The sequence below is a fragment of the Onychostoma macrolepis genome, chromosome 01, assembly GCF_012432095.1.
Source record: "Onychostoma macrolepis isolate SWU-2019 chromosome 01, ASM1243209v1, whole genome shotgun sequence".
Lineage (NCBI taxonomy): Eukaryota > Metazoa > Chordata > Actinopteri > Cypriniformes > Cyprinidae > Onychostoma > Onychostoma macrolepis.
In genome coordinates, this window is record NC_081155.1 from 33,279,333 (window position 1) to 33,567,690 (window position 288,358).

Genomic DNA, 288,358 nt, shown 5'->3' on the forward strand with positions numbered 1-288,358 from the left:
TGTTAACATTAGCTAATGTATTAACTAATATGAGCAATACATTTATTACATTATTTATTAATCTTTGTTAATGTTAGTTAATAAAAATAGAGTTGTTCATGTTAGTGCACAGTGCATTAACTAATGTTAACAAGCGTTAAATAGTAAAAAAGTAAATGCTGAAATTAACATTAAGATTAATAAATGCTCTAGAAGTATTGTTCATTCTTGGTTCATGTTGACTAATGTAGTTAACTAACAAACCTTATTGTAAAGTGTTACCAAAAAAACATTAAAAAAAACACCTTGTCCTTTTAAATGGTGCTTTCTGTTGTATTCCCAGCCATGTTTAAAGATTTACTGTACGTGTCTTATGCAGAGGCAATGTTTGAGAAGAAAAACATCTGTACAAAGACTTCATGTTATTTAGGTCATTATGGAGAAACTTTTGAACCCAATAACTGAAACTTGAAAAGTGAGTAGCTTTGTACACCACTAGATGGCTTTGTGAAATTGAATGGAGGAAGAAGAGAAGGCTTGTGTTATCTCAGAATGTTCAGTGTTGTGTCAGCTGGGCCTGAGCACTCATTTACACAAAAAACAGGACAATTTACTGGAATGAAACCCTCTCACACCATGCCTCTTTGTGTGTTTCTAACTTTAGGAACATTCTGACTATCCTCCGGGGACACAGTTGCTAAAAGATATCTGCAGACGTTTGCAAAATCTCACAAAAAATAACTTTTATCATATGCGTCGAAATAAATGTAAAATGGTTTTCTGTTCGAATGTTGGTTTGGATTTGTCTGTATGAATTCTAATTTAAACTAGGTTTAGCAGGAGTGTGTTTTTGAAGACGTTAGATCGGACGTTGTGCTGTAAGCTGATGTGGAATTTGTGCAATAAACTTAATCTGAAAAGCGGGTCGAGATGGAGAGGAGAACGATTGTTCTAACAGTGCAGAGGTTTAAGCACGCGCGCCCTGCTTTCATCCCACAATCCCCCTACACACACACAACCCAAATATCCCCTTTACACCCATACACCATCCTTACCTACGTATTCTAATGAACAGCACTGCATCAGTTGCCTTATTTTCTTCATGATAGAATTAATGATTAAGTAACTTTACTTTTTAAACCTGTTTTACCACAAGTTTACTCATAAGATTACTTTTAGACAGTATTGCCGATTACATTAAAATAGAGTATATTCAGCAAAACTCTAAAACAATAAAAGTATTGCCAATTATAGCTATTTAACTACGTTTTAGGTACAGTATTGCCTATTATGTTACATCTATTATACTACAAATTCACCTGTAAATTTACTTTTTAGAGTACTTTTTAGCAGTATTGCCGATTACGTTACGAGTTTACGTGTAAGTTTACTTTCAGATGCAGTACTGCAGATGATGTTCCATCTATTTTACTACAAGTTTACTTGTAAGTTTACTTTTTAGTAAGCCCATCTCGGGATTTGAGAGTATAGAGTTATATGTATGAGATTTGTGCAAGGCTGAGACAAAGAGGGATCAGCTTTGATAACAGTTCAGAAGTGCAGCCAAAGGACAAGGTCATCCGCATACAGTCAAAATATACTCTTTGCTATTTTGTTCATCTTTCGTTAAAGTGGGAAAGTTTGTGGTAAATGAAGAGCTGATATTCACATCACCAATCTCTGGAATCATTAAACTGTTTTAATAGTGTGCATTTGGGAACTGCACAATGATGAGGACTGAAGGATAATTAACGTGTTCATTTAACAGACACTTTATCCAATATTTCTAAAATCTAAATATCTATATATCTCAGTTGTTGTTGTTTTTTTCTAAACAGCAATGATATATTAAGTAGGAACACTGTAAAACAAAAACAAAAAAAGTTGAGCCAACTTAAAATTTTAAGGGAACCAGCTTCAGCAGATTCAAAAAGTTGAGACAATTCAAAAGTCTCCTACAAAAATAAGTTGAGAAAACGCGAAAATCTGCTGAAGCTGGTTGCCTTAAAATTTTAAGTTGGCTCAACTTGATTGAGACTATTTTTTATTATTTTTTGATATGGAGAAAAATACCCTAGTAATCTCACATAACACATCATAAATTTGCTTAATTGCGCCAAGATAACAATTTCTGCAATCAAAAGATAGAGATTTCAGTATAATCTTTCAGTATAATAAATAAATAAATACAAAATTAGTATTTCACAACTGTCTCTTTTAATTTTCATTCAAAGGAACTTTAGGAGTTTTTCCTATACCTTTCAAATTTATTTTATTTGAAAGAAATTAATACTTTTATATATCAAGCATGCAGTAAGTTAATCAAAAGGACATTTGTAATGTTACATTTTAAAATCATTTAAAATAAATGCTGTTTTTAAAATGTTTTGTTCATCAAAGAATCCTGAAAAAAAATATAATAGTGTCCATATTTTGTAAACAATAATGTTGTTTAACAAAAATGTTTCACGAACACCAAATCAGCATATTGAAGTAATGGCTGCTCAGAATTCAGCTTTGCCATCACGGGAATTAAATTGCAATTTTAAAAAATACAGTGTATGAAATTACATTTTACTATTTAACTGTTTGCACTGTATTTTTGTTGACAGAAATGCAGTCTTGATGAGCAAGAGACTTCTTTCAAAACCATTAAAAACGCTTACGGTCCCAAAACTTTTGAACAGTAGAGTGAATTAAACTTAAATGAAAATTCCACTGACTCAAAGCAATACGTGTTTCTTCTGGGTGTGTGTTTTGGGTTGAGGGGGTGGTGTATGTATGTTTTGGGTCTACAAATGACCTATTGTGTGTATGTTTTGGGCTGAATGTTAATGAATGTGTGTGTGGGAGAAAGTGTGTGATTGTACTCCCCCTCTTCAGGCAGGAGTGTGATTGGCTTTGAACAGATTAACATTCTAATGGTCAGAGTCTTAAATCCACCCAGTAACAGAACAAAAACTGCTCATTAAAACATACTGACCCTACCACATGTTCTCTCTCTCCTTTTCCTTTTAATATTTCATTCTTTTTCTCTCCACCTGTCTTTCTCTTCAGAAGTTGTTCTATGAATTTCTAGGATCGGTAAAGTATATCTAGCTTATCAGTTTGGCTCAGTTGCATCACGCCTGGACATCCGCCTTCAGATAACCGTTTGATTGCATTTATTCATTTTTGTAATGCAACTTCAACTTTACATTCATGCAAATGAAAGTCCAATACTAGATTAAAATATGCAATTCCTTTACTAGGATGTATGGAAGCTCGTTTCTGCCTTAAAGTGATGATAAAATAAAATATATAAATGAAATAAAATAAAGTTCCTGGTCTGTTTCGTGTTAATTTTGCTGTGTCACTGCAGTGCCCAGTGACTCTGCAACCAGAGATGAGGAATGTAATTGTGTCCACTCCTACTGCTTTTGCCTGTGTGAAATTCACCTGCAAGCCTTTGTCATATCCAACATTGAGGAAGTGTTTCCGATCTCTCTCTCTGTCTCTTGTTTTCTTTCTGCATTGTCTGTCTATTGAGGGAGAAGAAGGTGTGTTGAATGCATTGATTGTATGAAAGGCGTTTCTGTGTGTGAGAATAAATAGAACTCTTCTCAGAGACTTGTATTTCACACATGGGGGTTGGCTCATTTATTTTTTGTTTCCAGCCAAGTCAAGAAATCAATGGTTTAATGAACCATTCTAATCAGTGACTAGTTATTAGATGAACTATTTGTTTGCCTGGGAAAACAATGGCACATATTAGTGAATGATATTAAAGTGGTAGTTCACCCAAAAAAAAAAAAAAAAAGAAAGAAAATGATCATGTTATTATTAATTAATCCTATACACTGAAAAAAGAAATTGCTAGTAAATTTTACAAATAATTAAGGCATAAAAATGGCAAGTAACACATTGAACTGAACAGCGAACATGATATTTTGTAGAGCGACTGAAATAGTATTTTCTTGTTAAAATGTACTCCAATATTTAAATATATATTTCAACTTCAAAAAATTATATATGTAGTATTACAGTACTTACAGTGTATGACTAACTTTCCTCTGTGGAAAATATTTTGAAGAATGTTTCCATGTTTCACAAGTTTAAAACCGATGATTTCATTGTATGGAAAAAAAAAATCAAATATCTTTTTTTTTTTTGGTCATCTGAGTTAGTTACACTTTATTGATATGTTGTTACAGTGTAATTACACAAATAAGTACTGAGTAATATTAATTAACTGCATGTACTCATTATATTAAGAGGGTTAAATTTTATTGTTTGGTTTTACATTAGTCGGTTTTAATTATGCATAATTTACTGTTATTACTGTAGTAAGTACATGTAACAAATAACTGTCACATTAAAATAAAGTGTTACCTGTAAGTTTATGATGAGATGGGAGAATTTAATTAAAATTTATTTATACATTTTTTTTGGATAAGTGTTATTTATTGATAAATTTATTGTTTATTTTGCAGACATGACATTATACACCACATTTCATTAACTCATTTAGTTCGAAATACACACACACACACACACACGCACACAAGCTAGAGGCCAGTGAACTGGGTGAAATGGTTATTTTGGAGATGGAACTTTTTTTTTTCTTCCAGTTTCATTCAAACATTCCCAGAGGTCTATGAGAAACGCATTGTGTGTTCATTTCTTTGTCACTTTGATGTCTTTTTTGCGTAAATCAGAGAAACCAAATGGGATGGTGAGCTCTGATATGTGTAAGGTGTGTGTGTGTGTGTGTGTGTGTGTGTGGAATGCTGCTCTGGCCTGTCTCCAGGTTGAGGGAGGATAGCGTTTCCAATCTGAGAGGCTGGAAGCATTCTGGTTTGGTGAGTTTCTGAGGCGCACGCACACACACACACACACACACACACACACACAGAGAGAGAGAGAAAGGAACAGGTTGCTCGGACCAGCCCAGCGAGAAAGATGTGAGACGAAACATTTCCCGGTACTAACTGCTGTAAACAGACTGACACACGCACGCACACACACACACTTTCTTTTTATCAGTTTCTGAAGATTTCATATTGCTTATATAGTTTTGTGAAAAGTTTGTCTTTGACCTTTGGCATTACAGACTGGTTCAGTATTCCTACAGATTTTTTTCTTCCTCACAGCAGAGGAATGTGAAGATTATGTCAGTGAGAGGCAGGTACAGAGACTAGCGCTAATTACTCTCTCTCTTTCTCTCTCTCTCTTTCTTTCTCCGCCCGGACTCCCTCGTTTTCCCTCCCTCCCTCCTCCTCCTCCTCCTCCTTCTTGCCAGTGAAGGAGACAAGCAGGGGAACGAACAGCAGGGACGGGGAAGTGAAACAGTTTGGAGACAGAAACCAAAAGAAAAAAAAAAGAGAAACTTAAAGTTTTTCATCACTCTGGACTGTCAAGACCTGTGAGAACAGACACAATATCGGGTGAAATACAGAGAAACAGGGATGAATGTGGCTGATCTGCTGTGCCTTTGATTAATGCAACACATAGACTCTCTTTGACAGCTACTAAACGCGCCGGTAAGTTCCTACATTCTCAGGCATGTCTTTTTGTGATCCTCTCCTTCACTGTCTCATGTTTTGTCAGTTTTCCTTCCTTGTTCTCCGTGTGTCATCTTCTCACAGATGGTCCAGCGATCACGTTCTCCCCTCTGACCTTATTTATTTTCATAGAGTTAAATTGACATCTCTCCCATTCCCTCCCTCCCTCCCTCCCTTTTCTTTCTTTTTTCCATCTTACAGTTGTAAGGTTAGAATGTCCTTGTGTTGCGAAAACTGTGTTGAAAGTTGCTCTGCGGGTCTTTTGTGTGTGTATGTGTGTTGTGTAACTGCACTCAGGGGGTGTGCTACAATTTAGTGTGTGTGAGAGAATCAGGTTTCTGACAATGAGATGGCTCAATCTAAGAGAAAAAACAAAGAATAAAAAAGATTTGAAGGCCCATTCTAGCCAACGTAAGAGTTTGCATGCTTAGTGTAATGAGTGTAGACGTGTACTTTTTTCAGAGGGGAATGGCACAACATGAACGGACAAGACACACACTTCACTTTACAGATTAATCACCGTTTCATAAGCAAATAATTGTTTCTAGAGCCGTAGAATCTTGTTTTTCTACCAACAATGTATGGAAATTAAGTCTTAAAACATGTAATAGGGAAGTGCTTCAGCTACAACTTTAATGTGATAAGTTGTCTCAGAAAAAAAAGCAGCTACATCTGATGAAAGCCTCAGTTTAGGAATATCCAAAAGATAAAAATGACTCATATACTGTATGTCATAAACAAATTTATCTTTTAGGGTTAGGGCTAGTTTGTTGCTATTATAATTAACTTTATGTAAGAAGAATAGCTAGATAACTAGTTAAACGTGTGTGTGGGTGGGTGTGTTTACTTAGCTGTACTTGAGGTATAATTTTGTCTACAGAAGTGAGCTAAATTGTACAAAACCTCCCTTTGGGGGAGAACTATGGGCTTTTTCAATTGGAAAAAATGATTCATAAACCATTTTTTCCCCCTTCTAAAATTACTAAACATTTTCTAGTAGTATAGTTGTAGTAGTCAGTAGCAGTAGTAATTATAATATGTTTATACAAAAATCATAAAAGTCTAAGTACCCCATAGGTAAATGTGTGAGTGCCTATGAATGGGTTATTTCACGTAGGGGGTAAAGAGGTCAGGGGTCTTGAGTGCCGACACACTGTGACTTTGCATTGTGGGGGATGTAGTTTAAAAGAAATTAAATGAAGAAGAACTATGGAAGAATTAACACTCAGGTGAAGTACAGTGAAAAGACAACCTGTCTTTGTCTGTGCGTGTCTCAGTGGTCATGTGACTCTCTGTTGTTACTCTAAATACCGCATCTGTTAAATGTGTAGGCATGTTTATTTGGTGACAGACCTTTAGGGGCCCAGTAGTGCGTACACTTGTGTGTGTTATATGTGTGTGTTGGAAATCTGATTGGCTGTGGTTCTGACTTAAACCAGTTCTCTCTGCCTCCATTCAGCTGCTTATCTGATTCTCAGAAAGCAGCATATACAGGTGCATGTGTGTTTTTGGAATTTATATGCATTTCACTTTCCTTAAATATTGAAATGATTTTAATTTTAATTTTATTTGGCCATTACATTTCCTAAAGACATAATCATTTTTGTCTTGTGAATTGTGAGCGTAAACGTTGAGACAGAGATGCCTTGCTTGTGTTTCTGGTTTAAACGTCACAAGCAGAAATGCTGTTAGAATTGCTGAGTTCAGTTAGTTTCTGTGAATCAGTTCAAACTTTGTTTTAATGAATTGATTCACAGTTTTGAACATATGGTGGATATGAGCATTAAGACAGGAGCAAAAATCAATTTAAAGTTGCTGTTTGCTTTCTGCTAATCATTTCAAACAGTCTGTTTCAAAACATTGATTCAATGTTATGATGTGTCATCCTTAAAAAAAAAAAAAGTCTATGTAGCATTTTCATGAAATATTTTAATGTAACATTCAACATTCATGCAAATAATGTTTGCCATAATCATGCAAATATTTTAATGCACTATTCAAAAGTTCACAAATATAGCTTTTTGTTACTGTTTATTGTTATATTGGTGCATAAAAATAACAATTCTTGAAATTCTTCCTTCCATTTAATGACAGAAAAGTAACGATTTTATTATAAAAATGCAGGGTAAAAGCATAAAAATGTGTATTTTGCTTTCTTTTTTTCTTTGCTATATCATCAAGTTCTATTCTCTAAATGTCTTTATTTCTTAAAAAATCTTGATCCCCACAAACTCTAAATTGAATAGAATTTTAAGGATTAGCGACATTTCTCAATTCTACGTCTGTTATTGACTCAGTAGTTTTGTTTCCTCTTTGTGGGAAACACACATTTCTTATTCATCCACCTTCAGCACTTCAGTCAGCCTTCCTTGACTTCTTGTAGACATACTATTAGATATAAAGAAGGAAACGGAGAGATAGCAAGACAGGTCACCTCTCTTTCTGTGTTCTTAAAGTCATATGACTGATCATGTGACCTCCTCAGCATGACTTTAACCCTGACAGACATCTGGACAAGTGTGTGTGCGTGTATGTGTATGTGTATGTGTATGTGTGTGTGTGTGTGTGTGAGTGAGTGAAACAGGATCTCCTCTCTCTCCCTTCTGCTTTTCTTCCCATCTCTCTCCCTAACACACACCAAATACCTGCACTTCACAATGAATGCATTCTTACACTGTCTCTATAGACAGACTAGAAGAGCCGTATGTGTGTGTGTGTGTGTTCAGCATGGTTCTTCTCCAGGTACTTTGATTAATAGTGACTTCTGAGGGGTGGAGCTCTTTTAGACCAAAGGCTTAATTTGGGATATCCCACCGTGTGCCACACACACACACACACACACACACACACACACACACTAGTCTCCTTAGTGACACAAGTTCTGCATGTCTGAATCAAGTCGCTCAATTTCTCTCTGTCTTGCTAATGCTTTTATGCCGCTTCATTACACTCTTCTCTCTCTCCCCTTTCATCTTTTCTTTGTTGTAGTGAGTAATAATAGGCCTCATTCATTGAACCCAACAAACAGGGCAAAATCTGCACTGGTGTGTGAATATTGTTATATAGTATGTACATCTGCTATGTGTATGTGTGGAATGAAGGGGTAAGAGAACGCAATGATCCCTTGCAGTTTGTATTCTTTTAAATGTAACTATTTAAAACATCTCATCCTTCTTGCACTGATACTGAAGACTCACACACTTGTTTCCAAGTACACACTGTCCTTCCAGTAAGACCTTCAACATTGATTTTTCAACCAGAAAGACAAGTAGTACAAAAATCAACCACTTTTAGTTTTGTGTGACCCTTTAATCAATGTGCAATGTTGCTTGGCCAGAAGTCGATCTGAGACAACATTTGTAACAGAGACTGTAGATAAAGAAATAGAAAATTATGTCATTATTTACACACTTTCATATATTTCCAACTAAGCCCATAATACTTTAATTCAACTTTGAAACTCAAATAAGGATATTTCAATGAAACCTGGGAGATTTCAGCCACTTCGTTGAAAGTCCTTTACGCCTAAACTTTGATGCTAATGTTCATAAATATATTGTAAATGTAATCCATATGAATCATGTTTTAATCCAAGTCTTCTGATGACACATGATTGCACTATATGATTAACAGGTTTTTATTCACATGTTAACATTGATCAACACATAGAGTACATCACCGGAAGCTCAAATGTGCTTGCTTGATGTTAAGGTTTGTTGTGTGTCAACTGAGTATAGTTAAACTTCTGTTTCTCATGTTTGATGTGTTCTTTATGTGTTGATCAATATTCATACATATGTAAATAAATGCCTATATTATATCTGTTCATCATATAAAGCGATCATGTCTCTTTTGAAGACTAGGATTAAGCCACTTGATTCATATGGATTACTTACAGGATATCTTTTTCAAATTTTGGTAGAATGGACTTTAAATGGAGGGACAGAAATCTCACAGGTTTTGTTATCTTGTTTTGTGTTTCAAACATGAAAGTCTTATATGTTGGGAGTGCAGAGTGATCCTCAAGTCAAACAATCTGAGTACTTTCTACCTGAACAGAATGTGAAATGTCTCAGACATTGCAACAAATGGGTTCAGCATGATATTCCTAGAGCTTCTGTTTTTTTTTTTTTTTTTTTTAAACAAAATACAAACCGCAACTATATAGTTATTTCAGATGGTGGAAATATATCATCTTCTCCAATTAATGCCATAATCAGTGTTGGGAAAAGTTACTTTTAAACTAATGTGTTACAATAGTGTGTTACTCCATGAAAAAGTAACTAATTGTGCTACTTAAAATAATAATACTAAATAATAACTTAATAACTAAAGAAGTTAATTAAAAAAGTAATGCATTATATTACTTTTGTGTTACTTTTTGTCACCTGGGCTGGGTTTGCTTATTTGATTTTATCTTTGGCAACTGTAAGGGCACTTTCAAACCAAAAGTAAAATGAATAAGCCTCAGGCTGAAGGAAGTGCCTCATCCTCTGCGCCTCAATCCCAATTTCTCCCAACACAGGAACAGGAGAGGTGTCAGTGAATAAATGAGAAAACTTACTTGCGTTGATTATTTGAAAAAGTACCTCAGATGTTTTGTTGTAAATTTGAAAGTAATGCGTTACTTTACTAGTTACTTGAAAAAAGTGATCTTATTATATAACTTGTGTTATCCCTCCACACTGGCTGTAATACTTCAGAACTGGAGCTTTGAAATATTTTGTGTTCTTTAAATCTATAATGTTTAGATCCTCTATTGGTCCAATATCTTTGTACTATGCCAAGATATTGGACCAATAAGACTTCACTGCACTTAAAATCTCATTGTTTTAAAGTCACCATATGTATTGCACTTCGATATGGCTCTTCCGTGTCTGGAGTTATTTAAAGCTCTTAAGCAGTTGAGCCACCAACACAGTCACCATCATATGACCTTGACTAAGAGATCTACTGTAGGTCAGATGTATTACTAGCATAGAAAGTCAGAGCGCATGTCTGTTTGTGTGTTCGTGTGTGTCTTTGTTCTATTCATGTATTCATAAAGTGCTGAAGATTGAGTTAAACCTGATTTTCCAGTTACCTTTACCAGCAATGTGTGACGCAATATGTGCAAAACTAAAACACACTTTCACAGTATATCTTTACCCCCCCACCCCATACACACACACACACACGTCTTCTACCAACTGTCCCTTAAGTATATATTTAATAAGTTTCATTCATGTTTGTCCCTGTTTTTCTGTAACAAGCACACTCCATCTTGAGTAAGAACAGAAGAAGAACTTGAACTCAATAAAGAACTAGGTTTTAGATGTGTATAGTGGGCATTGATAAGGTTATAAATGCAGACTTTGCACCCTCTCAAAGTATGTTGACTCTCTACACAGCCTCACCCTGCTTTATGGCCTACACACAATGCATCATGTGCCCAGGTTTTATAATGTTGCTAATGATTTAAAAGATAATATCTGATGGTGCTATTTTACATCCCAAGGTTACATTTTAAGTGAGTGGGGATAAACTTCAGAAATGTTTCCTTGTGAATTAATTTGTGTACAATAGCATTGTGAGCACAGGACTGTTGTAGACAGTTGAGGGATCCATCCAACTGGTTTGCCACCCCTTTGTGTGTGTGTGTGTGTGTTTGTTTGTTTTGTGTGGCTACTAAGGATTCTTCTGATCAGCCAACCGCCTCAAACAAAAATTGTTTTGCTTCTTAAGCACACCATCATTTCCTGTTTATGCACGTCCCCCATCGTTCTTCTCTCATTGCCCTCCCTCATTCCACCCCCATGTTTAGTAGTTACAGCTAAATGTGTAACAAGTGACCATCATCATATGACATCTTACTGACTCTGCAGAAAAATATAATCGGGTAGTTGATAAATAACATGTCCATGAACTTTGTTTTCAAACAATCATTTAAAAAGGTTAGTGAGGGGTTTTTCTGTCCCAAAAATACAGTAATACTGTCAGGGTCACATTGTTCTTCAAAGATCTGATTTAGTGCTCAAGAAACACACTTCATTATTATTAAAGTTGAAATCAGCTGAAAAGTTGAAAAGTTGTGCTGCTTGACATTTTAGTGGAAACCATGATTCCTTTTTTTCAGGGTTCTTTGATGAATACAGAGTGCAGCATTAATTTGAAACAGAAATGACATTATAAATGTCTTTTTAGATCAGTTTAATGTATCTGTGTTGAATAAAAGTTTTAATTTCTTTCAAAAATAAATAAATAAACAAAATTTACAGTCCCCAAACTTTTGAATGGCAGTGTACAATCACACATTTTTATTTTATTATTATTTAATTTTTTTTTACACCAACCATTATGGCAGTCAAAAAAGTGGTCAGCACAACAAAAAAGTGTATTCTGACTAAAAATAAAAAGTGTTTTTATGTATATAAATAAATAATACACAAAAGAATGGAAATAAAATGCATGTTTTGTTGGAGAGGTCTTAAAAGGGTTAAATATATTTTTCCTGTTACATATATTTTCCTCTGTCTGCTACCTTTCACATCACAGCTCAGGATAGTTGCTAAAGAATGACTTTGCAGTCGTAGTGCCACCAGCCAATCAGTGTTTCCAGACTGTAACTGTCATGTGATCTCAAAATGACTAATTTTATTAAGCTACTACTATTACTAGATTTATCTAATGTAATTTTAAACATTTTTAAATTAATATTTATTTCTTTATTTGTAAATTTCTTTATTTCTTTTTTTCTTTTTTTAAATGACCAGTTTGGGTTGTCTCAGTTTCTCTATACTGTTTCACTCCAGCACACACTCCCTTCTGCGAATCAATGATTTCCACCTTATCAAAGTAACTAAAGCAACATAAAACACTCTGTAACGTGTAAGTACCTGTTTCTTAGGAACAGGAATGAGAAGATTTCACAGTCCTTTCCAGATTTGAATGTGCATGAGGGCCACTGAGCTAAAACTGTTTGTCTTGAAATGCTTTTGAATGCAGGAATTCAGGAAATTGATTTCATCTTAGACTGAATAGTTTTCAGTCAGTTGCCACCTATAATGAACTTTTGCTCAGTCAATGGACAACCTCATTCACAGCTCATCGCACACAGTCACGCTCCCGCACAGACATCTCGTTTGCTCCCAGAAAAACAGGAGAGAAGGGTTCTTGGGTGTAACAAGGAAAAGGAAGAAAGAAAGAAAGAAAGAAATATAGGAGAGAGGTGTAGGAGGGGGCACCTTTGCTCTGCCCCACCCCTCACATGCACTGAGTAAACACTCTTTTACCAACTGCACCTCCAATCACACACTCCGCTTCTCTACCCCACAGTCCGTGTGTGTGAGACCGAGAGATTGACCGAGAGAGAGAAGAGGGTAGCCGCTGACGCCAGACAGAAAGAAGGCCTGAGAGTGTGTGTGTGTGTGTGTGACTGTGTGAGTGAAACACACACCAGCTACACTGCCACTCGGACACACATTCATTCACCTGAAAAGGCAGGTAACGTGTGTTTCTTCATTGTGTGACTGTGACTGCTGGGATTCTGAAGTATGTGTGTTTTTTCTGCTTGTTTAGTTCTGGCAGAGGCCTTATTTCAATGATTGGTGTTTACTTGTGTGTTCTTTTTGAGTGGAAATGTTGTAATGACCTTTTATGACCTTCAGGGGAACTTAAAAACAAAACAAAAAAAAACATACATTTGTTTGCTGTATGGTAAGGATGTTGAAATATAAATGTACTGTTGGAATATAAATAGCATCTTAGGTATCTTGTGTGTTGTGTGCATTGTGTGTTTATGCAAGTGAGCGTAAAATAGAGTAAAATGTAATTGTGCGTCACAGTTCGCTGCGTTGGTTGTTGGTCTTTGGACTCGACTTCTTCAGCCTTATGTTTGTTGTTAGGGTGGGCCCAGACCTGCGCGTGTTACTGTTATCAGAAAGGTTCCTGTATCTCTCCAGTCAGTGGCAGATATCTTGATTCTCCATGTGCAGATTTCTCACCGAACAATCATCAGGAGAAAGTGATGAGACATCAGTGATGTACTTACTTGAGGCATTTTTGAGCAGATCATCAGCTGTGTGTGTCTGTATCAGCGGATTGTGTTTGATCAGGCCTCGTCACATTGTGTTGCAGTAAGTAGATTAACCTCTGGAGTGAAGAGTTCAGACTGCAAGATAAGAAACCTCAAGATGTCATCAGCATTTGTAGTTCATCCCAATGCTCTAATATGTGCAGTGTAGTTACTATGGTAAAAAGAATTGAAGTGCTTTAGGTTATGGGCAGATGTGTGTGCATTTGTGATTTGTCCACTCGATATGTGTGTGTGTGTGTATGCAAAAATGCTTAATATGTGATGTTGTGTTTGATTGCGTGTAAACCTTAATCGTTTTAAAAAAAATTACTTCCTTTTTCCTGTTTTGTTATTGATTGTTAGCAGTGTTAACTAAAACTACTGAAATTGAAATAACTGAAATAAAATAAAATGTAATATTAGGTAAAAAAAAAACATTAGTAAAAAATATACCATTAGTAACTAATTGAAATAAATACGTTTAGCAGTGTCAGCTAAATAAAACTGATAAACATTTTTTTCATTGATTGAAATAAAGCAGAAATAAAGTAAAACAAATATTAGGTAAAAAAAAAAAAAAACTTAAAAACTTTTAAAAGTGAAAATTAGAAATGTTGCCTTTGTAACTAATGAAAATATAAAAAGTTTAAGTAGAAGTACTAATATTTCTAAAACTAAAACTGAAATAAAATAAATTAAAGCTGAATAGAGATATAAAAAACTTTTAAATAAAATACAAAATTACAAAACAAAAATTATGAATTAAAAACTAATTCAAAGAGTATATAATAATATTAAAATAACACTGATTGTTTGGGTTATTTAACGCCTGTTTTTGTCTAGTTTCTAAGTCATGAGAACAAAATCATTGTGTGTGTTTTATATGAATGACTAGATAAATGTTTTACTGTAGCATGTTTTCATAGAGAATTGAAACTGAGGATTACAGGAATTGAGAATGGTGTTGTGGGTATGATGGTCACCATGTCCACACGTCTCTCACTCTGTCTGACATTGTTTGACGCCAGTTTTCTGTTTTAAGAAACCGTAATGTGTTCTTTATGTAATATCGTAAAGTCATCTCCTGTGATCCAGATGTTCATCTGCAATTCACATAGCATATTTACAGAACCATATACAGACCTTTCAATATTGAGTTTTCTTCTAACTCTGATAGTTCTCAGTGCTGAATAATACAAGGACTTTTTAACATCACAGTCATGAAAACTTAAGATCAAATTTTTGTTCTCGACAGCTTTCAAGAGATTCACTCATATATTTTCAAATTCACTTTCAGTATTCATATCAATTGTTGTTGACAAATAGATGCACAAGCTGTTTGAATCACATCATTAAGTACACAAAGTTCCAGTGAACAGTCAGTGAGAATAAGATTCATCTCCTAAAGTAAGTCTATGCTCACATATTTGTTTTGGCCAACTATAACTGCTAGGCTGATTAACAGAAGTTGTAGTTCCCTCTTGTGTCACTTTCAAAATCAACCAGCAGCTTTTTCACTGGATAATCTGTTTAAAATGAAAGCTGAATTTTGTGAACATTAAGTAAATATTGTGTAAATTATCCATTTAATTTCTGCAGTTGTTTTCTTTCGCTATCATTAAATCAGATCTATATATCACCATTCTGTAGTGCTAAACTCTACTGACCATTGGCAACTGAAAATTCTATATAGTGTATAGAGAGTGTGTTAAATTAAAAAGAATTGTGGAGCTTTGTTTAGAGAGACTTAATGTTAATGATCTGCGCAGTGATTATGAAGTGTCACAAAGGTCAATGTTTGTCAGAGATGAGGTTTAATAATTATAGGACACCATTATAGAGTTTTTGCTTAGTCACTGAGAAGAACACAAGGTTCTGCACTTTTCGGTAAATCATGTGAGTGTTTTTTTTTTTAAATGACAGATTTTAAGTCTCTTCAGCAATAAACATTAACTCACCAGATTATCTGTTGGCCATGGCAACAAACTTTGACTCTTAACGCACTGGTCACCTTGTATGGATGCTGAGTGTAAATGGAGTTAATCTAAACCTTGCTGACACACCAAGATTCAGACTAGGCACTAAAAAACACACAAACACTCTCTCACCCATGTCTTTTAGCCACCTTTTACCCCTGAGTCTTTAATGACACTCAGGCCAGCAGAGCTTTTGTGCATATGTGAGGGCTTTTCTTCGCTCTCTTGGTTGCTCTATAGGGTGTATATTGTTTGAAGAGTCCTTGACATGACTAAAGAGATACCCAGTATCTACACATATACAGAAAGACAGACACAAATGGGTCAATGACATGATGTGCTCATCTGACTCATCTATTAATTTATTCAAAAATACATAAACATGCAAGGCATGCATGCATTAACTTAAAATCTTTTATGATAACCATGTTTTTAATCCCTAAACTAAAAATGATTTCGATATTTTTTGTGGGCATAAAGTCAAAAATGTCAGGTGAAACAACTGCTGATAGCATTAAAAAATCGTTTGTTAAAATCACTTACAAAAACTGCTACACTGGTTATTAATATTTAAACATGCAAAAAAATGGTGAAAACATAAAACAGGAAATTATGTATATTGGTTAACTCTTTAACTAAAAAATAATTTGATATTTTTGGGGGCATAAAGTCAAAAATGACTTTTGCATAATGTTTTTATTATTTCATAAGGGAAAATCATGTAAACTGCTACACTGCTTATTAATATTTGAAAAACTTTTGTCTAAATCAAAGTTGTCTGCTGCGACCAACATGCAGGGAACAGGAAATGACATATATAATTTTTTAAAATAAAACAGCAAATCATATATAATTTCTTAATTATAGATAAGAACACTGCACAGAAAGGCAAGGTTAGTTCAGGTTGTAAAATGTGATATGGTGCGATTTCCCAAAAATGCATACTATTTACAAATTTATAAAGATACTTTTTAACTTGAAAAACACATTTTAAATCTGTTAAGGAAGTCATTATTTAGATGTGTACACTCACATCTCTTGTGTGAGAGTGTGTATTCTTGCAACCAGGCCAAAATCACAACCTCGTTGATAATTCACACCATAGCCGCATAACAGCAATACTGCAATCTTTTCAAACTGGAGTACAAACACATGTATGGTTATTACATGTAAGCCAAAAAACAAAACAAATGTCAGCGCTGATCCATTTTCCAAGCCACAGTGACCCAGCTCTGTACAGCAGGTGTGTGTGTTTGCTGTCAGTACAGTACTCTGGGAGGCCAGCGTGTGTATTGTTCTACCTTTTTCTTTCTCTGAGATCGAAGGAGTTTCACCCAAGAGATACTAATTGATCTGTCTGCATACAAAAGCCTTGTGTGTGTACCTGTGTGTGTGAGTTTATATGTGCTGATTGTCACATATTGTCCTGTGTGTTAAAGAAGTCAAAGATCAGATACTTCTGTCAATCAGTATCTTAGATTATATAAAACCATTGTGATCGCACACACAAAATCTCACACTTTCCAAGAATGATCCTCCTTCATTAACACACTTCATTCCATAATCTCACTTATTTCTATCACTTGTTAATTAGTAACAAGTGATTTATTTAATAACTTTGGTCCAAATTAACACACACTCTTGGAAGACAGTATGGAATATATGAAATCAACTATATTTTATAACATTGGCTCATTCTCAAATTAGTTAACGCATTAACTAACATGAACAACAAGAACATTCTTTACAGTATTTATTGATCTTTGTTAATGGTAGTTAATACAAACATAACTGTTCATTGTTAATTCATGTTAGCTCAGGTCCATTCAAAAATATTAACAGATACATCTTTTGATTTTAATAATGTATTAGTACACTGAAAATTCTAACATGTGCAGTTTCGATTTTCTTATTTAATTATGATGTTTATTAATCTTACTTAAGGTTAAATAGTAAGAATATGAATTCAATTAAAAAACTGTTATATTGTTCTTTAATACTAAATACTATCTTATTCTATCTTCTACTATCTTCTATTTTTAGTCATGGAGACTTAAAAACTGCAATCGGTTTCCACATTTTCTTCAAGTAAAGTTAATGTATTTTGTATTAACTCGTATAAGACACTTAACACAAATTTGAATTTCTCAAATGTTGAAATTAACATGAACTAAGATTGTAATATGTTTTATAAATGTAGTTAACTATTGTAAACATGCAATATTTATTGTTAAGTGTTAATGTTGTGTTCTGCATTGTTATTTTGTTTGAAAAAGGTTAGAATATTTTAAGAATTAAGATTTTCAGAAGAGTTTATGTGAGAATTTGTCTATTTTGTTGAAATGAGTTGCACTCTTTGTGTGTGTGTGTGTGTGTGTGTGTGTGTGGCTAGTGATTTGTGTTGGTTAATCATCCACCTGCTGCTGCCTCAGGTTTCCTTGCACCAAGTACACACGCACACATAGACTTATAAAGGTCAACCATTGCCAGGCAGGTACAATGAGATATGGAACCTGATGTTGGCTGGAAAATGAATAATCTTTTTCCGCCCTCTAGATCGTGCATTTTCTCTGTCTTGCCACTGATTTTCACTTCCTGCTGTTTTCTGTATATCTGTACGGAACAAGGAAACTTCCAAAACATCTCACTTCCAGAAACACATGAGGGCCTAAAAAATGCATCTCGAGTCTTTTGTTATCCCCTGTGATTTACCTTAATATTAACTGTCAATCAATATTAATTACATTTATTACAAGATTTTTTATTCATTACAAGAATTAACTACTTCCTATTGTGACTAATTAATAATTTATTAATCACAATTAATTAACACACAGTGGGGTTGTTATAATGGCTAATAATTTTAAGGTAGGCTATACAGAAAATGACCTAAAGCAAACCTACCCTAAGAAGTATTTTTCTAAAAAGCGTGACAACATAACCCCATATCAAATGAAAAGCCTATCACTGCAGTCCACAACACTCCTTTTGCAGTCGAGCTGTTGCATGAGCTCCGCGTTTTTAAGCGTGTCAAGGTAAGTGCATTCGAGGGAAAAAAATCTGAACCCCTGCGTTCTGTAAAATTCCAGATGTTGAGTGTAGAAACGCGTCGCGTGTGAAATCATTCATTCTGTGCTGGATGCTCTCGGTTGGAGTGTTTGGAGAGGCAGGCAGTTTTGTACTCTGCTTCGCTGCTTTTCCATTTTTGAATACGAGTATTAATATGCGCTAGACTAACTAGACGTCTTTAGACAGTTGAGTTTGCGTCTTTTGTTGGGTCTCGCGCAAGAACGGCGTACTTTTTGAACGCGATGTCAAGTTAAAATAAGTTAAACATTTAAAAACACGTCTTGAGATGTTTTTTTTGTTTTTGTTTTTTTTTTACAGCTCGCCTCACGTTTTCTATTGCCCCCAACGTAGCTCTATAGGAGGCATTATTTGAATTCTTTTTAATCGCGCTTTTTTTGTCGTAATTAATCGCATAAAAATGACACCTCTACTTATTTTTGCTCCTCTTGCTGAGTCACATTTATTTCTTTTCTAATGCTTTCTTTGTCTCTTTAGTTGTTCAGTTTCTGGCAGAGATCCATAATTTCTTCTCTCTCGACCTCTCCTTCCTCCAGAATTCTGCTGAATCGTCTCTCATTGTCATTCGTACTCTTCCATTGACCCCACTTCCACCAAGAGACTATCCCCAATTTAATATGACAACCAGTAGTTCATTTTAGAGGAAGTATTTTTTTATGTCTGTTTGTTTTTTGGAGTAGCCTAGTAGTAAATGCCCATTATTCAAATTCTTGACTTTTTTTTTTCTATTATTTAAATCTTATAAAATTAACCTTTTAAATTCAGGGTCTATTAGCTGTTTTTGCCAGACTTTTGCATAAGTGAATATAGAAACGCTACATCCACAGATGATTTAAATATCTCTTATTGGTTGGTCTGCCTGGTCCTCATTGCTTTTGATTAGTCAGTCTGCTTTTCTTCCTGTTTCAGCCTGGCCTTGAGCCACACATGTACTGATTTTCAGTATATGTGTGTGTAAGCGTGTGAATGAGGAAGTGTTTGTGGATGTGTGTGAGAGAGCTTTGGTTTAGTACTGCTGAGTTGCCTGTTATTCCAACCTCACTGTCACATGCTCCTTCAGCAAGCCTCTTTTAGAACTCATCATGAAAACACCAGGTACCAGCTTAAGCACGGTGGGTGTTGTAGTTGTTCATTTCTTTGAACTTTATTCCTTAATTAATAACTTTTACACCTTGTTACTTTTGTCCTTTTAGTTTTGTTTGCTTGCATTTTTGTGTCTGTGTAAGTTATGTGAACGTTGTGTGCTCCAGGATAAGCTGTGTGTGGGTCAGCATGCTCTGCATGTGCAACCATGGTTTCATTGCTAAGCAACCTAACTACCTTACCCTCTAAGCAGGCATCAAGGTCCGGCTAACTGCTAAATTACTGACTTGAGCCAACTAACAGCAAAACAGTGAATATATGTATACTGTATAATGTTTTATTAGTAAAGCATTACTAACAAACACACTAATTCCCTACAAAACCATGGTTTCTTTATGTCAAACAAGATTTCTTTGTCAAAGATTTTGCTTCCATGCATCTGTGTTCTGATTATGGAAATTCCTAGACTGTAGGATTTAAGCATTTTGGAGATTTTTTCCATGCTAGAGAATGTAGACACGGCTTAGTGGGGTTTATTAGGCAGCTTTAGGTGTAGAAGAGGATTTACGTTTTGTCAGTGTGTGTGTCTTAGAGAAAATAGGATTTATAATTTTATCTATCTATCTATCTATCTATCTATCTATCTATCTATCTATCTATCAACATTTTAGATTTTTATCAGTAATTTTACTGGATGAAACTGAATATTAAATTATACTATTAAATTGTATTAAATTGTTGCTTATTTCCTTCATTTTTACATTTAGATTACCTTTACCATCATCTAAAGCTCACTTAATCTTTAAAACACTTAAAACAACTTAATAACACTGTTAATTGTAATCTTTAGCAAATCTCAAAATCAATGTCAGCTTTTCATACTGTACATTATAATGTAAAATTCACTAGTTGCATTCAAAATAATTGATTTTATTTTTTAGTAATTTATTTTTTAATTCATTTAGACTTTTAATACTGGCCACTTAACAATAGATGAAAATAATAATTATTGGCCTTAAATTTAATATTGGTACATTCCTAGTTGATATCAGGAACTGGGATGGAAATGATTGAAATTGTATTCTTTATACATTTATTAGCTAATTATATGGTGAGGCTTATAGTTTGTTTTCAATATAAATACTGACCGGAAGAAATTTTTTGTCTCTTTTTAGACTCCAATCCTGATTGGATGCTTATCTCAGAATGACAGCAGAAGACTCCGCCGCTGCCGTTGCTATGAGTAACCCTAGCCCTTCTTCCTCTTCTAAGGCCTCCTCTGGGCATCCGCAGCATCACAGTGCCATCCCAGAGGGAGTGGCTGGGGCCCCCAATGAAGCTGCCCTTGTGGCCCTGATGGAGCAATCAGGCTATGGTATGGTGCAAGAAAATGGACAACGCAAATATGGGCCACCACCTGGCTGGCAAGGTCCCTCCCCTCCACGTGGCTGCGAAATCTTTGTGGGTAAAATCCCACGTGACGTTTACGAGGACGAGCTGGTGCCAGTATTTGAGACTGTTGGACGGATCTACGAGATGCGCCTAATGATGGATTTTGATGGGAAGAACCGCGGTTACGCATTCGTCATGTACACGCAGAAGCATGAGGCTAAGCGAGCAGTTCGTGAACTCAATAACTTCGAAATTCGTCCAGGAAGGTTGCTAGGTGTGTGCTCTAGTGTAGATAACTGCCGCCTCTTCATTGGTGGAATCCCAAAAACCAAGAAACGTGAAGAGATCCTGGAAGAAGTTTCCAAGGTGACAGAGGGGGTGCTGGATGTGATTGTGTACGCGAGTGCTGCGGATAAGATGAAGAATCGTGGTTTTGCCTTTGTAGAGTATGAGTCTCACCGTGCTGCTGCTATGGCCAGAAGAAAGCTCATGCCAGGACGAATTCAGGTTAACACCATTTTCCACTGAAACATTTCACTTCATTATGTACTTACAAAAGGAGAATTTTTCGAAGACTCTTCACACAGCTATTTTCCATACAACAGAAGTGATAGACCACATCTACTTAGCTCAAAAATACTATAAAAAGGACAAAATACACTATACAATCATTATAAAAGTATTCTATAAGACTCATGTACTGTATTCCACATCTTCTGAAGTCAGACAATAAGTTTGTATGAGGAATAGACCAAAATTTAATTATTTTTTTAGTAATTCTCTTATCCATTGAGCTGTTAACTTAAGACCGAATCAATGAGTCAGTGAGATGAGACTTGGGAAGTGGATCAGTTAGATTCAAGAACAAAGAATTCTTTCAAGAATATTATTTTCAAAGAACATTTGTTTGCAAGCAAGGCAGATTAAATAGCAAATGGGAATGATCCGATTCCTAGTTCAATGACTTCACTGCTTCACTGACTGACTCACTAATTTAATGAGTGAGTGAGTTGAGACTAGAGAACTGGATCAGTCAGATCCATGAACAAATCATTCTTTCAAGAAGATTCTTTTCAAAAATGGTTTGTTTGAAAATTAAGCTTACTAATTTAATAACATATAGGACTGATCCGGTTCTGAGTTCACTGACTCAATCCTTCATTGATTGGCTGTTTCAATGATCCCATCACAGCAGTTAACAACTTGCTTAATGGGAAGATTTTATTAGTGGCTTCGGTTTCACCCAGTTCATCACACAAAACTGTTGATTTGACTGCTCTTATGGTGCTTTTATCATTTTTAAGTACTGTTGCATTGAAAAACAGTTGTGTGAAGATTTTTATAGAAAAAAATAACAGCATAAGGGTTTGAAATGACACGAGGGTAAATAAATAATGAGAATTTTCATTTTTTGCTGAACTATTCCTTAATCTATGATATTTAGTGAATACACCTGCCTTACTTGAAACCGGTTGTGTGTTTATCTCTTTCTCTATGTATACAGCTCTGGGGTCACCAGATTGCAGTTGACTGGGCAGAGCCTGAGATCGACGTTGATGAGGACGTGATGGAAACAGTGAAGATTCTATATGTGCGCAACCTGATGATAGAGACCAGTGAAGATACTCTACGCCAAACCTTCAACCAGTTCAACCCTGGCTGTGTGGAACGTGTCAAAAAAATCCGAGACTACGCCTTTGTTCACTTCGCCAGTCGAGAAGATGCGGTGGTTGCAATGGACAACCTGAACGGCACAGAGATCGAAGGTTCCCGCATCGAAGTGACCCTGGCCAAGCCTGTGGATAAGGAGCAGTACACCCGCTATCAGAAAGCATCGAAGGGAACGCCGGCTGCGACAACTACTGACAACAGCCAACAAAGTTACGTGTATCAGTGTGACCCGTATACACTCGCTTATTACGGCTATCCCTACAGCACACTCATTGGACCCAACCGAGACTACTTCATCAAAGGTTGGACACCTCATTTTTTTCTTTTTACCCTCTAAGATCAAAATGAACAGTGGGGAGATTGTGATTCTTAATAAAAAAAAGATCCTATATGTACTTTATGTACTCAAGAAATGCAATACCATTTGATAAAATCAGAATTACCTGAAAACATTGGTAACTATTGATTTTTCTTGATGTCCTTGAGTATTGTGCAGTTAAACATATTCACACAAGTAATCAGACTTGATCTGTACAAACAAATGTAGGGGATGAATTACAATAAATGATAAAATTATGTCTTCTTTAACCCAGAACATTCATAAGGCTACCACCTTTAAAACAGTGGTTCTCAACTGGTGAAAAAAAAAAAATCAATCAATGTTAAAAATCCTGAAAGTCAAAACCCATGAGCTGCACAAGGTAAAATATGACCCATTCAGGGGGTGTAAGGGGTGCTGTAATTGCACTTCATTACCAGTTACACTAAAGCCAAGCCAATTTCAAGAGACATTTAGAAACCAAAATCACCTTTTCTATTCAGCCTTGTCACGTTAATAATTTTGCATATTAGTTCATGGTAATTTTAAGGAAATAAGCAGTTTTAGTACTGTGGATGCCACTTGGTATCTAATATAAAATCCAGAAACAAAACCATTTGAGAACAGCTGTTTTAAAAGATACATCCCAAAACAAGAAGCTCTGCCCTGTTTGTTGCTAATCACATTTCTAGTATGGCCACTAGATGGCATGCACTTTGAGATTGTTTTGGGCTGAAGAGCTGAGATCCCCAAAATGTATGATGCTGAAACTAATGATGGGAATCTGGTATTATTACATTTCCTAACCCATAGTCATCAATTACAAATGCTTGTGGTTTTGGGTTGGGTTTGTAACAACTGAGATCATTTTTCTCTTGCAAATTGAACAAAGAATTGTGATTTGCATATCTGAGACATATTTGGTCATCTACTGTCTGATTAAAACAGAACTTTATCTTTACTTTTAATTTCAACTTTGCTCAAACACCACCACTCCCATCTAAAGAATGGAGGGAAATTGCAAATATCTCAGAGGCGTTCACACTGACAGCAATTTGAATTAGAATGCTGAAGAGTGATAGTACCACACCCTATCTCGATCACAAAGTCATCAGTGCTAGCAAGCCTTTTTAGCAAATACATTTAACTAGAATAATAAGCTGACAGAGAAAGCTAATGCCTTTATTTCAATCGTCTGCTTAACGCCATGCAACGGGATTACCAGTACTATTACATAAATGTATGTGCCTCCTTGTGGTTCTGTACATGAACAGCACCTCCTTTCATTTGTATCTCAAGCAGGTACTGTAAGAGGCCGTGGCCGTGCTGGGGCCGTTAATAGGGCCCCAGGGCCCCGCGGCTCATACCTTGGTGGCTATTCAGCTGGCCGAGGCATTTACAGCCGCTACCATGAAGGAAAGGCCAAATTGCCGGACAAACCTTACGAGATCATGTCCAATCTAGAGCTGGCAGCTGTGAACCAAGTGGGCATCAAGCCTGGCACAAGTCAGTGTGAAATTAAACCACATATATAAAGAATTTAACTCAGTTGTGCTCTACTCCATTCAGTGGAGGCAGAATAATACTAATATTATTTATTACTGAAATTGAACCACCAGTTAGTTTTACATTCAATTCTTACATCTAAAAATGGCAATCAAATAAACTGGAGTTATTAAAAGAAATTTAAAGATAATTTATTAAACTGTACTGCCCCTACTGGCCTGGAGTGGAACACTAACTTCCTTTCTTTCTGACAGCTGTCATAGCCGTCACTGCTTACCCTAGTAAGCAGGCTTTTGATTTTGATTTTATTGCTTAAACGCTTTCTTTCAATTATACATACAATGTTCAAACAATTCTCAAAAAGCTCTCAAAATTGTATATACCTCTAAAATTAAATATTACAATGTACGGTCATCTTAATAGACTGTTATTAAATATATTAACATAAGACAGGAACTAAAACCACTTATAAAATGCTTTGAGAGTGTTTGGGCATTGAGTTCAAAGTTCTTAATGACTTTATTTTCTTACTAATCAGCTGCTCTGTGTCGAAACTGACTGATCTTGCAGAATTCTGATCTGAGATCTGCGAAATCCTGACTGGAGTATTTTGACGTCACTTAAACCTACTGATCCTAAATCTGAATTAACATGGGGAATGAAAAGAGTTTTTGTACATGGAAACAATGTGTGTGTGTGTGTGTGTGTGTGTGTGTGAAAGACAGTGTGTACGTGGCTGTGTGTGGGTGTTTTTTTGTCGCTAATCTTAAGCTGAGTCATACACTTGTTGTAAATGAGGACAGGTTGTGTAAGTCTCAGTCTTTCCTTTCTTCCTCCATTTAACCTTTATCATTTTGCACTTTCTGACTTATCTTTACTTTCCTGAATTTCTATACTTCCTCGTTCCAGATTTTAAATGTTATGTTACCTAACATATGGTACACACTTTACATAGTGATATACAAAATATGCTATTGTGTAATTACACTATATAGTCTGCATATTTTTGCCATTGTTCTAATTGTACGTATATGTTTAGTGACTCTTCCAGGCCTCGGTGGCCAGTACCCTGCTGTGTTTTCTGCTGCCCCTGCAACTAAGTTAATGGAGGAAGGGAAGATGCACCCAGTGGAGCACCTGATAAATCCTTTGGCCCTCCAGCATGACCCCACAGCTGCCTCGGCCACTGCAGCAGTCATGCCTGCGGTCTCCACACCACCACCTTTCCAGGTACTCACCTGCACCTGAGCAGATGGGACAATTTACAGTTATTATAACACTCAGATAATTCTAACACCATAAGCTCAATTGTTTGTCCACACTGAAAGCAAAAATGCTGTGCTGTATTGCACTTTAACAGCCAATTAAAATATTATTGTACAACTATGTGGAACTTGATCAAGCCTGGAGCGTTAGTGTTTTCTTACACTTGATACCAACTGATACTGCTACCATGAGATTTGAATTGCAGTAGCAAATATTTGAGTTAAAAAGTAGAACTGGAACAGACATTTAAAGAAATTCTTGTAACTTCAGTAAGTGTAATTTGTAACTTGAAAAGGAAGTTGAAAAGCCTTATCTAAAAGTTGAAATAGTCTTTAATTTGGAAGGTTTTATAGCCCAAAATATATCTGTGTGACAGTATATTACATTTCTTTGAACTGTAATTATAAATTCCACCTCCTCTAATTCCAGTTCAAATTCCAGTTCAGCTTTCTGTACAATCAAAATTCCAACTCATGAATTGGAAGGAGGCCAATTCTAAAAATATGAATCCCGATGAGCATAATATCTTGCAGCCTGTAATTAAAGAATTCATCACATAAAAACACTGTTAGCAGCCAAAAATAAAGAGATGTTGAATTTTTTTAATATTATCAGAAAAATAATGCCAATACTGACCCAAAATACACATCTAGTCAAAATGCTTTTGTCATAATACCGAATATCGCCTTCACAACTGTATGGAAATTTATTGGACTGTTAAAGGGATAATTCGCCACCGGTAATATGGGGTTTCAATAAAAGTTGGCTATCTATGCAGTAAAGACATGATTTTATTTATTTATTCATTTATTTTTAAATCGGTGCTACATAACTAGAGAAAACTGAAAAACAGCAATGTGCTGAAAAAGGTAGGAAAATTTCAACACTCGTCGTAATGCATTGGGCTTGATCAAAGTATCAATGAGTGGGGCCACAAAAATTCCTCAGTATGATCTGTAGTTTTCACAAAAGCCAAGTTTGTGTCATACGGTGAACTTTTGCTGACAAATAACCTAGATCTTGGTGCAGATAACAGAAAAATACAGTAATACACATTGTTCATTTACTGTATACTATCGACATTGTAAAAATACAAAGCTGGTTGAAAATCTGCAAGCTTACCCTTTATTATGCAAATGTGTTTCCTGTGGAGGGAAATTGGAGCAGGTTTTATTTAATCTGTAAACAGAGAATGACAACCCCTCCGTTCACATACAGTATTCTGTTTGGGACCATTGAGCTTGCACTCTAGGCAGCGCTAGAGTGAAAATCAAGAGACCCTCTATCATGATCGTTGTCAAAAACACTTTATTTATCGTTGCTTTATGGTGTCTAGTTAGGATACGGTGTAACAATCTATTTCTTTATCTCACAGGGTCGTCCTATAACTCCCATCTACGCTATGGCTCATAATGTGCAGAGGATTCCGGCTGCAGCTGCCAGTCTGTATGGAGCCGGTTACATGCCTATCGCCACCCACGCCAACACCGCCACGCTGGCAGCGCTGCAGAAGAACGCTGCTATGGCAGCCGCCGCAACCTATGGAGGGTACGCTGGGTACATGCCTCAGGCCTTCCCTGCCGCTGCCACCTTCCAGATGCCCATTCATGATGTCTACCAGACCTACTGAGACACCCACAGCATCAATCACAGTGACTTACAATTACACACACTGCGTCGCCACAGGCCGTCAGACATTTACGCCACATCTCTGAGGTCTGCTGGTTAATTGTACCACGCAGAGTGAAACTGACATACAACAAAACTAACACATTCTGACTCGTGTGAAGCTCCCTGGAAGCCTTTAGATTAGATGCTGGCAGCAAGGATGTAGATTTCTGCTAAATTTATTCACAACTTCATCAGCCCCTCTGGCCCACATTTATTAATCCAGACGTATGACCTAGACAAAAACCACTTTTATATGCTACTGATTAACTTACAAGACAGGTAGACTTTTGTGTTCTAAGTTATGGACTCAAACCCTGCAATGTGACCAGCACCTCACCTATTTTCCCTTTAGATCAATAGGAAGCAGTCTGTCAGTTCAACAACACTTGCTGATTTCCAAAGCCATCACACGACTGAATGAATGACAACTCACACATGTTCTCGCATACTCAATTGCATATTTTATCATTCTACAGAGGTCTTGTATATTAGCTGATCACCAGTACAGCTGTAAACTGACTCCGAGTGATGTGTTCATATGAAGTAATTCAAAATAAGACTCGCAGAAGAAGCACACCTACTGACTTATCACCGTCTTCCCCACACACTCCAGCTGAGAATCGTGAGCCAGAGCGTTCCTGTCGCCGCACACTCCTAATACCACTCCTCTGCATTCACGGCCACAAGAATACTGAAGGAACGTTGTTGTACCTGTGGACTTTAAAAAGAACGTATTTAATTCCTCTGTATGCTTTAGAGCATTTATTTTTGCTTTATGAAGAAAAACTGTCAAATGAACAAACCACTGCTGAGCAGGAACTTCAACAACCACAGAAGTAGAAGATTGAAAGTGTTTCATGAAAATGCTGTATTTTGAGTTTATAACGTATACTTGCAAAATGTGTCGAAGACGTTGGAATCTTCCGTCCACTGGGTTTCCTGCTCGCGAGTCTATATGCAAATACCTGCATTCATTTATTTGCTTATGCATTTTTATATTTCGATTATTTTAAGATTGTACTGTTTAGTTGGTTTGAAGATGTTGTTTTTATTGTCTAGAGGATATTTTTCTTCTCTAAACTGGAAGATAGACAAACACTGTTTTCATTCACATTCTCAGAGGCAATGTATTCAAGAAAAAGAAAACTGGAAAAAGAGAAGTTTTTCATTCAGTCGGATATATGCTGGATAACATTTGTTCCCCATTAAAGGGATAGTCCACCCAAAAATGAAATTGCATATCTTTCCAAACTTGTATAACTTACTTTCTTTGGTGGAACATGAAAGGTGTTATTTTGAGATATCTCTCTCTCTTTTTTCTCTCCATGTAATGGAAGTCAATGGTAACTAAGACTTTTAGGTTACCAAAATCTACTTTTGTGTTCTACAAAAGAAAGAAAGTCATTGAGGTTTGGAATGACACAAATAAATCATTTTCAATGATTTTCAGAATTTTCATTTTTGTGTAAACTATCCTTTTAATATGTTTTAAATGCACAAACTGGACTGGCAAAAAAAAGTAGCTGGGTTGAAGATACAGCATTATTTATGATGACTTAGTTATGCTTACTTGTACTCGTACTGGTTGTGTTTGTTGATGACCAACCCTTATTTTTCAGACCACTACTGTGATTCCCAGCATCCAGTCTTGTGAAGTCTTATGTGCATCATTAGGAGAGCACAGGCTCCCTCATATCTGCTTTTGTGCCATTAATACAAATTACACCTGAAGTACTGTCCCATTTACCACTGAACCAGTTATGTTCATGTTGTTTATTAACGGTCTTGAGTTGCAGACCTTGAGTTGCAGAATAAAATCAGGTTAATGGCGCGATACTCTCATCCCCCCTCCTAATTCCTCCTATAGATGCGCAGCAGATGGTCCATCGAGTTCTGTAGCTTTTGTTTTCTTTTGTAGTTCTAACCCTGCATTTTTGTAGATGGTATGTGTTAGCAATGATGACTGTTCTGAGGTGCACTTAAACATTTTAGGGTGTTAGAAGTTCTTGTGTATGTATATGCTTTACAATATGTGTGTGAGCAGGCAATTTTGTCTTTTTAGGGGTACTTTGATACCCCTAGAACTGGAATGAACTGGACCAAACTGAAACCAGGGAGCTCAGAGAACCTGTTAATATCCTCATTGTCTTTTCAATGACTGCTGTATATCATATTAATGTCTGCTGTATGCCACTACTATGCCTTCTGTAGGACTGCGTATGTCACATGTGCCTTTATTCAGACTGCTGTCTGTCAAGTGACCTCTTAAACACTGTTTGTGATACCACAGTGCCTCTTCTGTCCTATTTTCTTTCAGAAAGTCGTTTTTTTCTTCTTTTTTTGTGTTATACTGTTGTTTCTGTGGGGGCTCTGAGTGTTAGAGTGCTGCTTTATGTTGTATTATGCTTTCATGTGTTTCATGTTCTAACAGAGTTGATGTTTTATTAAGTATAGCCTGTTTTTTTTGTTTTGTTTTAGAAGAGACTGAGTGAAAGTTTGGGGAAAACTTCACGATGTACCAAACAAAGAATGACAATCCATGCAGTTCACATCACCTAAGCTAGAGACACATTTTTACACACTGCTGCCATCATTGAGGACACTCTCTCTCGGAAATGGCATATCTGTGGGTTTTTGAGAAAAGTGAACCATCCCCAGTAGTTTTTCTCTTGTCTGTTATCTAATCTTTTATTATGAGAGAAGCAGTCAGGATATATTTAATATATACAGTACAATGTTTTTGTGTATGAAGTAAGAGGAAATGCTATAATATATTTTAAGAAGATATTTCCATCTCATTATATGTGCTTTAGAGAAGTTTAACAACAAAAACGTTTTTGTTTTTTGCCAAAGTGTTCAACTAATGCGAATGTGTGTTTGTGTGGATGTATAAATGTGGCTCTAAGTTGCCAGTGTGGAGTAAATACTGGCCCAAATTAATCATGCATTCATTGGCAAAACATTCTTTCTTTTGCAATCATTTCATAAACACTACATGTGTAGCGTTTTTTTTTCCTCCATTTTTAGACTTGTTTCTTGTTACTAAAAGACAAATGAACAAGACAAGTTGACCTCGGCAGAGGACATTTAGATAATGTAGAATGTTATTGCCAAAATAGTCTTGTCTTTTTTTTTTTTTTAGATCTACTTAGAACTGTTTTCTGTTTCGCATTGTTTGTTTAAAGCTTTTTTGGCATTGTTGTATTTATAGAGGTAGATTAATAAAGCATTTTCAAAAAGAAAAGTTAGATCTGTGCTTGTCCTTTCTTCTTTGCTTTCTTCTTTGCTCACCTTTTACACAAAATAGTTTATTAAAAATGATCAGCAATTTTACTATTTTGTTTAAATTCTAACACTTTAAATGTGCAATATTTTTATTTTAATCTTTTAAATCGTATTCTTTTACTTTTGTTTTTAGAATTGTCTGTGCTGATAATTATAAGATAATCATTAGTTTAAATTTCACAAGTGATGAGGGTTGAAGAAATCTTCTGATGGATAAAATGTACCAAATTGTTTCAACTCTGCTCCAGCACACTTTTCTGTAATCACTACATTTTAAGTAGATGATTCAGGTGTGTATGATAAGGTTCGGAACTGAACTTTGTGAGATTCAGCACCCCTCAACTAAATAAAAATTTAAGATTTAAATATGCAGTTCGTTTTGGACCACTAGGGGGCATCAGTACAGAGGGACCTGATGAAGGTTTAAAGTGATGGGATGGGATCTGAAAACTCAATGTACCCATTAAGTACAGTGAAGTTCTTCCTTTTTTGTCTCAGGATTTACCTAAGTAACAGTGGCATGCATGACATGATACGGCTTGCTGACTTGGTCATTATTGCTACTGTTCGAGTGATGAAAAAGGTCAGAAAAAGACTTTATTTTATGTGTTATTTCTTTGTAAATAGGGTAACATAGGGTGAAGTGGGACAAATATGTTTCATGATTGATTGCCCTTTAAATATCAGCAGAAAATCAAATGTTAATAGATGCCACAAGGGTAGTTGTCATTCCAAATGTTTTCATTTGCATCACAATCATGCATCACAGTGGATATGATCACGGTTTAACGTCCAATTCATCTCTGGCAAATGAAAATGCTCTTACAGACTCTATACAGAATGCAAACACACACACACACACACACAAAACCTAGTTTTAATTATTATTAACCCAATTTTAATTATTGAATGATAATTACAGAAAAGTATTTTTTGTAAAAAAAAAAAAAAGAAAAAAAAAGGCTAAATTATTTGAGAGGGTCTGGTTGTTGTCCCACTTTATTTTACATAGGACACTTTTTATTCTGGAAACTTGTTCTGATGGATTATGATTATTAATCATAACACTATTATGGCATTACATGAACCATGTCACATGTCTGTGTATGGACAATATCAGGAACATTATTTTCAATTTATGGTAACCAGGATGAGTTTTTTTTGTTGTTGTTGTTTTTTCCTGGAAAACAATTTAGAATATTATATATACAGTATATATATAATTTATATATTTATTTTGTAATATTCATGCATGTTGAAACTCTTTGTTATGTCTCTTTTGCAGTTGCACTGTTAAATAAAATTGAAAGTACACGAAAAAATCAAACCTTACTGAATTTTGAAAGTTTTTTTTTTTTTTTTATCAGAGTAATATAAAATATGTCACACTGTACAATAAACTTAAGTCATGTGTTCATATGGCATTCATAAGTAGTGCATCAACTTAAAATGACACATTAAATGTGTTTTATGGGCACATATGACTGTATTCTCAGTGTCTCGCTGGACATGAGAAATCTGATAATAAATAGTCATAAATTAAGCCCATGTGTCAACAAAACTTTTACAATGCTTTTGAATGCTAATAATTCATAATTCAGACTCCTTCAGTAAGCCTACAGTGTGGATGCACAGTGCAATAAAATAAAAACGTTTAAGATGTGTATTTTTTTTGTTGTTGTTGAGTTTCTCAATCACACCACAGACTGAGAAGCATGCCGCTCATCCTCTGAGTAACGCCTGAACTGTTCCCCTAGCAGTGGCTCCAGGCCCTCGGCTGAGCGGTAAGAACGTGCCCGAACAGCACACCCGATGACTCCTCCCACCACAACCGCAACAAGCACCACGGCAACAATGGCTATGGTGATGATCTCTGAAATTGTGTATGACCGAGCTGGCAAGGGAGAAAGAGAGAGATTTCGTGTTTATATGAATCAAACCACAAATCTATAAAGGTCAACAGTATTTTTTATTTGTACACTATGATTGTTGTGGCCCCGTTGCTCTCCTGTGTGCACTTCACACTCCAGTCCAGTAGGTGGCAGAAATGCATCTTCAACGGTTTGCTAACTTTGTTTAAACTGGTGTCATGACAAATCGGGTACTCCCTAAAAATGAGATCCCATTGGCTCAAAAAACTTTTAATGGGTACTTCTTTTAGCATGATTCCTACAAAATCCAACCCAATCTCATGAGAAAGCATAAGTAGGCCTATTTTACAAGTTTGTGATTTATTTTGAAACCACATGAAGTAATTCATAAGAAAATGTATGAATTTTTAATATTAAAAAACAACAACATTAAGGTCCACCCCTAAACAGAATCGCTAGTGGGGAGTAAGCAGACTGTACTAAAACTTATGAATGAGAATTTGCCACCAATTTGGCAAAACAAATAATAGTTATGAATCAACAGACTATGCTATAATGCCCATCAATGTCTTTGTTAGCTTATGTACTAGCATAGCATACAGATACCCAATTTGCCTAATAGCTTGGCTTATGCACCACTCATTTGCACTTGCCCTACATGTATTCACAACAGCCTATAATGTAATTATGTGTTAAATATCCAGAGAATTAATTTATAAAAAGACCAATGTAATGAAGAGTGGGAAGATCAGACACTGGCAGAAGAAGCAGGTTAACATTTCTTCCACTCACTGAACTGCACACAGCAGACCAATGGCTTCTGCAGCAGTTTTACTGTTAAAAATGATTTAAATTGAACAGAGCACTTGAAAAATGATCAGCGAGTCACATGGCCTTTTTTTGCTTGCACTTTTGGGTACTTCATTAAGTGCTGAAGTGAGTCATAATGTACTTCCATTAGACTCAATTCACACAGCTTGCTATTAATTAAATGATCTACTTTTGTGTTGTGCAGCAGAAAAAAGATGACAGTAAATGATGACAATCTTCATTTTTGGGTGAACTATTCCTTCAATTAAGCAACTTTAAGTTAGTTCAGATGAGTTAAACTAATAAAGCATTCCAGAAAGAACACTTCAGAATAGGCTAATAGTCGATCATTAATAGGTAACAATGCAGGACTAAAGAGTAGTGCTACATTAACACTTTAGCTACTACTATAAACTAATATGGAACAAGAATAATTAATCAGTAAATAACAGTAAATTTCGGTCTGAGAGTTCTTTATTAATCTGTACTTACAGAGTGAGACTGGCCCCATTACGAACTAGTAATTAACTATGCAAAATTATAAAGAATTATGAATTAATTACTAATCACAACATCAAGGTGTCTGAGACATAATAAACTGTCTTTTTTTTTACTCTGAATATGGTCATAAAATGCATTAGTATTTACTCACCTAGCCACTCCGCAAGAACTACTAATGATCTGAACCATTATTTCAAAGTGAAGAACCTTTTAATCTCTTTAAATATAGATCATTAGAAGTTCTTGAAGAGTTGCTAGGTAACATTTGAGTAATTACTAATGCACTTGACGAACGAGATGAGAGTAAAAAGACAATTTCTCATAATCTCAGACAGATAGTACTGTTGTGATTAGTAATTAATTGGTAATTCTTTATAATTTGTCAGTTATTAGTATGTAATGAGGACAATATCATTCAGTCATTATTGATTACCTCAGTCATAAATTAGTTAATCTTGTTTCCATATTAGTTTGTAGTAGTAGCTGATGTGTTACTGTAGAACTACTCATTAGGCCTGTATTACTTCCTATAGTTACCTATTAATGACAGACTATTTTTCTAAAGTGTATTTTTTTATTGATTGATTGATTGATTTATGTATGTATGTATGTATGTATGCATTTTTTGGTGTGTTACTCACTTGGCCACTGAACCTCATAGGTGTAGCCCAGGTTTTCTGGGGCGGTGACAAACATTTCAGCATTTCTGACTGGTGGCCAAAAAGGAACCATATTGAACTCTCTATTGTGCCCAATTGGAGCGTTTTCCTCAGGATAGACCACTGTGCCTGCTGCATAAGTACAGAGAACACTAGTTAGAATACAGCTGAAAGATAAAACTCTTTTTGGTTGTGTATGTATGTACATTAAGTGTATGTGTGTGTGTGTGTTTACCAGCAGTGTGTCTCTGAAGCCATTCATCAAAGATGGCATCTGTGAACGTGTGAAGCAGGACAAAGATGGGGTCGTTTGGTGACAGGTGAGTCTGTCCACCTGTGCCATTGAGAAACAAATGAGCCAGGTTGTGCAGACTCCTCACTACTGGGTCATAGTTTCCCTGGGGAGCACTGTAACCTAGTGACACACAAGAGCACCAATTAAAAGTCTCCTCGCTTTTAGGAGTTTATGCAGGTGGTTGTTTGGTGTGCTAGTCTCTTTGTCAGTGGCTCCAAACATTTTTCAAAAAACTTTTTTTTAAAAGTAGTGTTATCTGCAGTTGTGAGTGTATCATACCCTCAATAGTGTTCCTGAAGCTCTGAGAAGAAGTCGAGTAATATGGCGGCGTGTCAAAAGTGTTCAGCTCTAGACAGTCAATGATGTCCTGTGGTTCTGGTAACCTTTGAACCATGGGTCGGGCCACATTACCAGCAGGGTTTCTACTGATTGGACTTGTCTCTGTACCTGAATACACAGCAGTCAGAGAAGGTAAATCTCTTTTGATAAACTTTGATTATTAAAGATCTTCATTACAGACCATCAGGACTGTGTGTCAAAGGCAAAGTGTCTGGGTAAATATCACATACACTGTTTTATGTTAAGATTTGTTTAGGTTGTTAAATTGTGTCATGTGGTGCGACTCCCCCAAAACTCGATGATGTTTACAGTTTATTAATTTATAATATTTGTTAAAATTATTTTAATTTTGAAAAATATATATTTTAAAAGGGTGAATATAGTCAACTAAAACTGCAAAATAAATAAATAAATAAGAATTGTTACCTAAAATAAAATAATGAAATAAATTAGAAAATCTATTTATCTAAGCTAGTTGCCGAGGCAACATTTCTCATTTCAATTTAGTTTAACTTGATGTATTAAAACAATTAAACATAAAACTGAAATTAAAAATATATACAATTATATAGTACTGAATAAAAACTTTATAGACAAATAATTAAAAAGCTACTAAAAATGACAAAATTTTAACACTTAAACTGAAATAAAAATTAAACACGAAACTAAAATTTAAACACGGAAAAAAGTAAAACTGGTTCAAAATATTAATAAAAAACTATAATAATATCTCACTAATAAAAATACAGTAATACTAGTCTACACTCACATGTATTCATGGTGTAAGGAAAATATTTGTTATAACGTTTTACTTGATGGTTGCACTACATTACATTTTTAGAGTTATAACGTTTTCTTGAAAATGTTGTAAAAGTGTTTCATAACCATATGAAATCAAAATGAATACTTAGATGTTTTGTCTTTCACACTTTGTCATTTGTTTTTGACCCATGAACCAAATCTCTTTATGAGGTCCCGCAGACTTTGAGAAAGAAGCATCATAAGATTGAACATTATACTATTCACTTTGTCTGCAATCGTGAGTCACTTGCAAATACAATCACATGATCCTAATCGTTTTGCCCATATAAGGTTTGATCTTTCTTCTGAGCTCTCGAAATGCCTCAAAGGATTAGTTCAAACAGCATGTGAGCAGTCTTAGGTCTTGGAATGCATGTGTGTGTGTGTCTTACTGTTGCAGATGGTCTCCAATGTCTCACACTCCCCCACACTCTCACAGATCTCCCACCAGGGAGAGGACACAAAATTAGATGTGTGTTTTTGCAGTATTGTGTGTGTATGTGTTTGTGTGATGTATAGAGAAGCAGTGTGTGTTATTGGTATGTTGTGTGAGTGTGTCGTACTGTTGCAGATGGTCCCCAGTGTCTCATACTCCTCCACACTCTCACAGATGACTCTCCACTGAGAGAACACAGAGTTGGAACTGATGCCATTGGTGTCAAAGCTGCTTCTGGCTCCCAGCAGGTCATCAGTGCAGATATCACACTCGCTGCCTCCTATTGCAAAGTTCCAGTATGGCAGGGCAAACGACGGGTCCCCCAGCATGTCCTGTGCACACACACACATGTGTATCCCAACATGTCCCATTAGCTGATCCTTCTATCAATGGGGAATAGTTGGTATTTCTGCTCACTGCACAAGATAATAAGACTTGCCAAATTGATTTTTCCAGAATAAAGCATACATCTAACAAAACTTTAGAGGATTATGCTTAAAACAATGAAAAAGGAAAAATAAGGTAAAAAGATTTAATTTAAGTCGAGATACATTCTCTGAAAAAAAAAAAATCTTAGTTTCCAAGTAAATTGGTTCTTAGAATATTTAGTTTTTTGTTTTTTTTTAATTAAAAATAAAGCGAATAAATTAAATGATTAAAACAAATTGGTCAATTGGTCAATCATAATTATGACAAAAGTCGAAATTATATATAATATATAAATTATAGATAAAAAGTCAATATGATCAGAATAATTACATAATTATGACAAAATATCTAACAATTTTGACTTTTTGTGATAAATAGTTAGAATTATGCCATATAATTATGCCATACTTTCAACTTTTTATATGTCATAATTGTAACTTTTATGACGTATGATGTACCAAAGCATGACTTTTTTTCCTTATGTATATAATATATATATTTCTCTACTAGAGCTTTCAAGCTTTAAAAAGAATGTCAAAGCATCATAATAGTGGCTCTATTGACCCTTCGCTGGGAGTTTGATTGACAGGCCATCTGACCAATCATAGCGCCAAATCTGCCATTTTGTCTGACAAACAAACTACTGTATGATTTCAGAAAACTTGTCTTACAAGGTATGAGTCATATGTCAACTTTTATAATACTTTTTGCATTACATTTGCCTGGAAAAGAGCAACCAATGCATTCTTTAAACTATCTCCCTCTGTGTTTGTCATACAGTCATACAGTTTTGGAATCACATTGACATTCTTTAACAGGTTTTGTATTTCTGTTTCCTTCTGTATAATTATCATTATCTGTTTTGGCTCACCTGCATGTCCCTCTCCAGTTGCAACAGGTGGAACCGGTGCCAAGTGACAAATCCTGGTCCTTCGTGAGAGAAATCCACACCTCCGAAGCTCTGCTGGCCTGGACCCATGTAAGTCTTACTGACTGAATAGTAGTGGGTCCAGACAAAGTAATTATAAATGGTAATGTTCTCACACTGTACATTTGCTCCATCAGGACCAAAAATCTCCTGATAGCGACGGGTACAGATGACCAGGTCAGGATGGACGGTTCTTTTAGCCTGGTCCAGAGTGTTCACAAAGGCTCTTTTCTCATCTGTAGACATCTGCATGACGTTACGTCGCACTGAGAACACACACAAACCCAGATGAGAAAGAAATCAAAGCACACAAACATCACATATTGTATGTATTTGCAGTACATATCTGTATTGTGTGTATTTCTGTCCTCACCCACGGTGGCTCTTTGATCACAGTTTGGCCCTGTGAGGCCATGTCGGCATCGCCCACAGTTAAATCCACTGAAGTTTCCGTTACACTGGCAGGTCCTGTTAAAGAACCTCAGTGGCCATCGTTCTCTATCATCCCGCCCATCGTGAGGATACTGAGGCCCGTGTGGATGGCGGTCAGCAGCAATTGGACACACATTGACCTCTCCCAGTACTGGATCCACACTCATCATTGGGCAGTCCAGTAGGTGATGGGCAGCAGGTGCCACTCCGCAGACCTTCTGGTGTCACACACTGACGTGGGAACTGAGCGTGCGTCAGCACAACGCACATTAGCGCTAAACACACACTCTTCCACATCCTGGAAACACATATATGGGCCCACATGCATGCATTAAAATATGCTTAAAGTGATAGATCACCCCGCCTCCCTCCCAAAAAAATAAAAAACAATTCTGTCATCATTTACTCAACCGCATGTCATTATAAACACGTACAACTTTATTTCATTTGTGGAACACAACAGGAGGTGCCAGGCAGAATGAAAATCAAACGGGTTTGGAGCAGCATAAGGTTGAGAAAAATATGTTGGTAGGTTAAAATATCTCAAAAATGCATAGATTGTGAAACTTAAGTTAACACACGTGCTACGTGTATTGCGTTAGGCTAATGACTTGTCATAGCACTTGTATATCATTGCTCTTTTGTTGATTTTGATTGCTTCCATTGTCCTCATTTGTAAGTCGCTTTGGATAAAACCGTCTGCTAAATGACTAAATGTAAATGTAACATGGTCAATATCATAAAAATCAGCTTTTTAGCTATTCATTGCAGTTTATACTTGTAATATTAGCAAACTATTCAATTAGAACACGTAAAAACCCTTTTTGTTTACAAAAATATATTTTTGTCTCATTTCCATCTAAACATCAGATAACAAAATAAATGCAGAATCTCTATATTAAAACATATTAAGAATCCTTTTCAGAAAATATATCTTGAATTAATGATTTACTCATTTGAATTCATTATTTTTCTCATCTTGTAACACTTTTTTATGTTTTATGCATTAACTTATTTTTATATTTTATTATTTATATTATTATTATTATTATTATTAATTTATTAATTTATTTACACACACACACACACATATATATATATATATATATATATATATTTTTTTTTTTTTTTTTTTTTTTGCAGTTTAACATGAAAAATTAAGCATGAATTGAGAAAATTATTTCACCATTAAGTGCTATGGCTTGCTTCAGGAAAATGAGAACCACTCTGGTTCTAACTGTTAGTGTGTGTTTGGGGAATGAAAAATGTGCCCAGTAAGATCCATTCCTACTGCAGAAGATCTGAAATATGTAAGAAATGTATTACCCTGTCAAAGAGAAACAATGGAAAGCTACAGATTTTTTTTCTCTCTCTCTTTAATATTGTATTTTTTATTTTTAGTTGTTTGAAGTAGTATAGGCTTGCTGTTTTATGGCAGCCTTCTAGAAGCATCTAAGGATATAGACTGTTCCAACTTCACAACCTCAAACTGTCTAACTTGCTAACTAGTTATGTCCTCAGAGCAAGCCCACACACATGGATTGTGTTAATGGTTCTTACAAAATCAAATAAATTATTTCCTTTATCGATTTGTCATCTTGACTCTTTTGATGGCAAAAAGATCCTGTATCTATGCTCATCATAAATTTTGAACTGATTTATCAAACAACAATTCATCCATGTCATGCCCTAGTGGGCCACAATGTCAGTCTTCAACCAATGCATTCATATAAAGAGTAAAAAAGATACAAGTAAAGAATAAAGAATAAAATTAAAGTATGTACCTTATATCATCCGTTCTTTCTTTTCTGCCCCACTCTTTCTCTCACACACTGTCTTTCTCCTGTACTGTAGTGCCCCCCTGTGCTGCCCCCTGGTCAACTCTTTTATACTTACACCCCTCCTGACTGCACTCATCTCTCTGATCCCTCCATCCCGTGATCAGCAGCCAGTAGAGAGAGGGTGAGGAGAGAGAGAGAGAAAGGGTAACAACACAGCCTACAACTTTCTTTTCTCTTCAATGAATGTGGCTCTTCATTTGCGTAAGTTGTTTGACCTTTTCAAATGTCTGATAGATCAGTGGTCTTTGTTTTCATAACAGGCAAAATAGTGGACAGAAACAAACCATTTATTAAAGAAAAGACACGTGTCTCAAGTCTGTTATGAAAGGATTGTGCAGGAAACATAGAAAGACATTTGAATTGTTTTCAGTTCTGAACACTTTAAATTTCAATTAGTATATCCCCAAAATAACAAGTTTTTTAAAACATATTTCTATAAAATTGGATATACATTTACAAGTAAATGGAAATGCAATAAATGTACAGTACGTGAATTGTAATTATTGTTCTGCGTTCTATTGTTCTTCAATACAAAACCGTAGAAAATCTAAATCCAAAAATTACTAAGGCCTAAATTCAAGATGTATGTATTTGAATTTCATACAAAATTTCCATCCATTAGGATTAAACAGTTTTATAAACAAAATAATAAATTAATGTGATCCCTATTTGCCAGTTATACATTAATGAATCAAGAAGCAAAAGGTTATTGTACAACCCGAATTCCGGAAATGTTCTGGACGTTTTTAAATTTGAATAAAATGAAAACTAAAAGACTTTCAAATCACATGAGCCAATATTTTATTCACAATAGAACATAACATAACAAATGTTTAAACGGAGAAATTTTACACTTTTATCCACTAAATGAGCTCATTTCAAATTTGATGCCTGCTACAGGTCTCAAAGAAGTTGGCACAGGGCAACAAAGGGCTGAAAAAGCAAGAAATTTTGAAAAGATTCAGCTGAGAGAACATCTAGAAACTAATTAAGTTAATTGCCATCAGTAACATGATTAGCTATAAAAGGGATGTCTTAGAGAGGCAGAGTCTCTCAGAAGTAAATATGGACAGAGGCTCTCCAATCTGTGAAAGAGTGAGTAAAAAGATTGTGGAATACTTTCAAATCACATGAGCCAATATTTTATTCACAATAGAACATAACATAACATAACAAATGTTTAAACGGAGAAATTTTACACTTTTATCCACTAAATGAGCTCATTTCAAATTTGATGCCTGCTACAGGTCTCAAAGTTGGCACGGGGCAACAAAGGGCTGAAAAAGCAAGAAATTTTGAAAAGATTCAGCTGAGAGAACATCTAGAAACTAATTAAGTTAATTGCCATCAGTAACATGATTAGCTATAAAAGGGATGTCTTAGAGAGGCAGAGTCTCTCAGAAGTAATGATGGGCAGAGGCTCTCCAGTCTGTGAAAGAGTGAGTAAAAAGATTGTGGAATACTTTAAAAACAACGTTCCTCAACGTCAAATAGCAAAGGCTTTGCAAATCTCATCATCTACAGTGCATAACATCATCAAAAGATTCAGAGAAACTGGAGAAATCTTGTGCGTAAAGGACAAGGCCGAAGACCTTTGTTGGATGCCCGTGGTCTTCAGGCCCTCAGACGACACTGCATCACTCATCGGCATAATTCTGTCATTGACATTACTAAATGGGCCCAGGAATACTTCCAGAAACCACTGTCGGTAAACACAATCCGCCGTGCCATCTGCAGATGCCAACTAAAGATCTATCATGCAAAAAGGAAGCCATATGTGAACATGGTCCAGAAGCGCCGTCATGTCCTGTGGGACAAGGCTCATTTAAAATGGACTGTTTCAAAGTGGAAAAGTGTTCTATGGTCAGATGAGTCCAAATTTGACATTCTTGTTAGAAATCACGGACAACGTGTCCTCCGGGCTAAAGAGGAGAGAGACCTTCCAGCGTGTTATCAGCGTTCAGTTCAAAAGCCAGCATCTCTGACGTCTTCAAATAAACTGAATGTGTTTTAAATACACTATAACCAGTTTTACATATTTATCATCAATAAATCAAATTTGTTTCTGTCTCAACCATTTTAACTATATCGATTGTTCCACAGCTAGCATATTTTTACCATGTTCATACTTTTAACTGAATAAAATGTTTTCACAATTAACCGATTTACGCGGATCCTATGATTTAAATAAAATGTATTTGCAAATTAAAATAAAATTTCTAAATAATTTTCAAATAAATCTTACTTGTTTCTTACATGTTTAATTTATGTATAACTGACAAATATGCATCACATTAAATTTTATTGTTGTTGTTAAAACTTTATAATCCAAATGGGTAGAATTTTATATTCAACTCAAATGCATAAATCTTAAATAGATTGTGGGACAGTACATTTGTTCAAAAGTATTTAGTCGTGTTTTTCAGAGAAATAACCAAACAAGATAAATTGAGAAGCAAAACTGTGTAATATAATAAAACTTGTTTTTCTCCAAATATATATTGAGTCAAGTTGATTTCTCTTACCACATGGGGAAATAGTTTGTTTGTTTATTCAGTTTAAGCATAAACCATGTTAAATGTTAGATGTTTTAAACAAGAAAAAACTCAATTAAAAAAACTAAATTCTAAATATATTCTCTGAAAACAAGCCTTAATATTTTATGCAGTTTTGCTTTTCAAGTACATTTATCTTTTTCCCATGAATCTTTAGATATTTTTAATGAGAATCCAGCCTAAATATGACATGTACTCTGCTTTTTCCACAAATAACAGGTCGTTTTACTGCATGAAGAGCAACACAATTTGACATTTGCTGTCAAGGATAACCAGACCATTCAATACACATATAGACACACAGACCCATGTTCACACAGTCAGACACTCACACTTGCACATCTACAGTCATACTCCTTAAGGTCAGCAATGCTAAACAGCAGAGGTTATGGGGTCATAGGACGAATTCTTCTCTGTGGAATCCAGTGGGATAGCTGTCATAGCAACGTCCTCTTGCTGGACCTCTGAGTACTCTGGAAGGTCGTCTACAGCAGTTCTGTAAGCACAAACAATCAGTCAGGATGCATATGTGTGTATGTGTGTGTGTGTTTATGTTCCTTATAATCAGGGTGAATATGTGTGTGGTCATATACTCACTGTTCATCGATTGGAATGGTGGTATCTATGTTGTTTGCGTCACATTCTATGCCTCCGTTTCCTCCAGCACACAGGTTCTTTGAGGCCACACTGCTGCACAAACATGTAGAAATATTAACATTAGATCTTTCAGTATCAGAATCTATCATGAGCCAGAGGCAGGTGGTATTAGGGAGAGGACCATTCTCATTCAATCATTATAATTTTTAGAAATCTCTAAATTCAACCCATTCTCCCACACACTCACCCACAGTGCAAACGTTATATCATCATAAAATATTCATGAGTCACAATAAGGCTTATAATGTGTCCCCCACTTTTCAGATATCATTGTTTCGATGCTGTAGGGAGCATTTTGTGGGAAAAACTTTGACTATGACTATGAGTGCAATGTAATGTAAGTCATCAATATTTTTTCCCAGCTGTATTTAACCAGACAACTGGTTATTTTTAACTGCATTTATCTGCTAAAACTATGTTATAAAATTAATAGAAATGTACATAACATTTTAAGAGCACAAATATACACTACTGTTAAAAAGTTTGGGGTTGTTGTTGTTGTTGTTATAATAATTATTATTGTTGTTATTAGTGGTGTTGTTATTGTTGTTGTTGTTGTTATATTATTTATTTTATTTGTTTTTTATTTTTTATATTTAAAGAAATTTTATTCAGCAAGGACACATTAAATTAATAAAATTACAGTAAGGACGTTTATAATGTTAGAAAATATCTCTGCTTCAATAAATGCTGTTCTTCTGAACTTTCTATTAATCAGTGATAAAATATTATATTGAAATAGAATAAGGTTATTTTAAATTATAATAAGATTTCATAATATTACTGTTTTCACTGTATTTTGATTTGAAAAAATGTAGGTGAGCATAAGAGAGTCTTTGAAAAACAATAAATTTCACCCACCCCAAATGTTTTAATGGTATAGGTGGCTTCAAAGCAGACATGGACTAAAATTAATTAAACCAATGTTCATAGTTCACTTGTGGGTTTGAGTCTTAGGGATCTTGTTCTGTAGGTCACTTTTAATAAAATCATCCGTGTGTGTGTGTGTGTAAAGTGTATGTCTATATTGTACATATATATCTCATCAGTCATTGTAGTGATGTTCCAATAACCACTTCTCCTTTCAAAACTCCTTATAGTCTTACAAAGCACACACAAACCTATTTGGCTTTCTCCTGCACTTCAGAATGTAGACAATGGTGACAGCAGTTTGCAGAATGAGAAAGAAAGCTGCTGCTATGGCTCCTATCTTCCATGCTTCCTGCCCTATGGCTTTGGTCTCTGAAGCGTGAAAGAGAAAGTACTGTCAAATATAGAAAGTTAAATAAATCAAAAAAAGAGAAATGCGCAGGTGTGCCTCTCTATAGAGACTACCATCTGGCACTTTCCACGAATAGAGTACAAAATAGTAAAACTCTTCAAAAATATATTTTTTAAATAAATAGTCAGTGACAGGTGCTTGACCTTAAGAAAATACTGATTGGCAACAACTAAATAATATGCTGCTTTATTTTCTAGCTGTTTTTTTTAACATTTGTGATTTTGCAACTGTGTTATCAGAATGTCTAAATACAGTTATTTTGTATTAAACCTTAATTTAGGTGAAATTTGCTGTTGTTTTAAACAATAAACAATAATTTCAAGTTTTAATAGACCAAAAAGACAAATCTGAAATTGCTTAATTAAAGTTGGGGTGGAGTTATAATGTCAAAAAAACACATTAATATAATATAATATAATGGATTCTATTTACACTAAGTCCAAATAGCAATAGATTCTATTTACACTATGTTAAAATAGCAGGATTTTCTGCTATTTATGCTACTTATTGCAAACGGTGGCAATTATCTGCACCTCAGTATTGTAGTACATTATAAAACAGTACACAATAATAACGTATTGAGCGTATTGATCCGATACATTATTTTATTATTATATCTTTTTGATTATTTCCTTAATTTTTACTGAAAATAAATGGTGTTTCATTGTGTGTGTTTCGTTGTGAAAGCGAAAGTTCTTTGTTTGGCCTTCCAAATGACACAACTATAAATCCAGTGGTTAAGTTATATTTACAACACTGTTCCAGAACAGTTAGGCCTACAACGCAAATATTCGAGTGTGTGCAGTGCATTTTACATGGTAAGGGGCATAACATTTCCGTCACACGCTTGAGGTATTTGGCCAATCACAACGCACCGGATAGCTGGCCAATCAGAGCACACCTCGCTTCTCAGAACAACGAGCTTTGTAAAATCGGCGCGTTTCAGAAAGGCGGAGCATAGAGGAGCAACAATAATGTACAGTATGTGGAAAATAATGTGTTTTTTGAACCTCGAACCGCGTCAACACATTGCATCACACCAAATAATGTTATTTTTTAGCAACATCATATGACCTCTTTAACAAATATCAAGTCAAATAGTGTAGAGGCAAAACACATACCAAGGTTTTTTTTGACTCGATCAAAGTGAGTTGGAATCTTTTGCCAAATTATTTTTTCTCCCTTTTTAAATCACATATCACATCAGAAAGGTGTCTCCACGACATGGTGGCGGCAACAACATTCTTGCCGTAAAAATGGGCGCGGTCATTTGTAAATTCTATGGGTCTAGCTTCCGGTCTCATCTGCGTCCAGCTATTTTTAGCTGTACAAAACAGTTCGTTTTGGTGCTTGACACTGAAAATTTTATTTTAATGTATTATCTTAATTGTGAACACACTGGTTTGTAGTGCAAACAGTTTTACCATTTACTGCACGTTGTTATTCTTCTTGGTATTTACCTATAGCGGCTAATGAACCGGAAGTCTCACCCATAGGCTTACTTCCGCGTTAAAGAAAAAGGTGGACGTTTGCACGGTGTTATGCAAATCTTCCCACACAGTGACTTAGACATGTAGGGGCGTGTTTGAATAAGGTGTTTTAGGAAGGCGTGGCAGAGTCTTAACTTTTATGAAGAATATCTCTTTGGGTTTGAGATTTTAATCTTTGCAACTTTACAGATCTTGTATATGCACGAACAGCTTGTAACACTCCAAAGACAAAGAAAAACATGAAATCGCATTATATGCATCTTTTGTAGTGTTAACTAGCCCAATCACACGTTGTTTCTGTAAATATACACTCTGTAATGGGCATATAATATAATATAATATAATATAATATAATATAATATAATATACAAATACAGCATGTTTCAGCATATATCCAAATGTTTTTGAAAAATGTAATCAGACTTTCAAACGACATTGATGAGAGGTTTTATGTGTTTTCAAAAATAGTTTTTGCAAGTTTGTTTAATTAACATTTTACTTTGGAGTGTTTAAATTATATTTATGTAGTTGACATACGTGTAGAGTCAACATGTTCCTCTACTGGTGCATTAGTATCTCCGAGCCTCATTTTGAGAACTGGCGTTGGTGGGAGCTCCTCAACAGTGTTCATCAACACTGATACACCCTGATTGTTCTTGTTCGGGTCTCTGGAGGTGATAATCTCATTTACATCACTGGCCTCAAATGTTTTACCTGTAAAATCTGAAGAAGTTTCCACACATTCATTGTGTTACATATAGACAGCAGGCGACTGAAGGTTTGACAGGGAATTTGTGTCATTAAAATCCTCACCGCCTGTTGCTTTAGACTTCGTAATAACAGGCTCCTGCAACTTAATTGGTCCCTGAGTATCCACGGTGACCTCTGTTGTGAAATAGGGGAGACATTTAACAGAGTGGTGAAAATTGCAGAAGAAAGATGAGATGAGAGCTGGAGGATACATATGGAATTTAAAATGACGCTCTCACAGTATATACTTACATGTGTGAGACTCAACAATTACATATAAAAGAGTTCAATATAGGTACCAAGAAGCTTTTGCAAAGAGATGTTTGTTTGTCACTGGACAAAATGACTTTTATTCGCTATACTGTATATTGTATGTGAGGCCATTTTCTACAATGTTGGTAATTTTCCCCCAGACCTAAATGGCCAAAGATATTGGTAAGCAAATAATGACTGGTTTTAATGAAGACTTAAGTGAAATACTTACTCTCATAAAACATCTTCAAATCACTAAATCAATTATAACAGATTCACATTTGATACCCAATTTTATCCCATGCACAGAAATGAAGAAAGTCTGCTTTATCTGAACACAACCAACTGTGACAGAGGCCATTTGACTCAGTGGAGCATGTAGTGCTTTTAGGAGGATTGGAGGGTAAAGTCCATGTTGTGTGGGAATTAAGGTTTAGGGGTATCTTAGTTTCAGCAGGATGAATGTGTTTCTGTATGTAGGTCACAGGAGCAGCAGGAGCAGAAACATATAGGACAGTGGTTCATTAGAAATTAGGCTCTGGAGCTTTGGACAGACACCAAAACAGACCACACTCTCACTCGTTTAGGCAGATCTTAAAATGCAACATGATCTCATTAGTACTCAATATAGTACTGGATATTTGTTCATTGAGTGTAGTTCTAACACACAAACATTTCTGTATATTTGTATAGATTCTAAAATGTTATTAACATATTGTCAGAATAATATGTAGATGAGGCATACAAAAGTTTATGAATGCTTTTGGGTTCATAGAATATTGAATTTACAGTATTAATTGATGTGTAGTGTGTGTGTGTGTGTGTGTGTGTGTGGGTTAGGGTTACACACACACACACTTTGTGCTTATATTTATACTTTAGCATTTTATTTATTTTTAATAAAAAATATATATATATATATATATATATATATATATATATATATAATAGATAAATATATATAGATAAGACAATGTAATTGAATTGTCGCTTTACATTTATCTGTCCGTTACTGTACATTTTAAATTGTTGAGGTTTGGGCAGGGGTGGAGTTATAACCAATATATTTGTACGGTAATTGTGCATATGTAAATAGTCAATACGCATATGCATATTTCTGCATATATTCAAACATACAAAAAATGTATAATGTATATGTACATGTTATACAAATAGATATTAATACTATTACATTTACAATATAAAGATTAAAAAAGCTGATTCATAAATACTTTTATGCTTTAAATTCTGTTAATATGGCCATATTGTATGTTCAGCACATATCCAAACATAGTAAAATGTATGTGTAAATGTTATGTACAAATACATATGAATACTGACATCAGGCTATAAAATGACACTGACGGGAGATTTAGTTTTTCACTTCTTTCATTTTATTTTGGTTACCTTTTCCTCATGTAAAGGGAGATATTATAACTGTTTGCAGGTGTTTGTGTGGGCTTAATTATTCTCCATACTCCCAAAAGATACTTGTCCTTTGATTAAAGAAAACAACTGCTATTTTGCCACACCATTCTATTCTATTCTATTTAGGAAGATTCTACAACACTATTCAATCCAGAATTGAAATAAAGTGATACCATCTAAATCTCCATCGTGCACAGCCTGAGTGAGCAGTGCATTTCAGCGTGACTGTGTAATTAATGGTGGATAGATGACTCAGAGGGCACCCAGGAGCCAAACATCTCCAGAGATACATGTTATGAGTGTTTTCGCTGTTATAAACTAAAGGGATGCCCTTAGGCAGCTTTGTTCCTTCGCTGTATTATTGTAAGTGCAAAGATCAGACAGTGAAAGTCTAATTGCATTAGGTTTGGAGGGAGAAACACCATCACAATTGAGAAACCATAGTTAACTAAATAATTTGCTGCTGTGGTGTACAACTGGTCTAGAAAATTTTACACTTCTAATAGAAAGCAAAAATTGTAATTTAGTATTTAGAGTTTGAAATGTATCACTTTTATTGGTTTAAAGTTGTCTTGGGTGGTAAATGCACATTAATTATAAGTTCATTACCTGGTTCCTGTTGAGTTTTCTCCAGTACTGTTTTGTTGGTTGGATGAACCTCCTCCTCTCTTGAAACCTTCTGGAGCTGTGCCTCAGATCCAGCCTCTACCTCCTCTCTCCTTGCTTCAACTTCAATCACACCTTCTTCAGTCTTTGCTACTTCCTGTTCCTGTTCTACTTCATCCATATCAACCACGCCACTATCTGGACCCATCTGTGCTGTTACTGCCTGCCATTCCTCTTGACTATGCTCTGATTCTTTATCCCATTCTGTATCTTGCCTTTCCACAGATTCTTCTTTTTGTTGTCCTTGTAGTTTAACTTGTTCCCTACTTATCGTCAACTCTACTTTCTCTATTTCCCCCTTTGCAGTTTTCTCTTCTATCTCAGACAACTGAGCCTCCTTCTCAACGAATCCCTGTTCTGGCTCTTCTACATCTTCATCTTCAACCACTTGCATTTCTGCAGCTCCTCTTTGTGATTGTTTTTCTTTTTGTGTATCAGGATACATCTGGACAGGTGATTCATCTGCATGGCTTTCCTCAGTCATTGGTTCACCCACTTCAATAATCTCAGGGTCTTGCAAAACTGATTCTAGTGGTTCCTGAACTGAATCTACTGCCTCAAGGACCAACTCTCCTGGTTTTATAACTGATTTCTCATCTGGCTCTGAAATTGATGACTCCTGAGGTATTAGTCCTTGAATCTCCTCTGCAAGCTCAATATCTTGAGTCAGACCTTCTTGAGCTGGTTCCTCAAATGTCTTTTCATTTGATTCTAACATATGAGCATCTGGTTCTCCTGCGGTGCGCACCACTGCCTCCTCTTTAGCTGCTTCTTCTGTTGTATAATCAACCGCGGTCTCTACCACTGGTGACTGCTCTTCTGGAGTCTTCTGTGGCGAGAGTTCACCTACGACCTGCTCCAAGACCTCGCGTACAGTGCCGGTTGTCGAGATCTGTACTGCCTGCTCAAAGGCTGCCTTCACTGCATCAATCACATCACCCAGGCTTGGTGGGGCTAACTCGGGGTCAGGGGAGGGGAGAGCATCATCTGTGCAAAGCAGCGAAAAGAACTTCAGACTTTAGAGCAAATCTGACCAGGTCAACATTGTCAAGCTGCTAAAGTGCAGCAGGGTCACATCATTCTATCTGTGAGTTTGAATAGCACCAGGTTTAGGCAAAATTGGCTACATTTCAGTTTTTGAGTTGGAATTTTAATTGAATGGAATTGAATTGGAATTTCTATCTATCTATCTATCTATCTATCTATCTATCTATCTATCTATCTATCTATCTATCTATCTATCTATCTATCTATCTATCTATCTATCTATCTATCTATCCATCTATCTGACTATTCTTCCATTTTGTGACATGCATCCGAATGTAACAGATTATCGAAAAGAAAGCAAGTGTACTAAAGAAACTTGGAACTTACATCGATTTTTGATTGGATTTTGTTTCTGACATGAACAAGCTTACTAAAGCATTTAAAATGTCCACTATCTCTGCATTTAAAAATTTATTTAGTTACCACTTGTAGAACACTTGAGTGTACTAGTGTATGAAAGTGTGCTACAAGTGGTAACTAAATACATTTTTTAAATACAAAGATAGTATGTTAAAAGCACATTTTAGTTCATATTCATGGTGTCTCAAAATAGCACTGTTGAGTACACTTAGATGATCTTAAGTTTATCTTAAGAAGTACTAAAGAATCATTTTTAGTAGATTAAGTACAAAATTAGTGCGCGAAAATAGAGCACTTTAAGTACATTATGGAAGTACACTTGTTTTTCACCTGGGTGACGAACAGTGCCAGTAGGGTAACTGGAGTCCACAGTTAAAATCTGAAGCCTTCAACAAGCTTTTAAAACAAATATCATACTGTTAAGATCCAATTATATGTGTGATGACAGTCAGACTTACAGTAGCTTAACACTTAGGTAGGTAACAGTTGTTTTCACTTTTAATATTGCAGTTTCTTAAAATAGTGATTGTACATCGTGACTCTACATGCATTTTGAGCTCTGTGCCTGAAAATACTTCAGAAGCTGAGACTTATTGAACTTGTGCAATGTATGTTTGTAAACAGAAATGGTAGACTTTTAAAAATGAAAAAAAAAAAAAAAAAGATTATTAGTTCAATAAATAAACAAGAAACTACTGTAAACTATATGTTTACTTTCTGTATAACATATTTTGTAAAAGACATCTTCAGGCCTTTGTTTTCACAGCAATTTTCAAAGGAAAGTGCAATAGATTTGTGTGAATTCCCGTGAAATGTGAGATCTCACAGTTGATTTCCATGAAGGTGTTGCGGTGCTGGGAAACAGCGATTGAATCACTTTTATAGGCCTGAAATGAAGAAGCTAATGGGATCTCAGTCTGGAGTCTATAGAGATATTAGTTTGTTTGTACTACAGCCAAACTCAAGCTGAGGCTGCCAGTACTGTGGTTAGCATTCTGCCTTGACAAACCAATTTGAAGTTTCAGATCTAGTTGACATGGTGAAAACTGGGTTTTGAGCCAATCATCAGCAAACTGCCTTTGGAATGACCAGGAAAATTGATTATGCAGATAGCACTTTAGAAATTGATTTCAACCTTAGATGCAGTCCATAAAGTGGAACTTACTGAAATCTAATGCTGACTCAACATAGACTAAGCTGTTTTGTCCTGAGGGTAAAAGTATCCTTTTAGTCTTTATATAGACTTTGTAATCTGATTCCTTAACATCTGCTGTCAAGCACAATTTTATAGTTTCATTGAAGAAAATGTTACTATACCTTGTGCCTGGCAAAGATGAAACAGCAACATCACTAACAATCCATTATGAGAACACTGTCCCATGGTGGAAAACCACAGATGTCCAAAACTGCCTTCTTTTTGTAGGGTCTATTTTTTTGGTGTCTTTTTTTTAGAGTGTTTGAGATGAATGAGGGAATTAGCTGGCTCCAGGTGTGTTGAACTCAAAAGCGGAGGTCTCTGGACTGGGATCCTCGATCTCCCTTTGAGTTGGCGTCGAGAACAACGAGGATTTGCCTTCTTCTGGAAAAATCGCAAGGCTTTGCAGAATGCTGTGTGGAATCGCACCAAGCCACGATGACATATCTCACTCGTGTAGTAATTAAGGCCTACCTGTGAGTTCATCAGGGCAGTACATTAGGACAATTCTTGTGCAGCTGTTTTGCTTTGGAACTTCAACATTTTTACTTTGATTGAGGTATACATTGTGTTGAGTGACCAATAACTTATTAAAATAACTTAAAAACTCAAAACTGCCTATTGTAGAGTGAAAGTACTCAGTTTATTGTACTTTGGTAAACCTATATTACATTGCATGTTAATGCGCTACTCATTATTTTTAACCCTACATTGCATAAAGATGGTCCACACATTGTTGTTTTGGAATATTTGGAATATTCCATGTATCCATGTAAGATCATAAGTTCAAGAAAATCACATTTGTGTCCATAAATGTGGTCAAACTATATTTATTTTCTACCTTTTTTTTGTCTTGCCATTATATTTTTGGTATCATACAAAATAAGGCAAAACAACTTACAATTTTTAATTCCTTGACTTTTTCACATATTACTCAAGAGCGTGACTATGCCAGTTTTATATTTTGCGTTAAATAAATAAGACTATATTATGATATATTTTTGTCATTTATCAGAAAAGTGATTTTTGGTGAAAACATTTTGCATTAGATGCATTGACCCTATCCATAGCTTTGAATCATAGCTAAAAAAATCAAATGTATCATTTTATATATATTGAAAATTAGATTTATTTGTTTGTTTGTTTATTCATTCATTCTTAAAAAATTTAATCATGTTGAAAATCAAAATAAAAAAAACATGCCTTTTCTTTAAAGAAAACTGAATGCACTACAGGCCTTTTTTCACAGCTGATTACAGGCATTTACAATAAATAAAGTTTCTAATTTTAGCTCTGTTATGTTATTAAAATGACAGACATTTAATTAAAATAGTTTTGTTGGTTAGGTCCAGCCAGCAGCACCTAAAACTTCTGTTCACTAATGAACAGCAGCTTGAACGCCTCATGCATTTGGTCTGCTGGGCTTTACTCCTTCAATTCAAAGAATTTCTGGAATGCTCTTGCCTGAAGTTCACTGTTCTGAATGGGACCCAAAGGCAGGCATGATTTCAGTCATTAGTTTATAATTCACATCATAACTAGTTCACATGACCATCATAGTTTCTGGCACATTGCCCCAGCCCTGATAACCTTAACTTTTTTCTAAGAAGTTTTGTTCCTGCACTTTTTACACACAGTGTTTCGGATAAAAGTCGCTTTGTGTTCGATAACGTTCGCTCAGTCGCTCATATGACAAAACTGCTCTTATAAAAGAGCTTTATGAAGCCTTAATGTATTCCTAAAGGAAAATAGAATAAGGTGAGAGAGGATAGACCCCAATCAATGGGTCTTGGTGAGATCGATGATGCTATCAAGAGCACAGGGGAATTTTTAATGGGCGTTAAAATAGTGTTTTGTTGCTTCCAAAATAACAAAAACTATTTGTAACCCACCGCAGCGGACAGATACTTCTTTTTCAAGAGTTTCCTCCTGCTTTATTATTCTCTTAGGCTTTGTTGGTGCTGTGGTTCGTGACTGTACAGAGATTAGACCAGTGTAGTCTGACAGTGAGCTATGCTAATGCAGTCACATGCCGCTCACATTGTGTGCGCTAAGTCCCGGCAGGAGAGAGGCACTGTTAGCTTGTGACTGCACTGGGATTACTGAGCCATGCAACGCAAGACCCAAACACACATACAACAGGAGGGAGCTGAACGTACTCACACACACACACTTGCTTGAGGCCCAGAAATTCACAAGGATAAACAATTCCTTTATTTCAGATTCAAAGGGAACTTTTTGAAGATGTTGTCATATACGCATAGACAGTGTGGTTTGAGATAAGAGATCACCATTAAAAAACACCATAGGGAATGCCTTTGGGACAGTGCATGACTCTAATTTTTTTGTCTTATTGAAAAGGTTTGTAAAAATGCAATTCATACAGTCAGTGACTTATACAGTTTAACGATTGATTATTTATTTATTTATTGTTTTTAGGTAGCGCATTAGACATAATGAAGAAAAGCCTGATTAAAGGAATTAAAGACTGAAAAGCAAAATTTATTTATCTAACCTAATCTAATCTAGTTGTCTAATAAACCTGGCATTGTGCATTACAAATATTGTTGGTGCTTTGATGAATTGCTTTTGTTCCTCTTAAGTAAGTTGATTTGGATAAAAATCATCTGCTAAATGCTAATGTAAATGCATAATCCTTTATTTTTATTTCTAAGAAAAACTACACAGTTTAACTGCTTCACAGCTTATTAATATTGGGAAAAGATTTAGTGCAACCAACGAGCAGAAACATGGAGGAAAAAAACATTTTTAAATTTTATAAATATTTATAAATGAATAATTAATTAAAAAAATAATTTTAAGTTTTTTTTCTTATACAGTATGTAATTGAACCCTTTTATTTCCACAACATTACTCTTAATAATGACAACATAAGGGATTTTTGGAGGACATCTGCGACTAACTTTTGAAGTTTATTTTGGATCAAAGTGCAGGCTCTCCTTTAGCCTTCACAGCTTAATGTCAGTATGCAAGACACTCTGTGCACAAAAGTGAGAGTTATATACAGCGAGAGTAGGCTTGCACACATTTCTAATACCGTAATTGCAGACAGGGATCAAAATAGTTTATTCATCACATTCATCTTCTTACAGTGGAATCTCTGTGAAAGCTGCAAACAATAAGGTTTGCGTATGTTCGAGTACGATTATGTAGTTGGGGGAATTTTCAAAGAGACCAGCAAAAATGGTATCAAAAACACATCATTAAAGACATTATGACTGGTTTAAACACCCCAATCGTTAGTGAATACAGGGTGTGATCAAAGTCTCTCATTTGAATCATTATGACAGCTTCAGCTAAAAAATGATTCACTATAGCGTATGCCAACCATGAAGAAAGCAACTAATTATTTTGAAAATCTGACAGAGATGATGTCATGGTACCTAAAAATGGTGGCAGTGCTTGTGTCCCTGCGAGTGAGCGTGTACGTGTGGAACAGAGAGAGAGGGAGAGAGGGAGAGGAGCATGTTTGATGTGGATTTCGAGGTATCTAGGACATCTTTTTAGGTCAAAAACTTCAGAAATTCTGTTTTCAGAAAGCTTCCATTTTTCATATGTAAATCAGCTCCATGGAAGCAACAGAAACAACAGCACCAATGATATATGCGTTATTAATATTCAGAGAGAAACTTCTAATTTATGCAGCCTTCATTAGGAAACTTATCAAAGGAGAGTAGCATTACCAGTTGACAGACACGCTGATTTAGCTGTGTGTTTGTGAGCATGATGGTACACGTCTAAGAGAGAGATTGTTCCCAGCAACAGGTATATTTTGTTGAAAGCTTTCTCTCATTTCCTGTTCACTTCGATGGTCTAATCCAATTAGGAGAATAGAGGCCTGCTATTGAAACAGTAGGCCTACCTATTTAAGGCTTTGTTTGATGTTACTTTCTCATATCTTAGATCAGGTTTTTGGTGGTTAGCGTGGCCCTGTGAGGGGAAGACGGGGAAACCTGTTTGAAACAGAAATTAGACTGTTCAACTGATGTGGCTCTTCAAAAATCAAATACATACATATGTCCTAGCTACTGTAACTATTATACTAATGCTAAATAATGCATGAGGGCACTTGTCCAGAGGGCGACTCTTAAAATAGAATCTCTATAGTTTAAGGATGATGTTCTGCCATGGTGATTTATGGACGTAAATATGAATTGTAAGGTCTTAAATGTATTGATAATTATGTCATCCAAATGGAATGTCATTAACTTAACACAATGTAATTATACCTTCAGACTGAAAGCAAACAGATAGAAAATCCATTCTCACTTGATTCTGGTCCAAATAAAGGATCATGGTTTGACTGACTATCATGGCCCAGTTAACCCCTGCTGGTAGATGCTGTAACATAATTCTGCTGCCATAAAGAATATTTTCTATTGACAACCATTCTTAAGAAAAATGTTCAAAATATATATTGCAAGCAACACACAGCTTGAATAGCAAGTTTTTCATTATATCTTAGTAAACATTTTGCCATTAACAGAAGCAGTTTTATTTATTTTTTATTCATTTTTGTACTTATTTTGTACTTTGTCAAGGCACTATTTCTCATTTTTGTTTATGTTTTTAATCTATTTTCTTTTAAATTGTATATATAGGCTACTTTTAGTTTTAAAGGGGTCATTGGATGCTAAATTTACTTTTACATGTTGTTTGAACATAAATATGTGTTGGCAGTGTGTGTACACATCTACCCTATAATGATAAAAATCCACCCAGTGGTTTTTATTTAATTTCTAAAAATAATATCCCCTTTTTCAAATCAGGCCATTCTCAGCTTCTTGTCTGTGTGACGTCACACAGACCAAGGCCGCTCCCACGATAGTTGATTGACACCAGTGTCTTACCTTAGACCCGCCCTGAGTGAGCTGTCATCAATTCAACCGCCATTGTTTCGACGCCGGAGAAGGGACGTAGACACGAATGTCTCCATAGCGATCGAGATGTTTTGTTGTTGGATGTAATAATGAACATAGCAGTCATCATTTACTCCCGACATCTGAGCCGCTGAAGACGCAGTGGATTACTTTTGTTTGTGAAGGGAATGCGCCTCCCGATATACCTAAATGTGATTATGTTCGCGCTAATCATTCATGTTCCAGCTTCATTTACAGCAGAAGTGAGTATAAGGGTTTTTTTTATGAATCTTTGCAATAGCTATTCCTAATAACTAAGTTTCGCGGCTAAATGCAGCTAAAGTAAACAATCTCTCAGAGCAGGCTTGTCACCCCACAGAAGAGAGGGGCGGGGTGAGCAGAGGTCATTAGCATTTAAAGCAACATGCAAAAAATGGGTTGATTTCTGCAGAGCTGATTTTGACAGGGTAAAAATGGTGCTGTTTTAGACTACCATTGAGAAATTTTAACCAAAGTCTGTTAGACTTTTCATTAAGACCCTAAAGAATCATAAAGAATCATTTTCAACTTGTGGAAAATGGGCATCCAATGACCCCTTTAACTAGGGCTATAATTTAGCCTTCGCTATAGCAACCTAACAGTTTAGCCTAGCTTGGCATAGAGCTAATTGATTAAGAAAAGCTCTAGTCTATATAAAGCGTTTTTTTTTTCAAGACTGACTTGCAGCAAATTCTAAATAATTTTACTCATTTAGTTTCTCAGATTCAGTTTACTCAGTAGTCGATGTGAGACAGCTCAGATTGGCTCCCTGTCCAGGTTGCTTCATTACCAAGGATCAAATTCAGGGTTGCCAGGTTTTCTTAACAAAACTCGCCCAATTGCTGCTCAAAACTATCCCAAAACTAACCCAATTGCGTTTCGAGGGGGATCCCCCGGTAAAAATCCGGGAGGTAAAATACACGTTTTTGGCGGGGTTTCCCTGGTACATTTCGCATTCCAGGGGCTAAATATCATGTTATTAGGGTTGCTCCAACCCGCGGACAGGAAAAACAACCTGCAGCAAAAGAGTTAAAGGGATAGTTCACCCAAAAATTAAAATTTGATGTTTATCTGCTTACCCCCAGGGCATCCAAGATGTAGGTGACTTTGTTTCTTCAACAAACTGATCGTTTCGTGTCTTAGGACATCAGTGTATCGTCACGAGCCGCAGGGTTTAACTTGGATTTGTCTGTTCATGTTTTATTTACTCTCAAAGATTTGGTGCCCATTGACTTGCATTATATGACTGACAGACAGCAACGGTTTGAGTTAAAAATCTTCGTTTGTGTTCTACTGAAGAAACCTACATCTTGGATGCCATGGGGGTAAGTAGATAAACATCAAATTTTCATTTTTGGGTGAACTATCCCTTTAAAGTAGCCCAATTCCGCGGGAAAACAGCGGACTTGGCAACACTGATCATATTAGTTATCTGAGCTGTAGCCTATGTAATCAATGGAACCGACACATAGGGCTCCTCCCTTCTTCGAGAGATCATTAGACAATATCCTCTACTTAAATAGAGCGCTTACATAAGCATTGTATATTATGTAAGAGGGATGCCTTTATTAATATTTCATAAATGTGTGGCGGTGGTCTGTGTTTGATGTTCCTCCTGAATTATCTGTGTCCCTTCCTTGAACAATCTCGGTGGTCTACGAGCACGCCAAGAGATTGTTCTACCGTGGGAGGGCGAGGGAGTCTACGCGATCATTATTTAACACAGACAAAGTGTAGAGACAGGCATGCTAAGTCACAGAGGTAGATATCTTTCATCATTCCTATACGCACTCCCTCTTTAAACAAAGAAAGACTCCGGGGGGATTAAAAAAGAGACACGAACGGTGAGATAAAACTGGGTGGGTGCTGAAACCAGAGTGCAATACCGCTGTCTTGTCAGCAGAGGGCGCATGCGGCTTAATAGAAACCCCTCATTTCATCGATGTGAAACCTTAAACCTTACATCAGCATGTCCCCACTCACACCTCCCCCTTCGCTCTCCATAATTTACACACTTTCTCACACCAACACCTCTGTTTCTTTATTTGTAATATTATTGTTTTAAACTGTCACTATCGCATGCATAATTTGCAGCTAAAGCGAGAAACTGAAGGAGAGAGAAAGAGGAGGAAAGAGAGGGGAAAAGATTCCTTACAGCATCTTCTCTGAGGCAGAATTGGGTCAGGCTGCCTCCAGGGTGTAAGAGCATCTACCTACCAGTCAAAAACCTGTGTGTGTGTGTGTGTGTGTGTGTGTTTCTTCACCAGAGCTGCACTTGAGTGTATAACGGTATTGCATTTTCCAGTGATGTCTTAAGGTCTGATCTGTCTCAGATTTACTTTAATGACTCATAACTTTAACACCAGCTATCCCAGCTTCCTGAGTCTTAATGGATTTGAGTGTGTACGTGAGTATGAGAGATGGATGAATGTTAAAGTAAACGACTGACTGAAGGTTATAGTGTTAGAAAGAATGATTGTCCTGAGCATAACAGCAGGTCCTCCGCTCTTTGTGTGTGCAGGTCACATATTGCCTACTTTGTTGGGGGTCCAAATGTCCCCACAAGGATAGTTAAACCTAAAATCAGCTGCAATACATTGTGAGGGCCAGCTAACTGTACCCATGAGAAAAACGGCTTAATCAATATACCAAATTGTTTTTTAATGAAAACAGTCTGACACTTAATTTGACAATATGTTGAAAGTGCATGGCCGGTTAAAAGTTTGGAATAATTCAGATTTTTTTAAAGTGTTTGAAAAAGACTCTTATGCACACCATGTCTGCATTTATTTGCAATAATATACAGAATAAAACAGTACAAATAGTAATATTGTGCAATATTATTACAATTAAATATATCTGGTTTCTATTTGAATATATTTTAAAAAGTAATTTATTCCTTATTAGTTCATATTTGATTAATTTTCAGCAGCCATTACTCTAGTCTTCAATATCACATGAGCCTTTAGAATCATGATTTGGTGCTTAAGAAACATTTCTTATTATTATCAATGTTGAAAACATTTTTGCTGCTTATGTGGTGTGGAAACCTTGATCCACTAATCAGTGTTTTCAACATTATTAATAAGAAGAACCTAATTTGAGCACCAATAATAATTGACAATAACTGAGCACCAAATCATCATATTAGAATGATTTCTGAAGGATCGTGATATTGAAGACTAGAGCAATGTCTGCTGAAAAATCAGCTTTGCCATCACAAGAATAAATTACATTAAAAAAATGTTTTAATTAAAAACAGTTCTTTTAAATTGTAATAATGCTGTATTTTATAATATTACTCTTTTTTATTGTATTTTTGATCACATTAATGCAGCATTGATATGAGACTTTTTTCAAAAACATATAACAAGTAATATTAACAAACACAAAAAATGTGTATCTGTGTAGGCCTGTACTGTGGTTTTGGTCAAGTCATATATTGTACAAAACACAAGAGCAGGTGTTTACATGCTGCCATTTGGATGTGGCCACATAATTTCATCAATATGACACCTGAATCTGGTTCCTTGGCCAAACATCCTGGGAAGTTGTGCCTAGAATGACAGGCCTCTGGTGTGATGTCATTACGGTCCATGTGGATTGCTTCAAGAAAATATGATATGGGTTTCAATCATTCATTTTCCATTGCCAGAATGAAAAAAAAAAGCCTCAGTCGGTTCTGGAAATGGGGATATGGTGGACGTAATGTCATCTGAGAGAACAGAAGGGTGAACCATTGCACTACTGTAAGTGGTGGACACTGGCTTTGTCCTATATAATAACACAGGTCATGTGCTCTGGGCTCCTGTGCCATTTCTCTTGGGGTGGGAATAGATACAAGACATTGTGAAATTCCAAAAGCAGAGTCATGTTGTATGGTCCAGCTGTGAGATGAATGATCCCTTGCAGAGCAAAAGGGTCAACACATACAGTATCTTTCGGTTTTATATAAATGTTTCACATAACCATATTAACATTCAGGGTCATTAAGATATTCATAATGTTACAAAAGATTTCTGTTTTTATTAAATAAATGCATCTTTTGAACTCTCTATATTCATCAAAAAATATGCTGATAGAGAAATTAACGAAAACAAATGAATAATTTTATTCACTTAATTGATCAAAAGTGACAGCAAAAAGTGACAAAAAATGAAATGTATCAATTTCCACAAAAATGTTAATGTTGATAATAAGCACCAAATTAGAATTAGAAAATTTCGAAATGATCACGTGACACTGAAGATTCAGCTTTGCCATCACAGGAATAAATGACATTTTATACTATATTAAAATAGAAAACACTTAATTTAAATTGTAATAATATTTCACAATATTACTGTTTTTGATTTAAATTGAATCAAATAAATGCTGTCTTAATGAGATTTGTGTCAAAAGCATAAAAATCTTACAAACTCCTAACAACTTTTGAGGGATAGTGTAGATTTCAAGGCCCAATTTAAAAAAAAAAAACAACAACATACATATATATATATTAAATTTAAAAAAAAATTAAATATATATATATTTTTATCTGGTCACCAAGTGTATGATGAAAAAATGTTGTAAATGGTATAATATTTATTTTTTACTGAATATTGAAAATAGTACGAGTAAATGTAAGTGGTAAAATGTATTTTTATATGGAGTTTTGTGGGTGCAAAACAGTCTGACATTACAAATTTGGTGCATCCTCTTGAAAATGCTCCAACGCCCATCCCCGTATCTGTCTCCTTTTCCATGATATTCCCATGTGATCTAATGAACAGATGATCAAAGCTGTTTCTGGGACTCTGCTATACGTCTAATGGTCCCTCTACTGTTTTACCCCATGAAGGAGGAGAATATGAGACAAAGAAGACGGATGAACATGAAACTGAGACTGTGTGCAAAAGAAAAAATGAAGTGAGAGAGCGATAAAGAAGTAATGTTGAGCTAGAAACGTTCGGATATAAGACAGGAACAAAATACAGTGAAAGTACCCATGCACTGAGCGGGGTGTGTGCGTGTGTGTGTGTGCATGTGTGTGTGTGTGTGTGTGTTCAGACCCTAATTAATCTCCGCACTGCCTCTCTGGAGGGCAAACACATTAAACACCCAAGATGGGTTGTACTTTTTTAATGATCAATATTGGATCCCATAATTCATATTTCATTGTTTTTAATGATATACTTATGTAACCAGTGCTTCTTTATAGCATTAATTGATACATATTTTATAGTTATTTAGAGAATTATGAGCAATAGATGCATTCTAAGACATCTGTTTCGAAGATCCACGATGTAATCGTGTTTAATGTGTCCAAGATGTTTTGCGATCAAGCTTGATCATTTCTTCATTTGCAGTGGTGTGTGTATGTGTGTGTGCGATAAACAGTGGCTCCTGTGTGTGTTATCTGGCAGTGATTCTTATGAGAAGTGAGACAGTCTTTCACTGAAAGATCCACCACCTGCAGTCTCAGCTGTATGGTGATGAGACACACACACAACCACACATACTCACACATAAGCGCTCTCTCACACATGCTCACAATCAACACACATTCTCTTTCTTCACGCACATTGTCTCCGTATCTCACACTCAGACAAAGCGAGACAAGAAGTGAGAAGAAAGGTGTTTCTTCTTAATTAGGCTTGCATGCACAATCTTATATTTTCTCTCTCTTGACTACTCTTTACTCTTGAGTGTTTTTAATACATTCCTTGACATAGTGGCCAACACACACGTAAACACTCCCAGGGGGTTGATTCATAGAGTTATGGCTGTGCTTCTTTGACCTCTCACCTATTAGAGCAAGGTGCTGAGTTGCAAGTGTGTGTTTGTGTGTTTCCTGACCACTCGACCTCTGAGGGTCATATCAAAGGAATTAAAGGGATAGTACACCCAAAAATGAAAATTAATACAAATTCATTTACTTACCCTCATGTCATGTCATCACTTTCCATCTTCTGTGGAACACAGAATGAGATATTTTGAATAAATGTCTGTTTTATCCATACAAAATATAAAAATAGTCATACAGGTTTAGAATAACATGTAGGCGAGAAAATTATGACTGATTTTTAGGTGAACTATGCCTTTAAATACAAATAAAAATTTTCAGCAATAAATATTATTACTATTGTCGTCATTCACAAATATCAGCATATTCTCTTACCCTGTAATTTATTGAATATTTTAGCTAATTGTATAATGCTTTTTATTTAGTTCTTTTAAATTATAATAATATTTCACAATATTGCAATTTTTACTATATTTTTTCATCAAATAAATGCAGCCTTGGTGTCCATAAGAGACTTCTTTCAAACAAATTAAAAATAGTAATTATTCCAAACATTTGACAAGTAGTGTAATTTCAATATATGGTAAAATTAAAAGCATAAAAATCTTTCCAACCCCAAATTTTTGGACAGTAATGTTTTTCTTTTGTTCTTTCTGGTCCCAAAATGTATGATGATGAAAAACATTTAAAAAGTTTCTTAATGTATTCTCAAAAAAAAAAAAAAGAATTATATATTCTAATATATAATATGTACACACACACACACACACACACAATTTGTTGTCATTTAGAAATTTGGTGACATTTTTTTTTTTTTAAGGTGAAATATCCCCTTAAACACAAATACATTTCCAGCTATAAATATTTTTAGTCATGACATAATTCACAAATTTTGCATATTCTCCTGCCCATTCATTTATTAAATATTTCAGAAAATTTGATAACGTTTTCAGCTTCCAATAAAAGTGTCCAGTACTTCCAGCTCCCTTTATGTAATTTATCATATTTGAAATATTATCATATTTCCATTCTACAGATTTCTCCCCCAAAAAACTACAGAAAGTGTGAAAAAAACTGAACAGATTCTGTCTGGGCCTGCTCATTATTCACCTTCTCTTATCATCTGTTTCTTATATATTCATTTAGGCTGCCAGAATGTGAGATCAAGAGATGGAGATAGGATGAAGGCTGGTATCAGGTCATTTAGTGTGGTTTGCATGTTGTGTAATTGAGTGTTTGATGTGTTTGTGTGTGTTTTCTGTACACAGCCCCCATAACCACAGGAAGCTCTGGGTGGGCTATACGACCTAGTTTTTATTTTCACACAAACACACATTCGGAATATCATACATCGGCACAATAATGCTCATGGAATATACATGAATATGTATGCTGTTAAAGCATTGTGTTGTGTTGTTAATGAGATCACACTGCATCTAATGAAGCCATGGGATGTCCTAGAATAGATGCACAGTGTGTGTGTTCGTGTTTGTGCGCGTGAGTGAGTGTGTGTGTGTTGTCTTTTGATGAGTTAATGAATGATGATGAGATTTCTATTGCTCTGGGCTGAGCTCCCCTTTGGGCTTGTATTATCATGAAGTTATGTTAAATCGGTCCTCTTTGTTTTTGTTACATTTCACACACAAAACAAGAGGATTTCCCGTTAAAATGCAGTTTCTATGCTATTGAAATTTTCAAAGCAAAAAAAAAAAAATCTATCCTAAATCGTCACCCCCCTTTACACGCGCGCGCGCGCGCGCATGTGTCTGTACGAGCAGCATCTTGCATATCTTTGTTCGTGTCTTCATCAGATTTGTGTTGAGATCAACTTGCGCTCTGACTCCTCTGGCTTTGCGCGACCCCTTAGCCCACCTGCGTCTGGAGAGTATTTTTAAAAGCAGGGTGAGAGCGCGTCGCGTGAAGCGCACCACTTCAAAAGCTTCTAAAGCTCTTCACTTATATCGGGTTATGCGCGTGGACACGTCGGGATTTTGAGAACCGTACAGACTGCACTCGTCTTTTGTCGGAGTTACCAGATCTTGGACTCTCACTCGGGCGGATAGAGAGACGGATCTCCACCGGGATCTCCTCGCACCGCGACTGTACCTGGAGAATCCGGTAAGAGCTCCCGCAGCTTCACGATAAAGCGAGGTCGTCCGGTGCTTTGGTCAAGTGTGTGTGTGTGTGTGTGTGTGTGTGAGGGCTGTGATATCCAGTCAAAGACAAACTATTGTTAGGCAGTCAGTTCAGAAATGTCCAAGATTTCATATAGTGCTTTCACAGAACACGTCGTTATTCAGCCGTAAATGTGCAGACCGCTGTTAAATTGAATTATTTATTAGAGTTGTAAGCTCTGTCGAACATTTTAGGACAGGGTGAACTCATTAAAAGTCTTCAAGTTTTGTCGGTTTTCTTACAAACTTGCAGTGACTGCGGGCTATTACAAACCACACTGTAAAAATGTCCAAATATTATCAGTAATAATGTCCTACAGTAAAACTGTAGGAGACCTTATACAGTAAAATCTTATATTAGGCTATATTTTAAAAGACAATACATGTCATTTTACATTGTACAATGTTTTAGAAGTAACCTAAAACGATTGAATTAATATAATATACAGTATGAATATAATATATATTGCTTTTAACAAGACAATGACCTATATGTTATGGACTCCTATTGTTAAAATAGGAGGATTCACAGGATTCACATAATATAAAATTTAAGTTAGATTCTTATTATTTTATTTGGTTACAGTATGCACATTGGTGCATTGTAAGTTACATTTGATGTTGTTTAGTTAATGTTCATAGTGTTATTTTAGTGTCATGTTTATTACCCTGCATGGTGTTTCTGTGTGACAGCAGTCACTGGAGAGAGCATATAAACTTATCTTTGGGTCGTCATGTGACATTTATGTCATTGCACAGCTAATTACAAGCACGTTTTACAGTAACACATATTTTAATAGCTGCAATTTATTACTACACCAATATTATACCGTTTAATGACGTATGCAGTCACCGAAAGGCATCTTGTGAAACGTCGCCACTGTATTTTTACAGTGAAGTTCTGGCATTTGTAAAAATGTAGCACAAATGGAATTGAATGACATTAAATAACGCTTAGGCTTTATGTTAGTTTGGAACTCTTCATGCCTGTGAATGTATATGATTGCTCTTGAGAACCGGAGGTCACTTTACTCTAGTGATTCTCTGAGAGACAAGAGGCTTGCATAAGCAGTTTTTTATTTCTGTTCAGCCCTGTCATATTTTGACATTTTCTCACAAGACTTGTGTAAAGTGCTGACTTCTTCCCGCTGCTCTAATGTGTACAGAAAAGACAGCCCAGTTTGAATATCCAAGTTCTCCCTTCCATAACTCAGACACAGATGGCCACATTATTTAAAAGTTAAAGTATAATAAAACGCAAAACATCAACGTTGCGTTCGAACAGAAGCTCTATAGGAGCTTTTTCTCCCATTTTAGCGCCTGTAGATTTAGGCGAAGTGAAAATGAGAGAGAGAGAGCTAGAGATGAGCAGTTTCTCCCTCGTGCTGTGAGGATGACTTAGTGTCTCTCACCTTCATCCTGACACCTCATCTATTATCATTAGGCACACAGTCAAACAACTCTCTCAAGATGTGGGTGTGAAAGTGTGTGTACGAATGTGAGAGAGAAGATGAGTGTGAAAAGAAGAGAGAAAACTCTTAAAATTGTCTCTTTCTGAGTTCAAGATTGACAGGCCTGGGTCACAGTCGTGACCTGCTCCATTTCCACTCAAACATATGCACGTCTCTTTTACAATGTTTGGCGGTTAGAGCATGGACTTGACGTGACCTTTGACCTGTCAGGCAGTTGATTCCTAAATGATTTTACCATAGCAGTTTTGCAGTGTGATATTAGATTAGATACATTAGATTAGTGTTTCCCAACCTTTTTTGCCTTAAATGCCCTTTCATTGACCCCAAACTGGAAATGTTTCCTATTTAGTTCTTATTATTATCATTAATAATATTGGTTGATTGTTATTATTGTTTAAATTGATATTTCATTCCTGCAATTGCAAAGCTGATTTTCAGCAGCTGTTACTCAAGTGATCAGTGTCACATGATCTTGATCAAGAACAGCATTAATTTGACAATCATTTATAACAACATAAATGTCTTAACTGGTGTTTTGATCAATTTAATGCATTCTAGCTCAATAAAAATATTCATTTCTTAAAAATTTTTTTTTTTTAAAGTAACAAATTGACCAAAATGACAGACGTTTGAAATGACTGAAAATATTGTCTGCAAATATTGTTTAGCATTATTTTAATAATTTGATAGCCCCTAATATATTTTATTTTAAAGCCATAGTTTCTGTTTTAGAGGTTTAACAAGGCAAAATCAAAATCTTTCCAAGTATTCTCTTGGGTATGCGTGGCCCTGGTTGGGAATCACTGCGTTACATCAACTATGACAGAGCATCTGATATTGCCACAGTTCATGGAGACTGCATTTTTGATCTTTTGTATGGAAAACAGTTGCATGATAATGAAGTGTTGGTGTAATGCTGTCATTTTGGATGACTGTATTCATCTCACTCTCTTTTTTCTCTCTCTTTCTCTCTCTGTTTTCCAGATTGACTCAAATAGAACACAGAGGTAAGTGAGATGTTCGTATTGGTAGTTTTACAGCTTGGAAAAACTAACAAGCAAAGTGACAAGAGTGAGAATGAACTGTGATATCTGAAATGTGGCACATGGCAGAGATCAGTCTTTAAACTTATTAACCCAGAAACCTTTAAAATATATGAACAGTAGCAAACGGAATCTCTGCAGATCTCCACATAATTGGAATGCACTTACGCTGCCTCTTGTGTTTTATTTTATGAAATATTTTGTGTAATAATTTGATAATGGCTATCAGTAGTAAGCGTAGTACTATCAGCTCGATTTAACATTTTACTATGTTTAAATTCCGTAATATCAGCACAGGAGATGCAAAAAAGTCAGCAGATTCCCTTCTGGGCCTAGTGTTCAGTTCATCTGTTTCATCTACTGTACAGTAGGCCTATACTTGTCTTCTCTAAATATGAAGAATGCACATCCAGTGAAGTTAAAAACATCAAAAGGCCACTTTTGCATCTTTTTTCTTTTCTTTCATAGCCAGTAGTCAAGGCTTGTCTTATCTCATATTCAACGCTCTAACACTGTTTAGATATTTTAATGTGCCTTTCTGTACAATGCCATGCTGGAAGGCGCTGATGTCCACTGAGATCAATAAAACCTCCTTTCAGTGAGGGGGTGAAATGTCTTCTCTCTTTCTCACTAAACCCTTTCGGTCTCTCTCTCAAACACACCACACACACACACACACACACACACACACACACACACACACACAAAGGGCTGACTGTTTTAGGCTTTTCAGTCTATTTATTGTCTCACTCAGGAACACATATGAGCATGCACACTTTGCATATTAGACCCTATGGAACATGCGTAAACATATTGCATAATAAATAGGCAATGGTGAATTTTTTTTTCGTACACATTTCTCAGGTAATTTTACAATCAATATTTTGGTCTGTGAATGAAAGTGAACAGCACAACCTAGTGACCGCATGTTCTTACTGCATTCACACCATTCTGCCAAAATACACCCCATCTGTCACTGCAATCTCACACATGAGCATGATCTCTCACATTTATATTCCTCATTTAAAAATAGATCCAATCCAGATGTTTGCAAATGGTACAGTATACAGTAGGGCCGAAAACTGAGTCTACGGTGATTTTTTTTTATTTTAATTTTTGCGTGAAATGACATATTTTTGCATTATTTCTAGGTCACTGATCAAATGTAAACAAATTTGTACCAAAGGCCAGATGTTGTTTCTTCCGTCAAAGGATATAAGATGCTCAATGGAACATTCTCAAATGCTGGATATCATGGATGAAAAACATCAGGTTTTGCAGAAACCTTTGGAGACAATGTCAGCTTGAGTGCAAATATCAAATACTAAGCAATTCCATTTTCAAACTTAAGTTTTCACTCAAATTTTTATGCTGATAATATAATTTATAATTACATTATAAAGACATTTTGTATTAATTTAGAAAATTCTAACGTTTGGGCCTCACCATACACTGAGATATACACCATTAAAAATTTACTGGGGTAAATTTACTTACTGGGGTCAGTAAGATTTTTAAAGTTTTTGAAAAAAAAAAAAAAAATAGTTCATCAAGGCTGCATTTATTTAATAAAAAATACAATAAAAACAGTAAAGAATACTGAAATATTATTGCAGTCCAAAAAAGTGTTTTCTGGTTTAATATATTTTAAAATGTAATTTATTTCTGTTTATTTTCTAAAGCAGACACTCTTCTGTGTCACATGATCCTTCAGAAATCATATAATATGATGATTTGTTCATTAAGGAACATTTATTATTACTATCAATGTTGAAAACAGTTGTGCTGCTTAATAATTTGTTCAGAAGAACAGCATTTATTTTAAATAGAATATTTTAGGTAACATTATAACATTTCTTTACTGTTAATTTTTATTTTTTTTTATCAATTCAGTGTATCCTTGTTGAATAAAAGTTTTCATTTCTTCAAAACAAATAAATAAACAAAAAGCTTACTGACCCAAACTTTCGAATGGTAGCGTATATACTGTATAAATTGAAGAATATATGACCATTTTTTGTCATGCAGCGTCTATAATAGACAAAATTTCCATTTTTCTCAAGTGACAAGCTCACAGTAAGACCCTCATATTCAGACAGATGTCTGTTGATCGCAGAGTTTTAGTGGGAGAATACCTGAGTCAGCTGTTTCCAAAGTAGACCGAAAAAATCATAAAACAGTCAAATCCCAACTGATGCTTTCAGTTAGTGTGTGGATGTTTGAGAGAGAAGGATTTAAAAGGGCTGTGTGTGTGTGTTTAATGAGTTTTTCATCTTTCAGGAGAGTCCTGTGGAGTCTGTCCTTCTTTCACCCAGCGAGAGACTGCTGAGTTTAGACTCAATTTAAACTCATATTAGCACATGTAAGTTGTTTGCATTCACACACATTCACACGCACAACGGTTCTGTCCAAAACCCAATGAACCTAGCTAACTACCTTTAAGGCAGCATGCCAAGTCATAAGTGTCTGATTTGGAACACTTTACATTACACACAGTAGGCAGCAACAGCAGCTTGTGAAGCACACAAGCTATAATTGTTTTAGATATTTATAAAGTTAGCATGTTGCTAAGCTAACAACAAATAAAAAAAGCTATAATTTTAAAGCCAAAGTGTCTAATTTATTAAAAAATAATGATTGTTTCCAAAAACCTGCCAGTGGTCAGTCAAACAGATACTGTTGCCTCAAATCAATCTACAAATGCATTTTCATCTGAAATTTACACAAAATTGGGTGGGAGCGTGGGAAAGTCATTCACCTTATTAGAAGTCAGTATACTATCAGTATATCAGATATAGTCAGTATATTTCTAGTAGATATAAATTTTTTGAAGAAACCCATACGGACATGTAATATGACATATTGCTCTGTATCGAGATTTAGGTATTGGTATATAGATATAGATATTGTCATATATTTTATAAGGCTATATATAATTCACTTACGCACATATTCTCGGTTGATACAGCTGTAAGTTTATAACATTTATAAAATGTTCACAGTAGAATTTGTACATGTACGGTACATATGTTAATCATTCCTGAGTGATGATTTTATATGGTATTATATGTAGCAACCATATACCGTATGTCAACAATATATATTTTGTTTATATATACAATTTTATTAAAACAACCTATATATAAAAATCTGGATGTTTATATGTTTTTGTAATAATTGTTTTAAATGCATGTCTATGTTTTATATTTACTTATGTAAGATCAACATGTATTGATGGGTTTTAGGATTTTATCACTCCATAAATAAAAAAAATAATAATAATGGACAGCCAGAAAAAAAATCACTATTTTTTTAGGAATAAAATGCTGTATAAAACCAAGCAAATTATATATGAACAAACCCCTCTTTAAAAACCTTCAGCATATAGACAGAAATGGTGTATGTAAGTGTTACTGAAGTGGAGATTTTTGGCTCAGTGCAGGAGAAAAATCTCATTTTGAGATAGCGGCCTTCAAAGATGTGTATTGTAATTGAAATTCAGAGACACAAATAGATAAAGTGGTATAAAAAAAAACACTTAAAATTTGATTTTCCACTAGTCTGAAAAAAAAAAATACTTTATGAAAAACCATAAAGCCCAAAATCTCAAAATTGACAGGTGCATGAAAAAACTGTATTTTTCCCTGCAGTGTTTTACCTTAAGTAGCACAACTGTTTTCAACATTCTAAGAAATAAAACACATTTCTTGATTGTCAAATCAACATATTATTACAAAGGATCATGTTACACCGAAGACTGAAGTAATGGCTGGTGAAAATTCAGCTTTGCCATCACAGGAATAAATTGCATTTTAAAATATATAAAAATAGAAAACAGTTTTTAAATTGTAATCATTTTACAATATTACTGTATTTTCAAGAAATAAACGTAACTTATAGTCAACATTTCTCTCACTTCAACTAGCAACTTGGATGTAGTTTTCACATAGCTCTTTGCAATGCATTTTGGAGTCTTACACTACATGTCCTACAATTCGGATATCAAAAGTAACAGTCATGCTGCTTACTTTGTGGAACAGCCATCACAAGTATGAAGATGTCTTAAAATGCGGCCTCATTAGGCAGCTCACTAGGATTTGGACCAGAGCCACTCTTAGACGCTTTAGACCGCTTCCCTTTTTACATGTGCAATACAAATGCCTCTCTGTATTCCCCAAACCCCTGTTTCTCTCTTCCTGTGTTCTCACACAGTTGGTCCTGAAGTAGCTTCTCTCTGACCAGCTGCTGTCAAGCCTCGCAGCAAATAACATGCACATGAATACTGTATATGACCATAAAACCTCAGCGGATTTAGCGCGTTAGAGTGCGTGTGTGTTTTATAGTGCATACACTTCTGCATTATTGAGAGCTCCTCACAGATGCATCCAACTCTTTCTGACACTGAAGATGTAATTCACTAAAAATACATACTTACCTCATCTCTCACTCTCTGTCTCTCCCTCTTCCTCTGTTGGTTTTCTCTCTCACTCTTTCTGTCTCTCTCTCTTCCTCTCTATTGGTTTTTTCTTCCTTTCAATCTCTTCCTTTTACTCCCTGTCTCTCCATATATTTTCTTTCACTCCTTGATTCACTCCTCATGTCTGTCTTTCTTGTGTGTGTGTGTGTGTGTGTGTGTGTGTGTGTGTGTTCGCGTCTGTCTGCTTTAATGTGCTAAACTGGAGCTGCATTAGATGCATTAGATCGTTTTTCCCTCTCCTCTCAGTCGCTCAATAACTATCCCTTTCTTTTTCTCACTCTCCTTTCTCTCTATCTCTTTATTAGAGGTGGTACTTATGAATCTGGTAGTGCATTAAAATGATAGATGAAGATAGTATATTCCACATAGCTCATCTATAAATAGAAGGTGCAAATAAACCAACGTAGAAAGCAGACACAGCAGGGGCCATCCTCCTCTGTTTGGCACAACTTTTTCTATTGAGTTTAAGGCATTATCTCATGCTGTGAGACTGCTGCTGCCCTCCTCTGGAGGCTGATATTTTAACATTTTAAAACCTAAAGATGAAAATACTGTATGTTCTTCTTTTTGTGTCATATCAGCTTCCGTAACTCTGACCAGCAGCATGTGGGACATCAAAAGGTAAGAACACCTTCATGCTTTTATTAAGTGCACTTTATAACTTCAAGCCCAATCCTGCACCAGTTAATCCATTCCTGCATGGTTCACAGTTTGTTGTTCCGTATTATAAAAAAATCATTTATATTATGTATCCAACCATGCCTGCCTCAGCCAGTTTTGTGCTTGATTTAATGGAAGGAAGTGGCACAGTTTTGCCATGTTGTTTCTAAAGATGAAATTTGACTGGCTAGATAATTTCTGTCCCCAGCAGTAGTCCAAAATACCAATTGCCAGATAATTCAGTTAAATGCACACCAATATTCTGGAGGAGCCAGAAAAAGTTAGTTTTTAGATTAGTTGCAGAGATTGAACTTTTATTATATTATATTATATTATATTATATTATATTATATTATATTATATTATATTATATTATATTATATTATATTATATTATATTATATTATATTATATTATAAACCATGATACATTTTAAGTACTCTTTGATAAATGCAATGTTCAAACAAACAGTATTTATTTGAAATAGGAACATTTTATCTGATAGTTATTATATTATATTATTCCATGGGTGTTGTACTTAATATCTTTCTCTTTAAACAGCATGATAGTGAGTGTGATATTGCTTTTACACAACAGTTCAATAAACAGGAAATTAATATGGAGTGACTCACTTTCAGACAAAATTTGGCCAGTTAGCTGGTACGGTTTTTTTTCTCTGCTCATGAAAATAGTTCCAATAGAATCCAAAATGTGGGAGTGGAGTGACAGCAATTTCCCCTCTCTGCTCAGAGTTCTGTAATCACTCTGCTTCAGCTTCACCTCAGATTTTTCTGCTCTACGCTCACTTGTGTGAGAGGGATTTAGAGTGATCTTTGAGCCAAAGAAAACACAAATAACTTTCTCAGAAATTCAAAAGTTGTCAAAACTGGTTATATTGTCTCTCTTGTTTACTAAACACGCACGCGCACACACATACACTCATGTTTCTTTCTGTGAATTGTGGGGACTTTCCATAGACGTCTATTACTTTTATACTGACCAAACGATATTTTCTATCCCCTAACCCTAAACCTACCCCATACAGAAAACCTGTTGTTACACTTTCAGATAAACATCATTTACTATTTATAAGAATTGTTGTCCCTCGTGGGGACGGTCCCCACTGTGTCAAAAATGTCAGGTTTTACTATCCTTGTGGGGACATTTGGTCCCCACAATGTAGCATAAACAAGAACACACACACACACACACATACAGTGGTGTGAAAAAGTGTTGGCCCCCTTCCTGATTTTTAAATTTTTTGCATATTTGTCACACTTAAAAGATTCAGATCATCAAACAAATTTGAAAGTAAATACAAAATGCAGTTTTTAAATGATGATTTCATTTATTAAGGGAAAAAAGCTTTCCAAACCTACCTGGGCCTACGTGAAAAATTAATTGCCCCCTCCTATTAAATCATGAAAGAACTGTGATTAACCACATTATTTTAGAAATCTGAGTTAAATTTCACTAGCCAAACACAGGCCTGATTACTGCCAAACCTGTTGAATCAAGAAATCATTTAAATAGAACCTGTCTGACAAAGTGACGCATGTTTAAAGAGCAACACATCATCCCGTGATCTTAAGAAATTCATAAACCGATGAGAAACAAAATAGTTTACATGTATCAGTCTGGAAAGGGTTATAAAGCCATTTCTAAGGCTTTGGGACTCCAGCAAACCATGGTCAGAGACATTATCCACAAATGGAGAAAACATATAACAGTGGTGAACCTTCCCAGGAGTGGCCGGCCAACCAAAATTACTCCAAGAGCACAAAGACGACTCATCCAGGAGGTCATAAAAGAACCCAGAACAACATCTAAAGAACTGCAGGCCTCACTTCCCTCAATTAAGGTCAGTGTTCATGATTCAACAATAAGAAAGAGACTGGGCAAAAACAGCATCCATGGGAGAGTTCCAAGGCAAAAGCCATTCCTGACCAAAAAGAACACAAAGGCTCGTCTCACATTTGCCAAAAAATATCTTGATTATCCCCAAGACTTTTGGGCAAATATTCTGTGGACTGATGCGACAAAAGTTGAACTTTTTGGAAGGTGTGTGTCCCGTTACATCTGGCGTAAAACCAACACAGCGATTCATAAAAAGAACATCATACCAACAGTCAAACATGGTGGTGGTAGTGTGATGGTCTGAGGCTGCTTTGCAGCTTCAGAACCTGGATGACTTGCCATAATTGATGGAACCATGAATTCTGCACTCTATCAGAAAATCCTGAAGGAGAATGTCCGGCCATCAGTTTGTGACCTCAAGCTCAAGTGCACTTGGGTTATGCAGCAGGACAATGATTCCAAACACAGCAGCAAGTCCACCACTGAATGTCTCAAGAAAAACTAAATTAAGGTTTTGGAGTGGCCAAATCAAAGTCTGGACTTAAATCCAATTGAAATGCTGTGGCATGACCTTAAACAGTCCTTTCATGCTCGAAAACCCTCCAATGTGGCTGAATTAAAACAATTCTGCAAAGAAGAGTGGGCCAAAATTCCACCACAGCGATGTGAAAGACTCATTGCCAGTTATCGCAATCACTTGATTGCAGTTGTTGCTGCTAAGGGTGGTACAACCAGTTAATAGGTTTAGGGGGCAAGCACTTTTTCACATAGGGCCATGTGGGTTTGTATTTTGTTTTCCCTTCATAATAAAAAACTTCATTTAAAAACTGCATGTTGTGTTTACTTGTGTTATCTTTGATTAATATTAAAATTTGTTTGATGATCTGAATCTTTTAAGTGTGACAAATATGCAAGCAATTAAAAATCAGGAAGGGGCCAACACTTTTTCACACCACTGTATGTATGTATATATATATATATACACACATATATATATATATATATACACATGTATATGTGTATATAAGAAATATATATATATACTGTGTGAACTTTGTTCAAATGTAGAGTCATATATATATATATATATATATATATATATAAATGTGTGTGTGTGTGTGTGTGTGTGTGTGTGTGTATGTATGTATATATATATATATATATATATATATATGTTTATATATATTATTTATCCAAAATAAAAATGTGTACTATGTGTATATTTATATGTGTAAATATCTACACACATGTATATGTGTATATAAGAAATATATATATATACTGTGTGAACTTTGTTCAAATGTAGAGTCATTCAGTTTATTGGTCCATTAAGAATATGCTTTTAATGATCCGTGGAGAACATTCTGTCATAAACAGTAATACTTTAAGCTCAGCATAATGCCCGGAGCACTGGGTTCCCGAACATCACTGAATGATCTAAAAGGCAGTAGTGGGGAAACCTCAACAAAAATCCGTGTCAATTAAGACAATAAAGCAAATGGCTAAATTATCCCAAACAACTATATATATATGTATATCTTATGTATACATATAAATATACAGAGTACACAGACATATATTATGTAAAGACAAACCTTTATTTTGGATGTGATTAATTAGCTTGAAATTGAGCAATCACAGGAATGAATTACATGCAGCAATAGCATTTGTATTTGGATGCTTACAGCACAATTAAAAATGTATAATATCTTTGCATTATATAGCAAAATATTAACCCAAGTAGCATTTAAAAAAAATAATATACTGTAGTACAAACACACAATTAATCAGCAATAGATACTTTGTTCAAAATGAGAATTAACAAGTTGTGGACCTGTTCTGTGGCCAGTTGCATAAAATGTTTAGACTATAGTCTTACAAGTAAGTCGTGTAATTTCATGAATCATGTAACTTCTTCAAGTCAGTTACATAAAAACGTAGATTGGTCTAATTCGAATATATATATATGCTCTTTGATGGACAGAAAATATGAGAAACCACATCACATACAGGCAATCACTCAATCATAGAGAAAGAAAGAGAGCATGTCTATGGGTTTTTCAGATGTGCAATAGAGTGTATATAATTAAAATATCCGATTATGGTCACTTCAGTTGAACATAAGAATAGATTAGGCTCACACGTAGATGAATTGTGACTAACAGCCCTTTGTATGCATGTTTCCTTTGCAGTCTGTTCAATAATTTGCATTTTATTTGAAATAAATGTAGATGGGTTTATGTACAGTAAAGTAGGAAGTCAGCTGGAGTTCATCAGTATGTGAGAAAGTCTCTTACACTTAATTTGGCTGACAAAAAAAAATAGGCACTGGCTATGTGATCACAGTAATGCCCTCTGTGTGTGTGTGTGTGTGTGTGTGCACACAAGTTTGTGTGCGTTAGAGAGAGATAGAAAGGATGAATATATGGGGGATGGGACGGGTTGGGTTGGGGTTTTTTTCTATTTCTTTTTCACGTGCTCACACAAACACAAGAAATCAGATTAGTGTGAGGATTACAGAGCACCAACCATTTTAGAGAAAACACACGCACCAAAATCGTATGAGCTTCTAAACAGTGATGGAGAGCACTGAATAATCTTTAATCAACAGTTCACCAAAGGATACACACCACAGATGATAGTAGTTTCTGTTACTCCTTCTTCTCTTTCATTTTCAAAGGCCAGATCGAGATTAATTAAATGTCAGCACTGATGTTGTGTGTGTGTATGTGTGTGTGAGTGCATGTGTTTGGTGTCTTGCTGTGTGTTAATTTGGTGCAAAATGTCGAGTGTCTCCTGCTCTTATGCTGACATTCTGATTAAGAGCATCAAATATCTCTATATTTCCTGAAAATTGGAATTATACATGCATTATACATGCAACCTCACATACATGGTATATGATGTTTCCAGAAATAACTCTTCTTTATGTGCATGCGATTGTTTGTATGCAAGGGCTGCCGGGTCTGTGGTTACCTGAGCACTTTCTGCAAGTAAAGCAAATTAATGACCTCATTTACATATCACTGTGGGAACTGGGGTACTGATGATGCATACATCTTTGTGACTGTGAATGTGTGTGTATGTTTGTGTGTATGCATGTGTGTTTTTGTGTATGTGTATGTGTGTGTGTGTGTGTGAAAGAGACAGTGAGCATGAGAGAGAAACAAATTTCGTTCTGCATTTATTTTGTGTATTGTTCAAATTCAGCCCACTAGAAAAATGGCACCTCAATTTGCATATAATTGAATTCTGCTGCAGTAAACAGTTAATTAAAACAGTTCATCAAGTGTCCCTATATTTCTTGCTTCCTCTTTAGGCTGCATAATATAAATAAATAAATACATACATAAAGGAATGAATGAATGAAACATTTTAGGATGAAGATTTTTTTATTGTGCGTGGTACAACATGGACAATAAAACTATATGTAATTTAAAAAAAAAAAATTAAACATATTTGCTATACATCTTGCATAAGCAAGCCATTCGTAGGTTATAATAAAAAAAATGTACTGTTTGTTTAAGCATTCTGAGTATTTACGACATTTCCATACATACTCACCAATTCCATTTAATGATGCAGAAATTCCACTCTTCAGTATTTTATTCATATTTATCATTATGTTTTTACATATATATTTATTTAAAAAATATATACACACAGAGATAGATAGATAGATAGATAGATAGATAGATAGATAGATAGATAGATAGATAGATAGATAGATAGATAGATAGATAGATAGATGACATGAAGAAACAGAGCAAACTGAAAAAATCCAGAAGAACTGTGAAACATTTTACTTTTTACACACTACAGTAAGAGATAGAAATAATGGACTTAAAACCATTTTTTAGCTGGTGAAAATACTAGTGTTCTAATAATTTTGGCCACCACTATATATAGATAATATCATAATATCATTATATTATATATGCTATATTATATAAAATAATATATAAAATATACACACACACAAACACACGTTTGTTTTTGTGAAAAGTGGGGACATCCCATAGGCGTAATGGTTTTTATATTGTATAAACTGTATGTGCTATTGCCCTACACCAGGGTTCCTCAAATCTTTCCCTGGAGGGCCAATCTGCTGCAGAGTTTAGCTCCAATCCTGATCAAACAATACAATCAATACACTCCATTCTGTGTGATTTATAAGCGTTTTGAAAAGTGGGGACATGGGGTAATGTCCTGAAAAGTCACCTTCTCCTTGTAATACCTATGTCATACCCTTATCATTATACAGATTTATGTCCTCATTTGTCACAAAAACGCGCACACACACACACACACACACATTACATTAATGTTATTACATGGACATTATAAGGGAGCCAAGAACTAATTGTCACGGGAAGTTGTCATATGTGACCCTGGACCACAAAACCAGTCTTAAGTCGCTGGGGTATATTTGTAGCAATAGCCAAAAATACATTGTATGGGTCAAAATTCTAAATTTTTATTTTATGCCAAAAATCATTAGGATATTAAGTAAAGATCATGTTCCATGAAGATATTTTGTAAATATCTTACCGTAAATGTATAAAAACTTCATTTTTGATTAGTAATATGCATTGCTAAGAATTCATTTGGACAACTTTAAAGGTGATTTTCTCAATATTTAGATTTTTTTGCACCCTCAGATTCCAGATTGTCAAATAGTTGTATCTCAGCCAAATATTGTCCGATCATAACAAACCATACATCAATGGAAAGCTTTATTCAGCTTTCAGATGATGTATAAATCTCAATTTCGAAAAAAGTGACACTTAAGACTGGTTTTGTGGTCCAGGGTTACATATACTGAATATCAGTATGTGTAAGGTTTTATTTTTTCTCCATTAGTGGTGTTTACATTGGTTTTAAACAGTACAAATTTGTCTTAAATGAAAATATCTTGAATTATGTCAACCAAATTAAAATTCCAGTATCATCCAGAAGCATCCATTGTGACATGTTGAACTGGAACACGCCCTGGTTTGTTTGTTTGTTTTTTTGTTTATTGCCATAAAATTGACTTTTAAAAATAAACTTAGCCAAAGAAATATTCACTGGAGTAAAAAGTGTGTAGGCTTACCCCAGTCTCCCTATAAAAATCATTTGCCGACATTTAATCATGATTATATAGCCCATCACATATTAGCGAATATTAAAATATAATTGCGTGCAGTGCTATTTTAAACAGTCAAATGCATGGTCTCTCAGAACTACAAGAAAAATGTACAAAAACTATTCAGGATGTTTAAGACATAGGGACCTTGAAGTGTCACTATACAAACTGTCAAATTTGCCTGGCCCAGTTTCTAGACGTTTACCTTAAGTCTCTCCGATGTGCAAATGCAGTTTCTCCAAATTATTTATTTTCCCTGAACCGGAGATTCATTCCGGGGCACCTGACGTCACTCCGCCGCTGCTCTGTCCTACCTCGAGCCCGTCCCTTTATATTCCGCTGCGCGTGAGTGTGTGTGCGAGCGAGCGCTTCTGTATGCTCGCGCGCTCGGCTGCACACACAGCATCAGCATCATCAAAAAGAGAAATCTGCGAGCCCTTTACTAAAGCTGGAAACACGCAGCGCTTCTGCTGCCGTTGTGCTTTTTATAGTTCAGCCCTGCACCGGTGAACCTCACAAGGGAGAGGACGGGCTTCTGGATTATATCACTGGTGCTTATAGATGAATGCACAGGCGGTACCGAGCCGGTGAGACCCGAATGAAAACCTGAACCCGACAGCGATGTTGATCAGGTAGGCGAGGAGTGAAAGCCTCATCCGCTCCCCGGTTGTTATGGAGGAAATGACAAAATAATTTCATTGTAATGTTCAGTCATCCACTGGAGCTACAATTGCATGTGAATCGATAGGAAATCCTTTATTGTAAATCAGGCAGGCTAATAGCCTACAGAAGACTACATTGCATGCATGCACATTCTACTTTTTGGCTGCTGTTTTGCTAGCATATTAACATAATGTGTTTTTGATAAGCAGTGTTAAAATGTTACATCTTCCAATTATTTCCTTTTGTCATATTCTTATATAGGCTATATATATATATATATATATATATATATATATATAGTTGTTTGGGATAATTTAGCCATTTGCTTTATTGTCTTAATTGACACGGATTTTTGTTGAGGTTTCCCCACTACTACCTTTTAGATCATTCAGTGATGTTCGGGGAACCCAGTGCTCCGGGGCATTATGCTGAGCTTAAAGTATTACTGTTTATGACAGAATGTTCTCCACGGATCATTAAAAGCATATTCTTAATGGACCAATAAACTGAATGACTCTACATTTGAACAAAGTTCACATGGAAGGGGATTATGTGTGATGACTTTTGCTATACCTCCTAATGCTCTTAGTGTGTGTGAGAGACAGAAAGGAGTGGGAGGAAAAGAGCGAGTGATACTATGATGTTAGGCTATTAAGGTTTGCATATGCAAGAGAGCAAATTTGGAGGAAAGGAGCGGAGCGGAGTTTGGCGGTTGGTCTGAGCGTTTGACCCGGAATGCCCAGAGCTGTGAGAAAATGACAGATGGACGAAGTGAGAGAGTGATTTTCTGAGTTGTGAATAATTTATTTCTTTTCCATACCTGCAGACTGAGGATTGCTCGGAGCAGACTTGAAAACTTGCACTATTTGAAAAGCAGGTTGCCTCAGCTTCAGTGGCATATGGTTTATATTAATAATGTAAACGTCACAGAGGCACAGTCCTTGTGCTTATTGCACAGACGTGCGTCTCTGATACCATTTATAGGTGTGGGTCTTAAGTGCTTCTGCTAGTGAATGTTGTGCTTTTGACACTGAGCTGAAAGCTAGCAGTAAAGTCTCTTCCTGAAACTGGAGAAGAGTTTAATAGCACTGATGTGCTCAGTGCTTAAGGCTTGATCAGCTCAAGTGTTCTGCGTGTGCATTACTGTCAAAACCATATGGTTTAAGGGGTCTTTTTGGAAATGATTTCTAATCTTCTTGAGAAGAACTTGAACTCAATAGCCATTATATAGTGGTATAGATGGTCTGAAGGACTGTGGCAGGTATGATTGTGTTTCAACTCTGTTCGTGGAATACTGTATTTATGCATTAGTTATGTTTGCGTGAGCTTAAAACTACTGTTGAGCGAATAGGAATGCAAAAGAGTGAGGTGTTGTCAAATGCAATGTATTTCTTCATTTGAATACAGCTAGACAAAGCAAAATAAAATGGAACAGAACTTCAGCGTACTTTTTGTACTTGATACACAGTTATAAAATCTCAACGCACATGGCGGTAAAAAAAACCCCAGCAAGACGATGCATGACCAAAGTAGACCAAAAATGAAAAAGTACAGCATGGGAGAAGAATCTATTTATCTATATATAATACATATGTAAATCTTATATACAGAAATCTTAATGTTATATATAAAACATTTTGTTAAAAAAAGTATCATTATTTTTTCTTTCTCTCAGGGGCAGAAATATGTTGCTTATTGAGAGAAAACTGGGTATTATTATGTACTGCTTTGGCTATCACTGTATTATTGTAGTATTTGCACATGCACAATCAGCTCACAGCAAGATGAGCATGTGACAAGATTGGTGTTGCTTACAGATAAGTGGAAGAATAAAGCATTGCTCACTGGAATCTCTATTCTGTATTTTTTTTTAATGGCTGCTAAGCTGTACAACAGACAACCAATTTCCAACATAGCTGTGCTAGTTTCACAGCTCTTTCATCTTTTTTCTTTTTACATAATAAAATAATTTCAGCCCAAATCAATATTTCATGTCCATTTATTTATTTTCCAAGCAGCTGTGTAATAAGTGGGATAATGTACAGTCGGATAATGTATATGGATGGTCATTATTGCAAAGTGAACCTCAACAGGGCGATCAGAATATAGGGTTTATTTTGACTGGCTTACTGTACATTATTCCTTAATTGTATTTTTTTTTCCCCCTTTTTTGGGGGGTGGGATTGGTTATTAGTTAATCTGTTTGGAAGGCTAGTTTCACACAAGTCATTCCTGTAACACTATTGTCACCAACTAGCATTGCAAAAATAACTACTGTATTTATACAGGTTTCCCGAACAGTTCTTTCCGTCTTCCATCGTTTAAACCTGCCCCAGATTTATGCCATTGGCTGAGCCATTGTTGCTATGTTGGGCTTGTGGGGAAGTAAACAGAGCAATGTTCTGAAAGCACCACATTGTAAATTAATCTACAAATAGCTCCTAGTTGTCTCTGTACATTAAGCTGAGATAAAAGAAAGTACACTAACAGTGAAAAATGTACACCCTTTACCTTTAAAAAGTCAATAAAGTATGTGTTGGTTCTGTGAACTTGTAGAGAACTTGTATGCATGCATATTCAGACTTAATTTAATAGGATGGGTCCTATAAGCTAAACATCAAAGAGTTGTGATCAAGGAGATTTTATATTGATGTACAATTCATGAACTAGAGGCTCAGATCTCTTTTTAAAAGCATTTTTGCCTCTTTATTGGATAGCAGAGTCAAATGTGAGGAGAAGAGGGGCCAACAGGAAACAACTAGTGTTACTCACAGTGTGGCTTATAATGTGGTAGTCAATACAAGTTATTCTGAAATTGTTTTAATAAAACAGTGCACCTGATTTAATCACAAATCACAATGGCTCAGTCTAAATCACTCATGTATTAAAGTCAATTCAGCAGCTTTCAGTTCTTTCAAACCGGTTGTTTCATGAATCGGTTTGATTTAGCGATTTTTTTTTACGTCCTCAAAAATGTTCCCTGAAGCCCCTGGGGGCATTTTAACAAGACATAAGTAAAAGCGTATGAGGTAATGAAATATCACTGCTGTATTTTGGATTAAGTTAGATCATTACATATCATAATGACAGTAATTTCATGTGCTGCAATTCAGTCTGTTCAGTTGCACCCTAATTGTTACTGTCTTCATGCCACATAAAGGAACACACTGTTACTTACGGCACTGTTCCTGTTGAGTTGAGATGTTTGATTCAGTACAGGCCCTTACTGTTTGGAACTTTTCATGAGAGGTTTACAAACAATTTTATTGCTAGTTTTACTGAAAAGCAAAAAACAATTCCCGCACACTATGCAAAAGGTATCAAAATATTTATTAATGACGTTTCGGTCGCATGACCTTCATCAGGAATCCAGGTCATGCGACCGAAACGTCGTTAATAAATATTTTGATACCTTTTCCATAGATAGTGTGCGGGATTTGTTTTTTGCTTTTCAGTTTTTGACCTGGTTGGTCTTTGTCTCCAACGCACCTATCGATTGCCGTCAGGTGTGCGGAGATTAATTGTTAATTGCTAGTTTTACTGCCAGGTTTATGAAGATAGAAAGTACTGTTGTGATATGCCGTGCACACCATGTTCCAATTTTTAAATGCAGGGAAAAATACTGATGTATGATGAAAAAAAAAGAATAGGCCTGCAGTTGCTAGTGATCAGACACCTTAAAAAGGCTTGTTATAATGATTATGGTTTGTTTTAGCTTGGTGCTGCAAATCCCATTTGTAGGATATAAAATATGAAATTATGGTAATCCATTTATACAAGCTGTTTGCCTTCTGAAGTGTGTTTTTATTTAAGAAGCACCTATTCTCAGAATATGTATTTAGGGGTTATTCAGATCCATTTTTTTAAAACTCTTGTTTCCTTTTTTAAATAATTTATAGCAAGAATACATGGTTATACAATACAAATAAAATAAGTGCAAACAAATATTTGAAGCCCAGCCACTAAGGAGTGGAACTGATGGGTTTTTGTGACCTGAAGACTGAATCAAATTATTCATAAACACCTGAAAAAAAGAGCTACAGTATTACCACTATATAATATTGCAAAAAATATTTATGTTTATTCCATAAAAACGGAAACTGAATTTTTGAATAAGCAGGGGTACATTTGTGTTTATATATTTCTTACGAAATCGATATTGCAATATTATTGATTTAGTATAACAGCTGCAATTTTATCCTTTACTGGTTTCAAGAGTGGCATTTACATCTTATTTTTATTTCACAATATCTGAATGTCAGTATTATTGTCAATAATCACAATGTATGACAATTCTTATTATTTTATAGTCATATTATTCATATTGAATTGGAAATGAACAATAAAAAAGTTGAATCATAAAATTGGAAAGAGATTTTTTTTTTTTAATTTTGAACTGGTTACTGAAAGAGGTAAAAATCTTAAAAGGAAAAATAAATCTGTGTTTTATTATTATTATTATTATTTATGTATATGCAGATGCACTCCCTTACAAAATCACCCAACTAACTCTCGAATAATTCATTTTTTTCCCCTAAAGATACAGTAGCTATTTAAGTAATCTGGTGAAAATTCCTGTATTTTTCATATCTTAATATAAAGTATATTGCAAGATAATGAAATAACGCAATGTCAGTTTTTTCCTGCAGCCCTATTACAGGTGCCCTATTATAGTTTTTTTTAATTTTTTAATTTTAGACCTACACTGGGTCTGTAAGTGAATTGTAAGTTCTGCCCTATTTAGGTTGCCCAAAACATCCAGGCAGGCAGTTCTTTTTGTTTGTTTATTTTGTTGAACAAATCAATATTTATTTTCTTTCTTTGGTGGAGTGCAACATCTAGAACGCCTTTACATGTTGCATAGAAGTACCACATTGAAACAGCCTGAAGATCGGAATACGCCAAGGAGCCATGTGATCGTGTCACGCAGGGCGTTCCATATGTAGACGCTTCAGGTCACTTTTGGCCAGGGCGAGACAGATGTGTGTACCTGTTAACTGTCACAGCTGCTCCATGTCAAAGGAGCTCTAATTGGAGTTCTGCGTTGTCAAGGCAATGAGTGCCTGCCAGCGAGACTGTCCCACATCTACATGTCATTTTGTCCTCATCTGTCTCGTGCCCTGACAGCTGCATCTGTTGTACAGAGACTTAATGAAGGGTTTTGTAGAGTTTGTGTTTGTAACACACTAACATGTTCTTGTGTTGAGTTACAGCAGCCATATGGCCAAAGAATTGTCTTTAATTGCTGTTATATGTTTGAGTGCTCATGTGATGGCATGCATATTAGAGATGAGAAGCTGTTTGAAACTTGAGCTCAGTTCCTAGTACCTGGTGGTGATCTCTCTTTTCAGTTAGTGATTAGATCCGATTCAGTGTGCGTTTTTGTGTGTTTGTGAACAAACACACACAGCATTTTTCCTCCCCAATACTGCAAATCACCTTATGTAACCACTGTTATTCCCACACAGATTTACTTATAAGATCCGCAGGGGTCTTTAACCTTTTTCAGGCCAAGGGCCCCCTGGTGGATAAGAGCCCTCCTGTTACATTTGAAGCCTGTATTACAATAACATGCGTATAGTAGGCTATCAAATTAATGCATTTATATACTTTTCTATGATGCTTACATTGCAAAGCCATTAAAATGATCATTAACGAAGTACAGAGTCATATATAGGTTGCATTTCAATTTTACTTAATGCATTTTAATGTAGGAGGAATAATGAAACATTTATCTGCACTTCAGTTTCTTAACTTTAGCTTTGATTGATGTTTGCTTACAATTTTTTTTGCACAAAATGACTGCAGTACTGTCACGAACCTCCTGTTGAAGACCCCTGCTGTACAGCATTAATAGAACAACAGTTGTATTTATGGCATTGCAGGTCCATCTATAGTTAATAAGCTGCATTATAAATTGCTGCTCGTGTCCATGGACTCTTGGAGCACAAATTGATTAAATAGTTAAAAACTGACGTGGTTCAGCAAAATAAGAGTACATCACTCAGTCAGGGTTTGAGAGGGAGTTTAGTGGCTCGGCTGTTAAGCTTTTATTATAGTCATTTCAAAGCCTACGCAATTTTGGATCCTCTTTTCACTTGAAATACAGGGGATGTTGTTTAAAATAACTGTTGTGTAGACGTTAAAGGGATAGTTTATCCAAATTCTCACGTCATTCCGAACCTACTGTATATAACTTTCTTTCTTTTATGGAGAGCAGAGGGTGATTTCTTTTCAAGCATATGCTTGTCGGTCATTTCCATATAATGAAAGTTCTCCAAAATGACAAAAAGCACCGTAAAAGCATAATTGAATATGGCAGATTTGTCAAGTTTGTGACCAAACGACAGTGAGTGTGTTTACATATGTGTTCTTAAAGTGCTCCAAAAAACTCCATAAAAGCATCATCAAATATGGCAGATGGAGACATTGTGTTGTGTTTAACACATTTATGTGACATCAAACCTGTGTGGTCATGTAAATGCGTTAAACTGTATTCTTTTATTGGCGTAAGGTCACAAACGACTTTTTTTCAACACAATTTTTGCCCATTAACCCAATTTTGCATGAAAACACCTTAACCTTCATTCTTTCATTGTCTTATTGAAGTTTGCATGTGTGATATGTATCAGGAAAGCATTCTTCCTGCAGATTTAAGTGCATCCAACCACACTCTCAGAAATAAAGGTACAAAAGCTGTCACTGGGGCGGTACCTTTTCAAAAGGTACATGTTTGTACCTAAAGGATCCATTTTGGTACCTTAAAGGTACATATTAGTACTTAAAGTGTACATATTTGAACCTAATAGGTACAAAACTGTACCTTTTGAAAAGGTACTGCCCCAGTGACAGCTTTTGTACCTTTATTTCTGAGAGTGCAGAGTGAGTGTTTCTGGTTTTATATATTGTAAATATATTAACCCATGAAATTATGTTCTCTTCTTGTGCAGCTGAAGGATAAGTGGTCATAGAATCTGTAATTTTTTACATTTTGGGATACTCTGTGGAAACTTTTATTTTTATTTTGCACTGGCAGGTTATTGGTTTGAATGTAAACTGATAAAATAGATTATTTTAATAAACAGATTTATGGTAGTTATTAGCATATTGGTGTGAAGCCTGGTGTGAGACATCAGAGGTGACATACAGTATTTGAGAATGGAGGGCAATATTTTCAGTGACTAATTATTGCATGGCTTCTGAAGACATGGAATATCATGTGTGGACCACTTTTATGGTGCGTTTGTTATTCTGGAGCTTCGCACCGGTACCCATTCACTTTTAGTGAATGTAAAAGAACAGCCATGATGATATTCTACAAATGATCTCCTTTTGTGTTCCGTGGAAGAAAGTAGGCTACAAGTTTGGAGCGAAATGAGGGTGAATAAATTCTAAAAGTGTAATTTTTGTGTGAACTATCCTTTTAACAATGGACTCCAAAAGGTCTAAAAGCTCACCACAGACACTCTGTGTTGTTTTCACTGTTGTATGATATGCTGTCAGCCCCCTCATCACGACTAAATATCACCTAACTGCAGGCTAATTGTGCCTGTGCATGTTAACGTGATTGGTGCCTTAGTAATAAATATCAATTATTTGACTCGTTGCATCTTTGAATAAGTAATTAAGATGCAGATTTGTTTAGTCAGCAGCTATGTCTCACTGTTCCACAAATACACACATATACACACTTGCTGTCTGCTTTCTTTCATAGTCTCTTATGTTCATCTCTCTCTCACTCTGTCTCTCTCATATGCACACAGACGTAGCCACAAAGCTTAGCTATCGACTTTTGGCACAAATGGAGTTGAAGCAGGAAATATCAGGTTATCATTATGATCTCTGTTCTTTCCAGATTAGGCAGGGTATAGCGTATGGCTCTAACACAGGGGAGAGGAAAATAATCCACACACACACACACACACACAATCCACATTGTCCACAGTCCAAATCGAGAATCAAGGATTCAGATTCCAATTTAAACCTGTAAACAAACAAATAATTGTAGCTTTAAACAAAAAAATGTTATAATGTAAAACGAAGAAGATTTTTTTAAGATTCTGCATTGTTGTGACAATGTTAATGCCCTTGTGCTAAAGGTCAAATTTTCTTGCTTCCACTCAAGCAGAAGATGCTCTTTCAAATCATGCTGGACAGCATGGATTGTAAGACTTGTTAAGTTTATTCCAGCTTGAGTGCATGCCTTCAGAAAAGTCCAAATTAATAAAACATATAAATAACATAAAATATTCTGATTTTAAATGTATAGTAGCACAAGTCAAATGGGCTTTTTTTTAGTGCTTTATGTATTTATTTATTATTCTTTTTATTTTATATTTTATTTTATGTGAAATTCGTGTAACTTTTTAAACTATATTTTTTACTGAGTTTTAAATGACAAAATAGGAGCATTTTCCCTATATGTCTTCTGAGACTTTTTAGATGTGATGTATCTTTGGTGGATATACTCAGTGTATTTGTGTTGTTTGCGTATGCCTTGCGCGCATCTACGTATTTTCCTGATAATAATGTGTATTAGGGATTGTGTTAAGCTGCTGTGGAGTGTTTTCCAAATGAGGCAGATGGTGAGTGTGTGTGTGTGTGTGTGTGTGTGTGTGTGTGTGTAGGTTTAGGGGTTTGAAGGGCTTCAGTTTTACATGAGTCAGAGATCAGATTGACCCATTTCCTCCACAGCAGAATCCTGACATGTGGAAACACACATACATTTGGGGTTTGTATGTGTCACCGTTTCCCTCCTTCGCTCCCCGTTTCCTACATCATCATGATTCCCTGCAGGAAGTGACACGTGTGGTCTTTTCTATCTCAGCTCTGTAAAAGTGAAGGAAGCCTCAGAGTGCAGCGGAGGAATTAAAAATGGATAGGAGACGGGGGAGGCAGCACGGATGAGGGGGTCTGCAACCACTCTCTCTCTTAATGATGTGATGTGATGTGACAAGCATGGTGCTCGTGGGGGCAGAGTAACCATAGCGATTCCCAACACGCCCCCCATCTGTGGCAATCTCCCATGCACAGCATCCATATTTAATGCAACTTTTACTTAGTGCAGTTCAACTGCCCATCCAGCTCTTTCTCCCTCTCTCATTCTTCTCGTTGTATTTTCAGAAGTAAGATACATTATACATTTATGGGCTGAATGTTATAATTATTGAGTTTACGGTAAAGTTTTCTGGCCTGCTGGAGAGAGAGGCCTTTAGGAGCTGTCATGTATTATCATATGTTCAATGCTGTTTTTTAATTAAAGTTATAATAAAGTTATAATCCGAACTCTGTATAACTTTCGAGTTATTTTTCTTCCTGCATTTGTTATAACCAAGACAGCTGTTATAATTTTTTGTTTGTGCTACTATCAGCTTTTCCTTTTTTTTTAACTACGCCCAAAAAAACTTTTTTTGCAAACTCAGCTGACAGCTTTAAAGTTTGTACAATGGCAGATTGTTGTAATGTTTATCGCATGGAAATGATAAGTACTAATCTGAAGGACAATAACCGACAAAATTCGACAATATATTTATTCACCCTCACGCAATTCCAAACACCATTGATTGTTTGGGGTCGTTAATATTTTTTAATATTTGTGAAAGAAGTCTCATGTTTACCAAGGCTGTATAAATGTATTTACTGTAACTTTTGATCATTTAATGCAACTTTGGTGAATGAAAGTATTAACTTCTTTTAAAAAAACGAAAAAAAAAACAAATGATTCAGGTTTCCCTTTTTTTTTTTTTTTTTCATTGGAAAACATGAGGAGATATTTTGCATTTCCTGGTGACTGTTTTCTGTTACATGGAAATGAATGGGTAGTAACAATCACTATAAAATTAATCCTACATAGTTTTTCATTATATTTAAAATATTCTGAAGCCATATGATAGCCTTCTGTGAAAGAGAGCCATTATTAAAAAATCTTTCCCTCTGCTGTAGCTATTAGTGTCATTCACATTTATACATTAAAAAATGATGCGCCAAGATGCATGGTGCCAGTTTTGATGTCAGTCACAATTGGCCATGAGGCACCGAATGTACCTTTAAAACCAATGACACAAATTACAGCAAGATTTTCGGCAAGTCATATGGCTTCAGAAGGTTTTGAATATATATATATATTACAAATTTGGTCTTTTTTAATGCTGATTTATTGAGGTGTTTATTTGTGTTTATTTAAAAAAAAAAAACATGATGACAGGATTTTCATTTTTGGTTAACTGTTCCTTTAATGCGAGCTAGACTACTCTGTGTGTGAGGGCTCTATGTTAAATGATATGTTCACGGATTGATTGACCACTCAGTAATTTGTTATCTGATCCTCAGAGAAAGTCTTACACACAGAGTACTAATTGATTAATGCAATCGACTCGTGTTGTGCTGTGGCCTGCACATGTGACTGACAGATATGTTTGCTTGTTCACATGTTTACTTTAGGTTATGAGTGCACTTACAGCTTGGTGATCCACATAGACAAGCCAATGAGAGGATGGCCAGAGGTCACATGATCTACAGAAGCGCCTACCAGCCGGTACTACTGATTCTACTGAGCGTGCTCCAGCTGGCGCGTACACAAAGTGAGTACACAGACATCAAATACATAGAAAACAGAGGCTGAATCCTCTGAAACTCAGAATGATTGCTGGCTCTTTTTGTGAAATATTCTTCTTCCCCACCATTGCAAAGAATAAAGGCACACTTTAATGCAGCTTACAAAGTAGTATGTAATTAAAAAATAAGGTTTTTGAACATGCAAAGCAATTTCATCATGCTAAACCAGTTGGATGGATTATAATAATATCCTCCATTTGTTTCTTTCACTGCACCAAATGTCCGGATCAGTGTTTACAAGATAAATGTGGCCTTCGCTGACTACGTAAAGAAATGACGTCAATGTTTAATACATGGATTTTTAGCTTTTCATTTGATGACCACGATACAACATTAAAGAAGATAATCAGGCTGGCATTATATTATTCTCTATTTGAAGAGGAAAGAAAAACCATTGTGTTTTTAGTTGTTAAGAATTTACATGCTGAAAAAAAAAAAAAAATAATTATTAAAATATAATTCATTATATTTGCATTTTAATTTATTACGATTTTTTTTTTTAATTAAATTATTTTATATTAATTATTATAAACATTGTTCTCTCTTTGGGCTTTGTAATTGTGTTTTATAAAAATGTAAGAGTAGTTGCACTCAAGGGCTTTCTTTTGTAAACGTTACCTGAGCCTTTGCAGATTAGAGCATATAAAGTGAAGATGAAGAGATTTCATCACACATCGTCTGGGGTGATGACACAAACTTTCACCCACGCACTCACTTCATTGTTCTGTTTGAACCTGAGCTGAGCCTTGGGTTAGTTACACATGCCATTAGTTTAGAGCTGCTGGTCAGTGGGTTACAGAGCAGATTAATGTGACATCATCCTTAGATCGAGTGGATTAGCAAGCACTGCAGACTGCATCAATCACACCGCTTATCTGCACTTTCCTCATCTACAAGAGTTAATTCACTCTGTCTTTCGTATTAACTGTAATGCACTTTTAATGCACACATGAAGTCACAGCCTGATTTTCAAATTGGTTTTATGATTTTAAAGTCAAATTTATTGTCATTTTCAACAAGGGATAACAATGTGGTAATTATTTTAAGCCTTGGCTTTACTTTTAAATGTTACCCACATGATTTGTTCTTGCGTGCAAAAACAGAGTGGAATGTAATGAAGTGGCATAGAATACAAGGGTTTTTAACTTAACATTGCGGTCATGGCACGAGATGCTGATGCTAATGGTTTTTTTGGGGGGGAGGGGCATTTTTGCCTTCATTGTGATAGTACAGTGTATACACACACACACACACATACATGCAGACATACATACATACATATATACATATATATATATATATATATATATATATATCAGGGGAGCGTAGAATTTGGCGCAAGGGACGTGTCCCTACCAATATCAAGCGACTACCAAACTGTCCCTAGCAATAATTTCAAAAATTTTGCCAGCTGACTAGGGGTGTTGATATTAATCATTGCATTGTGATGCGGACGTGCACGATTCTGCATCGATGCAGTAATAGACCATAATCAATTATAGCCTACTGACGTCATTCGCATACGCGCTTGTCATGCGAGTATTAAAAATGCACTCAGTGTTTTTAAGCTTGGCTTTTTCCTGCATATGGCATGTGTGTGCGCTAGAGACAATCGCAGGCGGGCTTCATTGCACAGAATAAGCGCTGTGAAACATGTGTGCATTGCTTGACAGTGCTTCCACTCGCTGTTATTTTAGTCGTTTACTTTAGATATGCTTTCATTTCTGCCGTTTGGAATGCAGTACGTATTAGATGCATGAAACTCACGTACTGACAGACTTTCAAGTGCGCTTTATGTTTGTTTGTCCTAAGGCTCGTGACTGCGGTTAAATGCACTTGCATTTCCAAATACGTTTATGATACAAAATTGTTTCAGTTATGTTTTCAGAACAGGACAATGATATGTCGAAATAGATCTGTGCATTAGTGCACAGATCAGTTAGTTACCCCTAACTGGGACATAATGCTTTTATTGACCAATCTCTGTCTTTCTCTTCAGGTCCTCCTCAGTTCACTCGGACACCTGTTGATCAGATAGGGGTTCAGGGGGGTGTAGCCTCCTTCGTATGTCAAGCCACAGGAGATCCACAACCTAAAATCACATGGAGCAGAAAAGGCAAAAAAGTCACCAACCAGAGATTTGAGGTAAACACACCTCAACTGAACAAACACAAACCATACAGACAGCTTGCTTACACATTTGCTGCAAGCAGCGATACAAGGTTGTAACACTACTAAAGTGAGATTCCCACAGTACACTTTCCATAACTTCACACATTTGCCCTGGCTCAAAGGATGCGATACACATGGTCTATAAAGACACACAAGCTATTCAGGGAGTTACTAACACATTTGCCTCTGTGTCTGTGTGTAGGTGATAGAGTTTGAGGATGGTTCAGGGTCTGTGTTGCGAGTGCAGCCGCTGCGGACCCCCCGTGATGAGGCTGTGTATGAATGTGTGGCATCTAACGAAGCAGGAGAGATCAGCGCCTCCACTCGTCTTAGTGTTCTCCGTGGTAGGCACAGATCTGACTAGAAGCTTCTTCAAGAGTTAGCTCTTACTTGGACATCTGAACTGCATTTCTGTCAAGCTTACTTAAAACATGGCATCTCTGAGTAGTACTGTTATTTTTAGAGATGCACTGACATAGAATGTCTGGGAAATACCAGTTAGAAGATAATTGTTTTCATTCAGTAAATAATAACCAATATACAGGTTTAGGCCCACGCTGGATCTCTGAATCAGCTATATGCACTGTGGGGTAAATTTTGTTGAGATCATGTATTAAACCATGTTTTTACCATTTTTTTAATGCCAAGGACCTCAAAAAGTAATGATTCCCTTACAACTTCCTAAAATATAATGGTAGCTGTATAATTTAAGCATGTTGTAAATGCACATTATTTTCTAAATTCGACAACTCTGAAGCTTTTATGTGATCACTGTAAGCCAAAGCTAATTTTTTAAATATTATATGAAGAATAAGTTGATAACATAAAAAAAAAAAAAAAAATATATATATATATATATATATATATATATATTTCTTAATGTTTAAAACAAAATCTTTCTATAGAACAAAATACTTTAATTGCAATATATTTCATAATTTCTAAAATCATTTTAAAATGAAACAGTAATAATATTTGGTTAACAACATAAAAAATGTTAATAATTAATTTTATATATTTTCATTTATATATTTTCATTAATATCTTAAATTGAAATAATACATTTAACAAAAATAAAATATATATTTTATAATTTTTGGTCAAATTAAAATTGATCTCAGATGTAACATCCCTTGTGGTCTATACCTGTAGACACTGTTTGTCATCTTAATACATTTTTATTAATATCTTAAATTGAAATAATAACTTGGACAAAGCTAAAAATACATATATTTTTAATAAGGGTTTTTTTTTGCGTCCCTTTTTATTTTGTAGCTTGTGGTCTATATACCTATCTGAGCTGTTTGTCGTCTACAAGAATAAGTCTTTAATGAAAGAAAACTTTTAAAAACAAAATGTGTGCTATAACATCTGCATAAGATCACCTTCACCTTGTGAAGATCGAAGCCCTTCACTGAAGGCAGAGGTGTGAGTGTAATGCTTGTTTGTATTTGTTTATTTCAGAGGACCAGCTTCCCACTGGTTTCCCCTCTATAGACATGGGCCCTCAGTTGAAGGTGGTGGAGCGTTCTCGCACCGCTACCATGCTGTGTGCAGCCAGCGGAACACCTGACCCTGAGATCACCTGGTTTAAAGATTTCCTCCCCATAGATACACACATTCATGGGCGGATCAAACAGCTACGCTCAGGTTTGTGTGCTCTGAAGGATTCACACAGTCTCTGTGCTCCTATTCTCGTCATATGTTTAAAGGTTCACTTAGCAAATGTGTCTCATTATCTCAAATGTTTTACACATAAAAAAGAAATAGTATATTTTACATATATGTTTTAAATGATGTACACTCAAATGAGATGAAGAGTCATATCAGTAGTTTAAAAAATGTTTTATTCTACATGGAGCAGGTCGTCATGTTGAAATTACATGACCAGCATTTTTGCTTGTAAAAACAAGTTACAAATATTAATGATATTATTATTAATAATAAGATAATATGATTACTTCATATACATAGTTCATTAGTGATGCACCAATATTTATTTATATTTATTCATTAGTGATGCACCAAAATTTATGGTAATAATTAATACATAATTAATAAAGTTTGGGGTCAATTATCAAATAATACTTTTTTCAGCATTAAATTGATCAAAAGTGACAGTAAAGACTTGCTTTAATGTTTCAAAAGATTTCCATTTCAAATAAATGAATTTGTAAAAAGTTACTGTTTCTACAAAAATATTAAGCAGAACAACTGTTTTCAACATTGATTGTAATATGACATATTTCTTGAGCATTAGAATGATTTCTGAAGGATCATGTGGCACTGAAGACTAGAGTAATGACTGCTGAAAATTCAGCTTTGCATCACAGAAATAAATTATATTGTAAAATATATTAAAATAGAAAAAATTTTTTAAATTGTAATTATATTTCACAATATTACTGTTTTTACAATTTTGGTCAAAGAGACTTTTAAATGTGTATATAGTGTATATTATGCATTGCTATATACTTTAGAAACTATAATAATAAAAGTACTTCTAAACAGAACAAGTAAACCAGAGAATACAATACACATACACAAGACTCATCATAACAGTAGGAAAAATCAATTGTCATGCAGTCACTGCCAGACCGATGTAACAAACCATAACAGCCAACAATTCCCATGCTACAAACTTACACACAAAACCTCTTTGAGTGCACCTTTAAAGAAATCCTGTAGCCTAATATGCTTTCTCTCTCTCACACACACACACACACACACACACACTCACAGACAGTCTCAAACACACTGTTTTTGCTGTGCGAGAACCTCAAGTGATAAATGTGCTGTCTCTCTTTCTGTGTTTTAATCTACAGAGTCCTTTGGTAAGTGTGCTATTCTGAGGCACAACACACACTCACATGTTCAAGCACAAAACAAACAAACATACAGTTATTGGTAAAGCGCATGATATATCTATATATTGTATTCCCCCTAACAGTATAGTCACCCTCTCTCCACGCACATAGTCACACAGCAGTCACGTACAGTAGATACAGTCCCCCTTACCCGAGCGTTGCCCCTCTAACGTGTGATACCGAGCCTCTCGCTTCCACTCTCACTTACTTTTTCTGGCTCCCTCCTTCACTGGCTCACTCGTTCACTTCTCCAAACGCTCACTGCCCTCGGCATTGGATTTCCTGCATCACTACCCCCTCACTCTTTCAGATCTCTCTTTCTCTCTCTCTTTCTTTCACTTTGTTGCCTAGATAGGTTTGAATGTCCTAATGCTGAATGTTACAGTGGCTTTTCACCCAAAACCGTGGCCTTTTTTGGCTTTCTCCTCTCTCTGGGCTCGAGTCTGCCTGTCTTAAGTCTCTGTGTTCTTTTCAATGATTATTCCTAAGGATATTTTATCTATTGCACTGGTTTTATGATCTGCTTTCTTAGAAAACAGAGGTGTCATCCAGAGGTTGTGCTACAAATAATCGTTGTACTGACGGACTTGGTTGTAAATTTTCCGTCATGTTCTGTCAGTTTTTTTTTTTTCTGTTAGTAAAATACATGTAACACTTGGTATTTATAGTGTGACATTGATATCACAACAGTAGTTTCACAACAAAGTAGCAGATTCTTGGCTTTTCATTCCACTCTTTGGTCTTGTAATCTGGACATCTAATTTAATGCAAACAGTATTTCATGAATTATTCAACTGGACTGCATTTGCAATCGGTTGTTTTCCTCTCAAAACATTAATTACATTTCACAGGGGTGCTTTAAAATTTTTCCTCCTTTTTACTTTGTTTCTAATCCTTCTTTGCCTCTTTTAGTATAAGAATGCTTAAAAGGGTTTCTGAAACAGGGATACATTAATGAAATTAATTTAAAGCATTTTTCCTTTTTTTCATTTTTTTTAAGATTAATATACAAATCTGAATATTTATAATCGTAAATATTTTAAAAACGTGCTAAATGACGGAAAATTTTCTTTTCTGTTCAGTTAAGACAACCTCTTTTGTCATCTCATAAAAACCCAACACACACTTTGCACTTAAGACATGAAGAGTCTCCCTCCTCCCCTTTTTCTCTTTTTCTTGCACTCTTTTTTTTTTTGCTGTTTCTACTATATCCCTCTATCTTTCTGTTTTCTTTCTCTGTATCTTTTTGCTCTCTCTCTATCTGTCACTCTGTCTTTTTCTCATTCTCCCTCGCTGCACTAACTCGTCTTCTCTTTAATCTCCCATCTGCTTTCATTCTCACACATCCAGGGGGTACACCTATCCGAGGTAAGAGACTAAAGCAACCCACCACATCTATCCTCGCCTTACCGCTCTCTTTCTTTCTTTCTTTCTTTCTTTCTTCCTCTTCCCCTTCCCTTCCTCTCTTTTCATCTCTCTCTCTCTCTCTCTCTCTTTCTCTCTGTTTGACTAACCGTGTCATTTTCAGAGACTGTGTTTATCATAATTAATGTTCTGTCGCCATGATAAAACTTCCTCCCCTTTACACAGATCTTATCTCAATGTGTTATTTTCATGGTAAATTAAAATCAAATAGACATTAATTTTGTGAGCTGATAAAAAAAAAAATAATAATAATAATTTAAAGAGGATTTACTTGAGTGGTTTTCTTTCTTGTGGTGGTATTACTTTTTGAAACAGGAAGCTTGGGCAGGACATATTGAAAGGCTCATCCCTAAAACCTACGTAGGTTATATTAGGAGGAGGGACATTCGCATTCTAGAGCATATTATTGGATAAAAAATTGATAGATGAGTCATCTATAGTTTTTGGTCTGTTGTCCCCATTAAGGCTATAAATTTTAAATGTGTATATTACATAAAAGTGCACTATAGTGTTTAGATGGCTTCAAAGCTAACAGTTAGGACTAAAAGCCACGAAAATCAACTTTTATTCCCCCTCCAGTCTAGAATGGTTGCACCATTGCATAAAAGGAAAAAATATGATATATATGCTATAATTTGTTGTTGAGGAACAGACGTGAGAGATGGCTTGTGTTTTCCATTCTAAATAGAGATGAGACTGGCTAAATCATCTTATATTATCTTGTATTGTGAAATGTAGATCATTAAGTTAGCAATTTCAGTGACATGTTTTGCTGGCATTAACATTACAGAGAATACTGACGTTTAGTGAAATACTGTTGCTTTGCACAAATTAAAGCATTTTTTCCTGCTTTCGCTGTTTTTCTCACGCTCTTCTGATCCCTCTGTGGATCTTTTCACTTCTTTCTCCCTCTAATTAAACACCATTTCATTTTTTCAGCTAGACATTTCTACTTGGATGATAAATCAGGCTATTTTTTTATTTATATCTTGTCTTTTTAATGAAGCCTTTTTAGAGTCTGCTCTACATGCAGTGCAACAGTCTGTGTCTCTTGGAGTCATTTCTGTCTGTTTGCGTCTCTATCTAACTATTAATATTTAAATAACATTGTTGAAAGAGGCTGAATGCTTTTCTTTTTCTCTTCGGCAAGGTCACTTGTTTGATTGTTTTGAGATTTTAAGGCAATATTTGGTTCATTTTATTCTTGAAAAGTCGCTCTTGGACAGTTTTTAATACTGCAGGGATAGTTATACTCTTTAACTCTGTCATGCAAACCAGTTTGTGTGGTGTTGGCATGTCTGAGTTACAGTTAACAAAATGTTACAGGTTCAGTACAAATTAAGCTCTATGTAAAGCATCTGTGACATGCTGTTCCACAGAAAAGAGGGAATGTCTTGTGCCGGGATGAACTGTAAAATGCATACACACAGTAGAAATTGTATACACTAGCATGATAGAATTGCTTTGCATATGAAAAAGTATATGCCTGTCAGTAGAGCTTAACTTGTACCCAACCCAGAACATTTCTTCCAAAGTACTGGGCTGGTGACGAAGTGTATCGTCATGTTGTAAATGTAAATGCCTTTATATGTGCATATGTATCCAGGTGCACTCCAGATTGATCAGAGTGAAGAAACCGATCAGGGTAAATACGAGTGTGTCGCGACCAACAGCGAAGGAACGCGCTACTCAACACCAGCTAACCTTTATGTCAGAGGTACAGCTTTGTGTTACTTATTTGAGTGCTGTAGAATTAGAAAATAAAACCTGTAAATAATAACACATTTTTATGAATAGTGTAGTCTGATCTGTCTGATTCTTCTTAGATCATCTCCTCTTACCTTAGATATGTTGTCATTATTTGTTTTTTTTCTATGCTCATTTCTCACTGCCGGACTCTTCTATAGAGTTAAGAGATGGTAAGTGTTTCTTACTCTAACCTAAGTCTCAGACCCTCACATCCACAAAATCCTTCCCCTCCACTGGGGTTCCCTCCCTCTGGACAGTCTAACTCACTTTCCAGATCCTAATACTGCATATGTCATTTGACACTAATCCACCATATTTCACCTGATCCTACTTAACCGCATTCTATAACATCATGCTAATAGCAAATGATATCATAGTAATGCCGTGTACTCATTTGAACTTGTGTCCATCTGAACAACAAAAAAATACAATTTAATTCATACATTCATCTTAGGTTTATGGGTGTTATGTTACAGCACCATCATTTTCTGTATTTTCACAATTTATAAGCAGGGGAAAGAACGGTTTGTTTGTTTGCAAGAAAAAAATTAGATACAGTAGAAGGAAAATTAATAATATATAATATATTCCGTGGTGTCCTAATGAAATTACAAGAAAGCATGCATAACATAAAAAAAAAATATTACCCAAAAGGGTAACACTTTACAATAAGGTTGTGTTTGTTAATATCAGTTAAATACATTAGTTAACATGAACTAACAGTGAAATATTTAATAGTTAATATTATTTAGTGGTCCATGAACTAACCATACTTTTTTTTAAAAATATGAATATGATTTAGAATACAATTTCTGTTTTATGGAATATATTCTGTTTAATATGAATATGATTTAGAATACAATTTCTGTTTTATGGAATATATTCTGTTTGATATTAATATGATTTAGAATACAATTTACTAATGCATAACAGTTTTATTTTGCTGCATATTATTAGCATTTTCATAAACCAGCCTTTTTTCTTTTTTTAATATTTAATTATATTTAAATGATAAATTCAGCATCACTATCTGGTACACTTAACTCCACAACTATCATTTTGGGAAAAATGCTTCTTTTAATTCTTCATGGCTAATTTTTAACAAATTTTTACCTTGTTTTGCACTCTATCAATTCACCAACTTTTTTAAATAAAAATTTATTCACTAAATTTTTAAGCCCGGATAAATTTACTTTACAATGTACAATGTGTACTTTGACATGCCAAAATCAGTATTTAGCTTAACAAAATGTGTAGGACTTTTCTCATTTGTTCACAGGCAGCTGCGTTTGATGGGTCCTTCCTAATTATATGGCCAGTCACAAAAATTATGCATAGTCTGGGACATTAAAGAGGAGGCACAGCCACATCTTATCCCACTCTTCACTACAACACAGATTGATAACCTGCAGCGTACAACATCTTGAGGGCGTATCGTATTAGGCGCAGTGCTCTCTGTAGCATTAATAATGTCTTTAGCATGAGTTAATAAATGGCCCACTGTCTTTCACACCCTCAGTGCGTCGCATCCCTCCTCGCTTCTCAGTGCCACCGATGGATTATGAGATCATGCCGGGAGGAAGTGTGAATATCTCCTGTCAGGCAGTGGGCGTTCCCATGCCATATGTCAAATGGATGCTGGGAGCAGAGGATTTGACTCCAGAAGATGACATGCCTATTGGGCGGAATGTTTTAGAGCTCACAGATGTACGCCAGTCTGCTAACTACACGTGTGTGGCCATGTCGACTCTCGGAGTTATTGAAACTGTTGCCCAGATCACAGTTAAAGGTACGCAGGAGTGATATTTAAAAGGCTCTTTGAAGATGTTTAATGTTATTAAAGAAAGAAAAAGCTTTTAGTTAAACAATATGTTCCATGGGCAGAGCCAGTATTTAGGAAGCAGGGTGGCTGATGGTTGTTCCAAAGCCTAGTGAGCTGGCTTGCTGTCTAATGCCTGGCTAACTGAAATATGACCTTATAAGTCAACGACTTGGAACATTCTTCACAAAATCAACATTTGTCTCACTTCCTTCACCATCTTAATATCTGTTTGACTGAGCTGGTTTCAGTGCATTGAGATTGCCTTCCCTGTAAGGAAAAATGCATTTCTGCTTTTGAATTTGCCCAAAAATAGCTTTTTTTAGGAGGTGTAATTGCTATCTTCTGGAACAACCATCTCATTAGGTCTGTGAAGTATTAAATGCTATACCAAATGTAATGATACTCAGTGAAAATGATTTTTTAATTTATTTTAAAAAGAAGTCTCATATGTTCACCATGGCTGCTTTTATTTGATTGAAAATACAGTAAAACAGTTATATTGTGATGACAAAGCTGAATTTTTATCAGTCATTGCCCCATTCTTCTGTGTCATGTGATCCTTTAGAAATCATTATATGTTTAGATGCTCAACTAACATTCTTATTATATGTTATTATATTTTAAGTTAAATACAGTTGTTGTGCTTAATATTTTTGTGGAAGCAGTGATGCATTTTTTCATAAATTTCTTTGATGAATAGATTTACTGTGTTTGAAACGAAATATTTTTGTATGCAATGTACAAATGTAAGTCTTTACTCTTACGTTTGATCAGTTTAATGCATCCTTGCTTAATAAAAGTATAAATGTACTGAAAAGTATGAATTTAAACTTTTGAACGATTTTCACTTAAATATTACACAGCACACAGTATTAAATAAATACTTATTTAATATTTGAAATAAATGTCCTTAATTTATCCATTTCCTCCTCCGTAGCCCTTCCCAATCCTCCAGGAGCTCCGGTTATCATGGAGCGATCTGCCACCAGCATTACTCTAATGTGGGACAGTGGAAATCCACTTCCTGTATCTTACTACATCATTCAGTATCGTCCCGCCTCCTCCACCGACCCCTTTAAAGAAATTGATGCCATAGCAACAACTCGTTACAGTGTGGGTGGACTCAGCCCCTACTCGCATTACCATTTCCGGGTCGTGGCGGTAAATTCAATTGGCCGTGGCCCACCGAGTCAGACTGTGGAAGCTCGCACGGCCGAACAGGCACCTAGTTCCCCCCCTCGTCGTGTCAGAGGTCGTATGCTGAGTGGTTCCACAGCGATGGTGCAGTGGGAGGAGCCAGAGGAAGCCAACGGTCAGGTGGTTGGTTACAGGGTGTATTACACCTCGGATTCGTCACTGTCTGTGAGCCAATGGGAGAAGGAAATGGTTCGAGGGGCAAATTTTTTGAACATACGAGACCTGACACCGAACAAAACCTATTATATTAGAGTTCTCGCCTTCACTGCAGTGGGAGATGGACCTCTTTCCAGCGATCTCCACATCATTGCCAAGACAGGAGGTGTGCAGAATGTGAAGTTGGGATTATTTCATAGATTCTAATATTGCAGCCTATTTTGTTTCAGTTGCATCATTCTCTATGCATCGTCTTTCTGCCTCCTCTCATTTCTAGTCCCGTCCCAGCCCACAGAACTGAAGGCAGAGGTGAAATCGGAGACCAGCATTCTTCTGTCGTGGATCCCTCCTGCTCACAGTGGTACAGATGCCATCACTGGTTATGAGCTCATTTACAGGCTTGGAGACCAGCCAGAGCAGGTATACACACAGACATACACATACGAAACGTTTTCATTTTGTAGGGTCTGGTTAAATGCTAATTACTTTAAACCTCTGTCTTTCAGAAAATATCATTTGATCCAAGCTCCAGTTATCTGCTGAAGAATCTGAAGCCATTTTCCACCTACATATTTCAACTAGCAGCACGCAGCAAACACGGCCTGGGGGCATTCACCAGTGAAATCACCGTTCAGACTCCACAAACACGTATGTACTGTGCAGAGCTTTTATATAGAACAGACACAAACACACTTCTGCTTGCTTTTTTGCTGTTTTGGATGCTGGAAGGCTTCTTAACTAATTTAATCAGCAAGATGTCCTTGCTCAGCTTGGTCTTTTCATTTAATTTCATAGTAGTTAAACTACAGTCGAGTGTCCACTTTTTAATGTCATTAGTTACAAGTCACTAAGTAAAAGTTGCTAAAAAATATTAAAGCTATTTAAGTTGCAAAAATCATTTTTACTTACAGTATATGACCATAATTCGATATCATTTATTTTTACAATGAGATCGTTATTTACTCTACCATTCAAAAGTTTGGGGTCTTTTTTAGAAGAAATTTTTAATTAATTTAAGATTTCTATTACAAAAGATTTCTATTTCAAATAAAATCTGTTCTTTTGAACTTTGTATTGATCAGGAATCCTGAAAAAAATGCATCATGGTTTCCACAAAAATATTAAAGGGGTCATCTGATGCGATTTCATGTTTTCCTTTGTCTTTGGAGTGTTACAAGCTGTTTGTGCATATATAAGATCTGTAAAGTTGCAAAGATTAAAGTCTCAAACCCAAAGAGATATTCTTTATAAAAGTTAAGACTCTTCCACGCCTTCCTAAAACGGCTCATTCAAACACGCCCCCACATGTCTACGTCACGGTGTGGGAAGATTTGCATAACACCGCCCAAACATATACGCAATGAAAGAAGGCGTAACTTTTATTCTCGCTGTAGTGTTGTTGCTGCTGCCTGCGCCATGTCGTGGAGACGCTGTGTGTTTCGTTGTGAAAGCGAAAGTACTTTGTTTGGGCTTCCAAAAGAGGACACAACTATAAATCAGTAGTTAAGTTATATTTACAACACTGTTCCAGAACAGTACAACGCAAATATTCGAGTGTGTGCAGCGCATTTTACGGAGGACTGTTTCCTGAACCTGTGATGTGAACACTATAAAGTGGGGCAATTCCAACATCGCAAGGACAGTCTGGCGCTTCTGACTCACAGCCTGTAAGTACGTTTCGATATTTAAAGAATTTGCCACTGACTATTCAAACGCAAATTTTAAGCTGTGTAGAGTAGTGCTTGTTTGTCGTTTCTCCGATCACAAATGCAGACATGGTAATGTTTACATGGCGCGATGCAATGCGACGCATAAAAAGACCATATGATTCAATATAATCAGTAATTATGTCCTCACTGAATGCAACAAATGCCTCGTTTAGAGTGGGTTTTATTGTTTTAGGCTTGTCGTGCTGGAACACGGCATCACAACATAAGGGGCGTAACATTTCCATCACACGCTTGTGGTATTCGGCCAATCACAACGCACTGGATAGCTGGCCAATCAGAGCACACCTCGCTTCTCAGAACAATGAGCTTTGTAAAAAAAACAGCGCGTTTCAGAAAGGCGGGGCATAGAGGAGCAACAATGTACAGTATGTGGAAAATAATGTGTTTTTTGAACCTCGAACCACGTATACACATTGCATTACACCAGATACACAAAATAATGTTCTTTTTAGCAAAATCATATGACCCCTTTAAGCAGCTGTTCACAATATTGATAATAAGAAAAAATGTTTCCTGAGCATCAAATCAGTATAGTAGAATGATTTCTGAAGGATCATGTGGAACTAAAAATTTGAGTAATGGCTGCTGAAAATTCAATTTTGCCATCACAGGAATGACATTAACATCAATTAATTTAAATATATTAAAATAGAAAACAGTTATTTTAAATTGTAATAATATTTAAAAGTATTACTTTTTTGATCAAATAAATGCAGCCTTTGTGAGCATAAGAAACTTCTTTCAAATACATTAAAAAGTCTCACTGACCTCAAACTTTTGAACAAGGCCATAAAAACTAGGACTTAATGGGGTGACAGCATTAAACTTGAACAGATAATTGAAACATAAAGCTAATACAACTTTAAAACACCCCAATTTATATTTATAAAAAAATATAATTGTATACACATTGTGATAAACAGCAGCATTTAACTAAATTACATGAATCATGAGTCTTTTTGTGTAGCTTTTCATTGAAATGAACCATCAGTAGGAACAGATTCACTTAAATTAATCAGATTTCCCCATGCTAGACATTGGTTAATGACAATTTAAGGGAGCATGTTTTTTTTTTTTAGGCTATAACGCTTTTTACTTGGCTTTTGACACATCACTACTTGTTGGAAATTGTTGCTTGTTACTGGGAGAGCTGTACACTAAACTGAAAGCAGCTGTCAGGTTCTGAAAATTCGAGTGAATTTAGTTGGTCTCTAACTCTCTAACACACACTCACCTATAACACAAAGCAGTCAGATTTTGGGAGTGTCATCATTCCTATTTAACAAAGTTATAAATGTATTTGGATGGGTTAAGTGTAAAGAGCAGGTAAGAGCTTGAGACACTCAATGAAAGGAACTGGAAAGAGGGAGTCAAACAAGTAAGTTTTATGTTAAACGTATATGTTTTTCATTTCAGTTCACCATGTTGACAATTATTTGCAGTTTGATGTCTTACTTTATTTTACCTGTCTGACAACACAACAGCATTTTACATGTCTATTTTGTCCTTTTATGTGTCTTTCTTTTTCTTTTCTTCTGATTTCATTTCATTTCCACACATTTACATTCACAACACTAAAACTAACCATTGCTGCATCAACAAACAATTAAACCCGCCCACTTCTCTAACCACCAAATCAGAGTCCATACCCCCTCCCCAGGAAGTCACATGCATTAGCCCCTCCTCCACAAGTCTATTGCTCAGCTGGGCGCCACCCCTGACAGATGAAAACGCAGGCATAACCGGATACTCCATCCGATATGTGGCAGTGGAACGGGAGAAAGACCCTGTACAGAGGATCTCTGACATCCCATCTAACTGTTTCCGGTATCGGATAGAGGGGCTGAAGAAAGGGACCCTGTACTCTGTGTCAGTTGCTGCCCACACTGACACAGGTCAAGGGCCTGAGAGCCTACCGATATTGATCCGCACAGAAGAAGACGGTATGTCTATATGACGGTGCTTTAATTTGACCCATGACCTGAAGCTAAGTCTCCCTTTCCTTCATCTACCAAAGCCACACTTGTCCACTCAACATTTGCCTTATCCTGAAACAAGTGCTTTCATTATTCCTGACTTTCCCCAAGCTCCTCTTTCTTGAAGGATTTTTCCATCTGTGTCGACACTTGCATTTTTGTCACCCTGGTGAAAACATCCCTATCCATGGCAAAAAGCTTTTACCCAACGAATTGCCACACCTCTTTTCCTCACCTTTTCCATCCTCTTGTGAGCAGGAAGGAATATTCAGCTGTGACTACATGTCCTTTACTAAAATGCCCCTTTAGTGCCCAGCGCACCGCCACGGGGTGTGGATGTGGTGGTCTTAAACGCCACCTCTGCCAGAGTGTCATGGAAACCTCCAGTTGCTGAGCGACAGCATGGAAAGATTCGTGGTTACCAGGTGACATACGCCAGACGAACAGCAGGGGAGAGAACAGTCTCTCCCAGAATTAGGGAACTCCTACTGAGAGACCCACAGGTAGGAGACTTCACCTCACTGACACACACACACACACACATAAATACACTTCTCAGTCAGTATGTGCTGCAACCCTTCTTTAGAAACGGGGTGTTTATTTTTGTTGAATTGTTCTCACTTTGATAAACAGAATAATTTAAGGCAAGGCAAGGCAATTATTCACTCTTTTGACACCAATATGTGACCCATGCTGGCAAAATGAGTCGGAATGCGCACGGTCTAAGTTTGAGCTACAGGCAAAAGAAGTGAAAAATGTCGAATTTGAGGTTTTCACAAAATTTTGTTCATTAAGCTGTCTTCAAGTAATCCCATTGCTCCAAATAGTAATTACACATCTAAAATTATCTTTATTTGTATGTTTTCTGTGAGGAGTACCTTTTTTTTTCTGCTCACTTCTGGATGACTGCTGCTAGAAGTTAAAAAGTTGTTGGTCAATTTTTTGCGAAGCGAAGCATTCCTTCTTTGTGGATATTCATATCGAATTCTCAATGACATGAGTCCAAACCAGTGAAATATGATTTTTCAAATCCATGCTGATGAAAATAAAATGATCGCGCTGACTGACATTTGCAAAGCACATCTATAATGTACACTATTGTGAAATATTTCTTGGCGAGATTCACACAAACATAATCTGTAATGTCTTACATGAATGTTTAGTTAATGGTTGGGGAAAAATCTGATGTGTAACATTATATTAGATCCATGCATTACAGTTGGTCTTAATATAGATCTGTCTCAATGTCAATCAAACATTAAAAGAAAAGACGGAGTGACATTGCGCATCTTCTATGTTAGTATTTTCTTTCTCAGCTTGTGGAAAAGCTGTTTGTGATGAGCGTTGGTCCATCATGTGACTTTTTCATCACCACCTATTTTTGGTGGTAATCAGTGTATTACAGTTGTCTTGTTTTAAATCTTATTGTCTGAAAGATTGTCCTACCTAACACAATTTTTTGTCAGTTTAATTTTTTTTCATTCACATACAAACAGCCTCATTCAACCAATAAATTAATCAAGGCAACTATAGGTTTCTTGTTCAACAAATTTTCAATTAATAAATATTAATCAATCCAAATAATCTAAATAATTTTGTTATTATGAAAATTAATAGTGATATGAGAGTAAAGTGACATTTGGAAGATCAGAAATGATCATTGAGGTCTTATCTGAGAGTATTTTTACAGGATGTCATTACCGAACCAGCCAGTATTTGAACGTTTTAATTTATAAACATTTGAACATTTTAATTCATATTTATTAATTCGTAATTAAGGCGAGACACTGCAGGTGAATAGGGTAAAAAAATTAACTAATAGTTATCGCCCTACTTACCTAGTTGATTGATTACATTGATAATTGCAAACATTTTTTGTATTACAAGTTTTCTAAAATGTTAGGTTTAAATATGCAAATGAGGCATTATTTAATGAAATATGCACTAATTTGCATACATTTCTAGTACAAAAATCTAAACACTGGATGAAGTCAGTTTCAAAATTCTTGTCTAATTTTTTTGACATATTATAATCAAAAGTTTTTACAGAGGGAATTTTGGGTATCTCATTTTGTCACTCCATAATTCAGAAAATACTTAGAACAGACAGAAAACACTATATTTTGACAATTTTGGGGGGATTAAAATGTTGTATATAATAAAGCAAATTATATATGAACAAATCCCTCTGTAAAAACCTTCAGGATATAGACAGGAATAAAAATGTAAAGTTTGGTGTGTGTAAGTGCTACTGAAGTGGAGATTTATGGCTCAGTGTAGGAGAAAAAACTCATTTTGAGAAAAGGCCTTTAAAAATATGTATTGTAATTGAAATCTATTGACACAAATAGATAAAGTGCTATAAAAGAAACACTTAACAGTGTCTTTTGGATGTTTTCGTTCTACTAGTCTGAAAAAACACTTTATGAAAAACCAAAAAGCCCAAAATCTCAAAATTGACAGGTGCATAAAAAAACAGTGTTTTTGCCTGTAGTGTCTCCCCTTAAATGTATAATTTACTGCTAGCTAATTGTTGTGTTAATAAGTATAAGGTTTAACCAACCTATTATGTACAAACTTGAAAAATGTCACTACCATCACACACAACATAAAAAATCCACACCGTCACACATATCAAAATTAGCTTGATATATGATAATGTGATAGTTGAAACAGTTTGAAGATGTTTTTCTTTTTCAAGGTTTCAGGTAGTGCTGCTAATTGAAGAATCACTCACATATATTAGAAATATGATGCAGATCCCAGCTATCACTTGATCTGATCGAGTTGTTTGTTTGTCAGTAATTAGGCTTCTTAGCTCAGCTAATGCTTTCTAAATGGACTTAATTTAGCCTAAATCATCAGATAACATCAGTATCTGCTTATTATCCGCATGCTGAGACAGAACCTCTGATAACTATCTCAAAAACTAAGAGCCTTAAAACCACCATGTAATTGTCCCAGTGAACCTTTCACACTATTTATTCTCAATAGACCTTTATTCATCGTGTTGTTGTGAATAATCATATTACATCTTGGCATTCACATCAATTTTAACTATTTATGTCTTGTTTTTGTAAACAGCCACAGAACGACTCAAAACAATATGTGAGTATTCTACTTTGAATATGACCCAGAATTTGAATGCATATATTTACATGAATCAAAGTCCCTTTGAGGCAAATCAGTTCACTTTGCGGCTATCTTGGTTATGGCTTCAGGCAGCTTTATTTTATCTAGGCAGTAGGCATGAATATAAATATACCTGAGTGGATAAAAAATGCAGTCTGTTTGTCAAGAGTCAAATCAAATCATTAAGATATCAATGATATAAAAAAGTTGTAATCAAATCATAGTAAAAAACTCATGCCAGTCCAGCTAATGTGTTTGCACATACTGTACTAAAGTAAAACAGACAGTGTCTCAATCAAAATGCTATTAACTCCTTTAACCAAGAAGCTTGACATCCATTCGCCGCCATATTGAGCATTGCGATTTCTACTATTAATTTTGCAACAATTCCATGCCTTCCTCCTTACTCAGTCTCTGATATGAATACAGATTATGTGGTGCAGTATTACAGAACGTTTGGTTTCTTTGATTTTTTTTTTTTTCTTTTTATTGAATTAGTGTTATGGTAAAATGTATATTTGTTTGTTAGGACCTAATTTTGACTGATTTATGGCCGAACACTGAATACTCTGTGACTGTGGCTGCATTCAACTCAAAAGGCGATGGAGCTCGCAGCAAACCTACAGTCATCAGAACTAAACCATCATGTGTGTACACGCTCCAACATACATACATGCTAATGCATTAGTATATACAGTTGTTTTATGTTTATCTCAATTTTAAAGAGAAAGGTCACCCAAAAATGAAAATAATATCATTCCAAACCTGCATGAGGTTTTTTTCCATAGAACACTAAGCACTTCTGCACAATCGCTGCAACTGGATATTGAGTTAATTTTTTGGAATTGTAAGCTGTGAGTTCGATTCATAAATAAATAATTCATTGAACTGGATCAAATGATTCACTGAAAGACTCAAAATAATTATTTTCCAACAAATCATACTACTTCTATTAACATAAAAAATGTGCCAAGGAAAGAAATTAGAGTTCAGCTTTTTGAATTATAAGGTCTTTGATGTATAAACGAATCATTCAGGCCAATTTTGTGAGACAGATCAAATGATTATTTTCCAACAAATCAGAGTATTTCAACTTTTTGAATAAGGTGCGAGTTCAACTTTTGGATAACTAAACGAAAAATTCAGACTGATATTGAACCAGATCAAATAATTCACTGATAATATTTGAATTAAAAAAAAAAAATGTGTTAACAAATCACACTACTTCTATTCATTTAAACAAGCTATGGTGGATGTCAAGATTTGTAGTGAATATCACTAGATATTGAGTCTGTGACATTTCGATTCAACCAATTAGGATCAAACAATTCACTCAAAAGAGTACTTCTCTTATTAACGCCATGACGAATGTCAAGATTTCCAGTGAATTCATTCATCTGGGGATTTCAGGGAGTCATTTTTAAAGGTTGAAATCTTTAGTCCCTGTTCATTGTAATTCCATGGAAAAGAACATTGAAACTTTGTTGTTTTGTGTATTGCACAAGAAAGTCTTTTCAATATCATTTTTGGGTGAACTAATCATTGAAGTAACCACAAAATCAAGCATATCACTTAACCCTACACATATCTTAGCTGCAGTGCTACATACTGTATGTAGTGTTGATCTACAGTATTATTTTGTACTCCACAGTGCCAGGTATGCCCCTGCTTACAGTTGCGCCATCGGAAGATGGCACTGCCCTGCTGAAATGGCAGCCTCCTCCTGCTGGTCTGTCCCCTGTGCTGGGCTACAGGCTCTCATATGGTCAGGCTGACCCAACCTCAGACTCCTTCATGGTGCAAGAGCTAAACGCTGAGGAGCGCACCTACACCATCCCATCTTTGAATGCAGGGGTGCTGTACGTGTTCCGTCTCGCGGCCCGTACCATCTGGGGTTACGGTTCAAGTGCTCAGGTCACACTTTTAACACCAAACGTGGTGCAAACAACCACAGACGACATGGTAACAGCCCCAGGGACAACAGATGCTTTAAATGTGAGCGTACAGGAAACCGTTCCGCTTTTGGCTAACTTAACAGCTGAAGACATTAACTCCTCTTCTGTGATACTGAGATGGGAGCGACCAAAAAACTATGACCGGATCCAAGGTTACCGTGTGTGGTTCGCTGTCACCTATAGTAATGGGACGGACATTGCCATGGAATCAGACGTTTCGGAGGCCACAGTGGTTCTTAACGGCCTACGGCCAAATACTGAGTATGTGGCGAGAGTGTGCGTGGTTAGCAAACATGGCCCTGGGCCCTATAGTCTCCCTATATCCATCAAAACACAACCAGCACAGGAAGGTAGGACTCATGTGTATCCTCCTCACACACAAACATTTACTGTCAGGCAAGCCTTCCTAAACAAAACCACTACATTTTCATTACTCTAGAAGGATATTGTCTGTTTATGTCTGGTCATTTTTTGTCTGTCTTTGTTGGTCTGAGTTTCTTGTTCGGTGACATCCATTAAGTGCAGATAAAAGGTGAGAATCTCTCTGTAAATGGATCTAGGTGAATGTGGAGTGCTCCATTATCTCATAAGACAACTATGGTAAAGGTGAGCCTTTAGAAAAGAGTGATGAATTCTTGTCAGCACTATGAGAAAAAGTAACTTACTAGCTCTTTTTTTCTCCTGGCGGCTCTGTGCACCCTTTACAGATAACAGCCTGATGTGGTAAATGTTTTTAGTAGAAACAGTTCAAAAGATTCTTTGATGTTCTTCATAAATGCTTTAGCAGTGCTGGAGGCCAGAGGTTCTGCTCAGGTGAGCTGAAGTATTGATGTGTGATGTGTTGATCTCTTGTTTTTTTTTTTTTTTTTTGTTCTCTCTCTTTAATAGTGTTTGCTGTGAACTTCAGAGTGAAAGCTGCTATGAAGAGTTCAGTGCTGCTGACCTGGGAGTCACGAACCACCAGTAATAAAGCACAATCTCTCATTGTAAGTATTGCGAAATACAGTACTTTGCTGCATGTGTGTGAGAGCATGAGTCTGGTTTTGTTGAAAAACTAAATGTGTGAGAAGGTTAGGGATGTGATTCTCAACCTTTTTGACTCCAAAAGCCACCATGACATCAAAACCTGGACGACAAATGGGTTTCTAAGTATGGGTTTATATAATAGGAGTTTTTCAATTGTCTATGGTAAATATAAATTGACAATACTTTGCTCTACGTCATAAATTATACACACATACTGAAAACGTTTTAGAGTTATCTTTATTTTTAAAAATGTACTGTAAGCACTGTAAAGACAAGCTGCTTGTTTTCATGTTTTTATTTACACAAACTAGGAGTGGCAATATATTAGCATAAAATAATTAATTAAAATAACTTCAGTAATTCTAGATGTTTCAAGAACTGAATGTTTTTCAGGGTGCACACTTTTAGAAACTATAGAAAATTGCATTACTTTTCAAGATTTAACAAAATATATATATATTTTTACTCAGCAATTGCAGTTTCTCAGTTGTTTCTACATGATAAAATATTTTAAAACTTAATGTAACTAGAAGAATTTCTATAGATTTAGTTTACAAGTGGACAGCTTCATGGCATCTATTTGTGCATAGTTCATTGGAACCGTGAAATATGTTTCTGATGTGAAACTAAATCTGAATAAAAATTTTGATTATCACACACACACACAAATAGATTTAGAGTACATTCATGACTTTTCCAGGTCTAGAAATCACACTTCTAAATTTTCCTAATATTTTTCACGACTGTGGGATCCTTTATCTAAAAATGTCAGTTGTTGAGAGAATTAATTAAAATAAGAAATCTGATGTCAGTTTTTTGTTGTTGTTTTTTATTTTAAAGCTGGTTTTGTCTTTTTTAAATAATTTTAAACCATCTTGTGGCTCCCTTTTAAATGTGGGTTAAACACTTGGGTTAAACAAGTGTGGGTTAAACACACCTGGACCCCTGGTTGAGAATCACTGGCTTAGATGACAGAAGATATCATTAACTCAGTATAAAAACAAACATGTGTGTGTGGGTGTGGGTGTGTGTGTGTGTGTTGTTCCTCCACTGCCACCCTTCATGCAACATATTGAGATGGAATTGTGTACGACAGTGTTTGTATAAACGTGTGAGTATGAGCATGTTAGCAAGTGTCTGAGGTGTCAGTCTTAATCTCTCTCTGCCCTCCTCGAATGTGTGTGCCATAAGATGTGCATAGTCTTGGCTGGTTAAGTGTGCAATTTACGTTTATTTGCTTTTCTATTTTCTGCTTCTCTCTCAGATCTCATATGGTGATGGTGCGAGTATGGAGGTGGATGGGCGGCTTGGGCAGAAGTTGGTGACTAAGCTGAAGCCCCAGTCTCTTTACACCTTCATGTTAACTAGTAAAGCTGATGGCACCGGAGGCCTGCAGCACCGTGCAGATGCCATGACGGCTCCAAACCTGCTGACTAGGAAACCTCAGCTGCTGGACAAGACCAGTTCTCAGAGCATCGCTACCCTGCAGCTGCCCACTGTCCAGGGACAGGCTAATGTCAGGTCAGGAATACACCAATGAAAATAGAGGGTGGGATTTATTAAAAGCTTCAAATTTGACTTACCTTGAACTGTTTATGTTCAGGTCTAAATTAGATTTCCACATTTCCATTGTGGTTTCAAAATTATGAAGTCAAAAATTCACAGAGGCTGCATTTATTTGATCAAAATTTCAGTCAAAATAGGAGTACTACTTGTACACAATGCACATTTTTTTTTAATATTAAGCATAAAATGTGTTTTAATGTCCCTATTGATGAGAATTGTATGATATTTGAATAATAAGTCTTTAAATGCAAGATATTTACAGAGTACCTAAAGTGTACTTGCAATAGTTCCGCTTTAGCACAATCACATATTCTTCAGTATATCTTTAGTTGGACTTCAGCACTACTTCCGCACAATTGAAGTGCATTAAGTACAAAATCAGTTGTACCAATTTAGCAGACTTCAAGTATAACAGTTAAGTATACTAAGTACAATTGCAGGGTATTTTTATTAAGTACATACATATGTAAATGTATTTGTAGTATATTTAGCATGAAATAAATGTATTTCAACTACATTTTAGTATATTTATTTTTCAATAGGGTAATAAAATTTAAAATAACTGTTTCCTGTTTTAATATTATTTTAATAATAGATATTTTATGTAATTTATTCCTGTGATGGTAAAAAATCTGAATTTTCAGCATTCAGTTTTACAGTGCAAACATTTTTCTTTATGATTTTTTTTTTTATGATTTTTTTATTTGGAGCAAAAAGCAACCCCAGTCTTTTCTTTATGAGTGACCCAAAATAATTTATATCATATTTTTATCGGAAGGGGTTTCTACATTGTGGTTGTTCCCATGAAGAGGCAGAGAGGAGGAAACTTCCAGAATTCATGGAGTGATCCAGATGAGATGAACATTGATGAGGTAATAAATTTTTGTAATTGAGTTGCAGATGTTGTAATTTTGTACAATTTTCATCAAGTTGTTCGCTGTCGTTGTTGAAAAAGCTGTTCAAAGTTTAAAGCGCATGTTGGTTCAACACAGGGGAGTTGCAGTGTCTGTTGTGATTAACTTAGCTTATGTCATGCGCTTGTCTGTTTTCTGGTTTCTCCAGCTGCTGAGGGAGATTAATGGTACTGGTCGCTCTGTGCGTCTACGGAGGCAGGCGGAGGCAAAAACGTACATCAGCGCTCATTTCCAGAATCTTCCAGCTGAATTCAAATTAGGAGACGGACGTGTGTATGGAGCATTCCTAAACCGGCCTCTTGTAAACGGACAGGAGTATGTGTGCTTCGTGCTGGCTATTCTTGAACTGGGCCAGAATGTAAGTCCTTCTTTTCTCTCTCATGTTAGAGTATCTTGAATCCACTATGTCAATGTAGTGATTAGATATACGGTGTTAAATACTTATTGTGTGAGCGAATCATTTCTGAGAAGAACATAGCTCAGTTTGAAACCTTTAGTAAAGGAAATTATGATGCACTGCTTATTTTTAATGCATTCAACAGAAAATGCATAAAGCATTTTGAAAAACTACAGTAAGAACAATGTTTTTGATTTTTGATTGACAGACCGTGTACTCCACGAGTCCATTCTCTGATGCAGTGCTGTTCTCCGATGTTGAGCCACAGCCAATCGTTGACGAGGAGGAGGGGCTTCTGTGGGTGGTGGGGCCAGTGCTGGCGGTCATTTTCATTATCAGCATTGTCATCCTCATCCTACTCTTTAAAAGGTGAGAGAGAAAGAGATTTGAGCAGAGAAATTATTGAGAATTTGATGATTTGAATGTAGATTAAAGGACATCAAAGGGATGAAGAATTTAAGTGACACATTCATGAAAAACCAGAAAATTGATACATTTAAATCATAGATCTATGGTGAAAATACATTTTTCTAACTTTTTCTGAAATCTAAACTTCTTGCATCTTCTAGATATTGCTTGTGTAGAGTTAAACTTAAAACCATGGTGTTTGTGAGTGAATCATTCATTAGAGTCAGTCCTTTTGAATGAATCTCTTGAACGATTCACAAATTAGCCTAAATTATTCATTCCTTTGAATGAAAATTGAAAAGAATGAGAGGGTAATAAGCAAAGGAATAAAAATGATAGATCCTTTATATTTTACTTTTGCAGAAGCTGATTAATTTAATTTATCCCTAATTCTTTTTTCTTCCCTCGCTTTATCTGTGCACAAACCAGCAAACCAGACAGGTCTGTGTATTATGTTTCTCTCTAAATCCAATTATGACCGAAATGCAATATAAACTATTTCCTACTAAGTGAGTGTTGCTTTAATGCTCCTGCGCGTGTGATGTTACAGGAAGCGGGCAGAGCTAGAGGGCAGGAAGTGCAGCTTTCCCAGCAGCAGTAAAGCCATGAGTTCCCAGCATCCATCTGACCCAGTGGAGCTGCGTAGAATCAACTTCCCAACGGCTGGTAATATACTGATGAAAAGACATGTCACAAACACACTCACGCACAGGTACAGAGTGCTCAAGAATCAACTTTCAGTGCCACTTTGATGCACACACACTGTCGGTATCAACACAATGCTGTCTCTTTTCTAGGTTTGCGTGCATCTATCATCGGTTATCGACGGTTATCAAGTTAGTTGTGGTTTTTGAAGTCTGTATTGACTGCTTAACTCCATTCATATTTATGCAGTAACCGGTTTGGCTTTTTCATCCTCTTAACTCATTTGGCTCATAACAGGGGTGTATGTGAACACCTGCTGCAGCGTGTGAAGCTTTTCTCTCTCTGCCGTCTTGACGTCAAAACCAGCTCACACACACCAGCAAACACTCATACATACGCACTTTCAATCATGTTGAACTTTCCATTGTCTTCCCTGTTCTATATTTAGCAAATAATATTTTCTAACCTCTAAACCCTTGCACAAACTTTCTGCATTTTTAGATTTTCAATAAGATATTGTTTAGTGTTTATTAAGATGTTTCCTTACCCTCCTTGTGGGGAGATTTAGTCCTCACGATAATGGTGGAAACTGATCTACACACAATTACAGCTAGCTCTCTAAATGGGGACATACCAGAGATGTTTTTAAATAAAACATAATATATTAGATATAACAGTAATTCAGTGGTGAATCAATGTTGATCTTGAATTTGTTGAACAGGCGACTATTGCAGACACGAAATGAACTCTTCTCAGTGATATTCTAAATGCAGCAATATTGATTTCTGCTTTAAGTTTAATTTGATCTGATTCAGCTGTTTCATTGTTTATTTCATCTTGCTTAATACTTCTGACTGTCTTGTAATCTATACCCTCTCCTGTGCACATTCAGTATAGTTCAGATTTTATTTATAGAGATTTTAGAGAGGGATATGAATTTCTGTCTGGGTGGAGATCAGTCCCCTCCCACAATAAAAAGTAAGTTATATATCATGAAATAATTGTAATAAAGTTTTCTGTGAGGCTGTTTTCTTCACTATATATAACATTTGTGTATGTAGGTAAAAATGTATTTTCAATAACCTACAGACTACAATAAAAATTTTAAACAATTCTATTTCAATAATATGATACTTTTTATTTTAGTTTATAGATGCCTAGTGTATCATATAGTGTAAACATGACAATCTTACATTTTGTGAGCTTTTAATTATTGATCAGTTATTTTTATATGGATATTAAATGCATAAAACATTAACTATATATAAATGTCCAACAAAAAGTACAACCATTCACAAGTGGCCATTCTGTTTAAATTGGTCTAAACCATCAGTATTATAACATTTAGAAAATGATTGAAGGAGAGTCAAATTTTGTATTTGCCTGTTGTGAATCAATGATTTTGCTATATGGGTACAAACAACTACAAGACAAACTACCCCCTCCATAAAATATTTGAAGAAGAAAATAAAATTATGCCTTTTTCTGAGCATTTTTCACTTTTTGAAAACACCCTAAAATGAAGTTTCATTAGATTTAACCCTATGAAGTCTACTGTATAATAAGGCCTCTAAAATATCAACGTGATTAAAACAATCAAAACTGAAAAACTTCCCCCTTCAGGTCATGGTATCTGTTTCTTTTAGCTGTGATATCTTTGCTGGTTTTTATTAAGTGTGAGAATAACTTTAATATGGTAATATTTCAAGATGAACACCTACCGGACTAAAGCAACTTTATTAATGCAACATTTATTTTAGAAATATGATGTTAAGATGTGACTGACAAATATATGTTCTGTTATATGTCCACAACTATAACCCCAAAAACTATAGAGCTGTCAGTTGTCATTTAAATTAGTGCTGTCAAGTCAATTAATTGCGATTAATCACATCCAAAATAAAAGTTTGTGTTTACATAATATATGTGTGTACTGTGTATATTTATATGCGTATATAAATACATACATATACATGTATATATTTCAGATATTACGATATATTTGTATATGATTTATATTATACACAAATTGATATATTACATATATTTCTTAAATATATACATGTATGTGTGTGTATTTATATATCCACTCCATATAAATATACACAGTACACACATTATGTAAACACACACTTTTATTTTGGGTGCGATTTTTTTTTTTTTTTTTTTTGGATCAATTTGACAGCACTAAATTAAATTTCATCTTAATAAGACATTATTGTGAAATATAGAGTGACGACTGGTATGTATATGCATTTTATATATGTAGTCTGCAATATTGTTATAAAGATCTCATTGATTTACATTACAAGTAGAATTTTATCCTAGTTTTTGGCCATATAAATATCAGCAATTGGACCAAATTGCATATTTTGGGCTTCTGAATAAAATTTATGTGTTTTCCCCTCCTCTGTATGAGCTCCAAATTCTTTTATTTCATACTCTATAAGCCATAAAAGCTTTATTTGCAAAGACGCATTAATTATCTAAAGGTTCAATAAACTGTTCCATTCCAAAAAAAATTTTTTCATATATCAGACTTTACAAGGTTAACTTCTGCTGATATTCTTTTAGCAGTTTTCTCCTCAAAACACATGAACTCATGACCCCTAGTGCTAAAACTAACATTCTCTCACACTGCTCAGAGCACTCAGTCCAGCAGTGTGCCATGTTCTCAGGGTCTGAACTGATGTGTTTGTGTGATGTGATTGACAGGCATGACCAGCCACCCTCCTGTGTCCGTCTCAGAACTGCCAGCTCACATAGAGAGGATGAAAGCCAATGACAACCTGAGGTTCTCTCAAGAGTATGAGGTCAGATCTCACACTCAAACACATTTACATTCACACCCCACGGGTGTACATTAAAAACATATTGGCCAATGAATGATGTATATTAGCACCACATTTTCAGCATACTATAACATGCTTTGAGTTCTTTTTCATGTACTTTTGTTGTGTGAGCACAGATTTTAATGCATAGGCCATATGATGTTTGTAATATGTGAGGGCTTGTCCAGTGTGATGTGTAATTCATGGTGTGCTTCTCTCTTGTAGTCTATTGATCCAGGGCAGCAGTTCTCATGGGAACAGTCTAACCTTGAGATTAACAAGCCAAAGAACAGATATGCCAACGTCATCGCCTACGACCACACCAGAGTAGCACTTTCCAACAATGATGGTGAGATTGCATGTGCTCAGTATGTTAGTATTGCTTTTTCTGTGTCTGTATTCATGAGAAATTACACATTTTTAATTTTATCATTTTAGGGGTATTATCATGGGAAATCAACAAAGAGAATGTTATTACCCATTCACATTTATTGCATCTTGCACCATTGCTGTTTGTTATCTCTAAATGTACACACAACTGTACCAGTGTTATTATTGTAAACTAAAACTATCAAATTTAGTTTTGGTACAAGAAATAAAGGTGAAATAAAATTGTATATTAGATTAACATAAAAAACTTAATTGGATCCTGCCAACTTAATTACCTTGGCAACTAACTGAAATAAATTTGTAGTAAAATTACTAAAACAAAAACATAAATATTACAAAGAAATATAAAAAAAAAAATGGCAAAAGCACATAACATAATATAACTAAAAGCATAAATAAACACTTCAAAAAGCTAAAATTCTAAATATTAATAAGTGCTATAATAGTATAGAAATAATACTAAAATAACACTGACATATACTAATTTGAAGGTCATTCAGATCACCTCTGATACATTTTCAGAAGTTAAGATTTTTTCCCCCAGCTAATATCTCTTATATTGTGTATTTTAGAGCTGCTTGGTTTATGAAATGTCTTCACTTTTTTATAAAGTCTTTTGGCATTTTTGCCTTTATTGTGATATGGCAGTATAGATAGACAGGACTTGAACATTTAAACTCTGATGCTGCTTTGTCATTTTGAAATATTAGATCTGACACACTACTAATGGAACTGAATTCAATCTTTTATTTACACCCATTAAAATTTATGAAGAGCATTTAGTTTTTTTCTCTTGTCAGTTTGAAAGTGATGAAGTTTTTGTCATTCCCTCTTGTTATGCAGGTGTCCCTGGCGGTGACTACATCAATGCCAACTTCATAGACGGGTACCGCCGACAAGGTGCATACATCGCCACCCAGGGCCCCATGCCAGACACGTTTTGTGACTTCTGGAGAATGGTGTGGGAACAACACACAGCAAATATCATCATGATCACCAAACTTGAGGAGAAATCCAGGGTGAGAGCACTAAATCATACAAATACAGACTACACTCAAGTCATGTGCAGCCATACATTTCCAGACAGAACCATTCACAGTCTCTGTTCCAAAATCTAGTAAGCATACTTGCTTTCTACCATAGGCAGTGGCAAGATTGGTCACTTATGTACAATGCATGCACACTCTTGGTCATACTAATTGTCAGTTATTACCTTCACCAAGAATGAAAACAATAGGAAAGAAAAGTCAAAACCCAAATATTTTTGGCAATTTTGAAATACTGGCAAGGACATGTCCTGGAAAAAGAGCATGTATGTTTACCCTAGTCGATTACCAGTAGTGTTGCTTTCGTCAACGAAAATTCTGACTAAATATCGTCGTCAACGTACCTTTATCATGTGACGAAAACGAGACGAGACGCAACGTAAATGCTGGTCATGTGACGATGATTATAATTAAATGTATAATGCAATATTGTTGACGAATAAAAACGAGACTAAATGTGGTTTACAAAATAAAAACTATGCTAAAATGTCTCTTCATTGTCGTTGACCAAAACGAGACAAAACGAAATGTTATTTCGTCTCGTTTAGTCGCGTTATTATATATTATTTTGCAGTATTTCTGTTTCCTGTGTCTCACTTCAGGAGCTGCATCTGGTCGCACTGCGCAGACTCACAGGCGGCATTATTTAGAAGACGACAAAAAACTATTTATGTGTGTGTACTTCTAACCAGGGGCAGAGCCAGGTTAGAACCCCACTCAAAACTGTAGTTTTTGTCCCTTTTTTTCTTCACAAGAAATGCATTTATTAATACGCGGAACCGCCGTATCTCTTCATGACCACATCAAACGGGAGACTTTTCAGACGCGCACTTCAACTTCGCCTCAGCGCCAGGCGCAACTCAAACGAGCGCGGAAAGGAAAATGTGCCAAATGAGCTTCAGTAGAACAACAGTCAACTGTGGCCCGATGAGATGTTGTTAGGCTATATGTCAGTAAAATAAACTTTCCTGTCCTGACAGCTGTTTTACTCTTAAACTTCAGCTCTTAAACTTTACGCGAATATAGGGTGCACAGCACACTCTATATCGATTAATCATAAATAATGCGCGCAAGAAACTGAGCATACAATGTAGTTCTGTCGTCAGTTAAGTCATGGAATTACCAAAAAGGCGATTAGTGCATTCATGTATGTATAGCATCAAATTAAAGAACGTCTCTCAAATGCATGTATTAAAATATTGTGCAATTATAAACGAAAATTAAACAATTTAAATGCATAAAATAACTAATTTTACATTCTGGCGTTTATGTGCTTTTTTATTAACCAATTCTTATCACTATCTGCATGTCTCATCAGTGAGTATGCAATGATGGAGAACAAGCTTTTGGGGGTTTTGAGAACCAGAATCAAGCTGACTGAGCAATAAAGCTATAGTGATCCCCTTTATTAAAATACCTGGAGGTGGGGAATAGACTCAAGTTGTCATATTCATTCAGCATTACTTGATCTAATTCACAAATATCTAAATTAAATCTAATTTAGTAGAAATTAATTGTATTCAGTTGTGTTTTAGGCACTAAAACAGTCCAATACTTTATAGTCAATCACATTTTTCTATTGAAATAAGGAAGATTTCTGTGCCACCCCAGACTGGTTGCTGGCCCCTCCCTGGCCACCCCTATGAAAACATCCTGGCTCCGCCACTGCTTCTAACATGTTTGGTTGGTAAAATAAATGTTGTAAATTCAAATCAGAGCGTCTTCCGTGTCTGGAATGGATGTATTCTTGAGTCCGTAAGGTAACAATAATATAATAAGATAACCTTGTTTGAAATGGGTTTGGCTAAAAGAAAATTTTGGTTTTGTCTATACTACTAGGTACTTCTACTATATTGACTGGGTTAAATAGAATTGCATTACTAAAAAGAGACTAAAATGCAATTTTCATTGACAAACTAGACTAAATGTCATCAGTTTTCGGCGACTAAAACTAGACAAAAATAGTCATGGATAATTCTGACTAAAATAAGACTAAAATGCTCAGACTTTTAGTTGACTGAAACTTGACTAGACTAAAAAGAGTATGAACATGACTAAAACTAATAAAAACTAAAAGCTTCACACAAAGACTAGACTAAAACTAAAATTAAAACAGGCCGCCAAAAACAACACTAACTACCAGTGTGAGTGAAGTCAGTGGAGCTCACATGATCTGTCTTCTGTAAAGTACAATAGTTGAGTGTAGATTTTTCAGCCCGGACCTGACGGGGCCCGACTTTTTTACGCCCCTAGGGCCAGGCTTCGAGTCAATTTTCACATCATAGTTCAGACGCGGGCCGGGCCTTGGGTCTGTTTTAGGCTTCTCCTTATTTTTATATTTTAGACATCTATCAATTAGTGATGGAAAAAAAATTTGCCGCGCTCGTGGAAACAACACAAAACCGTGCTACCACGACTGTCAAGACGGGTTTAGTGTCCAGCAGCAGCAGCATGCATTCATGCAGTTCTGCGTTCAAATTCACGCAATAGTCTAAAGCTTGCTGCAAAGCCCTAGCAAAAGTAATTACTATGAATGTTTCAGGGGGAAATAGTAATGAGATATTTGAATTATTTACTAATAAACTAGTGTTTTCTGAGTCCATGTTGCAAGGATGAAGTTGCCGACCCTGACTCGCCATCTCCTCATTAGACACGCCTGATAAGCTGTCAGATACGGGCTGGGCTAGGGCCTCAGCGTCTCGGGCCAGGGCCGCGCTAGGGCCTAAATTTGAGGCCCGTGCAGGGCTCTATTACTGAGTGATTTCACTGTTCCTGATCACACACAGGATATAATAAAACAAATTCAAAACCATGTCAGAAATTGTTGGCATTCTGAGAATTTTTGATTTGTGCTCTTCTAATTGTTCGTCTATATATATATATATATATATATATATATATATATATATATATATATATATATATATATATATATATATATATTGTCTATACAATAATTATATGCACTATTGAAGTGTAACTACAAACGTTTTGCAAGAACAGCATGAACAATTGATTCCTTGTCAAAATCTTATTTTTGTCTGCAATATATCTTTTTAAATCAGATTTTCAAAAGCTATGGGCATTTATGCAGCCCACCAAAAATGTTAGATGAAATAAAATTTGTTACATTAAAATTTCAAACAGTGTTTGCATCAGGATGCTTAAAATACTGTTTAGGTAGGCAACTCACTGGATTTTGAAACAGAACTACTGAGATCTTACAACACTTAATCAAACTCATAAAAACACACACATACTAACCATACTAACTTTTTGATGAAACACAGCATTGATATTTTCCGTATTTCTCAGTGAGTCTATTGTGTGGTGTTACGGAGCAGAGTAAGTCTTATGCTGTTTGTCTATTACTCTCCAGATGCCTTCGTATTTCTTCTCAAAGGCAAGACGTCTCACTTGGCTAATTAGACCACTGTCACTTTTCACTTGAATGGTTGATATTCCGTGTCTCACCTCTTTCCTCCTTGTTAACTCTGCCTCATCCCTTTTTTACACCCACTCTCTCTTCTTCTGATCTGTTTCTTCTCGCTTCCTCTTTCCCTCACTGACTTCTGAGACACATTTCGCCAAAGTGTATCTTGAATTTTTGGCTGGTTATCACACTCTCACTGCATGCTGAAATGTACTCTCCAAGGGTGTGTCTCAGTCTATTCCCTAGTTCTCTTTGGTGGGAAATAGCAAAAATAGGTTAAAAGGCATTCTGCTGATTTCTAGGGAGTGAACTGTTCAGTGCACTGGAATGCACAGACAATGAGGCAACCCACTCCCTTGGTAGTGTAAATACTAGCGAACTAGGGAGCAGACTGATACATAGCCATGTGAGTACTGTTGCTGATGGAAAGCAGCCAGGCTGAAGAGCAGCTGACTGTCAGTGATGATCTCAGCTGGTTCTTCAGCTCTCCTCTAATGTCTCCTTTGACATTGAGACGTATGCAACAGTGAGAGGTTTACTAAGTGTCTGCTGAACTGTGTGCAGAATAAATGCGATCAGTACTGGCCCAGCAGAGGCACAGAGACGTACGGATTGATGCAAGTCAATTTACTGGACACGGTGGAGCTCGCAACCTACTGCGTCAGGACTTTTGCTCTTTTTAAGGTAATGAAGCAGCAGTGATCAGCACATAAACACCCTGTACAAACACTTTTTTACTTTCCCAAAGGTAACCTATCGCAGGGTCGACCCGTAGGTTTTTAGAACCTTGACAATTTCATGAAATAGGCCTCACTGGTGTGAACATTGTCATAACATAAAACACAACATTTTTAACATTTGTGACCCTGGACCACAAAACCAGTCTTAAGTCGCTGGGGTATATTTGTAACAATAGCCAACAATACATTGTATGGGTCAAAATTATCCATTTTTCTTTTATGCCAAAAATCATTAGTATATCAAGTAAAGATCATGTTCCATGAAGATATTTTGTAAATTTCTTATCGTAAATGTATCAAAATTTTATTTTTGATTAGTAATATGCATAGCTAAGAACTTAATTTGGACAACTTTAAAGGCGTTTTTCTCAATATTTTGAGTTTTCTTTTTTTTATTTCAGTAAAATTGTTCTGCTGTGTGACAGATTATTAAAAGTACATTCTATTAACTATAAGTAACATTGGAATTACATGTTCACTAACTCTTATTAAAATATTAGTATACTTAAGACTAGAAGGTTAAGCATAAGTGTCACGATCACTGGGAGCGAGGAGACGCAGGAGATTTACAAATCAAACAGTCTTTAATGGAAACGAACAAACTCAATCCAACACTGGACCTAAGGAAGACATAGGGAAAAACAGGGCTTAAGAACTGGGAGAAAACTAGATAATTAATAACACACAGCTGAAACTAAATGAACTATAACGAACTATAATGAGGACAGGAAAAACCAAATATGGGCATGGAGGGAGAAAACTAGGGCAAGGAGCACATGGCACAAAGACAAACACATAACCATGACAATAGGTTTATGGTTAGTAGAATAAGTTGACATGTACTTGCAAAGTTACTTATATATATAAATGTATAAATTATTGAAATACAACATATACAGTATATAACTACAACATATATTGAAAATAAACATAAATATAATAACTTAAACTTAAAGAGCAGATATTTGCAGAAAGTTTTGCAGATGAAATGTTCACTCTGACATCTTCATCTCCTTGGCAATGTCTGGTTTTCTTGAGAAAATCATGCAAATCATGCTGTATTTTGATATTTGCTGCTTTTATTTATGGTGTTGTTGCTGTAGTTGTCAACAGTTTAAATTATTTGTCATGTGTTTCTTATTAAGAATTCATTCTGTGCATTTGTTTTTTTTTTTGTTGTTGTGTTTTTTTTTTTTTTTGTCCCTGTTATTGTGCTTTGTGTGTTAAATATTGAGTACGCACTGAATACACATTTGATGGGAAATATGTTGAATAAAATAATATTGCTGGCCGGATGAGAAGCATTCTCTGACGTCTTCTATGTGCAGAGTGGAAGTGGCGAGAAAAGGGAGGTTCGTCAGTTCCAGTTTACAGCATGGCCAGATCAGGGGGTACCTGAACACCCCACTCCCTTCCTGGCCTTCCTCAGACGGGTCAAAGCCTGCAACCCCCCAGACGCTGGACCCATTGTGGTCCACTGCAGGTAACCAGTACAGAATTGAGCGAACATATTTATATCCAGTCAGACATGACAAGGAAAGATTCTCAGAAACTTGTTAAGGTTCTTTCTATACCAATGAATTGTGCTCTTACTCTATAGAGAGTATTGAATCATTGGCCTAAATTGCGTTGATTATATAAAATTGGTGTTATATCACACAGAATTGAGTTGCAGCTCAATTGTTTGTCTCTGTCGATGCGCTCAATGCTTTTTGTGGAGTCTGAGTGTTTTTGTGTTGGTTTTATTTTGCTTAGACACAACAAAGCAACATTGCTACAGTATATACATGCAAGGTTTTTACAAATTAACTGACACAGGGAAAATAAATTACATAAAACGATATATGAGAAATAAAAGACATTAAATGCTCCCCAAAAATCTTTCCTGTGGTTCTCATCTATTGCTTAACTTCCACGCAAACACTTGCTTGCAACATAACTAAAAATTTGAAGAATGTTCTCTTTTTCAAATTTTAGCTGATTTTAGTATAAATTTCAGTACAGGTAATTTGAGTTCTTTCTATTAAATAAAGTTTTTACTATTTCATCTTTTTCATTAACAAAACAAACAAAATCCCAGCATTTATAACAGTAGAGGTACAATGCATGGAGAAAAGAAGAAAGAGAGAGGAAAAAAAAAATAATAATAATCAAATAATGATTGTAAAATATAATTAATAATTCAATTAAATAAAAATGTATATAATTTAAATATATATATATTTGTCTATATCTGTCTAATGAATTTATTCTATGAAACTATTCAGTGAGAGAAAATTGCAAAATCATTTTCACACATCAGTAATTTTTATACAACCATTATGCTGGAATATATGCTAATTGGAGTGCTTGTGACAAGCATGTTCTCTCTCTCTCTCAGTGCTGGTGTGGGCCGAACGGGCTGCTTCGTTGTGATTGATGCCATGTTGGAGCGTGTGAAGCAGGAGAAGACAATAGATATTTATGGTCACGTGACTCTGATGCGATCTCAGCGAAACTACATGGTGCAGACAGAGGAGCAGTACGTCTTTATTTATGATGCACTGCTGGAGGCTGTTTCCTGCGGCAACACAGAGGTTCCAGCACGGAATCTTTACGCCTACATCCAGAGACTGTCACAGACGGAACCGCCGGAGCACATCAGCGGAATGGAGCAGGAATTTAAAGTCAGTGCTTCCCACAAATATAACATATATTTGTTACTTTTTAGTAACAAATTAACTGAAACTTTAACAGTTAAAACAAAACAAAAAAATTTAAAACAACTTAAAATTTTTTATTTTTTTTAAAGGAACAGACCACAACACTGCTACAGCTTTTTCATTAGTTCCGTTTGTCTTATGAATAATATATAAAATACTGTATTGTTTCCTGTTGGTGGCAGTTGTATGTTGCTTTGTAATGTGCCTGTTCATAAAATGTAAATGTTGTTTACTCATTTCTTTTTTCTGTATCCCTTTTTCAGCGGTTAGCTAATGCCAAAGCGCATAACTCCCGATTCATCAGTGCCAGCCTTCCGTGCAATAAGTTCAAAAACCGATTGGTCAATATCATGCCATATGAGACCACACGTGTGTGTCTGCAGCCAATCAGAGGAGTGGAGGGCTCAGACTATGTCAATGGCAGTTTTATAGATGGCTACAGGTACATTGCAATCTCTCTTTTTTATATTTATTAGTAAAAATTATCTACAAAACAAGCACACATCAACATTTGCAAGAAAGCTGGTGAAATTCTCAGTTATTGAAGTTTTCATCTCCTTCTCTTCACTCTAGGCAACAGAGGGCGTATATTGGGACTCAGGGGCCGCTGGCTGAAACAGTTGAAGATTACTGGCGAATGCTTTGGGAACATAATTCTACTATAGTAGTGATGCTTACTAAACTCAGAGAAATGGGAAGGGTTAGTTCACATACACACATACACGTCAGTGGGGTTTATTGTGATTGGTTGCTAATCAGTGTTATTTTAGTGTTTATGTACTTTTTAATAAATATTCTTAATTAGCTTTTATGTTTATATTTTCAGATTTTAGTTTAATTTGTAGTCATTTTGTTATCTGATTTTGTCTTTTTTTTTGTTCTTTTTAATTAAGACTATTTGAGTTTAATTTATTTTTATTTCTATTTATGATTTAGTTTTACTTTTAACTGAGATCAATGTTTAGTGCTTCAACTTTAACTTCAAGTTAAGTTTGCAAGGCAACATTTTCACTTTTTCTTCTGATATTTAGACTGAATTTCAGCTGCATTTAACTTTTGAATAATGATAGTAACACTGATGAATGTGTGAACTTTTTTCTAATGCAGGAGAAATGTCATCAGTACTGGCCATCTGACAGGTCAGCACGCTATCAGTACTTTGTGGTGGATCCCATGGCGGAGTACAACATGCCTCAGTATATACTCCGAGAGTTTAAAGTCACAGATGCAAGGGTATGTCAAGCACTCGTTAAAACCTTTAAGCTTTCCATGCTCATAGAAAACTTGGAATATACAGTCTTTTTTTTTTTCATTCTGGAAACTTATATTGTGAGTATACATTTTCCTACTGTAATGTAATATCCAAATATTCCACAAATTTATTCAAATATTTTTAATTTTTAATTTTATTTTTAAAGTAATTTTTATGTATAACTTGCATTAGTTCTGTTAAATACTTTGAGTCGATTCTTTTGATTGATTCAGTCAAAACGATTGGTTTTTATTATGTATTAGCACAGGGATTTTTACAGACCAGAGACCCTCAGCATAAAAAAGCTAGGTTTTCTCGATTACACTTTATGAAGCTTTCATTCAGAACATTAAGTAATGCTACTACATTATATAATGCTTGAAACTCATTAGCTGGCAAATTAGAAATTATTTATTAGTTAGAACTATCATGAAAATTTAATACAATTCCATGGTTTATATAACCTCTGGTTGAAATGCTGCCACTCTCTGTCTCTCACGACATCTCTCTTGTTCCTAGGACGGTCAATCCAGAACAGTCCGGCAGTTTCAGTTCACGGACTGGCCAGAGCAGGGCGTGCCAAAATCTGGTGAAGGCTTCATTGATTTTATTGGTCAAGTGCACAAAACAAAAGAGCAGTTTGGTCAGGATGGGCCGATCACAGTACATTGCAGGTGAGGAGAATAATTGCTAAGGAATTTAGGATGGATTTTATCCTTTTTTTTTCCTGTTATGTGTGTAGTGACACAAAATAAAGTCAGGGTTTATTTTGCAATAATGACTGGTTGACTCTTTTATTGCATGGTTACCTACCAAATAAATGAAAAGGAAATTAAATATAATAGAGTAATTTTGACTCAAACCTATACATGCTTACAGTTCAGCGTCATCATTGGACAAAATGTCATGATTCAAACTGCCAATCAGAGTCAAGTCTTACAAAGAGCTGTAAAATAAAATGAATGAATTCACATTATTGTATTTAATGTATTACCCGATGTCAAATTTTCTGTGCAGTGCTGGCGTTGGGAGGACAGGTGTATTTATCACTCTAAGTATAGTATTGGAGAGGATGCGTTATGAAGGAGTGGTCGACATCTTCCAGACCGTCAAAATGTTGCGCACTCAAAGACCAGCCATGGTGCAGACGGAGGTAAACTTGCACACTGCAACTCACATAATGCAGTATTCATGTCTTTCCATCTAGGACTGTGCAATCAATCACATCGCGATTCATCTGCGATTTTGAACGCGATATTGCATAGCTTGTCAGTGGATCTGTGTAGTAAATGCCGCTCCATCTGAGAGCATGTGATGGCGATTTAATGCCAAGTACGGAACCGGCTTTACTGACGAGATGCGCGTGACAATCGTATGCGATTAATTGCACTACTCATAATTCCATAATTCCTTTAGACTAGTACAAGTTAACAATTTTCAAACGACTTCACATAATTTTGTTGAATGTTAAAATACTTTTTCATTTCGTAACTAAACATGCAAAGCCATTTGTAGGTTGATTCGCCATGAAAGCATAAAAAGTGTCTCTAAAAAGTAACTCTGGCTCGTGTTTCTCGTTATTGTGACATTTATATCTCAATTTATTTCATACAACTGTGGCTTCATTACAAATTGTTGTGACTTTCTCAGTTTTTTTTATTACATTATATCTCATTATTATTTTATTTCTTACAGTTGACTTTCTCATTATTTCTCCCACTTTGCTGCTCATAATTGCGTCTGATCCCTACAATTCTGACTTTATATCTCATGTTTTTCATGTGAATTTATAACACACAATTTCAACTGTTACTCATAATTCTGACTGTATTTCTTATAATTGTGTGTTATTACTTGTTATTGCTACTTTATATCTCACAACTGCAACTTTCTCACAATTGTGGCTTTATATTCATAACTGACATTATTTCTTCCAGTTATGGTAATTCTGTTTATTGTTATTACTTTATAGCTCATAATTGCATCTATTTCAAACAACTGTGACTTTATATTTCATAATTACAACATTATTTCTTATAATTATGACTTTATTTCTTTCAAATGTTTCAAAAACATCTCACAGTTGTCACTTAAAATTGTGACTATTTCTCATAATTGTCTTCTAATACATTCAGTTTTCAATAGTGTACTAATCAGCAGTCTGAGATTCGGCTCAAATGATGATTTTGTGTGTGTGTGTGTGTTTGCGCCCTCCACAGGAGCAGTACCAGTTCTGCTATCGCGCAGCGCTGGAATACCTGGGCAGTTTTGATCACTATGCAACATAAAACCTTCCCCTGGACCAAGGGCCACGTCATTACACACCGAGACCTGCGTCTGATCAATCTGACAGCCTCTTTCTGTTGCCCACAGCTCAAGAGTCTGTTTGATCTCCCCCGACAGCACACAATTTAATAGCCAGACAGGGAGGGAAGCTGGGATACAGAATTGTCACAACAAGTTGTAGCTCCAATCATATAGCTGGAAGTTGTCAAGTCATATTTGAGGTGGAGTAAAACTCTGGCAACCGGCCAGCAGATCCAATGAAATCGCAGGAATCCAACAATGTGCTGTCTGGACCGATTCAACAGACCAAAAACGAGGGAGGAAACAACAATCAAGCAGTTTGATGGTATTTTTTTTACTTATCATAATTTGTTTCAACACCAGACCCCCCCCATAAATAAATAAATGCAGTTTATTGAAGGATGCAGTCCGGGTTTAGAGTTTGTTCCACTGTTTTTGTCACCAGTTGTATAGTGGATCCACCAACTCACTAAAGTGAAAATACAAAATGAAATTCAACGACACCCTAAGTATTGGTGCTTATGCCAGTATCCTGTTTGTTTATCTGTAGCACACACACATAGATATATACGTACATATCTATCACAGATTTAAGACAAGGAAAAATAACAAGCTAAAAATGGAGATTTGTCTCAAAAACTGTGCAATATTGAACGTGAACCGCACCTTCAAGTTTGAAACCACTCAAGTATTAGAGATATTCTCACTGTAATTATATTGTCTCATTAATCCTATATGATATAAAGTATAAAACGAAATGTTATTATGCATATTAGCACATTATATATAAAAATTGTCAATGTATTGAGTGATATTTATACTATGTGAGTGAGGTACTTGTCAGTGCACATAAGTTAGGAAAAGTACTGATTGCAGTAATATTTAAAAAGGATTTTTTTTTTCACTAAACTTACCAAAACAACTATTTACATGCTTTCAATCAGGATTGGAAGATCAAATGTTGAACTCTAAACATGAGGTGACACGTTTAAGACAGTAACACAATGGATCATCTGACACTGGTAGTGCCTTATCATAGTCACATGTTTAAAGTGGTTCGCTATTAAAGTTAAATGGATATGAACCTGCTTTTATGTAAAAAACAAACAAATGATAATGCTTAATAAAACCTGAAGTAAATACAGTTACATCCTCCAGAGTGAATTTTAATGTATAATATATTTCACACCAAGACCAGTTTTAAGTACCAGGGTGGTTTATTCATTCAAGTGAACTACTGCCAAGATGAGTAGACAATTATATTACTGAAAGCCAATTTGTGTCCATTTTTGAGAGGACACACATTTATTGTATCTATACTGGGCCAAGAGAACTGCATATTCCATTACATATATAATAGCGATTATATTATAAATGATTTGTATTTGAAATTATAACGGAGTATAGAACAGGAAATAGTTTTCTCACTTTCAGTCCATACCGCTGCAGGAAACGTGCATTTCTAAATGTTAATGTCTGCATTCTTGTTTATCAGCGTTATGGTAGTATCAATGACGTTAGTGTGTAAGAACATTTTTCATGCTGGTGAGGACGCATTCGAAAGGGGGAGCTAGCTGAACTAAATTACATTTTAAAAGACTTTTCACTATAAGTTTGATGTCCAGATTTTGATTCATAAAACATTGCATGAAAAATGAGATCTACAACTTTGGGAACAAACTCGCACATAGAAATGGCCCAATTGTGTCTATATCAATATCATGGACCGTAACAGTCGTATGGTTACGGTTATGGTTTTGGATATGACTGCACTCTTGTTCTATGCACTAACCCTTACTATTTCTTCAACACAGAATGTTATTTGTATTGAATGAGATGAATTTCAGTGTTGCTCACAGCGTGTGCATGTTAAGAGAAACACAAGTTTTGGTTCCAAAGCTTAAGACAATATGTGCATATTGTTATTGTTGAAAACTTTAGATGACAGGGTGGTTTAATATGAGTGGTTTTCCTTCTAGTCCAGTGGTAACAGTCATCATTCAGTAATTCCAAGAGAGTCCGGTCACTGCGAACTTCAGCTCATTTTACGTTCGGTGTAAGGAAATGTTTTCCTTTCTTTGCAGCATCTTTGTCTGTGTGTACTTTTTTTTTTTTTAAACCAGAGTTGAGTCAGTTTTGTATTTGAAATCTAACATGCAAATCTTCCATGATCTACCTTCTCCATATTGTTACACTTTACAACCAAGTTTCAGGGTTTTTCAAATTTCAACTTTCGTTGAAACTAGCTATGCTTATATTTTCAAGAGAATATCAATTAGCGTTTGTTTGATGGGAAATTCTATGCTAATCTGTCAGTGTTTTGAGGAAAAAATAAAAAATAAAAAAATCATCTATTTTCCAGTGCATGACAGTCCCCATTTGTACAGATGCGAAGGCACCATCAGATTTTGATGAATCATGACATTGTTTCATGTGAAAAATAAACTAGCACAATCTATATCATGTAATCTGACCAAATATGCATTGTATCACCATTTTCATATTGTCGAACGTTGTAAGTGGATTTACAATTTCACCCATCAATTAATGTGAAACACAAAAGGGAAATCTTTTACCTCTGATTTTGTAGTAAATGTAAATATTTCAGAGGATGTTTTCTTTTTTTAATTTTCCTACTTTATGTTGTAAGGACAGATGTGTGAGAATACAATTGTATTGGAAAAGTTTTATTTGTTACAAATAAAATGGTAAGAATAGTCCAACGAGTCATTATTTATCCATTCTTCATGATCAGTGATTGGTTTTTCAAGAAAACTCAAATATTTGGATCATCTTTGTTACACAAATGAAGGCTTTAAATGAGCAATATTATCAAAACTTGCTGAAAGAAAAAAGAAAAAAAAACTTCTACAGGCCTTCTGATTGATAGCTTATACTTTTAGTATTATTTTTATCATTGTTGTAATTGCTTTTGTTGTCAAATCTTTACTGATTTTTATAAAGTAAATGCAAGAGTAAATTTGACAGTATTAGTAATATTTCAAGATGAACACTTACTGGACTGAAGCAACTTAGATGTAGTTGAAAAAACAAAATCATGTTAAAATGTATCAAATATGACGCACAAGATTTGAAGTAATAACTATTTGTACATCTCTCATTCATTATTGTATTGCATTGCATTACAGGTTTTTCCCCACAATAAAAAAAAAGAGCTTTTGAGTTTAAAAAAAAGCATTTAAATATCATCTTACTAAGGCATATTATTGGGAAATATTGCATAACAACTGATATTTCTATGCATTTTATGTAAGTAGTCTGCTATACTGTTATATAATCCCGTTGATCTACTATCAGAATTTCATCTTATTTTTGGCCATCAGCCGAAAAACCAGTTGTTAGCGCCCCCTAGCGCCCAGTTTAACAATGAGTATACTTGACAATATAAACCAACGCTGATATTAAAGTGTATTAGATGCATTTCAGCATTATAGCCATTGGTTCCCCCATTATTTATTTATTTAGTTTTATATATAAATACACTGTAAAAAGTAAAAGTTGACTTAACTTAAAAAAATTGAGGAAACCAGTTGCCTTAAAATTATTAAGTACATAAAAAAAAAAAAAAAAGTTAAGTTGAACTTGACAATTCAATTAACTTATTTTTTAAATTATCATGTACTTAAAAAATTTAAGGCAACGGGTTTCCTCAATTTTTTTAAGTTACGTCAACTTATCATTTTTTCCAGTGTAGTTTAGATAAACGGGTGTATTTTACTTTAACAATGTCTGGAGTGCTGGTAAGATTTTATATTAATTCCAGGCACTTTTATAAGGGCCTTACAGAAGCTGAGAAACACATTCACCTAATGAAGCCTAATGCACAAAAACAAAACCACTTTAGAATTCTCGTGCAAATTTCTGCTGGAATTGCACCCAAACAAAACTCTTTGGTTCCAAGCCTCAATTTGATTGTTTTGCCAATCAAAACCCATTTACTACTTTTGTGCGTGGAGCTATCAAATCAGCAATCAGGTCCAAAGCAATGTGCTGTTTGGCTCAAACAAACACCAAATCGCAGCCAATTCTGAAATAAATCACTCCTTTGACAAGGGTTATATATTTCAATAAAGTCATTGTTTCACGTTTCAATTCTCGTCAACTCATTTTAACACACAAACACATGCTCAGTTTCAGAATAATATTCATGTTTACTACGACACTACTGCAGATGTCGGGTAAAAAGGCCATTACTCAAATCACAAGAAATTCGGGCACCAAAACAAGGAAAAATAAAAACACTCATCGCATTCCCGACTGCTTTAATAAATCAGAGCCAAGTGTGTCTCTTCCACTTAATCTCATTCAAGCAGGAATCAGCTGTATAAAACAGTCAAGCACATTCTGCACACCTGCATTGGACAACTCAGTCAACAAGTAAACATTAGATGAGTGGGACGTTCACACATTCACTACCATCTGTCATCATACAAGCATTGATATTCAAGGAGAAAGCATTCCAAAGTTCTCCCAAAGATGACGTGATTTTTATCTAATCATAACATTCAAGTTCATATTCTGTTTTTTTTTTTTTTCTTTTTGGTTTTCTTACATGTAAAACCTTTGTCTTTTGATTGGCAAATAGTTAAAAACTGTTAGTGGCAGGCATGCTGATCGGTAACATGTTTGTTTCAGTCTTGGCCCTTTAACAGTTCACAGAGTATGAAAAAAGTTCTGCTACAGGCATCTGGAAAAATAACAGATTTTATCTCCCAAAACACAATAATGAGTAACATAATTCCACACTGAACTGAATGGAAGAAAAAAAAAAAAAAAAAAAACTAAACTGATCAGTCTTTTGTTACGCGGTTTGATTTCTTTAGCTTATCCGTTTAAAATAGTATGTCTGTTCATTTTTTCGTACCAACATTCAAATTTCAATACTGCTGGAGTTCTACAAAGGCATAAATAAAAACAGAATATAATACAGGATGCTGTATAAAATTTGAAATATAATTTGTATACTTTGTTTTTTGTCTTTCGCTGTTTTTTTTTTTTTAGGTTTTTTTGTTTGTTTTTTGTTTTCTGTTTTTTTGGAAATGATAATTACCAGAGAGGCAAATGACGTTTTGAGAGCAGGAAAACACCAAGTATACCCCTGAGATTAAAATAAATTCCCTATATGCATGTGAGACCAGTTGTTCTACTCGTTGCCTGAAACTACACATTGCGCTACGGAAAACTTGAAGGCACAAAAACCGGGGCTTTTTGACCCCAAGACACACACACACACACAAACACACACCATACAGCTGAAGACCCCAGTTCACTAGTAACAAATGACTCCAACACTTCACATCGGTACGGAACACTTAAGATAATCACGGTAACAGAATCAGTGCCCGTGTGGGTCAGGATACTTCAACTTGGGGCCCGCAGTGGAAGGAGATTTTTTTAAAAACAAAACAAGTAGAAATAAAAAAAGACCAGCTGAGTCAAAAGTCAAAAGTTCATACTTTAGAGGGAGCAAGGCAGTGATTGAAGGTTAAGGGCCAGAATTCAGAGAGAATCTTCACAGTTGAGATGCTCTGCGAATGATAGACGGCCTGCATTAAGGCTGGATAATCATGGATTACGGTTAGATGAAAATCAAAAAATCTGCAGGACCAGAACAGTCACCAAGATATACCTTATATATAGCATAGTTGTGTTCCTCCTTCTCTTTCATATTGTTTTAACCCAACATATACTTATACATATATTCTTTATATATACTTATACATATATTCTTTTTATATATATATATATATATATATATATATATATATATATATATATATATATATATATATATATATATATATATATATATATATATATATATATATATATATATATATAATTCTGAAGAAAGTTAAGAGTATTATATTAAAACAAGGCTTTTTCAAAGGTTGTTATGCACATTATATAAATGTATGTTACAAGATATACAAGGGTTTAAGTCACACCGATCATTACGGATACATCCAAGCATTCGACAACATACCTTTGGCTTGAAGATTAGTTTAACGATGAAGTACACAACTGAAAGAAACCTGTTCAGACACATAGAAGTTGCTATTTGAATGTGACGGAGAAAAAAAAAAAAAGAAAAAAAAAAAGAATATTCAAGTTTTATGTTTTTACACTTTTGATAAAAAGTGTGAATTTAACCCCCAAGTTGAGCGATATTGAGTTTCGACAACACTTTGAGCATAAAAAGAGCAGGTAATACGATAAACTGGATTTTTCAAGTTTGTCATTCCACATGTGCAAGTCAGTATTTATAAAAAAAAATGTTTTTTAAAAACCCCAAAAAATGCTACAACTCGTACATCAAGCCACAATCTCTGATCTCGTCTGGATCAGAGTGAGAAGAAGGGCTTGAAAAGTGGCAGGACAAAAGCATCCTCCGCTCCTTCCTCGGCGGTGGAGTCTACGTGTAGCCAAGAGAGGGGAAAAGACGCTTCTTTTCCTTCCGTGCCTTTTGCGCCCTCTCCTGCGAGTTCTGGTTATCCTGATTCACTCGCTGTCGGTCTCCAGCTCGGTGTCGGACCACTCCACGGGCTGCAGCAGGCCGCTCTGTTGGGCGTACTCGATCACTGCTTTGTAGCAAAAGTAGTACTGGTCCCACGTTTGGATGCTGAAGGCACGCTGCGTCCGCATGCGACGCACCGTCTGCTTAATGTCCACTGTCCCGATGTCCTCCAGACGAGAGAGGCAAATGTCTAAAGTACAAAACGTGCCTGAGGGTGAAGGAAAAAAGAAAACTGGTAAGAATACTGTAGTGCGGTTAAGAAATGAGATCAAACACAAAGGCAAAAAGTCACCTGTTCGGCCGATGCCTGCGCTGCAGTGCACCACCACCGGGGGGCCTCCTAGGGGTCCCGTCCAATCAGGATACAGTGTTTGTAATGAGGACTCTTGTCTCTGTTTCACGTGTGCCCGGAAATCCAACATGGCCGACGCTGACTTCGGAACACCAAAATCTGGCCAGCTCATGTAGAGATAATGAGACACTTCCCTACATTCCCCTGTCTGAAAGAGAAGCTTCAGGATCAACGTATGCCTTTGACCACACAATCGGTTTGTGACGCAACTCTGCTAGAATAAGCCAAAAAGTTGACCAGACTGTAATAATAACTGGCTAAGTGAGAAGAACCTCTATTGCACATGGAAATGAAATCAAATAAAAATAAAGACAAAACCAGTGACTGAGATGCTGACCTGAGTGTTGAAGAGCTCCAGGTGTGATAGCTTAAAGTCCTGAAACATCTCAATATGGACATTTCTCACCAAAAAGTACCCATATTCCTCAGTGCGGCCAGCCTCTAATGGCCAGTACTGTCCGCATTTCACTCGGCCTCGCTCTACAACTCTGAGACGGAGACAGAAAAAAGATCAAGAATCGTTATACTGGTCTTCTTCGTCAGATATTAATCTTTATTTTTAATATAATGATGAAAAATATCGGTAACACTTTACAATAAGGTTCATTAGTTAACTACATTAGTTAACATTAACTAATAATAAACTGCACTTATACAGCGTTTATTAATCTTTGTTAATATTAATTTCAACATTTACTAATACATTATTAAAATCTTGTTAACATTAGTTAATAAAAATACAGATGTTCATGTTAGTTCACAGTGCATTAACTAATGTTAGCGAAGATTAGTAAATACAGTAACAAATGTATTGCTCATGGTTAGTTCATGTTAGTTAATACATTAACTAATGTTTAACTAATGAACCTTATTGTAAAGTGTTACCAAAATATCTATAAAGTCAATGAAATGATCCCTGAATAAAGGACAGACATTCTATTAACAAAATTATTATGCATTTGCGTTAAATGAAAAGAGCAGGGCTGCAATAACAAACATGGAGTCACCACAACTGCAATTACATGTCCATTATGATGCAATTCGTAATTGGACATTATATACCGGTAATATAAAATGATACACCTTTAGCTAATTTAGACTGTGTTCAATTAAATACAAAAACAAGGCTTTTTTTTAAGTTACCATTCAAATATTTAGGGTCGCTAAGAAATACAGTAAACAGTTAAACTGTAAAATATACTTCAAAAGAACTTTAAAGAATATAGAAATACAAGAAAAGAATTTATTCTTGAGATGCAAAGCTGAATTTTCAGCAGCCATTAGTCCAGGTCTTCAGTGTGTCACGGTCCTTCAGAAATCATTTTAATATGCGGATTTGGTGTTATCAATGTTGTATTATCAATGTTGAACAAAGTTAAGCTGATTAACATTTTTGTGGAAACTACATGGTTTTCATGAATTTCTGGATTCTTCGAGAACTGCATTTAATTATATTAGAAGTCTTTTGTAACGATGCAAAGGCAACAAAAAAAAACTTAGTTTTGATCAATTTCATGCAGCATCCTTGCTGAATAAAAGCATTAATAAAAAAATCTTTCTGACCCCAAACTTTAGAATGGTATTGTAGTTAGTTGCAGCCCTATATTATCCTGTCCAAAATCCTGTTAAAGCATCATTAAAACATTCCTTAAAGGAAAAGCAACTCAACTTTTACAGAAGGAAACTAACCTTGTAGTCATAACAATTATTAAAACCATTTGCTCCCACACCATTCGCCAAAAGTCTCCAAATGTTTTTGGCAAAGGCCCTGAAACAACCCAGACATTTACATTTACACACATCAACTAACATCTGTAACATGCATGTATGTGTACTTCAAAACACAATGTTTAGTTCTAAAAAACAAAGTGTCTCACCCTGAGTAGCAATGTAAGCATTGCTCCTCTTGTAACCATCCATGAAACTTGCATTTATGTAGTCAGATGTCTGAAAGTAAACAATCAAATTGATGAAGAAAACAGTCAATAAACCAGTGTTAAACCAAAACACACACAAAAAATTTAAGTAACTGAAATAAAATTATTAGATTAAAAAAAATAATAATAAAATGTATTTAAACTACTAAACCAACCCTCCACGTACACCTTGCCCATAGAATTGCCGCTGGATAGTAAAAATTTGTGTGTACTCAGCAGACTTTTTTTTTTTTTATGATTCCACCAAATCACCTTATCTTCATTAAAATACATTCATGTACATTCATGTATAATATGATCCGAAAGTACACTTTCAACATCAGTCAATCGACAAATACACACTAGAGTTCACGGTGTGATTTAAAGACAGTGCAGTGTTCAAAATGAGTGAAGGTAAGTGAAATATCTGTGTTAAACTTGTACTTGGCCTTTAACTCAAACCCTGGCGAGTGAAATCTAATAATTTATTAGCCAATGGCTAACAATAGAAATTATTTGGTTGCCTAGTAGGGCTGCGACGATAAATCGATGCAGAATCGATTCTGAGATCTTCCGAATGCATCACGATTAGAGATGTTCATTTCGGTTATTTCTCCTAACAGACAGCCGACACTCGTTAACCAATTATTAACCGTTAACCGACAAGATTTTAAATTAGAATTGAACTAAATTAGAAAGGATAAGTGTCTGTGACCCGTTAAAAATAGGCTACTATAACATTTGTTTTCCGGGGATTAATTTTACATGTGCAAAAAGCAGCAAAAAAAAGCAGTCATATCATACCACATTATGCACCTGCAGCGGTTCGGCGCAAATATATAGGCAATATGTAAAACAAATAAATAGGCCTATACGAGAAATATCTCTTTACTTAAATAATAAATTAAGAAAATGAAAGAAAAAAACTGTGCAACAAGTAGCCTAGTATGCAGAGTTTCTGTTCATTTTTGTGCTGCGCAAAAGGAAACGGCAGACAGGAGCATCCTATTTTTCTTTAGGCCTATTTTACAAAAGCACAAAGATTTGTTTGTGTTGTGAACATACACAAATAAAAGCAAACCTTTTACAATTCCGATTATCTTTATGACTAAAAGGAGCAGTTGCTTCCACTTTTAGAAGGAAAAAATTTAAGTGATTGCGCTGGTGCTACATGTGTGCACACAGTTAAGCTTTGCTACCTTGACAATAACCCAGCCTGTTCATTATCATAATAAAATACACACTACTCAGTTTAAATATGTAGAACAATCTGCGCCGTTAAGCGTTATCACTGAACCACCGTGATGTTATGCAAAACATTTTGTTTTACGTGGATATTGGAACGCCAGTGAAGTAGCTACATAATAAATAATATTTTGGCATTCAAATACATCGCGAATATGGAAATATTTGATTTTGTCGAATGAGAGACCCAACTTTGGTTTCAGTTTCGTTTTAGCCTAAATGAATTCGTTTTGGCTTGTTATTTATATGCTATAGCTTCTTATATTTTTCATTCTTGTTCTTTTCTAAATACCGTTAAATTGAAAGGATTTGTTGTGGAGTGAGGGGAACTAAAATAGCCTAGCTATGTTTACAGTGTTTATTATAATGTTTGTAAACATTTTGCGTAGGCTTTAGGCCTATTTCTGAATGAAATAATAAAATGCGACTTATAGGCCTACGCGACATGTTTTTTTTTATACGCGTAGTGAATTTTAACCATGCAGCAAACCTTTTAAAATATTTTGATAAATTAGGCCTACTGAAAAAAAATAATAAATTACTTTTTAAACCGTTTAACTGATTGTAATAATTGGTCAAAATTCTATACAATCGGTTAACGGTTAACCAGTCAAAATGAACATCCCTAATTGCGATTCTCTCTGGAATCGATTCTGAGCTTAGATTTTAACAGCAGATGGCGCTCTAATCTAGTTTGTATCCGCACACTCAAATGCACATGAAGAAGAGCTGAAGAGCGCTTGTGCGTTCGGTTGAGTCATGTAATTTCATCTCGGCTCAGAATGCTTTTATGACGTGAGATTGATGTAAACACAGGCCATTGTGAAGACCCTTGTAATTCGCTTCAATCTTTTTGAATTTTATGAATGATTATTTTAGGTTCAAGTGTGTGCAAGGGTTTGGAAATGAGCAGAGTACGGCTGTTTCTAAAGCATGCAGTGCCATCTGCTGTTCAAAACTAAGCTCAGAATCGACTCAAGAAATAATCGCAATGCATTCAAAAAAATCTCAGAATCGATGCTGAATCACTTCTCGATTCGCAATGCGTCGATTTATTTTCTCAACCCTATTGCCATGCCTAGCATGGAAATTTAGTCACATATGCGATTGATTTACTTGCATTCTAGAGGATTATAAACCTAAACTGAAATACTAATAACTTAAAGTTACATAGAAATATTTTACACAGAAAAACTAATAAAAAAGACAAAAGCACATTAAAAAAAAAATTTGAAGACTGAAAAACTAAAATAACACTGCATTGAACAATGAAAATCATAAAGGAAGATGCATTACTCTGACCTCATCATCCTCATTGTTGAGCAGACAGAGTCGAACACGTGATTGGTCAAGGCAAAGGACATCACTGTAGCGATTCTTTATCTGGTTAGAGGTTTTCCTGTCAGAATAAGCATAGTATTTATATAAGCCAACACTTCTTTGTCTGTAAATATATTATCTTTACAGCCATTCCTTGAAAGCAAATGTCACTTACTTAGAGTAGTCAAAGGTTCCAGCAGGAGGTTCTTTGCGGATCTCCTCGTACTCCTGATAAATGCCCTTCTTCTTTTTAAGTTTCACGTGCTGCACCAGATCCTGCACACTCATTCCGCCCAGCTCAGCCACGTGCACTGACAATGCAGCCATTTCCGTTCCCGGTAACCAGCTCATATCTGGGGCAGAGCTGTGATGGAGAGGCGGCGGCCTTGATTTCAGCGGGAGGGGTGGAACGCCATCTCCCCCGTCCACTTCCTCTTCCTGAAACTCCACATCCTGTTGGCTGTCCTCAGCGCCATTGCCATCCTGCCTACTGTCATCCAAACATGCACCTTCCATACCCACAGTACCGCCACCTCCTGGTACTATGGCACCAGCTGTGTGTTTTTGATGCAGGGGCGTGTCTGGGGGCGTGTCTGACTGTGGTGGCGGCTGCCGGCCTCGGCCATTGACGACATTTGCGTTGGATCCCGAGATTCCCCCTGAACCTGGCATTACAGAGCCGTTCCAATGCGCATGTCCCGCTGTCCTGTGGTTCTGCAGGTTGGCATTTCCATCATCCAGTATGGGGCAGTTTGAGTTCAGTCCGTCCCCCAGGAGAGTGGCCCCTGAAGTATTAGCAGTTAAGGGGTCTGCTGAAGTGTTCTGACCATGCTCCATGGAGTAGGAGCGGAGTAGACTGCCCAAGCAGTCCGCAGTGACGTAGGGTGAGTTATTAGGGTGGTTGGGGCTGGAGTTGACACAGGACTGGATCCAAGCAATGTGACTATACTGTGACGAGCCACCCAAATGTTCTGGAAGAGAGCTGACCGGTATGTGATTAACCAGTTCGTGGGCTTTTACAGTGCACACCTGCAGAGGTATCACATGAATACAAACAAGCAATCACATTCAAAGTATTCCACCCTTAAAAATAATAAATGTAGGACTGTCCACTTTTCAAAAGTTTAATGAGCACTAGACATACCCTCTCTCTCAGTTTCTCTCTCACAAACAGACGGAGTACCGCAAATGGTGCTCTGAACCACAGCGGAGATGACACAATAAAGACACATTTCAGACGAGCAGGGAAAGCCCCCTAAATCACAAAAAAGACAGTAAGCACAACATAGAAAGGACTGCGTCAATCCCACACCAAGTCAGTGTCCACACCAATGCATGATAACATTCTATTTATTAGTCAGGTGGATTTTGATTGGTCAACGTTTTTATCGTTCATCAGCTGGAAATAATAACATGTTCATCCTCCTTTTGCTGCTCTAAAAGCTTCCACTCCTCTAGAAAGACACTAAATGCTGAGGATTTGCTCACATTCAGACCCGACAGCATCTGTGAGGTCAGGCAGTGAAGATGAGTGATGGGTCCTGGCTCACAGTCTGCGGTACAATTCATCCCAAAGGTGTTCAGTAGGGTTCAGGTCTGGGCTTTGTGCAGTTCTTTCACACAAAACTCAGGAAATAATCTCTCTGGATCTAGCTTTGTGCACAGGGGCATTGTAATGCTGGAACAAAAATTGTTTGTCTCTTTTTGCTAAAAACGTTTGTCTAAGGAGGATTATGGATATGTGCTTGATTTTATGCACTTGTAATGGGTGGGGCTAAAATAGCAAAATCTGTTAATTAAAAGGGGATGTCTGCATACTTTGTCAATTCTGGACAAAACAAAGAATCTTGGTCTCATGCACTTTCATAATTATCCGGTCAATGGTCTCCCTTAGATAGCAGGATTTATCGACTTGAAAAACAACATTTTTCAAGATATTTCAAGAACTGGTCATTATTTCCTTTGCTCCACTATTACCGTTTTTTAATCAGATGATTTTTTTTAACCACACAGACAGTTTCTAAGTACAAGATTTAAAATGCATAAACTAAAACACTGAAAATCTAGCTGTAATAACCCAATACCATTCAAATGTTTGGGGTCAGTAAAAAAGTGAACAAATATTTGAAGTTAATTTGAAAAAATTTAAACATTTATTCAGCAAGGACGCATTAAATTAATCAAAAGAGACAGTAAAGACCTTTACGTCTGTGTCAAGAGCTATTCTTTTGAACTTTCTATTCATCAAAGAATCCTGAAAACAATGTATCAAAGTTTCCACAAAAATATAAAGTAGCATAACTGTTGTCAACATCAATAGTAATAACCTTGAGCATCAAATCAGCATTCTAGAATTATTTCTAGGGACACTGAAAACTGGAATAATGCCTGCTGAAAAGTTCATAAAAGAGTCCTTTTAAAAATGTTACAATATTTTAGCAAACCCAAACTTGAATGGCAGAGAATATGAACAAATGTAACATGGTAATTTTGTCTTCTAATATATAAACTTTTGCTACTGAACTTAAAGACACTACTAAAACACCTTAACACTTTTGACAGCTGCAAGACAAGCAAGGCTTGTGAAATGAGTCTAAGGACAAAATCTTTAAGAAATCTATATTTTAGACAAATAAAAAGTAAATAAATAAAGATCATAGCGATGTGTACAATTCTGGCATAATATGCTGACAAATTATCCTAAATATATATTGTGAATATTCAATATATCAGCAAACCCTATTTGTATGTAACTAAATATTAATAAACCTCCAGTTTTACGCATATTACAAAGATAACAGCAAATACAGATGACAGATGAAAAGCTTCTTATATATCAAAAGAGTAAATCCAAGCTCCACTGAGCTCTGTTATTGCCATATGAACTCACTGTGAAACAGACAGATGGTTCTGATAGCATAAAAACACTTACTTTAAGCAGATTCAAAATCTTGACGCATAGCTCATAGTCAAAATTGGCATATGTGGAGTTAGTCATATCATAGATGAAAATGAGTCCGTCTCTCTGTGTCTGAACGCTGGGGGAGAGAAAGATGATTTAGATGAAAATGCAGAGCTGTTAACCATATTAAATTTGATCAGATTTATGGATGTGGTCTATTTTACCTCTCAATGGCCTTGTCCAGCTGATATATAATGGCCTGAAGAACAGCCTTATGGGTAGTGAGGTCTGGCCGATGGAGACGTGCTGTAAAAAGCGCCAAAGCAGCACCTTTCGCGTCACGACCGGGCTATACACACAGAAGCCAAATTAATGCATACACAACTTGTAAAAACATGCACAACTAATATGCAGACACACAAGTACAAGCAAAAAAAGTCAGTTGAGCCAACCAGTTTAAACCAGTCTACTGTAATACAAAGGTTGAATTAATCTTTATATCACTGGAAGAATTCTCTCACATATTTAGTGCTCGGAAATCTAAGATGTGATGAATACATCAGAACTGCCTACACAAACACTTGAGCAAACTCTGTATACAGCATGGCCCTGAACGAAAAATGGCTGAAACAAACAGTTAAGCCCAGACTAAACAAAGATCATGGAAGTGCTCTCCGTGTGATGGTGTGAGATCAGAGATTAAATTTCCTTAGCCGTCACTAGCAATGATGGTGGCCTTTATTTTCTGCTTTATTTACTGGAACTGTAAATATGAATGATTTCGCTGATGCACTGTTTTTGGTTTGCATAATCTGAAAGTGATTAAGAATTCTTGTAGCTGTGGTTTGCCAAAATCTGGCTTACTTAGTTTTTCGTTTTACCATCTTTGCAAAATACATTACAGTTCAACCGTTTGGGGTTGGTAAGATTTTGTAATGTTCTTGAAAGTAGTCTCTTATGCTTGCCAAGGCTGCATTTATTTGATCAAAACAATACAGTAAAAACAGTAATATTGTGAAATATTATAATTTAAAATAGGTATTTTTCTATTTAAATATATTACCAAATGTAATTTATTCCTGTGACGGCAAAGCTGAATTTTCAGCAATCTTCAATGTTATGATGCTCCAGAAATCATTCTAATATGCTGATCTGCAGCTCAAGAAACATTTCATATTGTTATCAGTGTTGAAAACAGCTGTGTTGCTTAACCTAATACATTTTCAGGATCCTTTGATGAGTAAAATCCTTTGATGACATTGTTACTGTCACTTTTGATCACTTGAATATGTCCCTATGAAATAAAAGTATTAATTTCTTTAAACAAATTCCCAAAATGACCCCAAATGTTTGAACGGTAGTGTTCCAACGGCATTTTTACACAGTGAGCCAATTCAAAAGTGATATTCTATGTTAAAAAAGCAATAAACATTGATTAAAAAGCTCATCACACCCATGCAAATATAAATAATGCGCTATCTGATAAAATTTCAAATGGTTTTTAATATCTGACTGAGAAAGCCAGTCTGACCATTCAAACAGTCTACAAATCATGCCATCTCCAATCTGTGCAACTAAATTGTTCCTGCAGCAGAGAAGCAACCGCAAACCGGTATCAGCATCCAAAAGGCTGACCTGGACATCAGTAATGTTCACACACATTATGTTCATCTGAAACTGTACTCACCAGAACTGTGAATTTCCCACTGAGTAACTCGCTTCTTAAAGGCTCCTCATTTGGGTTAATATTGTAGATGCCTTCCTTTATTCTGGTGTTCTGCAGAGACACAAGAACTAAAATGTACACAGACTCTCTCATACAGTGAATTTTATCATCTGAGCTGTACTGTATACTGTACCTTGTAAGCCTGAAAGAGGTCTATGGCTCTGGAGACATCAAACTTTCTTGCCATGAGGAACTTAACTGCTGTCATCTGACTGACAAGATCTGCATTCTGAGACTGTTCCCGACACCTCAGCTCAGCCAGGAACTCCTCCACCGCCTGGCGCACACACAAACATAAATTTCATCAGGAGGTTTACTCTATCCAATACTGAAAAAGCATGTTCAATGTCAGCTAAACATCCCACTCTCAGCATCTATTTTTTTTTATTTTTGTATATCTATTGTAATGCATGTTGTACTTTATAGTATTGGTTGGCTCTGGCTGCCATCACTAGTGACAAACCAATGTATCAACCTCACAGATAAATCAGTTGATATTTGGCACTTTGAGATCATCAGCATTGCCAATAAACATGCTGGCTTGACCAAAGAATGGCTGATTAGCATGACACCATCTTGCTGCACATAACATCCTTTTCTATTGACAGGCATTCCAAAGTCAATGTTTATTCTGGAAAAGCAAGTGGAGATGAATGGAAACGCAGAACGGATTGCTTTCTTTGCGTATTATAATAGAAATGTAAGGTCTCCCCTTTTGTAAAATCCAAAATGCATCAATGGCTGTGTCAATGAATAATCAGTTTTTTTAATATTAGTGAATTTTGAGTTTATTATGTAGGGCCAGGTATTTATTATGTAGGTAAACCAACTGGCTTTATTACACTTATTTAAGCAGAATATCTCAAGAAATTGCTCCAACTTACATGTTTGCCAATGTTTTCAGCTCATCAGTGCTTTTTCTGTAATGCAGAGAAAGCCTGTTCGCATGGTTGCCTGGTTGGGTAGATTAAGTAAACCACTGGGCAGAAAATGTATCAATTTAAGAGAAAGGCTTGTTTCAGTATAAATAATGAGTAGGAAAATAACGCAGGGGATTACGCTTAACAAAAAGAGCAAAGCAAAAATCATAATCACGATTTAAAAATTTAATCATTTGAGTGTACACTATTGTTCAAAAATTTGGGGTCAGTATGTTTTTTTTTTTTAAGAAATTAACACTTATTCAACATGGACAATAAATTGATCAACAGCTAAAACATTTATGTTATGATATACTTTTATTTAAAATAAATCATGTTCTTTTGAAAAAAAAAAGCAATCAGTTTCACACAAAAATCAGCAAAAACGTTGTCAACATTGATGATAATTTTCTTGTGAAGCAAATCAGTATATTAGAATGATTTCTAAAGGGCCATGTGACAATAAAGACTGGTGTAATGACTGCAGAAAATTCAGCTTTGCTATCACAGCAACAAATTGCATTTTAAAATATATTAAATAGAAAACGTTCGTTTAAAATAACAATATTTAACTGCATTTGTCATCAAATAAATGCAGCCTTGGTCAGCATAAAAGTCTTCTTTAGAAAAAAAATAATTAAAACATTTTAAAGATAATACATAAATTTACATCTCAGTTTTAATCATCAAAATATTTTTTGATTGTGTCACATATAGGCTATAACATTAGCTAGAAATCCCACTCTCTAACCCATATTTCCAGCCAACGAATCCCTATATCGGTTGACCTGCATGAACTAATAATCTACCAGTCGATCTAAAGTAACGTTAAGTTGCTCTGATACCCGATTTTCCAAAGGGTGTCCAAAAGCAAAACTGAAACACTTTTGCAGTACCTTAAGATGACACCACTCAATCAAATGCATGTGCACAAGCAGGATGATCTGACAGCTGTAAAGAGACACGGATCGTGCTGACAGACGTTATGCTACACTCATATTGCACCCTTTCCTCAACGAGTCAGAACAAATGGCACCTCCAGCACTAGATATGAGTGTCCTCACGGTAAGACGGACAGAACTGAGAGCGTCTCACATTTTCCAACACAGGAGCACATTAGACACCCGGCTCGCTGAGTTAACAGCGACATGGAGAGTCATAAAACCCTACGCATGGCAGGCCAGCGATGCAGATTTGTTATATTAGCATTTATTTAATGAAGTCATTCTGTAATAATATCAATGTCAACAGACTAGATAGACCGCGAATCACATTCACGTTGTATGTCAACCTAATGTTACTTACTGCTAGACACCTTGTGTTCAATCCAACACACGTAAGAGTCATTTTACAATGCTATAAACCAGTAACCATACCAGCCAATACATATTTATTAAACCGTTATGCGTGTGTATTACCCTGTAGAGCGTCGCTAGTTCGCTAACACGGCTAACCTAAAGGTTAGCATTTACCTCAGCTACCTCAAAAACAGCCACTGGGCCGCGATTCACATTAACATCTCTGTTAATAAAAAAATATATTAACTGTATTATATGGCATATCATCTTAATACTTGCTACAAATGAGCTGGTGGCGGCTCAGCGTGAAACGCCAAGGAATTTACGAAGGGCTTAGTGGAAATATTTAGGTATCTTACCACCTCCTCTTGAGTTGTCAGGGCTTCCGCCATCTTGAAGCCTGAGCAGCAACGTCTACGGGCGCGCCCTCTCTACTGTCGGGAACGCGCCGCTGATGCCTGTCAAGCGGCGCGCGTCGGGATGGCGCGCATGCGCAGTAATGTGGCAAAAACCCACGCTTGGAAGTTAGCACATAAGATATTTAAGAATTTGTGTAAGTAGGCACGAAGGGAATAGGCTGGGATAGTATAATTTCAAGACAAATGTTCCAAATCTGTGGCATTCTATTTATATAACAATTATTAACTGGACGAATTTATGTTTGTGAGTTCATTTGCCTTTCTCACCGTGGGTCGATCTCTACAGTTGGCCGGTTAGCTCAGTTGGTTAGAGCGTGGTGCTAATAACGCCAAGGTCGCGGGTTCGATCCCCGTACTGGCCACATGTAAACTTATGAATTTGTAAACAATATAGTTATGATTTCACACGTGTAAGAACTTACAAATCTTATGTCTAGACGTGCAATTCTGTTAAACAACATAACTAATGCTTTAATTACCTGTTTCACAACTATTTAAGCTTTTTCACATCCACTACAACTTTTCTTTAGTAATTAAAAAACAACGAATTCCATATTTTCATGTTTTATTTTATTTTATTTTATAATACAAAAAGGAACAAATAGTGTCCAGTGGTATGGGAGTCTGATATATGATCATCTCTTTCCTCTGCAGAGCCGAAGTTCATTTTTGTTTAGAAGGCTTTGTGGATTTCCTTTAAAAAGATTATATTTGGTTATATCTCACTGTATAAGTTGCAATGTGTTGGTATGTTGTACTTTAACTGTGAGATAAGAGGACAGATTTAATGACTTTACTCACTGGGCTTCTTCATTAAGAATGACAACTTCCTCCTCTTCACTGTCTGAGATTATCATCACTTCATCTATGTACACACACACACACACACACACACACACAGATTGGATTTTTGTGTTTCATCAGGACTCTCCATAGACATGTTTTTTAAACTGTACAAACTTTATATTTATATTCTATCCCCCAACCCTAAACCTTCCAAAAAGCAAAACAAAACACACACAATTTAGTATTGTTTACAAGCTGTTTTCCTCATAGGGACAAAATTTGTTCGCCACAACATCAAAAATTTCAGCTTTACTATTCTTGTGGTGACATTTAGTCCTTACAACATACAAAATATCTGAAGCATACACACAAACAGACTCGCTTTTTTTTCAGAACAGATGTATAAAGTGTGTTTACAATCACTCTGTAGCACTAAAACGCACAAGTCTCATACACTACCTGTTTTTGTGTCCTCTGTCTGAGGTTCATCCTCTTCGTCCTCATCGAGTCCCCATGAGTTCACAATGCCCTCACCTACCTGTGCAGTTCCCATTGCAACAAGAACAGGAGAGGAAACACTGGCTCTGGGGTCAAGGAGTAATATTTGGGTAAAATAATTTACCTGGCACAGCAATACAATATATAAGACAATACTGCCTTTAAATTTCATGCATCTCCTCTGAGACATTACTCGTCTTTTTCTGCATTTCTAAACAAGCTATTAAAACACTCTCAATTAACGTGAGTTCTTCTAAAACTCTCTTTAAATATGCTGTATGGGCCAATAGATACGCTTCTGTGGGAGTTTCTGTTCTGTTCACAATCTCATTGGCAGTCTCTTTGACATCTGTCATCTCCACCGGGGCTTCATCTCTCTTAAGGGTTGTGATTCGCTCTTTGGGCATGGACTCAGCAAAGCCAAACTTTCCACCCTCCTTTCTAAAAAGTAAATTAATTTCATATAAATGTATAATATAAATGTAAATTATATTTGCTGATATAAAACAGAAAGAATGTTAAAAGGCCTTTTATTTTTGTAATTTAAATTTAAAATAATTTTGAACTACAAACATACCTGATTTTTCTGTCATTCTCTAAGGCTTTGTAGATGAGCTCTGTAATTTCAGAAACTTTCACACTTGCTATTTTGCTGCATCTTAAAACCTGCATGAAAACAAAATGTTTGTGACTGTACTACACTGCATAAAAATGCAAGATTAAAAGCCCATCCTAGTGTTATGTGGTAAATCAATAAAATTATTAGATTAAAAATATATTATTAACACACACTCTTACCTGGTCTTTCAGAAGCATGATTCCTCCACTAGACTGAATGGAGCAGATCTCTCTATGTTTGTTCATGGCTATCACCAATAATCCATCCTTCACTCGCTCTTCTCGTTCACAAGGGTCCACAAGTAAATAAGAGCTTAGGAAGGAATAACAAGTAAACAAAGAATGTAGAAAAACATTTTTCTTATGTCAACTGAAAACTAAGCAACTACTGTTTCACTGCTCCGGATGTGTGTTCACGGTGTGTGTGTGTGTGTGTGTTCACTGCTGTGTGTGTGCACGTTGGATGGGTTAAATGCAGAGCACAAATTCCGAGTATGGGTCACCATACTTGGCCGTATGTCACTTTCACTTTCACTTTTTTTAAACAACAGCATGAATAGAACAAAAAGGCAAGACAAGTTCAAAATGCAACTCAACACATGGTAGTATTTACAAGTCACCTTTTTTTATATATCACTTCATACAACATACGGTAAGTAGTTTCAAAGCATCTTCACAGTATTAAATAGGGAAGAAACAAAATCAAAGATGCAAAGGCAAATGCAAATTCTGCTGTAAAGCAGCTCTAAAAAGACAATAGTCTCTTTATTCAGCTCCAGTCAGTTCAGTGTTGATTCAGTTCAGTTCTACAATACAAGTTAACTTCAGCAGTAAGCAGCTCAAATGAAGACAGTGTGTCGTTATTCAGCTCAAGTCAGTTTAATGTTGATTCCATCTATTTCAATTAGTGTCAATGTTGCAATGTCAGTTATAAACAAGCAAAACTAACTAAACAAATTCCAGTGCAATTGTTTTTTCTAATTGCCTGCAGAATAAAATCAGGAGATTTTGTGCATGTGATGTTTCTTACCCCTGCAGGAAAAACGCAAAGCTGACACATATAGGCATGTGATATATGCTCAGTGGAATAGGATCTCTCTCCTCTGGACTGAACTGTTAAAAAAATGTATAGTATAAATAACTAATACAGAATAAAAACCACCTGCCAGACACAGACTGCGATTTTAAGACTCACCACAGTGATGTCTCTTCCCTGAATAGCAACATCCGGCCGCCTAAAATGTGAGAGTGCAGATATGGCAGCAATGCTTGCTGCATCCATCAAGTTTCCGTCATGATTTAACACATGGACATCAACCCGTATTTGCCAAACCTATCAATAATAGAGGTACAGCGAGTGAAGGGCCATTGCATGTGGGACATGGGATAAATGATCTGCGATGTTTTTTTTAGTACGAGAAGAAATTATTCTACTGTTCAAAATGCTCACTGATCAAAAATAAAAGTAAAAACAGTAATATGTATAAAGTGAAATATTATTACGATTTAAAATAACTTTTGTATATTAATATATTTTCAAATGTAATTTATTCCTGTTAAAAGCTGAATTTTACACTACTCTAGACTTCGGTGTCACATGATCCTTCAGAAATCATTCTAATATGCTGATTTGGTGCTTAAGAATCACTTATTATTATGAATGTTGAAAACAGTTGTGCTGCTTAAATATATTTGTTGAAACCCATCATAATTTAAAAAAAATAATATTTAAAACAATTCTTTTCAGGATTCTTTATTGAAAAAAAAGTTCTGTTTTTATATGAAATGGATTTTTGCTCTTTACTGTCAGTGTACTTTTGATCAGTTTAATGCATCCTCGCTTAATAAAAGTATTATGCCATTAAAAAAAATGTGCTGGTCCAAACTTCCCAATGGTAGTGTTTTATGTATGTTCCATGACAGGTGTGCATATATTACCTTTTCTCCTGAAACTACACAGAGAGACTCTGTGTCTATGCATTTAGAATTCCTCAGACACCTCTCAAGCTGTCTGTTTAACACCACCAACAACTCTGACTGCCTACAAAACACACACAGAAACACACTGAGAAACTCACAGGCATTAGGATATAAAAACAGAGACAGAGAGAGAGATTGAAATAAGTGTGAACCTGTTAGGCTCAAAGGCTGGTGATGCCATGGGAGACAATTCCAAATTAAAAAACATGATGCCTTCTGTGGGACGTGAATCTTTTGGAGGGACCAACTCACAAGACACCTGACACAACACCCTGAAAGGAAAAACACGTGTTCAAAGTGGCTTTTCTGAGGAAGTACCCCTGCCAAAATGCATTATCTTCACTTATCATGCAGGTGATTATTTGTTGTGACTTTAAACCAGCGTCGTTTGTAAACACTGTAAATGTTAAAGCAACTATGACTGATACCTTGTTCTCCCAAGTTCCACGATGCAGCAGCCATAATCAGTTCCAAAAGTGATTTTAATATTCCGGTAATCATATGTTTGTCTCCCATCTAAGCGCTACAGAATACAGAAATATGGTTTAGCTGGTCAAATATAGATGTGGATTGTAGAATAGCAATAATCATTATTATTATTACTAACGATATCACATCCATTATATTCACATGGTGTAACTTACTTTTTTCTCTTCTATAGCTTTAAGGAGAAAACGCTTCTCGCAGTTTGACAGCGGAGTATCCCTCATTTTGACAGCCTGAAAATATCAAATAAACAACTGGATCTATCACCGCATCCTCTCACGCGCTTCATACAGTGTACAACCTGCGCACTGTTATGACGTCGGTGTAACAGTGGCGCACAGTATTTGCGTATGTACTGAAAGAGTGATAAAACACAGGTCCCGTCCCGTTTGTTGTTTGATACTTCTCAACCAAATCCTTTGGTCTCCCACTACTGCACTAGTCTTAAATTGATAGATGTCTGGAGATATCTCAATCCTAATCTCAGGCAGTTCTCTTGGTTAAGACCTAGTGCCACCAGCAAGTCAAGAATTGATTACTGGCTTATTTCAGATAACTTAATGTTATTTATTAAAGATTGTGCACCTTTGACAGACCACTGTGCTATTTCACTATTATTCAAACCCAATCGCAACACTTCAAGGATTAAGGGATATTGGAAGTTGAATTCTGATTTAGGCTACTTAAAAATGAGAGATTCTGTAATAAAGTTAAAGATATAATTCTGGAAATTAAGAACAGTAGTAACTTTAATTCTAATAAAGCCAGATGGGAGTTCCTCACATTTAAAAGTCGTGAATTTTCAATGAATTACGGTAAAATACTTGCCAAAGTAAGGAGACAACAGGAACATAATAGTATTTATGAAATTAACAAATGTTGTAGTGAAAGTGAATCGAATGATACTGAAAAAAGCAAAATTGTCTCTCTGCAATTAGAACTGGACAATCTTTATATTAAGAAAGCCAAAGGTGCATACGTTTCTAAGGCTAAATGCATAGAAGAGGGTGAAAAAAGTACTTCTTACTTTTGCAGATTAGAAAAAAAGACGACAATCAAGTAGCTCAGTACTTTCACTAATGATAAATGGTGTTGAATGTACGGATCCTAATCTAATAAGTAAGAATATCTATCAATTTTACAGTGACCTGTATTCTTCCAACTTCTCCCCAACAGAGTGTAATAATTTATTTGATAATATAATACGTTTTATTCCCCACATTGACAATGATTGGAGAGATTGCTGGGATTCTGATTTGCATATTGAAGAACTTGACTCAGCGGTTCAAAACCTTAAGTTAAACAAATCTCTGGGCCCTGATGGCCTCACAGCTAATTTTTACAAATTCTTTTGGAATGGTATTAGATTAATATTATTTAATGCTTTTGTTAAATCCATTGAAGATGGATCTTTAGGCCCCACTATGAATCAGAGTCTGTTTACATTAATCCCTAAACCAGATAAAGATATGAGATATATGGATCATTTTCGTCCAATCACATTGCTCAATAATGATTATAAAATTTTCACACATATATATATATATATATATATATATATATATATATATATATATATGTTAATAGATTAAAAGTGGGAATTAATAATTTAATTAACGAATCACAATCAGGCTTTCTTAAAGGAAGATCTATTCATAATAATATAAGATTGGTGATGGATTTGGTGGAGTACGGTCACTTAATAGAGGAGGATGGATTCATTTTATTTTTAGATTTCAAAAAGGCCTTTGATATGACAGAGCATGCTTTTCTTTTTAAATCCTTAGAACTTTTCGGTTTTGGTGAACAGTTTATCAGTGTTATAAAAATGATTTACAGAGACATGAATAGTTCAGTTTCTCTCCCTTTTGGTACCACACAGAGATTTCAGATTGGCCGTGGAATAAGGCAAGGATGCCCACTGTCCCCTCTTTTATTTATTTTAGCTGTAGATATGTTGTCCTCTCTGGTTAGTCATGACTTATCTGTGAAGAAATTAAATGTATTTGGGAAAACCTTAGCAATCAGTCAGCTAGCAGATGACTCTACATTATTTTTACAAAACAAAGACCAAATTCCTCTGGCTATCTCTAGTCAATTCCTTCTGCAAAGTTTCAGGCCTTCAACTAAATTTAAACAAATGTGAACTTTTGGCCCTATACCCCATTCAAGAGTTGTCCTTGTTTAACATTCCAGTTAAAGAGACAGGCATTTCTATTTCCAGAGATTTGAAGATTAGTATGAAAGATAATTTTGAAAATAAAATACATAAAGCCGGTGGTATCTTGAATTGCTGGTTGCAGAGAGACATATTAATTTTCGGGAGGATTCTTCTATCTAAAGTTGAATACTTATCTAGACTGATTTATCCAGCTTTTGCTTTAGCTCCTTCTTCAGTTAAAAACAAGCAATCAAAAAATGTATGACTTTATTTGGAGGCACAAAACTCATTATATTAGAAAATCCTATATTATTAAAGTGTACAAAGAAGGTGGTCTGAATGTAATTGCATTTGAGAGTATGAATATTTTGTTAAAACTTAAGTGGCTTCAAATGTTTTTAGGTAATACTGAGAGCTTCTGATATGCTGTGCCTTCAGCTTTGTTTTGTAAATTGGGTGGTATCCGCTTTCTTCTCAAATGTGACTTTGACTTACCCAAACGTCCAGTGAAACTATCAGCATTCCACCAACAAGTCTTATTATACTGGAAATTGGCACATACACACAATTTTACACCTCACAATACTCCTATCTGGAATAACAAATATATTCTACATAGAAACAAATCCTTATTTTATGAGGACTGGGTAAATATAAATATTTGGTCAGTATTGGATCTAATGAATGAGAGTGGTACAATTCATTCACTTTAAAACACGGATTTGCCTGTCATCCGAAGCAATTCTTTACTGTTATTAATGCAATACCTTCAGGTATAAAAATGTTAATGAAATGTTGCCTTTCCTACTCCAAAATTACTGCTGTCTTTCCTTTGTTGTATATTGGTGATATTGAAATAGAGAATAAACTCTGCACTAATAAATATATAAGACAATATATCATCCAGTCACCCTTGTGCTACCCTTGCCAAATATTAAGAAATAAATTAGATCACACATTTGACAAAAACACTGTTAAATATTTTAGAACAGCCTATCTAAAATTTCCTATTCTCCCCAAGGTAAAAGAAATACAGTTTAAAATATGAAATGATATATATCCCTCCAATAAATTTCTGCACTCAAAAATTTAATTTTGAGTATCTATGCAAACATTTATTTGAAAATACAGAACATGTAGTTTGTGGAAAGCATTGCAGGACTGGATGGTAGAGAAGCGTGTGGTTGCTGATAGTTTCACTCTAACCTTACAAGATGTAATGTACGGAATAACCAAAGAGTGCTCTGTTTTGTATGATTTGATTAATAATATTATATTATTAGCAAAATATTTTATACATAAATGTCGATATTTTAAATCTCCTCCATTGTATATTGTGTTTAAAAATGATCTAAAATACTTTTCAGATGCCCTTAGTAAAATGAAAAATCCAAAGGCAGTAAAATTGTTTAATTTATTTGTATTATATAATTTGTTGTAATTATATTTTTATTATATCATTTTGTTGTATTCAGATTTTGTACTCAATAAAAAAAAGGTCCTGTTGTTTGAAATTGCATGTTCCACCAAAGCACAAGAAAATATGAATGAAAATTAAATACATCATATATGAATCTATAATTCGAACAGAAAATTATGTGGATATAGATATAAAAAATATATATATATATATATATATATATATATATATATATATAATTTTTTCTACATCTATATAATTTTTTCTACATCTATATCCACATCATATATATATATATATATATATATATATATATATATATCTGAAGAGTTCAGATGCAAAAGCTGAAATTTTCATCTAAAATTAGTATTTTATCTATGTTTGTGTTCAGTCATTTTACTCTTAATGGCAATGTATAGGTCATTTTCTATGCAATTAAAGTGAAATAACTGAACATAAATATAGGAGAGTGATTAAAATGCTCATTTTAGAAGAAAATTCCAGACAGCACTTAGAGGCTTTTGCATCTGAACTCTTCATATATGTATTTCAGAATATAGAAATCTATCTATTTCTATAGATAGATAGATAGATAGATAGATAGATAGATAGATAGATAGATAGATAGATAGATAGATAGATAGATAGATAGATAGATAGATAGATAGATAGATAGATAGATAGATAGATAGATAGATAGATAGAACATTCGAGGTCAAGATCTTCTATGACTTTCTTCAGCAGAAAATAAAAAAGATATTTACCTGGCCTGGCAGTGGTCTTGACCTTGACTTACCCAACAATTAAAAACATATAGGCCTAAGTCATAATTTTGACATAACAGAAAGAAGAAAAGTAAACATCGTTACACTTCTATTTTTAATCCAGCAGTATAGGCTAGTTTTCAAACATAGCCTAGATTAGTTTTAAAAAACCGCATGTTGAGTCATTTAACTCGTTTATCGAAACGTTTAAATCAAGTCATTTTGGCAACCCAGTGTGTGAAAAGTGATTTATTAAGCAAATTAATAGTTTATTAAACAATCAGACTGGTTTATGAACCAGTCCTCTTTTCAGTGTAACAATTCATATTTTTGATGGATCATAATCTCATGCAATCTGTTACAAAATAATGTGATTTATTATTTGATATTATTGGAACGCTATTGTTAAGCTGTAGGCTAATACGCCTGTGGCAAATTCACATGTACGCAGATGTCCCTTTTAAAAGCGCTGGTAGGCTAATGGTACCAGCCAAACCCGACTAATCATAGCAGCGCTGTATATTTTATTGTTCAGCTGGTGCTCTTGTGTAGGCCTGTTGCTCTCATAACGTTATGATGGATGGGTTGCGCACTCGCCAATCCTTTGAGCAGCTCAACGTGATACTCGCTTGTTGAGCACAAAGACGCGTGGATATTTGCATCAAAACCCACTCTATCATCTCCTGTCTCTCTTTTCCACCTACATATACACTTATTAGACACAATAACGTTTTGACCTAGTTCATGTCAAATGTCATGCAAGGTTCAAATTAAGTAAGAACAAATAAATGTGAATATAGCCTAATCAAAACGGCTACAAAGCAATGGCGGCACAAAAACCAAATCTGAAGCGGCATAAATCCACGAAAATGTGCATTAAGAAGCAAGAAGAAAGGATACAAGAAACTTGAACTTTTAAAAGCAAGCAGATAATTCCTGGTTTATCAGATTTTATAAAATGCCATTCTATTCTGTTCTATTCTATTCTATTCTATTCTATTCTATTTGTAACTGATTAATAATAAACGTGGCTAATTCTCTAGTTAGCCAGTTTTTACATTGTCATCGTGAGTAGGCTGTATTAATAGGCTACTAATGCATAATGTAGGCTATTTTTCTCTGAAAATCTTTTCATCTTGTGTAATGTGTGTAACATAAAGGCAATGCTACATCAAACGTTAGCCTATTTATCGCCTATACACTGAAAAAAAAAAAAATTAAGGTAAGTGGTCGCAAACAATTTATTTTAGCTACATTTAATTAAAAAAATATATGTTGAAAGTTAGTCAACTAAATTTGTTTATTTAAATTTAGCTAAAATAAATTGATTGCAACCACTTACCTTAAAAAAATTGAGTAAATTCAATTAATCATTTTTTTCAAAAAAACGTTAGAAATTGTTGTAAAAAAAAAAAACTGTCCTTTTTAATATTTAAAATTTAATAACACCAACATCTTTAATGACATAAATTACAAACATATTTCAGATAACGGTAATAGTAAAAAAAACTCACCTGGTTTCAGAGGTGTGGAACATTCGGAAATGTGTGTTTTTTTTTTTTTTTGTTTTGTTTTGTTATTGTTTTTTTCAACTCAAAACACATTTTTATATGCAATAGTGCAAAATAATAATAATAAAAAATAGATTTCGCTGCAACATGCCGTGGTAATGCATTTATAGGCTGCTGGCTGATATGATGCAGGTGGAGGCAGAGATGATGGAGAGACATGTCAAAAGCATAATACAATGAGACCCACCGCCACGTGTCAGTGACCGACTTAATCAACTAAACTCCAGGGCTAATAAAAGCCACACAGCCCTCACGGGAGAACAGTTCCGAGGACATCAGAGAGACTTTGCGAGAGTTGCAATAGTGATGGAGTACAGCTACCTGACGTCTACTGCGTACGAGTCTGGGATGGACACTGGCCGAGCTTCTAGCCGCTCCACGGAGTTCAGCTCCTGCAGTCAGCCCTTCAGTTTTCAATATAACAGGTGCAATTTGGGAAACACTACCAGTTGCCATTTCCTTGCTCCTGGCTCTCACCAACCCTCACACTACATAACAGGTTGGTTTATGCTTTCATCACATTTATTAGTATATCATATTTATTAAGGATGTAATTATTTGCATTGGCTAAGATTTAAAACTTAAAACTTGACAGCTAACCATTTTACAGGGAAAAATATTTTGAAATTACTTTTTAATTAATGTATTTTTAAAGATAATAATCTGTTTTTGTTCAGCAAGGATTAATTTTGATCACTTTTGATCAATTGAATGCATCCTTGTTAGCCTTTATGAAGATTTCACAAAAAAAAGAAAAAGAAAAAAGAAAAAAAGAGTTTCTTGAGCACCAAAACAGCATATTAAAATTATTTCTGAAGGATCGTGAAGCTGGAGAGAAAAGTGTTATGTAATCAGTCAACACAGTGTAAATTACTGCTTTTCGTTTTAGAATTGAATTGTTTTTTGCTTCAGTTATTAATAATAACAAATATTTAGATTTAAAACCAACATTATACTGCACACAGAGAAACGTTCTTTCTTGAAATTACATTCCTATCAAAGATTAGCCTAATGCTATATTAGAAAAAAAGTGTTATTACAGTCACAAACAGAAGGATGTGAGCCAAATGCAGTTTAAGTGCATTTAAAATAATGTATTATATTGTTTAAAAACATACATTTATTGCTAAAAAAAAAAAAAGCCATTGCATTTTAGCTTCTTGCTGGTTGTCTTATCGCTCATTTTGAAAAGTGTAGCCTATAATAAATGCACAATATTTAAAATTGGCTGTTGAACATTCTTTTTGTCATTTTTGCCATCACATGAATTACGTTTTCAAATCTATTCAAATAGAAAAGTTATTTTAAATTGTAACAATATTTCACAATATTGCTGTTTTTACTGTATGTTTAAAATAGCCTAATAAATGCAGGCTTGGCAAGCATAAGAGCCTTTTTAAAGAAATCTTACTGACCCCAGACTTTTGAAGGGCGTAAACAGTTGCTGCAATATAAAACATATATATATATTTGTGTTTCATTAAAATTTCATTAAATTTCCAGTTCATCATAATCTTTTGGCTTACGAACGAGGCGTCCAGGAGAGACGCAAACAAAGGCGCGTCCGCACCATCTTCACCAGCGCTCAGCTGAAAGCGCTCGAGCGCGTGTTCTCACACACTCATTATCCAGACATCTACACGCGAGAGGAGCTCGCGCAGGAGATCCATCTTACTGAAGCTCGAGTTCAGGTATCTGAGCTGCTTTGATCTTTCTTCAACTGTGTATGTTCTTTTTGGGTTCTATATATCAAAATCCCCTTCACAGTCATACAGGCAGTTATAAGCAAGACGTACCTTACCAACATTGACAATAAGCAGACTACAGTTTTGACTACCACTTTGTTTAACATGTTCAGAGGTATTAATGTGATAGCCTACTCTTATTTAAAATGTTTTCATAATATTGGCTAATGTGTATCTGACAATAATGTGTTCTAGCTGATTGCCCTCAAAACCCAAACTATACTATAGGCTACTTAAATGTAACAAATCCCGAACCTTTCCGAAAAGGTTAAGTTATGTAAAAGTTATTGTTCATACACTATATTGCCAAAAGTATTGGGACGCCCCCTTCTAATGAACAGGTTTGACTACTTTAGTAATTTCCATGAGTACAATGTTAAATGTTTAAGCATATAATGATATTCTAGGGAATTATGTGCTTCTTATTTTATAGCAACAGTTTGGACAGGACTCTTTTCTATTCTAACATGTCAGTGTCTCTGTGTATAAGGCAAGGTTCAAAAAGAAATGATTGATTGAGTCAGTGTGGAAGAACTTGACTGGTCTGCAGAAAGCCAAGTCTTAATCCAAGCTGAACACCTCTGGTGTGAGTTTAAATGCAGATCTTGAGCCAAAAACTCATCACCAAACAGCAATGACTTGTACATATGGGTACAGTCATTTTAGACACTTCCAAAACTGTTGCAACAGAGATGGAAATACAATTTTTAAAGACAGTTTTGGAAGTGCTTTTTTCTGTTCTAAAGAAGGGGGTGTCCCAATACTTTTGTCCATGTAGTGTATACAAGTCATTGGTGTTTGGTGATGAGTTTTTGGCTCAAGATCTGCATTTAAACTCACACCAGAGGTGTTCAGCTTGGATTAGGACTTGGCTTTCTGCAGACCAGTCAAGTTCTTCCACACTGACTAAATCAATCATTTCTTTTTGAACCTTGCCTTATACACAGAGACACTGACATGTTAGAATAGAAAAGGGTCCTGTCCAAACTGTTGCTTTAAAATTAGAAGCACTCAATTCCTACACTGTAAAAAAATCTGTTAAATTTACGGAAAAATACCGCAGCTGTGGTTGCCAGAATTTTACCGTGAAAAGACGGTAGCAACATTTTAGGATTTACAGAACTGTTTAAATTTACAGTGAAAACCGTATCTCATTAACTGATACAATGTTAATACACAAACCTTTCAGTTAAGACATTTTATTTGCAGAAACCGACTACGCTTAAATTATCCAACTGCCATTTGTTTATAAACTAATATTTATAATGTTTATGTAATGTGAGCATAAGAGTATTGAGAACTACTTTGTTTAAATCCATGAAGAAAATCTTACTGATTTATGCAAAGTCACCAATTCAGCTCAAAACTCTTGCAAATAACAGCAACACACATACATGCGTGATTAAAACTAACAAAGAGATTCTCTTTATATCAGTAGCTACACAGTTATTGCCTTTAAATAAAGCAACATGCAGCATAACATCAGTGTCTCTCTGTCCGTCCTTGACTTAAACACAGGCTCTACTCTCCAGCACAATGGTGACCCACAAAACACAACAGGAAGTTGACTGTTAGGTTTTACAGTATTTTGCTGTTTATTTTCTTGATTTTACGGTGAAATACCGGCAGCTGTGGTTGCCAGTAATCTACTGTTTTTTACAGTTTGTTCCGTAAATTAAATTTACGGTATATTTCTGTTAAAATGACGTTCCACAGAATGTTTTGTCATCTCACAAATTTAACCCCTTTAATCCCACAGCAAAATCCTCAGTTATAAAGAGCACTTCTATGTGTCCACACTACAGAGTGTTGAAGTAACACTGAAGCAGTGATGAATTAATGAGAGAATTAAGTGACTAATTAAATTAGGATTGAGTTTATTGATGAACACCTGCTGTTAACAAGTAGAATCATTGAAGGAACGAGAAACAAGAGCAGAGAAACAAAACTTACAGCTAAAGCCAAGATGAAATCAACTGAAATAAAACACATGAAATCTCTCAATATTTCAGAAGAGGGTGATTAAACAACTCCACAAACAGCATCTTATTACTAACCACTTTTACTTTATTTCTGTCATGTGTACAAAAGCTCTTATTGAGATTTTAGTTGTTGTACTTTCATTTGAAGTCACCATATTGGCGATCAGTGGGTGCTTTAGTTGGGCTCTTGACTCGTGACTCTTTAACATTGGTTTTGTTTGGTTGCTTTTAATTCGCTGTGTTTATTAAGCACAGTTTTTAAAGCAAAAGCGCCAAATTAATCTATCATCATCGGAGACTGATGTTTGTGATGTCAAAACCAACATGATCTAGTTTAATTCACTGGTTATCCCATGTTAAGTCTCTTATTAAACATGTGATATGTTAATTGCACCATTAATTGCTACAGTAATCAAATGTTGTGAAACAGCTCTAACCAGAATATGCACAAATAAATGTATTGAACTACGGCAGAAATTAAACACACACAGACATCAGCAATCAGCGTATGAATCTCAAAATTGGTGACAATCAAAAGCGATATTAAAAATTTAAAAACGGTTCAACTCTGAACATCACAAAACAGTCTACTGAAAAGTAACAACAAAAACAACACCAAAATAAAAGCAAATAAAGAAAATATTAAGAACATTCAGCTGCATAATTTATTCATGCTGCAGTGCATTCTGGGAGTTTTGTACTGGCACCCAGCATGCTTTGCAGCATGAATTGTTTTTTTATTATTAATAGTCACCATTGTTGAGGTTCATGTGCTGATTCCTGATGTCTGTGTGTTTCTAAATGATGCTGTAACTCTGAAGGTTTTGTGCATAAAAGGTTTTAAATTCTTTCATAATGGTTTGTCAGCTTAACTTGTGGAGTAATATTATTACCATAGCCAATATGAAATTAATTACAAATCACCCACATTGTTTGACACTAACTGAGATCAGCGATCCAGGTCATTAGAAGATGATCACCACTTTTAAGTTTTAACCAAAACTACAAACACTCTTGGCTTTTCTTGTCATAACTAATGTGTTTACAAACGCAGTCATAACAGCCAAAGAAAAACTAACCTCAAAGAGTCAAGGGTCAAGAGCATAACAAAAGCAACCACTGATCGCCAAAATGGTGAGATAAAACAAAACATTTGAAATAAAATATAAACCTCTGTTAATTCGTAGATATATGACAGAAATGAAGTCAAACTGGTTAGTAATAAGTGGAGCTGCTGTTTGTGGAGTTGTTTAATCATCCTCTGCTGTTTTATTTCAGTTGATTTCATTTAAGGCTGTGGCTGTATGTCAGTTGTAGTTTTGTTTCTTGTTCTTTCCTTCAGTGATTGTGTTTGTTAACAGCAGGTGTTCATCAGTGTCTGAATTCACTCAAATGTTCTCAATCACTCTGTCTAGTGGACTATATAGTGAAGTAATGTAGGACTAGTGAATGAGGGTGTAGGGAGTGGTTTCAGACACAGTCTATGAGTGTCGACTCTGAGGCTACTTTCTCGAAAACAAAGGTTAGATCTATTACAGTTATTCACTGTATATAGTAAGGAAACTTACTCTTAATCATTTAACAGGTTATTACTGTGGTATTTTACAGTTTTTTACTGTTAAAATCACAATCATTTTTTACAGTGTAGAATATCATTATATGCTTAAACATTAAAACATTGTACTCATGGAAATTACTAAAGTAGTCAAACCTGTTCATTAGAAGGGGATGTCCCAATACCTTTGGCAATATAGTGTATCTGTCAATTGGATTTAATTAGGTCAGGTACATTTTGAAGTATTTATTCATTAAATGGGTTTATTTTATTTTATTTAGGTCTGGTTCCAGAACAGACGTGCTAAATTTCGCAAACAGGAGCGTGCAGCTACATGGACGGAGTCGTCTTCCAAAGTGAACAGTTCACCTTCCCATGACAGCTCCAAAACGATGACAGTCCCTGACCCAGACAGCACACAACCCACTCTTACTCTAAACCCAGGCCACAAACGGGACAACAGCAGTCTCAGAGAGGATCAGGCTCCGGACGAACTGCCGTTGTTAGGGGTCTCTTCTCTTGAAACACAGAGGTCAAGAGGTCACCAAACTCACTGTGCAACTACTGCCTGCATGTGTTGAGCAGTGTAAGACATGAAGTGCCAGTTCAAACATCAGAACCCACTGTCTAGATCTCTATAGTGCCATTTGTTTACCTCATTTATGTTATTTATCTGTTAGGATCTCATGCAAATAGGAAATTAATAATGCATTGGTTTATTCAATGACAACTAAAACCTATAATGCTTAGGGAAAAATGTTTAAGTATGGGAGAGATACTTGTTTTATATCTTTTTTTTTTTTTAATGATTTTATTAAAATGCAAATAAAGAAAGTGGATAGAAAAGTGTCCTATAATCAGTGAACATATGTAATCTTTTACTGCTTTTTGTTCTGGACGAGATGTTTGCTCCAGTTATTTATAATAACAAATATTTAGATTTACAACTAACATTATTTAACATAAAATGCACACAGAGCAACATCCTTTCTTGGAAAAAATTCTTTACCACTTCATTCAGGCTCCTACTTACAGTCACAAACAGAAGCATGTGGGTCAAATGCTAGTGCATTTAAAATAGTTTATTACAGTTTATTTAAAAACATACACTTGCTATAAAAGCCATTGCATTTCAGCGTCTTGTAGGTTGTCTTATATCGCTCGTTTTTAAAAGGGTATAATAAATACAGAATATGAAGTTATTTGTCACACACATCTCACTCATCCTTGGCTACTCTTTCCAGTAATTATTGCCTTACTTCGGTTTCAGTTCATATTCTTACAATGTCACAAAATAAAACAAACGATATACAAGCAACAATCAAAAACCCCCGCATCTAAATGACAATGTCTTTTAATCTCAAATATTAACAGAAAGCATAAGCAGAAGTTAAAAAGCAGGAATTATACGCTAGTGTTGCTTAATACATTCTGTCCTCGTTGTTGAATTTGATATTTTGGTGACATTTAGGATTGCAATCTTTTCCAGTCGATTTAGATAAATATAGATATATTTAACAATTTTACATCGCTAAATGCACATGAAATGAGTGAAAAGCTTACAGAGGGTGTTAGTTTCATTTTTTAAATCTCTTGTCCGCACATTCATAGTGTTTGAATAAAGTACAAGGGTAAAAGCAGAGTGCTCAGTGCATATGCATAATACTCTCACCAATACACATTGGTAACTTGAAGCTTTGGATGCAAGGGTGGCTGACACTAGACGTTATCTAGGAGCGCATTTCTAAGGCACAACATTGCAGAAGAGAGAAAGGCAACAGAACACACAAAACCGATTTTAACGGAATATTAAAAAAAAAAAAACTGAAAGAAAAGGCTTACACTTTACATTACAGTGTTTATAAGTTATTACATAATATACTTCTGATTATGTGGAGCTGCTTTGCACAGTTAATGTTATTACTTTAGTCATTTATTTTAGTAGCGTGTAATGTATGTGTTACATGGACATTGTAATGTAAAGCGTAATTAAGGAAAGTTTCAGGGACCATGCAATCTTCTTACTATTCAACTGCAGAGCAAAACGTAAATATTAATAACAAATTTTGAAAAATAATCGAATGGAAATGTAAGATCTAGCCATTAGCAACATGCTGTTAAACAATACTGCACAAATAAACCCCTCACTGATCAAACCAGATAAAACAGGCAATGAGAAATGGAGACAGGAACGGAACATTTCAATCAAAACCACTCCAGTTCATGAAGACGTTTTGAAAACATAAATGAAAAAAGTGATGGACAATCTTATCTGTATTTATTTCATGTTGTCAGTTAAGGCATCAGGACGAATCAGCTAGGCCTAAGAGACGCATATTATGCGTTTGTCTGTTAGTGGAACATTTAAGAATAATGTGACATACTTGCAAGACCTTTACAAAACTGAGATTATTATTAATGCAAAATTTTCTTAAATGAAAACTGGACATTTTGTGCTACCTCATGTTTCTCACAATGGAAATGGATTCAGTCTCACTGTACATTACAGTGCCCATGTTACTATGTATTTACGCAAGTACTACTCATGAACAACATGTGGTCAATATGTAGTTAATTTGTGGAAGTTTATCCATGTCATTGGTGTTAGGACCAAAACATACTCTAAACAAGTATGTGAATGTAGATCATTCTAGCTATGCACCCTAAGTAGTGAGTATATTAAACTATGACGTCAATTTAACTTATGAGGCATCAAAAATGCCTGGCAAAATATGAAAATCTAATATCTGCCATTTATAAATTGCTTAAGTGCCGTAACCCCCAGAGTCAATACTGTTCACAGATTACGAACAGTGAAAGAGTGCAAGGTAAGTAGCTAAACAGTTAATATTTGAAACGTTTTTATAACATAAAAATGTTAAACAACCAACAGTAACATCCAGTGTTGTTTTTATTATTATTATTATTATTTTTGCCATTTCAAATTATGCTGCCATTTTGCATTTTTACATAGGCATATCTGAATAATGGGAATTTGAAAATAAAAATATTATTTGCAAACAGTTCAAATTGACAACTTTACAAAAAAATTTTCTTTTCTTATTTTGCTATTCGTATATCTTCTTTTTTACAAAAAAATATTCTTCCATATTTTTTAAAAGAATCCTTTAATTATTTAATTCCTTTGAATAAAAAGACCATTACAAACTCACTCCAAAAAATGGTCTCCCCAATGTTTCAGAATACAATGCTACTTCTGAATGGCCGTCAATGACAAAAGATGCTTTTTGCTCCTAGAATAGCCTTGACCCATTGGCTTTTACAAATCAGTTTTCTCTCTCAGGCAAACTACTGTCATGAGGCAACGGTTTTAAGAGAATCTTGATTTTTATATTATTTATACACTCAAAAAATTATTAGTACATTTAAGGTACATATTAGTACCTAAATAGTATGTATTAGTACATTTTAAAAGGCACTGCCCCACTGACAAGTGTTGTGAGTGTGTATACAGCTACCTAGATATTATTTGGGTTAATGGCACAGGCATTTGACTTTATCTCTATCTCAGCCTTTAGAAGTGAGGTTTGATATTGACACATTAATCTGCATTTGTGTAAAGTATGTTTCTGGCCTTATTGCTATTGTGATGTGTGTAACATGGCCACTGTGAGGTAAAGTGCTACCGTTACTTCTCATTCTAAAGTGTAAAACTAACAGTATGAACAGACTCGCTGTAATCTCTGTAATCGCAGTAATATCTTATGGACTTTTAATCATTCAGCGAGCACAAAGACAGTCAAAGAAAGTCCAGAGGAAAACCCATCATGCGTCCATGATTCCAGTTTTGACTTTAATGTCTATGCTTGATTGTGCTGTAAGGAAAACTGTTGGAAACGTTGTATAAACGTAAAATCCGTTCTTCTTGGGTATGGTCCTGGGTCGGTTTAACCTGATTTCAGTTCCATTTCTTTGTCAGAATTGCAGAGGCATCACAATGTTGTTGGCTGGCCAGCAGCTGTAAGGAAGGAGCATATTAAAAATGTCCTGAAAATATGTTTAGGATTGTTTTACCCTTGTACTAGACCCAGATTTTCAATCTTAAAAAAAAAATCATAAAAGTAGTATAAAACTATGATAAATTTTTACTTTAATATATTTTATGGCAAATTATTACTTTTTTACTGATTGATATAAACTGTCATGTGATGTGTGAAGATAAAGAAAAATTAATGCAAATATTACTTTAATGGACTATTTCTATTTTTTTGTCAAATTATGTAACGATTTTGAAAATCTTATTAAATTGTGATTATATTACAAAAAATGTATATGATAACACATTTAATTGTTTGTATTAAGGATAAATAAAATGCTAGCAATAAAATTAGACTAAGCAAAGTGTATTTTGTAAAACAATGTTATTAATCACAGTTTAAAATTTGAAATGTTTTAAGGGAGTCTCTTCTGCTCATCAAAGCTGTATTTATCCGATCAAAAATACAGAAAAAAAACTGAAATATTGTGAAATCTTATTGCAATTCCCAATATTGGTTTCCTATTTTAATATACTTTAAAATAGAATTTATTTCTGTGATGCAGCGCTGAATTTTCAGCATCATTACTCTTCAGTCTTCAGTGTCACATGATCCTTCAGAAATCATTCTAATATGCTGATTTATTATGAGTGTTGAAACTGTTGTGCTGCTTCATATTGTTTTTTGGACCTGTGATTTTCTTTGATTCTTTGATGAATACAAAGTTAAAAAGAACAGCATTTGTTCAAAATAGAAATCTTTTCTAACAATATAAGTCTTTACTATGACATTTATTCATTTAACACATCCCTCCTGAATAAAAGTATTAATTTCTTTAAAAAAAAAAAAAAAAGAAAAAAAAAAATTACTGACCCCAAACTTTTGAATAGCATTGTATATTGTAACACAAAATCTCTTTTTTAAATAAACGCTGTTCTTTTTAACTTTTTATTAATCAAAGAATCCTAAAAACAATATCACAGGTCCCCAAAAAATATGAAGCAGCACAACGATTTCCAACATTGATTATAAATCAGCATATTACAATGATTTCTGGAGGATCACGTGACACTGAAGACTGGAGTAATGATGCTGAAAATTCAGCTTCGCTTCACAGGAATAAATTATATTTTAAAGTATATTAAAATAGGAAACTGTTATTTTAAATTGCAATAATATTTCACAAAATAACTTTTAATGATAAAATATTTTTTAACAAATAGATACAGCCTTGATGAGCAGAAGAAACTTCCTTAAAAAAAACATTAAAACTCTTACTGATCCCAAACTTTTGAGCGGCAGCGTATATCAACAAATGAACTAGTGAGGTTGTGAAGTGTTTTAAGAGTTAATTTTCTAAAAGTCAACAGGCCCCATAGTTGAAGAAATTATTAAAATAATTAAAAGCTAATGTCATTAAGATGTTGATCACAGATTTTCCTGTTTATGATACAAAATACAGAAAAAAGGGAATTACAATAACCTGCACATTTAGGGATCATGTTTAAGATACAATTAAAACACATTAAGCCTCTCACCTCTTGATTTTATGTAGCATTCTTGACAATTAAGAAGTCCATTTCGAATTCTGACGTCAGTTCCAGCACTTGTGTCTCCAAGTAACCCTTTACATATTCCACACTAGAACAAACCAGATAATGATTTAAGAGGATGCACAAGTTTCTTACGCACACACAGAGCCAAAAGTATATGAGTATTACCTTAAAACACTGAATATGGAAGTACAACCCCAAGCTTTCAATGATCATAGCTGCTCCTTTACCCAACGGATGTGCACAACTGGAGCAAAGCTTCTTTCCACTTACTGACCTGCAGAGGGCGCCATACAAAGACATATATTAATGTAAAACTTTTCTTGTCAGGTCTTGGATGAAAAGCAATAATTATAAAAGACTATAAAGAGGTAACAAATGCAATACAGGCATGCAATTTAAATAAATGGGATTGTGCGCACAGCATTTAGCATGATTATGTAACTCCTGAAATGAAAGCAATGATTATGCCAAATAATCATGGTGGCACAACTTCAATCATCATATGCTGAACCTAAATCAACAGTTTTGCATTTCAAATGGATGCATTAAACTAAGGAATCGTTCCCCCATACATAAAAATATGCTGAAAATTCACTCACCCTCCAGATGTGGGTGAATTTGTTTCTTCATCGGAATAGATTTTGGAAAAATTTAGCATCACTTGCTCACCAATGGATCCTCTGTAGTGAATGGGTGCCGTGAGAATGAGAGTCTAAACAGCTGATAAAAGTATTACATTAATCCACAGGTTATCCACACAACTCCAGTCCATCAATTAATGTCTTTGTGAAGTGAAAAGCTGTGTTTGTGTAATAAAAAAATTGTATCATTAAGATGTTTTTAACTCAAGATCCATAACATTGCTTTCTCCATTGAAAAAGTTGTCTTGTCTGATTCAGGAGAGTAATATGCACGGATCAAGCACCGTTTACAAGCAAAAACAGTTGTTGGACTTTTGGGGTTGGTTATGTGTTATTATGGCTTATGGACGTATTTTGGTCAGAAGCAATGGTTTAAAGTTAAAATGCCTTAATGATGAATTTTTTTAATACAAACACACAGCTTTTCACTTCACAAGGTGCTAATCGAAGGACTGAAATTGTGTGGATTACTTGTACATTATTGTGATGTTTTTATCAGCTGTTTGACTCTCATTCTGACGGCACCCATTCACTGCAGAGGATCCATTGATGAGCAAGTGATGTACTGCTAAATTTCTGTTAAAATCTGTTCAGATGAAGAAACAAACTCATCTACATCTTGGATGGCCTGAGGATGAGTAAATTTTTAGCAAATGTTCATTTTTTGGGCGAACTGTTCCTTTAAACCAATACTTTTGCATTTAAATTAAATGCAATAAATCTTACAGGCCAGTTCAACAGCATGACACAGTCGCTGTGTCTGGGTGAAGCGCACAAATGCTTTCGAAGCCTATTACTAAAATGCTCCACATACACACACACACACACACATACATGTATCTCCATGTGATTGAGTATGTGTTGGAGGATAGGCTCATACCTGCTGGGTGATGGAGGTGGCGTGTCTTGTGATGGTGTGGGTGATTTTGATGGGTGCGTCCCTAAAACATTTTCACACGACCCAGTCCTGCCAGCAGCCGCACACACATACACACAAGCACAGAGACACACAACTGTGAAAGCAAGTCATATGCAGAAATGTTCCATGTGCCAGAAAAAAAACCCTCATATGATCTGATCTTTAAAACATCCTCCACTCATAGCAAAGCCAAGCAGCATTTTGGCACACATGTGTGTATGCAAGCCAGCATGCATTCCCACAAACACACACACGCACCTCCTCATCTTTGTGGTCTGGCTCTGAGGTGGACTCTGTTTACGATCCAGTGAGGCAGTTTTCTTCAAATCTTCTTGTCTGTCGTTAGACTTGCAGCTCCAAGAGCCATCTGTAATAACACAAAGAGAAAAAGCATGTGTGTCTCCTAATTTGCTGTTTTAATTGAGCATCCAGTGTGTTTTCTAGGTAACACTTTATTTTAAGTTGTTCTTGTTATTACACGTTACATGTGCTTACTATTATAACAATAAATTATGCATAATAACATGCAAGTAACCCTAAGCCAAACCCTAATCTTAAACCTAACCCTATAGTAAGTACATGTAGTTAATTAACTACTACTCAGTACTTAAAAGTAATGTAACAAGGACACCTTAAAATAAAGTGTAACCGTTTTCTATATGTGACCCTGGACCACAAAACCAGTCTTAAGTAGCTGTGATATATTTGTAGCAATAGCCAAAAATACACTGTATGGGTCATAATGATCGATTTTTCTTTTATGCCAAAAATCATTAGGATATTAAGTAAAGATAATGTTCCATGAAGATATTTTGTAAATTTATTACCGTAAATGTATCAAAACTTAATTTTTGATTAGTAATATGCATTGCTAAGAACTTCATTTGGACAACTTTAAAGGCGATTTTCTCAATATTTAGATTTTTTTGCACCCTCAGATTCTAGATTTTCAAATAGTTGTATCTCGGCCAAATATTGTCCGATCTAACAAACCACACATCAACGGAAAGCTTATTTATTCAGCTTTCAGATGATGTATAAATCTCAATTTCTAAAAATTGACACTTAAGACTGGTTTTGTCGTCCAGGGTCACATACAGGTGCATCTCAATAAATTAGAATGTCATGAAAAAGTTCATTTTTTCTTGTAAGTTATTTCAAAAAGTGAAACTTTCATATATTTTAGATTCATTGCATGTAAAGTAAAACATTTTAAAAAAAAATTTTGTTTTCATTTTGATGATTAGAGCTTACAGCTCATGAAAGTCAAAAATCAGTATCTCAAAATATTAGAATATTTACATTTGAGTTTCAATAAATGACCATCCCTACAGTATAAATTCTGGGTATCTCTTGTTCTTTGAAACCACAATAATGGGGAAGACTGCTGACTTGGCAATAATCCAGAAGACGATCATTGACACCCTCCACAAAGAGGGTAAGTCACAGAAGGTCATTACTGAAAGGTGTGGCTGTTTACAGAGTGCTGTATCAAAGCATATTAAATGCAAAGTTGAAGGAAGGAAGAATTTGGGTAGGAAAAGGTGCACAAGCAACAGGGATGACTGCAAGCTTGAGAATACTGTCAAGCAAAGCTGATTCAAACACTTGGGAGAGCTTCACAAGGAGAGAACTGAAGCTGGAGTCAGTGCATCAAGAGTCACCACGCTCAGACGTCTTCAGAAAAAGGGCTACCAAGCCACTTCTGAAGCAGAGACAACGTCAGAAGCGTCTTCACTGGGCTGTGGAGAAAAAGAACTGGACTGTTGCTCAGTGGTCCAAAGTCCTCTTTTCAGATGAAAGTAAATTTTGCATTTCATTTGGAAATCAAGGTCCCAGAGTCTGAAGGAAGAGTGGAGAGGCACAGAATCCATGTTGCTTGAAGTCCAGTGTGAAGTTTCCACAGTCAGTGATGATTTGGGCTGCCATGTCATCTGCTGGTGTTGGTCCACTGTGTTTTCTGATGTCCACAGTCAACGCAGCCATCTACCAGGAGATTTTAGAGCACTTCATGCTTCCTTCTGCTGACAAGCTTTATGGAGATGCTGATTTCATTTTCCAGCAGGACTTGGCACCTGACCACACTGCCAAAGGTACCAAAAGCTGGTTCAATGACCATAGTGTTACTGTGCTTGATTGGCCAGCAAACTCGCCTGACCTAAACCCCATAGAGAATCTATGGGGTATTGTCAAGAGGAAGATGAGAGACACCAGACCCAACAATGCAGATGAGCTGAAGGCCACTATCAAAGAAACCTGGGCTTCCATACCACCTCAGCAGTGCCACAAACTGATCACCTCCATGCCACGCTGAATTGAGGCAGTAATTAAAGCAAAAGGAGCCCCTACCAAGTATTGAGTACATATACAGTAAATGAACATACTTTACAGAAGGCCAACAATTCACTAAAAATTTTTTTTTTATTGTTCTTATGAAGTATTTTGATTTGTTGAGATAGTGAATTGGTGGGTTTTTGTTAAATGTGAGCCAAAATCATCACAGTAAAAAGAACCAAAGACTTAAACTACTTCAGTCTGTGTGCACTGAATTTATTTAATACACAAGTTTCACAATTTGAGTTAAAATACTGAAATAAATTAACTTTTCCACGACATTCTAATTTATTGAGATGCACCTGTATGTGTAAACATTATTGTGGCAGATGAGTAAAACATTAAAATATGTTCTTGTATTTTCTTTTTTAAGTTTTAATAAGGCTATTTTGAAGTTGTATTATATATAAAAAAAAAAAAAAAATTATTATTTAAAGATTTCAGAAATGTTGGTAGAAGTTTGGCTATTTGTAGAAAACTTTTTTCCTCCAAATCAAAGTCGGCATGAAGAGAGAAATTCAAAAAAGCACCATTTTAGAGCTTAATGTGTGTACTAAGGAAACAATATCAGATATTTTCTTTCTTTTTTTTTTATGAAAGCTTTGTTCAGGTCAATTGATGTAATCCTAATAGAATTATTTGATATTAATGAAAAAAATAAAATTAATATTAAAAATTTAAATAAACCTCTTGTCCTCCAAATCAAGGTGATGATATGAATATAATAATAATAATAATAATAATAATAATAATAATAATAATAATTCAGGTTGAAAATTGTGTTTGAAAACATTTTTGAATGTATTCAAGGCACAAGGAAAGTTACTTTTTACATGATGGTTGCTTCACTTGACAAATGAATTATTATTATTATTATTATATATTTTTTTTGTAGATAACATTATCAAAAATGTATGAAACCAAGAAAAATAAATATTTTTAGTAAACATGTTAAAAAAAAAAAAAAAAAAAAAATTGTGTTATTTTATAAATTACATTTTGTCATTTAGGACATCCATTTTGACCCAAGGTTAGTGTCTTACCCTGTATAAACTGCAGTTGTGGTGTAGCTGTTTGGCTCTCCTGAGGTTCAGTTCTCTGACCATTCTGCCGAGCTGGTGTGATTACTTGATCAGGGCTAGAGAGGTTATATTAACATTGAAACATCCTTTCAGACATATCCTGTATGCAGAGTTATGATATCAACACTTGCATCTGTACTTGACCATTACACCTTTTCCAATGACAGGTTGCCAGAGTACATCAAAATTAGCCTTTAATACCATTAAATTGCATTTGACATTAAAATTGTAATTTAAAATTTTTGTAGAGTTTGTTACTATAGCAAGTTACCATTCTCATGGAAAAGGGATTTTTTTCCTAATGGAGTTTGTATGTACTCCACCTGTGTGTAAGTCCGTTACTCTGGTTTGTCTGTGCCTGTTTTTCCAACATTTCCTGTTTCCTTTCCCAGTCAGCCAAGGAGAGGACAATGGTGTCATGTGGGGCCGAGGGCTGGGTGAGGGACGGAGCCTCTGTCACCATACTGGATGGTAAACCTGAGGTGCGAGGTGTCAGTGGGGTCACGGTTTCCTCCAGTATCCGCCTTTCCTATTGATTAAGAGCTAATTAGTGGTCATTAAAAACCAATTAGATCTCACGTGAAACAGTTAAAATACGTGCCTCTTCATGGTGTCTCCTCTCCTCCTCTTCCACTTCTCTCTGCGCTCTCTCCCACTCCTCCTTTAGTTTCTCTTGCTCTCGCTGATATTTCTCCTGCACAAAAAGAAAAAGAGAGATTAAAGGTATAGTTCACTCCAGTCATAATTTATTCAACCTTATGTTGTTTCAAGCTGCATAACTTTACATTCATCTGTGGAACACAAAAGGAAAAATTCTGAAAAATGTACCGGTTGCCCTTTTTTATGCAATAACAACGAATGGGAATCATATTATTTTTATGATACACTTTATTCAGGTCAAATGGAGGAACTCTAAGAAAATTGTTTGATATTTATGAAATGTAAAAATGTTTGACAATAATTTTTACTTTTTGTAATTTATCTAAAATAAATGTTGAAAACTTAAAGTTGCTTATTATTTATGTGGAAACCATGATACAACATTTTCAGGATTTGGAATAACGTAAAAGTCTTTGCTTTCACTTTTTGAACAATTTAATCCATCCTTGCTGAACAAGTAATAATTTCTTTACAAAAAATCTTGACCCCCAAAAGCATCCAGCTATCGCTGTATAAGCTAAAAGCAATAAAAAGCAGAAAAGTTTGACTGATGAAACGTAAAGACATTAAACACACGGCTGCCACAATATATGGTTTATGTGTGTTTTTCAAGTCCTCTCCAGGTAATAAATAAAGTTATGAATAATGCAGTGCTAATTGAAGTAGCGTTTAATATTAGTATCGAAACTAATCTGCCACCTTCTGTGATAAAAATGGAAAAAATTTTATATAAACAAATCATAAAATTGTCATTAGGAAAATATACGAAAATATTATGGAATACAAATTATTGGTAATTGCCCAGCAGTGCATTTGATTTCTTAGCCAATCAAAAATAAGAAATAAGAGAAAAAATAAGACTTGTCAATTAAAAAAAAAAAAAAAAAAGGTATTAGTACATTAGACATTTCTGTCCCTCTCACTTTTGAAATGATGGCTACACCCCTATGGTATGAAACCAACATAAATACACAACTGCTTTTGTGAACTTTATGAAAATTAAAAGCTTCAGTCCTCTTTTATTGTTACTGCATGGACAAGACCGATCAACACATTCTTGAAAATTCCTCCTTTTGTATCTCACAGGTATAAAAAAAAGTCAACAAAAAGCGTGATAGATTTGAGAATGTGAAGGGAAGACAGGAACAGATGGTAAAATGCTAACCAGAACACAACAACAGAGAAAGTCGTTACAGTCTCTACGGAACAGCAGGTGCTCACTTCTCTCAGACAAACCCCAAGCTGGCTACTGTACCTGCAGCAGGCGTTCTTGCTCCTGCTGCCACCTCTCCTGACGTCTACGCTCTTCATTAGGATCCCATGTCCAGTGATCAACCCTTTTTGCAAGGTTCAACATTGGGGTTTCAATCTGATTCACGCACGCACGCACGCACACACACACACACACACACACACAAACACACAAACAAACACACACAGAAGCAGAAAGGAAAAAAGGAAAGTAGGTAAGAAGACAGGGTGCATCTATGCTGTTCCAACTAGGTATGAGCATGAGTACTCAAAATAAATGACCAATTATTAAAACTCATTTGTGTAACTTGATGTTTTTGTTCAACTTGCAAAAATTGGGCCTCATTTTTTATTTTGTGATTTGTTACAGTAACAATTTGAATGGTACTTTGCAGTTGTGGACAGTAACTTGTTTTAACTGGTTATTTTAAACCTTTGTTCAGACTGGCAAAAACAACAATAAAAATTTTTATTTTTGGATCATATTTCTTTAGATTTTTACTGTAAACTTACACCGTATATATATAAATATAAAAAAATAAACTTAAAACTTTATTTCAGTTGGTTGCCAAGACAACATTTCTAATATTTAAGCTGAAGTACTAAAAACTGAAATAAAAATAAAAATAAATCAAAGCTATATGTGACCCTGGACCACAAAACCAGTCTTAAGTAGCTGGGGTATATTTGTAGCAATAGCCAAAAATACATTGTATGGGTCAAAATTATTGATTTTTCTTTTATGCCAAAAATCATTAAGGTGTTCCATGAAGATATTTTGTAAATTTCCTACCGTAAATATATCAAAACTTAATTTTTGATTAGCAATATGCATTGCTAAGAACTTCATTTGGATAACTTTAAAGGCAATTTTCTTAATATTTAGATTTTTTTGCACCCTCAGATTCCAGATTTTCAAATAGTTGTATCTCGGCTAAATATTGTCCGATCCTAACAAACCATACATCAATGGAAAGCTTATTTATTTAACTTTTCGAAAAATTTACCCTTATGACTGGTTTTGTGGTTCAGGGTCACATATATAAATAAAAAAGACAAAATTATATAAAATTACTAAAACTGAAAATATAAAAGCTCTTATAAAATATTAATAAATAGTATTACAGTAGATACAACTAAATGCAGCAGAATGCTGTTTTTTTAGATGCATCAACACTTTTTAACTATTTGTGTTATAACTTGACACGCTGCCTTGAAAGCGTAAAGCTATTGGTGCGAAACACTGAAACTTCAGTGAATAGCAATGCAATGGCAAACATGCCAAATACAATCTGTTCCCCTCAAGCCAGTACTCTAGCAGCCAAAATGGCCAAAATGCACATCCCTAGTTACAATGAATGACTAACAAAGGAAAAAAAAGAGTGAAAAGAAATGCAGAAAAAGGAAATAAGGAGAGATTCAGGAAGCGTGAGTGTGATTTTGGCACAACTTAAGTACTTACACAATCAATGGAGTAGTCAATCCCCTCTGTGGAGGAAAGAAGAGAAGAACTGTGGCTTTAGAAACCCATCATATACACAGTAATCTCTTCATGTGCTAATGAAAGAAATAGCACCATAGGAGCTCAAGCTGGTACACAGATACACAGAACATAAAACATTAAAATGACACAGAAAAAAAAGAAGTGTTGAGACATGATGTCTCTATTTACACCCGGCACTAACATCCATCTTGTGATCCCTATTTATATATTATTATTATTACTCACTAGCATCTCCCATTGATCTCCTGTATCCACTTATGATCAGATTTTGACAGGTCTCACTGTGTTACTATAGACTTCAGCACCTCCAAATATGGTTTGAGGGATTCAATCAATGATTTTACACCTTTATGTAGCTGCGCACTTGTGATTCTATCACCAGAGATGGATATGAATACCTGGTATAAGCAGAGGCAAAGACAAGAAGGATCTATTCTCTGAGAGTTGTAAATCTAGACATGAAAACAACAGAAAAAAGCATCTTAATTTCTACATGTTTAATTTCTGTGCACGACTGTACAATGACCAGACTAAATAAATCTAATCTATAGTCATGGAGTGCTGACATATGTCCATGCTACAGATGCCTGATGAGGACAAAATGACACACAACTCTATGTTTAGAAGGAAAGATGAGGAAAGAGTGGGGTAAGATGCTAGTAAATATATATATATAGACCAGTAAATCAAAGTCAAAGTACATTTTCTACATGGCAATTAAAATGAATTTTATGTCAAAGCAAATTTATCCGGGTCTATAACTATATACAGGTATCATATATTGTATTGTATACTGGTAAATTGCAATTGTATAACCATGTATATTACTTGAGATTGGCCAATAAATATAATATAACATAATATATAATAATGTTTTACATCTGTCTCCTTTGTCCTTAACTTTATGACAACTAAAGGTAAAGTGGCACAGCTTATTCCACTCTCCTCTACACTCAAAAAACAGTTAAAAAGTCTGCAGTGCCTCATAATGCCCTCAGCAGACAAGCATTTACTATACAATGCACCTCCACAAGAGAAGTCAAAGGAGGCTGACAAACGAGAGATGATCAGCGATGGGCAGATGGATCATCTGCCGTTCATGGGGAAGGAAGCCTTGTGTGATTCATCTATCGGTTTTACCTGTTGGAGTGAAGAACTCCCAGCGTAACCTAGAGCTATTAGAGGTATGTGAGGACTCTAACAGACCCACACGCACACCAAATGACAGAGGGGTAGTCAATGAAAGAGACAAAAAGCAAGAGAAAAGAGTAGAAAAACATAAACCAGAAAGAAAGGTAACTCAAAAGAGGATTTAGAGGAGGTAAACGAATAACTAAAAGTGGGAAAGTTGGAGTAGGGATTAATTTGGTCATCACATTATGAGAGTTTAAAGTGGGGTTGTATTACCTGTCATTGAGAGCGAGTGTGAAGTCTGCTCAGCCTTGCTTGACTCGGCAGTTGAACTCACATCACATGAACTATGGACTGAATCGAGCTGAGGGGGAATGAAAAGAAAATCATTCCTGTTTTCACAGTCAAAATGGAAATAAAAGCAGGTTTCCAATAGAATACACAGTAGCACATTCACCTCCATTTTTAAAGGTATGCTATTAATGTATAAAACACTGTATATTATCCCTTATTTATTTGTAACACAGCTCATTTTTGTCAGTCAGCTATACATACAGTCAGAAAATGATTATTTTTTATTCATGATTTATTCTGAATTATTTTATTTATAAGACTGGAAATTACACATTTGGGTCAGTTAAACAGTTTAGTAGTCATGAATGCAAAGGCACTGACCAATCAGAATAAAGTATCAAGCTCAAAGATGCAAACAAGATGTCGTACAAAATAATGAAGACTACTCTTAACTTAATCGCAACTCAAGGGTCTACCTTTAAGAATCAGCTGATGTATTTGAAAATCATTGAATAAATGTTTTATTAAAGATCGAATGGAGAGAAATCAAGGCCCACCTCCTCGGTGCTGGACGCATCAGTTGGTGGGACGGGGTGTGTCTGAGTGAGTTCTGTCACTATGGTTGTCGTGACAACACAGCTGCGCTTCATCATCGTGTCAGGCACTGGCTGCTTTCCTGATGAAATAGGAAACTATAAGTTAATATAAAATTGATTCCGTCTACCGCTGCTTTAAATGAGTCACATTTGATCATTTTATCTTTGTTTAAAATTTTTATTTTTGCTCAATTAGAATTTGTATGTATTTGCACTTAAGGGTTAAGTTTTTTAACACCTACTCTAATGGATGTCGCTGATGTGAAATGTGGGCAGCTAAGGGTCAATATAAAGTGAATAGCTGCAAAAAATTGAACTACTTTTACTAATTAAAGTGATAGTCCACCTAAAAATGAAAATTATGTCATTATTTACTCACTCTATTGTTATTCCAAACCTGTATGCATGTCTTTGTTCTGTGGAAGATTTTGAAAAATGTTGTGAACCAAACAACATTGTAGCCCATTGACTTCCTTTGGCTGTGTCCGAAAGCTTAGGCTGCTGACTTGTCTCTAAATATCTTCTTTTACGTTCCACAGAAGAAAGAAATGCATAGAGGGTGAGCAAGTGATCACAGATTTTTCATTTTGGAGTGAATTATCCCTTAAATTACCAAAAATTTTCTTTTTATACTGGGGAAGAAGTTTTGATTTTTGAAAGTCACAGTAAATCTATCTATCTATCTACATATACATACATGCATACATACACACAGTACATACAGAATCTGCAAAATGTTACTTATTTATTATTTTACCAAAATAAGAGGGATCTTATTGTTTACTTAGTATTGACCTGAATAAAAGATGTTCAGCGTTTACATATAGTCCACAAGAGAAAATAATTGTTAAATTTATAAAAATGACCCCATTCAAAAGTTAACATTCACTTGATTCTTAATATTGTTTTGTTACCTGAATGATCCACAGCTGTGGGAAAAAACGATCCCCCAAGAGCCGGGGGGGGGTTGAAAACTAAGAATAAGAATAAGAAAAATAAGAAAAATGTACACATCTTCATTCTGTTCAAAAGTTTTCACCCCCCGGCTCTTAATGCATTGTTTTTCCTTCTGGAGCATCAGTGAGCATTTGAACCTTCTGTAATAGTTGCATATGAGTACCTTAGTTGTCCTCAGTGTGAAAAGATGGATCTCAAAATCATACAGTCATTGTTGAAAAATACACAAAAATGCTGGAAAACCAAAAGAATTATAGGACCTTAAGGATTTTTCTTAAGAACAGAAGGCAGTTTAACTGTTCAGGACAAACAAGGGACTCATAAACAACTATCACTAAACAAAAAAACACAGCTGTGGATCATTCAGGTAAAAACACAGTATTTGTATGTGAACTTTTTACTTCAACTGTATATATTCCACAAATATTCTGAATATTAAAACCTATGGCTAATATTATAATTCTCAACCTTCTGGTTCTGACACCGACAGCGTAGTTGAGGTGTCTTCTTTGCTATTCTCTTCCTGAGGACTAAGAGAACACTTTTTTTCCTCCTTTATGACTTCATTCTCCTTGTCAGAAATGGAAGTCTGTAAGTTTTGCTGGTGTTCTGAGGCTTCTAGAACAATGAGCTCCTCATTTTGTTGACTTTGAGTATCTGGCTTTGGAGGTGAGGAAGAGAAGTTGATTTGAGGACACGACATAGAATCTCTATCATCCCTCTCTCTGCTCTCCCGCTGAGTGCTGTCACCATTCACACGTATCAGCCCATCACTCTGTAATAAAAACGAACACCACACATTTATTTAAGCTGATTATTATTACCCAAAAATCATTGTCTCAGGGGGCTTTAAACATGGGTCTGGAGACCGTGGAAAATTTGAGAAAAAATAAATAAAAATCTAATTTCAAATCAAAAAGATTTTAAGAAATGGATGTACATTCACTTAACTCCAAGTAAATTCTTAAAAAAAATGTATTAATTGATTTAACTATTTTGCTTAGTTTTATTTTAATAACTCTGCTTTGGCTTCAGGCATAGTCATTAAATATTAAAAGCCAACTATTTAATTTTGTAAAAAGCATTTTGTATTATAATAGCATGTGGTCTCTCATTCAGTAATAACAGGTCTATAGTTGCCTTTATATTTTTGTAAAATCATCACATAGTAAGATAATCAATTTGGTAAGATCATCACATTAGGAGGTCCAAAAAGTTTTAAAATCTCAGCATCTCTAGCCGTCCTACCCAGTTTTTATATGCAGAGACTTTTTTTGCCATTGTTAGATTAAGCTGTTCTAGAGATTATAGTCCTGGGAAAGATATTCTTGCCTTCACTGATTTGCGGAGGCCTTGGCTGAATTTGGGCTGGCTGTAGGGTTTTGGGGTGATCAGGGGTACAGGCTTTGATGGAGCCGGAGGAACTCGTGTGGGTGCTGGCAGGACTTCTGGAGCTTTGGTGGTCTCAGAAGGTGATGGTTCAGGGGCTTTGGGCTGTGCCGGTGCCTGTTTTTGCGCAGTCTTCTGGTCTATATGGACACTGTGGTGTGTTTGGGTAGTTTGTTCAGGCTCTGGGATCTCTGCTTCTACTAAGGTGGTGCACGTCAGCTTCTTCTCAGGTTGATGAAGAGGTGACGTGTGCATTGGTGGAGCAGCAGAAGGGAGTTTGGGGAGCTGGAGTTTCTCCAGTATGGCATCGCTGATGGTGAAACGGAGAGCATAGCGTTGAAGCACAGCTGCTTTCTCTTCTGCGGTGGAGGCCTTACAGTATTGTTCATGTAGCTCCTGTTCCCTACGTTCTCTGAAAGAGAAATAGTGAGATCAATAGAATGTCAATTACATATTAGAATGATAATTAATTAATTAATATATATTCATGATAAATATTCAAATATAATAAAAGTTTTTGGGGGACTAACACTGCATTATCAAAAATTATCTCATAATTACTGACCTTGACATACAGTCATAAGGGTTTGCAGGTGGTTGGTCACACTTCATAAGTTTTATTAAGTGGACAAAAGTTTTCAAATATTGTTTTTCTTTTTCTCTAAGAAATAACAAAAGATTATTACTACTTACATTACTGAAGATTTTTAATGCTTTTAAAAGAAGTCTCTGTTGCTCATTAAGTATTATTAATCAAAAATTTTGCAATTCAAAATAACTGTTTTCTATTAAAATATAATGTATTCCTAATATGCAAAGCTGAAATTTCAGCAGCCATTATTCTGGTCTTCAGTATTACATGATCCTTCAGAAATCATTTTAATATGCTGATTTGGAGAAAGATTATTTTTTTCATTATATCATCACGACTATTGACCTGACATTTTTAAAATTCTTCATCTAAATTAATTTTAATCCAAAAATTAAAAGCATACTCATCACAGACGGTGTATTTTAGTCAAGCCTAGTGACCCTAAGCCTAGATCAATTCTAAAAGGCAGTTCCACTAAAAAGCAGTCCATTTTGCACTCTGTATTTCAATGCCAATACTTCATATTCACCAAACCCCACAATCTGCTACATCAGGAGGGTATAGAGATTTCAGTTTGTGTCTCACTTCTCCTCTACGATTTCTTTGTATGTCTTGATGCTCTTCCTGCGATGGCCAGATCCTCCATCCGCTGTCATTAGCTTCTCCATCATCTTCCTCTCTTCTTCCTTTTTGATCAAATCTTGAGATGCACTTCGCCTCCGATTTTTCCAGCGAGCCAAGTCCTACACACAGAAGCCAGAGAATGTACACACTTATGCGTGTGAGCTCATTAAACGTGCTTGTGTGGGTTTGTATGACTCACGTCCTGCCACTGATCCTCCTCCTCTTTGAGTTTGTTGTACTGGTTGTGTAGGTGCTCATGTCGTGATTGGCTGTGTGGACGAAGGCAGGCCATCTCATCCTCTTCATCACGCATGTCAATCAAACTCATACTCCTTTGAATAACAAACAAAAATAGACATGTTTACAAGTGCTGTAACGCTTTTAGCTGAAGAAGGAAAGGTGCAATCAATGCCAGATCGAAAATAACAACACATCTCTTCCTCTGAGACCTGAAGGCACGAAAATAGAAAATTCTTGATAAATTTTTATATATATATATATATAAAATAAAATGACAGTATGATGTTAAAGAGGAATGACATGGTTAAATGGACGAAATGTTAGTGCAAGAGCAACACATGGTTATTAGGACCATGAACAATACAAACAGAACAACTACAAGAAAAAGTAAAGTAAAATGTACATTTGTACATTGACAACATAATTTCTAATTGCTCAAGAAACTCTCATGTTGTTCAAAACCCATATTATCATAATGTCACCATATAAAATTTTAGTTATTTAACAACAAATCAGCTGACTTCATTAAATATAAAATATGTGCACACGAGTCATATTTACATCTTTTAGAAGCTTGTAAACTCCAATTTATTATAAATGCATGGAAAAGAAAAGAGAGAGTAGCACATTCATGTTTTTCTCCCTCACATAGTCATATGTGACCCTGGACCACAAAACCAGTCATATGGTTCAATTGAAACTGATATTTATTTATTTATTTTCAGAGATTTGACCCATAAAATGTATTTTTGGCTATTGCTACAGATATACCCGTGCTACTTCAGACTGGTTTTGTGGTCCAGGGTCACATATAGATTTAGAACGACATGGAGTAAATGAATGAATTTTCTTTTTTCTTTGCTGAATATTCCTTTAATACAGGGAGCTGAAGTATCCACCACAGCAAACCATGAGAAAGATTCAAACATATGTTATTACATGCATGTGTAGGGGCAGGCTTGACTTTTGAATATGCATGCACAAAGTTCAAGAGAGAGTATGTCAGTTTAGAAGATGGTTGTATCTGCACGTGAACAGAGACACTGCCGAATGCTTGTGTTTACAGTACATGCAACTGCTCAGTTCTGCAGCAACAGTAAGAAATACAGAGAGAAAGGAAAAGAAACTTACTCTGTGTCAGAAACACTAGTAGCTCTGAATCTAGAACATTAATGGATAAAAAACAATGTAAATAAAGTTAAGCTTTAAAGAACAAAATGGTTCAACATAATAAAACACTAATTACAGACCTTTTTTGTTGTTGTTTAAATGTCTATTTTGTATTAGGTCTACCCCTCAAAATAAAAGGTTGCCTCACTATTTTACATATATATATATATATATATATATATATATATATATATATATATATATATATATATATATATATATATATATATATATATATATATATATATATATATATATATATATATATATATATATACACATATATACACACACACACGACATTGTCTTAATGTACTTTCCTAATCTGATTTCACAAAACATGTCAGTAAAATGAGTTCTCAACAGAATTTCATATTGACTTTAAAGGTGCTGTAAGTGATGTTAGCCATTTTACTAACTCCCCCCTGAGGTCAGTCACTGCATTAAACCACCTGCTCTATCCAAAATCCCGCCCTCTAATGACACGTATAAGCAAAGCTAAACTCTTAAAAAAAAAAAAAAAAAGAGCCTGCTTTTCACTAATAAATCCCTTACAGCACCTTTAAAGGGTTAGTTCACCCAAAAATGAAAATGACCCTGTTTTACTCACACTCGAAGCATCCTATAGGTGTATATGACTTTCTTCTTACAGACGAATCCAATTGGAGTTATGTTGAAAAATTGTCCTGGTCCCTTCAAGCCTTACAATGGGGTAAATGCACGGGTGTTTGTTGCCAACAGTTCAGAAGTAATAAAATGTTAGTTCAGTTCCGTAATAAAACGTCCCTCACACAGCTCTTGGAGGTGAATAAAGGCCTCCTCTAGCGAATCCATGCATTTTTGTAAGATAAATATCCATATTGCAAACATAATACATTTTTTCTCACTTCCGCTGACTGAAGCCGTTCTGGCGGATGATGTAGGACGTAGGCGTCTTGCACGCGCCTCTGAGATATGCAGGAGCAAAGGAAACACTTTAGCAAAGGAAACACTTTAGCAAAGGAAAACCAGTCTCCTCTTGGCTTATATCAAAATCCTCCAACATTTTTCTTTACAAATCCTCGTTTTGTGCTTCTAATTAGTGACCGGCGTTTTGTTTTGTTCTCCGCGTTCGTCACTAATCACGCAACGTTGAGGTCCTACGTCTTCTGCCTGGACGGCTTCCGTGTACAACAGTCAGCGGAAGTGAGAAAAAAAGTGTTAATTACACATGAAATATAGATATTTATCTTACAAAAACGCATGGATTCGCTACAGGAGGCCTTTATTCACCCCCCGTTTTTATTACGGAACTGAACTAACATTGTATTACTTCTGAACTGTTGACAAAAAGCACCCGCTTACCCCATTGTAAGGCATGGAGGGGCCAGGACAATTTTTTATAACTCCGACTGGATTCGTCTGAAAGAAGAAAGTCATATACAACTAGGATGCTTCGGGGGTGAGTAAAACACAGGCTAATTTAAATTTTTGGGTGAACTAACCCTTTAAGGATAGCCATTTCACCAATGAGCAAAGTAAAGTGAAACAGTGATAAAACGCAGAGACACGGGCATGGGACACAATCTCTTTCCATGCAGAAATACAAAAATACATTTCAATCAGAGCTGTTTTCAAAAGTAGTTAATTGGTCCTGAAAGTGCTTTCTCACATTGGGGGGAGATCATCGTCTTCCTGCCAAAGGGGCCGACGTGGGGGTTGGTGAGGTCTGGGGGAGGGGCTTTTGGTAATAGTCTCATCTTTAATAAGACTTTCATGTCCCACCTCACCCACAGAGCCCGCCTCCTGCCTGTCCATCATCTGAGGGCACTTCCTAGGCGTGTCCTCAGCATCTCTTGGGGGCGGGGCCACAGAGCTAAGGGTGAAGCTGAGAAATTTGCCATGGTTACTAAAGCAAGGCAGTGCTGTGAAAGGGAGGCTGAGGCTCTTGAGGCTCTGTTCTCTGACAACAAAACACAAATCGCCAGAGAGAACAGAGAAAACAAGTGCAAAGAACAGAGTGAACAAAAATTAAAGGGTTGTCAACTAGGTATTGTTTTGACGACTGAATTATATACACGTAGACAAATATATATTATATTATATTATATAATATATATATATATATATATATATATATATATATATATATATACACATACACACAAAGATTAGAAACAAAGAGAATAATTCAGTTTTGTGAAGAAACTCCAAGCCAGTCAAATATATTAGTAAACAGACAATAGCCACCAAAAATCACTGATGCACAAGACATTCATCTCTTCTCTGAACTCTGAAAATCAACTGCACACAACAAGCTCAAATCCACATCTAAAAAATGTATTAACACCAATTTAAACAATCTCCTTTTGCAAAGACACCACAAAAGAAGCATTCACAGGCAAATGCTTAATTTCCAAAGGGTCCTAACCTGTCCAGAGATGGGGCTGTCTCTTGCTCTCTTGGCTTGAGGTATGACTGCGATCCACTGAAAGGAGTGATTTTATGTTTAACAGCACCAGGTTTGGGCAGAAAAGCATTAAAAGCCTGTCCTGCACTTGGTTGGTAAGATCCAGTCCTTCGTGCCAGCATGTCATCCTTCTCAAAACCTGGCAGTTGATCGTCATCCCCACATTCATCATCATCATCATCATCATCGTAACCGCCTGAGCGATTGGTGTTAGTTGCAGACGAACGCACAATGTCGGGGCTCTTTTCTGTGACTACAGCAACTGGAACAGGTGTCTTTGTTACTTGTTCGACTGGTTCATTTCTGTCAAAACAGCATATGCTGATAACTAACTTGGAAAATGAAACTCAGTTTGACATAACGCAACACTCTCCAAGGCAAAACTTAATGCAAGCAGGTTAAATGCACACCTACAAACACTTTCCTAAGAACAAAAATTAAACTGTTCTGTGAGATGTTTTGAGTGATTTTTAGCTCATTGCTGTGGTATTCTGGGTGTTTGCTATTGCAAATTGGCTTCTAAGGAATTCTGGAAGATTGCTTATTGGTCGAAGCATTTTGGTTTCTAGATATCTAGATAGACTCTGTGTCTCTTTCAGTGTAAATCTATGTTTTTCCCCCAATATATTGTCTGCCAGGCAAAAAATTAGTGATGCACTTTACAGTATCAGTACTATCAGTAATCGGCGAACATTGGAATTGTATTATTTATCAGTATTGGTCAATACTGGATATTTAATTTGCTGATTATTTATATTTAAATAATTTATATTTATATTATTTCTACAACCCATAAATAATTTAGATATTTAAATAATTACTTCTATATTTATATTTTGATTACCTTTGCTGTGATGTAATACTTAGTTATTCTTTAAAAACATGAACAATTTAACGAAGTTTAATCTTTAGCAAATCACTCATCAGCAAGGTATCATGATGTCTTTTGTCCAAATAGTGCAGTAACTCCCTAACCAAGTATGAGACAAGCTAAAAGTCATGCTTTCCTTAGACAACACTACTAAAATATAAATATTGTGCTCAAAAGGAAAGAGTATTTTCCACCACGGCACAAAGCATGTTAGACTCATGCATTATCAACAATGAGAAGTTTGAGACTGCCAGTTAGTCTTTCTTGTCCCACCTCTGTCCAATCTTGGTTCTCTTTGTCTTTATGCTTCTTTCAAGGTATTGGAGATCTCTTTCTCCACTTGTTCCTTTCTGGGCTAATGAAGCTGCTGTAGCACCCTCTCTCTTGGAACGCGGCTGCGGGAGGAATCTGTTATATGAAGTCCCGCTTCCTGGCTTCTGAAATGCTCCTGTTCTACGAGCTAGCATGTCATCCTTTTCTATATCTGGTTGCCTCTCTTCTTCTTCGTCCTCTTCATCATCCTCCATCTCATTCTTTGCTTTCTCAGCCAGTTCCTCCTCCAGCACTCTGCGCTCGGTGGAGGTCAAAGGCCTTTTAAGGTCAAACATAACAGGGTTCGGAGGTTCAGGGGGCATGATGGGAGGAGGCTCAGGGTTTGCATCTCCACTGAGTAAGTTAGTTCATAATGTACGAGGTGTGGAAGGAAAGAGAGAAACAATGAGTCAGACAGAAATGAAAAAATGAGGGGGGAGGACAGAGAGATACAGGCAATGCAAGATGCAGTCCAGTGGGAACCAAAGCAACTGCATTGCAGTTACTCAAAACTACAGAAACACACTTTATTACTCCCTTACACAAGCACAAACACATATTTCATCTTTTTCCCCCGTTTCTTCAGACTCTGAAATTTCAGTCCACACCACCACTGTGGCATTCACAGCTAATTTCTCTCCTAAACAGACCAAAAACATTCATTTTTCACACAATTTGTGGATGCTACAGTTGTTAGCATCATGCTAACAGCCTCACTGCAAGCCATTCACAGCTAATTTCCCTCCTAAATAGCCCAAACAAGAGCAGATTCAAGTATCATTCATGAGTGCTATGTTGCTAGCATCATGATAAACACCTTACTCTAAGTAAGTTAGATTCACAGCTAATCCTAAACAGGCCAAAAAAAGCGCAGTTTTAGCATCATTCAGGGGTGCTACAGTTGTTAGCATCATGCTAACAGCCTCAATTATAAGCCCTCCTAGCCAAAATAATAACAGTTTCAAGCATCATTCATTCAGTGGTGCTACAGTCGCTTGCATCATGCTAACATTCTCTCAAGGCATGAGTCCTCCTTCATAAACCCCAGTGAGATGAAATCAACATGCCCTGTAAATGCAGCATCACTGCTAAGATCACTACACACAAACTCCAACACACATGAGGGTGAGCCTCTGCATGTATGTTCAGATCATTTGATACTGGTTTCTGAAAGCAGGCGGTCCTTAACAAGCAATTGTGTGTCGATATACTTCACATCACAGGACCAAATATTACTGCTTGATTCTAAGAAGACAATGGTGTCTAAAAGGGTCATTTTGTGAAGTAAATGAAATAAAATAGAAACTAATGGTATGTTCATTGCTGTGCCATTTCTACTGTAATTACTAGATGTTATTCACGTCCTCGGACTTAGAATTGCTTCTCCATGTCTATAAATGGCTAAATGAATGTGTGTAATCAATATACAAAACTGCAATACAAGAAGTCATTATGCAAATGCTTCAGTAATAATACACTTATAGTTCAGCAGCACATTAGATTTATTCAACTCTGTGCTAGCAACATCAAATTGTGTCTTTCGTTAATTTGTAGTTTTTTCTTGTATCATGACATTAACAAATAATCAATTATAGGAACTGCTATTTTTGTAGACTAACTGAATATTAAGAGCTTAACTACATTTTACAGCTGAAGCCGCTGCCATTTTGAGTGTTTTTTTATGACGTTGTGGCAGTCAGGTGGTACGAGTCAGAGCTCTCAAAAAGTTGAAAGTTTAGAAAGTTGTAATTATGAGGTCTAAGAGGACATGAACGTATGGAAGCAGAATAATGACAATAGTTTTTGAAACAAAGCATGCTGAATTCCACAAATCGAAAAAAAGATGCATTGCAATTAACAGTATTTGCATTGTAATGCCTTGTATTTCCAGGGCTTGCATTTTTAGGTCCTGAAATTTAACATAGGTGTTTATTTAAGCTGTGAATATTTCAATTCAAAATATTTCACACACATTTTCATAATTAAAAATTCAATAATTCATATTCACCTTCCAGAATTCACTTCCAAAATATTCAATCTGTTTAAAAATACGATGTATAATATTCGACAGGCAAATTTCAGTCATTTTATTTCACTTTCCAAATACGCTGCCGCAAATTTAGTGGTTAAAATTCGGCAGAAAATTCAGCTTTGCACATCCGGGAACCGCAGGAATAGCAGTAGAGCACCGATGCATGATCTCCAGCTGATGTCAGCCGCTCACCAGCAGGTGGAGCAAGCCGCTGTTGATGAAGCAGGCCATATGTGGATCAAGTCACTCATTTACAAAAACTGATTTGCAGAAATGGAGCTAGCGCTAGAAGTTTTGATTATCGGGGCCAGTATAAACATGTAGAAATGCTGATTGTGTGTATGTTTAATTCAACCTTTTTCGCTGTTTCCCGTAGCATACACGCAAGCAGCTTTCTCTACCACAAAGGAGATTATAATGCTCTTTTACCCAACGCTGAAGTACAGAACTAACATTACATCTGAGGAAGACATATATTGCTTTCGGTTGCTTATTTCTATAACTCTGTATCATGGTTTGTGTGACGCGGTTCTGTAATACTGGGGTTTCCCTCATACGTCACACTCCAGGATTCCCCAACGGACGCATGCACCTCAGTGAACTAATACAGTGATATAAGACCTCAGATCTCAGAATATACTTTATTGATGATTATGCGAACTATATACAGGCATGCAAATGAGGTCGGAAGAAAGCAACGCGCTGCATTTTCGTTGCTTTCCCTTACCACTGATCTACAGTCGACAGTCCTACAAAGATATCAATACCACGATTAGTTTTAACAGTAAGCAACCACTTTATATCAACATAAAAAAGGAGTTCAAAACCGCCTAGGTATATTTGTGCAGCAAATGTAAACCTGAGAAAGCATTGTCACGCTATCGCACCCAAGGTGCCGTCTGACAATTCCACCGACTGGGTTAAAACGTCCAATGTATTTAAATTAAAATGACTTTTAACATTTAAAATAACACAGTCAAATTGTAAAGCTTGTATTGCTCATAGTGATTTACTACAGATGAGATTTTGCCAATATATATACTGTATGTACAGTACACAATTATTTACATATAAAAGATCCCTGGTAAGGTTTTTTTCATGTTCCAATGGTTGTAGTACATTTCTAGATACAAAACAACTGTGTGATCGTTATTATTGATGTTGGTAATTGTTGGTAAAAAAACTACAGTAATTCACCAAAAGGGTTTTTCATGTTCCACAGGTTGTAGTACGTTGTGAAATTTTGCCAATATCTCCCCTATTGTATGTACAATTCAATTTTTTCATTTTTAAAACATAAACAAAAAATCTGTAAGACCTCAAAAGGAATTGTTCATTTTCCAAAGGTTGTAGTATAAAATATTGGTGCACTTTTTGTACATTAAGGGAGGTATTAGCAAAATTTCACCTATAGTAAGTGAGTCTAGTCACTAGGAATGTACTATAACTTTTGGAACACGAAAAAATCTTTATGGGAAATGTTTAACGTGCAGTTTTGCGCGTTCCGTAACTTGTGTTCATATCTGCATCTGTTTGGATCATCAGTAAGATCTGAGTTTGGTCTTTTAATAGGCTTGTTTGAGATGAGCAAAATCTGCAGAACCGATCACCGGTGATCACTGCGAGATGCATGCCGGTTAGAAAAGAGTTTTTTTTATTTAAATTTTTTTTTTTAAACATATAACATTCACAGTCAAAGCAATAAAATACATACACAACCAGAATACAAAACAGTAAATACCTCGATAATAGCAATAACAAAAAATAAATATAAAGAGAAATTCAAAAAAATGTCGTGCACACCGCCACGCGAAATGAGGTCGGGCTCACCTAAAGCCAACTTCTGCTAACACCGCGATGACGTCATATTTGGCGCGTGCACCCAAGAGAACTTGCGGACATGTCGAGTATAAACCAGGCTTTATGCGATATCCGCCTTTGATTTCGTATAGTCTATCTGTTCCACTTCGAGAGGTCAGAACTGTCCATCTTGACTGCGCTTATTTCACTCCTCCCCTCACTGCAGACGCCTACTCTCCCTACATTTGAGGCGAGGCGCATCTCAAACAAGTCTAATAGCTGTTATTGTGTTAGTGCACTACTGAGCCACATAATGTGTTTTCTTTAACCGATTTCTGAGGGAAACAGCGTGAAACCTTGCGCGTTCGTTCATATTCTACATCTGCTTAACTGTCCATTTAGTTCGCATAATCATCAATAAAGTATATTCTGAGATCTGAGGTCTTATATCACTGTATTAGTTCACTGAGGCGCGTTACGCGTCGTTGGGGAATCCTGGAGTGTGACCTATGAGGGGAACCCCAGTATTACAGCACAGCATCTCACAAGCCATGATACAGAGTTACAGCAACTAAACAACCGTAAGCAATATATGTCTTCCTTAGATGTAATGTTAGTTCTGTACTTCAGCGTTGGGTAAAAGAGCATTATAATCTCCTTTGTGGTAGAGAAAGCTGCTTATATGTTGGCTACGGGAAATAGCGAAAATGTTGAATTAAACATATACACAATCAGCGTTTCCACATGTTTATACTGGCCCCGATAATCAAAACTTCTAGCTCTAGCTCCATTTCTGCAAATCAGTTTTTGTAAATGAGTGACTTGATCCACATATGGCCTGCTTCATCAACAGCGGCTTGCTCCACCTGCTGGTGAGCGGCTGACATCAGCTGGAGATCATGCATTGGTGCTCTACTGCTATTCCTGCGGTTCCCGGATGTGCAAAGCTGAATTTTCTGCCGAATTTTAACCACTAAATTTGTAGCAGCAAATTTGGAAAGTGAAATAAAATGACTGAAATTTGCCTGTCGAATATTATACATCGTATTTTTAAACAGATTGAATATTTTGGAAGTGAATTCTGGAAGGTGAATATGAATTATTGAATTTTTAATTATGAAAATGTGTGTGAAATATTTAGAATTGAAATATTCACAGCTTAAATAAACAACTATGTTAAATTTCAGGACCTAAAAATGCAAGCCCTGGAAATACAAGGCATTAAAATGCAAGCACTGTTAATTGCAATGCATCTTTTTTTTCGATTTGTGAAATTCAGCATGCTTTGTTTCAAAAACTATTGTCATTATTCTGCTTCCATATGAACGCTTTTTTTTCCAAGTTGGAATCTCATAATTTCGGTAATTCCAACATGGCATGAATGCAACTAAGATGAAAAATTATATCAGTCTATTTGGAATACACTAAACAATAAGCAAATTTATATCTTAGAAGTTATTTCGCTTTTATTTTAAACTTTCTCTTAACTTTTCATTTTATATTTTTATATAATTTATTTATAAATATAAATGTGAATATATACACACAGATTTATTTGATCTTTTTCTAATATAAAAATATAATTCTATATACTTAATTTTTTATATTTCTATATTATTATATATTTGATCCTCATCCTCACAACACTTACACAGAAGACTTAAAGGGACAGTTAATTATAACTGGTTGGAAAGACAGTAGAAAATAGTCATCAGAAACTATATTATGACCGATTCAGTTGCAATATATATTAAGCATTACTTATAAATACATATATTACTATATTATGTAATAATATATATTATTAGATACGATACTATACTATACTATACTATACTATATATATTACTGTACTGTAGTACACTATATACTATATTATGTTTTAGGTGTACAGCAGCCTCTTGACTAATATTATCAATGACCCTCAAAGAAAAATGTGTGCGCGTTTTGGTCAGTTGTGCCTGAATGTGCATGTATTTATGCATCTATCCTTCTCTTTCTCTCCCTACCTGCCCACCGCTCTCTTTGTCAGTATGGCGCCCAGCCCTATGGTGGGCACAGCAACAGGAGCCATCGAGAGGAGATATCGAAGCTTCTCTGCCTCGTCCCCCTGTCCCTCTCCCCCTTCCTCATTCTCCTCCTCTTTCCAGGAAGTACTCTCCATCTCTGTCACACCCCCAAATGTCACAAAACGCCGCCGTTCACCGGAGGAACGTTCTCGGCAACTGGCCAGGTCGTTCTTGGCAACCTTCATCTTGGAGGAAACAGAGAGGCAGCCTTTCTCAAGACACGTCTGACACAGAGGGACAATAGGGTCATCGCTGTTCACACGCACACACATATATGACACGTGAGTAAACAAGAAAAAGAGAGAAGAATTAGAGGAGCGAGGGAAAGAAATAGTGAAAACTAAAATATACTAATGCAGAAAGTCCACGTCAGTCAAATCAGTGGATTGTCTGGACGGGAATTTGTGTGATATCCAAATAAACCCACTGACGCTGATGCAAGCATGGCCTTTTGAAACATACAAAAGGGAAATTATTAAAGGAATGACACACAGCTTTGGCTCTTCTACAACAGTTTAGTATGTCGTCTAACACTCACATGCTCCCCTCCCTCATTCTCTGTGAGCATCTCTTGGTTTCAATAGTTGCCTTGGTGACGTCTGTTTGCTAGCGAGGGGCTTCCCTCTGCTAACAGAATTTAGTCTCACAAAGGCCCACTTTAACAAACATCTCCACAACAGCGCAACAAGACAGAGCCCTATTACGTAGCACTCAAGCCAATGACAGACCAAGCTTCTTGGCTGTAAGCCTTGACTGATTTAAATATATTTTAGGCTCACACTGTGTCTTAACCAGGCGTAATACTTTATCAGCAACAAGTCATTTGTCTGTCTAGACTGTCAGCAAAATACAGTGTGATGGCGCACAATCACAGCCAATCAAAACATATTTAAAGAACACACACCCTTCTTAAAATATAAAAGCAGCCATATATTTCAAATGCAGACTTATTAGCTGCATGAATGTGTGAAATTAGCTGTTGGGACAAAGACAAAAAGGGGGTTTCAAGCATTAAAAAATAAAATTGTAATACAGCTTTAAATTTAGTTTTCCCCCCATATATCAGAATATATATTATTTAATTTTATGTTTTTCTGAGCAAAAAATATTGACTATCATACATTATTTACCATGATTTACAGAAGACACCCACTAAAATGTCATTAAGTGTAATAATATTTATATACCAATAAATTAAGCATATTTTAAACAAGAATCATTTGATGACAAATTAAAAGACAAATATATTTTTTTGACTTGGTATTTTATATTTTTATTAAAAAAATGTAATGGTAAAATCAAAGCCCGGACCATTACGCTGAAAAACATTTTTACACTTTGGAACATTATTTCGCCAATATTCTGACATTTTATTTTCACAAAAGTTATTTTAAATACGAAAGTAGACACATTACTTGCATTTAACATGTTATTTAAATATTTAAAATGACTTTTGTAAATTGGAGAGGTCTCGTTTTTGATCCTATTATAAGTTTGCTATATTAAAAGAAATTATATAATATAAATTATACGGAAGTGTGCTATATACTGTAAGATAGCACTACTGGATTTTATTTGACATTGTCCTAAAAGGCACAATAAATTATAAAAATATTTACTGTTATAATAGTTCATAGTATGTAACAGTTAACACATTATCTTTTTTATACCAAATATCCCAATATAATTTGAATTTACAGTACCATTCCAAAAGTTTGGGATTGCTATGATTTTTAATTTGTAAGCCTCTTATCCTCACCAACGCTGCATTTATTTGATAAAAAAACAAAAAAAATAACAATAAAACAGGGGTACTGTGAAATATTTTAGCACAATTTAAATTAACTGTTTAATACTTTAATATTTTTTAAATGTAATTTATTTCTGTGATGGCAAAGCTGAATTTTCAGCAGCCATTACTCCATACTTCAGTGTCACATGATCCTTCAGAAATCATTCTAATATGTTGACTTGGTGCACAAGGAACATTTCTTATCAATGTTAAAAAGAGTTTTGATAGTTGTTTAATAGTTTTGTGGAATATGGGATTTTTGATGAATACAAATTTAAGAAGAACAAATAATTCCTCATTTGATATATATATATATATATATATATATATTTATTTAATTTTTTTAAATCTTACTGACCCCAAACTTTTGAACGGTAATTTTTTTTTTAACAAAATCAAAGCATTTTGCTCTTACAACTATTGAGCAAGCTAAGAATGGTACAGCTAAGAGTGGACCACTCAGTGGGAAAAATGTATAGAATTTACATGGAAAAGATTCTATTGTATGTTGCTTTATTGTACCATATCTGGTTAGGACACCGTATTAGACACAAACTGGAAAAAAAATTAAATAATAATAAGGTTATTTTCTTCTAGAAACTGGAGCTGTATCTTCTGCTTAATGTGTAAAAAACACAGAAAACATAAAATTTGTGTAATAAGCTCAAAGTTTCAGCAGTGTGAAACTTCTAAAATGTCTTGAAGTGTGTTGAGGAGTCATGCTATGTCAGGGGTCAAAGGTAAAGGTTACAAGTCAGGCACCTGCTCTCTGTATTCATCTTGAGCCTTTGCCATTTCTCCAGGTCTGACTGAGTCATGGTTGTTTGAGCCAATGACTGCCGGGGGTCCCTCTGTGGGACAGGCCCACTTTGGCCCCGCCTTCTGGCCAGGTCATCTGTCTTTACATTAGGCATCACCACCCTTGCCCCCTTCTCTCTGTCTGTTCCCTCCTCCTTCTCCTGCTCACTCTCACTGTCTTTCTCAGGGGTCAGGAAGGGGTTGTCCTTGCGAGTTATGATAGACACTTCAGCAGGAGTGGAGTCAGACTCACTGTAGATCAGTATAAAGGATACACTGAGCTAAGCAGGTGGAATGGCTTTTTGCCATACATGCAAATAACAAATGAATTTAAACATATGGTTTAAATATTTAATTATTTAAAATGTAAATATTAAAAGGTTACTTCACCCAAAAATTCTGTGATTAATTACTCACCCTCATGCCGTTCCAAACCTGTAAGACCTTCGTTTATCTTCGGAACACAAATTAAGATATCTTTGATGAAATCCAAGAGCTTTCTGACCCTGCATAGACAGCAATGCAACTGAAATGTTCCCAGACCCAGAAACGTAGTAAGGACATCAGTCAAATAGTCCATGTGACATCAGAGGTTCAACCATAATTTTACGAAGCTACAAGAATACTTTTTGTGCGCAAAGAAAACAAAAGTAATGACTTTATTCAACAATAAGATTATTCAACAATTTATTCTTCTCCTCCAAGTAACTGTCTTCCCCCGTTATCAAGAGTTAACATGCTCTCTATGGAGGGTCAGAAAGCTCTTGGATTTCATAAAAAAATATTTTTATTTGTGCTCCAGAGAAGAACGAAGGTCTTACGGGTTTGGAAAGACATGGCGAGTCTTTGTGAGTAATTAATGACATAATTTACTTTTTTTGTAAATTAACCCTTAAATATTGATATTTAAAAAAAATTCAAATATTAATATTTAAAGAATATTAGAAATATTTTTTTCAACCTTGAAACTGTATTTTGCTTTTTTTTTTTATTATTATTTATTTTTACAAATTATTTATTTTTAGTAGTTTTTCTTCCATAGTTTCAGTCACTTCCAGGATCACAGTCTTTGTGTAAAAAATTAAACCATGTATAATGTTACAGTTCCTACTAAATTTACCAGCAACTCCATTTTATTTACTCACCAAAGTCACATTATGTGTGTTAATTTTGGACCCTGTGGTCAAATGTGCATAAAAAAAGAGCAAAAGTGTTAGACAGCGTGTTTGTTTTGAGGCACCTGCTATCTGTATTCATCTTGAGTCTCTGCCATTTCTCCAGGTCTGACTGAGTGATGGAAGTCTGGACCAATGACTGATGAGGATCTTTGGGAGGGTGTGGCCCTCTCCCAGTCCGCCTCCTGGCTAGATCATCTTTGAGTGGGTTTGGAACAACTATCTTCCCATCTACCTCTCTCTCAACTTCCTCATCACCCTCTTGTCCCCTGTCTTTTTCAGGATTCAGGAAAGGATTGTCCTTACGAATTATGATTGGCACCTCAGGGGAGGCAGAGTCAGCCTGACTGTAGTAGAAATGTAGCATTGTAAGAAACAGAAAAAATTAACCCATAATCCCACAGAACACAACAACAATACCAATACTGACATAGACCGTTACCAATTATAATGGTATACACCTAATTTCTATGCACAATGCATAATACCACATGTATGGTATGCAATTTATGGACAAACTCTGTAAAAAAAAGATACTAGAGCTACAGAGGCAAATGGAACAACAATATACTACACTATACTACTAAAGATATTGAAGACAAACTTGTTGGCTTGACAAAGTCTCACTCGGAAGTTTAAAACTGAAGGTTTGTTTTAAGCTTATATAGTCATTATGTTCTTTGAATCACTGGGCAGTTTGAAGAAAGAAGTTTAATTTTGTGTTATATCAGCTGTGTATACTTTGAAAACATTGGTATTTTGAAGAGAGATTTGAAGTTTGAAGAGCTGTAAGCTTTTTTTAGCCACTAGCCAGTACGTTTTGGGCAGTTGCTGATCAGTTCTGGGGTGTTTTTCCCAAAGCGTCATTAGCAAACTATGGCCGCAAGTCTCTGAGATAATGAGTTTGAAAAAACCCTGACCCAGATTTGTCCAATAACATTGTGTTAGATTTGTAAAGCCAATATAACTAGTCCCTGAGCATGAGACCCCATCACTCTCTGTCACAAGCACACCTTCTTTTCTCCTGTTCCATCTTCTCCATCCTCTCCAACACGGCATGCTGGGATGCCAGTCTGATTCCCTCCCATTTTTCTCGGTCCTTCCAGCTACAAGAGCGTGGCAGGTAGTGATGTGCCACGCTGGGTTTGAACTGATTCATTCGTGCTCTTCGAGAAGCAAGATCATCCTTTTGGACATCCGGAACCTTCCATTCTGCCTCTTCGTCATCATCTTCCTCATTCGAGTCCCACTGTTGTGGAGCAGCAGTGCGCATGAACTCATTGTCACGACGGAGAATGATTTCAGGTGAAGGTAGTTTAACTTTACTGGCCTCCACAGGGTTCACAATTGGACTGAGGAGAAAAATTTACCATGACAACATTTGAATATATTTTAGAAAATCAGAGTGCAACAGTGTGCTTCCAATTTTAATGGCCTTGGTTCCGGACGTTTTTCCTACTCATTTTTTCCATTTAGCTTAATGACATTTTGTGTGTGTGGAAAAAATCCAATATCGTGCATTATGTTTTACATTTATTGCAAAATGGGCAGGCACTAAAGAAATCTTTTAACACGATTTGCTTGTTATGGTTCTCTGATTGGTGGAAATTTCTCTTCAGAATCATGGGTAATGTAGTTTCTACCAGGAATTCCACTGCTGAACATGATTATTTAAGAATAAGTTGAAATAATGTTGATATACCATCGATTAACAACCTTGTAGCCCACAGTAGGTCATAGTTTAAAAGTTATCACTCAAAATAAACTCCCATATGGAGGAAATAAATGGGACTGTTGCACTCTATAATGTAGAGATGTTAGTCTTTCCGGTTCAGGAGTCAATGCAGTCATCAGGCTTTCAGAATAAGCCAAATTAGCATAACTAACATAATATGCTCAACCCAATAAAAGCCACACACATATGTTCCTCATCACAAATTAGCACAGATTCAGACTAGTCAGAATCACATCCAGTTCATTTACAAGCTGACAAAACAAGTCAGTATAACTTCGCACTACACAGCTGACATCAACTCAAAACATTAGCTAAGCTACAAAGGCTAAAACTAATTCACAACCGTGTCACTCCATGCTATAATGTAGCTGAAACAATTCTCGGCAGCAGAAGTTCAAAGCAAAAGTATAAAGGGACATTTCCCACACAGCAACCTGGGGTTAGATGACAACTCATGGATTTGAACACACATGCTTTGTGGTTACCAGCACCAATCTTTAGCTACTAGGCCATACACACAACCAGTTAGCAGTTTTAGTCTCTGCATACACATGCATTCAACCGCTGACCTGTTATATCGCACAGAGGCAGGTAATACTTTTATTCCCGCCTTTTCCAGCTTTCTCATTTTCGTAAGCTCCGCCTCCTCAAGCTCCACCCCTTTCTCATTCACCCAGGTGGAATTTTTCTGGAACGCAAGGCTTCGAGACACGACAGCCCCCTCTTTTAACACTTCTAAGCACTCTTGTCTGTGGGGAGCAATGGGAATTTTCACAGCCCTGACCAACACACTTGTGGATAATACAGGATGAATCAAACAAACTCGGGCAGATGAAACAGATGAAGCTTGTGTACTGATTTTTGTTCAGATGTATGACGTGTCTCAGCCATATTGCAGCCAGAAGTGGGATTTCCAGCCACAACCTGAGAAATCAAACAAACCAAACACTTGCTGTCTATCATAGCAGCTTTGATTACCTGAGAGGTCTTTCTCCTACAGGAGATGTTGAGTTGCTCAGACTCCTCCTGTCTTCCTCTCTGTCGCTCCTCCTCTTCCTCAGGGGAGCAGGAAGGTAGTTGGTCTGGTTGCTTTTGTTTGGCAGATACTGATTAAAGGGTAGAGCTGCGCGAGGCTCTTTGTAGGACACGCGGCGGGCAGACATGTCATCCTTACGCACGTCTGGCAACTTTCTATGACCAGCATCACCTTCAGAGTCTGTCAGAAGGACACATTGAGAAAAAACATGCTTTGTTTTTATCATGTTTTCTTATTGTTGTTTATTATTGTCAAAATGTGTTGGCATTTAGTATTATTATTTCATATTTTTAGGTGTTTACAGAGAACCAGCATTCATATTTCATACATTGTGTGTTGGGTTTGATGCCTCCATCTGACCATCATCCAGATCAGAGTCGAAAGCTGTGAAGTGGCTGTGAGTGAAGTGCATGTGTTTGAGTGCAAATGTGTTCAAGCTTGTCTAAACTGATTACATCAGGGTCAATAATAGCATATTATATTGATTTATTTTATGTAGTTTTGCTAACATCGACATACCAAAGGTTTCTTGCAGTAGTACTTCCACTGTAATGCAGTCTTTATTTATTTAAAGTCAAATACTTTAAATAAATAAAGTGGGACAAAATTATCCACAGCAGAAAAAAAAAAATTGTCAGCTATTAATATTACATTAATTTTTTATTGTAATTATATTTATTTTATTAAAAAATACACACAATAAACAACTTTATAATGGTACTAAGATGTGAGTTGCAACAGATTTTTCTTTAGTAGATGGTTTGTATGTCTTTATACCGAATAGCTTGCATTGCTTTAATCAGCGAGGGTCAGCTTCTCTTTCCTAAATTTTCACATAAACCATCTAATATTCCAGTGCATAATAAAGTTACTGGCCAACTGACAAGTGGTTTTGTTTTGTTTTAGACAAGTGGTTTTATTATTTAATTTTATTTTATTTTCACCTTAATCATAATTAAACTTGTTGGCTTAAATGAAAACTTTGTGTGCTATATAGTAACCAAGAATAGCTAAAAATGTACTTATTGTTAAAAGGTTGCTGATTCCTGTTTCAAAAACAAAAATAAAACAAATCAAAATAAAAGTGCTGGCTTATCTTTAAACTGAAAATCACACACACACAGACAGTTTAGAAGCTCCTTGGTCTTTTATGTTTAGTTTTTTTTTCAGTCACAGTTTTGAGTCTGTCCATGTCTGGATTTACTAATCAGATAAAGCTCATGTCGAGCCTCTCACACACTCACGGATGAGTGTTTAAACGTCTGTCCAGTACAACAGCTGCACTCTCACACCCCCGCTGCACATATGTGGGAATGTATTCTTCTTCTCTTTGAGTCCGGAGTTCATGATTTTGTGCTGAGAGCGTTTTTACCCCAAGCTGCTCTTGCATGAAGGTTTGCTGACAGGACAGACATGGAGAGTCTGATGTAAGTGTGTGTGTGTGTGTGTGTGTGTGTGTGTGTGTGTGTGTGGGCTTGTTTAGCTATACTTGTGAGGACCAGATGCCCCCACAAGGATAGTAAAACCTAACATTTTTGACTTTGTGAGGACATTTGGCCGGTCCTCACAAGGGAAATAAATTATTAAAAATACTGAATGAAGTTTATCTCAAAATGTAAAAATGCAAAAAGATTTCTGTAAGGGGTAGGTTTAGGGGTAGGGTTGGTGTAGGGCAATAGAAAATATTGTTAGGTCAGTATAAAAACAATAGAAGTCTATGAAAGTCCTCACAAGTATAGAAAAACAAACGTGTGTGTGTGTGTGTGTGTGCATAAGATATAGGAATCATGTGCAAAATTTATGGTAGCCGAGAGAGCTCAACACGCTGCAACTTCAGAAAACACATGCAAATAGAAAAGCACCAGCAAATCAAGAAAACATCTTCATCAATTTGACAGCAGGTGCTGCAAATGCTCACAACACAAACAAATAAAGAATTTTATTTGCAGCGCGTTTCTTTATTTGGTTGTGAGCATTTGCAGCGCGTGTGTTGTAAAATTGACGAAGTTGTTTTCTTAATTTGCAGGTGTTTTTTCTATTTGCAGCGCGTTGAGCTCTCTCGGCCACCGTAAAAATTACATTTTCAATGCTTTGACAATTCAATGATTCAAACAGTAAAAAAAAAAAAATTTTTTTAATAAATTTATATACTCTGCCATTTTAAAGTTTTGTGTCATCTCCTAAACTCACCCAGGCTGTATTTATTTAATCAAAAATACAGCAAAAACAGTACAATTACAGACAATTAATATTTCATGACTACTGATCTATCATGATGACAAAAAAATAAATAGAAGAGCAAGTCATACCATCACTGTTGCAGCGAATAACTGTGTCTGGGGAGGGTGTGTTCTGTGATCGTGAGCCAAATGAGTCGAGACTGTCAAACGAATCATCACGGCCATGCCTCGGAGGAGACAGCGAATCAGAGCGCTCTGATTCCCAGCTGTCAATGTAACCGCTGTCCCTTATACTGCGCTTAGGGGAGTCTAAATCTTCATTTACATACTCCTGCACACCAAATATGAAAAACATAATAGTGTATCGATTATTTTTATTTATCAGGCTGTTTTAAAGGTTTAGTGTTCTTTGATTTACCTTTCGCATCATGGAAAGAAGCCCCTCAAACTCTTTCAGGTCGAGTGTGGGGCCGTTGTATGTTGCACAGCTGTTAGCAGCTTTACCAAGCCAGTATATGGTTATGAGCACCTAATCATTCAAAAAACACAGAGGAAAATTTTAAACAACCAGCAAAAATGTAAATCAAACTCAAACTGACATGCAAAGATTATGAAAATTGTTCAGTGTACTTACATTCTTCAGCTTTCTACTGCAGTCAGAGCCCCTACAGCACAAAAAGAGAGAGAAAACAGACGTTTTCTATCTAAGCAAAAGATATATACTACCAATGAAAAGTTTGGGGTTGGTAAGATTTGTTAAAGTTTTTGAAAGAAGCCTCTTATGCTCACCAACCTAGTGAAAAATAAATATACTTAAATGTATTTGAAATACATTTATTTCATGCTAAGTATACATTTTCATATTTATGTACTTAATAAAATGCCCTGCAATTGTAGTTTTAGTATACTAAACTGGTATACTTCAAGTCTGCTAAATTGGAACAACTGATTTTGTACTTGATGCACTTTAATTGTGCGGAAGTAGTGCTGAAGTACAATTAAAGACATACTTAGTATATTTGAATGTGCTGAAGTGGAACTATTGCAAGTATAATTTAGGTACACTTTAAATATTTTGCATTTAAAGACCGATATTATATAAAGATCATGCAATCTTAATCAAGAGTGACATTAAAACACATTTTAGGCTTATTAATAAGAAATGTGCATTGTGCACAAGTATGTGCTGTCAGTAAATATGTTAAAAGATTTGAACTATACTTAGTATGAAATAAATGTATTTTAAATATATTACTTTTTTACTAGGGCAAAGCTGCATTTATTTTGATAAATACAGTAATACAGTAATGTGTTTTCTATTTCAATGTGTTTTTAGAATGTAATTTATTCTGTGATGCAAAGCTGAATTTTCAGCAGCCATTTTTCCAGTCTTCAGTGTCACATGATCCTTCAGAAATCATTCTAATGATCCTTAAGGAAAATTTCTTATTATTGTAAATGTACATAACAGTTGTGCCGTTTAATTTTTTTTGTGGAAACTGATAAATTTTTTCAGGATTCTTTGATAAATAGAAAGTTCAAAAGAACAGCATTTATCTGAAATAGGTGTTTTTGTAACAATGTAAGTCTTTGCCAAAGTAAAACTAACTTTTGCTCAATTTAATAAATCCTTTCAGAATGTTAAATGGCAAACATCTTACTGACTCCAAACTTTTGAACGGTAGTGAAAGTTCAGCTAATACCTACTTGAATAGGGATTTACCAAAATTCTCCAAAAAACTGCTGGCTTAGCTTAGGTTTCAATTGAACCATTCAAATCACCAATTAAAACAAAAATATAGCTTCTTTCGCTAAAACAGCTTTTTTTCAGATTGGTTAGGTAATGTAAATCTATGCTCTTAGAGGAAAAAGATGAGCTGCTGTGATTGCCTAAAAAGCAAGACATCTTATAGTCACCAAATTAATTGTTATGATTTATCCCATTCATTTTTCTGCACATAATCAGTCTCCTGCTGCTCATGCATACACAAACACACACATACGTTAAGTTTGCTCGTATCGAAGTATCCTGCAGGTCTCCGGGATCAAACAGCTGTGATCCCTTCAATCCCAGCTCTTCGCATCCTCTCAGAAACATGGTCAGATTATCCTGATAAGAAGAAATATTATATTATTACATATTACACACCTGCTGCCCACTATATGTGGCAATTACAGGCCACATGTATACACTATGTTTGAGCTGCATGTTATCAATCCAGAGTAAGGAAAAGGATCTCATTAATTGAAGAACAAGCATCTAAAGTTGTGTTTTAGGCAGTTTTCTTCTACTTTTGCAAGGGGCTGTCACACGACTGCTTTTGAGCTATAACTATAAACCACTGATAAGCTTCACTTGATTCTCTCATTAGAGGCTGTACTTATCTGATATTTTGACAGCATAAACATAAAATAACTACCACACACAGAGATACATGCACAAACTGGGACAGTACTGGATTTGTTCTGAGACAGCAGTGCTGAGACTGGCCTGACACAAACAGGCACAGAACAACACAAACACAGGGAAAACAAACGAACAAACAAACACACACACACACACACTCACCAGCCCTGCAATGGGTGTTGGAAGTCTATTGATCTTTTTCACAAGGCCTGGTTTGATTGAACTCAGCAACCTAATACATCACATGATGAAAGCGAGGGAGAGAGAGAGAGATTACATTAGTGTACCGTAATAGGTGGGTTGACTCATAACATCATTAAAATGCCCAGCAAAAAAAGCTTATTTTACATTATTACTTTTTACACACATTTTTCATTAAAAAATATATTATTAAAATATATTTTTAATAATTACACTAGTGTTCACAAATTTGGGGTCAGGCAAATATTTTTATAAAAATGAACATTTTTCATATTTATTGCATTAAATTCAATTCGGTTTATTGGCAGTACAGTATGGACTTTTACATTTTTTACAAAAAATCTATTTCACACAAATGCTGTTCTTTTGAACTTTCCATTTACCAAAGAATCGTGAAAAAAATGTATCACAGTTTTCATAAAAAAGTTGCACCACTGTTTCTAACATTAATAATAAGAAATATTTTAGCACCAAATCAGCATATTAGAATGATGTCTGAAGGATCACGTGACACTAAAGACTGGAGTAATGATGCTGAAAAATCAATTTTATATTAAAATAGACTTCAAAAAGAAACGGACCCCAAACATTTGAACAGTAGTGTAGTGATCGTAATCAGGTGGTTTTATCCATATTTCAGTATTTTTATTTGTCCTCTGTAACATAAATTTAGCTAGATGTAGCCTAAATGCTTATACAAACAAGTTTTTATTTGGTATTCATACTGGTGCATTTGTAGCATCTGCATTTAATCAGAATAATTTTTTGAAGCAAGAGGTCTTAATTTCCAATAAAATATGCATGTAAAACTCACTCGCAGAGCAGAATGCCGTTCTCCAGCCCGCTTCTAAAATCCTTGTCACCGAAACTTCTTCCTGTCACTGCCTGTCAAGCAAAAAGAAAAGAGCAAAATAAGTAAAAAAGAACTGAGAATATTTTAATGAAGAGGTAAGAGAGTTCGAATGCAGTCATATTAGTTTAATAACCAATGTGTCCTTCTAAATCTATAGTTTTACAGTATGATTGGTCTCTAAATGCTAACCAAACAGATGCTTTATATTTCTTTAGGGAGGCCTCAAAGCTTATGCTTCATGTATTAATCTGATATTTCCTTTTTATAATATGTATGTTCACACATCCAATGCTCTTTCCAAGTTAAAAAACAAAAGACAAAATGGGTTTCACAAAGAAGCTCTGAAACAGCTGCTTTTCTTTTATACACAAATCTGGTAGATATTAGGGTAATACTTAACACATTCTAAAGGCGCAACGTGTGTGGGGATGGCTCAGAGTATATAAATATGTATGTATGAATGTATTCTGTGTGTGCGAGTGATTATATAGGCCCTACACTGTGTGGAGTATATGTGTGCATTTAATGTGCACAAGTAAACTACTAAACTAGTATTACATAACCTGTCCTTCATGCATACCATGCGTGTGTGTAAAAGAGAGAAAGAAAGAATGTTAATTTACTCTCTATTGCCAGGAGGCCAAGTACATGACCACGTTTTTGAGATTAATAAAGATTATTTTCAATAATGCAAAGCACTTTGGAAGACAAAACCTGCAATTATACACATAAAATTATTACCCATAAACCTGTTACCCCCTAAACCTTTACACACAGTTTCTCTCAGAGCAGGAAACAGCTGACCTGTACATCAGTACGAGGTCACTCATTGTCCATTGTCCTTCAACTGCAGCTAAGAAAGGAAGCCACAGTGTCACATAGGACCATTAAAGGAACAGTTCTCCCAAAAATGTACTCGCCCTCAGGCAATCCAAGCTGTAGATGAGTTTCATTCTTCATCTAAACATACTTGGAGAAATCACTTGCTCACCAATAAATCCTCTGCAGTAAATGGGTGCCGTCAGAATGAGAGTCAAAGACTCAAGTCCATCAATTAATGTCTTGTGAAAAACTGTTTTTGTAATAAACAAATTCAACAAGATGCCAAAATATAAGTGCATCATCCATAATAAAGCTTTATCCAGTGTAAAAGTCTCACATTAAAATCCAATGACATTTGTTTAGAACTGTTTTGGACCATTTCCGCTTGTTTGATCTGTGCATATTTCTCTCCTGATTAAGGGGAGACAAATTTTTCCCTGAAGAAAGCAATATTATTGATTTACTAGCTGGAAGTAACAGTTCGAAGTTAAAAATGTCTTGATGGATTTATTTCAAACATGCAGCTTTTCACTTCGCAAGACATTAATTGATGGACTGGAGTCGTGTGGATTACTTGTACATTATCGTGATGTTTTTATCAGCTGTTTGGACTCTCATTCTGACGGCACCCATTCACTGCATAGGATTCATTGGTGAGCTAAATTTTTCTAAATCTATTCCAATGAAGAAAAAAACTCATCTAGATCTTAGATGGCCTGAGGGTGAATACATTTTCTGCAAATTTTCATATTTTAATACTGCATTCGTCTTCTAAATTACCCAATGCCAGCTAACCAGATGCATCACTCTTTACATCTTCCTTTTCATTTCTCTTCTCTTCTCTATTAATGTGTTGCACATTACATCATGACTTGTTTAAAACCAAGAGGTGATCATCTTTATTATGCAGATAATAACTTTAAAGTGCTCACATCATGATGAATCAAATTTGCCTTAATAAAATAATGTATATCAGAAATGTGGCCCACCCAGTCATTCTGAGGTAATGAGGAGAAACCCAGATACATGCTATTATTCCTAAACAACAATCTTGTGCTCTTCCTAGATGTGTGTAGCACATGTTGCTCTGCATATGCTTCTGAAGAATGCCAAAGTTTATTTTTAACAGAATTTTCAATCCTTTTTATTCAGTTCTTGAGAGTTTGTGCTGCAGCTGCACATTTCAGCATAGATTGTTTTGCTTTGCAAAGAGGCTGTTATTTAAGGATGTGGAGGAGTTAAAAATGATAATGGTCACCTTCTGTGTGTACTGTTGCTCATTTCATGTGGGAAAGAACAACAGCGTCCATTTAATTCTAAAGGTCAGTAAGAGTGGGAAAATGGTCACAAGAAAGTGAAATATGCACAAAATGCCACACAAAAAAACATTTACATTTCATAAAAAAGTATGAAATAAGCTGTTACGCTGCTGCTAACTATGCTAAAGGCTAATGCCACTCACATTGAATTACCTAACACACATACTATGTTTGAAATAACTCAGTCAGTCACCCATTCACTTCCCAGTGAATGTCTTACTGCTCACTACATGGGGAAAGAGTGCATGGAAATGAATTAAACACAGAATAAGGCTCTGAAGCATTCACATGTACTCTGGGAAGAATAATGCACAACCGTTTATACTTTTATTCAGCAAAAATACATTTACAAATAAATTGTGTTATTTTAGTGTTCTTTCCATTCATCAAAGAATCTTTTTTTTAAAAAGTATCACAGTTATATCAGTGCTTGTTCCATGTAAAGCGCTTTGAGTACCCAGAAAAGCGCTATATATATATATAAATGTAACAAATTATTATTATTATTATTAACCATTTTCAACTGAGATAATAAGAAATGTTTCTTGAGCATCAAATCAGCATATATTAAGACTGGAGTAATGGCTGTTGAAAATTCAGCTTTGCCATCACAGGAATAATCTACATTTAAACATTTTAAAACAGAAAACTGTTATTTTAAATTGCAATAATATTTCACAATATTACTGTTTAGACAATATTTTTGATCAAATATACGCAGCATTGGTGAGCATAAGAAATTTCTTTCACAAACTTTACAACTTTTAAACAGTAGTGTATATATACCAAACTTTATGCTGAGTAAAAAAAAAGTGAATTATATATGGAATGAACTACAAAATAGTGTTGGTATTGCAAATATAGTGCACTAGGGAATAGGACACAGCTACACATACTGATTTTCACACATGCAGACACATTCACTCTCTCAGAATCACACACAGTTCTTTGAGAAATGCCTTGCAGCTGTCTTTAACTGTCAGAAAGACTCACTCTCCCTCTGCCTTATGTCTTTACACTCTCTTCATTACACATTCAAGCACACACACATAAATTACAGATAAGCTGTTTTTCAGGCAAACATTTATCTGAAAGTGCTCTTAGTACTGTGAAAGCCATATGACAGTCCTGCATACACATACTGGCCTAATTCATTCATACGGGGCAGCAGCTATACATGCATGAACAGAGAGAGATGGACTGTAATAGAGAGAGAAAGAGCTGATTAATGACAACATTTTTAGGAAGAACCAAAAAGGTTTCTGGTGGCAGACAAGCAGTTCCGTTACCTTGACGCCAAGCTCACAAACACACACACACACACACACACACACACACACACACACACTTACACCTGCTGGTGACAGTCCAGTCAACATCCCCCAGGAACAGCTCCCCTACAGTGCAGTTGTGTAAGAGACTAAATTTCACCGTAATGGCCAACATGCCATGCACCGGAGCCAAGAAAACAGTGAGTTGCTCAAGGCAGCCTCCCATTAGCTGACTCAAAGCATTTTAATTGTGGTAGACGATATCTCACTTTGGAGTTTTTGCTGAAATCTTGCTTATTGTTAGTCTGTCACACTCACAATATTACAATGCTTTCAATGTAAATCTCACTGAAACAAAAACAGGAGTATACCAAAACATAACAATTGTACTAAACTAAATTATTGCACATTAACTATTGTACTAAACTGAATTCATACACTAGCTTTACCCTCTGAATGTGAATGTGATTGCGTAGTGGAAAAAAACTGCCTTTGTGATACATGGCTTTTAGCTTTTTGAGAAAAAAGTTTTCTGAACAGTTAACTAAACCACAACTTAAACAAAATGAATAAAAAAAATAAAAGATTTAGAATTTTGGTAATTGAAATAAAGCTGAAATAAAATAGAAATAAATGACATAGAAATAGAAACTCAAATATAAATATAAAAAAAAAAAAAAAAATAGAAATGTTGCCTTTGCAGCTAAATGAAATAAGTTGAAGCTGAAGTACTAAAATTTTATATATATATATATATATATATATATATATATATATATATATATATATATATATATATATATATATATATATATATATATATATATATATATATATACACACACACACACACACACACAGTATATACATTTGCTTTTGACATTTTTTTTTTTTTTATACATACAAAAATATATATACACAAAATAGTACATAATATATAGTATATATATTTGGTTTACTTCATGGCTTATACCACTTTAACAACAACAATTTTTTTTAAATCCCAATGGGAAAAATGAATGGAAAAAATACTTCCGGGACCTGCACACTGAAAAAGTGGGCGGGTACTAATGCACTCTATAGGGTGACACCGACCTTAGTGCCTTGTTCATACATGCTACATGTACACTTAAAAACACCATGTTTGTCAATCTGACCCAATGACATCAACATTAAAGAGAGACAAATATAGCAGTATATGGGAGCTATTCCTGCTTATAATCACCTAAGCAACAGCCTCAGCAGCAGAAAGCAGAGCTCCTCTCAGTGAGGCAGAAACAGACAGGGGATGATGTCTCTCAGGACGCTCTGTCTTAAAATACATCTGAAAATAGGCCACCTGACTAGGGCTGTTGGAAATAGAAAACTCCAGATCATCCGTCCAGACAAAGACACACACAGGATTAAAAAGCACTCTCTCTCACCACTATAGGAAAATTAAAAGCTGTAAAAGAACAACGGATAACATGTGCAAAAGCGGATTTAAACATGTTATGCACTTCTATCCATTTGCTTAATTAACGTGATCCTTATCAGAATCTGTGAGCGAAAATTATTGTGTGCCAATGTGCAAAAGTACTGATCAAAACTTAAATATAATACTATCAGAGTAAAACCACCAATGTTTCATACTTTATTTGCAGATTACCTTTCAAACTGCAACTGACTGCTTTTTATGCTTTCCAACAAACTGTATGTAACTTAGAATGCATAATTAAGGAGCGGTGCATGAATATTAATTGGGTCATGAATACGTAGAACAGTAATCTTCTGTGACCATCCTCCTTTCAGTCAATTAATTTATAGTCATAATAAATATTCATAATTAGTTAATTCACCATCTTATGAATGCACACTTGAAGGAGTAGTTCACCCAAAAATTTAAATGAGCTAAATATTTACTCCCCCCTCAAGCCATCCGAGATGTAGATGAGTTTGTTTCTTCATCAGAAGAGAGAAATTTAGCATTACATCACATCTGAAGTGAATGGGTGCCGTCAGAACGACATCCAAATAGCTAATAAAAACACACAAGTAATCCATATGAGTGAAGTGAAGTGAAAAGCTGCGTGTTTGAAAGAAACAAATCCATCATTAAGACATTTTATCTTCAAACTGTCGCTTCTGGCGAAAATATAACTCCGTAATAATGCTTCCTCCAGTGAAGAAGTCTATCCCCTGTTGTCCTCTGACATCAAATGTTTTGGACTGTTTTCACTTATAAATGGTGCTTGATTTGTGCATATTTCTCAGCTGATTTAGGCATGATTTTTTTCACTGGAGAAAGCAAAGTTTTGGTTAGAGAGCTCATATATAAGCTGGAAGTCTTAATGATACATTTGTTTCTACAAACACACAGCTTTTCGCTTCACAAGATGTTAACTGATGGACTGGAGTCGTGTGGATTACTTGTGGATTATTGTGATGTTTTTAATCGGCTGTTCTGACGGCACCCATTCACTGCAGAGCAAATGATTTAATGCTACATTTCTCCAAGTCTGTTCCAATGAAGAAACAAACTCATCTACATCTCGGATGGCCTAAATTTTAGTAAATTATTCACTTTTCATTTTTGGGTGAACTATTCTTCAAAAACACCTGCCTTGACAGACATGTATCAATAATTTTTTTGAATTTTTTAGAAACTTTTTTGACTTTGCTAAAATTATTAGTGCTCCTAAAGAAAAATGTAAGCATTGATCACTTTCTAGAAAGAAGGACACATAAACAGAGAACTGGAAATGTGCAAAGTTAGACAAGGTTGTCGGTGTCAGGACATGCATTTACACAAGGTTGTACTCACACACACAAGTATTAAAAAGAAACGAACAGCTGTAGGGGCCCTAAATTTAGATGGACAGAATGTGGGTGACTGGAGCATTTTAAAATAACCAAGCAAATGACATGTGTATGTAGGACAGGGGCAGAGGCGCCAAGCACAATGCTATGTTAATAAGAGAACATTCATGGTTTCACATTCATTCCTTAATTTATGATGTTCTGTCGGAATAATTATTCACAAAAGTAGGCCTATGTGTTGGGACCGTTTATTCAGAAGAAATGTTTTTATCAAGCAACCACATGGTAACCATAGTTTCTACCAAAATACCACACTTACTGCAATTGTTTCTAGGTCTACAGAAAAACATTATATTCATTCTAAGTCCTTCCAGAATATTTTTGATGACAGTTGTGGTGAATACCAAGTTACCACGGTTTTATTGCAGGAGCAATAACTGTAACAACTATGGTATTTTTGGCAGAAATTATGGTTAGCAAAGTACAATTTTGTAACAGTAGCAAGAAACGCAGCTCAAAACATCATATTTCATTCTCGTACAAGCTGGGTGGATGCATTATCAGTTTCAACCCTTTTTATATCTACTATCATTGGTGTTCATGTTCTATTGTTTTTTTAAAAGAACAACAGCGATTCCTGAATCAGTGTGTATATTACAATTTATTTACTGAAACAGAATAAAGAAATTATCTGATAGCATATTGCAAGGCTTTAGAAAAGACAAAATGTCTTATTTGGGTTGCTAGCCAAGAAAGTTTAATAGCTGCTGATTTATAGCACCCATCGGGGATATTTTCAGTGGAAGATATTTTCTACTGCTCTACCTTAGTCTCAGAGAATATTCCCCTCAGATGTCAGAAGTGTGTGTGTGTGTGTTTTTCTGTGTCAGCCAATCTCTCACTGTTTGTGAGTTCATTCACATGTTAATAATCACTGTGCTAATTGGTTGCTTAGACACTATGAGATAACGCCACCTCAAGAATTGCTGAAGTGCTTGAAAATGCATGCACATTAATACACACACACTGCCTTCATAAATATAGACTCATTCCTTCCTGGAAGACTGAACTGTTTCAATTAATTTCTCTATTAATCTACCTTAATGCAGTTTTGTTGTTGAGTCTAAACGAACATGCAGATCTGCGAGGATTTTTTCTAAATGAAAAATTTGAGGAAAATACAATAATAGTGATATTATTCATCCACAAGTGCAATAATAATGATTATTTTTGTGATATAAAGATACATTTGACAGTAAAACATGGTTTTGAATTTAAATGAATATAAATTTGCTGATAATAACAAACTTAACATCTGTTTTACAGCTGCACTCTTAAAATAAATGCTCTTTATTGGCATTTATAGTTCCAAGAAGAACCTTTAACATCCAAGGAATCTTTCCATTGCATAAAAGGTTCTTTATAGTGGAAAAAAGTATTTTTCTTCACAATAAGAAAAAATATTTTTATGAACTGTTCACTGAAAGAACATTGGAACCTTTAAGAACATCAGCAAAAAGATTTTGATAGGACTGATAGTTATTAGCTCTTATTTATTGAAGAAAAGCAAACAAAGCCACAAATAAAGTTTGTGTTACTACAGTAAATATATGGATTGAAAAGCCTTTATGTCTGTGTGTGGCACCGCTTTCTCCTTGTTTACAATGTTTAACATTGTTAAAGCAAAATTTGGGGTTTACACTGAGGTCTAAAACAGAGAACTCTGTTTCAGATTCAAATGGATTGAGCTGTGCATGACTCTGATTCAATTTGGTAAACAAAGCCATATTACAATTGCTAGTGCCACACTGTACATAGTCCATGCAGATATTGGATTTGTGCTGCATGGTTCTGTTGGGAAGCCCAGTTTTGTTTTATTTGGCATTTAGTGTTTCCCAGACACGACTGAAGACCTCGGCCAATACGACCGCTGACAAAATTAGCCACCCTGACAGAAAAAATGCATTTGCATTTGGCATTTCTGAGGTCAGAGGTCAAAAACTACCACACACACACAAGAACAGACAGCCATACACACTGTCTGGTGCCTGAATTTGGAATAGTATACTATTCATACTATTTCTACTGTATAGCTCTCCTTCTCTCCTTATATAGTTCAGCCTTGAATTATGGGAGTTATGCTAAACGTTCCATGGACTCTTGGAGATTATTCCTTGACCAGGAAAACCTATTCCAAGATGAGTAAAAGAAGTGTTATATAACACTGCATTTAAATGATTGCAAAATACATCAGGATTGTGTGTGCTCTCGAGGGTGGGTGGTGAAGCTGGAGAGATATTGAGGCTAGAAAGAATCGCATTTCTTTACATAAGCTACAAGACTCATTTACACAACATGAACAATTGTGTTGTGTAAAATGAGAGCACTGGATTAATCTGTCTTCATCAAAAGCTAATCAGAGACAAAACTAGAAACAATCCTTTGAGGTAACGCTTTTTACAAGGTCACACAACATGCACACAAAGCTGTACCTGAGTTATGACTAAAATGGTTGTAAATGTGTCAAAAGTTAAAAATGTGTGACAATTCACAAACAAATTACTCTTATGAATCAGTTCAGATTTACTTAAAGTCAATTTTTTTTACAAAACTCTTTGTAACAATTACTGAATTTACAACTACAAATCATGTTTCAGTTATTTCTGATTCTAAATGAACTGGAAACCATTACTATGATGCATGATTTGGGTTTAATTTTTGTAGTCTACACTACCGTTTAAAAGAAGTCTCTTCTGCTCACCAAGGCTGCATTTATTTGACTAAAAATACAGCAAAAACTGAAATATTGTGAAATATGCTTACAAATTAAAATAACATAAAAATAACACTATTTTTTTAGACCCTGTCAGCCATTACTCCAGCCTTCAGTGCCACATGATCCTTCAGAAATCATTCTAATACGCTGATTTATTGCTCAAGAAAAATTTCTTGTTATTATCAGTGTTGAAAGCAGTTGCTTAATATTTTTGTGCAGTCTGACCTCAGGATTCTTTGATGAATAGAATAAAGTACAATTTATTAGAAACATAAATATATGACGGTCACTTTTGATTAATTTAATGTGCCCTTGCTGAATAAAAGCACTAATTTATTTTAAAAAATACTGACCCAAAACTTTTGAAAAGTAATGTGCACATTTAAAACTTATCTTCATCACAGCACAAAGCAGAAGCTATGCATTCAAAAAAACTAAAGCACTTCAAAGCAACCGCTTTTATCAATAAATTCTAAGCTTTGTCCACCAAAAATAAATCACTTGTGTAACTAGCCCAAGGAACCCCTCATATTTTTTTTGTCTGGAGCCCTGTAACTATAAAAGTAATGCCATGTTCTTTAGGCAGAACTAGATAGATAGATAGATAGTAGATAGTGCTGTATGGCACACAGAACTGATGCTGAACAGCTCTAGGTCTTCGACAGTAGACTGGAGTGGATCTTAGTCCCAGAAACAGTTGGACTGAAGGTCATTTGGCTTAAAGTGTGTCTTGAAAGCAAACCATAGCCAATGGCATAATGGAGAGCACATATTTAGTCTGCGATTTGAGCCCCTGTGTTCTCGACTCTATTAAATGAATGTGAATTGTGTAGACAGCCTGTGTCTGCCTCCCAAATCTCTGTCACTGTGCAAGCTGTATCATTTAATCCGTACGTATGTGACTGCACAGCTGTGACAGCTGGCTTTATGAGGTCATATGACAGAGCCATCTGTACTCAAATGTACCAGCTCTTACACTCACACACACACACTTGACCTCATACCCTTGATTTGCCAGATAGATGCTCTAAATGCACTCGAAGTGGAGCACAAGTTGATGTGCAATCAATGGGACGTGTGCTATATGGTCTCCATGGTGACTCTATGACAGTGGTGGTCAAATAGTAGGATGGAAAGAAACAGGCAGAGAAAGAGAGAAGTGCTCTGAAACCCGATAGTCAATGGGAGAGGAACTCTAGGGCTCTTGAAATATGATAGGCCCAGGCAGAGAAGGACTTTCTGTAATGCGATGTGGTTGCTGCTGTCCGTCTCTAACCACTGACAGGTGCACTGGGAATGTTTCCTCATACAGTTTCCGTATAATGTCACGTGTCCCATCCAGCGCACACCTATGAGCCCTAGGAGAGGTACAATCAAAACAAAGACTGGACATATGATACTCTGTCTAAAAACAATCCTAATATACAGATATGAAGTGACAGACCGATGTATGGTTAGGCCAATTGATGTTTTACAAATTATTCATAAACTACGAGGAAAAACAAAAAATAAAAGTAACATATAGTACAACCCCCCTCCACCCCAGAAGAAAAACAGGAAAAGATATCATAGAGAGGAATACACTGACGACCCCCATGATTGCTTGTCAAGGTAAAAAACAATAATAGATAAGTAGAAGTTGTAAAATGGCATCTGATACAACCGCCCAAAAACATTTGAATTAATCATCCATGATAATAATAATAATACTTTAAACTTGAAAAATATAATAATTCGGTTCACCTTTCTTATAATATAAATGAATAATTCATGATTTGCGATAGATAGATAGATAGATAGATAGATAGATAGATAGATAGATAGATAGATAGATAGATAGATAGATAAAACTTTCACAAAAACAATAAAATATAAATAATTAAAAAAATAAAAATTCAATTTACTTTCTGGTTAACTGCATGACATTAGAGTCATTCAATTTAATTTTGTTGGAAAGGGTATAAAAGTTTAGCAAAGCCATATGGAAAGATTACATTTGCTTGCATTTTAAACTAACATTTTCTTTTCTTTATCTTTGACATTCTTATTTTTGTCACTGATCATTGTTTTATAAATTTCATGAAATATTTTTTGTGAAATATCGGGTAGTGTTGTTTTCTGCAATTGTGCGTTTCTTGTTTCATTATTGTATTACGTAACCTATATATCAATATTATATTGTCCATCGCCTTGCTTTCTAAATATTGACATTGACCCCATCTAAGCTGACCACTACAGAGAAGCTCAATCTATATGCGTCTTTAGAGATCTTCATGTATCTTTGTACTGCAGTCTGCTGTTCATGCTTCAGTCTGCCATATGCTTTTTGTAATGTTCTAGCTCTTTCAGTGACTCACTAAGGAAAAAGCATTTTTAGCAGGAGAAAGAAGAAGCATGTCTCTCTCTGTGCCAATTTAGTTAAAACTATTTGCGAGCAGCAGGGTGCTAGGCTATTTCAGCCTGTCTATTTATACTGATCGTCCTAAAATGCATGAGCTCCTGCCTGTGTTACTGGCATACCAGAGAAACATATGGGCAGAAAGACAGACAGAATGGATAAATAGTAATGCAGAAAAAGTGTGAATGGATTATGGCATGGCAACCTGGTCTATACTTTAGGTGGGATTTATGAAATCACTAAAAAGCACATAAATTCCTAACTAATTAACAATATAATAGTAGTGTCTATATGTGGGTCGCTATGTGAAAATTTGAAGAACGATACTATCATAAGGAAATACTGATACTGGAAAAACTGGAAAAAACTGCAAAAAAAAAGAAAAAGCCATTACTGATGGCTAATGCAGGGGTTTTTAAACTTAGGACCACAAGGAAGTGCTAGACAGTATAAAAATGTAAAAAAAAAAAAAATTAAATTAAAATTAAATTAAAATAACCTAAATAAATAGAAATGGGATTGGAATGAGTAAACAATACAAAAAAAAAAAGCACAGTTCTATAATGATTAGAAAAAAAAACGGAGTAATATAACTTAATAGAAACTAAATATTTTCTAAACTATATTTTAGACATATTTATAAATAATATTTTTTTCATAAACTGGTTCTTTATACAAGAAATGACATAAATGACCCTACGATGGGGGTCCCTCACACAAGAATGATCACATCTGGGGTCCATGGCCCCTATCTAGTGCACAAGACTCTTTTGATGAACCTCAAATCTAGATCAGTGACATGAGGATTCTCCCTATCCAATCCACGACCCATAAAATAGGTCATAATATTAATACCAAGACCTAAAACCTTTAACATCTCTGGGGATGGACTAGTCCTACATTCACATGTTACACTTTACAGTGAATCAGGTCAAATAAAACGAAGGCCAAATAAATACTGTATAGGCCACAAAATGCTCGGTGAAAACAAACTGTTTGACCAAGCTTGTGAGCTACCGCGATGAGGGGCGTGGTTTGTAAAGGACAGGGGGGCGTGTCTCTTGGCTTCCACAACAACTGGAATCCTTTTAGCAAAAGGGGGCGTGTCCGCTCGCAGACTATTTGAGCATGCTTCTGTTTCTGTTGCACATCTTCAAAATGAATAATGTTTTGTATGGAAAAGCGTCCACTCGATAGGCGACCTACAGTATAAAATCCAGCAGCTAATTTAAATAGGCTGATGGCTGTCACGTGAGAGGGAAAAATCGGTGAGCCATCAAAGCCGCGCTAGTCCGATTACAGCCCCCGAATCCCGCGCACATGATCCCCGCGCTGCTGGGCTCCATTGCCCGCTGTTGTAACCAAACACGCTACACGCGCTACGCACTCACTCACAACAGGCGACGGTGCAATATTTATAAGCTGTTCAGAGCGTAATGCAACCTCTTTATATGAGTGTCGAAACAAAGATTAAAATGATGCAAAAAAAATGTTTACTTCCACCTCTGTGAGCATGTGTGGACGGTTAACTCACCTCGATCCATTTTTGAGCCTCTTGAAACGCTGGTTCTGGGGTAGCGTCCGCAGATTCAGCTTGATCCAGATGGGCATTTGAAGCCGAATCGTCTCCAGGACTGGCCATTTCCAAAACAAGGGCTTAGCAAGACAGCCTAGATGAGATATCCAGCGCTCCGCGAACAGACAGACCTGCGTGTTTACTTCAGATCATTCGCCGTAATAGCGGACTCGTTCAGTATGCTGAGCTTGAGCGTTCACAGCGCAACACACTGCGGTTCTCCAGCGCTCAGCAGCACTGCAGATGAACTGCACTTTCTACCACGCGCGATGCAATACGAGTCCGACCTCCGCTGCTAAAAATATAAGCTAAAAAAACAGCAGAGGTCTCCGTTCAGCCAATGCGTAAGGGGCAGCAAGGCGAGCGCATCAGCCTCCCTGTCTCTTCTCCTAAAGAACGGGAGACTGGCATGCGCGAGAACGCGGGGGAAAGGAATTTAACGAGAACAATAGAGCAGTTCCGTTACCGCTCCAGTTACGGCCAGACATCTCTCTTTCTCTCTCTCTCGCTTTCTATATTATATAATATAATATAATGTTATATTATAATAAACATATTGTCTTTCATCCTCTCTCAATTTAGTACAATAAAGTTATTAATATAAAGTAAAACTAGATTTGCATTTTCTAAAGAAAATACCAGTATTTGAATTTTTGCGCAAATGTTATGTAAATTCATAATTGGAAAAGTTGTAAACCCATGGATAGAGGGAGACAGAAATTTCTAGAAATATGCATGTGAAATGGATAAACAGAAAAGACATTGTCAGAAATTTTATAAGAGGCTATATTTTCCCCCTGGAATTGATTTTCAGAGTCATTTTTACCTTAATGAGGATAAAATCACACCTTATATAATTCATCTGTCAAATACTTGACCCTTGAATCAATTAATTGAAATCAATAGCTATTCAATTACCGTTACCTATAAAATCAAATCATCACATATTATAGTAGCCGTAAATAATTTATGATGTATTGAAAGACAATAAACACGCTGCTATAGTGCATTTAATATATTAGCTTATCTAGATGTAAGACTAGGCCTATAATGAGATTTAAACAATCAACAGAGTGTAGTGCTGCTCTATATCTGCCCCCCAGCCCTTGTTCATTTCTGACCTTTGTACAGTGTGCCATTTTTGCAGGTACAGTCACATTAGTGAAGTTTCGCAGGCAAAACAAGGTGCATTGTCTATTGTAGTGATGCATAGCTCCCACTAAAGTCACTTTCAAAATTGCATGGATTCCTATTAAAATGACTGAATTTCCCTGTGAAAATTCGCCAAACAACAGTAAATGTGACCGCACCTTAAGAAGTGGCTTTAAAAAGACCTAGAATTTATTATGCAAATAAATATAAGAAATAATGCCATTTTCAAACCCCAAAGATTTATTACATTTCTAATTTCTAATTATGAAATTATGAGTCTGTGAATTGTTTAAACAGAATTGAAGACATTTAAATACTTTACGTTAAGGTTTTGTTCAGAATGATGAATTTCATTACAGCACATGAGCTGCAGCCTGAGTAGCCAAATAAACATATATTCTTGAATTAGATTTTAGGCCAAGAAGTTCAAAGGTCATAGATTTCTTTTTTCTTTTTGTGCAATCAACTCAAAATGGGGAGAGAAGCAGAAGAAATAATAAGGCTAGACAAAAGGGTGGAAAAGTTTTAAGCAGAAGAAAATTGGGCATTGGTGGAAGAAGTGCCCACAAGCTGGCAATGTCTTCAGCATAAATCCACCCCAACCCTAACCATATTGAGCTTGTAAGGCTGATCAGCTGGTCGGGCAAAGCAGTGAGGAAAAGTCCATTTTTAGAGCTAACACTGGTCTATTTGTTAGCTGAAATAAAATAAATATTACCTGAAATAAAATATATAAAAAATGATGTATAACTAAAACTTAAAAAAAAATAATAATAATAATAATAATAAAATACTAATTACTAAAACTGCAAATTTAAAATGAAAACAGAAAATTCTGATAATTTAAAATAATAAAAAAATGTATTATATTATTTTAATTATTTAAAAATAACACTGGTGTGCATCCTTTTTAGCTAATGTTGCCCAAGAGTTGTTGTTTTTTTTATTTTATTTTCAACAGCAAATGTAATGTCTTTTAAATGTAAATTAATGTAAATGTAAATTAAGGTAATAAGCTTAGCTGGATGCTATAAGACTTACAACAGTACATTTAAATAAAATAAAATAAATGTTTTTTCTTTAGATAGCCTAGTTGGTTGTCAGTTTTGTCCTGGGGACCCACAGCTCTGCACATTTTGTATGTGTCCCTTATTCAACAACATACCTGTTTTAGATAATGCTTCTCCAGGAACTGAATGGAGTGTGTCAATAAAAACAGGCATACCAAATGTGCAATGCCATGTGTCCCCAGAACCAGTACTGAAAAATAACCAATAGGTGTCATTACACTCCAGCTATGGCGGTCTGAGTCACATTTTGTGTTTTCCTCAGTCGCTATGCGCCCTCTGCAGGATGTGTTTTTCTCTCTCTCTCTCTCTCTCATAGGAATCTATTATTATAATATAGCAATATTATCCATTTATTGACTGCAACAGACAAAGACGCTGTTGTAGTAAGTCATTTTTATTTTCATGTACGTAATAATGAATATTGTTTTGCCATCATCTTACTTAATTTAACAAATTAATTTAATTAAATATTTGTATACGGACAAACAGCAAATCTAGTCGCAGATGATATTTTAAATATAAGCAATCGTTTCTCTATCAAGGAGGCGTTTAATACCACGAGAAAGCGATACTCTATAATTTCCATTCATCTAAATGTCATTTGCTTCGTTGATGGTAGGCTATTTGGGAAGGTTGTTTTGGGCAGTTGCAAACCTGCTATTACTTGCCTCAGACAATGCCACAAATCTTGCAAACATTACCTAAGTCCAGTGAAATTTCTTCCCCAGAGTCAGAGGTAGTTGTTGTATCAACGACTTTCTTTTGCGGATTGTGTTCTTGTGAATATCGTGTGCCATTATTCCCAGAAGCAGAGGCCAATCAGTTGTTAGTCAGCATTTTCACTTTACACGGACTGAGACGACACTTTCTAACTTCTGAAGACAGTCACATCCTGAAATAAACAATCAATAATTAGCGCAAACGTTGTGCTGTATACTGAGTGGCAGTAAACTAATGCTCCTTTCTTCCTTGTTTAGCATCATGCTATGACTCCAGACCAAGCGCTTAGGTGGGTGTGATTTAAAGATGAAGATGAGACAACTACATCCAGCATCCAGAAACAAGCTCTGGACACATTATAAAAACATGGTAGGCTACTATGAACAACTATATGCTTGTTTTGATGCATCAGAACTCATGCAACTGTTTTTATTTTGTTTTTATCTGCTGTCTGTAATTGTTCTATAGATCCGTGTCTAACTGGACTTAAAACAGGACTCAGACTAGTTTGAATAACTTTGAAAAATTGCTTTAGGTTTCAAGTAGCAATTTTGCAGCCACAGATACTTTGGCGTAAATTAAATGCTGCATCAGAGTCGTCTTTAATAAAAATCAACAAGCAACGTTTTTCCATTAGCCTACTTACTTTAGCATAAACAAATTTATAAAGCAGCTTTTTAGCTCTTTTTGTCCAGTCAAACTTGATACCAGTGGCAACCAGTGATGAATTATTAATCTGCTGATGAGTGTGACATTTTAAAATGTTATGGATGCATTTCTGCATGTATACAGTACACCCATATGACAAGTTAAAGGGATAATTCACCCCAAAATTTAATTTGTCATAATTTGCATAAAAATGTATGACTTCACTACTACTACTGTTGAATGTAGCAGAGATGTTAACCAGAATGTCTGAGCTGCTCTTTCAAAGTGGACCATATTCAAAGACTTTAAGTTGATATTCTCTGAAAACCTTGCCTCTTAAATCCGGCATTAACTTTCAATTTGGACATTCAGCTATATATGTTTGTGTCCTGTAGTATAATATCATACAGAATTTGAAAAACATGATGATGAGAGTACACTGTAAAAACCTTCTCTTTTTTTATATATTGTAAATAAATATCATTGGAGCATGATTTACAAGAAAATAAAATTTCTTTTTCCAAATTCCATGCTGTTTTTTTTATAATAAAAAAAAATTCAAAGTAAAAATTGTTTCGATGCCATTTTTCCCCCAGTGTAAATTGCATTTTTTTTCATTTTTGAAGGGGTTGAAATACTCCTTTAACCAAGCTGTAAAACTTGAACGTGAGAATGAAAACAACAGAGATAAAGAGATGGGATAAGAATGAATGGAAAAAGAAAAGAACAGAAAAGGTCAAGGAAGAGAACATTATACATTTATTACTGAGCCACCCTTTGAAATCCAAAAGACTAGGAATAGGGGTCAGAGACAAAAGAAAAAAAAAAAAAAAAAAAAAACATTTTCACTACTTAGTAAAGCGTTACTAGTAATATCTCTCATTTATATAAAAAAAAAAAAAAAAAAAAGTACAAATGTTTGTTAAAAATTTTTATATCAAGCCTTCAAATGATTTTGGTTACAGATATTATACATATGAAACTACAACATGTTAAATGATACAATTGTATTTTTAATGGTAAGAATTAAAACAACCAATAAACAAATGCAAGAGAATTCATAAGCTCTCTTATTGGTGTTGCAAAAGAATAAGGGGAAAAAACATAAATAGTAAAACTGAGGTAACTGCTATTGTACCAAGCAGGGAAAAATAAAACTTCTATAACACAGAATGACAATGTAAGTAAGTAAGGTAATGCACATTTGTTGTTTGCAAAGAACAAAGAATTCATAATTTTCTGGTAATGAATTCGACTTATGACACTAAAGCGGACAACACCGGAGAATGGTTTAAAGGCATCTCTCATTAAGACACTGCAGGCTCTGAGACTACATCACAATTCATATGACACTTTCTACACCAGTCATAGAGCCTACATAATGCGACACAGGCAGTTATATCCATTCATAACGATAACAATGCATGACAGAAAACAATCATACACACACAAACACCCCTGTAGGTCATAACGCATCTTAGGCATTCATTATAAAGTAACGCACATGGCTATGAATGGCTATAACAGCCTTATGGAGGCTGTATGAATGGGTGCACTGGAAGGCTGTTTAAAAAAAACTGAACAGAGAGGGCAGTGAGAGAGCAAATGAAAGGACAAGAGATGTAAACCGTTTACTAAGACCAAGAGCCTTGCAGGGATAAAGGGAAGGTACTTAAAACGCCGCATTTCGCAAGGGGTCCGTGTGTGTTGCCCTCCATTTTATCCTGCAGAATCAGTGCGTTTCCCTTTTCAAAGAAACAGAAATGCTACGATATAATCGGTACTCTTTGAACAGGCATTGTGCATACACATACCCTTGAGTCCTTGATTACTAAATTTTAAGACATACGAAATCAAATAATGACCTAAATTAAAAATGACAGCTAATTTAGGTAAACTCAGGGGTATCGTGGGTTAACAAGCATATGACTAATTTGCAAAAATGAAACTTTAGCTTGGGTTTAATAGATGGAGAATCACTATTTTAAGAAATGCAAGTTTTTTTATGGATAGCTCACACAAAAAAAAGAAAATGACATTTACTCTAAATCTGAATTACCCTCAAGTTGTTGCAAACCTGTCAAAATTTACTTTCTTCTGTTGAGAGCAATAGAAGATATTTTGAAGAATGTTGGTAACCTAACAGTTCTATAGTTTGGGGGAAAATACCATGGAAGTAAACTGCTGGGTTACCAACATTCTTCAAAATATCTGTTGTTCAACAGAAGAAGAAAATTCATAAGGATGAGTACATTTTCCACAAATGTTCACTTTTGGATAAACTATGACACTAAATGAGAAAAGTGGTGATTTCGTTACATAATCAATCTGCAGGACTGGCTATGGATTAGAAATACATATTTAATGGTTTTTTAAAAGGTTATTTCTGTTTCGTAGATGGTAAACGTGATAGGCGGCAAATAAAACCGAAGAAGAAAAAAAGTTTGCAGCAGGATACATCAAATAAGAACTTGGAGAATATTCCACTGCCCCTCCAAACCAATCACATGTCATGTCAGTCAGCATCCTCAGCCAATCCCAGACAAGAATAAAAGTGAGAGCGACAAGCCAGTGTTCTGTACCATACATATGGGATAAATAACAAACAACTGATTCTCTAATAAACACACTCTCTTTCACACAAAAGCACACACACACACCTCACAGTTTTCCAATTCTATAAAGACTGCTAAATCATAATTGAGCAAGACCCACCCAAAAGTCCCGTTTTATGTATAGATATAATTTGAATCTTTTGTCCCATTTTTGGAAAAAGACAGTTCCATAATTCTTTTTTTGGAAAAAACAACAACAAAAAAAATTATGAATTTTGTAATTTGTCCCTCTATATTGATACATACATACATATTTATATATAGCTATATTTGTTGGTAAAATATAAAAGCCCATGCTCACAACATTAACCTTCGTAAAGACCACCACACCACAGTGTGCTCACATAGCCGGGAATGTTAGTGCACATACACACTCACTCACTCACACAAGACTGCAACATACCAACACCCGCTCCCAAAGGGGAGAACTAAACTATATATATTTATATTTTAAAAAACAAAACAAAAACAAAATATCATAACCAGAATGATAATATGAACCATAATCTTTGGACTTCCACTCAAAGAATTAGTGATCAAACAACCAAAGGGATGTGTGTGTGTTTGTGTGTGTCTCAGTTAGTTGGATATTCATAGATGAATATCAAACGATGATTTTGATGCATAAAGTTTTTATGAATCTTTTGCAGCAGTCATCTGTGTGCGAGGAGTAATTATGCATGTGGAAGTTAATAGAATGTAACAGGGTAGGAGAATGACTGAAGTGTTTAGTGGTGTGTGTGCGCGCATGTGTGTGTGTGTGTGTGTTCGGTGAGCAGCTTCACTCGGAATCCCGCTGGACTTCAGAGGCATCTGCTCGGCAAATAGGACAGGTTCTGTTAGCCTAGAAGACAGAGGAGGATAAATTGTCAAATAGGTCTAAGAAATATATAGATCATAACTGAAGACAAGCAGTAGGTTAGGCAAATCTATCTGCATAAAGGTGCCTTCACGATAACAAATTGGAAGGGTGGGGGTGTCCACTGACTATTGTCAATAATGTAGCAATGTATGAAGTCAATTTCAAACCAAGCAGCTTTCTGTTGGTCATCATGGTAAATTTCTGTGATTAACTGGAAGTCATTGCAAAATGTGCATGGAAAATCTTTTGCCCTGACACAAAATTCTCAACTGCATGGATTCCTAGTGAAATAACTGGATTTCGTCTGTGAAAATTCACAGAGCAATGGAAAATGTGGCTACACCTTAAAACAGTGCTTCTCAACCAGGGGTCCTCAGCAAACCTCCAAGGGGGCTTAGGGATAACATTTTCTAATACATTAAACTAAATCAATAACCTTTCAACATCTGCTGCCTTCAATTAAATTCTTTAAAAAATGCATTGTGGTAAAAAACACATATTTGAGAAAAAGAAGTGTTGTCAATTACAGAAGAAATAAGAGAAATAGCCTATATCGGGGAGGCTGTGAATATTGTGTTAGAAAAGGAGACCTTTGAGTTAAAAGGTTGAGAACCACTGAAAATTCTTGACATAATTTAATCAAAAGGTATAATAACAATAACACATTATTATTATTACTACTACTACTATGAATGTATAAAAAATAAATTAAAATTAAATTAATTTGCAAGATTGCTTACCTTGAGCCATTTGTCGACACACTTGGCATGGAATTCATGATTACAGGGCAGTACTCTCAACAGCTGACGAGACTCAAAATCACACATGCACACTACACACCTACAGGGAAAGAGGGGAAAAATATTTTCTATTATACTTTTTTTAACAGCAAGAGTTTGTTAAAATGTATTTAAATAAAAAAAGCCTGAACAGACATTTTTCCTTCAGATTTCTTTAAAGGAATAGTTCATCCAAATATGAAGATTCTGTCATCATTTACTCACCCTCATGTCGTTCCAAACCTGTATGAGTTTCTTTCTTGTGTTGAACACAAAAAAATAAAAAATAAAATAATAATATTGAAGATATTTTGAAGAATTTTAAAAGAACCAAAAAGTTGTTGGTCCCCTTTGACTTCCATAGTAAGGAAACAAATACTATGGAAGTCAATGGGGACCATCAACTGTTTGATTACCAGCATTCTTCAAAATATCTTACGTTTGACAAAGAAACTCATACAGGTTGTGAGGGATGTGATGGAGCGTGAATTACAAAATTTTCATTTTTGGGTGAACTACCCCTTTAAGAGTACAAATATTCATGTATACATGTAGTCTCTCAATTATTAGAATAAGGTCACAAAAATAGTTCAATAATAATTAGTTTGTTTTTAAGTTTGTACTCACAATGTCTGCTCTGACTGATGGTTGCTGGGGTTGAATCTGTAGGAAGGCAGCTGTTCGATATCGGCTTTTGTCAAACCTCTAGGCTTCGCTTCTCCAAGCCGCTCAGCAAGGTTTAACAGAGCCTAATCAAACACAAAAGCACATGTAAAACAGAATACCCAAACAAAAGTATACCTAAAAAGTGATCTGTCTTTGAAATAATTATTTATAAGCGTGATCTAGAACTCTCACCTCATAATTCTCAACCTCTCCATCATCTACATCCAGCTCTAAGCTAATGGTGGGACCCACTGCTGTTGGCTGGACTGGAAGAACAGATCTGGCCCACCAAATAGAAACAAAACAGTGACATTATTATTCTACAGCTCGTTGGCTCTCCAACACAACACTCTGGTGTATGTTTGCATGTGTAACTCACAGGAAGTAGGGCAGCAGACTTGGGTGGTAAGGAGGTGGAGGTACAGCCTGCTGAGAGCGGTAACGTCTGCCTGTGATTCGCCGAGGCATGAAGTGTGGATACGGCTGGAGAGAACACACAGGAAAAAAACACATAAAACCTTCATCAGCTTTTTTAGATTGCAGTGTGCAGAGGTGATGAAGCATGAAGATCACTCACCACTCCAAAGAGCTCCTGGGGCAGGGGTTCATGAGAGAGGAACTGCAGTGGGGTGGAAGGGGGCAGAGGACTAGGATGCCCCGAATGAGGATAGCTAAACCCTCCACCTACCGACAGGTGTTCTCCCAACAACTCAACCTCATTCTCTATCCTCTGCAGTGGCTAGTCAAAAAGACAAACATGCATATTTAATGTTAATATTTTAAAATTCAAAAAAAAAAAAAAAAAAAAAAAAGTTGTAGTCTAACGTAGCAGAACTACAGTAAAAACATGAATGCAAGGATTAATGTAAATATTTACACATTATAGAATATTTATGCATTGTAAATATTTCAATATATTAATTTACTTTAAATATTCCATATATATATATATATATATACACACACACACACACACACATATATATACATATACACACACATTGTACAGTTCAAAAGTCTGGGGTTAGTAAGATTTTTATTAAGAAATTAGAAATTTTATTCAGCAAGGATGCATGATAACTTGATAAAAATAAATAAATAAATAAATAAATAAATAAAGATTTTAAATTTTACAAAAATGTTTTTTAAGCTTTCTATTAAAAAAATCCAAGGGCAAAAAAAATCGGTTTCCACAAAAATATTAAGCAGAACAACGGTTTTCAACATTAATAATAATAATAATAATCATCATCATAAAAAAATTTCTGTTAATAAAAATTAAAATTTATAATAAAACAGTTGTAATAATATCTCACAATATTACTGTTTTACTATATTTTTGATAAAATAGATGCAGCCTTGTTGAGTATAAGAGAATCCTTTAATAAACATAACTATATACCATACAAATTTTTATGTTAATAGCATAACTAGTAAAATATAAAACTGTGGGCATATGATTGCATACTCACAGATCGAGACTGTTGGGTCTGGAAGGGTAAGAATTGTCCAGGCGTGGGGAGGTGGGGCGGATGATGTGATAGATGCGGCGGATGCAGCAGGAAGGGTGGATCACTGGAGAGAAGAGAAGGAAATGCGGCGTACGGCACTGGCAAATGCTGCACTGAACATGCTGGCAACATCTGCAGGTCAAACAAACAGACAGACATTCCACTATCAGTTTCAGGCCACTACAAAACATTTCAAAAGGTCAAAACAGGAAGGTATCAACTTGCCACCACTGGGGGGCAGCAGATACAACCAAATCAAATGAGTTCACCAAAATCAATTGATGCTATGCTTTACACACCCTGATATACACTTACAGGAGGTGGTACGCTACAGATTGGATAGTGTTGCTGTCCGCTGAAGACCACAGAACAGGCGGGCACCTGCTGTTGAGAAGAGCATGCTGGGAGATGCTGTCCTGTACAGAGGGGGGCAGGTAGACCATGGGGCGGCACTGGAGAAACTGTATATGACACCGGCACTGTACCCTGAGGGAGCTAAAATGCGCACACAGAAACAAAAATTATGAATAAAGAGTCTGTTTGATTTATTAATGATCCATCCAAAAAATGGCCACTTCAATTATGATAATGGAAGCTTATTTCCATTTTTTTTTTTTTATATTCTGAAACAGCATTTTAAAAAAATGTGTTCACATCTCACAATTCTGAATTTTCTTGTGATTCTGATTTATTTTTTGTCAGAATTGTGAGATGTAAACTTACAATTAACACTTTTTTTTTCTTCTCAGAATTGCAAGATATAAACAAGTAGTTACAAGGAAAAAAACCTCACATCTGTGAGGGAGGAGAAAATGCAATAACCTTTTTTCCATGGTGGAAATAAGCATCTGTAAATGCTAAATAATATCCAGTATAATAAGATTTAAGATAAAGACCTTTCTGCTTTGGTTGATGAAGGGGTCCTTGAGCCCTGTTAATGGGGCTGTGGGGGTACATGACGCACACAAAAAAAGTTATGATACAAGACATCTTAAGAGTCTGCTTAACCGTCTTCGCTGGAAACCTCATTAGGGTACCTTTGGTCCCAGTTATCATCTCACAGAGACCCTGCCCCAACCCTCTAACCTGCTCATGGAGGTCCATCACCATGGCTCCCTGCTGCGGAGGGTGCAATAACCGTGGCGAGAGCGTGGGGGGGTGAAAGGCCCGGGGCTCATCAAGGCCAGGTGGAGGATGGGATGGTGGCTGGCCGTAGGGATGAAGCGAATGTGGGTGAGGAGGGTGGCGATAGTTTTCATCCTGTCCCCCACCCGGGGACCCATGAGGGGGATGGTGCCGTGACAGACGCTCTCGCCGGCCACGCTGACGCCGCACTGGAGGACTGCACAGGCAAAGTCACATTTATTTAATATACAGTAATAATCCTAAGTTTATACTATACACATACATACTGGCAGTTAAAAATTATGGAATAATTAAAAAAACAATTTTAAATGTTTTTGAAAGTCTCTTATGCTTACCAATTTACTTGATACAAAAAAAAAAAAACCTAGTAAAAAAAAACAGTAATGTTGTGAAATTACTACAATTTAAAAACTACTTTTCTATGTGCTGCTATGACAGTAATAAGTTACCTTTTAAAATATATTCAAAGCTGAATATACAGTACTGTATATCAAATTGGATTTTCAGCAGCCATTACTCCAGTGTTTTTATCAATATAAATACTAAAAAAAAAAAAATTCACTAAAATGTAATGTTTACAATATACCATAATATAATATATAAACTATAATATATCCACTGGAAGCACTGAATGTAAAAAAGAAAAATTAAAAAAAAAAAAGATTAATAAAAACAATTAACATTCACTAAATCTAATGCGTATTATATTAATTATGATATGATTATATATATATATATATATATATATATATAGATAGATAGATAGATAGATAGATACACACAGTGACTGTATTGAATGTTTATTTATATAAAAAAAAAAAAAAAAAGGAAGTTTAATTTTAATAAACAGCCATATTAAAATTGCTCACTGGGAGACTAATGAAATAAAAAATAAAAAAAAAAGACTAGGATTATGAATTTATACCACAAAATGTGTCATCTAACAGTCAGTCATAATACAGTGATCCAATCTGTTTTACAAATGCTGCTTACAAATGTACTATAAAAGCAATACACAAACACCTGACAAATGTCACTGCCTTCATGATTAGCTGTCAGCTCAGTACTAACAGTCAAAACTAACACAAGAGCATACCTGCGTCTGTGCCGTGCAGGTGTGTGGCAGCGTTCAGGGTGGTAGTGTGGGTGGGGATAGGGGTGTGGTCTGCGACTGGGTGGAAGCTCCCATGGTCTGATTGGTGGTGAGGGTGTGGAAGGAGGGGCAGAGGTAAACTCCAGTACAGACTGCTGAGAAAGACGCTGTCTCTTTGGACTTGGAGAATCCTCCGTCTGAGGGACAAAACATAGTAAATCCCTCAATTACTCATCTGCAATTACAAACCACATATATTCAAACTGAATCATCGCCTAAACATCTTGATACTACAGGCCTTTGAAGCACTTATAGGATTACTTTATACAAAAATGTGTTAAAATGTGTCATGCTAAGTTTGAATATATGGAAGCGGAAATGAGCTTTGAGAGTTAGGGTGGATTTTCAATCTGTTCTTCACACAAAGCTATCATTTGATTTCAGAAGACTTGGAACATGAGATGTGAGCTACTTTTATGGTGCTTTTTGAAGCTTGACAGCCTTCATTGGACAGAAAGCAGCTTAAATATTCTGCTAAATATTTTCTTGTGTGTTTCACAGATGAAAGTCAGGTCAATTAAAATGTATTCTTTTATAAAACCCTCTTGTTTATGAATATTAACAACAACAACATTCAATTTCCAATATTCAGGTCTACCAACCAAATATTGCTCACTGCTGCACTCATTTACCACAAAATGAGTTATTTTCTACTCCAGCAATTTCCCACTATTTGATAACTCATGTTAATTAATTTAGCACAACAACAAAAAATAAAAATAGAAATAAAAAGGTGTTTTGTACATGTGCTCGTTCCTTTTGTCCACTGAGAGCACAAGCAGCTATTGTGCCTACTGGCATTAGTGGCATTTCCTGCCAATGATATCACTGCCTCTGTTGCCTAAGGCAGTGTGAGGTCACTTCACGAAAGTTTGAGGAAACCCATAGCTTGTTGCTCAACACACACACACACACACACACTTGCTCAGCCGGTGTTACTCAAACACATTCAACTCCAAGTCAGCCGTCTCCTCTCCAAGTCATGGAGAAACATGCAGTGACACATGAGTCAGTGTGTGTAACAAAGGCTTGAACATGTAGGAATATCTGAACACATCATATCAGCTTCATCACCTTTTACTGGAAGTCAGTCGACACACACACACACACACACACTAACACTGTATAGCCTGATGAGCTCTGGGTCTACTCAGTTTGGAGGAGTCATAGTTTACGAGGGGTGGCATTGGAAAAGGGACGACTGACTTTCTAAAGCATTTTTGAGTGACTAACAAGTTACTCAGACAAACTTTCAAACACAAAACCCACACACACGTCACTGAAAGGCTTTCAAGATGCAAACTAGAGGCGCGTCTTAAAAGAACACACGTGCGATTTTGGCGAGAACCACAAGAAACACACAAACAAGCGGATAGCGCACACACACACAATCTGACTCGTTGTGGGTGGTAAAGTGAGCTCACACCAAACAAGGTTAAGCCAAGTGTGGAGATACAGAGAGCAGCCGCTGACACAGGGCAAGTCTTGAGTGTGTGAGAGAAATCAGTAACAGGAAACAGCTGGGGAGCAGGCTAGACTTATCTGCATATGAATTTGAGTCAGGTTTATTTAAATGTCTCTTGAAACAGATACACCGTATATTCCTCCTCATCTCATTTTCCATGAGGAAAAAAATGTCACTTCGGTGTGTAGCCTTCCAGCAGACACTCCTTTACATCTCTCCGCGTGAGAGGTGAGACCTTGCAAAGTAATGTCTGAGTCAGCTGCCTGATCCCATACAAAACAATGACACCAATTGTTTTGATGCAGTCTACACACTTTCTCTCACACACACACACACAAAACGTGATTACATACACATGTTTGAAAATCATTTTTTGGCCTTTTGCAACTTCGCTTCCCGTCTCATCTATCACTGTCCCAATTAATAGAGAGAACAGGATTGGGAAAGGACACAGTAGATCAGAGAGGTTGCTCTTTAAGGATAGAAAATACATTTCATGTTCTGTTTTTCTTTTTAAAGAAATTAATACTTGTATTCAGCAAGTATGTATTAAATTGACCTAAAGTGATATTAAAAAGACAATGTTACAAAAGATTTCTGTCAAATGTATGCTGTTCTTCTGAGCAATCTTTTTTAAGAATCCTGACAAACCAAAAAAAAGTTCAGTTTCATGTATCATTGATAATAAGCAGCATTTTTTTTTTTTGCACAAATTAGAATTTATTTTATTTATTTATTTTTTTAAACTCTCTCACAGCGTTTTTACTGTAATTTTGATCAAATAGGCAAAATGAAGCCTTGGTGAGCATAAGAGACTTTTGAACTTTTTTTTTTTTTTTTTTTTTAAATCCTACCGACCCCAAACTTTTGAATAGTGTATATTCCCTCTTACAAAACTGGATTTAATTAGAGTTTGATTTATTTATAAATAAATTCAATGTCAAATGGGATTTTCTTCATTTACTGATTAACAAGATTCGTGGTGTCTTAAGGGTGTCAAAAGCTTTGCTTTGTTTGACCTAATCATTTTAAATTATGAAATAAAAAAAAAGAACTATTATAGTGAATAGACAAAATGTACATATTCATAACATTCATGCTACAAATAAAATACTCAAAACTACCATTCAAAATATTAAGATTCTAGCGTTACTACACTAAGGAAAGTGAAATAAGATAACTGTCTCACTCTTCTGAATTCTTCATGGGAAATTCATTCCATGTACGGATACAGTGTTTACTAGAGCAGAGCCTTGGAAAGTTGAAGATGTCATTTTCAGCACAGCTATGGAAGTTTTAACAGCCTTGTTCTAAAATTGGATATTAAAACTAGAAGCGTGTTGAAATGCCTCTCCTGTTCTGATGGCCATATGGTCACACTGTCGGCCTGTATGACAACTTTATAACAAACATTCTGGTTATTTCCACTGTGGGCTGACTACACTTGAAAAGACTCCATTAGAAACAGTTGCAACACAATTACACAGCTGGCTTTTGCTTTTAAAAGTGCGATTCTTGGAGTTGGTGATTTTTGGACATGTAAAATTGTTCTTCAGTCCAAAAAAAAAGAAAAAAAAAAAAGAATGGTACCATGTTTATAATAAATATAATATAATATAATATAATATAATATAATATATAGTTTGTGTGTGTGTCTATATCAGGGTTCCTCAAATCTTTCCCTGGAGGGCCAATCTGCTGCAGAGTTTGGCTCCAACCCTGATCAAACTCACCTACCTGTGATTTTCTAATGATCTTGAAGACTCTGATTAGCATGCTCAGGTGTGTTTGATTAGGGTTACAGCTAATCTCTGCAGGAAAGTGGATCTCGTGGGCCAGATTTGAGGATCCCTGGTCTATATATGTATAGACTTTATTAGGTACACCTGTTCAATTGCTTGGTAACACAAATTGCTAATCAGCCAATCACATGACAGCAACTCAATGCATTTAGGCATCTAGATGTGGTGAAGATGACATGCTAAATTTCAAACAGAGCATCAGAATGGGGAAGAAATGGGATTTAAGTGACTTTGAACGTGGCATGGTTGTTGGTGCTAGACGGGCTGGTCTGAGTATTTCAAAAACTGCTGATCTACTGGGATTTTCACGCACAACCAAATATCCAGTGAGCAGCAGTTGTGTGGACAAAAATGCCTTGTTGATGTCAGAGGAGAATGGGCAGGCTGGTTAGAGATGATAGAAAGGCAACAGTAACTCAAATAACCACTCGTTACAACCAAGGTATGCAGAATACCATCTCTGAACGCACAACACGCCGAACCCTGAAGCAGATGGGCTACAGCAGCAAAAGACCACATCGGGTGCCACTCCTGTCAGCTAAGAACAGGAAATGGAGGCTACAAATCGCACAGGCTCACCGAAATTGGACAATAGAAGATTGGAAAAACGTTGCCTGGTCTGATGAGTCTCGATTTCTGCTGCGACATTCAGATGGTAGGGTCAGAATTTGGCATAAAGAACATGAAACCATAGATCCATCCTGCCTTGTCTCAACGGTTCAGGCTGGTGGTGGTGGTGTAATAGAGTACCTTTGGGATGTGCTGGAAGGGGAGATTCGCATCATGGATGTGCAGCCAACAAATCTGCAGCAACTGCGTGATGCTATCATGTCAATATGGACCAAAATCTCAGAGGAACGTTTCCAACACCTTGTTGAATCTATGCCATGAAGAATTAAGGCAGTTCTGAAGGCAAAAGGGGGTCCCCGAGAATGTATTTCACTTAGGGTTGTACTCACTTTTGTGGCCAGCGGTTAGATATTAATGGCTGTGTGTTGAGTTATTTTGAGGTGACAGCAAATTTACACTGTTATACAAGCTGTACACTCACTACTTTACATTAGGTGCGTTTACATGTACACTTTTTTGTCATTCCGATTAAAATCATTCCGATTGAAAGATTCGATGAACTGTTTACATGAGACGTTATCTAATCCGATATGGTGTTTACATGTGCCTGTGCTTTCGATTTTAGGATATGCTAATAGCCTACAGTGACAACAAAACAAGTCACCAGAGGAAAACGCCATATTTACGTTAATATTTTTAATATCTGTTTGCACTTGCTTAGAATAAACGGTTAATATTTGAATCCTTGCGTTCATTCGAGCGCTCAGTCATATGGCCAGAACGCGATCATAGAAATCATATGTCCCTCTGTAATGCAGCTGAGATTAATTGTACTCTGATACTACAAAGTTGTACTGTACTTAAATGGAACAAATACACGATTTCTTACCAAGAGTTGCTGAACAATGAATCAAAGGAGCATTGCTTTATCACAATCGTATTTCAGACAACATTCATGGCGTGAGCACGTATAAATTCAAGCAGATCGGAAATTATGAATCTGTCATCTATACAAATACAAATGACAAAGGCAACTTTTGGTCAAGTTGTTTATTTTCATTGAGCTACTTTCACTATCATCACTGTGTTGTTTCTAAGCTGAAAAGCAGAAAATTGCGCTTCATTTCAGATCTGTTTTTCACTCCGGACATGAGAGCAGTCCGTCACACAGCAAGCGTTCTCCTTTCTAATGTGTTTTTAACTGTATAATTGAAATTTTAACTTTATACCTCCACTATTACCCAGTCTCTACTGTAGTGTCGGTGTCCCCAAATCACAGAATGTACCGTTGCCGACATCACGTTCACGTTCTGACGACCCGACCTCTGGACGTGATGACGTAGACGCAAAGTAATCGGTTTAAAGTGTTTACATGGCAGGATTTTAATTTTGTTCGGTTTATAGAAAGGTTTATCCCACCCCTCTCAAACCGATTACAATTTCATTCGGTTTGGGCATTTTTATTCCGATTGAGGTGTTTATATGGAGCATTTTCATTCGGATTGGACTTTTAAACCGATTACAATGCTCCATGTAAACGCACCTATTGTAGCAAAGTGTCATTTCTTCAGTGTTGTCACATGAAAAGATATAATAACATTTACAAAAATGTGAGGGGTGTACTCACTTCTGTGAGATACTGTATGTGTTTATATACATATACACACACACACACACACACATATAAAAGTTGCATTGTTAACATACACTGTGTTCAAACATTTGCATTCAGTCAAAGAAAAGAAACCAGAAAGTGACCTCGGACTACTCTTCCCTCAGTCCTTCGGTTTCTTCAGAGCCATGAGAGGAGAGGAAGGTGAAGGGAAGGATGATAAACTGGGGGTGAAGGGGGAGTGGATGGGAGGCAGAGATGGGGACAGGAGTGATGCCCCAGGGCGCGGCAGGATGGGGCTCAGAGGGGGAAAGTGCAGAATTGAAAATGATGAACTATGAACAGTGCCTGGAACACAGCCTCAGGACATTTATACACAGCCATCCAACCCCAGCAACCGTCCGCACACACACACACACACACACACACACACACACACACGGACAGACAGTATAACAAAACTATCCTAAACCAGTCATATAAATGTTACTGCTATTATAATACAAAGACCAGGGAACAACTCATACACATTTTTACTTTGCTGTGTTACTGAGACATCTACAGTTGTACCATTTTATTATTATTATATTATTGGTACTATAATTTACTTTTATTAATATTAATCATTTTAATATAATATTTGATTATTTCTACTAAATATCATTACCCATTTTTAATTATAAATCCAGTGTTAGTATTGTGATACTATTAAAGTTTTTATTTTGATATAGTTTCTATTTTATTATAGTTTCTATTATATTTTGATTTTGAATAACATTTTATTTTTACATTGTTTTTAGGTTTTTTTGTAATTCTGTTTGCGTTTTATTTGAATACATGTAGACATGTGTTTACATTTTTTTTATTTCAGTTTTAGTTATTTTAGCACATCAAGTTAAACATTAAACGTTAGAAATGCTGGCTTGGCAACTAGCTGAAATATATTTTTGGTTTTTGTTTTAAAGTAAGTTGCTGAATGCCCTTTAAATGGCAGGTTGTCATCAATTTGTCTTCATCCTACAGCTAAGTAAATGCACCCACACACATACGCAAATTACAAGGCGTTCACACATAAAGAACAAACAAAACGCACAAATGCATGTACAGGCACAGGATCACACAAGACCTTCAGGACAAAGCCAAACAGCAACAGAGATGCATGACTCAAACACACAGATGCACATCTGTCCAAACCCGGTCAGACAGGTCCATTAGTATGAAACATTAATGGGGCTGTACATCCGCGTTTGGGGGAGAAGAGTGGGTGAGGGGTGCTGAGAACAAAATCTCAACATGCATGCATCTGAACATGTTAGAAGATTAGAGAAAACTTTTAACATACCCTGTGGTCCAACATTTTGATCATGTTTATTGTAGCGGAGCACAACACAGTCTTTAGTGCCACACGAGTATGTGAGAGCTTAAAAACTACAGCTCCAGGACCTGCCATCACATGCTCAACAAATACCAAGCTCTCTCTGTCTGGGGCACACTATCTACAGGGAATAACCACTGCCATTGTCTGTGAGGCAGCTTGGCAAAGTGCTGAACACCCAGCCACTATATCCATGGGATCTAAGAGCAGTCAGCACTGCTGTGGATATCTAGGGCTGAGAATCATAAGGGATTTACAGATTCTGGTTCTGATACCAATTCTGTTTTTAAGAAGCATTTTAGTAAACTCAACAGCTAGTTAAGTAAACTAAGCCACTAAAAATGAACATACATGACTGCACAGTAGCTTATATCAACAAATACAGCATGGTTATACCTAGCTAACCCACTAAACCAAGTGACTGACACAATGAATGTTCAGTTTTGAATTGGTGAATGTTTGCCTCGGGAATATTAATTAGGATCCGTGACAGGATACTTTAAGGCTACCAAGAAGCATGACTTAAATAATATTCATTGGCTAAGCCTTCATAGTAAGAGTTGTGCATTTACATCCAGAAATCATCTGGAGAACAGAATCCAATAAATAGAGGACAGTTTTTGTGTTATTTATGGACTACAAACAGCAATCATGATGAATAGAGCTAGATGAGACAGGGAACTCCCTCTCTCTCGGATCACAGCATTAACTATGGCATCAATTCAGTGTCACAATTCGTGAAGCTGCTCGAGCAAGTAGACCACAACTCATGCAAGTGAAAGAAAAAAAACAAGGATGGAGTGAAGTATGAATTTAGAAATTAATGTAGTGGTTTCTTAAAATTACACAAAATATTTCAAAAAGCAAGCAAAGGGTCCACTCACAAGTTGGTTTTTCTACTCAGCCATAATACGGTACTGTTGTGTCCCTAGTGCTTTTGCCCAAAGTGACTAACAGTACACTTAGATTTCTGGGGTTAAGTGCCTTGCAGAAGGGCACAATGGTAGTTGTCCAGGGATCAATCTTGTGGGATTTAACCTTTTACCAGCTTAGATCTTTAACCACTACACTATACCCACCTGAATACAACGTTTTTAGTCAAATAACTGCTACAACGCAAATTCGACTACTAAAAAAAAAAAAAATTGCTTTCATGCATATACTTGTAACATCTAAATCAGCATTTCTGTTACCTGTGTGACTTAAGACTGGTTTTGTGGTCCAGGGACACAAAGCAATACTGAAAATCTCTAGTCCACTAACATGTGTTTCTTTGCGTAACAACATTAATGCATAAAATTAGCAAAACTCCATAATGAACTAGGCATTTATAATTAGGTAGGTTTCAGTAAGATGGATTGTTACTTAAATTGTGTGCTTTAAAGGGTTGAATTTAAAGAAGCAACTTTGGTAACACTTTATTTTAAGGTGTCATAATACAGAGTAATTACCTAATTAAGTACTTAGTAGTAGCTGTTGTACTTGCATGAAACAAAATGTACTTACCATGTAACTAAGTTATGGAACAGCCTGTAATTACAGTTTGTAATAGGCAGCTACTATTACACATATGTATCAGACTGAGTCTGTTACACAGCTACTTGTACACTTAAGTACAATCTTGATACACTTTATTTTAAGTAGCTTATGCCTGTGTAATATTCTGTAATTTTAATGTAATTAGAAAGGTATTACATGCATTTAAGCTGTGTACTGGAGGGTTAAATCAAACTAAGGTGCAGCTGTATAAGGTGTACAGTATAGATACACATGAAGTACACTTAAGTACAATCATGATACACTTTATTTTAAGTAGCTTATGTCGGTGTTCTTACATTTATAATTACGTTGTATAAAGTCTGCAACACATGTAACAATCTTTTGGTTACATAAGTAGCTGTGCAACAGACTCGGTCTGTTACATGTGTGTAACAGTAGCTGCCTATTACATCTACATAATTACAACTGTAATTTCAGGCTGTTCCATAACTTAGTTGCATGGTAAGTAAGTAGTTTCTAAGTAAGTACTTAACTAGGTAATTACTCTGTAATATGGACACCTTAAAATAAAGTGTTACCGCAACTTTTCTTTAACTACATAATGTCACCATTCTAATAAAAAAAAAAAAAAAAGCACAACCACTATATCAAACATTTTAAGTTAAAATAATAATAATAGTAGTAGTAGTAGTAGTAGTAGTAGAGGTGCTGGTCATATAATTAGAATATCATCAAAAAGTTGATTTATTTCACTAATTCCATTCAAAAAGTGAAACTTGTATATTATATTCATTCATTACACACGTTTATTTCTTTTAATTTTGATGATTAGAGCTTACAGCTCATGAAAGTCAAAAATCAGTATCTCAAAATATTAGAATATTTACATTTGAGTTTGAATAAATGACCATCCCTACAGTATAAATTCTGGGTATCTCTTGTTCTTTGAAACCACAATAATGGGGAAGACTGCTGACTTGGCAATGATCCAGAAGACGAACATTGACACCCTCCACAAAGAGGGTAAGTCACAGAAGGTCATTACTGAAAGGTGTGGCTGTTTACAGAGTGCTGTATCAAAGCATATTAAATGCAAAGTTGACTGGAAGGAAGAATTTGGGTAGGAAAAGGTGCACAAGCAACAGGGATGACTGCAAGCTTGAGAATACAGTCAAGCAAAGTCGATTCAAACACTTGGGAGAGCTTCACAAGGAGAGAACTGAAGCTGGAGTCAGTGCATCAAGAGTCACCACGCTCAGACGTCTTCAGGAAAAGGGCTACCAAGCCACTTCTGAACCAGAGACAACGCCAGAAGCATCTTAACTGGGCTGTGGAGAAAAGAACTGGACTGTTGCTCAGTGGTCCAAAGTCCTCTTTTCAGATGAAAGTAAATTTTACATTTCATTTGGAAATCAAGGTCCCAGAGTCTGGAGGAAGATAGGAGAGGCACAGAATCCATGTTGCTTGAAGTCCAGTGTGAAGTTTCCACAGTCAGTGATGATTTGGGCTGCCATGTCATCTGCTGGTGTTGGTCCACTGTGTTTTCTGAAGTCCACAGTCAACGCAGCCATCTACCAGGAGATTTTAGAGCACTTCATGCTTCCTTCTGTTGACAAGCTTTATGGAGATGCTGATTTCATTTTCCAGCAGGACTTGGCACCTGCCCACACTGCCAAAGGTACCAAAAGCTGGTTCAATGACCATAGTGTTACTGTGCTTGATTGGCCAGAGAATCTATGGGGTATTGTCAAGAGGAAGATGAGAGACACCAGACCCAACAATGCAGATGAGCTGAAGGCCACTATCAGAGCAACCTGGGCTCTCATAACACCTGAGCAGTGCCACAGACTGATCGACTCCATGCCACGCCGCATTGCTGCAGTAATTCAGGCAAAAGGAGCCCCAACTAAGTATTGAGTGCTGTACATGTTCATACTTTTCAGTTGGCCAAGATTTATAAAAATCCTTTCTTTGTATTGGTCTTAAGTAATATTCTAATATTTTGAGATACTGATTTTTGACTTTCATGAGCTGTAAGCTCTAATCATCAAAATTAAAAGAAATAAACATTTGAAATATATCAGTCTGTGTGTAATGAATGAATATAATATACAAGTTTCACTTTTTGAATGGAATTAGTGAAATAAATCAACTTTTTGATGATATTCTAATTATATGACCAGCACCTGTATTATAAAATTGTCAGCTGGCAGTTGGGTGAGTAGTCAACTATTGTGACGAATCCCTACCCAGAATCATATCAAATCAAAGACTAAACATTTACATGCTCTCAAATATCGGACGCATATGGAGGGGAAATATTAAAAGTACCAAACTGCACTACTTGCTAGGCACTGACATCACGAGATGCCGCATTTTCCAACCTTCCGAAACAACAATCAGCAGGAGATTCCTCATCCTCACACTCCCAACCGAAGCGCCGCTTTGATGTGAGAATCCACAATGTGCTTCTGTTTCAGTGTAATACTTTAATATTTAATAGGCTGAGTCTATAGAGTCCTTGCGCTGGGTGACTGCTCTTCAAACGCTGGGACTTTATGAAAGTGCTCCGAATAAGCGGGTCCCCCTCATCTCCTCCTCCGTCTCATTATTTTCCAGCCTTTCATTTCTCCTCCCTCTTTTTCCTCCCTCTGACAGGCAAACCCATTTGAGGCCGCCTCTACATTCTACACCATAGAGAGCTTGTTTCTGCCTGTGCGGAGGCCTAGGAATGGACACACACACACACACACACACACACACACACACACACACGTCTCAGTTTCAGCGCTCTATATTCAGGACCTCCCAAGAGCCAACACGTCCCGTTCTGCTGTTCATATAGATGGCCAGCAGTGAGCACAAACGGCTCCACACACCCCAAATATGCTTTGTTTAGTTCTGAACAGTCAGCACACACAGGATGAGATGCAGTTACCCACGGGCCCAAACGCTCTTCTGTTCTGTGTGTGTGTGTGTGTGTGTGTGATGTCTCTCCCTCACATACACATTTGTCAAAAACAGGAAATGGTAAGGGTTGTTGGCCTGGTTTCTTTTCTGCCACTAACAGCAGCAAAAGCATTTTTATGGTTCAAAATCCTCTCGGAAATACAGACTAAATTCCCTGAGTCTCATTTGGGCCATAACTCAGTCTCTCGCTCACACCGACACAGCCCCACCGGTCTTTTTCCACTCCCTTCATTTCGACAGCCATCCATTTCTCTGCCACTGTTCCCCTCTCTCCGTGTCCCACAGCTGGAGGTGAAATCATTAGTGCCCCCACTCCCCCTTTCCATGCTTTCCTCTTCCTCTCTCTCTCTCCCATATCATCCCTTCTTCCTCTCCTGCCGCCCGCTTGCATTCCTCTCCCTCCCTCTTGCCCTCCCTCACAGGGACAGGTCCGCCCCCAGAGGCCGTTTCAGCCAATCACAGAGCCGCAGTAAGCTAGCCCTCTTCCTCCTCCCTTTGACTGTAAACACAGTGGAGTAAAACTGGGCAGGAACTGCCTTTTGTTTTTTGTCTTCCCTCCCTCTCGCTCTTAATTTTAAAAGGCCAGCAATGACAGAACAACACATTTCCCAATGTGAATGTGTATGTTGGTTAAAATGAAAATCAATTAAATATATTAAAACATACTTTGAGGAAATCCAGCAAATGGATTACTTAAAGTGGTTACCAAAACAATGTTTTTTATTGTGCACGGTTTATAAAATTATTGTTCATTGTTAAATTTGTGTTGTTAATAATACAGTGTTATTTTAGACTATACTGCCTAAATTAACAAAGTTTGAGGTTGGTAAGATTTTGTTTGTGAGAGGAGTCTAAATGCTCACAAGGCTGCATTTATTTGATCAAAAATACAGCAAAAATAGTAATACTGTGAAACATTAAAATAGAAAACAAAACAAAAAGTATTTTTTAATTTCTGTGATGAATTTTTAGCAGCCATTAGTCTTCAGTGTCACATGATCCTTCAGAAATCATTCTAATATGTCAATCTGGTGCTCAAGAAAGATTTCTTAATATTAATGCCTAAAACAGTTATGCTGCTTAATATTTTTGTGGAAACAGTGATTTTTTAGGATTCTTCCATGAATAGAGTTTTTATAATTTAATGCATCCATGCTGAATAAAAGTAATAATTTCAGGAATATATATAAAAAAAAAAAAATAAAAAATAAAAAGTTAAATGCAATCCAATAACTGGCCCTAAATTTATATTAAAAAGCAATTCTACCCATACATATTTTTCATTTTTGATAAAGTACTATTGACAAAACTTTGACTTGTTATATAAACAGTTACCCTTAAATAACCACACAGATTCAAATCTCACCAACACAACACAACAACGCAGTAAGCTAAAAACAGTATGTGTTTGAATAACTACAATGAACCGACTCATAAGAGTGACTATAGTTCACTAGCTGTGTACAACCTTTATTCTTCTCCGCACAGTAGCTGGGGTAAGAGAAAGTATTGTTACAAAAACAAAACTACCTTTAAATAGGGGTGTGCGATATGACGATTTTTGATCGTGGACGATCTCTCAACGATCTGCTTTTGAAGAAATATCGTAGTATCATGCTACAGAGCACATTCTATAAGTTACTGTTCTGGCGCCTCCGTCTCCGTAACACAACATACAGAGGTAGAGTTACTCTCACAGGACACTGCACTTAAATCGCAAAAGTACATTATTTGCATGTGCTTTAAAGCCTTGCCGGTTAAATGTTTAATTCACGTGCTGGTCTGACGTGTGCTTTTTCTGAGCGCGCACACCTGAAGCACATGCACTAGAAAGCCTGTCAAACAGCGCCTGATTATGGAACCAAGTTATCTTTTGCACTAATACTGTCAAAACACACAAGATTTACATATAGACTCAGTTGGTTATGTCTAAAATGAAAGTAAACAGTTGAGAGAGAAACGGATACGTGCCTGAATATTAGATGCGTGCAGGTCTTAAAGAGACAGAACTAAACATGCAGCCCACTATCATTAAAGGAATAGTTCACCCTAAAATTTTATTTCTGTCATTATTTACTCACTCACATGTTGTCCCAAATCTGTATTAATTTCTATCTTGTGCTGAACACAAAAGAATATATTTTGAAGAATGTGGGTAACCAAACAGTTGCTTGGTCCAAATTGAATTTGATAATAGGAAAAAACTAATTGCCCACTTTAGCCTAAATACCTGAAAATAGTCTTTTTTTCTCTGTTACCTTGAAAGGCTTAGTCTTTATAACAGGGAAATTAGTTTGGCTAATTGCTAAATAGTAAAACCAACATGACAAAGAACTGTGATAAAATCATGAATCGTGATTTCTTTTTGTGACTGTGATGTATTTTTTCCATAATCGCCCACCCCTATTAATAAACTTAATAAAACCACATGCTGACAAACTGAATTCCACTTTTAAAGGGAGACTAGATTTTAAATCGAAAGTCAGTGCATTCATGGTCAATTCATCTGTAGCCCAGAGCCTGGAGTAGCACTGCTAAAACCCTCTGAAAGTGTCAATATTAGGAATGAAGAACTTGGCTGTTTTGTTAGTCTACATTAGTAAGCAGCTATAAGAAGTGATGTCTTACCTTGTCAGTGGCGTCGGCACACGCATGCTCTGAATGATAGTGGTATACTCCTCCCATTGCACCTAGGGACAGCACAAAAACTGTTAACTCAACAGCCAAGTGTACTGAAGCCTCTAAAATACTACAAACATGTGATACAGCATAATTATTTACAGCTTGTATGCCATGTTTGGAAGTCAACAGTTTCAACAGGTCCAAAAACAGACTCTTGATCCTGCAGCTTTACAGGATATCGGCAGCATGTTGAGACATCTGGGCACTACTTTAATCTTGCCTGGTGTGTTATTACGTTAATGTAATCACAACCACTATCATATAAATCACCAAATGATCTCTATTAAAAAAAAAAAAATTAAAAAAAAAAAAAATTTATTCTGCCGTACAAGCTCCTGTATTAACATGACTGTTTCTAAAGGATAAACCGTATTTACTTTAACGTCAATCTTACGCTAAAGGTGTTCTAGAGGTTTCTAAAGTAAATGTTTGTCCATTGATGATGACATCATGTTGTTGTTGTGATGGAAAGATATATAAGAGAGAGCGACGATAAATACATTAATCCTAGATTATAGTACGGCGCTTTCATGACAACACATCGAAAGCCTTTTGTTTTCTTTGGGTCTTTGTTTCTGTATTTTTTATTTTTTTGCCGTCTGTTTGTTTGCGTGTTTCCAGTGTCTCTGTGAACGTTTCATCAGACAAGCACCGGATTACCCTTGAACACTCCCAAAAAACTCTCCAAGGACAAGGACGCTTGTGTATGAGCGAGGAGCATGTGAAGTGCCCACAAAAAAGCTTTTTATTTGAACTCGTGCGTCTATTTTTCTGTCACCACAAGTTCTTTTTAGTCTCTTTTCTCTCAATGACAGAGCGAGTGAGTGAAGCAAGGAGTGACTGACGACTGAGATAACAGAGAGAGAGGGAGCGACAGAGAGATGAACCTGGGTATTAGAATGATATTGACAGCGCACAAGCAACACAAACCATATAATGCACAACCAACAAACGATTAATCTGAAGTGAGATCAACTAGTTTATCAAGTAAACTCTTGATCCATCCCCTCTAAAACACTATGGAAATCATAGCTGTGCTTGTAGCTGCGATTTATGAGCTAAATAGTACAAATACAATTTTTTAAAATAAAATAAACAGTATTAAGAAAAAAATTTATATATAAAAAAACTAATAATATTAATACTACATTTCTCATTTATATAACATCTTTCCCAATGTTATGTTACAGAATAAATAAAATTAAAAACAATTAGAGGAAAATCTGAAAAAGTATCACTCATAAACCAGATTGAAAGTAACACACAAAAAAGGGGTGTTTTGACAACATGCAAAAAAGAAGAAAAAAAAGGGGGTTTAATCTAAATGTGGATTTCACTTCCATAAATCAAACATTGTGTGAACAAAAAAGCAGCAAGAAGAGAAGTCAGACTCATTTTTAACCTCAGTGTGTGCGAGACTGACTAATTAAACCATCTTCAGTCTACCAGAGCGACGAGTCTCATCAACTAGAGATGTCTTTCCTCTTAAGGTAAATTTTCACACTGACAGAATCATGTTTCCACTGACGGAAGCATTTTAAAATATCTGACAGACTAATAAAATTTATTGCGAAGCACTGATGATTTCAGTTTCTCAATATTTAAAACCCTCTGTAGTCATGCCAGCTGTTGCCATAAGCAAGTAAATGTCTGAAAAAAAAAAAAAAAAAGAGCATGAAAATACGTTTTATTTCAATTCAAAGAATTAAAATGTGTGCCATTTACAGAGTTTATAGCACAACATCTCTTAGCTGGTCTCCCATGTCAAACTCGAAGCCTGTGCGAAAAAAAATTAAATATATATATTTTTTTTAAATCATCAAGCATTCAGGTCAGCATGAAACGGCCCTCACAAACCCATTTTACTTGTGAAGTGGAATAGATTATTTCAGGACTCAATTTATCCATTGGGAATTACTTGCATTGTGAAAAGTGGACATTAAAACGCAGCATTAACTCCTGGGAAGATTTCAGAAAACATTACTTACAACAATAGCCTAAAACAACAACTAAATTTTATAAAATAATACAAACAATATTTTTGACAATACTTACCCAGGAATTTTCCAACAAAAGAGTGTTTATGAATGCTACAATTAATATTTAATTTCCAACCAGTTGCAACTCGTTTTGTAAACTTTTTTCTCCCTCCCCCCTCTTAATTTATTTTATTTTTATTTATATATTTTTTGCAAATATTGCAACAAATAATGGCAACTCATTTTGTGCTGGCTAGAGAAAATGTTGAGCCCTGATACAAAGCTTTGCTAAATAAAACTGGGCAGATAAGGACGATGTTACTCATGTTGGTCATAATCATTCATCATTTTCCATCATAATTCACCATCATGAGGCATTTTTAGTCCACAGTTACAGAACAAACTCATCGATGACATGTCGTTAAGGATACAAGGGATACATGATGTAAGAGACATCAAATGAGCAATACACACACTTTTTGCAATGATAACGGAGGGGAAGGCAAGAAGGGGAAGGAGGGAGAGAGGAAGAGAAAGAGGCCCACAGAGGGAAAGAGAATAAACCTTGAATAGAACCGCAAGCAAGACCCACTCAGCAGAAGACAGAGGGACGCTGGCCGGGACTGAGAGAGTCATTTATTCATTTTTAAAAGGACACCATTAAAATGAAGTCAGCGAAGAGAGCAACACACCTCTGACTAATACAGAGTAAAGCAGCAATGCGCCAATAACATCACAGGTCTCTCTCATGCATGTGTCACTAATTTATTCGCAATCAATTATATTGATGCATCTGAATACAATGAATAATGACATGCGTATCGCAATGTGCATCAAATCATGAGGTAGTTGTTGAAAACCATCCTCAAAGAAACACTTCATATTGGTAATTAAACTGTTTTATTACATTTAAATAAATGTATAAAATACACTACTGTTCAAAACTTCAGTAAGATTGGATCTGTAAGATTTTAATAATAAAAAAAAAAAAAAAGAATAAATATATAAATATATATATTTTCGATGGTAAAGCTGAAGTTTCTAGTCTTCAGTGCCACATGATCTTTCAGAAATCATTCTAATATGATTTGGTGCTCAGGAAACATTTCTTAATGTTGAAAACAGTTGTGCTGCTCAATATTTTTGAGGAAACCATGATTTTTTTCCCACTATTCTTTAATGAATAGAACAGCATTCATCTGAAATAGAGATTTTATTTCTTGAGTTAACGGTGACATTTGATCAATGCATCCATGCTGCATAAAAGTATTTTAAATTTAAAATTTATTTTAAAGTAATAAAAGAAAAATCACTAACTCAAACTTTTAAACAGCAGTTTAAATTATAGCCCATTACATTTTTTAAAATGATGAATTTGGCCTGTAACAACACTTAAGAAAAAACAAACCAAAAAAAAAAAAAAAAACACTATACATTGTAAATTCTGATGGCACATTTTCTACTTAAGTCGTTAGAGCCATGACAAACATTTTGTTTAGTTTGATGATTTAGACCTCTTTCAATTTGAATCATGCATGTTGTCAGACTGTCATCGGCGAAGGTCAAATGATTAGGCTTGCAGTTCAACTTAATCAGCAGATGGCCATGGTTTATTTATTTGGCAAAGCCAATTTTTACTTAAATATGGTGCTCACAGAGCATTCGTTTTGGACCTCATTTCTCCACAAAACATCTAGAAGAGGGAAGAGGAGACCCTGGTGTCATTGTGGGGGAAGGGGCAGACGAAAGGTGTCCTGACTGATGTTATGGGAAGGAAAGAGATCCAGGGAAAATGGAGGGAGAGAGAGAGAGAGGGAGGGAGGGAGAAAGACAGGGGACTGAGGCTTCCCCTCTCGGCTACTATTGATTTTTCTCTGAGCTTCAGAGTGCATCAGCTTTATCTGTCCATTCCTTCTCCATTCTTCCCTCCTGCCTGAGCCCATCTATCCATCGTTAGCTTCGGTCACTCGATTCCAGGGTCCTCTCTCACTCCCCCCCCCTACACACTACAAAAACAGGCATAGCCTTCTCCACATTATGGGGACAACAACAAAATAAACTCTGCCAACTCAAATTGAGCATTGACATTAACCTCCAGAAAACATTGACATTCATGCTCACACACAAGTTCCTCTGCTGTAGCACTTTGCATTATGAATTTAAAAGGAGGACGAATAAACCGAGAAAAATAACAGTGAGAGACAGAGCGCGCAAGGCTGACAGCACTAATGTTGCCTTATTACTTTTAATATCAGCTGTTAACAGTTTATAAATTAGGAAAATTAATTGTTATTCTGCACTGGTATATAGTTTACCATTTTAATATTTTGTTTAAAGAACAATTTAATATTTTGAATTAGCTTTTATTTTTATATTTTCAGTATTCATTTTAATTTTAGTTGCATTTAGTTTATTATGAGCTTGGTATTTTTTTGTTTTTAAATATTACCATTTAGGTTTAGTTGTATCTGTTCCTGGAAAAGTCACCACAGTTATTTAGTTAACCAGTTTTAACCCCAACTGAAACTGTTAAATCATTTTTGTTAACTGAAATAAAATATCATGGCAATATTTCTACAGTGAATAATAATTATTATTATTATTATTATTATAATAATAATAATAATAATAATAATAATATTGAGGAAAGGGACAGATGGAGAGCTACATGTCTATCTTGATACCCAGCAGCAAAAAAAAAAAAAGGAAGGAAGGTCAGAGTTGGAAAAGTTGAGCCAACAGAACAAGAGAGAAAAAGCGAGAAAGGAAGTAAGAGGAGTTTAAATGAGCGAGTTCAAGAGTGTGACAGAACAGAAGTGAGAGAGAGAGAAAGATTTGGCTAATGTTTCTCAGCTCGGTTCAGCTTTCCCTCTCACCCCTCTCAGTTCTCCAACACACAAAGAAAGGGACGCCAGAGAGACGCACACATCCACTCCCTCTCTTTCTCTCTATCACTCATGTAGTCTACCTCTCTCGACCTCTCAACAAATCTTCTATAGGCCACTTAAACATGCTTTGCTTTGGTCTGTCTCTTTCCAGTGTTTCTCTTCTTCAGACGTACATACAGAGATGGCTGTAGCATTTCTGACACTGACAAAACTGGTTTTATAAACCCCAATCTGATCCTCCACCAAGCCTCTCGGTTAACCTGGGAAAAGATAGCATCTAGCAAATTCAACTCTACGGCCAGCTCAAATCCCATTTACAGTAATAGGCTCTATAGAGTGACGCTGGCCTGGGACTAAAGTTGAGATTGGTCTTGGTAAAGTCTGACGTCAGACGTGAGATTTACACAGAGACGAGAGGTCAATGTGGTTTGAGGAAAGCCACACTTATGCTTTGGTCTCCAACAAACACAAAGACCGGAGCGCAGGATGGAGCTCTCATAAAGACAGACACAGGAATGGAGTGAACCACAATGCCGTTTGCTCCCGAGTGGATTCAGCTTTGATGAACACTGGGAAAATTGAGCATGAAGTTGAGACCTTTTTTGCACCTATTCAGTAATGACAATGAATCAAGAGTTGGGTTTGACTTTCTTTATAGACAACTGACGCATATACTGTGCAACATTAAGACTTGTGATATTACTTTGCTTTTGAAAAGAACTCAGTCTCAAAGCCTTGAAGAAACCTTCATCACAAACAAAGAGATTAAATTGGGTGCATAAAAAATAAAAATAATTAAACTGCAGTTAATGAGCATCTGCTTACTAACCATAAGAATATGCTGCATAAGAGGAAACACTGGTCAATCATTGTACAAAATACCTTACGATTCTCATCTCTACTGACTGTAGGTTTGCTGACTGTTCAGTTAACACAGGCCTACCGGTCGATACTCGCGTCCAGATAAAAAGTGGCGAGTAGAGCCCTAAAAACGGAAATGTTGGAGAGGTTGCCTGGAGACAGACAAAAGCAGCCAAAACAAACAGACTCTTTTGTTATGAAAATGGAGTGAGAGTAAGTTTTTCAGACACAGTAACACAGTATGTGTGTGTATGAGAGCGTTACGGCCCTGACCGCCACATACATGGATGAGATCGAGTCAAGTCATTCATCTTACTCATAACCATCTCTCCATGCATCCGATCAAGAAACCGCAACTCCATGTCCATCTGTGGCTCAATGCCTAAGACACTATTGATTGCATGAATGGACAGCAGTAGTATTCATTCAAGCAAGAGACTGTGCTATATTATTAATATAGTCACTGCTGAAGGGCATTGTTGTCAGCGAAGTGACAGCTGTGAACATTTTTCAATTTTACACAGTTTGTGCCATAGTTTGTGTCTTTTGATAAGCAAGCATCCCTTTAGTTCTATTAGCGCTACACTACTGTTTAAAAGTTTGGGGTCAGTCAGCGCTTTTTTTTTTTTTTTTAAGAAATTAATATTTTAAATTTTTATTCAGCAAGTATCCATCAAATTGATCAAAAGTGAAAGCAAAAGATTTTTTTAAATGGTGTTCTTTTGGACTTGTTGAAATGTTCTTTGCTTTGACGATCCAGGAATAAATTACATTAAGATATTGAAAATGTATTGTAATACTATTTCACAATATTTATATTATAAATTATAAGTCTTTCAAAAATATTTTAAAAGAAATATTTATTCTATTGACTATGCTTTTGAATGACTTTGCATCAAACTGTAACTGACCAAATCTTAACCATATTGCCCAACATCATGAAATGTGAGCAATAAGTAAAAATAAAGTTCATGTCATGAAGTTTAATCAGCACAACATTGATTATTTGCATGCTGCACACTGCATTTTCTTGTAATATTACCAAAAAAATGCAGCTTAGTGTTTTCTATAAAATGATTACCACAAAAAAAATGAAAAGCACACAAATATTCTTTAAAATGCATTTGCAAATTCAATTAGTGCCATATTTCTGCAAAATGACAGTCCTTGACATGTCAACTCCGTAACAAGCACATATTCTGTGTCATAGACACTAACGTATTTTCATGCGACTTGAATCTTGCATTGACCAATCAGCATTTAGGACCAGTTTTATAAGGTCTAGTTGAATTTAGACTTCAGGCAAAGTAGAGTTTAGACAAAATAAGTGAATGCTCTCACACACTTACTAACATACAAAACGCTTGGCTTTCTGACAGCTGGCTGTCTGTACGGCACAGATCCAGCCAAATTCCAGCTGAATTCACACCCATATTTCATAGGAGTGGTAAAACATGCTTCTTCTTACTGCTGTGGTGAGGACATCGTGTGTATGTGTGTATGCGTGTACAGATTCACACACAGCATCATATAAAGGCTAATATCATAAATTAAGAGTCTAAAAAAAAAAAAGGTTTGTAATATTCAATCATGTGATTTATTTCAACCGCAAACCCATCCTCTCCCTTTCTCCACCTTCATCCTTTTCTCTTTCAACACACCTGGCACCTGTAAGCACTTCTGAGCGTCTGTTCTGCTTTTTTGTCTGCTCTCACTTCTCTCTGAAGATGGTGCCAGGTCAGTGCAGTAGAGGAGAAAACCTCCAGCCTTCCTTTTAACACTCGTCCCTGTTCCTCTGTTCCTGGGCTGAAAGAAAACGGCCTTGCTTTCTGAATGGTTTATTGAGAGCTAGGGATGAGGGCTTGTGCTAATGCTCAAACTGCGCTACTGGTTTAAATAATGATCAGGAGCGCAGTCCAATTAAAACAGCTTACTGACACTACAAAGCCCAGTGCTCATCTCCTGCTCTGCACCTTGCCTGCTGAACAGCCCGCTGTGCGTATGTGTGTGCGCATGAGACACACACCTACTCAAGGTGAAAACTGAAGAGTCCTTCAGGGACACCGGCTTGATTTTGAGCACGCAGCAACAGTTGTCTTCATGTTAAGTGGAGTTCTGCAACGTTCTGATTTGGGCCCAAGTGTCTCAGTGCGCTAAAATAGACGCTGTTGTTCGGACTGCCAGACTAAACCCGGGAATGGACTCACAAAACAACCCACGCTAGCTCTGGGGACCAGCTGGGCCCTCATAATACAAGCTTGCCCATCCTTAAACGAGAGTCATGAAGCCGGATAAACAAGGCTCGACCATTTCAAGTGTGTTCTTTAAATTAGCAGGAGTTGAGACACTAAGATTATGTCTAGCTCTAAAACACTGCGACACTCTCTCCAGCTTTACAGCCCTACTGGCAGATTCTCACGACCAATACAAACATCAATAGTTGAGATACACCACAGCCACTACAGGATAGCAATTAAATGAAAACAAAATGATAAAAGCTAAAAGAAAAACCTAACATAAATAAAGAGAACAACTTGCAGTCCATTCACACCCTCTACACATTGAAAATCTGATTTATTGTAACAAACTGCTTTAGTTTGATTCATTTGAATCATCACTTGAAAGACTGCCACCTACAAGCAAACATGTTTTTGTAGCAATTGGCATAGGCTCACCTCACGAGTATTTTCACACCTAGCCTAGTTCGTTTGGAGCATTTGATTCGGAAACTGGTGAATTTTCTCTTTAGCTTGCAAGTGTTCATGCTTACATGAACTAATAGCACTCAAATTCGCGCTCAAGAAAAAGACAAATCACCTTGAGGTTAAATTATGTTGATAAGTGATAGCATGTTAATAAGTTGATGGACTATTGGCGATAAAACCTGTGGGCCAGCACACAGTGAGTTAGTCCCCATTTTAAAGCAAACAAGTTACAGAACTGAAAACGCCCTATTACACATTGGTTTTTGCCAAGATTAATTTTCTCACTTGCTTAAAAAGATTGAGTCAAATGCTGTGTTATGACTCTGCCACCTCACATCACACTTTTCAGGTTCTTCCTCCCGTTTGTGTAATTTATAGAATCAGTTTGTGAAACAATTTAACCAAAACATTAAAACAACGTTCAACACTGCTGAGAGTATTACTTTCATAACAGACTACTTTATTAACTCTATGGTTCCATGAAGAATATTTAACATCCACAGAATTATAGTGAAAAAAACAAACCAAAAAAAAGAAAAAAACATTTAGACTGTCAAAAGGTTCTTCACACTAAGGACAAAAAAAAAAGTGGTTCTTTTAGGAACTGTTCACGGAAAGGCTCTTTTGGGAACCCAAAGATGGTTCTTTTATGTCAATGTTGCAAAAAATCCTCTTTTAGGCCTTTATTTTTAAGGTGACATCCTATTTAAATTAAGCAAAATATTTCATAAATGCACATGGGGTGAGAGCTCTGACGGAATTTTATGAATGACAGAAACTCCGATACTGTGGAAACCACAAACACACTGTGTGTGCCTGCTCTTCATCATTAGAAAATAGGACACATTAAACTTCGATTGGAAGAGGTGGAGGGAACAGTTTTAAATCCTTAATCCTTTTGGTCACCTCTAACATACTCTCTCCACATTTTGGTTAAGAGTCAGCAGAACTGAGCTTGGTCTGGACCAGCCCCAGGGGGGATTCTACACCCTTCAAATGATCTTGAACTGTCCAAATGTACACACACGAGTGCATGCTCACACAGAGACACTCACAAACGGAGGGGCTGCATGTACACAAGCCCACCAGAAATCCATTTCTCTATTGATTTTATGGGACCTGATAGCCCTTTTTCTCCCTCTCCTCTCAGCGCTGAGAATAATACCGAACACCTTCAGCAGAATAAGCCTCAGGAGGTCTAACACGGTTCCTCCCTCTATGCATACATGTGCATTTACAGGAAAATATGAGTTCGAGGAGAGGATGAAATATGCAGGAGGGTAAATGGACAGGGAAAGTCAGTGTGAGAAAATGAAAGGGGGATCGGGTGGACAAAAGAGATAAAGGGATGAGGAATGAGAGCGGGAGAGGCAAAGAGAGAGAGAGCGCTTCTGTATTGAGAGCAGATGGTGTTGAACTCAGGGGATTTCAGTGTGCCGAGCTTCTCTCATTATCAAAGCGGCCTATCTGATCTCAGTCAATATCACACACACACAGCTACTGTATATCCCACTAGTCAATATCACATATACACTCTCAGGTAAAGTACCTCTGATTATCCATCCAGTCAATATCACTTGCTCACACCTACATGCATTCGCATTTCAGGACAAATCATAGGGCAGAAAGAGAGCAAAGACTTGCTTAATGACAAACGGCCCCAACAAAGCTCACACACACTAGTCTAGTTGGTGCAGTGGTGGCAGCAGGCAGGCAAACCAGGTTGCTTGACGCTCACTCCATCAGACAGGTATTTCCAGTCTGGGCTTTTTAGTAAAGTGTGTGTGTGTAGTGCAGCTCGGCCACAAAAAGCAACTGCCAGTAGGCAAACACACCTGAGCTTAAAGTACAACACCTGAGATATTACAATCCACCCCCTTCACACATTCATGCATGGTCATACAGGTCCTGCACTTTTTCTTCAATTTTCATATTTCACATGCGTTATATAAATCAAAGCCACGCTCCTGTCTTATAAAAAATATATACGAGCAGTGGCTACATTAACTCTAGGTGCGTGAACACATGGGCGCATGTGCATTTGGTCCCGCCAGCTAGTTGTCTATGGCTAAAAGGAAGTGCTGTGGCTGATTAAGCCCATCATGTGGCAGGAAATAAGGATGCCAGAGGCTTGAAAGCTTTATATTTTGGAATTTCCATTCGGCTATACTGAAATCGTAAAGCGCTGTGATGCTGTTAGACAGACGTGCACAATCGGGTCAATTATTAACTTAAACCCTAAAGTCGGCGGGAACAATTGTCCCATACTGTGGGGGAAAGCACGGTGCTATTTTGGACCAGAGAATAACAACATTAAGCATCCAAAACAGGGGAGAATAGTCACAACTTGTGTAATTGAATGAATGCAAGTCTGTCGTTGCTTGCACGTATACATTATGTACGAAACAGCACCTTGTCAAATCTGCTGCTTAAGATAAACCACGAGGTGCTACAGCCCAATGCATACTTCCGTCACCCTTGTTCCACAATGGCCTGCACAGCATAATTTTCATCATCAGTAGTGCACGCATACAACAGCGCATCCGCAAGGTGATTGATGAGACAGAACGAGTCCAATAGGTGCTGTGCATGTGTCAAACTCATCCACGGATGAGTTTACTTTGAAAGCTGTGCAGACACGGCTCTGTGCAAGACGGAGCAGACAGCAGAAAAAGTAGTATAAGCTTACCTTAAGAGTCAATAAGAATGTTTGGTATGGTGCTCATCAGAGCTTAATCAACATTAATGAAGAAATAAAGTCTGTTTTTAGGAGAAATGCCATATCACCCTTGACGGCACAAAGTCTGTCGGGTTACTTGCATACTTGCTGACAAAGCTTTAAGTCCATTTATGAAGAAATCAGAGCTCACATGAAGCCTGCACATAACTTTCAACCTTTACTTTCAGTCTGAGATGCTCAGCCTCACTTCAGTACAGTATTTAAATGTAAAGGAGATCCATTTCGGATTCAAACACTGACTTACAAACAAGTAAATAACTAAATAAGTGAAATTCATAATAATAATAATAATAATGAGATGGCTGATATTTGTGACTATATTCTGATTGAATACTCCACAAATACAGTGTTCAATCAGTCCAAGACTTCTAAATAACAATAAATGCAGCAAACGTCGATGAATGTATGGGGAAGAGCCTGTAGCTGTCTTCACCCCTATCTTGTCATATGTAGTCAAAACACAACTACACTTAGGCCATAGATCCTGGGGAGACCATGTTCCAATCAAATATGGGACAACAGTAACACAGTAAGAAAATCCTTGCTTTTCTTGACAGAAAAGTCTTGTCTTTTTTACACTTCCAAGTTGAAATGAGATCCATAACCCAAAATTAGACTGGTGGTTTAAGGCTGTCTTACCTGCTCCGGAGTTTCTGTGCGTTCCAGGCCCTGTGTGTCTGTGGGCCCCTGGGGAAAGCATGTTCCCGGGCGGGCGCAGGTTTTCCATGTGTCCATGAGCAGCTCCGAGCTGCTGTTGGTGGAGGTGGTGGTGGTGGTGATGGCTTAGTCCTCCAGCTGGACTTAGCGCACTGCCGCCACTCCCAGCATTACCGTTCGAGTTAGATAATCCACCATGGTAAAATCCAGACCGCGAGCGTGATCGAGTCCTGGGGGGCTCCATAGTCACTGGATGGGGGTGATGGTGGTGGTGGTGGAGAAAAGGGGAAGTGGGAGGTGAATGAGACACCGCAGAGGAGCTCTCAAGCGCTCCAGAGAGTCTAGTGCTGCCCAGGCTGTGGCCCCCCTCTGAACCCCCGTATTCCGTTGGCTGGGCCCCTGCGTCCTCGCATAAATCAGCACGCTTGGGGACGGGGTCCGGGGAACAGACGCGGGGCTCTCGAGACGCTGAATGACCAGTAGTGGCGATTGGCATTTCCTTTCGGCTTATATGATTTCCCCCTCTCTCGCTTCCTCCTCTCCAATTCCACGCCAGAAAACACTTACCGATTAAAAACACTGTTTAAAAAACACAGCTCGGTCATTAAAATGCTTACCAACAATAGGCACCATTCAAATACACAGCTTGAGTTATTGAAACATTTATAAAACTAAAAAGAACTTAAAACACCAGAGAGTTGCTAAAATATTTAAGCATTTAGAACCAAAAACTCAATAAATGTGAAAACTGTTACATTTACATTAAAATCTGACAGCTGTGGTTGACAGAACTTCAGTGTACAAAATACTGACTATGTTACAAGCATCACTGGAGAGCATTGGTATATTTTTGTTTCTTATATTATATATATATATATATATATAAATAAATATATAACTGATTTTTTTATTTTTTAACTTTATAAAAAAAAAAAGGTAAACTGAATTAGTTAATTCGCTTTTTTAACTTTAAAAATAAAAAAGTTTTTAAAAAACATCACTATTTATAGTAAGGTGGGACGATGCATTAACTGGAGATTAAAACTGGTCTTTAGACGAGGTGATGAGGTTTAAATTCCCTTTTTGTTTTAGTAGCTTCATTTCTTCTAGGCGCGTCCTACTTTCTACATACAAAACTATTACAAAATTATCAATAAAAGCCTTCGTTGCGCTTTCTGTGATATCTAAAGCATTTTAAAAACGTTTTAAACGCCAAACTTCCGAACCCAAGGCAAGTCACATCAAAGAAGAAATAAAAACACCACAAAACTAGCTGCGATGCGCTACACAACACAGCACGCACGTGCGTTGTGTTTATGATGAATACAGTCAATAAATAAAGTATATAAATAGGAGAGAGCAGCTGGTTATCACTCACTTCCGCGAACCGCTAGCGTTAGCTCCCAGCTACACAAAAACACACAAATACCTCTAATGTTGTGTGTCTACCGCTCTTCTAACACGCCTAACACAAAGATATACTCCATAAAAACACGCCTTACTTTTCCGGACAGTGTTTAACTGGTTTAAATCACATTTAGAGTGAAACCATGGAGATGTATTAGCTTGTGTTAGCAGTGAATGTCGCGCTGGCTTTAGTCCACCATCTGCCTTTAGTCTCACAAAACTACCACAAATAAAGCCCTGGTCGTCCTTTAAAACCCCAGGGCCACATGTCCTCAACAGGCCGCTCATCGCTAACGAATCTGCCTGGGTTATGACAAACATTTATATTTATAAACTGTGTTTTGTGGCGAGCAGTGAGAGCAGAAGCGTTCTAAAGTCCCTAATTATATTTACATCAGTGGAAAAACGGCGAAAAAAGCTCTTTTCCCCACTCCTCCCACTCAAAGAAACGCGTGTATCTATTAACTATGGAATAAAAAACGGAACTCACCCGGAGCTGTGTGTTATGAAGTGTTTTTAAGCTGATCTTTTGGCGTGGTGCTCCTGCGCTCAGACGGTGTCAGTGAGAAATAATGTGACAGACCATCAGCGCGATTTCACAGCTCCAGCACAGCAGGCCAGAGCAGCCGAGCACAGAGCCACTGCGAAGAGTCCACGCACCCGAATAATGAAGAGGAAAATGAGTTGCACTTCAGTCTCAAATTATACATAGATGAGGCCCACAGCCCACTTCACAGTTCAACTGAAACGAAAGCCCCTAACTAATAAGTGAAATCATTCGGGAAACAATGAAAATACCAACTGGTAAATCATTTCTACACATTTTTTTTAAACTTATATTGCAACTTAAGATGTGTGCGTGGATGGATCATTGTGGCTAACGGTTTCAATGTCTGTAGCATTTTCTTTTGCTATTTTATGTCTCAAAATTGTTCATTTTTATTCCTATATAGGTTTATTCTAGTTTAGAGAGTATTTTGGAAATATTATTTATTATGGCTACTTATTCCTAAACAGTGTACAAACAGTGCTGTTGTTACAACATTTCCCAAGATAAGAAACATTTTTCATTCAAACAGCAAATAATAGTGACATTTATTTTACCCCTGTATTTCTACTGTATTTAAATTTAGCCTATATTAGTGCTTGATTAATGATTTAAAAAGGAATGCTGCAAATCAAATAATTAATACCATCTCCAAATGTAAAGAATTTTAGACTGAATACTTTTCTTTACCACTTTCGCTTAGTTGGTTTTATTCTTAACTCTTCTTGTCCAACTGTAGGCAACTTTATTTATATTTTTAACTATGTTTTAAAATGTTTATCTTGTGTATTTTGTTTGTTATGTGTTTTTCATCTTTAATGGCATAAAGTTCAAATACAAATAAAGTTATAAAATAGTTATTTCTTTAATTAACTCATATAATAATAATAATTATTATTATTATTATTAAATAGGTCCTGCCCATATGGCTGCTATCGTGTTTCTATTGCTCTGGTCTAGTTGGAGCACTGAAGGGAATGCAAACTAGAGAGATGCGCCGCTGAAGGGGAAACGCGTGAATAATTTACAAATGTTAGATGCTTCTCCAATTTATCTTGACAACTCGTGTAAACTGCCTCCGTTCACTTAAATATCCCCTGCACTTTTTCGATTCATGTAAACGTTTGATTTGCTTCGCCTGTTGTTAACACGGGCCATTCTCTAGGGCTTGTTGGACATTTAAACCCGATCACGCCTCTTGTTGGCCAGTAGCAATAGTGTGGACATGTAAGTCGACCAAGACAAAACAAGGATTTTAAGAAATTGACAAGAGTATGTGGTTTACTTTTAAGAAACATGATTGTAGATTAACTTCTCTTAGTCTTGGATTAATGTAATTTAGTCTTGGTATCAAATTCATGCCAAACTGTAGTAGTACTAGTATGTCCTCTTTGGTTAAAAGGGGGCTGCTTTTTAATCTTTTTTTCATGCATTTTTCTTCAAGAAGTCTTCAATGAGTCACAGGAGCTGTGATGAGTGTGTATGTGGGTGTGTGAGTCCCATTTTCAAATCCCACCTTGACCCACTGTTTTTTTATCTCACTTTCTTATGAAAACACACTCACATGCGAGTCATATGCCTCCAAGAAAGCGTTTTATGAATGTCCTTTATTTGTAAAGAGTAAGATATTTTCCTGTTATGTTGAAACGGACATAGAAAAGATATTACACTTATAGTAGGCGTGTTCTGTAGTGATAATTTAAAGATTGGGCGAGAGATGGCAGCAAGAGGGGCTGCTTTGAAAGGAAATATGGGGGAGTGATAGAGAGAGGGATAGGGGGATGGGGAGAGAGAGGATGGGGGTAGGGAGGTGTGTGAGAGTGTGTGTAAGAGGTGGGGGGGCTCGGCCAATAGGCCCTCTTATTGGTTTGTTCAAATGGTGGGGGAGGGGCACCCAGCATACACCAGCTGTATGAGGAGAGAGAGGAGAAACAAAGGGTGAGATGGCGAGGGGGGCATAGCGTACGTTTTTTCACTAATATTCAGGGATAATTAAAATTCAGCCAGGGCTGATGATTTAAACCGCTGATACGCTCAAATTAAAAATTAACATGCACTCGGATTCTGATCTAATGCAATATTAAACATGGTGAAAAACTTGCTTTTAAGTATACAACTCTTTTATTAACACTTGATTAATATTTTACAGTAGTTTCATGTTTTCAATTGTTACACTGTGCCCATTCCCAGCACTCTTTTCCCTTAACCTTGACCAGGCAGATTTTATTCATCAAGAGATCTTTGTAATGCAGTGAAATGTGTATATGCACATAAGCCAGAGGAAGCTGTGCTTTGCATTATTTATTTAAAGGACAAAGGAATTACTGGAACCCTCTAAAACCAGTGTGACTAGTCTCAAAAAAGAGAGAGCGAGCGAGACCGAGAGAGAGGAAGAGAGCTGGGTGAGAATGAGCGAGAGAAAGAAGGAAAAAAACACAGGAAATGAGAGAGGGAGAAGGGAGGAGAGCGGCCGGCCTCCTTGCGTTTAAGCCAAACCAAATCTGAGGGAATTGGCACTGGCTGCTTCGCATGAGAACCGAGAGGAAAAAACTATAAGACAGAAAAAGGTTGAAGAGAAATGCCAAGAATGCAAAGGCAAGAATCAACACATTTAAGAGTCTTTCGTTCTGCTGGCTGACTCGCTCTCCCTTCTGAATGCAATTATAAACTACCACATTTTCACACTGTAAGCTGAAAGCCGGTTTTGATTAAGACGCGTCGACATGGGTGTTGGTAGTCAGCATTAATTAGTGGAAGACCCGGGTTTAATCACCTCTGCGGGCCTGTAAACATAAAAACACTTCTACTAAGCCTAAAAGTTTTATCGTTGTTGTTCAAAAATGGTGCATTCTGATAGCAGCTGCGATGTCTTAAGCTGTCTTTGAATAGTTAGACATCACCAGTTGGCTGGGACAGATGAGTTTACTGATTGGGAATGGCTGTGATGTCTTTTGGAGTAGAGATAGTGGGATCCTGGTCTAGGCGTCCCGTGCTGCGTCTTCCCTGTTAACATCAGAGATCGAATGTGTTTGCCAAGTTTCTGGTGTAGATTTGCTGCCTGCTTTTAAGTCTCTTTGCCCATGGATGTCATGCCAAAACCTACTGAGACTTACAAACATTATAACACACACACATTCATGCATGCATCACACACATGGCAGCTTGTCTAAGGCCTGCGGCTCTGGAACTTAACATGCCACGTACTGTTCACATAAACATGCTTTGTGACATGTTATTAATGCTTGTCAGTATTGTATGAAGTGGGTTTTAAACACAAATACCCATAACAGCAAAACCTCTACAAATACTAATCATGATCTTCCATTCGCTAACAGTACCCGTCAAAAGTTTGGAATATGATTTTAGAATTTTTTAAATGTTTTTAAAGAAGCCTCTTATGCACACCAAGGCTGCATTTATTTGAACAACAATACAGTAAAATTATAAATATTGTGAAACATTATTAAAATTTTAAATCCAGTCTTTAGTGTCACATGGTCCTACAGAAGTCATACTAATATGCTGAAAATTCAGCTTTGCCGTCACAGGAATAAATTCATTTTTAAAATACACTCATATAGAAAACTTATTTTTTGTAATAATATTTCAAAATGTTATTGTCACTGTGCACACAGCAGGAAGGAACAAGCAGACAAGGAGTAACTTCAAAGTAATAGTCTTTAATGTAGACAAGGTAGGGTAAGACAAGGCAGGGCTGACACACAGGAACACCGGGGAGTAACGAGTAGACCAGACAAACACTAACTGAACAGACAGGACTATAAATACACAGGATAATCATAGATAATAAGACACACAGCTGGACAAGAATTAACTGATAATCACACTTGACAAGGACAGGAAGCAAACCAAATAAGGAAACAAGAGGCGGGAACACATGACACACATGGCAGAGGACTGACAGTTATTGTGTTTACTGTATTTTTTGGTAAAATAAATACAGTCTTGCTGAACATATAAGAAAAAAACATTAAAAAATCTTAATATTCCAAACTTTTGACCAGCAGAGTAACTCTTTGAGTTGATTCTTTTCATGAATCATTCAAAAAGACTCAGGAGTTAGCATTTTGAATCAATCAAAATTATTTGTTGAATTAAGTCACAATTGGTTAGAGTGGCTATAATCAATTATAGAAGTTCAGTTACTTCAAAATAACTATAGGCTGCTCTTACTTACTCTGCAAGAAAGCAAAAAATATATTCTCTATTTATCTGTACACCTCAAAATGTTTTGTTCATGTTTATTCTCATTTGTGTAGTTATGCTAGTTAAGATATACGGTGTAATACGGTATATACGGTGAAAAACTGTAATAGACATTTCAGACAATTTTACGGTGAAATACCGTTTTTGGAAGTGAAAAAGAATGTAAAATTTACAGGGAAAAACCATACATTGACGTTCCCAGAATTCCCTGTGTTGCATTTCAAATTGGATGTTTTTTCTTTGAAATAACTATGTTTCTTCTTGTTTTTTTCTTATCAGTTATGTTTATTAGGGTTGTATGTTACATCTAATGTTGTTAAATTAATGTTTATTGCATATTTCAGTTTAATGAGTCTCACCATGATGGTGTTTAGTGTTTGTGTGAATGACACTGCACACCTTCTATATATGTTATTATTTAAAAGCTGCTTGTGATGGGCTTTGGTTCATCATGTGACTTTCTCATCACCATCTGCATTTGGTTGTTATCAGTGTATTACAAAGGTACAAAACAGATTTCAGTACTTCAATAGGTTGGTATATTAACATTATATCAGTTAATGAAATTATGGTATTTAACTGTAAATTTAAGTTATACCGTAAAACCTAAAATGTTGCCACCGTATTTTTTACAGTAGAATTCCGGCAACCACAGATTTTACAGATTTTTTACAGTGTAGGCCTGTCAATAATATGACAAGGGAAATAAAAGCAATATCAGCTAAAAGAGAATAATTTTTTAAAGTTTTAATTTATTTATTTATTGTAGTTCTAGATGGTTCCTGGAATTAAAAATTTGGGAACCCCTGTAGTAATGTACACTCCTAAAGCTTTATTTTGCTGCATACTATATTATTCACATTTTCACAAGGGTCTAATACAAAAATGGGGATTAATATTTAGAATATTTGAATGTGTAGTAAAACAGTCAGTATTTTGCAATAATATTTCACTGAAACTGCTTACCCATAAGCATCTGACTCACTTTGTCCCACAGCTACCATTTTGGGATGCTTCTTTTTATAATTCATGGCTAATCTTTAGCCAAATAATTTACATGTTCTTTTTTTATTGGCAGTTCACCAACATGTATAATGTATATTTTTAGTCCTGAATAAATCTGCTTTTACCGAAGATTAGTCTCATGTGTCATGTAGAAAATATACTTTGAAGTGCAAACAACTGTTTTCATGTGCATCTGGGCAGCTATATGTGGTGAGTGCTTTCTAAATATGTATTCACATGGCAGAAACTGTCCACAGTTTGCATGATTAAGAGGGCGACACTCTTACCCCACTTTCGCCTACTCTTATTCTATCCCCTCTCCTCCATTTCTCAGCCAGAAAGAAGAGGATTTAGGCTAGTTTGTCAGAGCCAAACCAAACCAGCATGAAAAAGGACAGAAAGAGAAGCCCTCCCTTCCTCTAACCCTGTTTTGCTCTTCTCTGTGTAGTTTGGCAGTAGACGCTGGAGTGTGTGTATGTGTGTGTGTGTGCGGTCTGTGTGAACAAGCGCTCATGTGGACAGGGCTCTGACTCTGCTGTTTGGTGAAGTTCCCAGTTAGGCTTGATGGGAAATGTTTTTTTTTATCCCTCACTGAATGAAGTTGGTTGAGTATACACATGACTGTCGAGCAAGAGACTCGTGCTTGACACTCACCTGTCCAACGGAAACACACTTTAGTTAACCCTCTGTGTACCTGTGGTACACACCTGTGGAACTATACTACCTATTTTTAATGTTACACTTTACAATAAGGTGTCATTTGTTAACATTAGTTAATGTATAAACTTACATGAACAAACAATGAACAATATACATTTATTACAGTATTTATTCATCTTTGTATAAAAATATAATCATTCATTGTTATTCACGTTAGCTCACAGTAACTAATGTTAACAAACACAACTTGTGATTTTAATAATGCATTAGTAAATGCTGAAATTAGCATTAACTAAGATTAATAAATGCTGTAGAAGTATTGTTCATTCTTAGTTTATGTTAACTAATGTTAACTAATGAACCTTATTGTAAAGTGTTACCGTTTTTTTTTTAAAGGCTGCATTTATTTGATCACAAATACAGTAATATTGTGAAATATTATTACAATGTGCAATAACTGTTTTCTATTTTAATACATTTTAAAATGTAATTTATTCCTGTGATGATAAAGCTGAATGTTCAGCAGTCATTACTTCAGGCTTCAGTGTCACATTATACTTCAGAAATCATTAATTTGCTGTTTTGGTGTTCAAGAAATAGAAATTTTATGAATGTTTAAAACAGTTGTGTTATTTGTGTGTGTGTGTGAAAACTTATACTTTGTTCCAGGATTCTTTGATGAATACAAAGTTCAAAAGAAAAGCATTTATTTGAAATGGATGCAGCATCATGCAAATGCAGACGTTTTCAGTTGCTGACAACATATAAAATATTTTTCAGCTATGATGAATATATAACAAAAGTGTCTGTCAACATGCCAGCTTCTATGAGGCAACTGCTCCCTGTAAAATAAAACAGATTTTATTAAACTACTTCTTGGAGTCTTCATCCCATGTAAATGCACATGATTTTAAAAATGTTTTAATGAGAAAAAGAACGTGAGGTAAAGAGTTATTTAGTATAATTTTGCCAGAAATTTGTTTAGAATTTTATCATATGTTAATGTAAAAAATCTTTTGTAATATAGCTTGTGTTTGTTTGTTTGCTGGTTTTTTATTGTATTTGTTATACTTGTATTTTTTAAATTGTTTTTGCCATGAAAATAGCCTATGATGCTGATATGGCATTAAATAAATATATACTACTACTACTATTAATGAGAAAAAACACAGAATTTTTTATGGGGAAAAAAACAGAGTGAGTGCACCTCTAAAGGCTGCCCTTATTGCCTTTTTTAAATACTCCAACAATGCAACATGCTATAATTGTTTTACATTCATAGACAAAAAGCATTAGAATCTGAATTTACAAAATCTATTTTCAGTTGCAGCTGAGCATTTACTAGGCCATGATATGTATAAAAAAAAAAAATCACATGTGGGAATTCCACATTGAATTGTTCAGACATAACAAAGCACGTCCTATTTAAATAAAGTCTATGTGTTTTCCCTTCCAGCTCACACAATGTGGAGGAGTAGTGTGTATGTGTATAAATCATGCTAAACTGAGGGCAATAGTGCATTGCAGCTCGAGCCAGACTCTTATTCATCCTTTATATCTCAACACACACATACACAAAACACGCTCTCAGTCTCGGCTTCAATGACTCTCCTTCTCACGGCTTTCTGAGCTCATCCAATCAAGCGCCTTTCGGTGATGTCATCGCTCTCTCGGTGTGTGCGGCAGCAGTTTTGGGTTTCTCCTAAACTCCTGTTCTCCCACACTGGAGCTTTTTAATCTCTCGGATGGAGAGAAAGAGGATGAAAAAGGGCGAGCGGACAGATCGAGGGGCTGAGAAGCGGCGACCATGACAACCTATGAAATCTGAGCGGCTGACATCTGTGTCGCTCTCGTTCTCTCTGTCCCTCTCAATCTCCCTCTCTGTTGTTTCTTTGACTCTCATCCAACAAACAAGCTACAAGCTTTCATTTTATAACCGACTCCGACAAGTCTGATGACCTCACACGGCCCTCAGCATCATCTTTGATTTCAAACCGCAACGACTGACCACAGCAGAAGTGTGAAGTGTCTTTAAAACAGCAAGACTGACTTTAGTCCAGCCCCTCTATGACAGACTCATCATATCACAGCACCCACACACACTTCTGACCAAGATTTTCCTCCTCTCTGTCGTCTGACTGTTCGAATTGAGTGTATTTTCTTTTGAAATCATTTCTTGCTTCCTGTCACTGCACCTCTTGCCACATCCTTTGCTGTACCAAAAGGCTGTCACAGTTGAGACGCTCACATATTTCCTGCATCTCAACATCTCACGCATCACAAACTATTAGAGATCTGCTACAACCATGGTGAGCTTCTGTCCTATATGTGGGAAGCCTGTTTATTTTGGTGAGTGGCATCTGGGGATGGAGGGATACATCTTTAAAATGCTTAACGCATACTGATTAAGATGATTTTGAGGTTTTATGTAGTTATCAACACTGAGAAACATAAATGTAGAGCGAGGAGCTGCTGAATGTTTTGTGTTTAGCAGCATGGTTCTGTTTTGGCCTGAAAGTGGCCATTTTGACTTGCTGTTGTGGTATTTCTGTAGTAGGCTATTTGGATTATATCGTACCCGGGTTGTGAGTTTGCATGTAGGCTATTAGTTCTGTGATAACATCTTGCGTTAACTGCAGAGTGTTGTAGAAAGAGGTGTTAATGTAGTTATCAACACTGAGAAACATCAGTGTAAAGCATTGAGCCGCTGCATGTTTGTGTTTAGCTGCAAAACTTCAGATAAGGTTCTGTTTTGACTCAAAAATGCCCATTATTTTGACTTGCTGTTGTGGTATTTCAGTTGTTTTTAGATTATATTGTGCTCGAGTTGTGTGTTCTCATGTCTGGTTGTGTGATAACATCTTATATTAGCGGCAGAGCATGCTAACTTCAAATTAGCTTTAGTTTCTGCCTTTACGCTAGGTAAAACAAACTAGTTGTTGAGTGACCAAGTTTGTGTATGCCTCTATCTCAATGCCTTTGTGCAGTGTTAAACAGTCTGCAGTTTCCTAACCGCCATCAGCATCTCACGACATGAGTCACACGAGCACAGGAAGTGTCTGCCTGTGGCAGGAAGTGGAATAGGCCAGAGCGAGAGATGCTTGACTGTTTAAATTGGCAGATAGCAATGCAGAAACCTATGGACAGTTGAAGAAAGTTGAGAATTTGGCCAGAAAAACCCTGTAGGTGCTAGGCTTTCAGCATCAAGACCGAAGAAAAAAGCTCTCTCAGTTATTGAGCTAGACTGCAGGCAGTTTTTGGTTCTGCCAGAAAGAGAAAAGCTGACCCAAGATGTTGGTAGGAGGTTCAGCTTTAGTCTGGTCCTGGTTCAATCTTGAGGTTTCCTGTCCAATGGTTAAGGTCAGGGTTTCAGTAGGAGGGCTCGTGCTGAGCCACATGAAAGGGTCATATCTACATAGAACTGAGAATAGGAATGCAGTTCAAAATGAATGTGGAACTGAAAGATTGAAGAATCTAAAGTGTGAAATCTATGTTTAGATTCTTGTTTTCTTTATTAAAGGAGAGTGTGATTAAAACTAATATAATTATTCTGTTTTTTAAACAACAGAAAATTATTTTGACCCATCCCTCAATATGTAAAAAAGAAAGAAAGAAAGATGTTACTTTGCAGTTTTGCACATTCAATAGACTTCTGAGGCAAATCTACAGAACCACAAATAAACTTTATATCAATACTTACGAAGAGAGGGACAATTTAAATTCTGCCATTTTGTCATTTCAGAGAAAAAAAAAAAAAATCTACAACTTTTTTTGGAAAACCATGGAATACCAAGTTAAAAGGATAGTTCACCCCAAAATGAAAATTCTGTCATTAATTAGTCACCCTCATGTCGTTCCAAACCCGAGTTTAGTTCATCTTCGGAACACAAATGAAGATATTTTTGATGAAATCGGAGAGAGCTCTCTGACCCTCCCATAGACAGCAACACAACTGTAATGTTCCCAGAATCAGCGTTGTTTACGTTCAGGGGAAAGCGTGCGCATGCGTTGTGGTACTCTCCAAAATTGTGGAATACGGTAACTTGGGGAGTTGAATAAATTACGTTATTTTTGTTTTCTTTGCGCACAAAAAAGTATTCTCATAGCTTCGCAAAACTGAAGTTGAGCCACTGATGTCACATGGACTGTTTTACCGATGTCCTTACTGTATTTCTGGGCCTGGAAACATTTCAGTTGTGCAGGGTCAGAGAGCACTCAGATTTCATCAGAAATATGTTAATTTGTGTTCCGAAGATGAATGAAGGTCTTGCAGGTTTGGAACGACATGAGGGTGAGTAATTAATGACTGAATTAAAATTTTTGGGTGAACTATCCCTTTGAAATATGATGAGACAGAAAAGTCAGTATTGTGTTCAAATATGTTGGTATAACAGTAAAAACAGTATAACAGTAAAAGCAAAATAGAAATTGAATCTGAATCTTAAATTATAAAAATAAAAGCTATGAATAAACACTATAATGATATATAAATAGTACAAACATATTACTGATTCTAATTTCTAAATTTATTTAGGAAAGTTAAAACATGTTTTACTGTTGCTAACTAATTCACAAAACTATGAAAGCCTGTTTATGCCATGGAATAAAAAAAATCAAATAAAAAATTAATTGCAATTTTTTTTTTATCTCATAATTATGACTTTTTGTGAGTGTTCCTCTCACAATTCTGAGAAGTCAGTTTTGCAAGAAAGTTGCATTTTTTTTCATTCTGTGGCTTCCATACAAAACTCACATAAACAAACCACCACATACAATAATCTCATGATTTTTAACAGGTCCTTTGACTCTTACCATCTAACTCCAGCTTCAGTAAACACACCTGGCTGATTGCTTAACTTTTGACCTTTGATCCATGCAGGTGAGAAGAAGAGGTCGTTGGGACGGGATTATCACCCGTTGTGCTTGAAGTGTCACAAGTGTAAAAGACAGCTAACGGCTGGCCAGCATGCAGAGGTATATAAGTGATTACTTTGTCATATATGCCATATATGTTGCCTTTTAATGTCACTGTTTTTACATGTGTATGCAGCACGATGAGAAGCCATACTGCACTAACTGCTACATGAGAGATTTTGGACCCAGAGGTGAGAGCAAATGACTGCATTTATTCAATTAAATAACTTTTTTTTTTTTGATTTTTCTATTAATAATACAATATCATCTATGTTTTTTCTTTTGTGCAGGTAGCCGAAAACCTGCTGGTCGGGCCTTTAACACAGCAGCTTCTTAAGAGGGGTCTTGCAGTCTTGAGAAACACACAGCATCTGGATCTGCAAACAACAACAAACCTACAGTATCTGCTTTACACTGCCACACACAGCAAAACCACGGTTAAATACTGCCAAGTTGATCTCTCCTTACCACAGAATAAAACACAACTCCACCCTTATGATTCCATTCAGCATAAACTCATAAAAATGGCCAGAACCTGCCAAATCAACAGCCGTCCACGTTGGCATTCTCTCAGGGAAATGAGCTACTTCATGTGTTGAAATCTTTAGCCTTGATGTCACAGTTAATGCATCTAAATATTGTACATTATTTTTTAATTGAGTTGTATCTTATTCTTTAGAATGGGAGATGAGAAAATATCTAACTATATAGTGAATCGCAGGTTGGTGTGGGAAGGCAGCTATGTACAAGCATGTGTGTTTTTGGTTTCAAGACTCTGTATACCATTAATTAATTGATTAACTTGAAACACAATTTAATTTTTTTTTCTGCTCTATTATTGTTTGTTCTTTTCTGGGATTTTGTGGATCAGAGACTATAAAAAAAGAATTTTTTCACGAGGCAGCAAATGTATCTACAAAGCAAAAAAGACAATAATTAATCATTGTGTCTTTTTAATTAGAAGCAGAAGCTTGTGTCCCAAACCTCATGGCGCATAAGTGACAGCTTTATCATTTTTGTTAATTCAGGAAGAATACATATTTGATTTTATGATTTTATCAGTTTTTTTCTCATTAGTTCATTGAAAAGAAGTGTCACTCAGAGAGCTGCCAGTTAGCGTATTGTCAACTCATTGAATCAGAAGAATAATTTCATGTCTCTTATCCTCAAATCCATAAAATAAACTGTAAAAATAATAATGTAATAATTATTATGAATTTTATGTAACACTTTTTTTTTCTGTTGAAAATTGCATTTGAATAATTGAAGATTTATACCTCAAAATGTAACTGCCTACAATTATTGTTTTCATCCTATTAATATCTTGTGTGTGTGTGTGTGTGTGTATTTACACTAGTTTTTGAACAGTATAGATTTTTAATGTTTTTTAAAGACGTCTCTTCTGCTCACCAAGCCTGTATTTATTTGATCCAAAGTACAGCAAAAACAGTAAAATTTTGAAATATTTTTTACTATATAAAATAGCTGGTTTCTATTTGAATATATTTTAAAATGTAATTTATTCCTGTGATTTCAAAGCTGAATTTTTAGCATCATTACTCCAGTCATGCTCCTTCAGAAATCATTCTAATATTCTGATTTGCTGCTCAAAAAAAACATTTATTATTATTAATATTATGTTGAAAACAGCTGAGTAGACTTTTTTTCAGGTTTTCTTGATGAATAGAAAGTTCAGAAGAACAGCATTTATTTGAAATAGAAATCTTTTGTAACATTATAAATGGCTTTTGATCAATTTAAAGCATAAAAGTTTTAAAAGCTCTTTCCCAAAAAATAAAAATGATACTGACTCCAAGCTTTTGAATGGTGTAGTGTAATGTTACAAATGCTTTTTATTTCAGATAAATGCTGATCTTTGGATCTTTCTATTCATCAAAGAATCCTGAAAAATGTACTCAACTGTTTTAAATATTGATAATCAGCAAATCAGCATATTAGAATGATTTCTGAAGGATTATGTGACACTGAAGACTGGAGGAATGATGCTTTGATCACAGGAATAAATTACATTTTATTTGAAATAGTAAAAATATTTCACAATATTACTGCTTTTGCTGCAGGCTTGGTGAGCAGAAGAGAATTCTTTAAAAAAACTTAAAAAATCTTACTGTTCAAACACTTTTGACCGGTAATTCATATTATATTATAATAAATCAGGAATATATATATATATGTTTTTATAACTATGCAATTATAATAATAATTTAAAATAATAATATATTAATTAATAATACTCATAATTATATGCTTATGAAGATGAGCAGCCAACAAATAACAATAAAAAAAATCCACATGCATTCACATCAAGTATGCTTTACAGAAACACTCATCATCTGGAGCCAAAGAGAGAGAAGCCTGGCAAAAGGCTGTGTTCACAAGGCCAGGGCAGTCTGCTGGAATGTGTCTGTGTGAGTGTGTGTGAGCTGGCAGCCTTTCTGTAGCAGACCTACTGCTGGATACCTGCTGTTGATCCTGTCAAACTCTCACATGCACACACACACACACACACACACACACACACACACACAGGGCCTGTTTGTACAGGCATATGTGCATGTGTGAGCATGGACACGTTCAAGTGCACATATGTGATTAACTTCATGCATGAGCAAACATTTGCACTGAGGAAGAACATAAATCAGGTGAAGATCTCGGAATTAGTTCGGTTATCATTGGCGCTCTTTTTTTTTCTTTCAGATTAAGACAGAGAAAAAAATGAAAGAAAGGTGGCATGAAGGAGGTGGAGGGATTATTCCAGGGAGCGAGTGAGGGAGGGTGCATGCATGTGTGTAAAGAGGGTTCCCTGCTGCAGCGTGTCTTTGAACCCACCCCCACCTTGACAGGTCACATGGTTTGTGTGATGCCAGCTGTCTCATTTGCATGTGTTTTAACTACACCGCAAATCCATCAATTGGGAGAGAAAGCGAGGGAGAAAGAGAGAAGGGGCAGAGATACAAAAAAGGGGCTTCTACACAGTAGAAGAACTGATTGATGAAGAAAGACAGCGATGCCTTCATTCCTATGGGCTTCAGAGATGTGGAGGTTGTTAGAGATGTCCACCACACCCTCTGAAGTCTCAGTTGATATGTGCATGAAGAAGAGGAGGGATCGCCCATGTTACTTGTATGCGATGGGGACAGTCACTGTCACTAATATGCATATGGCTTATTCTAGAATTGGGAGCACATTTCACATCCACAAAAAAGTACAAAAACGATATGCCTTTCCAAAAAAAACAAATAAATAAAAAAATAGTGCTGGGCAACGATTAGATCCAAAATAAAGTTTTTGTGTATATTTATTATGTATATATTTAAGAAAAATATGTTGTTTATAATAAATACATTAAATATATTTATATATCATGTAAATTATATGAATATAAATATATACATGTAAAATATTTTCTAAATATATACTGTGTGTGTGTGTGTGTGTGTGTGTCTTTATATATACATAATAAATACACACAGTACACACACATATATTATATAAACAAAAAAAATATTTTGGATGCGATTAATAGTGATTAATTGTTGCCCAGCACACACACAAAAAAATAAAAATAAAATTGCATAACATATCATACAATTACCAAAATTATTAAGGGATAGTTCACCCAAAAATGAAAATTCTGTCTTAATTTACTCGCCCTCACGTTGTTCCAAACCTTTATTATTTTCATAGTTGACGTCAGTTAATATCCATGACAATAGGTTGTTTTAGATAAAAAAATATTGAAATAAGAGGAAACTTATAATAATGTGTTCAAAACGTTTAATATTCTGAAGAAAGCAGTTAATATAAATATGCACACACACTGCATCTCATCAGTGATATGAAATGTACCCTAAATTATAGAATGAATCATATATATGCCAATTGCATTGTGGGAGTGGGGGCAGAGTAATGCATATGCATTCACAATCTGCATAAATATGATTTTAAATTAATTTTATTCTTCACTGTGAACTGAACATACTTTGCCTCATTGCTCTTGTTAGCTATTAATAGCAATAGCATTGTGCTTAATTATTGTCTTAACTGACTTTTACTGCCTTGAATTCAAAAATGTGTTAATAAGCACCCTGAAGTACTCCATAAGACTCGGTATGTGTTTCTGTGGTGGAGGTTTCACAGTCACCCACTCATATCGGCGACGATGTGGATGTAGGAGGCTAATGTCATTGTACTAATCAAAGCCTGGGCTAATAGCTAATGCTATCAAAGAGTGATGAAGCAGTCCATTCATCTTTACAGAGACGGTAGCTCTGCAGACCACACTGCGTGAGAGAACTGTGCACTTCAAACAATGTATTGTGAAATCATCAAACACAAAGGCGTGTGGGTATTTTCAACCCTGCAATGTGAACATGTAGATGTTTTTGTTTGATATGATAATCTCATTGATATGTATGAGATACTGTGAGAAAGGGGAGTGAAGGTCTATGTGTGTGGAAGGTAACATAACAATAGGCAATGTGATATTAAAGGAAGTCTGTGACATTTTTACATTGCAGGGAATACCAGAGAACTTTTAGATACTGATGATAAAGTAAGATAAAAATATTTTTCATCAAATTTTGTCTGAACAAGGCCTCATATGTAAATATGAAGATATACAGTATGTATTAAATCAGAAGTGAAGTTATCAATTACAGAAGCTAGGTTTGTGATATACATATGATTATATGAAGTGAGCATTTTCTGAAAATAAATAAAAAAATAAAATACAGACCGTCTTCAAACCATAGGTCGGTTATACACATAGTCCCGCCCCCAATTATTAAGTTTGAATAATGCCACATAGCGAACACACAGTGTTTACACTTTTAAGGGAATTCAACATATAAATAAACTATTTATAATTGTTGATGCATATTATGCGACTGAAAAAATAAGATACTTTCAGCTTTGAGAAACAACGTATCCAGCTCATACTGTGCAGGACCTGTTCCAGACATACTATCGTCGCCCCCTGTTGAAAAATGGTGTTTACTGCCGTCTCCATGAAAACAAGGGCTATGATAAGAATACTGCACTGATAGACAAAACATAGCCAGAGAAAGTCAGTCAGGAGTCAGCTATATAATGGACAAATGTAAAATTAAATGCTGAATTGTGTGTGATGAGTTGTGATGATCAGAATAAGCAAGCCTTCACATTTCATTTAGTAAGTTTTAATTATATTTTATGATATTTTTTACATAGTCACAATGTTTCTTCTTAATTTAAAAAACACACAAACCCATACAAAGTCTTTACTTAGATACAGTGAGGAAAATAAGTATTTGAACACCCTGCTATTTTGCAAGTTCTCCCACTTAGAAATCATGGAGGGGTCTGAAATTGTCATCGTAGGTGCATGTCCACTGTGAGAGACATAATCTAAAAAAAATCCAGAAATCACAATGTATGATTTTTAACTATTTATTTGTATGATACGGCTGCAAATAAGTATTTGAACACCTGTCTATCAGCTAGAATTCTGACCCTCAAAGACCTGTTAGTCTGCCTTTAAAATGTCCACCTCCACTCCATTTATTATCCTAAATTAGATGCACCTGTTTGAGGTCGTTAGCTAAATAAAGACACCTGTCCACCCCATAAAATCAGTAAGAATCCAACTACTAACATGGCCAAGACCAAAGAGCTGTCCAAAGACACTAGAGACAAAATTGTACACCTCCACAAGGCTGGAAAGGGCTACGGGAAATTGCCAAGCAGCTTGGTGAAAAAGGTCCACTGTTGGAGCAATCATTAGAAAATGGAAGAAGCTAAACATGACTGTCAATCTCCCTCGGACTGGGGCTCCATGCAAGATCTCACCTCGTGGGGTCTCAATGATCCTAAGAAAGGTGAGAAATCAGCCCAGAACTACACGGGAGGAGCTGGTCAATGACCTGAAAAGAGCTGGGACCACCGCTTCCAAGGTTACTGTTGGTAATACACTAAGACGTCATGGTTTGAAATCATGCATGGCACGGAAGGTTCCCCTGCTTAAACCAGCACATGTCCAGGCCCGACTTAAGTTTGCCAATGACCATTTGGATGATCCAGAGGAGTCATGGGAGAAAGTCATGTGGTCAGATGAGACCAAAATAGAACTTTTGGTCATAATTCCACTAAACGTGTTTGGAGGAAGAAGAATGATGAGTACCATCCCAAGAACACCATCCCTACTGTGAAGCATGGGGTGGTAGCATCATGCTTTGGGGTGTTTTTCTGCACATGGGACAGGGCGACTGCACTGTATTAAGGAGAGGATGACCGGGGCCATGTATTGCAAGATTTTGGGGAACAACCTCCTTCCCTCAGTTAGAGCATTGAAGATGGGTCGAGGCTGGGTCTTCCAACATGACAATGACCAAGCACACAGCCAGGATAACCAAGGAGTGGCTCTGTAAGAAGCATATCAAGGTTCTGGCATGGCCGAGCCAGTCTCCAGACCTAAACCCAATAGAGAATCTTTGGAGGGAGCTCAAACTCCGTGTTTCTCAGCGACAGGCCAGAAACCTGACTGATCTAGAGAAGATCTGTGTGGAGGAGTGGGCCAAAATCCCTCCTGCAGTGTGTGCAAACCTGGTGAAAAACTACAGGAAACGTTTGACCTCTGTAATTGCAAACAAAGGCTACTGTACCAAATATTAACATTGATTTTCTCAGGTGTTCAAATACTTATTTGCAGCTGTATCATACAAATAAATAGTTAAAAAATCATACATTGTGATTTTTTTTTTTTTTAGATTCTGTCTCTCACAGTGGACATGCACCTACGATGACAATTTCAGACCCCTCCATGATTTCTAAGTGGGAGAACTTGCAAAATAGCAGGGTGTTCAAATACTTATTTTCCTCACTGTATATTCAAATACAGAACACAATAAAATGGCACATTTAAACAACACTTTACATTACACACAACAGCTTTTTTAAAGCAGTTCAATTTACAGAAAGGCTTACGATGATAAGACATAAGGCAAAACAAACTGAGGTCAGGAGATGCATGGGGAAAAACTGTAAAATGCAACAAAAAGGTGTAATTGTAAACATCATAAGCAAGTAAAATAATGGTGTCTTGTAAATAGTCTGACACATGAACAATAATGTTTAAACCAGCAAGTTAATCTAAATACACTGTAAAAAGTGAAAGTTGACTTAACTTAAAAAAATTGAGGAAAGCCGTTGCCTTAACATTAAGTACATAATTAAAAAAAAATTTAAGTGAACTTGACAATTCAATTAACTTTTTTTTTTTTAGTTATTTACTTTCACTTTTTACAGTGTATTAACTTGACTTAGAGATAGTTTAAATAATGTTTGCTGTATTTAATTTTTGACAAAAATCATTTTTATAAAGATTTCATCTAACATTTCATCTGTTTTAAACAGAGCTTAAAAAGGTTCAAGTTCATTTTTATTATTTTTTAATATATCAGTTATTAACTTAAGTTTAATAGTCTAAGTTTGCATGTGCTCAAGTAGTGTTTATTCAAGTTTATACCTGAATGGCAGAACAAGATGATGTGAAATATTCATTCATGCTGATGTTTAGTTTGTGATGTCAAACTGTGATATTTAGACTTTTCACAAAGTTCAACTTGATGATTAGTATGCAGTAAAACTTGTGCATTTTTTTTTCTTTCAAATGCATATGCACTACCATTCAAAAGTCTGGGGTCAGTAAGATTTTCTTTTTGAAAGAAATTCATATTTTTTACAAAAGTGACCATAAAGGCATTTATAACATTACAAAGAATTTTTATAGCAAGTAAGTGCTGTTCTTTTAAGCTTTCTTTATTAGGGGTTTCACAAAATATGTACTATTATGTAGCACAACTGTTTTCAACAGTTAAGTTTTCGACTAGAAAGGTTTCTGAATTATCATGTGACACTGAAGACTGGATTAATGCCTGCTGAAAACTATATTAAAAAAATATATTAATATAAAAAAATATATTAAAATAGAAAACAGTTCTTTTAAATGATGGTATTTACTGTGTTTTCAAAGCAAATAAATGCAGTCTTGCACTTTAAATCTTTCAGACTCCAGAATGGTAGTGTAAATGGAAATAAATAGAGCACAAATTATATTTACAGACACAACCATTATCATCCAAAGTGCACCTTGGCACATTGCCATTGTCAACTGAGGTCTGTGGTCTCACCTTCTTAAAATCCCAATATATTTGGAAGTGATTCAAAGAAGCTTTCAGTGCATGAGAAACACGAACCAAACACGACCAAATCATTGCTTATGTCATTGAAATAATCTGTTATAGCTTTAGTGGGCGCTAAAAGCATGAAGAATTCTGGCTCAGATGGGATGATTCTGTTACCACATGAAAGCTAGAGAAACCACACTGACTCTCGTGTTTATTGGTTTCCAGATGACTAATCAATGCTTGGACTGGACCCGAAGTCATCATTTGGTTACTGGAGTCTACATCTTTTGGCGACGCCAAAACTAACTCAGCAGAACTATATATAAAGTTGGTGGCAAAAAACGGAGGCAGTGTAAACTGTAGTCCTGACCATTCCCGCCCTTGCAATGACATACTTAGTGATTTGAATACTCTGTGGTTAAGAGACCACAGAAGTCAGTATAGAAAAGAGAATACTGGGAACGTATCAGAGGACACCCTGAGTGAGTTGAAGTCAAAGATGTCTCTCAACACTCGCTTCTTCTCATGTGTGAGCCAATTCAATCTTTAATCAAAACATAAAACTGGATGACATATGTTTTATTCAGTCAGATGATGAATTAAAGAGATAGTTCGGCTAAAAAAAAGAAAATTCCTTCCAAACCTGTTTGACTTACTTTCTTCTATGGGACAAACTGTAAAAGGTAATTAAAAAAAAAAAAAAAAAAAAAAAAAATACATCCCAGCCACTGTTTTCAATATACACTGAACAAAATTATAAACGCAACACTTGTTTTTTGTCCCCATTTTTCATGAGCTGAACTCAAAGATCTAAGACTTTTTCTATGTACACAAAAGGCCTATTTCGCTCAAATATTGTTCACAAATCTGTCTAAATCTGTGTTAGTGAGCACTTCTTTGCCGAGATACTCCATCCACCTCACAGGTGTGGCATATCAAGATGCTGATTAGACAGCATAATTATTGCACAGGTGTGCCTTAGGCTGGCCACAATAAAAGGCCACTCTAAAATGTGCAGTTTTACCGAAAACCAGTCAGTATCTGGTGTGACCACCATTTGCCTCACGCAGTGCAACACGTCTCCTTCGCATAGAGTTGAACAGGTTGTTGATTGTGGCCTGTGGAATGTTGGTCCACTCCTCTTCAATGGCCGTGCGAAGTTGCTGGATATTGGCAGGAACCGGAACACGCTGTCGTATACGCCGATCCAGAGCATCCCAAACATGCTCAATGGGTGACATGTTTGGTGAGTATACTGGCCATGCAAGAACTGGGGTGTTTTTTTTAGCTTCCAGGAATTGTGTACAGATCCTTGCAACATGGGACCATGCATTATAATGCTGCAACATGAGGTGATGGTCGTGGATGAATGACACAACAATGGGCCTCATGATCTCATCACGGTATCTCTGTGCAGTCAAAATGCCATCAATAAAATGCACCTCTGTTCGTTGTCCATAACATACGCCTGCCCATACCATAACCCCACCGCCACCATGGTCCACTCGATCCACAACGCTGACATCAGCAAACCGCCACCCACACGACGCCATACACACTGTCTGCCATCTGCCCTGTACAGTGAAAACCGGGATTCATCCGTGAAGAGAACACCTCTCCAAAGTGCCAGACGCCATCGAATGTGAGCATTTGCCCACTCAAGTCGGTTACGATGACGAACTGCAGTCAGGTCGAGACCCCGATGAGGATGACGAGTATGCAAATGAGCTTCCCTGAGACAGTTTGTGCAGAAATTCTTTGGTTATGCAAAACGATTGTTGCAGCAGCTGTCCGGGTGGCTGGTCTCAGACGATCTTGGAGGTGAAGATGCTGGATGTGGAGGTCCTGGGCTGGTGTGGTTACACGTGGTCTGCAGTTGTGAGGCCGGTTGGATGTACTGCCAAATTCTCTGAAACCCCTTTGGAGACAGCTTATGGTAGAGAAATGAACATTCAATTCACGGGCAATAGCTCTGGTGGACATTCCTGCAGTCAGCATGCCAATTGCACGCTCCCTCAGAACTTGCGACATCTGTGGCATTGTGCTGTGTGATAAAACTGCACATTTTAGAGTGGCCTTTTATTGTGGCCAGCCTAAGGCACACCTGTGCAATAATCATGCTGTCTAATCAGCATCTTGATATGCCACACCTGTGAGGTGGATGGAGTATCTCGGCAAAGGAGAAGTGCTCACTAACACAGATTTAGACAGATTTGTGAACAATTGAGAGAAATAGGCCTTTTGTGTACATAGAAAAAGTCTTAGATCTTTGAGTTCAGCTCATGAAAAATGGGGGCAAAAACAAAAGTGTTGCGTTTATAATTTTGTTCAGTGTAATTAAAGTAAATTTAAACCGGGGCTGTCAAGCTCCAAAATGGAAATATTAAATATAAAAGTATCATAAAAGTGCCCTATATCTTCTGAGGCGAAGTAATTATTCACTAAACAGCCAACATTTTATGAGCACTCATTACACATATATCTGATTCATGAATTGTTTTTTTAAGTGTGATCCAGATTGAATCAGTTGATCCAGTTGACAAAAACCTGAATGATTTGTTTATGAAGCAGATTTGGTGTCATGCAAGATCCTATTACCCCCCAAATCTGTATTTTTCTCCTTTCCTCAGCAGACAACTTTTTCATGGGTGCTTTGTTAGGTGCCTGATTAGAAATAATGAAAAACACTTTACACTGTATTTAATCATGAAAATGTTAATTTCTTTTAAATTACATATAATGCCATTCAAAGGTTTTGGGGTTAGTCAGATTTGTAAAGAAATTTATATTTCTATTCAGCAAGGATTCATTTATATTGATAAAACATGACAATAAAGACTTGTATAAAACATTTTTCTGTTTCAAATAAATGCTATTCTATTTAACTTTATATTCATCAAAGAATCCTCTATCACAGTTTCCACATAAATATTAAGCAACACAACTGTTTTCAACATTGATAATAATCAGAAATGTTTCTTGAGCTGCAAATCAGCATATTAAAATTATTTCTGAAGGACACTGAAGACAGGAGTAATGATGCTGAAAATTCAGCTTTGAAATCAAAGGAATGAATTACATTTTAAAATTATTAAAATAATTAAAAAAACTTATTTTAAACTGTAATAATATTTGATTATTACCCTTTTTACTGCATGTCATTATTGAATTAAAAAATCTTGCCAACTCCAATCTTTTGAAAGGTTATGCATCCCATTTTAATGGTTTAAATACTATTTTAAATACAAAATGATCTATTGCTTAAAAATTTTCAAATCAAACATTTCCCTTTCTTTGTGTTTTCAGATAGCCTTGACGATGAAGAAATGAAAACAGAATTTTCATCTTTTGAGTCAACTATCCCTTTTTAATGCTGTATTTTATTTTTAGCAGCAGAAATAGAATGAGGAAGACTTCTTTTCCACTTTTTTTTCTCTGAATTGTTGATGCTTTTCACTTTAATTCCGTCTCATCTCTATCAGAGCATTTTCAGTAAAAGTTCATATGTAGCATTTATGATTCCCCATGAGAAAACAGATCTCTGGAAGTTCAAATGCACACCACGAAACAAACGGCTCACCTTCCCGTTCCTCTCTCTCAAAACGTTTGCCAGTATCACCCTGCAGGACTGAAACTCCCCTCCAATCTGTACTTGTGCGTGAGACTTAACTACATTCAGAGGGTAAAACACCACCCCGAGACCCGCTCCCAGAATCCCTCCACATACAAAGTCATTAACCAAATGCCCTGCCTTTGTCTCGGCTTCGGGGAGCAGTTCCTTAATCGGTCCACGCAAGCCAAAGAAAAAAACATTGCTAGGGCCATTTCTGAGTAGGATTGGAACAAGGCCACGGTAAAGCTCTCGGATGCCGTGTTGTTGAAGCAAAAAGCGAAAAATATGCGAAGTGTTCTGAAAGTTTCCATGATGACGTGGGTCCTGCAGTAGAGTTTGGACCCTCTCGAAAGGAGTTAAGACTGCTTCAGCTGTTCCCGCTAAAACTGCTGCGATGCTGTCCGTTAACAGGATGGGGGCTTGAGGAGCGTGTAGCTGCAACAATCTGGAGAAGTCCTCATAGAGGCCAAACATAATTGCTATAGTGCTGCTTTTTTGCAGCAGAGGTGGAAGGATGCCGCGGTAGAGTGTGCGCAAACCGTCCCTCTGGAGCTGGCGCACAGCTTCCCACGACTGCACTCCGAACAACTGCTGGCGGAACAGGGCCTTGTGTATGGGAAATGTCATGGCAATGTTGGCGAACGCTGCTACAGAACCACACAAGTAGTGTTTCTGACTCTGCAGCGACTCTTGGTCTTGGTCGGCGGAGGCCATGGTCCTCGTTGATAGCCAGTCAAATGTTGAAAATGAGAATCAGATATGATGTCATCTGGTGCGTGAAATATAATGTGCTTCTGATGAAAGAAGAAAAAGAAATAGTCATCAACAACTGATAAAACTACTACTAGTGTAACAACTTAAATAGTATTGCTATGAACTTAAATATAGTAATGCATATGAAACATAAATTGCATAATTGGGTGATTCAAGCCACTCCTACATTTTATATTTCATTTTTTTTAAATGAAACCATATTGTGTTTTTATGTCTGTATAGAGCACTGCAGTGATGATATATTTATTGTAGGCCATCCTGGAAGTTCGCATTACCCTGGTTCCCTCCACAAAAACCCAATAGCATTTTTGCACTGGCTTTTGGATTACTGCAGAAAATAACCAACAAAAGTTTATCATGATGAACAAAATGCATAAGAATTATAATGTTAACAAGTGAACACAACTTTTAGGAGTTTTGACACCTAAATACAATCAACAGAAGTAAAAAGCTGAACGTAGGCTATAAACGAAACCACGGTCCATGACTTCAAAGTCACCATCACTAAGCTTCTGATAACTCTTTCATTCAGTCTTTATTTAAAATGCATTTCCCTGAAAGTTTTAGTTGGAATAGTTTGTAAGAGTGTGATTATAAACACAAGGCAGTAAAAACAGATTAGTGAGTAGATAAGTTTTCTTGTTCAGCGTGATGATTTTTAATGTGCCCAGCAACCTCTGCAGTCCCATTTTGACACTTGGAGGCTGTTTACACCTGGTCAGTGGTCACTTCATGCGTTTTTTTCTGATTGGATAGCTATCCGATCCTGAAAAGACCAGGTGTAAATGCGCTCCGAAACGCTTTCGAGATGCATTTAAATCCGATCGCTCAAACCACTTCAGGAGGTGGTCTGGGCCGCATTCTAGACAAAACTGGACAAAAGTAAATGCATCTGGTTGTTGAAACCAAATATGCTAATTTTACTCCTCCCAAAATATTAAAATAATAAACGTGTGAGAGCGTTTTATAGGCTATATGGCATGTCATAGTCAGAGATGACAGCGCTACGCATGAAGTGACCAGGTGTAAACAGGCCCTTGAACTGCCTTTGAAAATTAAAAGTAAAAGCTTAAAAAACAAAGGCAGAAGGAGTATTACTGATTGGGTTGGGATTCAAAACTCAATTCCAATTCCAGAATTGGATACTTGTTGTAAAATTAAAATTACAATTCCAGCTATCAATTCCTGCGTTCACATAGGCCTATTTTTTAGGTGGCGAAAAGAGGCTATTAAAATGTATTTGTCTTTGAATCATTCATTCAAGAGATTCATTCAAAAACACTGATTCATCCAAAAATGAAACAAGTAAATCTTGAGTGAGTCATTGAATCATTCCATTCATAAATTCCATGAAATTTTGTTTAGTTGTCTAATATTTGTCTTTCTTCATAATTGTGAGAGAACTACAACCTCCATTTATATATATGTCTAAATTTATCCAGAATTTTGTGCACAAACAGCTCTTAGTCCAGTCCAGTTTTTATGAAGCCGGCTGATTTTTGTTCATGGTATTCAGCAGCGATTAAATGTTTTGCAAAAAAAGACACAGAATAAATGTTTGATATCTAAATGTTTGACTTCATTTTTTTAACCACATTGGAATTGAAAAGAATCATTGATAAGCGGAATCGGAATTGATCAAATTCAAATGATACCCAACCCAAATTACTGATGTATTTTATGTTGCTAAATAAATGTGAAAATATCTTGTGCTTGTGTTAATCACAGATCTTTTTCAGGTACTTAACCAAAACCCCATTCAAACAATCTATTCACTTCAGGAGGACCGAACCATAAGTGAGTATATAAGAGGACATAAGCAATACTTAACAACAACAACAAAAAGTGATCCATATGCCTTCAAGATATAAGATCTCATAAGAATGCATTAAATTGAACAAAAGTGACAGGAAAGACCAAAAATAAATAAAATAAAAACAAAAATAAATAAATGAAAAATTAAAAAATCTTAATATTCAGTAGCACACCTGTTTTCAACTGTGATAGAAACAGAAACAGCATAATAGAATGAAAGAAAAAATGGCTTTGAACAGCTTTATGCACACTTCAATTTATTTGGCTTATGGAGGAAAAAATAAAATTATTATCATGTTCAATCCCTTTTGGAAGCTTGCTGAGGACCCCTAGTGGGCTCCAGCCCTCTGCTTGACAACCACTAGACTGGTATGTTGAATTAATACAGAAATCTGGTATCCCTCGTTGATTTTAATGTGAAGAATACTAATGAATTCCACATTGCTAGGAGTGTGGAGCATCTCTATAGGTGTCCAGACTAAAAAATAGCATTAGCATATGACCTTCACCACAGTATCATAGTTAGTAGCCTACTATTATTGTTACTATAAAATCATAATAAATAAATATGGGGTTTCATTCGAATCGCTTTCATAATATTTTTGGTATTTTTGTTTTATTATCTTTCTTTAAGCCAGCAGTGTTGGCAAATACTATGGTTACCATGGTAACGTTAAATCTTGCAAAGGCGTGACCTGTGATGTTTATGACAAAGACAGATCAGATCAACCGCGCCCGCTCTTCAGAAAATCATGATATAAGATCATTTAGACTGAATCACTGAATTATTTCAGACTACAAAGATGAAGCATCTTCATCTTCACTGACAACAACGAGCTACATAATGCAAAAACACCACGTCACGTTCAAATTTGATCATATTGTTTACCCGCTATGAAATGTCTCTGAATGAACATATGATAAAATATCCCGCACAATCTGATGACTAAGTGATGTACATTTTATAAAAATTGAAACCTCACCTCGTGACATTCGCTTCCGTCGCGCACATGTATCACAACACGCTCGCGCGCATCTCGCGCTCTGATTGGCTTGATGAAGCTGATCCGAGATCTGTGTCTGAAAATTAAATCGATAGCTTTCTGAGATTTTTTTTTTTTTAGTGCTGTGGCCTTTTCTTTGTAAGAACTTCATTCCAAACAGAACACAGTTTCACGGTGCGTGGTGTAGATAACATGACAACATACAGCAGAACAATAAAGATCACTGGACTTGGCAGCATTGTAGATTAATTAATACATTTTGCATTTTCATAGTTTCTTTTTTATGTCTAACAATAAATAAATAATCTGACTGTAATCTAAATAAATTCAAGATATTTGCATGTTATTCGGGACGTTGATTCCTGAAAACATGAGGTGTATTAGGCCATACTGATTACTGAGGGGGGAAAATGCATGTCAAGCATTTGATCAATTAACCAATGAAAATGAAGGAACAAAATTATCAACAGCTTGCACCTGCTGTAGTAATTAAATTGTTCCTCACTTAGCTAGCAGTCAGGTTGTGTTGATTAAATATATATGTGTCAAAATCCTACTCTGTGTCTCCTACGTCTTGTGTGTTGTTCTTCAACAGTGAAGCAAGAGGTTTGGGGTTTTATTTTGCGTAGTGCTTTGTTGTAGCGTATGTGTTCATATTTGTAGGTTATCTCTTTGTTTAACCTATTCATTTTCCCTTAGAAAACCTGAAGTAAAACGATGGCTGACAAACCAGATATCAATGAGATCTCTCAGTTTGACAAGACCAAGCTGAAGAAGATTGAGACAAAAGAGAAGAACACACTTCCAACTAAAGAGAGTAAGTTTGAGTTTTACAGAGCGCTCATTACTTTCTGAGCCATAAGTGATGTTTGTTCTTATTTGCAGTGTAAAGCTTGTTCTTTGTATGTGAGTGATTTTTAGCTGCTTTGTAGAGTAAGTAGCCTAATTATTTTAGTTTTTAACAGTTTAAATTGCTCCATTTCTTCCACCTTCCAGCTATTGAACAGGAGAAACAATGTGAGGCATAAACTATCTTCACCAAGGGCAAGATGTGGAGAGCTGTGAGATGGCAAGTCGCTTTAAGCGGAAGATGGCTTCTCCCAACCTCCAGTCACTATAGCCTTAGGCTGGAGTGGGATATTTGCCCTCATAGTTTTAACTTGTGTATCAGACCATCCTGAAAGATGACTGACTTCATGATAATGATCCCATGTCAATGAAGAGGCAGTCAGCTTTGCACTGAGACCCTGTTCTTTTGTAAACCCATTGGAATGAAGAAAATGAGTTTATTTGCCCTTTTCTTTGGTGAAATAAACCTTTCAAATGAATTAATCTGTTGGTAGTGTGTGTGTGCTGGGTTTTTAAATGAATTATGGGTTTTTAATAATTAATTTTAACTTTAACGCCGACTTATCTGCCTTGGCTTTTGTTGAGGTTTGCTGCTTGCAGTTGGGGAGAGGGAGTGGAAAATGTTCCACTTTGTGACACTTGTAGTGTTCACTTTATCACATGCAAAGTGGACTGAATATAATATACCAAAGAAGTTTGGTGCAACCAGAAAAGATTTTTGAAAATACTTGTGCTTCTTAATGTAGTATACTAAATCTCCTGCCTGTCTGTGCTCATAGGGGAACTGCTGGCCACAGCTTGTCAGCTTCCAGTCTAGTTAACAAACACTCAATATATTAGAAGACTATATATGCAACTGCATGATTGAGTCAAAACCGTTCACAGAGGAAATGAGTGCAGTGACCTTGGCATGACTGTGTGATGCAGTACATTA

The 288,358-nt window shown here is 35.9% G+C and overlaps 11 protein-coding genes, 1 long non-coding RNA gene and 1 other non-coding gene across 36 annotated transcripts; 6 read left to right on the forward strand and 7 right to left on the reverse strand.

Annotated features, from left to right (window-relative positions):
- Nucleotides 1–4,821: 4,821 nt before the first annotated feature.
- Nucleotides 4,822–30,794, forward strand: rbm47 (RNA binding motif protein 47). Of its 8 annotated transcripts, none has more exons than XM_058773377.1 (8): nt 4,822–4,942; nt 5,266–5,501; nt 12,837–13,004; nt 20,897–21,620; nt 22,618–23,086; nt 24,403–24,609; nt 25,649–25,839; nt 27,251–30,794. In XM_058773377.1, exons 4-8 carry the CDS (start codon nt 20,928–20,930, stop codon nt 27,503–27,505), a joined length of 1,815 nt encoding a protein of 604 aa, XP_058629360.1. In that variant the 5' UTR covers nt 4,822–4,942; nt 5,266–5,501; nt 12,837–13,004; nt 20,897–20,927; the 3' UTR covers nt 27,506–30,794. The 8 variants fall into 8 exon arrangements, with proteins under 8 accessions (XP_058629360.1, XP_058629343.1, XP_058629393.1 ...); XM_058773360.1 differs by having other exon boundaries at nt 12,837–13,000; XM_058773410.1 differs by having other exon boundaries at nt 12,837–13,000; nt 24,406–24,609.
- Nucleotides 30,795–32,447: 1,653 nt separating this feature from the next.
- On the reverse strand, nt 32,448–40,137 carry tyrp1b (tyrosinase-related protein 1b). The gene is given in 9 exon segments (XM_058779617.1): nt 32,448–32,725; nt 34,655–34,804; nt 34,908–35,087; nt 35,247–35,414; nt 36,671–36,875; nt 37,844–38,166; nt 38,274–38,457; nt 38,459–38,630; nt 40,117–40,137. Coding segments are annotated over 8 exon segments (1,581 nt in total). The 5' UTR covers nt 38,630; nt 40,117–40,137; the 3' UTR covers nt 32,448–32,525.
- A 2,853-nt stretch (nt 40,138–42,990) lies between these two features.
- LOC131520336 (uncharacterized) lies at nt 42,991–45,907 on the reverse strand. Its single transcript, XR_009266041.1, has 4 exons — nt 45,789–45,907; nt 44,507–44,627; nt 43,326–43,418; nt 42,991–43,224 (listed from the first exon to the last, which is right to left on the reverse strand). It is a non-coding gene; the product is annotated as an uncharacterized LOC131520336 (long non-coding RNA).
- An 18,432-nt stretch (nt 45,908–64,339) lies between these two features.
- Nucleotides 64,340–134,041, forward strand: ptprdb (protein tyrosine phosphatase receptor type Db). 3 transcript variants are annotated; one of them, XM_058773281.1, is made up of 37 exons: nt 64,340–64,677; nt 67,190–67,212; nt 69,529–69,610; nt 72,307–72,346; nt 90,473–90,612; nt 92,646–92,791; nt 93,021–93,162; nt 94,283–94,468; nt 98,717–98,827; nt 100,379–100,648; nt 101,619–102,200; nt 102,312–102,454; nt 102,541–102,682; nt 105,405–105,707; nt 106,050–106,243; nt 108,825–108,848; nt 109,402–109,519; nt 110,524–111,177; nt 111,716–111,813; nt 113,118–113,374; nt 114,198–114,291; nt 114,482–114,691; nt 114,939–115,099; nt 115,568–115,579; nt 115,689–115,804; nt 118,499–118,596; nt 118,840–118,963; nt 119,848–120,023; nt 124,048–124,167; nt 125,552–125,706; nt 126,604–126,889; nt 127,189–127,367; nt 127,499–127,625; nt 128,033–128,158; nt 128,697–128,851; nt 129,195–129,330; nt 130,397–134,041. In XM_058773281.1, the coding sequence occupies exons 5-37, from the start codon at nt 90,525–90,527 to the stop codon at nt 130,463–130,465; spliced, it is 5,802 nt and encodes a 1,933-aa protein (XP_058629264.1). In that variant the 5' UTR covers nt 64,340–64,677; nt 67,190–67,212; nt 69,529–69,610; nt 72,307–72,346; nt 90,473–90,524; the 3' UTR covers nt 130,466–134,041. The 3 variants fall into 3 exon arrangements, with proteins under 3 accessions (XP_058629264.1, XP_058629247.1, XP_058629256.1); XM_058773264.1 differs by lacking the exons at nt 105,405–105,707; nt 106,050–106,243; nt 108,825–108,848; nt 109,402–109,519; nt 110,524–111,177 and adding exons at nt 97,036–97,053; nt 115,936–115,974; nt 123,430–123,453; XM_058773273.1 differs by lacking the exons at nt 105,405–105,707; nt 106,050–106,243; nt 108,825–108,848; nt 109,402–109,519; nt 110,524–111,177 and adding exons at nt 115,936–115,974; nt 123,430–123,453.
- A 2,302-nt stretch (nt 134,042–136,343) lies between these two features.
- Nucleotides 136,344–149,526, reverse strand: ptpn9b (protein tyrosine phosphatase non-receptor type 9b). Of its 4 annotated transcripts, XM_058783901.1 has the most exons (14): nt 149,061–149,104; nt 147,368–147,462; nt 146,617–146,760; nt 146,445–146,534; nt 144,982–145,106; nt 144,788–144,893; nt 143,000–143,110; nt 142,031–142,884; nt 141,838–141,934; nt 139,252–139,321; nt 139,064–139,142; nt 137,712–137,862; nt 137,315–137,522; nt 136,344–137,230 (listed from the first exon to the last, which is right to left on the reverse strand). In XM_058783901.1, exons 3-14 carry the CDS (start codon nt 146,689–146,691, stop codon nt 137,007–137,009), a joined length of 2,190 nt encoding a protein of 729 aa, XP_058639884.1. In that variant the 5' UTR covers nt 146,692–146,760; nt 147,368–147,462; nt 149,061–149,104; the 3' UTR covers nt 136,344–137,006. The 4 variants fall into 4 exon arrangements, with proteins under 4 accessions (XP_058639884.1, XP_058639867.1, XP_058639874.1 ...); XM_058783884.1 differs by lacking the exon at nt 147,368–147,462 and having other exon boundaries at nt 149,061–149,526; XM_058783891.1 differs by lacking the exon at nt 147,368–147,462 and having other exon boundaries at nt 149,064–149,108.
- Nucleotides 149,409–149,482, forward strand: trnai-aau (transfer RNA isoleucine (anticodon AAU)). Its single transcript has one exon. It is a non-coding gene; the product is annotated as a tRNA-Ile (tRNA).
- A 124-nt stretch (nt 149,527–149,650) lies between the features above and the next one.
- exosc9 (exosome component 9) lies at nt 149,651–153,826 on the reverse strand. The gene is made up of 12 exons (XM_058783920.1): nt 153,647–153,826; nt 153,431–153,525; nt 153,155–153,274; nt 152,961–153,063; nt 152,218–152,355; nt 152,053–152,135; nt 151,203–151,335; nt 150,982–151,070; nt 150,699–150,845; nt 150,366–150,484; nt 149,922–149,985; nt 149,651–149,814 (listed from the first exon to the last, which is right to left on the reverse strand). The coding sequence occupies exons 1-12, from the start codon at nt 153,710–153,712 to the stop codon at nt 149,784–149,786; spliced, it is 1,188 nt and encodes a 395-aa protein (XP_058639903.1). The 5' UTR covers nt 153,713–153,826; the 3' UTR covers nt 149,651–149,783.
- Nucleotides 153,827–159,336: 5,510 nt separating this feature from the next.
- On the forward strand, nt 159,337–165,649 carry phox2ba (paired like homeobox 2Ba). Its single transcript, XM_058772786.1, has 3 exons — nt 159,337–159,903; nt 160,908–161,095; nt 164,968–165,649. The coding sequence occupies exons 1-3, from the start codon at nt 159,711–159,713 to the stop codon at nt 165,265–165,267; spliced, it is 681 nt and encodes a 226-aa protein (XP_058628769.1). The 5' UTR covers nt 159,337–159,710; the 3' UTR covers nt 165,268–165,649.
- An 87-nt stretch (nt 165,650–165,736) lies between these two features.
- limch1a (LIM and calponin homology domains 1a) lies at nt 165,737–220,788 on the reverse strand. 11 transcript variants are annotated; one of them, XM_058772692.1, is made up of 34 exons: nt 220,254–220,783; nt 207,296–207,366; nt 206,443–206,512; nt 205,877–205,983; nt 204,508–204,538; nt 204,292–204,402; nt 204,003–204,204; nt 201,636–201,873; nt 201,227–201,406; nt 199,936–200,274; nt 198,988–199,269; nt 197,712–197,999; nt 195,098–195,409; nt 189,218–189,610; nt 188,035–188,376; nt 187,276–187,491; nt 185,586–185,615; nt 184,414–184,546; nt 184,176–184,333; nt 183,564–183,659; nt 182,942–183,410; nt 182,078–182,384; nt 180,614–180,732; nt 180,039–180,126; nt 178,590–178,615; nt 177,132–177,245; nt 175,818–175,910; nt 175,540–175,745; nt 175,178–175,272; nt 172,059–172,167; nt 171,762–171,848; nt 170,406–170,514; nt 170,223–170,325; nt 165,737–168,665 (listed from the first exon to the last, which is right to left on the reverse strand). In XM_058772692.1, the coding sequence occupies exons 1-34, from the start codon at nt 220,359–220,361 to the stop codon at nt 168,640–168,642; spliced, it is 5,658 nt and encodes a 1,885-aa protein (XP_058628675.1). In that variant the 5' UTR covers nt 220,362–220,783; the 3' UTR covers nt 165,737–168,639. The 11 variants fall into 11 exon arrangements, with proteins under 11 accessions (XP_058628675.1, XP_058628684.1, XP_058628694.1 ...); XM_058772701.1 differs by lacking the exon at nt 185,586–185,615 and having other exon boundaries at nt 220,254–220,784; XM_058772711.1 differs by lacking the exon at nt 171,762–171,848 and having other exon boundaries at nt 220,254–220,784.
- A 4,089-nt stretch (nt 220,789–224,877) lies between these two features.
- On the reverse strand, nt 224,878–260,477 carry rnf38 (ring finger protein 38). Of its 2 annotated transcripts, XM_058777295.1 has the most exons (13): nt 260,321–260,477; nt 258,406–259,002; nt 246,540–246,601; nt 232,561–232,754; nt 231,405–231,660; nt 230,634–230,813; nt 230,280–230,450; nt 229,385–229,546; nt 229,187–229,290; nt 229,000–229,087; nt 228,769–228,890; nt 228,103–228,202; nt 224,878–227,344 (listed from the first exon to the last, which is right to left on the reverse strand). In XM_058777295.1, the coding sequence occupies exons 2-13, from the start codon at nt 258,917–258,919 to the stop codon at nt 227,282–227,284; spliced, it is 2,016 nt and encodes a 671-aa protein (XP_058633278.1). In that variant the 5' UTR covers nt 258,920–259,002; nt 260,321–260,477; the 3' UTR covers nt 224,878–227,281. The 2 variants fall into 2 exon arrangements, with proteins under 2 accessions (XP_058633278.1, XP_058633286.1); XM_058777303.1 differs by lacking the exons at nt 246,540–246,601; nt 260,321–260,477 and having other exon boundaries at nt 258,406–258,641.
- A 7,988-nt stretch (nt 260,478–268,465) lies between these two features.
- Nucleotides 268,466–272,738, forward strand: zgc:195282 (uncharacterized protein LOC100192223 homolog). Its single transcript, XM_058777318.1, has 4 exons — nt 268,466–268,618; nt 271,149–271,243; nt 271,320–271,374; nt 271,474–272,738. Exons 1-4 carry the CDS (start codon nt 268,576–268,578, stop codon nt 271,518–271,520), a joined length of 240 nt encoding a protein of 79 aa, XP_058633301.1. The 5' UTR covers nt 268,466–268,575; the 3' UTR covers nt 271,521–272,738.
- Nucleotides 272,739–282,290: 9,552 nt separating this feature from the next.
- slc25a51a (solute carrier family 25 member 51a) lies at nt 282,291–286,946 on the reverse strand. Its single transcript, XM_058770267.1, has 2 exons — nt 286,555–286,946; nt 282,291–283,776 (listed from the first exon to the last, which is right to left on the reverse strand). Exon 2 carries the CDS (start codon nt 283,694–283,696, stop codon nt 282,848–282,850), a length of 849 nt encoding a protein of 282 aa, XP_058626250.1. The 5' UTR covers nt 283,697–283,776; nt 286,555–286,946; the 3' UTR covers nt 282,291–282,847.
- A 106-nt stretch (nt 286,947–287,052) lies between these two features.
- LOC131537089 (thymosin beta-b) lies at nt 287,053–287,885 on the forward strand. The gene is made up of 3 exons (XM_058770392.1): nt 287,053–287,181; nt 287,275–287,392; nt 287,572–287,885. Exons 2-3 carry the CDS (start codon nt 287,293–287,295, stop codon nt 287,601–287,603), a joined length of 132 nt encoding a protein of 43 aa, XP_058626375.1. The 5' UTR covers nt 287,053–287,181; nt 287,275–287,292; the 3' UTR covers nt 287,604–287,885.
- Nucleotides 287,886–288,358: the final 473 nt, after the last annotated feature.

Excerpts from the sequence above, each read along its gene's own strand:
- rbm47 (XM_058773377.1), top strand. The coding sequence starts at position 20,928 with ATGACAGCAGAAGACTCCGCCGCTGCCGTTGCTATGAGTAACCCTAGC. Across the intron at positions 24,610-25,648 it reads GGGCATCAAGCCTGGCACAA|TGACTCTTCCAGGCCTCGGT; the intron begins GTCAGTGTGAAA and ends GTATATGTTTAG. Across the intron at positions 25,840-27,250 it reads CCACACCACCACCTTTCCAG|GGTCGTCCTATAACTCCCAT; the intron begins GTACTCACCTGC and ends TTTATCTCACAG.
- ptprdb (XM_058773281.1), top strand. The coding sequence starts at position 90,525 with ATGGCCAGAGGTCACATGATCTACAGAAGCGCCTACCAGCCGGTACTA. Across the intron at positions 90,613-92,645 it reads CCAGCTGGCGCGTACACAAA|GTCCTCCTCAGTTCACTCGG; the intron begins GTGAGTACACAG and ends CTTTCTCTTCAG. Across the intron at positions 128,852-129,194 it reads CCGATCACAGTACATTGCAG|TGCTGGCGTTGGGAGGACAG; the intron begins GTGAGGAGAATA and ends TTTTCTGTGCAG.
- ptpn9b (XM_058783884.1), bottom strand. The coding sequence starts at position 149,093 with ATGGCGGAAGCCCTGACAACTCAAGAGGAGGTG. Across the intron at positions 146,535-146,616 it reads ACCTCTTTCAGGCTTACAAG|AACACCAGAATAAAGGAAGG; the intron begins GTACAGTATACA and ends GTGTCTCTGCAG. Across the intron at positions 144,894-144,981 it reads CTGGACAAGGCCATTGAGAG|CGTTCAGACACAGAGAGACG; the intron begins GTAAAATAGACC and ends TCTCTCCCCCAG.
- exosc9 (XM_058783920.1), bottom strand. The coding sequence starts at position 153,712 with ATGAGGGATACTCCGCTGTCAAACTGCGAGAAGCGTTTTCTCCTTAAA. Across the intron at positions 149,986-150,365 it reads GACAGAGGACACAAAAACAG|ATGAAGTGATGATAATCTCA; the intron begins GTAGTGTATGAG and ends GTGTGTACATAG. Across the intron at positions 149,815-149,921 it reads ATTCTTAATGAAGAAGCCCA|GAAATCCACAAAGCCTTCTA; the intron begins GTGAGTAAAGTC and ends ATCTTTTTAAAG.
- phox2ba (XM_058772786.1), top strand. The coding sequence starts at position 159,711 with ATGGAGTACAGCTACCTGACGTCTACTGCGTACGAGTCTGGGATGGAC. Across the intron at positions 159,904-160,907 it reads ACCCTCACACTACATAACAG|TTCATCATAATCTTTTGGCT; the intron begins GTTGGTTTATGC and ends TTAAATTTCCAG. Across the intron at positions 161,096-164,967 it reads TTACTGAAGCTCGAGTTCAG|GTCTGGTTCCAGAACAGACG; the intron begins GTATCTGAGCTG and ends TATTTTATTTAG.
- limch1a (XM_058772692.1), bottom strand. The coding sequence starts at position 220,361 with ATGGCCAGTCCTGGAGACGATTCGGCTTCAAATGCCCATCTGGATCAA. Across the intron at positions 185,616-187,275 it reads GACGATGATCTCCCCCCAAT|ATTCAGAGCTACTAGTGTTT; the intron begins GTGAGAAAGCAC and ends TTAATGTTCTAG. Across the intron at positions 175,273-175,539 it reads AGTAACGGACTTACACACAG|CCCTGATCAAGTAATCACAC; the intron begins GTGGAGTACATA and ends TAACCTCTCTAG.
- rnf38 (XM_058777295.1), bottom strand. The coding sequence starts at position 258,919 with ATGCCAATCGCCACTACTGGTCATTCAGCGTCTCGAGAGCCCCGCGTC. Across the intron at positions 228,203-228,768 it reads CATCAGTCAGAGCAGACATT|GTGTGTAGTGTGCATGTGTG; the intron begins GTGAGTACAAAC and ends CTTTCCCTGTAG. Across the intron at positions 227,345-228,102 it reads GTGTCGACAAATGGCTCAAG|GCTAACAGAACCTGTCCTAT; the intron begins GTAAGCAATCTT and ends TCTGTCTTCTAG.
- zgc:195282 (XM_058777318.1), top strand. The coding sequence starts at position 268,576 with ATGGTGAGCTTCTGTCCTATATGTGGGAAGCCTGTTTATTTTG. Across the intron at positions 268,619-271,148 it reads TGGGAAGCCTGTTTATTTTG|GTGAGAAGAAGAGGTCGTTG; the intron begins GTGAGTGGCATC and ends TGATCCATGCAG. Across the intron at positions 271,375-271,473 it reads GAGAGATTTTGGACCCAGAG|GTAGCCGAAAACCTGCTGGT; the intron begins GTGAGAGCAAAT and ends TCTTTTGTGCAG.
- slc25a51a (XM_058770267.1), bottom strand. The coding sequence starts at position 283,696 with ATGGCCTCCGCCGACCAAGACCAAGAGTCGCTGCAGAGTCAGAAACAC.
- LOC131537089 (XM_058770392.1), top strand. The coding sequence starts at position 287,293 with ATGGCTGACAAACCAGATATCAATGAGATCTCTCAGTTTGACAAGACC. Across the intron at positions 287,393-287,571 it reads CACACTTCCAACTAAAGAGA|CTATTGAACAGGAGAAACAA; the intron begins GTAAGTTTGAGT and ends TCCACCTTCCAG.